Source organism: Salminus brasiliensis, chromosome 6, assembly GCF_030463535.1.
Source record: "Salminus brasiliensis chromosome 6, fSalBra1.hap2, whole genome shotgun sequence".
NCBI classification, from domain to species: domain Eukaryota; kingdom Metazoa; phylum Chordata; class Actinopteri; order Characiformes; family Bryconidae; genus Salminus; species Salminus brasiliensis.
Window position 1 is genome coordinate 33,188,751 of NC_132883.1, and position 238,690 is coordinate 33,427,440.

Sequence of the window (238,690 nt, forward strand, 5' to 3'; positions counted from 1 at the left end):
AAATCGAAACATTCAAGCCCAACTTAAGTTTGCATTTGACAACATGGACAAAAAAGCTTTCTAGAGGAAAGTTTAAATAGTCGGGTAAGGCAAAGATTGAGTTATTTGGCCACAATGACCATTCAACTCCAAGGTACAAGTATGGTGGTGCAGCAACATGTTTTGGGGCTGTTTTGCTACTATATTATATAATATATATCCTATAAATTATCACATAAATGTAAAAACAATAATACAACATTGATTTTATTTTACAAAACCTGACAAGCCCAAACATGCAGATATTAAAACTGTCTTCAATATTAGACTTCGCTAATAAATGTTCACATATGTAATTAAGATTGTGTTTATCTATATATTTGACTAAAACAACAATGCAGAAATCCAGGCAGTTCTAAAGCCTTCACATACTTTTCCTTGCTACGGAACATCCATTACACACGTGATGTTAAAGGTTAAACTGTACATTAGTTTTTATTTGTTTAACTATTACATTTCTATTTATTCTATTACATGATTTTGTTTATCATCATCAATATGCCCTTGTTAGGGTTCCTTACCAAAGCATAGAGAAGGAAAAGACTGACATTCAATCTCTTAACAGAAAGACTTGTTTTCAGAAATGCCAGCTGTCTATTGTACTGGGAGGCCCAAGTTAAACATTCCTACTGTGTGTAAACTCAAATGACAGACTAAAATAATACCCAGCTCACTGGGACACTGGGAAAAGATGAAGGGCCTGTATTACAAAACAACTTTTCCTCTACTAGGATTGATGGGAAAATCTTCCAACCCTCACTTCTCTTCTATACGTCCACAATGAGTTTTTACATTTCTACTGTTTGTAATGCTCTACTAGGTATATATATTGTAGGTGTGGGGCTTATTATTATATTGGTGGTATGCAGAATAATAAAGCTTCCAAAAACATTTATGTTCTGTAAAAAGGTCACTTTAATGCTTCTTTTGGAGTAGGAAAATTTAACCATAGATATGATATCCTTGAGGGTTACTATTAGTGTTCTATTTACAGGATAATGTTCGGGTAGGAGATCTGAGCCATAGGTATAATGTTTCCTATATAATTAGAAATAGTATATAGAGGATAGGACTGTACTCTGAGTAGGGATACTGTGGGTTTGATTTGAATGATGCTTTAGCATTGGTGTTATATATGCAGGGTAACTAACCAAAAACAGATTGATTAGAAGGTTAACACTGGCATTTAGCACAAAGGGTAATGTTGTTCTTTGGACATATTTTGGACTCCAGATATAGGCATATATCTTCCAAAAAGCTAGTGTTCTTTGTACAAGGTAATGCTGCTCCTGGGGCGGGAAAACAGAACCATAATATTAATATTGTACAAGGTTACCATTAGCGTACACATGGTAATGCTGTTTTTTGGACGGGAGAATTAAGCAATAGCAAATAGTGTTTCTGTAAGGCTATGTCGCACGTTCGGTCAAGGGTCGTGGCCACAGCGACTCGGTAGTCGGCTAAGCACAGAGACCAGACACAAGTTGAAGAACCTTTTTTTGGCACAACCTGTCACCAAACAGTGCTACCAACTTAGACTTAGAACTCGAAAAACTTGGTGTGGAACTTTGGGCGGCATCAACGGATGAAACCTGAAGCCGTTGCTGTGTACTCTGCTGAGACCAAACATGAGTTGAAAGAGAAACAGGATCTGGGGTGGAGGCGTGAATTTTCGTCGGGAGAAGGTGAGGGAAGAGGATCGTTTATAGAGCGAGTGGTAATAAAGAGGAATTTAGGCGTGGTCCCTTTTTCAAACTTTATTTATTTTATATCTCCATGAAATAAAGCCTATGCGGACGCAACTGGTGTTGGTTTACTATGAGCTATCATTGCCATGTCTGTTGCTCTGATTTCTTTTAAATATTTACAAAGAAATGGAAGGGCATTGTGGGAAACACGGTGCCTGTAGTGGCGTGTCATGTAGTTCCGCTTAGCAATCCAGGACAAAATTGGCTTTTTACTGCCGTGAATTTAGTGGGGCACGGGCCCCAGTGAATTGAGCATACTTGGTTCTAATACGTGTTCTAAGGATAGTAAAACATGAATATCACTATGGCAAGATATGCAGTGCATGACTCCCAAAACCATTTCAATCTTAATCATAGATTCCACTCACTCAGTATTTTTATGCCAGTAACGTCACTGGACCGCAGTGGAACATGGGTAATTGCCTTCACAAAAGTGTGTTCTGATGCGAGCTTGTGAGAGGGGCGCGTCACATGCTCATAGGGGGCGCTGGCGAGCACCCGTATACGGGAAATGTAAAGAAATTGGACACCATAAAGGCTTTTACACCTAGTGGACATGCGCAAACAAAAAGCCACCAGTTTGCTTTTAAAAACAAACCTGTAGTTATTAACGATTATGTAGTATATGTAGCCAAGTGCACAAATGTCGTAAATAATATTTGATCATACAGTACATAAAGTACTTAGATACATGAGGTTTTAAAGCTCTCTAAGAACGCAACTTCTGACAGCCTGGAAACCTGTTAGTGTGAAAAGGCTGGAAAAGTTAGTGTGATTTGTGAAGGTTAGCAATATAGTTTAATGAAAGAATGGCACCTATATTTTCACCCCAACATTGTCCTTATTTTGACCCTATAGGCAAGGGGAGTATGTTTATGTTTAGCTCTCTGTGTCACTCACTCTGTCTCTCTGTCTCTCGCGCTCTTTTTTCTCTTGCGGTCACTCGCTTGCAAAACTATTGAAACATCATCAAGCCACTAAATTGGTCTGTTTTGTTTATTTCTGTTTACACTGCTCGTGATAACTCTGCCTGCATTTTATTGGAGATACATTTTACACGTAGTATGTAAAAATCTGTCTAACATTATCACTACCTATGGATAGCTGTTGGCCGCGAAAAAATAATGTTGCATGATAACGTAATTATGACCGTTCAAACAAGCGCGGAGACCCAGGAGAGCGTTGGGGATCTCTCCGTTTCTGCACGTCACGGCTGTCACTGAACCAGTTACTCTGCTTTAATTATGTTTTTTCTTCGTGGCGTTGAACGAGATGCCTGTTTTACTAAGCTGTTAATCACACCTCAGTGGCATCATAGATTTTGCTTAGGGAAACAACAGTGTGGCATCAGACGGCGACCGGTTGCGCAGGAGGTTGCGCAAAAAAAAAGGAGCTGCAGGGGACGAGTAAGTTACTAATAACTAAAAATAACCATGTTTTTACTAAATATTTAAGTTTAGGTGTTTTGTTTACATTTAAGAACATATTTAATTTACAGAGAGACCTTTAATGTACTCACAGCAGAAATGACGAACTCTAGGTTTTTCAGTAGCAGCTATAATACATGTGCATCTACTAATTGTATACAGCACAGGAATACATTGTTTATACAAATTACATATATTAGTAGTCAACAGTGGTTGCTAAGTTACAGAAATTTACCGCAGTACTTTCTCAAATAGAGAAGGCTCCTAATCATAATCTATATTTAATATCTTCTTTAGTGCAAAACACTAAACTTAAAAGGAATAATTTTTTTAAAAATCCAGCGGTTTCACATTATATTCTATATTGTAACTGTTTAATGCAAAATGTGTTGTCCTTAACATGGGACATTTGTTTAGTAAGAGTGTTTATAATTGTGATTTAGATAACAATTAGACATTTATTAGTAATCATCATATTACAGAAAAGGCTTACTTGACGCCATCTGTTAATAGGTGACTATTGGAAGAGTGATGCAAATAGGTTTCAGCTTGAGCTTAGTGAAACAAGGAAGTACAGAGACACTTTTGTTTGCCATTTCCAGTTTAAATTCAATACGTCAGCTTTTTAAGCATGACCAACTACATAGGTTAAAAAAAAAAGATAGGTAGATGGGCTCACTTTATATAGGGCACATTGCAAATGCTTTAATTTACATTCCATTAAATATCTTAAATACTGTTTAATTTCATCCAACCCTTAACCTGGTTATAATCCTAACCTTAGTTTTATCCTCATGGAAAATCTCAACCCAACTCTTACCCTGGTCCTAAAACAACCCCTTAAACACCCTTGAGAGTTTATCTAGATAGCTTGTTAACAATTTAAAAACATGTGGATCTGTAGATAGAGGGTTACAGTTTGCTGTCCAAATAAAGCGAGAGATTTAGGTAAAGTATCAATTGAACCACAGTCATGTAAAGTGAGGCAGGAAGGTAATTAAACATATATACAGAGACACACTAGCTACATGGTCCAGCTAGTGTGGACAGTGACCTCTACAGTTCTGTAAAAATAAAGAATTAAGTGGAAGTAGGTATCCATAAAAGAAATACATTGCAAAAACATTTGATATACATTTCAAAGTAAGTACCAAAGAAATTAATTATATTTGCTACTTTAGCAAATATATTTTTTATATTAAAAAAAAAACAAATTAATTCATTTAAAAACAAAACACCACGCAATGAGCAAGACGAGATACTAGGAAACTGCCATGCCTGGCAGGCATGGCAGTGAAAACAGACAGGGAAACACGATGCAAGACTTCCGTGAAAACAGGGTAACAACTGAAACAACTGAACAGAATACAAACAGGGGAGCAGCAATCTAAGGAACACAATTAGAAAGAAAAAGTGTAATGTGGTAACACAAACTAGGCAAAACACACCTGGGACTGGGAGAAAGCCGAGTGAGATGCAGGGGATAACATACAAAACTAGATTTGCATTTCCTGAAGGAACTACAACCGTGCTTGAAATGTTGCAATACCTATATATACCTGTACCTATATACAGTCACATAGATTCAGTAAGATTACTAATACTAGACCGCTACAATTGTAGTTATTGGCACACATTGACACTCATTTTAAAATTCCAAAAATTGGCTTCAGATCTTCAGATCTCAAGACATATATTATATTCACATATGTAATTTCTCATTTACGTTAACTCATTTACATTTAGTGATAGTTCCCCCCAAATAACAATGTTTAAAAAAACGGATATGATTACCTTAAATGCAACTTGCAATAACAATGTATCTGCTGTTTCTACAGGTATCCAGCAAGGCTGAAGATGAAAGGGGAAGGTGTAAAGCTGTTTGTTTTGCTTTCCATATTTGCGGTCCTTGGTGTCCTCTTGGTAATATATTGTCGTGAAGACGATTTAACAGGAACACTGTATGCTATTTACCATGATTTTGAAAAAAAGGAAACTCTGAATTCCATAACTCATATTAAACACTCAAAACATTTCATGACATCTGCATTCCTTGATCACAGATTCAATAAGACCATTCGAGTTATCAGCATAATCAGAAGAGACAGTCTGCAGCCACTTTTTTGCATCTATCCTAACAACAATTCCTACCAGGTTGTTAACGCTCAAGTGGAAATACACAGGGATCATTTTGGCTTCCCGTTTGGAGCTTCAGATGTGCTGTGTAGAGGGCCAAGCACACATAATGCAATCCATGTAGCTGTTTCAGCAAATCCAAACATCTCAGACATTCACAAGATTGATTTTGTGCCAGTACAGAACCGAGTGGAGACAGAAACATTTCAGTTCAACTTCACTATCTGTATCTCCAACCTTTTTGGAAAGTACAACAACGTTCTGCAGTTTGCCCAAACCATGGAGATGTACAAGCTTCTGGGTGTGCAACATGTAGTGATCTACAACACTAGCTGTGGTCCCAACCTGGAGAAACTCTTACAACACTACAAGAAGGAAGGAATTTTGGAGATTGTTTCATGGCCTGTCGACCAGTTTCTTAACCCTTCTGCAGGGTGGAACTCACAAAAAAATCCAGGGGAGCTCCAGTACTATGGCCAGTTGGTAACACTGAATGAGTGTGTTTATAGACACATGTATCAGTCCAGATATGTTCTCCTAAATGACATTGATGAGATCATCATGCCTTATAAGCATGCTAACCTTCCATTACTGATGGAGAGTCTCCAACAGGAGCACAAAAACAGGGGAGTGTTTCTTATTGAAAACCCCATTTTTCCCAAGACACAGTTTGAGGAGAGTCGTAAGTTCAGAAGGCCAGAATGGAAAAATATACCTGGCGTCAATATTATGGAACATATTTACAGAGAACCAAGTAGAACAAATATCTACAACCCAACAAAGATGATTGTCAACCCCAGGTATGTGCTGCAAACATCAGTGCATTCCACGCTCAACCACTTGGGAGAAATCTATAGGGTCCCTTTCAAAGTATGTCACATTGTTCATGTGCGAGTACCTCTACAGAAACATCTTTCCAAAGAGCAGCTACACATTGACACCCGGGTGTGGGACTTTCAGAAAGAACTGGTACCAAATGTTGATAAAGCCCTGCATTCAGCAGGTTTGATTAAACTTCCTAGATTTATTTGAGTCAGCTGCAGGATTATATACCTGCATGTGCAATTAAGCACTCATTCCTAATCAAGCATTTCATTAGTTATATGCTATATGTTTCAGTTAGATATATGTATGTTTTTGTTATAATTTGAAAGAATTTGGGTTTGAAATGAAAATGAGATGATAGTTTTTAGCTTTTATTTTGTGATATTTACAGTTGGATATGTTAAATAAGTGGCACCCTTTGTATCAGAACACCCAACGTTTAGATTAGCAAATGTATTGGAACAGTCCTGATGTAAAGTAAATAACACTTAACATTTGGTTGAGTATCTAGTGTTTGCAATAACTCTATCAAGGTGATCCACTGATATTACCAAATTGTTCTGGAGCTCCCAAGATTTATTACAGCTTCTTTCAGTTGTTGACTGTTGGCGGTGTTCTTTTAGTCTCATCTTCAGTAGGTCAAAATATGTTTAATTGTGTTAAAGTCTGGCGATTGCTTTAGCCAGTAATAAAATTTATATTGCCATTGTGTTTTGTCTCATTGTCTTGCTGCATGATGACGTTCCTCACAATAAATCAAATAAATCTTACATGAGTAACTTCTTTGTTCTGAACACTGGTGTTCCACATGGATGCATCTTATCACCCTTTCTATTCTCCATATACACAAATGAGACCAAATATAACAGTAAATACATATCATAAAATTTGCTTACGTTATAGCCCTTGTTACCAGCCCCTCCTACTCTCACACTCGCATCTACCATCCAGCCACTTGCCTAGCCATCTTGATTTTAATGTTATTAAGACCAAGGATCTATGCAATGGAGGGAGGATGGTATGCAGCATTTAAACCAATTACCCTGAAAAGGCAAGAAGCTGATCCTTTAAAAAGACTCAATTTAGCAAATGAATATGAATTACTTCTATAGAAGTAAAGAAAAATATATTTGCTGGTGTTAAAAAATTTGAGTTTTAACACCAGCAAATATATATTGATCATAGTTACAATTTACTTATTGAGTGTTCATAGTTTTAACATGGTAAAAACAAGGGTGACCACTATTACTAATGTTAATGTTGCACTTAAGCTATTGCATAAGTAAAATAAGTTTTGTTACTACTATTTTGTTCAATATATTTGCTGTTCCAGAGAATACTGACATGTTTTAATGTTTGATTAATGTCACTCATTTTAATAGCATGAATTGATCCAAGTTCAAATAAATCATCTATGTATTATGTATAACAATATTCATAGCTAGCTTGTAGAGCGTGGGACGTGTCTGGGATAGTTGTGTAAGGAGTAATAAGGTATACATTAAGCATCACTGGTAAGATATTATACATTTCTGTAATACTCCCTTTAAGTTTCGCCTTTTCTGCAATGAAAAACAATACTGACATATGATTTGTACAGATATCCACTTGGACTCTTCCCTACTGTGTGCAATGTCGCTGGTGTTTCCCTGTGTCACTGGCATTACTGTGTTTTTTCTGTTACATCAAATAAAATGTCATAATGAAGTTTTTATTAAGATTTGAAAAAATGTTTTTACACTAAATGTTTTTATTTTTACATTAAAAATAAACTATAACTTTAACTATGTGTGATGAAGACAGTATTTCATAAAAGCAAAGTAACACCAGTGAGTGATTGTACATGCACAATGTACATGTACATGCATGTTTAAATAAATTCCCTATGTAATGTAACAACGTGGTCTAAGGTCAAATATCAGACAGAAATATTTTTTAATTTATTTTAAAACATCTTGGACTTTTAGTGCACATTTCTGTAGAATGACTGGCGAAAACTAACTTGTGGTATGGATGAAGTGGGACAGGTGCATCTGTAAAGTTCAAAAGGTTCAACATCAAACTGTTACGGTGGGTAAACGAGTCAGAAGCTCGTGGATGTAAAGTAATGGGGGAAAAGGAGATTGAGAGTGTCTGAGGACCAAGACAATCGAAGATTTAAATTAAATTTTGCTGTTTTACTGAGGGCCAGAAAGCAGCGGCCCGATCCAACGCTTTTCCCGTCAGACGCGAAATAAATAAGGGAATTCGAGCACTCTCAGAACTAGGGGGAGAATTGGTGAAAAGGACAGAGCAAGGCAACAAAAAGCCCTCACAAAGATCAGGGCATCCATCACATTTCTGTATTTTGCCCACCGAAAACGTACCCTTAGCCCGAGCGGGTAAAACAGGGCCAACTGGGGAACTAGCGACAGGCGGACAAGGGCTTAATCTTACTAATTGCGTCGAAATCTCTTTTAGATCAGCAGAGATCTGAGCATGTTCTCGTTGCTGTTCCCCTTACTGCAGACTCAAAGCACCCACAGATTCAGTCAAAGATTTAAATAGCTGGTTGTGCTGACCTAACAGCTGTCCTTTACTACTTACAGCCGCATGAAGCTCCTTATAATCCGCCGTCTGGATAATGGCGAAGTGTTCTGTTATGGTGGGTAAACGAGTCAGACGTTTGCGGATATAAAGTAACGGAAATACTTTAATAACAATACACCAAGGTTAGATAGACAGATCTAACAGGACAAATGACGAACAGACCGAATCGTAAGTCGAAATACAATCCTGAGTAAAAAAAAAAAAAAGTAGACATCACCAGAGACTGCCAGTGTAGGGGGGTACTGGGTCATCACACAACCCCAAAACTGTGCCTATTAAGATAAAAGCTGTAGCAATGTAATTGCATTGAATTTGCATATAAATTCTGAAATTACAGAAAGCAAAGGTGACCCAAAGTTGATTGCAATATACTTTTTTAATTGTTCCTTGAGGACTTTGAGGATTCCAATGTTATTGGAATAGTCGCTATAGGTATCTTTAAGGTTGCATAAGCCCTTTTACAGCCAAGACAGTGAAGAAAGAGAGAGGCAATTTAGTAACTGAACCCAAAACAATGCTTTTTATTTGAGCAAAGGTGCACAGATCACAGCTTGGTGAAATATTGCACTGATGGACAATGGTATATTAATAATTAACCAAGGGTACAGTAACTTGCTGTAATGTTTATTGCACGTAAACATCCTTATAATTCCACCACTTGCAAACATCTGCCAGCTACTTTATAAGTTTAAGTAGGTAGGCTACACAAGTGGTTCATGTTATTATTGAAAGGTGTAGTAGTCAAGATTCTTTCAGCACAATTTTAATACATAGTCATGACAGATCAGTAGATACTGAAAAATGTGCCATGGCTGGATTGTCCCACTTAAGTGCATCTGGTGGAGGCGTATTGTTTAAAAACAGTTGTTCCAATTAATACACATCTTATGAGAAGACCAGTCAACTAAAATGTAAACATTTACTTCATGTTGGACTGTTTATGTGTATAAGGGTAGTTGTGAAGTGACCTGATTAAACAAGTAGTAAGCTTACCCACTACACCTTTAATCTGCAGCTAAATCCATAATCTATCTGTTTTTCATTTACTTAATTAAAATGTCCTTTACAAGTAATCACAAGTGAGAGTTAATGTTGCTTTAGAAACTTGAACAGACAGCTAGCTAGCTATGCAGCTACATTAAATCATCATTCATCCTGTCTCTTGACAAGGAACGTTGGGGATGCTGGACTGCAGTCCTGGAGAGCTGATATTCCTCACAGTTGGGTGGTTCTCATACCACCCCAAATAAACTGAGAAATTAACTGATGAGTTGATTCAGGTTCCTTTACATATCAGAATCACCAAACTGTCCAGGACTCCAGGACAGTTGAAAAACCTTCAATTAAAACCTATATGTAAAATAATAATAATAATAATAATAATAATAATAATAAAACTAAAACATATATAAAGACTTTTTATGCAGTCGAGAAAATTGGCAGCATCCTATCTTATGGCTGTACTTTTACCATTACTGTTATCCCATAGGATATCTGTCCTCCCACCATGCCTGGCAAATACCCAATTTTACCCAATGTTATTTTTTCCATTATATTTTTCTGTTTGCTCCAACCATAAAAACACAGTCTTGCACTTGACATATTGGTACTCTAATGAAGACAAAATAACAAGATGAGTCTCCTGAAAATACCATTTGCTTTAGTAGGTCCTTAAAGTCTACAAAGTCTTTTCCATTACATTTTTGCACTTCCATTAAATTTCTGGACTGGATGGCAAATTTGAGCAATATAACTGCAAATCAAGGCTGTTGCCCACAAACCTCATATCTCCAAAACAGCAACTTTATAGGAAGAGGGGGAAAGGTTTTAATCAATTTGATCAAGATATTTGGACTATTTCTATTGTTTTTTTCAGCATGAAATGTAACACAATGTAAATCGCAACGGCTAGATTTAAAGTATTGTACATGAAAGAAGTGAAAAACAGCAAAAATGGAGATACAAAGTTTTGTGCAACAGTTACGAAATATGTAATGCCAATGGTTGGTCTGACTGCAGGGCATACAGCGGTTTTGTGGCATTGGCAAATGTTTTAATTCCCTACTACATCAGTATTGATGGCAGATATCACAGCTTGCAAACACATTTGGTAGCCAGGTGTTTTCATTTCACTTTTAGGAATTTTCACCTGGCAGAATGCTTGTAGTTTTGTATTTATTAACTATATTGCAGGCTCAAAATGATTAAGATCTAGACCCAGGTTTTCCATGACACTGAGGATAGTGGACTGTGTGGACCATTCCAATCCACTTTTTAAGGACTTTGAGGTATGTTTTGAATCATTGCCCTATTGTGGAAACCAGCCTTTTTCTGTATCGGTTTCTTTACTGTCACATTTGCTTCCAGAATCTTGTCCATCGACGTTTAATGTTTCCTGTGCTATTGGCTGCCATACAATCCTAAAGCATAATACACTCCATGCCTTTGGTGACTGTGGTCAAATGGTTATACTCTTTCCTCTTTCTACCTTTACAAAATGCCTCTGGCTTATCTAGATGTTACATAATTTGTGTTGAACATTGACTACTTGCAGATCCTTTGCTTTCATATTGGGGTTTCATTTGACTTCCACATTTGTTAATGACATTTTGGACACTAGAAAAATAGCCTTTTTCTCTACTTTTCTACTTTGTGTAACACTTAGCTTAATTTTGAGCATAGCATAAAGTTTGAAGAATTGATAACAAGTGAATTAGCTAACATGTCATTAGCTAACACATCCTAATGACAATTCCAGACCTGTCTAATCAGTACTAAAGTCAATTAGGCCTAATGAGTCACATTAAACTAAACGTGAAAGAGAAAGGGATCAAAGTATTTTCCACATGCCACAAGTTTTTTTTTTTTGAGTATATAAAAGTTATTCAAAGGTTACTCTGCATTGGTATTTCCAATTTAAGTAACACATTAGTTTAATTAACAAATAGTTAATTTGGCATGCAAAAAAATATATTGAATGTTTGTGTTTTTAATTGATTTATAACCATTGCATTATTGTTCAAGGTTTGGACTGTTTAAATGAACAAAATTAAGATTAAAATGATTATGTGGAAAGATATCTGAAGCTCATACAAACAGTGAATTCTACATTAATCAACTGTGATAATACAATATAATAGGAATAAACACTACTAATGTGGGTGTCCCTGGTATTTCAATGTAAAATGGCATATCTAACTTCAGTACAGGTAGCAGCCAGGAAATCTGCTGATTAGACCTTGCTCACTGAACCATCAAAGATGAGAGTTAAGAGCCGGTAGCCTTAATCAAACGATGAATCTTGTTAATAAGCTGAATGTCCAGCTTTCAAAGGAAGACATATGATTATAAATCAGTCCAACAAACAAAAACAAACAAACAGACAAGCCAGAACTATAAAACAATGTAAATGTTCAACATTAAAATGGAATTTCAATGCATGTGAAATCCATGTTTTTCTAAAGTGCTGCCCTCCTGGCTACCTTAACACATTTGTATATGTATTGTTCAAAAATAAAATACAAACACATATTCACATTGTGACTTTAAACTGAACTGAACACATCTACAAAGGGATCCAAACATCTAAGACTATATTGAAAAAAAAATATTTCTTGTTGAGTTAAATAATTAGAAACAGAAAGTGTAAAAGTGACAAGTGTAAAAATGCAATGTTAATGCAAAATGCAGACATACAAAATACTAAAATAAAAAATCTCATGTAAATATAACACATTTCACTTTTTACTTAATCTGTAATGCTGACTATTCTGTAATGAAAAAAAAAATTATAAAATAATGCAAAATAAAGCATTTTCACTAGCAGTCTCAGACTTTCATATCACATTGTATCTACAAATGTGTCAATTGTTCAAGAGTTATAGCTGTAATTATGTGTAGAATAATGAAACATACCTTTCATTACATATTTACGTGGTAAAGAAATTCAAGTAAATGTTAACGATCATATACAATTCATCTTAACCTTCATAACTCATAATGTGTCCTTGCAAAATGCCAATCTAACCGTAAAAGAAATCTGTCGTTTGTAACATCATCCAGTAAAATAGGTAAAGGTCATTCTGTAGGGGGGATATGCTGCAGATGATCATAACATTTTTCAAAAAACATCAAATTTCACAACACTCTTTTCCTTCCTTCTCACACCCACACCCACACACCAACACACAAACACACTCTCTCCTTTTCCCTCAGCAAAACATAGCTCTAATCTTTCGAAACCTGCAAATAAAGAAATTAATCTTCAATCATACTACAACTCATGAACATTTGGCCTCTTTTTTCAACACTTAAAGAAGGCCATGCGGTACTCCTGTTTCAAGATGATTATTGTTTATAGTGTTTGTTATAAAAAAAAAAAAAAAAAAAAAAAAAAAAAAAAAAACACACACACACACACACACACACACACACACACACACACACACACACACACACACACACACCATAATTTGGCATTAGATGCTTTAGCAGAATGAAGAGGAGGTGATTAATGTGGATTCACAAGGTTCAGTACTGTAGTGCCCTTACATATTCTGTTTTACTTCATTCTTTTCATGTTAAAAAAAATAAAATAAATCAAATCTCTACACAGTTCCAAACCATGTGAACTTAAGATTTAGTCTGTGGGAAGGCGACCACTAGTGAAAATGTGTAGTTGGGGGCATTTAAAAAAAAAAAAAAAAAAAAAGAATTTCAGTGGTGTGGAGTGAGTTAAGGTTTTTTTTTTTTTTTTTTTTTAAGTATTGCCTGACAAAAACATTAGCGATGCCATAAGGTAAGTATTGCAAAACAACAAAACTAGCACAGTTTTGTGAGAAAGTATTATGATGTTTTTAGCTTGTGTTTATGGCTTCAGTCTGGACTGTGAAGGAGTCAATCTCCTGATTTGGATTTCATCAGCAGACTACAGTATCCAGAATCCTTGGCTATGCTATTTGATCATGCAGCGTTATGCCTGTGCACAGAAATCACAGTACTGGAGCTTTTTTTCTTATTTAAAGGAGAGGATGAAGACTAAAATGATTCCATTCCACACATTAATCACCCAAAACAGCTGAGGATTGGACTGGTTGAAAGGATGAGTATATAGCTTGTGTTGTACCAATATTGTCACTTTTCACCTAGTGAGTTTAAAGCAGCTCAATAATACTCTTCCATCTTCCAATACCCATATCGGTCAGGACACTCAGCAGTGTAATACGTTTGCTTGTCCAAAATTGTGTGCTATTGTCCATATTTGCCCGTTTAGTACATACTCTTTAGTACATACTCATACTAATGCACACTACAAAAATAATGTAGTGTTACAGAGTACTTTCTTTAAACGTCTACTTTCAGATCGCAGTCCTCCGAGGTGAGCCATTAGTTCCGTTATATTTACAGAATACAGCCTGAGCTTAACTTTCATAAGGTGCCAAAGGTTAATTCATAGCAACGCAACAGTATGTGTGTGAGAAAGACATGTGGTCAGGGATGATTAGAGGATTACTGCAAAAAATCAAAAGGCAACATCTGAACATACACTCAAAAAAATTTAGTATGAACTTAATTCGATTATGCCACACATTTCCATTTAGTCAAAAGAAACAGAGTCAGCATTAACAGACTTTGTTACCTTTTCATAACATTAAACTGGTGATGGAACAAAACTGAAATATTTCAATGCAATTTATTTGGCTTTCATTGGAATGAAATTTTCTTTGGATCTGAATAGATTTAATTCATCAGAATGTACTTTCACATTTTTTTTCTTGTTTGTTATCAGTTTGTTTATTTTATGTAAACCAATTATTTAAACACAACATTTAAAAAATTAATTCATTCAAATGTGAACATGATCTGTTTGTATGCCAACATCGTTGGTTTTATTTTTTTGAGTGTACTGTACTGTGCAAAGGTCAGAGACAATCTTGTTAACTTAATTTCCAGCCAAAAAAGTTGTAATTCCTGAAGAAGCATCAAAAACTCAATATGTTATCTAATGTTTCAGTATTTAGTATGTCCTTACAGTTTACTACTGCATCCATTTGTTTTTTATACCACTAGTATACTTAATATAATACTAATAGTAGTAGTATTATCTAAGTAATCCCATATTCAATGATGTTGGGGACTGGGCTTTTGACTCACAGAGTCTTGAATGCTCTATGAAAGCATTGTTGAATGCAGCTTCATTGTTGGATTTACCAGCCTTTTCTGCATCTTTGTTGAGGAACAGCTTCTTAACACACCCTGTCACATCCTGTCAGACCAACAGCTGATTACAGTTGATTACATTCTCTCCCAAAGCAGAAAGCTTCAAGTACTGTTTATTTTTTAATGGCACCAGTTTTGGTCGTCATTTTTGTTTTTTGTTTTATTCCTTATGTGAGTAAATTATCTTATATCTAATTAGCTCCTAAAAATAAACATGAACCTAGAGCCTGTTTTGACTAGGAATTAAATAAATAAAGGGGCAATCTCTGACTTCTGCACAGTAGTCTAATAAAAATACACACACTCCCAAGTGATCGTTCCAGCACGCAAGTAACCAGGGAGAGGAATGTTGGATGTTGGATGTATGGTCAGGAATGAGGTATACTGCACGTATACATGAGGCTTGCACAGTGCAGATGAGAGGTGCAGAGTGTGCAGGTAAGGGCCTGGCCTGTGATATGACACGAAATATGAAAAAGCAGCTTAGCCTCTTGTCTCAATCTAAAAACAAATAAAAATAAAAAGTAAAACATGCCCTCCCTGAAAAGTCTTCCAAAATGCCACCTGGTTGACCACGTTTAACCAGACTAGAGTGTCCTCTTCCTGTACAGATGCACTACATCAGAAGTCTCTTCAAAGAGACGAACCTATATATTTCTGAGCAGCTGCAGATACCCCTCACGGTTCATCATGAGTTTGTGTCGTGATATTCCTCTCATTTGAAGTTTCTAATCCTCGTTCTTGACTGTTTAGTGTAGTGTAGATTTCCTCTCAGCAAACAAACTCCTTCCCTCCTTCTAATGGTGCAAAGATTCAGGTTCTCTTTCCTTTGTTGTATTCCTAGATTCTTTTGCTTTTGATGGGGTGAAATCTTCTGTTTGTGCATTACGTGCGTTATCATCAGCTTTCTTGTTAAAACAAAACACTTTGTCGGCGGGACTTCCCTTGGGCTGAGAGAGAGAGAGACAAAGAGAGAAAAGTATATAAATAAACATGGTCCTCTTCAAAAGGGAGAAGGACTCGTATTATCATGTCAGTTAATTACATTCATACATACAGATAAAGGTAACGTAATTGCATCACATTTGCAAAAACAATGAAAATATGACTTAATAATAATAATTTATAATAATTTATAATTAGGTCAGTAATAATAATTTAGTGACCTAATACTTATTTTTCCCCTTTGGTTGAAATAACCATTGAATTCGTCGTTTCCCATAACCATCTACACCAATTACTGACATTAACTTAGAAAAAGTTTTCGCTCACCTCCATGCAGAATTCTTTCAGCTTTGTGATGTTTGAACGGTTTCTAGCATACACTGCCCGTTTCAAATCACCCCACAGCATGTATAACACACACACGTGGAAATCATGTAAAGCATGATTTCCTCATTGCATACCTACCATGAAAAACAAACTTGTACAGTCTTTTTCTGAGAGTGGATGCATGTACTTTGATACCTGCTGTGGCAAGAGCTACCTGTGATGACATCTTGAGCAAACTGTTCCCCACATGTACATTTTCCAGACAGTGTAACAACTGGCTTCTAATAGTTTTGAGACTTTTTTCAGACGGTATTTGCACCTATAACCTTCTTTTAGTCTGCCTAACGACCATGTTAAATTTGACAAGGACTCTATCTGCCACTATAATTATTACCACCATTAACCATCATTACTTTCAGTTTTCTCACCAACTCTACTATAATATGTTATAATATATTATGATTGTATCAGCACACCTGAGCAGAAGAACAGTCTTATGTGGTGGTACGGTGACTTATCACTTATAACTATCAATAATTTGTTGTTCTCACCAAAGGAGGATGGGTCCCCCTCGAGTCTTGGTTCCTCCCAAAGTTTTTTTTTTTCCTTCAGCTCTGAGGGAGCCAATGTTGCCATTGGTTTGCTCCTATTACTCATTCCTGTAAAGCTGCTTTGTGACAACACCAGTTGTAAAAAGCGCTATACAAATAAATTTGATTTTTAAAGGCCTCAGAAAGCTCTTTGGATCTCACCATGATAATACCACCCACTTCAACAATCAACAGCAAACCAAACAAAATGTTCGAGGTTTAAATAAGACAGGCTCCTCCAAAATACCCTCTAATGAATCTGATTGTAGTAATAAATGTGGGAGTGTCCTAACATTCTTCCTAACAATTCCTAACAATTTTCCTAACAATTTTATTCATAATATTTTACTTATTATAAAGACATGCGTTTAGTCTTATGTTTAGATATATTACACATCTCTATATTGGGAAAACAAAGATCAAATACCCATATGTTTAAATATGTATTTAAACAAAAACAAAAAAAAAACACAAAAAGGCTGATTGTGTCTGGCAAACATTCTAGCTAACCTACTAAAAATCAAAACATGAAAAAAGTGTTAAAAACACCCTGAAGATTACATTACATTATAACCACCAGCTATACTCTATTTTATTCATAATATTTGTATAAAATATTATATGTGTGAAGTGTGACCAGCTGGTTTCAGGCTTCACAATGTTTTACAGGAAGTGAAAAAAAGAGATTAGAAAAGAATCTGATGCCACCTTGTGGCTTACCCTGCTAAAACCATAAACATGCTCAAATGATGAAATGAGGGATGATGTTGCCAAAATGTAGTATGAGAAAATAAAGGCATTTTTGTATTGTAAACACAACAACTGAAGCATGCAAGTCTCTTTCTATACCCATTTGTCCATACCATGTTATGCTAAGACAAAGTATTAAGACAGAAAAGTAATTTTTATGTGAAAGATTTAACCTTACCATGTTTTTAATGACTGTTATCTATATTTTCTGTTGAATATCTCAAAGAAGTGGCTGTTTTTTTATAAATTATATATATTAGGGCTGTCAAACCAAAAAAATGTAATTGCAATCTCAAAAAATCCTTATTTTCTATAACATAGAAACATACACAAATGAAAAAAATTAGATTAATCTCGGTTAACTATATGAAATTCTAAGTGAAATATTAAAATAGTGTAGACATTTTATGCTAAATGTCCTCATGTTAAAAACTGCTGGGACAAGAGAAAACTGTGAGGTAGTTTTATTCACTCCACCAGGTAGGCGTCTCGTAGCTGTGCTTAGGGTGCCCACTTTACTTTCGATGTTCCACTGCTTCGCCACATCCATAAATGTTCGATCATGTTCGACACAGGGCACAGCATGATGCCGCTCCTCTGTTTTCATGACCGTTAAAGCATGTGAATGAAGTAACCACTGTTCATCTACATAATGAGCTGTAACTCAGAGATAGCTGTCATTACCAAGTGATGTCCAATAATCACTTGTAAGAGCAATAGTGGCTGCGAGTTCCACCTCTCGACTTCATGTAGCTTGTGAATCCTGTTGACGATAGTTGACCCATGTGGTATTTTAGGCTGGATGTACTGGAGGTGATGGCTAAACTCAGCCTGACAATAACTGCACACAGCCTTTGTCTTGTCAAGTTAGCCATTTGGCAAGCTTTCGAAATGAAACATTAAATTGAGACCGTGTTAATGTGTTATTATCGCGTTAACTTCGACAGCCCTAATATAGCACACACACACACACACACACACACACACACACACACACACACTTGCATAGCTCTCCCCTGCATATACAACTTCCCTTACTTGTGAAGACAAAAAAGTATGGTGTGTGGGAGCACACAAGACAGAGTATATTTACTCAGCTAACATTCTTTTGATGTTGTGTGGAGAGAGACGAACAGACTGAAGAGAAATGTATAGAGGCACAATTACGGGTGTGACAAAACTGAAGGCAGGGACATTATAAAAAAGCCAACATTTAAAAAAGACACAAAGACAAAAAAAAAGCTGGGGCAAGAAGAAGAAAAAAGGGACAGAAGAAAAGTGTGTTTATTTACCAGAGTGCTATAATGAGTCAGCCTGTAGAAGGGGAAGAGGGGGCAGGATGCAACGTGGGCTTTGCTCCTTCTCTCTGGAAATATTCCAAATGCGTGGGACCCATCTTATGGGGCATCGCTTTAAAGGACAAGTTGGGCAGGGTTGTAGGAAAGGGCGGATAGAAAATGGAAAGGGTGGTGCAGAAAAGCATAAGAAACATGTTTTTGAGAGAAAGAGAGTGACAGAAAGACAGGAAAACATTGAGACACTCATCTACAGAGGATGACAGATGCACAAGAAGCACACACTAAGATGAAGCATGGCATTTTGGAAGCGAATAGCATTTGGGCCAACGAATCGCCGCAGATATGATGTAGTCAATGATTCAGCACGAGCAGATCAGACACAAAACATGGCACAGCATTATGGCTGACACACAATAAAGAGAGATTTTTTTTCACTATTTAATTCCTATTAGTCCTATATTCCTCTCATTTCAGTCACATCCATCTTTGTGTGCTCTCTCAACTGTCGCATGTCAGCACGTTCAATCTGGTATGGCAAAGTCTGCACATAACTCCAGATTAAAGGATATCGCCACATCCTTCCAAACCATCAGCCAGTAAGCACTGTCAAAAGCATAAACAAAAGTTAAAAGTGTACTGGACTCACCTGACTCGGAGTATGCTATTGAACGTTTTCCTGGGTCCTTCTGAAGTTGGATCTCTTTCACCGAGAAGATGGAGGCAGCTAGGGAGGAATTTAGACCAGAGTGAGGACAAAAGAGCACAAAGACTTAACAACATGAAGAAACTTGAAAACACATGGTGTGGAATATTCCTTAATGAACTACTTTTAGTGTATTTGTATGTGATATACAAATGATACAAGTGTACAAGTGCACTTAAATGTATGAACTTAACACATAAACAAACTTTCACATTCCCAAGCTTTACATGCCATTGTGATAAATTGATTGAAAGTTTATTCATAGTAATTTTTTTTCCTGACCGCCAAAGCCATACACTGCAAGTCAGATCCGCTTTTGCTTTTGAAACTGGATCGGCTATGTTTAGAGACATTTAGAAAGGGGGGCTGGTTCCCTTATAAAAAATGATATGACAAAAGATGAAAATCTATGCTGGTGTTTTGTGTCTTTAATTAAAATGAGAGCATCATTTATTGAATATAATTCTAGCCAATTCCAATCCATTCTAACTGTTCAATCACCACATTCAGATCATCTAAAGCATGTTTACATCACTTGTGCAAAGCATGATTTAAAAGTATAGTGCTTAGTACTTACTGTCAGGCAGTCTCTGCACTTGTTCTCCCAGACTCCTGAAGTAGGGGTGTCCCAGAGCATCTTCTGCAGAGACACGTTGCTTCGCCTCAAACTACGTACACACACACAGACACAGACACAGACCCCCAAGGACACACAAAAACATAATGATTTTTTTCCTGCCATTTCCTGCTATCTAGCAGTTGTGGTGTAAATACAACACAAAATGAACCACTATCTGACACCAATCTTTAGATGCAAACTAGTAATTATAAATCACTACAGTGTTTTTGTCAAATGTATACAGTACTGTAAAACACAATATTGCAATACTTGTATGTATCTATATTTTTTACACCCCTAACAGGCATCCTAAAATACACGATTATTATAGGATCTACCTCACAAATAACTCAAAATTGTATGAAAATGGCTCAAAATTGATTGATGTTCCAACATATACAGTAAGAGCGACTGACCTGTAATAACTGATTAATTAAGTCATGACCATCATTGTCGATCCTGTGAACAAAGAAAAAAAAAGTCAAACATTTTAATGAGATACTGAATAAATGTCTACCTACACACACACATATAAACACTGTGTTATGAAAACCCTCTCTGAAATGGTAATGTTACATGAAAATTTACTTTTAGTGAAAGTTAATGCAGCAAGTCATTCCAGACCATTTGTATACAATATGAAGGACAGCTGGAATTATTAAATTATTAGGTTTTGATATGGATTCATACTCATCACTTGTTCCACACACTGACCTACACATGCAAGCACACGTACCTGGGAGCATGATTGACAAGAGGTTCCGTACGATATCGCGGGAAATTATATGTCCTGAACTCTTCACTGGTGCTGACCCCTGGCCAGGATTCCTCAGTGGGAGTGCCTGGAGAGGCACATTGGAGACACATACACACACACAAAGGCATAAATGAGTGAGTGCAAACAAATGTGATAGAAGGAATTATAAAATCACTCAGCCCACTAAATAAAGATCCCTGTACACTGTCCGAAATGATAAACCCTAGAGATAGCACCAGTCTGACTCTCAGTATCATTATCTGATTGGGGAAATCTGATCCTGTAACAAATCCAGGGTGTCTGTGAAATGTCACAGTATTGTGTGTACTTCAACTTTATTTTAAATAGTCTAATTTTACGACAGACTGAGACTCACCTTATCTGTGAGGATAGAAATAGCACTGTGTGTGTATACAATGTTTCTTGTTAAATAAACTCCTTCTTGTGAGTAAAGTTTGTTAAGATCATTTAGGTGGCTTTTGATTAAAAAATAGAAGGGACATGAAGCTCTTCTAATCAGAATTGGCTGATACAAGGAAGTTGTCTAAACGTCTAATTTTTAAGTAAAGGCACCATAAGCCTCTTGTAATATAGCTAGCCAATTGTCTAAGATGTAGTTTTAATACATTTAATATTAGCTGATTGATGATGGATTAAATATAATATTAAGAAACACATTTTCTATCCCCCAAGTCAGAGCCAGATTATTCTACCAATAATGCCTTCATTCTAATTACTGCTTCTGTAGAGAAACAATGCTTCTAAGCACAAAGGCTGCTAATCTAATGTTACACGTGTTACCAAAAAAACAATATGCTAGGCACATACTGCACAGTAGATAAAGTTAGTCAGCAAAACAATTTGTTATTAAACATATATACATTATATTATATATAAGTCAATAGCTTTCCAAACATATTCAAGTACAACATGCGGGGTGGGAGCGGGGTACATTTGCACTGTGATTTCTTTTTTTGTGATATTTCATAATCATGTCATTTTGTTGGATATGTATTTCTTGCTGTATGGTGTAAGAGAGTACTAAATGAAAATTAGTGGCATGGTAATGGTAAAGGTTAGTTGTTTTTTTTATTTAACAACAAACATTGTATTTGTAGCCAGCTAATACTCAAGGTTTCATTGTTAGTATGGAAGAAAAGTGGTACAGTGTCATCTCTAAAACACACAACCATACATGCATACACAGTTCTCACCCAAGATACGGAATATGAGATGAAGTTCATCTTCTACTGTAGATCCAGGAAAGAGAGGTCGTCCTGTGATCATCTCATAGAATATACAACCAACCCCCCTACACAGAAATAAACAACTGAATGTGAGAGCTTCAGAAGAGACAGAGTGATAGATTGATACAGTGATAGACAGTCAGACTGTGTTGTCTTGTAAGTCTTATAAGACATTCTATATGCACAATTTGCACCACTGTTTATAGAACATTCTAAATGAAACTGGAACAGTATATAAAAAAAAAAAAAATAAAATAATAATAATAATAATAATAATAACCTATAACCTATAAAATGACTGTGCATGATTTTTAGGATGTCAAGAGTAAGCAGATATACATATAAAAAGTTTAATGAGGAACATCTATACTCTGTACTCGAAAGACATGTCTCCAACCCTGGTCCTGGAGGCCCATTTTTGTGCTTCCAATACTTTGACACATCCACTTTATAACATCATACAGGCCTTATTCATGAGTTGATTAGTCAGGTGTGTTGGCAGCTGGAAATAGCACTAAAACGTGCAGGACAGTGGGCCTCCAAGTCTAGGGTTGGAACCACATATAAAGCCAAAAGAAGAACTAAGTTACCCCTTTATATTCACAGACAGATGTATCAGACAAGCATTTGCAGAGGTCAGAGAGTTTTTCTGATCCAAATAATTACAGTGTAATTAGGCTCCTCTAAATATATAGTTGAGCCCAATGCTGCACTCACCGGTCCTAGACTCCTAAAGATAGTTATCTATTTAAAGCTTATCCATAATCACACCTTTTGCTTTATGACTATGTGGAAAACTGTAATTCCTATCCTCACAGAAACCAGACACTAAATGAACTTTGAATCCTTTTCAACATGTAACAAAAGAAACACCTACTATCTAGAGATGACATTATATTTGATGTCATAGAATTAAAGCTTTGATCTGTCACTGTATCTGTCTGTGCTAACAATTTTATTACCAAAAATATTGTGTGTGACAAGAATCAAAACAATGCTACAGTTTCAGAGTGTCAGAACATGTGTATGAGTCTCACCACATGTCAATAGAAGTGGAGTACTCTGTTGATCCTAGAAGCACGTCAGGGGGTCTGTACCAGAGTGTGACCACCTCATTAGAATAAGTCTTAGTGGGCACAGACTTTGCTCGAGCCAGACCTACAACATTGGAATGCATGATGTATGTATGTATATATATATATATATATATATATATATATATATATATATATATATATATATATATATATATATATATATATATGCAGCAATACAATCACAGACAGATATATGTAATATTTGTTTTGGAAACTGATCCTAAGAAAATGGATCAAAGGGTTGCAAAAGTGCCGGAGTGCATGACTCTCTGGACACCCAGTGACTTAAGTATAATTATATTCTTCACACTATATAATTATATGCCTTTTTATGGTGTGGGTGTGTATGTTTTCATACAGCACTGTCGGAACAATGTTGTGTATAATCACCAAAGTCAGCTAGTTTGAGCTCTCCCTTGTCGTTAATAAGGAGGTTCTGTGGTTTCAAGTCTCTGTGTAGAACTTTGCGACGATGGCAATATGCTAGTCCTCGCAACAGCTGGAACAGGAAGATCTACAGAGCAGACACATAATAAAATGAAATATAAGTTGGGTTAGGAGCATAATGACCCAAGTTTCACACATCCTCCTCTGGTCAACACTGAACAGGAAAACAAAAATACAATAAGAAATAAAGTGATTAACTGATTAATTAAATAGAGGTCTTCAGATTTAATGAATGTTGAACTTTCAGTTATGGAACACAAACATATGCACAGACTTACTTTGACATTGTGAACACTCATGATGTTGCCGCAGTCATCCATGTACTGCTTGAGATCCCTCTCCTGAACGTTCATGAGAAAGAAAAAGCATGTGAGAAAAGCACCCTCATTCCTCTATGCATGCACGCACACACAGGTTGTATACCTATTCTCATATACTGACCAAGTATTCAAAGACCAGTGTGAGGCACTTGTCCGTGTGGATGATGTCATGAAGAGTGACGATGTTAGCATGTTTTAAATCCTTCAAGAGGGACACTAAATTCAAAAGGAATGGAAACAAAGAAAAAGACAGGGACAGAGACAGATTTAGTATCCATCCCTTAAATTGCATATATTTATTAATTCATTAAATCAAAGGCTGTGTTACCTTCACGTATAGCAGTACAAGGTGCACCTTCTTCATGCTCCAGCCTTATCTCCTTCAAAGCCACCAGGCTATCAGTCAGTTTACTGCGTCCTTTAAACACAGTCGCATATGTGCCCTAAAGAGGATAGGGGAAATAGAGAGACAGTTTGTAAGTCCTTCTGAAAACCTTTTATAACTAAATCTCTTTTTGGACTATCATTTGGTCTACGTATGTTTACCTTCATATGTTAGATTTGAATTACTGTTCTCTCTTTAGTGGTAAACCAGCCAATGTACCCTAAGCAGGCTAACTAGATTTCCTAAGGCCAAGAGGTTTGTAGGCAATTGATTTTTTAGGTAAGAGTGGTGCAATATATGGCAAAACTATAACATCAGGCATTTTTATGATACATGAAATGCATCACTATATTTCATTTCACTGAAGTTTGATCATTTGGAACAGACAGAAAAAAAAACTGTTTGTAAAACTGCCACAAATTATGAATACTTTTTTTCACATTTTTCACTGTTCTAAATCCTGCTAAACATTCTATCCATGTAGGTAGTGTTTTCAGTACAGACAATATCCACAATATCTATAAAATGATATTGATGCAATATGACGCAATGTCTTGATGAAAAATACGGTCAGACTGCCAACCACTAGTTTCTCTACATCTTGCTGTTTAAAGGATACAGACTACATAGACTATGTGTCCACTAGCATTCTCCAAAGAAGCAAACACTGTTGATCTCGGGTAGGAATTAACTTGTTTTTTCTGGTATATTCGGATGGAACTATGAGATCAAACATTTTAGGAGATTTTCCCACTTATAAGCAGTGCTTGGGTATGCAAAACGAGTTGCCAGGATTTATATAAGGAATATGAAAACAAGCAAATCTGCAAGTTGCTTTGTGTTCTTGGCTTGTTTCTTACCTCTCCTAATTTGTCCAGTTTGATGTATGTCTCCAGTTTTCCAAAGCCAATTTCAGACTGCATGTGAGAAACAAACAAACAACAAAAAAAAAACAACTACATCAATATCAGCTGTATAATGTATGTACACTACGCCACAACACAGTGACAGTCTGTTTTGGGGAGAAAGCTGCATTATAACAAACAAATTTTTATTGTATAACCCATGGCATGTTTTTGAGTGAGACTAGAATATTAAACATACACAGACCCTAAGGAGGCACACTGTCAAAACAAATGCATGAAAAAGGTCAAGAACCAAAATAAGAAGTAAGACTAAACCAACAGTGCTTAGGATGAAAAACAAAATGCAAAGCCATAAAACAGCTCCACTGATTTACCTGACACAAGAAGTAAAGTCAGACAACGACATTTAAACAGTGCTATCTGGTTTCCTATGCCTTCCCTTTCTCCAGCACTTTTCTCTTTCTTTCATTATGCCTGTTGGGTACAGAAATGCTCTGGTCACTGAAGTGACAAAAACTAGGCTAATACAGACCCAGAAGCACAAAGCTTGTGTACTGTACACACACTGAGCATTTTTTCTACAGCTGAGTTTCCACTGGAGGCCAAATGTCCTCCCTCTATCCCTTCTATTCCATGTGTCCTATATCATCAGCATCTCCATTGACCAACTTAACAAATGAAGCATGTGATCTACTTCACTCTCCCTTTCTATTTATCCCTCATTCCCTCTGCCTCTCTCACACAAACACAAACAGTGCACTGTGAGCATTTTGAGACAAAGCCAAAGCAGAGCATAGGACAATATCAACCATCCTGGAACCTTAGTTTATCACCACATTGATAGTCAAATTTAATTTTCATTAAAGTGGCACAAAATGTTCTTGTTCTGATTCAACAGCAATACCAGTTTCCTTTTTTATTACCATCCACCATAGTCAGGGCTTCCTTTTAGCTGACAAGGACAGGCTTCTAACAATAAGACTTACCAGTGAAGCGCGTCGCAACCTCCGACTCAAGGGTTTGTCAAAGGGAGGACTGTTCATAGCAAACTTCTCCAGGTAGCCTTCCGGCAAACGAATATCCACTGGCAGTGATAGGCGTTTATTAATGTCCTTCAGAAGTAAAAAAAAGAATGAGGGAGTGACCGAAAATGAGGAGCGACAAAACAATACACACAGTCAAAAGCAATGAAACATGAGTAGCCACTATAACAAACCAAAACCACTAACAGCACCATAGCATGACTGTACTTGAGAAACGTCCACATGTGATCATTAAATAAATCAGGAAAAAAACTTCTTTAGTCTCTCTCTAGGCTGGCATTTCAAGTAACAACATTCTGCAACTAGCAAAAAGTCATTACGTAAGTGTAACTATAAAATGCAGCCAAGAATGAAGCCTGTTTTGCCTGATTCAAGTGTTTTCCCACACATGACTTTAGGACTATGTCATGTTATTTTGAACTTCGAGATTAGATAAAACACAACAGTAGTCTTTTATTACTCATTCTTTTTTCCCCCTCATCTTTATATACACACATGGACAAAGGTTTTGGTACCCCTTGGTTAATGAAGGAAAACCCCACAATGGTCACAGAAATAACTGGAATCTGACAAAAATAATAATAAATAAAAATTCTATGAAAATAAACAAATTAAAATCCGACATTGATATTGAACCATGCTTTAACAGAATTATTTTAAAAAGTAAACTCATTAAACAGGCCTGGACAAAAATGATAGTACCCCTGAAAATAATGTGACCAAAGGAACATGTTAAATCAAGGTGTGTCCACTAATTAGCATCACAGGTGTCTACAATATTGTAAACAGTCAGTGAGCCTATATATAGGGCTACAGGTAGTCAATGTTCTGTTTGGTGACATGGTGTGTACCACACTCAACATGGACCAGAGGAAAGAGTGGTCTCAGGAGATTAGAAAGAAAACTATAGACAAGCATGTTAAAGGTAAAAAATTATAAGACCATCTCCAAGTAGCTTGATGTTCCTGTGACTACAGTTGCACATATTATTCAGAAATTTAAGATCCATGGGACTGTAGACAACCTCTCTGGACGTGGCCACAGAAGGAAAAATGACAACAAATCAAAGAGATGGATAATACGAATGGTAACAAAAGAGCCCAGAAAAACTTCTAAAGAGATTAAAGGTGAACTTCAAGCTCAAGGAACATCAGTGTCAGATCACACCATCCGTCGTTGTTTGAGCCAAAGTGGACTTCATGGAAGAGGAGGAGGAGACCATTATTAGCTCTACGTTCATAGACGAAAAAAATGAAGCATATCATGAAAAGAACACTGTCCCTACTGTGAAATATGGAGGATGCTCTGTTATGTTCTGAGCTGCTTTGCTGCATCTGGCACTGGGTGTCTTATTATAAAATATTAAGTTAAGGGTACCATCATTTCTGTCCAGGCCTGTTTCATGAGTTTATTTTTTTTAATAATTCTGTTGAAGCATGGCTGAAAAGCAATGTCTGACTTTCATTGGTTAATTTTCAGGGCATTTTATTTATTATTCCTTTATCAGATTCAAGTTATTTCTGTGACCATTGTGGGTTTCTCTTTCATTAACCGAGGGGTACCAACAATTTTGTCAATTTGTGTATATACTAGACGACCAGAAGTTTGTATATACCTGTTGATCTAATGTTTCTTCCAAAATTAAGGCTATTAAATATGACTTTGTCCCCTTTGCTTTAATTTTTTGGGAAGCCTTTACACTTCTGTGTTAATTAATGATACTTAGAATTACCTAACTTACTTATGAATATTATACATTTTCCATTTATAGAAATTAAGTTATATATGTGTACTAAATGTGTTTTAATGTGCATACTGTATGTGTGTGTGTGTAACTTTATATTAGATGCAGAGGCATAGCCATACTAGATGATGTTTCAGGGATGGTTCTGTGTTACCTCGTTGGAAATGCGCCGAGGATGGTTGTTACGCATGCGGACTCGAACAGGGCTTTGCACCTCATCAGACGAAGTGCCTGAAGCCTGATCACTCTCTCCATCTGATCCCATCTTCACATTCTCATGTACTATGCCTACATACACGAATACACTTGTGTTAAATGTTCATTTGACTGGAGTAGGACTTTACCAAATTTAACAAAGTTAAAACTTTAGCCATAAGCACAATCTGTCACATGGCATTTTCACATGGTCCCCTATAGGTCATCTACACACCTCATACCAATAACAAGTTATCTCTTGGGACTATCAGATGTGTTAGGGATAACCAACAGTAAAGTGCAAATGTAAAGAAAGAAATATAGTAGTTTTTTTAAAGTAAATATTTAAACCACAATGTGTCAAATATATTGGGAGATCTGCATTGCTTTGCCACTCTTTTCCATAGTACTTAACTTAAAATTGTAATTAAAACATGATAATTGTGACTTTGTAACTTGACGGTTGACAAAGCAAAGGTTGACAAAGCAAAGTTTGTTAGGTCAATACGTCCTCGCCATCATTTAATCAGATACTGTTTCTATAGCAACATAACTAATAACATAACATTTATAATTTTAGGTTTTGGATTTTGCTTATTCCATTTATTGCTTTTTAGTTTGTTATGACCACTAAACCTCTATGTCAAAGTACAAAGCAGTGTTTAGATAATAGTTTTGGGCAATTAGGAGAAAACGGAGAAAGGCAGAAAGGCATGCAAATTAGGAATGAACAGAGAAAGAAAATAACTGGGACAGAGAATCACCGAGAGAGCCAGTCCGGTGAAGAGAGAGGTAAGGTCGGTCCAGGCCATCTCTACGGATCGCGCCGCGCCCCAAACCCCCTGCATACTGTCTCAAGAAGGAAGGGGCACTGTGGGATGCAGGAGGGGGCACGGGGCAAACCATGGGCTCTGAGAGAGAGAGGAAAAGAGAGAGAAAAGAAAAATGTAAAGTAGGAGCTGTAGGTCATACTGGGAGCCATGCAAAACAAAAGAGAAAAAAATATAGGAAAGGCAAGCAGTTATAGGAAAGGGTAAAAAAACTCCTGTAATCATATCAGGAGCAGCCTTATGGAAAATACTCACTAATCCCTCAAGAGTCAACAATGGCAGAAACACAGGAAGGACAATTAAGGAAGGAGTACCCAATTAAAATTAATTAAAAGAAAAAACTATTAAATTCAGGTTCTCAAGTAGCCATCTTTGTGATTAGTTTGTCATTTAAACGATAATCCAGTAGCTCTGTAGTAGAAGTGGGAATCTACAAGGATTTTATGCTGCATTTAAACTGGAATGTCAGAATTTCTGAGTTCTAAGTTGAACATTTCAACAGTTGGATTTCCTACTTGAAAAACCCAGGTTTTATAGATGATTGCATCGCACATCAACAGGAACAAAAGCAGTAGTGTTACACAGTTAATTAGCACTTCTATCTATTCGTGTCTTGTTAAACCAGTCATACACATAGTATCGTCCAACTTCTGTGGGTATGTTTTATACTATTTGGATGTGCAAAACGGTAGCGATACTAATCCGGGGCAATACATTTTGGTTAGATTTGCCATTAAACACTGGTAAAGATTGTCACACCAGTGGTGAAAAACTGTAGTCGTTAGCTAACTGTTTCTGGAAACGTTTTGAAATTGTGTACAATTTTCTGAATGTACTTGAACACATTCAGGTGTTATATCATTCCCAGAGATCCAACCTCCAGGTAATTGGAAAGCAGCACTACAATTCAATTATCATTTAATTTAGGGTGCCACAGTGTGTTTTTTTATTCATATATAAAAAAAAAACCAAGGTTTGGTTGGTTCACTCTAGAATTTAGCAAGAGTTAACTGCAGCATTATATTTTTCATCTTATAAAAATACATTAAATACATGGGGGGGAAAAAAGGTTTGAGTGACACAGGGTGTTACATAGATTCCCAACCGGTTTCTTTTCAGCAATTAGCCTGCAAAAGTGATTAGTGGATTGCCTGTTAAGGATAGCAGTAGAAATCTTGTCCAGCAGGCACCATGTCTTACCTTTCACAAGCCATTTGAGTACACAGATCATGTACCATAGATTCATTTCAGCGAGTCATCTCATGCATGTTTGTGTTTGCACCCGTAGAGGATGTAATGCACTTGGCACTAAACAGAGGTCTGGCAGTTGTTTTTTCTCTCTAATACCCATGTACAATGTTTGTGTTGGTCTATATATATATATATATATATATATATATATAATCCATTTGTAAATGGCCATTTTCCAGACCTTCCCTAATTCTGTTATCACCAGCACCAACAAACAGAAATATGTTTTATTTAAAGGACATCTAGTTTGTTTCTGATTAATCTGTACATACACTATTTTGCCAAAAGCATTCGCTCCCCTGCCTTCGCACGCATATGAACTTGAGTGACATCCCATTCGTAATCCATAGGGTTTAATATGATAGAGGGCCACCCTTTGCAGCTATAACAGCTTCAACTCTTCTAGAAAGACTTTTCACAAGGTTTAGGAGTGTGTTTTTGGGAATTTTTAAACATTCTTCCAGAAACGCATTTGTGAGGTCAGAAACTGATGTTGGACGAGAAGGCCTGGCAGTCTCTGCTCTAATTCATCCCTATCGGGTTGAGGTCAGGACTGTACAGGTCAATCAAGTCCTTCTACACCAAACTCGCTCATCCATGTCTTTAAACACCTTGCTTTGTGCACTGGTGCGCAGTCATGTTGGAACTGTTTCCACAAAGTTGGGGGCATGAAATTGACCAAAATCTCTTGGCATGCTGAAGAATTAAGAATTACTGTCACTGGAACTGACCGTGAAGGGGCCGAACTCATCTCCTGAAAAACATACCCACCACCAAACTTTAAACTTGGCACAATGCAGTCAGACAAGTACTGTTCACCTGGCAACCGCCAAACCCAGATTCATCCATCGGATTGCCAGACGGGTAAGCGTGATTAGTCACTCAAGAGAGCACTCCAAAGAACACAGCTCTAGAGTCCAGCTTTACATCACTGCATCCGATGCTTTGCATTGCACTTGGTGATGTAAAGCTTTGCTGCAGCTGCTCAATTTCATGAAGCTCTATACGCACTGTTCTTGAGCTAATCTGAAGACCACATGAAGTTTGAAGGTCTGTAGCGACTTACTCTGCAGAAAATTGGCAACCTCTGTGCACATTGCATCTCAGCATCTGCTGGCCCCACTCTTTCATTTTACGTGGCCGACCACTTCGTGGCTAAGTTACTGTCATTTCCAACTGCTTACACTGTGTTATAATACCACTGACAGTTCACTGTGGAATATTTAGTAGCGAGGAACTTTGACTGGAGCTCCTGAGAGTGACCCATTCTTTCACAAATGTTTGTAGAAGCAGTCTGCATGCCTAGGTGCTTGGTTTTCTGTGGCCATAGAATTGATTGGAACACCGGAATTAAATTGGATGGGTAAGTGAATACAATATAGTGTGTGTTTCACTGTAAAATAGTTATATGGCGGGATACAGATTTCTCTCATAGTTCTTCTGGTGAGACGTATTTGTAGCACTGTGTTATAGCTAACCCTTCAGTGTGCAGGCTGTACTTTACCCTGGCTGTTATTTATTGGAAAATGCTTCAAAATGGTGCTATATTATAACAACCAAGAGAGATATTACTGGCATATAAACTGGGTTTATATACACATACTAACGATTTAGACACCCTTACAAACAAAACAAAGCAAAGAAACATAAGAACATGGGTGAATCACTGTCAATGTTATACATGATACTTCTTTGTATTCCATTTAACACATTAAGCAGAATTCCTCTCCATCTGGTTGCACATGGTGATCAACTACTTTATTTAAGGTTTTAGTTAAAGTTAGTCAAATGTGTCAATTTCTCATGTTAAAGATACATTTAATTAATGTGACTAAGCACCATCCTTTTCATCTGAATGTCTACAATATGAAATAATAAACTGTTTTCTGGCCATTTCTTTACACATTAGAAGACCTATAATAAGGGGTGGGCAATATGGCACACATATTATAATCACAATATTTAAACACATAAAATGTGCTGCACTTCATCCAATTAAACCTGACTATTTACAGTGTTTGTAATGAAACATGCAGTTGATCAATGTTCTTTAAGCACTGACGATAACCTTGGTAGTCGTTAGGTTTAGAAAGGCATATTGTGTATCATCATAACAAAAATTTGTCAGAATTTATTAAAATATTATCATATTACCCAACCCTACCTACAATGTAAAGTAACAGGCTGTTTTCTGCTGCAAATTTCAAATACAAAAAAAAACAAAAAACGTTTTGCACCTGAATTGACTGACTAACTGATAAAAATGTGATTTTAATGTTGAGCAGAAACATTGTGCTTAACATTTATCCATTCTTGTGTGACCTTACCATCAATGGAGTAAGTCTAATTATTATGAAATCCTGAGCCATTAGCTCCAAATGTGTATTCTTTCTCACCATTTTCCCGTGATGTTGGTGGCTCATCTGGTGCTGTGTGTTCTGTGAGTTCTGATAGATTTTCGTCCACCGGTCGAGCACTTCGCAGGCTCATAGACAAACGTCTCTTAATGATTTTCATTCGGTCCATCAGAGCTCACTTCATCGAGGGCCTGCAAAGACAATCATAGCGCAGTCAGTATCTACAAATACAACCTCCATACACGTGATAAACAGTCCATTTAGCGATTGTAACACAGCATTTTACTCATTTATGGAACAAATACCAGCAATCAACATTATTCAACTTGTTTCAACAAACCAATCAAACAAGATCAACTTACATAGCTTAACACAACTAATGTTATCATTAGTTGTGTCACAATCAATAGTTCCACCTGGAAACCGGTTTGCCAATGCTCTTGTACTAGCAATGACCTGTGCAGCAAGCACGGTCAAGTGCACAAGGAGCGCACAAAGAAGTCGCACAAGCACCAACCAAAATCTTGCACAACTGTGCTTGAAGCCCATGCCTGTGTGAAAGTTCCCTTTTGCAGTGTACCGCAAACTCCCTACAGCTGGACTGGTCAGAGATAACCCTGTTTGTCTGCAGTATCTAGTTATTACCCAAGAACACCATTGAAACCAATACTGTCAGTAATAGTGATCTGATAAGCTCAGTTTCTTAACAGCTTCATAGTATTAAGATCTTCGTAAATGGTAAACAGATTGTTAAATGTTAGAGCATCACAATAAATAATTATATTATTTAATGTGAGCTAAGAGGGTTACCCCTGCTTTAAGCTTTAAGTTGTTAGCAACATGCCATGCTAAAGTTAGCTTAAACTGACTAGTGTATAAAATATAAAATTACTGTACTTAAATCGCACTGACTGAAATGTGTACAGAAACTGTGACTTTAGTGTACCGTTAAACCCCTAGTGTATAGTACGCAGCCAGTGCAGGCATTTGATGTTTTATTTCAAGCACACATGATGCAATTAATTGAGCCTTTAAAAACTTGCATCAGGTGTGCTTGAGACAACACCTGATTTGCAAATGTGTTCTCTTATGAGGATTCTTTTCTGGGGGTTAAATAATTCTGAGACTAGTCATTAAAAGAGGTAAATATATTGTGTTGAATTTGGAGAGTTATAGTTATATTAGGCTATTTAACTTGTTCTTGTTTAATTGGTCTATTGCAAACAGCTGAACGTTTGTGAGTCAAAACAATGTTTTTTGTTCACAACTGGCAGCAGAACAACAGGTTATAATTAAACAGGTTTTTATTATGCTTTTTGTTACAAAATAAGGCATGCATGACGTGTTCAAAGAATTGAATTTTGCATCAATCCACAGAAAATATTACATGGGTACTGCTCTGGTGTTAAACATAGATTTGTTACAGGACTGGATGAGAGTGATGCTTTTTCCCTTCTAATACCTGGGAAAGTCATTTTCACTTTTCCTCTAATTTAACACTACTTTCCCTGCAGCAATTAGTGATGCATGTCCGGGTTTTCAGGAAATTACTCCAATTCTGCTCCCTGCTCGTCATTTAAGGTGGAACCATAAATGTAAATAAAAAGCTGGTGAATGAGACCATTTGATTCTGTGAAACAATTTGTTAATTTCTGGTTTTAGCTTTTACTACTTGTACTGTTTCTAGTCTTTGTTTATTGCATTCCTAATCTTCAAGAATATAAATCAGATGCCCAAAGCTTGCGCTTACAGCGGCTGAACAGATACCAGTCTACAACATAGGTCACCAATCTTATCTAAAAGGGCTGGTGTGGCTGCAGGTGCACCTAGCTCTACTTGTGGAATTAGTTGTGGTCTCAGTTTTCAAATGACTTAATTAGTTAGATGATGTGAGCTGCTTGGTTAACTGAATATGGTTGGTTAAAGCGAATATAGCTAGCTTTGGGGGTTTGATGTTCTTGCATGCCTATTAGCTAAGATTAGGTTGGGTGCACTCTTTAAAAGGGTATAAAGGGGTCTTTAAGCAATGCCATAGAATAACCTCTTTTGGTGCCATTAAGGACCATGTTTGTAAAAAAACATTTAGTGTAAGTGTAAAGAACCTTTCAAAAGTTTTAAAGCTCAGAGGGTCAAATAGGTAATAAGATTTTGATCAAAGCCTAATGTTTTGTAAATCCGACTCCAATAAAAAAAAATTTATTAGCTAGTCGAGGTAGAGATGGAAGATTGACCAACTGCCAAAATATGCGATTGGTGGGGATGTGTGTAACTTTGCCAACCCAGAGAGCCGACCAGATCATTTTCGCAGCTCTGTGTGGGGCTCAACGTGCCTTGTAAGGGAAACACCACTAACTGGATACCTCTCTGTGAGATGTCTCAACTGTCTCAAGTACAGTGAGAATTTGAACACATCAGACCTAGCAAACACCATTAACCACACAAAACAGCAAACCACATTTAACCACTACCAAAAGTACAGCAGCAACAGTCAGAAAGCTGAAAGGAATTGCATCCAAAGTTTAAGTAGTTTCCATTTTAAGCTACACTATACAGTTCTGTATGGGAATTCAGTGTTTTAGATGTGGTTAATTCCAAAACGTAAGAGATATTACAATGTACAGAACATTACAGAAACCCTGCATGATGATGCATCATCAATAGTTTGCATGGAGAGAATAATGTTGCATCCAGCCCCACCCTCGATCGGTATCAGCAATTGACTGACCGAGCTAAAAGGCAATCGGTATCGGCCCCAAAAACGCCGATCAGTCCTCTAAACAGAGGCAAAGACAGGATGGGAAGGAAGCTGAAGGAGACTGACAAGGCTGATCGAGCTGATCTGATCAGGCACCACTCTAAAGTCTGTGTATTTGAATAAGCTTGTAGGACCTTCAACCTGTCTTGCCGACAGCCTTACTTGACATCAGCACCTTTGGCGGATCGGTCTGTTGCAAATTGATGGAAAGCATTTAAGTTATATTAGATCTACTGTGTAGGAGTCACTAAACAGCCATATTTTATTTACATCTATCGCTGCTCTAAACATTCATGATGAACAAACATTTTGGGGTTTTATATATCCTGAGCATGCAGCCAGATCCCCTTAGTTAAGACTTAGTCCCCCATGCATTATTTGCTGATGTTCCCAACCATAATTAAGAAACACAATAAGTCATACACACAATCAAAAGCTTTTGATATTTTTGCTATATTTTATCAAATAACTTGCGATCTACATTTAAATGATGCAACTCGGTGGTTTAAGTACAAGGGTCAAAAATATCTGTTAAATGTTGTTAATATATTGCAATGGCACTAAGCAGGGAGATTTTGTGTTCGTGCTGTCATCGCACATATATAAGATGCATAGCTTTGAGTTATTCTGGAGCACTGCTCATGGTTGTCCTCCTTTCATCTTCCTATGATATGGAACCTAAGTTACATTGATTTACTATAGTATCATATGTATTTTTTTATGTATTTGCAACACAATGCTTTTGTTGTTCAAAAAAATAAACATTTTAAGTGATCATTTATAGTGTACATCACTGTGTCCCATTAGTGCCATTTAATTATCCATCAGTCCCATTTAATTATCTAGATTAATTTTAAATATTCTTCATAATCAATAAAGGCACTTTGATTACAAATACACTGCCGGCCACGTCTTCTTGTACTCCGCTTTAATGTTTCCAGCTAAAGCTGTTCCACCTAGTTTGTATCAGCACTACTTTTTACGCTGCTGCACCACGGCCATTGCTGGGCACGAGCTTGTCTTACTCTGGGCCATGTAGGCTTTGCTTTTAACCTTTTAACAGGAATGAAACGCGATAAATGTGTTCGTATTTAATGGAACTGACTTTCCCTGTAGCATTTAATTTTCGGTTACACCGATAATGTACACCACCGACAGTTCCAGTAAAGTGTTGGTAGCTAGCTAACGCTACCAGCCAGTTGCTAGCACTAGCACTAGGTAGCCCGATAGGTAGCCTCTGTTATAAGTTAGCTAGACATTTGACACACCAGATAGACACGTATCCAAGCCAAATTCTTAAGACTCGGTCATTTAGCTACTTAGTTAAGTCGACCAGCCGATTCTGAGGTTTAAACAGCAACGTGTTTTTTATTAAGCCTGGTTAGACAGAAGGTCGCACTGAGCAAAGTAACGTTAGCTAGCATCTTTGTTTTCGTTAGCTAGCTAACCGGCTAAAGTTGGCTAGCAGCAGCAGAATAGTTTAGAAGCACATTACTAGCCAGCAGGGAAAGCGTCGTACTGCGCTGCAGTCCTGCGGAGTTTGTTTAGTTTTTTGTTTTGTTTTTTTGAGCCTGGGTGTCGAGCGAGGAAAATTACAAAACAGAACTGTGTCGTTCAGCAAGTGCTGTCCTGCATAATTTAACTTTCAAACAGGAGACAACGATAGACCGTACACATTAGGTACAGCTACAGGGACAAACAAACCTGACATTGGAAAGATCGTTTAGGTTGAGTCCAAATGGTATTAAAAGAAAAAGACAACAGACAGAGAAGTCCAATATCCATCGTGACTAAAATAGCTAGCGATAGCTAACATATTACAGCCATACCTGTCCTGGGATCCGGATATGGGCCGACACTCCAGCTGCAGTGTCCCAGCACCCAGAGACACAACTGAACTCACTGCGTCAACTTCGCGTTTTGAACGAGGCTAAAGAATTAAAACACAAAAGCGGAGTCTAAATTACACGAACATGGTCATTTGAGCAGGGCCGAGACGCTGTCTTTCTTGGCCGATGTCGTCACTCCGACCACCTCGTAGACTTTGTGTTCACCAGCAGTTAGGAGCACATCCTCGTCCAGGACCGAGCGTGATGCCCGAATACCGAATAGAGAGGAATCAACCATCCCGGAAAACACCGCAACGGCGTGAGATGCGTGTACGGTGACTTCCAAAAGGGGGACACAAAAATCACAACTATTGTAGCTACATGATTTAAAGAGTTAAATATTAAAATAGAATTGAAAACTGAACGTTTGTAGTTGTATATCACCGCAGTTACTAGACAATTTTAAACCATTCTGAAATACCAGCACGGTGTTGGATTAGTCCGTTTCAGTGGGCAAATCAGGGACAAATTATAATGTCAGGTAGGAAAAAGAGTAAAGTATGGTATTTGGCTTCACACCAAATTGAACGAACTGGCACATTTACAGAAACACATAACAAGAAAATAAACAGCCCAGCCGTAATTATCAGCATCACATTTGTTGTTCACGTTTATGTTTAGGGCTTAGCAAGTGAATTGCAGATTGAAATTGGTGGATTTACTTGTTTAGCTCATATCATAGTCCCCATCCCCCATCCCATTTGGGTCATTGTCTTAATAAAGCACTCAGTGAGTATGCAGGCATTTTCATGCAGCTCTTTCATCTACAGTTGTACTAGCAATAGAAATGAGAGAGCCAGTTACAGAGGCTGCCCCATGTGGCTAACTATAAATCTACAAGGAATAGGTAATATCACTTAATACCAATTTTAAAAATTATTTTCTTACAAATGTTATATTTGAAGTCTTTGCATTAGCATAAAACAAATATGAATAAACTTTTGTGGAGTGAAAACTAAATAATCTACCATTGTAGAGCATTGGTCTGGTCTGATACTGATGTCATGTACACATCTGCCATTCCAGATACATAAACATTATTATTTGGGACTAAATGTACCTGGATTGGCATTATGGAGAAATATAACAAATATTTGTAGGGGGTTACAAAGACAGTCAAATGATTAAAAAATGCACCAGTATGAAATGGTGAAAAAATCTAATATGTCCAAATGCATTAATTTTAAGCAAATATCTGCCACATTTTCTCAAACCAATTTCTCAAAAAGAAACATCAGGACTGACAGTACTGACACTTCAGTATCCAGTGCACCCCTAGAACATTCCATAGATGAAAAAGGAGGATTTTGTTTTCATAAATAAGGGACATTTTAGGTTAATTTCACTATTTGACATAATTCGAATCTGGCAGTTGTGCTTTATATTGTCAAAATGTCATGATTATGGATTGATAGAACAAAATGACTTGGACGCTAACATCCACTTAAAGGTATTTGCTTCTTCAATAAGGTTAGCCTTTTTTGGACATAAAAGGTTTTTGTGACAGCAACAATTTGTATGCAGAGAGTGAAGAGGGCTTGTTATAAAAAAGCCTCCCCTCTATCATAAACCACATTAAAATAGCTGTTCCTCCATGCAAATCTTTTCAACATGGTCATCTATTTTGTCTGTATTTGTTTTCTGTCTGAATTGTTTTCTGCTGCTCTTTTTGTAAAAAATATTGCCCGTCTTCCAGAGGAACTGTATTTAGTTCATCATCTCAACACATGGCTGTAATGTGAACCGACAAAGCTGACTTTGAGGTTGGCTTTGGTAAGATTGTATACCTTACTTGATGTGAAATTACTATACATGACTAGTCCATTTTGACATTCCAAGATATATTCTTTGCAATTATTTATACATAATATTACAAGATCTATCAGCTCTGGATGTTGTCTATGAAGCTAATTGAGTTAATTTCCACTCAGGATTAGTGATAATAATAATAATATTTATTTTCATAACATAATTGATAGCACCTCTCATACAGTCGCTTTTCTTGTCCCACTCCCAGGGATCCCATGCAGATTTTGGTTTTCGCATCTCTAAAAAGCACTTATTATGCACTAGGAAGAATTGGCTCAATTATCAGCATGTGAAACACTGAAGAAGAGAAAGTAGAAAAACAAATAAATTGCTTCCAAGTGGTGCAGCAGTCTAAGTGGCAGCCCAGTTATTGGGGGAGCGCTGTTTTTTTTTTTTTTATCTCCAGTGATGCCACAGCCATAAATGTTAAGGGTCCTAAGCGGTGTCTGAAGCTGCACTTTACAGTGCAGTACTTAAGGGGGTTCTGCCATTTTTACTGGTGTCTGAAAACATAGCTTATTTGACAATAACTTGTTAACAGTGTACCCTAAAAGACATGGGATACCCATATTTCATTGCCTTGTTTGGTTTGAAGACTAATGTTCAGATAGTCTAAAAGACACAATCTGCTGTCGCACAGCAATACGCTCACCCACAGGTTGAGGTGAAAGAAAGGGTAATTGCCCAGAAAGCAAAACCAGTTGTACTCTCTGGGATTCCTGGTCATGGATTGCCTAGGTACCAGTGGCATTCAAACCTGATGCCATAGCAGGAGTCCATAATATTGAGAACTGACAAATCTCTACACTTTAATATAGATGATTGTGCATAGCGATGAGGAAATCCGTATTTATTAGTTTGTGCACAACAGAGTAATTACAGGCTTTTGCTGGGAGTAAGTATGAAAAAACACATCTTTTACATGTTTAGGATATTTGTTCCGTGTAGAGTGTATGTGTACTACTGTAATCTTCCGTCTTGCTGGTAAAGTGTGGGAGTGGAGGGCTTCCACCTGAATGTGCCCTCCCCACGCAAACAAAGTAGAAAGGCACATGTGAAATTTGCCCATTAGACCAGCACTGCAAAGAAAAACAAACACCAGTTGAAACGCAAGGATTCACAGTAATTTTGTGTTTATACATTTTAATGGCAACCAGAAACAAATTTTATATTATCATCCATTTCATAGATGTGGTTTACATTTGGTCTTGGAATAAACTGCAATGCCAAGTTCTTCATTTCTTTTTTAAATCTAACAATCTGGCCTGGAGTTCTTTTTTTTCCCAAACTTGAATATAATAACTGGTCATGCCACCTTTGGTGTCAACAACTGCATCAGATAGGTCTGACTCTTTCTCATGCTGTGGTGGAATTCCTCACCACAGGTCATACAGAAAGCAATGCTGGTTTTTAATTATATGCGTATAGATTTAAAGTCATAGCATCAGAATCAGTGACAGCCAGGCCCTGAGGTTTATAGAGAAAGTAAATAGATACTAGTATTAGTATAGCAATTTTTCAAGGCATTAGATCACTGCTAGATAATTGTTAGAAACAGCCTGTGTGATCACAAATTATTTAGAGTATGTAAGTCATTAGAACTGAATAAGCAAAAATATCTACTACTTTCCGACTAACCTTTTACAGAAGTGCCTTTAGCAAAATCTGTTAGCACGTCCACACAAAAACAGAGCCATGTACAGCACTGATTAAGCACATGACAAAAACACACTCACCACTGTGAGCAATGCACCATGCTGGAAATGAGGATGAAAGTGTATCAGTCTAGGCTCTGCTCCGACCTCCCCACTCACAAAACCGCTAGAGAACAGCAAATAAAAAGGTAAAAAATAAAGCAGGATTAAATAAACTCTTTAGAGTTTGAGACTAATTATGTACACAGTCCTATAAAAAATATTTTATCAGAGAATATGAATGAAATCACAAAAACTTTTCCACTCATGGTTAGTGGTTGGGTAAAGCCATTTATTGTCAAATGACGTTTTTCTCTTTTAAAATCATAATAACAACCAAAAACATCTAAATGACCCTGATCAAAAGTTTACATACCCTGGTGATTTTGGCCTGATAACATGCACAGAAGTTGACACAAATTGGTTTGAATGGCTACTAAAGGTAACATCCTCACCTGTGACCTGTATGCTTGTAATCAGTGTGTGTATAAAAGCTGAGTGAGTTTCTGGGATCCAGACAGACTCTTGCACCTTTCATCCAGCCACTCGCGTTTCTGGATTGTGAGTCATGAAGAAAGCAAAAGAATTGTCAAATTCTTTGGATATCTACTAAAAGATATCCATGGAATCGATAATGCCAGTCAGCTGTGATTAACAAATGGAAAACCAGGGGGTCTGTAAAAACCAAACCACGGTCAGGTAGACCAACAAAAATTTCGGCCACAACTGCCAGGAAAATTGTTCGGGATGCAAAGAAAAAACCCACAAATAACGTCAGCTGAAATACAAGACTCTCTGAAAACTAGCAGAAGAAAGCCATTACTGCGCAAATGCCACAAAGTATCTTGTCTATAATACGCCAAACAGCACAGAGACAAGCCTCAAAACTTCTGGAACAAAGTCATTTGGAGTGATGAGACCAAAATCGAACTTTTTGGCCACAACCATAAACGTTACATTTGGAGAGGTGTTAACAAGGCCTATGATGAAAGGAACAAGATTCCTACTGTAAAGCATGGTGGTGGCTCGCTAATGTTTTGGGGATGTGTGAGCTACAAACACACAGGTCAGCTTGGTTGAAGGAAAGATGAATGCAACACATTATCGGCAAATCCTTGAGGCAAATTTGCACTCATTAGCCTGGAAGCTGTGCATGGGACGTACTTGGACATTCCAACATGACAACGATCCAAAACACAAGGCCAAGTCGACCAGTCATTGGCTACAGCAGTACAAAGTGAAGGTTCTGGAGTGGTCATCTCATTCTCCTGACCTCAATATCATTGAGCCACTCTGGGGAGCCTCATCCACAGCTACCACAAAAGACTTCAAGCTGTCATTGATGTTAGAGGGGGCAATACATGGTATTAAGAACTGGGGTATGTAAACTGTTGATCAGGGTCATTTGGATGTTTTTGGTTGTCATTATGATTTAAAGAGAGAAAACACAGTCATTATATATAGCCTTCACCCAATCACTAACCATGAGTGGAAAAAGTGTGTGTTATCATTCATATACTCATATTTTCTATGTAAACTTTTGAGCACAACTGTAGATAGACAGAACTTGCTCACTGCAAAACACAGAACAAAATCAGGGTATTCAGACAATCAGGAAATGCAATATGAAATGCAACATTAAAATACATAAACTATATAACAAAAAGTAAACAATGCAATACATGTCATACTGTGATAAAACTTCACACAGATGTGGGATGAGACAAAAGAAAACTTATCTCTATAACGTTATACTTTTTTTTTGCTTTAGTAAGTAAAGTAGAAAATATTTAATTTTAATACAGTGGATAAGTGTATGGAATGTCTGACTACAATGATTTTGTTTTGTAAGGTTTTACTGTCAAGATTAATGTGCAAATCGACATAACAGTATCTCCTTTCTGTCACATGATTATATTTACCATGGAAGCAACTCAAAGATGGGACTGGAGCGTGTTTTAAACACAGCAATGACAGCAGGATGACTGGAGGATTCTGCATTACCTGGTAAGAATTACAAAAAAAAAAGGAATTACTTTATACACATATATATATATATATATATATATATATATATATATATATATATATATATATATATATATATCACTGTTAGAGAACTGCATTATAGGGTAGCATCCTGGGGTCAAAGTCTCCATAACAACCATCAGACGCTATCTACATGCCAACAAGCTGATTGGGAGGCAGGCCCGGAAAAAGCCTTTTCTCACTCACATGCATAAACGTAAATGTCTGGAGTTCGCTAAGCGGTACTGACACAAAAGATAAGTATGCAGAAAAGCACCTCATGCCCACTGTGAAGTATGGGAGAAGATTGGTGATGATGTGGGCTTGTTTCTCTTCCAAAGGCCCTGGGAACCTTGTTACAGTGCATGGCATCATGAACTCTTTGAAATACCAGGACATTTTGAATCAAAATCTGGTGACTTTTGCCCCAATTTTGTCCAAAAGAAATTATTACATTTAAATAAAATGTGCGTTCCAATTGCATGTTAATTTGTAATACCAGGTATGTAGTATATATATATCCAAGATAAGTGTAAAAGTTGAGCATACTCAAATAGCCATGATGCATACTTCCTGGCCAGTTTATGAGTGTGGTTTCCATGGGCACCACTATTCCATAATGCAAAAACCAAAAGGGAGGAATTAGTAGAAAGATTAGAGGGAAACAATTTCTTAATTTCTCTTCCAATTTCTTAAATGTGCTTGAAGGAATCAGAGAGGGGGCTTTCAGAGCAAAGAAACACAGGTGCATCCTATGCACAAGACCTTTTTTTCATTTTATCTCTTTCACTTCCCTGTTTTCATTGGACAATTACAGGTAATTGGTGAGTGCTGCAAAAGGTTGATGAAAAGTTAGTTAAACTGTTGATGTGTCTGAATTTCAAAAAGCATACTCGAATCGTTGTGTGTACCTTTCAAGAGCACAGCCAGCCTCTCTCCAGTGGGATCCCAAGCAAGAGATTGAACCTCTCCTCCAACACTGATTACCACAGGATAAGTGACATGTCAATGAATATTAAATGATCAAAAAGGTGTAAAGGGCTACTACAGATACTACAGATGTACAATGATATTAAATAAAAATATATATACACTGCACTCTGGAGGACCTGAATGTGCAAAAAAGTACTTAATTTTATTCATTTTATTACATTTACAGCCCTCCTTTAATAATAAAGGTTTTGTTGCTCTATTTGACTCTAGCCAAGAAAAAGAAACAAGAAACAAAATGTCACAATATTAATAATGCACTCTGCGTACCCAAGATTGTAGTAAAATAAATGCAATAAATGAAATACCAGATCTAACTCTGATGTATATGTCAGGAAAAATGATCTCAGTGGGAATTACACTTTTTGATTAAGCAAAAAAAACCAAAACATTTTATTTAAATGTGCTTTAAAATACATTGTACATTTTGTTATGTGACTCATGCACACGCCCACGCTGCAATGAAACGATATACTGTGAAGTCCTACTAGAAGCTACAACTACATAGAAGTACACTCAAATATACTGCTTACGTGATGTCACCATCAATCCCACTGAAGGTGATTTCAGAAAGATCAGCAACAACTGCAGCAGATTTGGGTCCTCCTAATCATAGAAATGTAAACAGAAAGCAATTTATAAAATTACACATTACATGCTGAGCCAACGTTTGAGACAATCCAACTATTGACTTTTACTTAAGATAATTATATAAAATGCTAAAAATTGCTGGCATCTTGTGCAAAAAAGGCCAAGAAAAAACTACCGTTTACCTGCTTGATCCAACAGAGGTATCTTTTCATGTATCCTTTAATATAATTTAGTTCATTTAATAATTAGCTCTATTTCATGGGCAGAAATTTGTCAAGAGACATGTCAAACTGCCTGACCAACATGTCAGATGATAACAAAAATGAGTAGGAAAGACAATGGCTAAAACAATTGTTATACCAATACTGTCTACCACTCTGAAAAAGATTAAAGAGGTTTAAAAACCTAAAAAGGGTTTGTTACACTGGCTATGCCTTACACTGTATAACAATTCTGAAAGGTTACAGTTTCTTTCACACTGCAGTTTACTGCAGTGAATGGTTCTCAGAGTACATGTTAAACCATATGTATCCTACTGGAGCTTTTTGTGGCCCTTTTCTGGGTTTTATAAATTGCAGTAATAAAGGTAACAAGTGGTGACAAGAATCAGCAGTCAATCAAATTCACTGGGGCTGTGTTTAGAGTTTTTAGATGCTGCGCATGGTTTCCTGTGGTCCTGATCACATTGTGTTTTACTTGTTTTGATAGATGTAGACATAGACTGTAGAGCAACAATTAGACCAAAACAGAAAAAAGGAGAAGTTCAAAATTTCACAAATACCAACAACTGAGCAGCTGATTATAGAAATGAATTGTTCTGTAAACAGAAGTATGCAATTGCAAAGGAGTTTGCAAAGCTTTGTATGAGAAGCTTGAGGTACTGGACATTGGGCTAGGATCACCTCACACTGAGTGGGGAAGATTCCTGGCACCAGGATGAACTTTCATGGTGAAAGTCTGAGAGAAACTAGTAAAGGCAAGAGGAGTAAAGAGACTATGAGACTAGTTGAGCAAAAAAGGGGGACCCCAGTTGCTAAAAGCATCACTACACAGACCAGCATTTAGCTACCAAAACATGTGTTCAGTAAGATATCTTTTCAGATAGCTCTGATTTTCTGAAAGAATGGGATGCATTTGAAATAGAAGTACATCAACAATATTTTGTCTTTCTCTCTGGAAGCTTTGTGTGCAAGATGAGTGACGAAAAATAGCAATTAATTATTATTACTGCTAGATTACTAATAATTTTGCAACAGGAAGTACCTGTCATGTCTGAAAACGTCAGTGCATATATCACCATTTCTCCCTGAACACTGAACAACAATCGACTTCCATCAGGACTCCAGCATCCAGACTAAGGAGGAGAAAATGCGGAAAATAGCAAATTAAGAAGTATAACACAGAAAACAATAACATCCCCTGCACAATTAAGCATTCATATTTGATTGTACATGTACTTACACATGGGTTTCATGAATGATTAACATTTTCGAAAACCTTTGTTTTGCACTAAAAATACCAGGTTAATATTCAAAGTCATAACTTCTAACAAACTAAAGTATGTTGAACTGTACAGTAACCATAATTGCTTATGTGGTTTTTGAGAATGTATGACATACTGTTCTCCACACAAAAAAGGACAGAATCATTTACCACATTTAAAACAGTAATAGCAGTTACTGTGAAATCTGAGTTTTGTCTGTTCTTTTGTCCATTTTGCACATAAACAATTTGCTTTACAGAAACAACAAAAGCAAGTATATGCACTGTTATTCATTTATTAATTACACTGTAAGCAATTTCATTGTCACCTGACAACGCCCCTTCAGACATGGCCACCGCTCACAAGTCCACATTCTGGTCTCCCAAACCCTGCAGGACATGCATGTGCGCACACAATCATCAAAAGGCATTAGTATCTGCTCCCTATCTGCTGCTTAGCTAAACAGCAGTTTACCAGAATAGGGCAAATGCATTTTTTTTGTGTGTGGGAGAGGGGCACTAATTTCAATTGATAAATAATAGTTATGTACAGATCATGTACAAAAAAAACAAACAAGCCCACCGTAGTTGTGAGTTTGAAAAGGAGAATCAAGCTCAGTTAGCTAAAACACAGTCCTAACAAAAATCCTAACAAAAACAATAGCTTTTAGCACTGAATGCTTGAATCCCATAATAACTTTGAATCTGATTCAGTTTGCTCTCCCCCACATATTCAGGTCAGGAAAACATTTTATATCATTAGTAGCCATCAAATAAATCATAAATCACTGACGAAGTACTTATCAATTCTGATGCGAGTACCAACCTGAATAGGGCAGAGGGAGTGGCTGCCAACAGTCGACTACCATCTGGTGACCAAGATACATTTGTGACTCCTCCACCTCCTACTCGCTGTAGTGGAACACAGTTTTCAGCAGCCACATCCCATACCTAATTAACACACAAGCAAAACACATCACACCACGAAATATCAAGCTCAGACTGCAACAGAATTTGAAAGTCTGCCAGCCTGAAGTTTTAAAAAATGTTAAGAAATTATTAAAAGGAGAAATCTGCTTCAGAAACATTCTTGTAAATATACTGCAGGTACCTAATCTTGTAAATATACTGTAGGTGTTTACAGATCATCTAATGTTTAGATCAACATAACATTGCTATGTGAATAGAAAATTCCCTTCATTTACTGTAACTAAAAATAGCAATGAAAACAAACCATCATGGCTGTGTCCACAGGGGAGGCAGACACTAATAAAGAACCCGAAGGGGACCATGCAATAGAAGTGACTGGAGAGTGACCTGGATGCGACAACACCTGAGCACAACCAGAAGAGGGCCTGAGAGAGCATGAACAAGGATAAGCAAGAGAGAGCCATTGTTAAATGTGAACTCACTGGAAATCTGTACATGCTAATAAGCAACACAAATGCCAGAGAACAAGCTATTACTTCAAATTTTCCAACTGGAAACCGACCCTTAGATGACATATTTGCTATAACCCTATATTCAACCAGTTCTCTGATATTATGCTTCTTGTATCTGTAAATGTATTTATTTCCTTCTCAATGTTTCCCTTGAACACAGAGTATGAACCAGGAGCCCAGGCTATATAGAATATAATACAGAATAGAATCTAGTGCCTAATATATGGATGTACTAAAGTGCTATGATTCATATTATGAAACCATAAGCTGGTTATATAATGTCAATTATCTGCACATTTGCCTTCAGATGCTTGCGTATTTGTGAGCCAATACCTTGTAGAAAGTGAGGAAGGATCAACATGCCAGACGAGAAGGCAGGTGTGACATGCCACAGCCAGAGCAGATGCACACAGAGGTTTCCACTGCATAGCACTGACATTCCTCTGCAGTCTGTGTTTTAGAGTCGGAGCTGCCGCACTGAAAGAAGAGCTTAAGATAAGGACAAGGACTAGACATGTAGTACAGCCATAAGCACTTACAAAAATTCCATTGCATTAGAATGTCAGCTTTGATTTTTACTCTATTACCTACATACTTTATGATCTTTTTGAAAATAACTTTTTTTCTCTGTAAAGCAAAGATCAAACAGACATATACAACCACCATACTACATACATAAATTCCACATGACATATGTTTCAGCACAATTTTCCTAGATATTGGTTGTGGGCTACTATTTCAGATTTCGCATGGAAGGTTAGTGTAACGCTAGGGCGTCTGCAAGGCTTCCATTAATTGCTTTTGTGATCATACTTCCATGGTTTTTCTATTGACTAATAACAAGAAACATCTACTGTCCATTCACTGGTTTACAGTGACAGAGGAACAACATTCCTTAACCATGTGCCATTATTTGTATTGTTCTTAATTAAATGCTGAAAAACAGCAGTAGCATTATATATGAACACAAAATCTTTATACAGGGGTACACTGTAATACATTTGAAAGAGTTTGAGTATTTTTTCAAAAGTACAACAAACATTGGGAAATATAATGTTTTTTAATGCATCTGTATCTCTAAATTACCTCCGAGAGTTATAGATTTTTATGGAATCATCCAGCAGGGCTACTGCAAATTTGTCTGTGTGAGGATGCCAAGCAAAGCTTCGGATAGCACTATCAGACCTAAAAAACAAAAGGATAGTAGTTAAAACTAAACAAGGAGTGTTAAAGGCCCAGTCCTAATAATTGCTCAAGTGTAAAATGACTATTATGGAATAAACATTCTGCCTTATTTTTTCATGATCACCCTGAAAAAAAGAAAGGGCAGAATGTCTCAGATGTCTCCTACATGTTTAATGATCTGCAACAAGAAACTCAAACCTCAAAACAATCTAAAAAAAGAATATACTTTTAACATCTTCACAACCACTTATCTACTTCACACACACACAGACACTTAAACCCCACCATTGTGACTATTCATACTATTGCACTTGTGGGAGTGGTAAAAAAAACAAAACAAAAACAAGCACTCTTCTCTTACCAATCCAAAACTTGAGAAAATTCAGCAACCATCTCCTCTCCACTTAACTGATAAGGAGCACAAATAACAAATTAACACAGCAGTGTTACTAAGGCTAAAATGGTTTCAATGGCATTGGTGTTCAGTAACTATTGTTTGTCATGCTACAGACAAAACAAAATGAACCAAAATAACCAAAAACTAAGTGCTTATTCAGAGGAAGAAAAAAAGAATATAATCAAATAAAGAATATCATCAAATAGATGTGGTAATGCTTACTGTCAGATGTGGAAACAGAGAGCCATGGAATGAAGACATCCATCGTAACAGAGCCAAAACACACCCTGAACTTACTGTTAGCCACTTGGGCACTAAGGAAAACAAAAAACCCACAAACATACCAGTATGTCACTAGTCTGACAGACAAAAAGCAGATTTAATAGAGTTAATCTAAAGCTGATTCATACTTCTGCAAAGATGCATGTCTGCGTATCTGTGTTGCAACCCTGAGAAGTGGATTATAAGCAAGTGTAGCTTGTAGAGTATCATACTTGCAAAATGTTTAACTAAACATCACATGAATCCGCAGACCTCTTAATAATATATATATAAAAAATAATTATAATAAAAACAATTATATACACACCTTCCTCAGCACTGTTAGTGATTTCATCTAATAGGCCTGAAAGACCCGCATCACGCCTACAGAAGACAAACAACAGGGGGTCTCAGTTACTCACAAAATGTTACATTACTGCTTACGGTGTTTTCTTAAATCCCTTAAATCCCTTAGATTTAATTTGTTAGCATATGTGTACCAAGCACCAGCGCTCCTCATCCATAGCGTATCTTTGTGATCCAGGAAAGCGGCTTTGCTGCTGCTCTCTGGGCGACTATGTGGCTTCAACGTTTCTCTGGGAAAGTTCAGACTAGGAGGATCCCAATGCTAAAAAAAGGGACATATAACAAAGCAAATGTTGTTAGGAAGACAAAGCCGTCACATCACATTTTATTTCAAATGCTGCATATAGACATTCAGATCACCACTTTCCAAAGAAAAGACACTTATGTATATTATTATATAAGACACTAATATATATATATATATATATATATATATCACTTTTAAACTTTTCTTTTACTCAAAACACACACTCACTTGTTATATTCTGTTAATATACAGTTTCTGATTGTTATATATATATAAAAAAACAGTATGTTAAGTGTACAATGATGTAGGCATGTTGGAACAATGTTAAATGGTTTATAAAAGCATTCCTATGTTAATCTCATAGCTCCAATAGAAAACAAATACAGAGTTATATTTAAACCAATGTAATGATTAATCCAACACAAGCTGCCCCGAGTGTGCTAATTTTCAATCCAAAGCGTATTGCTTTAAATCTGTGATGTGAACCAAACCAAGACTTTTGTGTACCATTACACCCCTAGTCCATAGTGATAAAACTATCACAGACAGAAAGCAATAAAATTACCACAAGACAAGAGAGTTTCTAATATCCGAACCCAGTTCTGTCCAAAAGGTTCAACAACTTGCTTTCCTTTTTGTTTTGCAACTTGCATGCTAGTAAAAAACTAAACGTAGACATCAACCACAGATGCATCTATACTAATGCTCTTGTTTCGTGTATCCCACACACATATTGTCGCTAAGGACAGCTAATACTTTTGCAAAACAAAAATTTTAAGGATTGAAGAATGCTTCTTAGTCCAACTGCTTTAAAATAAACCCTGACTGGTGTGCGACTTAAAATAAATTGCTTGTCTAAAACCACTTAAAAGAACACTATGGAAAACTGGCCTTTCTTGATCCATGGCTCCCCCATTTACTTCGCTATCTGTTAGGCCCTTATGGACAAGAAACACAGCAACCATCGGAAGCCAACTTAAAATAGCAACATTTCCCCTTTAACGTGTTAGCGCATTCCTCCAAATAGCTACAGCTTAGGTAAACATTTCTCAAGTTTACAGACACTAATCAAACAATGCCTTCAACAAAATTGAGTCGCGTCAAGTCAAAAAAGCAGATTGTACTGCTTGTGAGAAGGTAACTAACGTATAAATGTGACAACGTTATAATGCAAACAGTCATTTTTCATAGGGTTACCTGTTTGTCGTAGCAGTCTGGTGAACTCCCCGACACAAGCTCGTTATTTGCTTCATACAGTGTAATCTGTCCGCTGGGTAGCAGCGGAGGAAAGAGCGCAAGGGAACACATCATTGGCCTAACCTGGAAGACACGAAACTAAGTTCAATGCACTAGCTAGCAAGAGACAACAGAACAGTCACAGGTTCCACTCTGGAGTTATTTTAGTTTCCTGTAAAAGCTGAAGAGCTTACTAACCTAACTCTAACCTAACTAAGCTGTATCTTTAACCTATTGACATTAAGCTAGCTAGCTATATTTTCAGTAACGTATGCAGTCATATGTAGCTAACGCTACTAGCAATGTAGATAGCTACACTATTAGACGGTGATTTTGAAACTGCGTGTACTCTGTTTTGTATACTATTTTGTATCGTAGTGTATGTTCTCAAATGCAGGTTCAAATAAAAAAATGTAAATAAAACAAAAAAAAATAGTTTAACCCACCAAACCTTACTTCAGTTATGCTCCAGAAATCGCGCCTTGCTCGTAACTACGGCACCCCTAGAGGGTCAAAATATGCACACTGGTATAACGTGAATGAGTTTTGACTAGACATGCGGGTCTACACTGACACCCACAGTATTACAATTGCCACTACATTAAATCAAAGCTTACATCTCTGTACCATGTTCTCATGTTTTCCATCATGTCGGTGGTATTTGCGTGATTATTGGAAATCCCAAATCGAGCATCTAAAATGTAAAGACGCTACTTGTTGTAAAGGATCTCAGAAAAAGAAGTGTGAAGTGAAGCAGGCGATGTGGAAATCGCTGCCTTCAAACTGTTTATAGCGACAGCCGCCGTGACGCTAGGGCCATTTCAGCGAGCAGTCAGCACCATTTTAGCTCGAGCCACGTTCGCGCCCCCTTGTGGGAGTTACTGCTGTCGCGTGACGTCAGTTCAGCACCGGACGGGAGAACAGCTCCTCTCTCCCCCCACATCACCCAACCCCCCCATCATCTCCTCCTCCGCCTGCGAACCGCGTCCCCCCACCACCATCGCTCCTCGACGAGGGCCATTCGCCCGATGGGACTCGTTCTGGATCGGCCGAGCTTAGCTGGACTCCTGAGGAGGAAGAAGAGAGAGTATTCGAGCGGGGAGGACAATACGGAGGGGAGACAACAACAGCGCGGGCGGAATCGGGAGGAAAGGGAAAAAAATCTGATCCCACCCCTCACTTGACAACGCGACAAACAGCGAGCTGCTGAGATACGGTAAGGGTTTTTATCTATCTTATCGCCCATTACCGAAACTTGCAGTCAGTCCGTGCCGCGCGTTGTCTTTTTAGCCCGTGGCTGCAGCGTGACAGCGATGAGGAGCGTCAGCGAAAACCGTTTTAAGAAAATTGAGAGAGAATGCGTGAGGCGAGCGTGCGAGCGAGCGCGCGTGTGCGCGTATCCATCCTCTCACACAGACATTGCGGCACTTTGCTCCGGAGTGCATGGCTGAACGATTTCACATTGGCCATCGATGCTTGTAGTGGTTTATGTTTCTTTCCCTTTTCCTCCCCCTTCAGTGTCTTAGTCTGTCCCTTTTACGCTACACACACGCGCGCGTGCGCGCGCACACACACACCGCGGCACCGTCCTTGTTCTTTTATTTCGTTTTTCGCGCGGACGTCAGGAGCCCTGTGATGGTGCAGCGTCGTTGTTAGCTCGCTGCGGGATATATTTCAGCGTGAAAACACACACATACACACACACACCCGCACATACGCCATCATGTGACGTGGACGCGTGCGGACACACACTCGCACACATACACACGCTCAAAAAATAATGCGAGATGGGCTGTTTAAACATCACCACACAAAACTAGCAGATTCACATATGCTGTCTGGAGAAGACTTGTACCAATGTTAGCGTACTCGGGACAGTTATGCAATTAAATCGTATTGTGCGGAAACTGAAAATGACGTACGTACGGTTCCTACGTAAGCGCCGTTTGTTTGGTGCGCCGTACGCAAATAGCGTAGTGCTGGAAAGACCGAAGGATGCGCATACTGTAATGCCCGCTGCATGGGGTATTAAAACAAATAATTGAGTTGTAATCCTAAAAAGAGAGACATGTTCCCACACAGTCAGTGGTTCTACTCTTTTGTTACTACAAAAGGACTTAATGGTAAGGCCATCCATTATTGATATCATCTGACATCACGATTGGCGGTATTACATACTGCCACATACATTATTGCTGCTTTTAGTTACATGAAATGTCGTTATCACACTGTCACTCAGGGTTCAACTGTAGGGCTAACGTCAGAAGGCTGTAGCCTATAGACACCAGTTATCACAATGTCATGATTTCTAATACTTTACATGTTAATATGAAAACACGAAAACAAACAATGGGCCTCATTCATCAAAAGATTCTGACAGTCACCAATGTTTATTATGGGATTTGATCACACATCATGAATTTGACTTGACTTGAATTTGATGTAGATTTTGGTTTGGACTTACTCAAAAACAAATTTAAGAATCGGTGCAAATGCAAAATGCAGGATGCAAAATAATGCAATAATATATGTGTTAGTAACTGTTATAAGTCAAGAAATTATCATGGTAACCTACACCTCTGTTGAATATGACCACATTTGTAGCATACATAAATGGTGTGGGAATAACAGTCCTGTTGAGTCCTGTGAAATAATTCTTGCATAATTTCACAAGGTAGGCAGGAACAAGATATGTTCTTGCTGTATTGTCCATCCCTACTCATAACTTCTCTGGCTCATTTTTTATTCCAGGTGTTTTGGGAAACTTCAGCATTTCGCCCTGTCTGTGTGAACCACTGATCTTGGAGGGTTTTTAGATGCACGTGGCCGCCCATGGCTTGCGTCCATGAGCAGTGTGCCCCCTCCCCCTCCCTTTCGGGATTCAACACCCCAATATCTGAGACCCCCTATCGTCGCCCAGACTCTGACGTAACTGCTTGCACCCCTGACACCGAACTTACCCCCACTCAGTGTGTTCTCCGCAATGTACTGTCAATTGATCCTGTTGGGGATGGGAGCTCCTCCCACATGCAAGGCAACAGCCCCACTCCTAGTGATGAGCCTGCCCAGTTTTCCAATAGTGTACTGAAGCTGCAGGAGGGTGGAGCAGAGGGAGGGGCTGTACGCAGCCAATCAGACAGCTTCAGACTGCAAGCAGGAGGCGGAGGGTTTCTGGAGGGATTATTTGGTTGCTTAAAGCCAGTGTGGACTATGATTGGCAAAGCCTACTCCACAGAAAACAAACAGAGCCAGGAAGGTGAGTAACACACAGACAGAGAGTGCACAGTACAAAAATAAAGTTGCAAAAGAAGTCTTTGGAGTGATGCCATAGACCTTGGCCTTCTAAAGAGCCTTTTAGTGAATGCTTTGTTAAACAATCATGTTTGTAAATAAGATGTACAAGTGTAAAGTTAAAAGACCATTCACATAATATAAAGGTTCTATAGCAGTTAATTGTTTTTCCTTATTTAGCCAAGAATGTTTTATTTAGTTGTTTAGATATTACACCACTTGCATTAATAACCATAATTTCTTACTATTCAGTTATTAATATTAATATTATTTCAGTATCTATCATACGATTCTACCTGGAACCTACTGTGACTACTAATTATACAGTAACGTTTATAAAAGTAATGTGTAAATTACATAGCTATGTAGAGTGGAGTGGAATTTAATTGTGGGCCCACACATGGTTCCTTTAGGATTTAAAGGATTATAGATTTCCAGCCATCTTAAGAGAAGGCTATTCCCATCGAGAAAAAAAAAAATCTTTTTAATCTTTTGGTCTAGGATTATTATAGGTCAGGAAAAGCCATAGTCAATTTTTGAGACAGTTAACAGGTCAACATCAAATATGGCCTTCTTCAGAATCCTGGGAGGTGCCGTTTGAGGAGATCTCGGAGCTGCAGTGGGTGGGGAGTGGGGCTCAGGGAGCGGTATTCCTTGGCAAGTTCCATGGTGAAGAGGTGGCAGTGAAGAAAGTGCGAGACATAAAGGAAACTGAGATCAAACACCTGCGCAAGCTCAAGCACCCCAACATCATCACATTCAAGTGAGTAAACACATACAGGCCTTTTGTGGTTTAAAATAAATTGGTTTCTGGTCAATAAGTCAATAAGTTATTGACTTTGCAGAGTCTACAGAATATTGCCACATATATTGTGGCAATAAAGACATGTATTACTTCTTTTCCCCTTTCAGTTCTTTCTTAAGACACATCAACTGTTTTACTTTGGAGCTCAGGGCAAGATTCACCATTTACATTGAACAATTATTCATCATTTGCATTGAAAAGCAGTACTGACAGAGTGATATACTAAGTCAGTAGTAAAAAAGTCAATAGAAATAGCCCAAAAATGCATTGTAAAAAAATCATTGATACAAAATTGGGAATTAAAAGAGGTATTTAATTGATATTAATTGAATTGAAGTGATATTTTATGATTTGTCCTTCAAGTTACTTTAGAATGGGGTTTTCCTTGTATTTATGAAAATATCCCTGTAGATACTATAACAGCTTCAGTGTAGGAAGGTTAAACTTTTCATTTATGCTAGTGTCCCTTTGAAACAATAGAAAAAAAATACTCCGTAAAAAATCTAAATCTCTAGAAGAAAACCATGCAAGGTTAATATTACATAGAATAACATTATACATCATAGTTGTCTGAACAAACAACATGGAAACACAGTAAAAGAAGTTTACATTTATTATATGGTAATGTTTTATTTTAAACTATTTTGAACCATTTATATTGGTAAATTAGTACAAAATGTTCACATAATATAAAATAAAATTAAACACAAAAACACAGTACTAGTAGTGATATACTATTTACATTCACTGAAACACTATACTACTACTGGGTAGGGCCTCCCTTTCCTTCCTAAACTGCACAGATTCCACAAGATGGACAGTTTCTTTGAGATTCTAATCCATATTGAGATTATTGATCATGTAATTCCTGCAGATTTTTCAGTAGTGCCTTTTCTACCACATCCCAAAGGTGTTCTATTGGATTCAGATCCGGTGGGAAAGCCACTGAAGAACACTGAACTCATTGTCATGTTCATGAAACCAGTTTGAGATGGCTTTTGCAGTGTGATATGGTGCATTATCTTGCTGGTAGTAGCCAAAAGAAAAATGAATTTGTGGCTATGAAGGGATGTGCATGGTCAGCAACAATATTTTAAAAAGCTTGTGGCATTCAAGCAATGATTGATTGGACATGAACGGTGCAAAGTCTGCCAAGGAAACATTACCCACATGCACTGACATAGTGCAGGTATGGTCCATGGATTCAAGCTGTTGGTGCCAAATTTTTATTCTACCATCTGGTCCCTTATGAAAATTGAGAATCATCAGAAGAGGCAACATTTTTCCTGTTTTAACTGTTTACTTGTCTGTAACCTGACATAGTCTGCTGCTGTTGTAGCCCATTTGACTCTAAGATGCTTTTCTGCTTGCTAACCATTTTGACCAAGTGCAGTTTTCACAGGTGAAACTTGGGGAAAGCAAGAGTAGCCTGTATAACTGAGAGATATTAAACATTTAAACAATCAAGGCAACACCTGGGCAACATAAAATTAAGTCACATCTTCCAATATTGTTGCTCACTTGAAAAAAAATATGGGGTATTAAACAAAAGGTGACATGTTTTAAGTTGTTTAACAAATCTAGATGTAAATATCAGGAAAATAAAAGCTGAAAATCTGAGCTGTTATCTTTTGAACTAAATGTCTACAGTTTATAGCAAAAACAAGAGATCTGGCCTAGCTGTTTGATACCTCAAATTGATTTCTCCCTTGTCTTCTAAAATCTTAAAATGTTGGGGGAGGGCTGCATGATATTGAAAACAAATGACAATATTATGTTGTTCTGCAATATATATTGGGCAGATATAATCTTCCTCTGGTAGATCTGTCATGACAAATAAGAACAGTGTGAATTGTCATTTTGTATCAAGCAGCAAAAAAGCTTTAAAAAGGTAATTTGACATTTTGTGTCCTGCAATGTGACTACTGTGCATGTGCACATTGCAGTAACTGATACGATATACAGTGCAGCCCAAGTCTGGGGATAGAATGAAGTTAAATAGTAGCAGAATTAGGAGCCAATATATGATTATAAAAGTCTCTAATGTCTGTGTATTGTACGGTTTGTGTGTTGTTTCGTGTGTAGGGGTGTTTGCACACAAGCTCCATGTTATTGCATTATTATGGAGTACTGTGCACAGGGTCAGCTGTATGAGGTTTTGCGGGCAGGGAGAAAGATCACACCATCACTGCTGGTTGACTGGGCCATGGGTATCGCAGGCGGCATGAACTACCTACACCTGCATAAGATCATTCACAGAGACCTCAAATCCCCCAAGTAAGTTCTTTAAATGTTTTCACAGTAATTACTATTTTTAAGTATTAATATTCAATGGTTGTTCTCTACGTTAGCCTTGAATTTCTAATGAAAACTAAGATGGTAGTCATGTCTTGGCTAATTTGAGCTTTTTTTGAGGTATGAGCAATATTATGTAAATGTGGATTTCAGTGAGGTTTTACTTTAAGATAAATATAGAATGGAAAATGCATATCTTATTTGTACAAAATAATATAGCACCTTCTTTTTTAAATTTGGACATGCTGAATTTGACAAGAGGACCTAAAAATACTTGATTAAAAAGTTAATCGAAGGCACTGTAGTGACTCCACTATCTCCCCTAATTTGAAGTTTGCAACTTAGTTTTTTAACTTGAAATCAAACTTGCCGTACTGGGACTGTTGTTTAACATTTAGAAAAAACTGAGTGATATATTACAACATCTGTCATCTGCTTCAGCTACTAAAACACAAGATTGTAGTTTACCAAAACATCCAGCCTGTGGGACTCTCATCTTTTATGGGCAGATAGGACAAAAATTTAATTACCTGACTTAAGATGAATGGACCTCATTCACCAATATCTCCCTAAAGATTTGACTTAACTTTATAAAACTTCTTAAATTTATACTTGAGAAAAGTCCAAACAAAAAGTCTACATCATATTTGTGATGTTTTTAAACCCCAGAATTGTTTACAACAGTTCATGTTGTCTTTGTAAATTGAACAAATAAAAACAAAACAAAAAAAAAAACATTGGTGAATGTCAGAATAAAAACTGTAGTGGGTTTAAAGAAGAAATTTCTTCTCAAGAGCAATTTGTGAATGAGGCCTAATTTTTTAGATATGCTCCATGGCAAAATAAACATAAACTAATCTGAAATAAACCTCTGACCCAATTAATTAAGTAATTGATTACATTTATATTACATTTCCATTCTGTATATACATTTTTATTGCTGCTACACAAGACATAATATTTAATGCTAATAAGAATACATTTGCTTTGTCGCATTCTCCAGTTATATTTGTGCCTTTTCTGCTCTTAGCATGCTGATCACCCATGATGACCTGGTCAAGATCTCAGATTTTGGCACGTCGAAGGAGTTGCGGGATAAGAGCACAAAAATGTCTTTTGCTGGGACGGTAGCCTGGATGGCCCCAGAGGTCATACGAAATGAACCTGTGTCAGAGAAAGTGGATATTTGGTATGAATGTTGACTAATTAAGTGAATGAATGAAAGAGATAGTGAGAGAGAGAGAAACAGCAACAGTATATTAATTTATTTGTCCATTCATTACCGGTAAGGGTATGGCCAATTCCTATTTATGTACTACAACATTGACTGATGACTGATATAATAAACACATAAACATATATAGTATGACTTTGGCTAATTAGATAATAAGATAAGTACTGCAAATGTGAGTGTGTTTATGTGTTTAAGTGCCCACATTGTCAATCTGGCAAGTGCATTCTTAATTGACCAGTTGCCCATTTAAATAACATCAACTTAAATAAAGAGTCACATGGAAAGGCAAAAAGAAAATGTAACATAGACTTGGCTTCTTGCTGATTGCTAGTTTGGAACATAAACTGACTGATTATAATTGTGAACCAATAACATAAAAGAGTTTCTCTCTATGCATAGCGGCCCAGCGGCAGTTCTTATCTGAATTTGCTGAACAATCCAAAGCTAATAGGCAGACCACAGACAATGGAGGATAACAATGCATCGTCTATCTTACAAATTTCATCCTTTATTTTTTTTGTTTGTTATTATACTGTAAATTGTTTCACTGAATACAGGAACAGACAAACTGAATGCTAACAGTTATGAAATACTATGATTCACAAAACAGTATTTTATGTAATTTAAACCATTTGAAATGTTTTGATGATTTTTAAACAGTGGAGAATTGCTGGGGTGATATGAGTAAAAATCAGTATATTCCAGGGGTAGCTGTAGAACTCCATCATGCTGATTGTGCCATTGTGCCAATGCCCTATCAGTGCTTCATTCATTTCCTTTTGCCCTCCCTGTAGGTCATTTGGTGTGGTTCTTTGGGAGATGCTCACAGGTGAAATCCCCTATAAAGACGTGGACTCCTCAGCTATTATTTGGGGAGTAGGCAACAATAGCCTGCAACTGCCCCTCCCTGAAAGCTGTCCTGATGGCTTCAAGATTCTCCTCAAACAATGCTGGTAAGCATGGATGGACAGTAAAAGCAAAACAGAAAGGCAAATTATTCTAAAAGAATAATTGTCACTGCTTTGCCTTGAAATGATCTTTGTATTTCCTCTCTCTCTATTGTATGCTCTCTGAAAATCTCTGATCTCTGAAGAAGGGCTTGATAATTCATTAATAATCTGACTCAATACATTGCTGGCACAATCAGGTTGGGTAAAAAGAAGAAATATGTTCAAAGAAATATGCGTTTATTGACAAAAATCAACATGTACTAGTTTTACTGTCGGGAAGCTACATCAAACACAAGTTGTGTTTCACAGTATGTTTCACTCAGCAGAAATAAGAACAATGCATTTTCAGTCATGCCTACTTTTATTTTATTCTCCACTGTCTTGTAAAAGTGAGAAAAGTGTCTCCATCATTGCTAGTCTGATCTCTGCACACTGTTAACTGCACTATTTTAACTTTGTTGAAGCGGGCAGAACAACGCTTGTGAGAACTGCATAACTCTGTGTAACCCAAGTCATATTTTTGTAAAATCTGGTGGTATTACTCTTCTGCGACAGTCCACATTATTCTTTCACTTTAGATGCTGGTTCTATATGCATTAAAATGCACAATCTTTAGGGGTGGCTCAACATGCCCTCGGAGCCCAGGAGCAAGAAATACCATTTCTTGCATAATGCTGCTTTAAAGAGATATAGAAATATAGAAATATAGAAATAACAGATTATAAACAGATAATATTACACTTCTAGTCTACCAAGACAACCAGTTACGTTTAGGTTTAAGGTTACACAGACCACTACAAATACACCTACATGAAAACAGGTTTTATATGCTTTAAATTTGGGACATCAAATCTGGAGAGCCAGAATATACCAGATGAACCTGAAACTATCCATAAGGTGTGTTAAATGACATCAAACATTTTTGTAATGTGTTTATGTTTATATGATTGGAGCATATTTACAGAAACTTAAATTAATTATTAGAGAATTGTCATGGAAATGCATTATTTGTGGGGATTTTTTGCCTATCCATAAAACATCTGCAGTAAAAACTCATCTCAATATCAGTATTAGATACATATCAATATTATGTTTGATAGCACTATATTCTGTGAAAACATCTGACAGTAGGAACCCAAAATGTAAAACTATCCTAAAATATTTAAGATGCTGGTGATGTATGTGCAGGAACTGCAAGCCCAGAAATAGGCCATCATTCAGACAGATTCTGCTGCATCTGGACATAGCCTCAGCAGATGTACTATCCACCCCACAGGAGACCTACTTCAAATCCCAGGTAACACACAGACACAAACAAAAACGAACACTCCAATGGATACATTCTTCAGTTAAAAAAATAGTGTTTTAGTTAGTTGTGAAAGGGCAAACTGAGCCAAAAGAAGTATGTCTGTTTTGTGTTGTATACGTGTGTTATAAACGTTTGCTTGTGTGGATGGTGTAGGCCGAGTGGCGTGAGGAGGTAAAACAACACTTCGAAAAGATCAAGTCAGAGGGAACTTGTCTGCACCGACTGGACGAGGAGCTCATTAACCGCCGCCGCGAAGAGCTCAGGTCAGTGCCATAGCAACAAGCAGCAAGCAAAGAAAATCCAGTACTTTGAAAATAGTCCCAAAAGTATAATCATGCATATTGACGGCCACTAGCGTCCAATCATTGCTAGCCAAGTTAACATATTGTGTAAAACCATTTAATTCTATTAAATCCTAGTATATGTAAAAATTTAACGCTGTAAATTCATTCTTCAATATTGATGGTTTTATATAGAATAAGACGAGGACCTTGATTAGATTTTACAGTATCATGTATCAAACATGTATCAATATGTGCATCTAAGCAAATTCTTGCATTAAAAAAACACCATATTACCAAGTATTAGACGGTAACTACAAATAATACTGGGCTTCTTTTGAAAAGTTTGGAAATAGTGAAATTAACATATTGTGTTAAATAAATGCTTATTACACAGACACATTGCTTTTTAAATATAATTCTGAGCCTAAATCTGGCAAAACATTGTATTTCTGAAACACATTTATGAGACTCTAAAATATTGCCTACATTGTTATCACTACATTGTTAGAGTAAGTCAGAATAGCAGAGACTGCCATGTAAATGTTAATTATGTCATTATTATTATTTGCTCCAAACAGACATGCCTTGGACATCAGAGAACACTATGAGAGGAAGTTGGAAAGAGCCAACAACCTATACATGGAACTGAATGCTGTCATGCTTCAGCTAGAGCTAAAAGAGAAAGAACTGCTCAGGTAGAACAACATTTATTTAATCCAAACCTAAGAAATTGAGTAATTGTCTAATAAATATTTAGTCAGTCACCAATTGTGCAAGTTCTCCCACTTAAAAAGATGAGAGAGGCCTGTAATTGACATCATATGTAGATCTCAACTATGAGAGACAAAATGAGAAAAAAAAATCAGAAAATCACATTGTCTGATTTTTAAAGAATTTATTTGCAAATAATGGTGGAAAATAAGTATTTGGTCAATAACAAAAGTTCATCTCAATACTTTGTTATATATCCTTTGTTGGCAATGACAAGGTCAAACGTTTTCTGTAAGTCTTCACAAGGTTGGCACACACCGTTGCTGGTATGTTGGCCCATTGCAGATCTCCTCTAGAGCAGTGATGTTTTGGGGCTGTCGGCGGGCAACACAGACTTTCAACTCCCTCCAAAGGTTTTCTATGGGGTTGAGATCTGGAGACTGGCTAGGCCACTCCAGGACCTTGAAATGCTTCTTACGAAGCCACTCCTTTGTTGCCCTGGCAGTGTGCTTGGGATCATTGTCATGCTTAAAGACCCAGCCACGTTTCATCTTCAATGCCCTTGCTGATGGAAGGAGGTTTGCACTCAGTCTGCAACGAGTTGTGTTTGTACCAAACAGTTCTACTTTGGTTTCATCTAACCATAAGACATTCTCCCAATACTCTTCCGGAACATCTAAATGCTCTCTAGCAAACTTTAGACGCGCCTGGATATGTACTGGCTTAAGCAGGGGAACAAGATCTGAGTCCCTGGCAGCGTAGTGTGTTACTGACGGTAGCCTTTGTAACATTGGTCCCAGCTTTCTGCAGGTCATTCACTATCTACATCTATCTATCTATCTTTTTTGTTTCTGGTGTCCTTCGACAGCTCTTTGGTCTTCACCATTCTCATTTTGTCTCTCATAGTTGAGGCCTACCTATGATGTCAATTACAGGCCTCTCTCATTTTTTGACTAAATACTTTTTTTCCCCCACTGTATATGCCAAAACATCAGATTTTGTATTACAGCACCTTATTAAGTACTGTACATGACTAACAAATTAGTTATCCTACTGGCTTGCAGTTTGGGTGCACAATGGGTTTTACCTGAGAGAAATAGCAATACAAAGAACAGTAATAACAACTGTCCTGACAAAAAATAGTGCTCTATCACCTCTGCCCACTGGCACGCACTTGCTAAATTGATAACAATGCTTATTTGTAGGAGGGAACAGTGCCTGGACAAGAAATATCCTGGCCTGTTTAAACACCATCCCTCAAACACAGTGGACAAACTTATAAAGAAGAGGAATGTACCCCAGAAACTGCCTTCTCATGGCAAGAGGTGAGTGCCTTTAGTTTGTACCATTGTTTGTTGGGGTTGTCCACTGGTACTGAGACTATTTTCCTATGTTTTATGGTGACACTGGCAGAGAAATGATCATGGGAAAAATACAGTTCATGTTCATGACATATTAATGATATATGCAATAGTCAACATGGCTTTTCTATTGTGGGATGAAAAATGTTATTTACCATTATAGGGAAAGCCAGATCAATCATATTCTTAAGCTGATTTAAGTGCAGATATGAGGTAATACGTTCTTGTCTAACATTACCTAATTCCTTATACAGAAACATTAACAAAGTACAAAAAATAGAAACAGGTTAAGTGTTTGCCGAAACTTTGCCCACTTGTTGTAAAGATATGTGTCAGTGGAGCAACCTGCAAACTGCATGTGCGTGTTATTTTAGCCAAATACTGCAAATAAATTATGTCAGTCAGGTCAGATTTTACCAGTGATTTCAAATGACATTTTTGAAATGTTGTCTTCAATTGTTGGCCATCAGTTTTCAAACGAATAGGTCTCTTCCTATTCAATCAAGCCTGGACTTGTAAGACTGTTTTATAAGGATTTGACATGGTAAACTGACCCTACATCAGAGTAACATTTTGTTTTTAACCCTCAGCATTTAGAGTTTTCTCTGTGATGGGTACCCATTTACTTACCTACAAATAAATAGGTTCTTTGGAGGGATGCCACAAAAAGCTCTGTTTTTTTTTTTTTAAATAGTCCTTCAATAGACTAGGACCCTACATTTATTTTCCCAAACTTAAAGCAGCAAGGATTCTATAAATACTGTTCTTTCATTTGTAATAATAGTAGAACCTTCACTTTCCTTTCTTGTCGTTAAAACCAGGCCTGACCTGCTAAGGTCTGAAGTCATTCTCCCTAAAATGGACCCTGGCGTGCTGCAGGTGACAGTACCTTCTTGCCCTAACCGAAGCTCCACCTCACCGAGCCGTGCACGCAGGGTTAAAACTCGCCACCGCAGGGGCGGCCGGGGCAGCAGTGGTGACCTCTCAGGACCCAAACACCCCACTGGTCCCTCCAGTAGAGAGAGAGAGACTCCCACATCCACCACAGCAGCTCCCAGTGGGACCCCTACTACTGACCAAGGAGCAGTAGCTGCTTCTAGGGGAGGCCAGCTTGACACCCCCCCACTAAAACTCTCCTCTTCCAGCCCAGACCTGCTCTGTTCCACTCACGGAGCAGAAGGCGGAGCCAGTGGTGGAACTGGCAGTTTAAGCGAAGGTCTTGGAGGAGGAGCCAGGGGCACAACTGAAACCGGGGCAGGTGTGGATGAGACTCCACCACGAAGTGACACTGCTAGTGAGGATGCAGCGTCACTCCCTTTTTCTAGTAGCCCCGATTCGCCCTGTGGGAGGGGTGTGGCAGTGGGTCGGGGTGAGGAGAGAGAGGAAGGAGCGGGAGCAGTGCGATTACCAAGAGGAGCCAGTGGTAGTCACCTAACTCCATCAGCCATACTATACAGAGCAGCTATCACGCGTAAACAGGTACACATACAGACCCTTGCACTAGAAGTGTTAAACTCACAACAATAGATTTGATTCTGAATCTTTAGCTTATAATTGAGTGAATAAAATCTCAAATTTCACCTTAGTGTAATTTAGTCTGATAATATTGTTGTCATTTTTAAAATAGCTTACAAATGTTATTCTTGCTAAATAATAAAAGCATACCTTATTATTATAATTGGATCCACCATTCCAAAATTGATTCACTTGAATCATCTCCTTTATATTGAAGCATTACAGTCCACAGGTTATTCTGTGTTAATCAGTTGACATGTAATGCAACACTTTTTTATGTATTTTATGTGACTCAGCGTCGTGGGGTGTCTTCAGAGGAAGAAGAAGGAGAGGTGGATAGTGAAGTGGAATTACCAAGGAGACGGTGAGTGAGAGTATTCATTGTTCACAGAATTCTGCCTAAAAAGCAGTTATTCTGTCTATGACATGTAAAAAAGTAAAAACGTCTGAAGTGGACTATGCAATCAAGGACTAATAAACCCAGCATAGGAAAAGATGTATGCTAAAAATTTATTTTCTGTGTTTCAACCTTTCTGGTGACGTCACCATGCACCCTATTCCATTTATGTGACTAATAGGGTACTTAGAAGTAGTTTTCATAGGGCCGTCCTACCTAGGACCCATCCTACCTTGGCTATTGCCTTGGCTTTTAACATACTTTTCTGAACAAGCTGAGAGATACAGAACCAGAATGGACTGAGTAATATTACAGGATGCAGGATACAGGATACGAATACATTTATGCAGCATCATAAAGTGCTAGCAAAATAATTGCTACACAATATTGCTTTCAATTGTGTTTATCCATAATTTAATTTCTATACACTGTTTTGCAAAGGTTTAAAAAATCTAGCAGATTTCTTTACTTTACCCCTCCTTGACATTTGCATTTTCATCTACAGAAGGCCCACCAGTATAACCAAGTGCCAGTCAGTGTCTACCTTTAGCTCAGAGAACCTGTCGGTCTCAGATGGAGAAGAGGGACATACTACTGACCACTCACACAGTGGTACACCAGACGTGGTCAGCACTAATACGGATGAGCGGCTAGACGATCGCAGTGATGACCTCATCTCACAGGGTTCCGAAATCCCTGCTGACATCACCGACCCCGCCCTGTCTGAGAAAGAGGCTGCTGCCCTAGAGCAGGAAAGAGCTAACTTTGACCTGGAGCAAAACATCTTAGAGGTAATCTTATAAGAAGAACTGACACTCAGCATTCTCTTTCAGGTTGATTAGACGCTAGAGATCGTTAAAGAGAATCAAGCATGGAGACCTCTGGAGCTTTTGTTATATAATAGATCAAATTGTAGCCAAGCTCCCAAATAATGCACTTTACATGTAATCTGTTGAGTTATTAATATGTCATGTTATTAATATGTCATGTTTCTCCTAATAATAATAATAATAATAATAATAAAAAATTCCACAGTTTGACGGCAGCGGTGCTGAAAGATCTGACACCCATAATAGCAGTAGTACTGTTACTAATTGAAGGAACAGTAAGAAGTCTAAAGGAGCCAGACCATATAGTACAGGCTCAGAACAGAACAGGTTAAAATAGACCTAACTTGCGACATATGAGCCGTTGTAAATGTTTCGACTGTTAAGAAATGATTAGGTGTGCCAGGATTTATTGTTAGAATAATTAATGCAATCAATTTAAAAGAATAAAAATTTGTGAAAGAATCAATAAGAATGACAACAGGGTTGGGGGTCTTATTTGATATGGTGTTGACAATATACAGTTATTTACCCTTTTGGCAGTAAAAATGGTAAGGACAGACCTTTCTGTGTATGTTTAGTTTTATGAATATAGCCAGATTTTGGAGTGTTTCATTTCTTAACATATTAAATGATGTGGTTTATATATTATAATATTTCTGCCCGGACAAAACCCTTTCTCTCTGTCTACACCAGACTCGTGCATTGTGTGAAGATTCAGATTGTGACAGCGCCGAACTTGACCAGTCAGGGAGCGGAGAACCAAGTCGTCCTCCTAGCGCAGGAGGCTGGGGTCAGGGTCCTCAGAACTAACATATATACACACACACAGATGCTTACATACAGCTCTGTGCATTTGTACATACTGTATATACGTTCACCAAAAACACCTACAGGATGCCAGCACACTCATTCCTATGTAGTGTTACTGAACACCTGATACACCATACACATTTGCGCACGTGCACACACACACACAGACACATAAACAATAAAATACCATACATTTGGGCCTGTTACACAAACTGGTGATGTAGTATCAAACAACAACTATTAGCCACTTTAAGAACAACACACCTTCAGAACTTGGTTAACACGTTATTGAAATTCCAAAGACCAGGGCCCCATTCTTTGTAAATGTCTCTTATAATAACAAGACAATTCTGGCTGTTTGGTTTCTCAAAGCAAGTTCAAGATTGTCTGCTTTATTCTGTTACCAACCTGCTCAAACATGCTAACTCAAAAAACTCAGGACCTGTACTCATAAACCGTAAGCCTAACAGAAATAACACCACAACTAGGGCTGCATACACATTCAAATTTTGAAAGGTGCTCATTAATTCCATACGCGTGGTGGCTTTAGAACAGCACCTTCTGTCCAAACCTCATTTCCCTATTCACACTATGTGGCTGTGCCCATTCCTGCTGAATTACATTTAAAACATAAAAATGTAATGGGAAATCTAAAAAAACAAAGAAATCAAAGATGGTTTGTTCTTAATTTAATTACACGTTGATGGACATTACACCTGGCTACTTTTAACTTACTTAATTACTTTTAATGTTTTAATTTCCAATTTAATAATTGTAAATGTTATCAGAGATCAGTGATCAGTAGATGTCAACAGAACAGGCCCCGGCATTGAGCCTTGTGAACACCTCAGATTTAAGCTCAGTTTAATTTTCAATAGTCTCACATTGCTGTCTGTCTGTGAAGTAACTTTAGAACTAATTTATTAGGTCTTTCATAAAAACATGGAATAATCAATTGTATCAGATGCTGGTAAAAGGACAATAGGGCAGCACAATACTTTCTATATAGGGCAGTAGTGAAATCATTTAAAGCAATTATGTGCCAGTATCACTTTTCTCCTAAAAACAGATGCAGGCTCAGAACATATATATATTTATATATATATATATATATATATATATATATATATATATATATATATATATATATATATATATATTTATGAGCAATTTTGGCTTTTGCTAAACAACTAATTAAGATATATAATTACTGGGGGTGAATGCTTTACTTTCTTTATGTTGTAGAATTATATATGTAGCTTTTTTTAGGCCATGTACTAGGGACTGTACTAGTTAACATGGAAAGATAAAAAAATGTATGCTATTAACTGCAACGGGAGCAGCAATATTAAAGGTAGGAATCAAGTATATTAATGGATTAACAGCAACATGGTAAGGCAGATCAAGTGTAAATTTAATGATGGTTTTGGAATTACAAAGGTGCTAAATAAAATGTTCTTTAAGCATGGATTAAATTTCACAAGCAAATGGTCAGTTATCACTAAAACCAAAATGAAATATTCCTGAGTTGTTAGTTGTGAGTTGTTAATATTTTTAACCATTTTTTTTACCAGCCTTTCTAACCTATACATCTCTAAGTGTAGAAAGATAGTACTCAAAGAATGTAACTTGCCTTTGAGAAATCAAGTATGGATATTTTAAAATAGGTTGAATGAATGAATGATTATGTTGATTTTACAAATCTTGACTTGCGATACAGCGTCTACAAAGAATGGGGCCTAAGAAAATGCCACGGAAAAAGATTTAAAACTCTTCCACATTTTTTAAGAAAAATAATGAAATTCAAATTTTGGCAGGTGAGGATTTATCAATACCAAGAGGGTATTGATATCTTCTCAACTAACAAATTTAAAGTGCTGCAAACCTGTTGGGAAAATGGAATGCAAGAATGCTAGCATGAATAGGTCAATATATTTAAACAAACTGAATTGACATTTCATTTCGATGTCATTTTAGAATTTTAAGAAAGTAACTTAGAAGCAACACTGAATTAATATTCTAATACTCTCCATCTTCCTCTTGCCTCCTGACTATCTTTAGATTTTTTTTTATAGGGACATGCAATATGTACATTACAAATATTCTGAAAACAACACTTTTATTTTCTGTACTTTCTGTAAAAAAAAAGAAAAACATAGCGAAACAAAACAAAAAAACAAAACTAATTTTTTGATGTATCAGAATTTTAACTTGAAGGTTTTGAGTTTAAGAGGTGTAAAGAACAAAATGCATGAAGTATGTTTGTATGCATTTTAATTTTGGATTCATTGTTTTTATAAATCTAAAAAACAAATGTTTGCACTTTTTTTTACCTTGAATGTGTGTGATAATGTTGTGTTGCTTGTAGGCACTTTACAATAGGATGTTTATGTCCACTAACTTATCACCTTCTCATGACACTGAAATTGTTGTGTTCAGTGAAAAATGGGTTTGGACCAGAAACAAGGAATTGAGGGTCACCAAAGCCCAGAATGTGCGCAGCATTTTAATATGTTTAGAATCAAAACAACACAAGGGGACTGTCATGGCATGCTTTAAAAGGGATTTGTGGAGGAATATCATCTAGAAATCTTATATCCTGGATGTCTGCCTTCCTGCAAATATCAGTTTCTAGCCAAATCTACATACACCTTTCAGCTAATGTGTAACAGAGTAACAGACTAGATTTGGGACTAAACTGTGGTTGAGAAGATCTTTCAAGGGAGGGTTAGTTACCACTGACATGGGTTGTTAAAATTCAATGGGCAGTGCATTCCATAGAAGGTGACTCCCAGGTCCACTTTTCTGAATATTACAAATTTATTGAAAATGGGTTAGTCTATAGCATCTAACAAGGCACATTAAATGAAAACAAATGTTTTGTTGCTGTTGGAACAAAATCTTAATTCCTTATTTTTCTTTTTTTTTTTTTTTTTTTACATTATTTTAAAATGCCAGCCGGCCAATTTCATGATGAATGGACCAATAGAAATCGTCCAAAATCATCAGGGCAAATAATTTATATCAACACTGAGCAGTTTTGACTGCATACAAATTTGAGTGAATTACTCAATTAACCAGTAATTTGTTTGTGCTGAACTATGAAAGAGCAGTGTTGCTATTTAGTGTAAATAGCAACACAAAAAACACAACTGATAAATCAACTAGACTCTCGCTGCATAAACTCCCTACTTTTATAGATGCAAGTTTTTGTTCTGACAGCAATGACTGCTGTACTATAAATACTGTATCTAGTTACAACTACATTGTTGCCCACTTGATTTCTATCGCCACTATTCAAGTTGCCCGCCTGATTTGATCTATTAAAGTCTAATGCAAATGGCCTAATCTAGATGTAGATATAGTGATGCTTTATGTACACTAAAAGGTAAAGGTGCAATATCTTTATCTTAATGGCAACCCAAACTGTTAAGACATGTAAGCCACAACGTGGTGTACATGGTTTATACCATGGCAATGTGGTCTATAAACCAAGAGAACAGTTTTATTTATTATTAGAAATAGACAGAACCTCTATACTAGTATTAGTTCATCCTATGGTTGCTCTCTGAGGAACAAGTTAAATATCTAATTAACGTCAAATATTTTACTCAGAATTTCCAGTTTTAGCTAGAGGAGAACATTTCCCTATAACACAGTTTTACTGATTATCTTATATTTCTTATGACTGTGTCCAGTACAACCATATGACCTCTTCACAGTGTAACAATGGTGACCTACAAGTAGAGAGATTTACAATCATGTGAAAAAGTTAGGACACCCCATGAAAACATTTTTTCTTTTGTAATATATTTAATATATGGACATTTGATCTTAATGTAACCAACATAACTTTACTTAATTTAACCAAATAATTTGTAAAATGTAATGTTCTTATGAGGTAAAAGTTAGGACACCCTATGCCCTAAATAGCTTGTATTTTCTCCTTTGGCCATCATCTAGGAGAATGTTTTTCCACACTCCTCCATGCAGATTTCTTTCAGCTGTGTGACGTTTCAGCTTTAGTTTTTAGACCAATGGTCTCACGTTTTCCTTAAGCATTTCTCTGTATTCCCTGAACTCTTTGTGGATTCTATGTTGGAGAGTTATCCAGTTCAGAAAAATCCTAAACCATGACATTTCCACCTCCATGCTTCACAGTTAATTTGTGTTCTTTTGCTCAAATGATGTGTCTGGTTAATGCCAAACATGTCCTCTGTTACTGTATTCAGATAATTCAACTTTGAATTTATTTGTCCAAAGCACGTTGTTCCAGATGTCTTGGTCTAGGAGTTCTCTGGTAAACCTAAGTCTTCCTCTCATATTGTTAATGGCATAGGTTTTATTCTTCTTGCACACCTCTCATGAAAATCAAACGTGGGTGGTGTCTTTCTAAAGGTAGATGCTGTATTTTGACTTCAGCTGTGGCAAGAGTCTGCTGTTGGACTGAACTTGATAGGATGGCCATGACCAGGCCATGTTGGCAGCTTTTGCACTTGAAAATGATCTAGCAGACAGTGGAACAGCTGATTTCTAAATGTTCTGAGATATTTTTAAATCCCTCATTAGACTCATATGCAACCTTAATTCAGAAGGCCATAATAATAATGCTCACTTAACTCAATAAACTCAATAAACTATAAACCAAAGTAAATGTTTGAGGTTTAAGTAAGACAGGCTCCCCCACAATCACATCTAATGATATTGTATTACTTTCATTCCCTAAATTGTTGAGGTGAAGATCAAATGTCCATACATTTAAATATATTGAAAAAGGTTTTCTAAACCATATTTAATAGCATTTAACTACTTTAAGGTATACCAGCCTTAACAGTCAGCCTTCTTTTTAAAATGTCAGCCTACCTGTTCACCACCCCAGTTTGTTTTCCACAGCAAGCATGTTTAAAACAGACACTGACCAATCTACATGTATTGCAGAATTATTGCAGTTGCTAAATGGCATTATGGATGTAAATGCAGATATATTATTAATTTACTGTGTCATTTTTTAAGCACTGGTTAAGCATAGTCTTTAGTTTATCAGTATGAAAAGCTTTTACTGGGTAATCTTTTTCCTTTTCCCAGAAAACTAGCTTAGTGTATAATGTAGAATAATGATATGAGGCATTATGAAATTACACATTTTTCTGTTACATTCCAGCATCTTAAAATTAACACCAACCGATGTTGAAAGCTTATAATGACTGTTCACAATCTGTACACGCAAAGATTATGGATTCCATCCAAGTTCTGAACTTCTATCAACTGAATTGTTATATCATGATTTTTGTGTTCCAAAAGAAGTAGGCTGTTTTGTTCACTTAAAAATATTTCTAACCATTCACTAAAAAATGTTGTAAAGAAAAATATGAATGTATAAGCTTTTGCCCATGGACTTCTGGCTTCTCTGAAGAAGACACAACTTTTGCTTATAATCTCACCCAAGAAAGATGCAAACATGCCAGAATCCAGAACAAACCCCTAGACATACAACATAACACAAGAGTGAAATTATACATGTCGCCAAACAATGACCTTCTCTTTGTGCAACATACATTTTAAGCCTTAAAGAGGTGTTTTATATACAACATCTGAATTTCATTTGGGAGAGAGTAAATGGAGCACTGCCATTCAGAAACTGGACTGAGGCTGCCTACCTTCCCCTTCGGCTCATTAGACAGCAGGGTATAAAGCTCAAATAAAGTTTGCTTTCTTTTCTCGGGTAATATATGAATGTCCAAAACTGAAGCAATCTATTTCCATGTGATTTTTCTTTCCTTTGGAAAAGCTGAAACACTCATGGGGTTTCAGGAAAAAACACCCTCAGGTTTCCCTGCCTGTGTAAATGTAGCCTATGCTGCTGGGCTAAAACTAGTTTTGCTTGAATTTGGTTAAAGGAAGCTGGTCCTAAATTAGAAGCTGCAACTTCTGTCTAGCGGCAGACTGACATCCTCTGCAGAAAATCCAGAGACTCTGGTAAAGCTGTCCTTTAGTGGTAGGGAACAGCATGACATCTTTGTATTACAATGACTTTTTTATTTATTATTTTTAGTGCTGCTTTGCATTATTGAATGGGGTTTATCAGAGGACATTCTATCATTATTGCTACTTTTCAGAGACTGGATGATTTTTTCCTCCATGCACACAATACAGGTGGGGTATGTGACTAAGGAGGAGACATTCTCACTTATCTTCATTCCACTCTCATTACTATTAATACATATTATTGTCCTCTGATTTTAAAGTGATGTCATTTATGAGATCAAGTAATTAGTCATCCAGTAATTAATTTTGTTTTTGAGTTTGGAAGACAAAGGGGTCATTTTGTCCTCTGGTAAACCCTGTATAAATGTAACTGATATACAAAAATATATTTAAATAAATTATAATGATGATCAAAAATAAAATCTGTACTAGACCTCACTAAGTTGTGTTTTCTGCTTGTGTTAATTGCACTTTAATACACATTGTTTAACACAATATGTCTTTAAAATGTACACACATGGACAAAATTGTTGGTACCCCTCAGTTACTGAAAGAAAAACCCACAATGGTCACAGAAATAACTTGAATCTGACAAAAGTAATAATACATAAAGATTTTATGAAAATGAACAAATTAAAATCCGACATTGATTTTGAACCATGCTTTAACAGAATTATTTTAAAAAATAATTAAACAGGCCTGGACAGAAATGATGGTACCCCTGAAAATAATGTGACCAAAGGGACATGATAAATCAAGGTGCGTACACTAATTAGCATCACAGGTGTCTACAATCTTGTAATCAGTCAGTGGGCCTATATATTGGGCTACAGATTTCACTGTCCCTACTGTGAAACATGGAGGAGGCTCTGTTATGTTCTGGGGCTGCTTTGCTGCATCTGGCACATGGTGTCTTGAGTCTGTGCAGGGTACAATAAAATATCAAGACTAGGGATTCTAAAGAGAAATGTGCTGCCCAGTGTCAGAAAGCTTGGTCTCAGTTGCAGGTCATGGGTCTTGCAACAGGATAATGCTAAAAACACCCAATAATGGCTAAGAGGAAAAGATTGGACTATTCTACAGTGGCCTTCTATGAGCCCTGACCTAAATCTTATTGAGCATCTTCGGAAGGAGCTGAAACATGCTGTCTCAAAAAGACACCCTTCAAACCCGAGATAACTGGGGCAGTTTGCTCATGAGGAGTGGGCCAAAATACCTGCTGAGAGGTGCAGAAGTTTCATTGACAGTTACAGGAATCGTTTGATTGCAGTGATTGCCTTAAAAGGTTGTGCAACAAAATATTAAATTAAGGGTACCATCATTTTTGTCCAGGCCTGTTTTATCAGTTTATCTTTTTTAATAATTCTGTTGAAGCATGGTTCAAAATCAATGTTGGATTTTCATTTGTTCATTTTCATAGAATTTCTATTTATTATTACTTTTGTCAGATTCAGATTATTTCTGTGACCATTGTGGGTTTCTCTTTTATTAACCAAGGGGTACAGGTGGTCAGGGGTTTTAAGCATGCTGCCAGTAAATAGGGAACGGCAGGCACACAAAGCAAGCAACACTTCAGTTTGAAATGACTAGCTTTACTTGGTTCACCAGCTTCGCTGGAACAATTATTGTCTCAGTCTTGCTGTAATGTAGTTCATTCCAAGGCAGGTTTGAAATAGGGGTGAACTGATCTAATACTCAGTATCTGTATCGGGCAGATACTAGCCAAAATCATTGGATTAGATATCAGAAGAAAAATGCATGGTTCAAGCCTACGTGTCAATATTCTATGCTTCATAACTCATCACTTACAGATAACTTGCAGTGTAATGTACAGATGACAAGATACATAAGACCTACCCTATCTAACCATAGTGGTGCCATTAACCTATCATCAAGTATCAGTGCAGCTCGAAAAAATCAATGAGGTTAAGAGCAGCGTTTAGCACCATGAGGGGAGGAGCAGTGGGCAGTTTTAAACAAAAATGATACAGCATGAATTTGTGAATGTTTTTGAAAGAAAAAGCAAGGAAAATATTGCAAAACATACAGACCAAGGGCTGATTTCTCAGACAAGTATTACACCTAGTGTTGTGCTTGGACAGAGCATTTGGATTCTCTAATGAAATGAACACAACTCAAACAACTGTGCAATTAGAATATCCTGTCCTCTAATTGTATTTTCAGGCTTATTAATCAATTGTGCATGATTCTTCTGTCTGATGTTTATATATCCTTTCATATTTTTGCTTGCCATCCTTTTACTTTTTTACCATAAACTGTTCCAAGTTTTGTTTTGTTTTTTCAGTAAACTGATTCTTCTCATAACATGTTCAAAATAAGAAAGCTTCAGTTTGGTTATGTGGGCTTTCAGTGAGAGACGATGATTTATTTGATCAAGGGCACTGGAAAATCGCTGGTTTATTCAAATAAAACATGAAATACAACTATTAAGATAAATAAAATTATCCAGGGCATCAAAACTGAAAAGGCAAATATTGAGACTCCTATATTTTGTAAATGAGTGTTATTAAAACTCAGCACAATGTCAGACTTTATTGAGATCTGTACTACAATTCAAAAGTAGACACATAGGATTACTGAGGTATTTGTCTCTGAGACACATTTGAGCAGCAGTAGACTTATCCAATGACACAGGTCATCTAGGAGTAAGCTAAGCATGGGAAAGCAGCTTTTAGCTTCGATGCTGTAAAGACCTGACTCCCAGAAGATGTGCCCCAAATGTAGCAGATTGTAATCCAGGTAAAAAAAAAAACATATCTATTTTACATGGGTCTCGCACTTTATTGTCTCTGTATTGTTTTATAGCACTATATTTATTAGCCTATTTTATTTTATTTTCCTTTTCTTTTTTGATCTCCTGTTTATATTTGTCCTTGGTTCCCTGTTCTTTTGTGCTGCTTTATTATTGTTATTCTTGTTATACTCAACAACTCAAAAAACATGTTTTTTTTTTTTAAGTCCTTCTGTTTGATACAGGCCAGTTTAATACTACACAGATTAATATTGAAAACTGACTCATCAGTGCCATCTACCGGTGACAAACCCTCCCTGCATTAGAAGAAGAAGCTGCAAGAAGCTAACATCAGACTCCTCGCAGCTCAGAATGATAAGTATTTATGTTTTCAAGTAAGAAGAAAACAGTTAGCGACCCTCTGCTCTTTATCTTGCTCGGTTTAAGTATCTTTTTGGAATATTCAGGCCTTTTTCAGCATTAGCTCTCGGGGAACGGGCCTTAACCTGGGCCTATAAAGGGGCTACCCTTTTCCCAGGGTTAGGGTGTCACTAGCGACGCCTGACCGCGATGGAGATCGCAAACTCATATTGATCCACGGCGAGCAGCTGTTATAAAGGTAGCTTAAGCCTCTAGATCATTTATTCATGTTGGTTATAATGCTACTTTGATATAAAAAGCTACTTTTTGGTGCTTGTGCATATACAGGAGGTATCCGGAGTGCCCACCAATCCACACACTGAAGTAAGTTTTACTTTTCTGTGGGCTGCCCAGATCTAAAATCTTGTGATTTAACACACATTGCTGATTTGTTAATGACAGATGTGCTAGGAGAATGAAAGCAAATTAGCCTCTGTTAGCCTACAGAGATAGGCGTACAGTTCCCCCTAAATTTCCCCCTTTCCCCCAGTTTCTTCTATGTTTGCATATAGAAGATATATAGTGCCTTGCAAAAGTATATTACTTTTCAACCTTTTGCCACATTTCAGGCTTCAAACATAAAGATATGAAATTTGAATCGTGAAGTGGAACGAAATTTATTGGATATTTTAAACTTTTTTAAGAAAAAAAAAACTGAAAAGTGGGGCGTGCAATATTATTTGGCCCCCTTGCGTTAATACTTTGTAGCGCCACCTTTTGCTGCGATTACAGCTGCAAGTCGCTTGGGGTATGTCTATCAGTTTTGCACATTGAGAGACTGAAATTATTGCCCATTCTTCCTTGCAAAACAGCTCGAGCCCAGTTAGGTTGGATGGAGAGCGTTTGTGGACAGCAGTTTTCAGCTCTTTCCACAGATTCTCGATTGGATTCAGGTCTGGACTTTGACTTGGCCATTCTAACACCTGGATATGTTTATTTGTGAACCATTCCATTGTAGATTTTGCTTTATGTTTTGGATCATTGTCTTGTCGGAAGATAAATCTCTGCCCCACTCTCAGGTCTTTTGCAGACTCCAACAGACTCTGGTTTTCTTCCAGAATGGTCCGGTGTTTGGCTCCATCCATCTTCCAATCAATTTTAACCATCTTCCCTGTCCCTGCTGAAGAAAAGCAGGCCCAAACCACGATGCTGCCACCACCATGTTTGACAGTGGGGATGGTGTGCTCAGGGTGATGAGCTGTGTTGCATTTACGCCAAACATAACGTTTTGCATTGTGGCCAAAAAGTTTGATTTTGGTGTCATCTGACCAGAGCACCTTCTTCCACATGTTTGGTGTCTCCCAGGTGGCTTGTGGCAAACTTTAAACAAGACTTTTTATGGATATCTTTGAGAAATGGCTTTCTTCTTGCCACTCTTCCATAAAGGCCAGATTTGCGCAGTGTACAACTGATTGTTGTCTTATGGACAGAGTCTCCCACCTCAGCTGTAGATCTCTGCAGTTCATCCAGAGTGATTATGGGCCTCTTGGCTGCATCTCTGATCAGTCTTCTCCTTGTTTGAGCTGAAAGTTTAGAGGGACAACTGGGTCTTGGTAGATTTGCAGCGGTCTGATACTGCTTCCATTTCAATATGATTGCTTGCACAGTGCTCCTTGAGATGTTTAAAGCTTGGGAAATCTTTTTGTATCCAAATCCGACTTTAAACTTCTCCACAACAGTATCTCGGACCTGCCTGGTGTGTTCCTTGGTCTTCATGATGCTCTATGCGCTTTAAACTCTTTTAACTCTAAGACTATCACAGAGCAGGTGCATTTATACGGAGACTTGATTACACACAGGTGGATTCTATTTATCATCATCAGTCATTTAGGTCAACATTGGATCATTCAGAGATCCTCACTGAACGTCTGGAGCGTTTGCTGCACTGAAAGTGAAGGGGCCGAATAATATTGCACACCCCACTTTTCAGTTTTTTATTTCTAAACAAAGTTTAAAATATCCAATAAATTTCATTCCACTTCACGAGTGTATCCCACTTGTTGATTCTTCACAAAAAATTACAATTTCATATCTTTATGTTTGAAGCCTGAAATGTGGCGAAAGGTTGAAAAGTTCAAGGGGGCCGAATACTTTACTGTATGTCTGTATGTCACGTTGAAATGTTTCAGATCAGGCAGCTAATTTAATGTAAGATAAAGACAACAGGAGTAAACACTCAATGACAGCTTTTAAAATGATCACTCCATTTATTAAAGATTAAGATTTATTCAGAACCATATGTGAAGTGGGGTGGCTTATGTCGCTAATAAAGTTAATAAAAATTTCAAAAATGACCTTTGTGTCATCCCCCCTGACTCTGACTGGACTGGCAAAACCATTGCCCGTTATTGGGGGATATCGCCATCTATGGATCTGTCCTGTCACGAGAGTTGTGTTATGGGTTGTCAGAGACGTTTTAGACCGTTTTAAACATTCTTTGTCATCTGGTGTTCTCTTTCTCTTCCTTGCCACCTGCGGCGTGAACCTGAATTTAATGTACTAATGAAGGAAGAGCTTGTGCAGCTGAATTCCTAGAATTTTCCACTAATGATTGAATATATTGTCATAGAACATATTTTCCAAAACCGGGTAATCCTGGGCAAGAAGCATTTAAACCAAACATAATTCATCCTGTAATTAAATTATGAATTCTGAAAGTTTTTAAATTTAATATTTAAGTGAACAAGCAACTACTAACATTTTGACCACCAATGTAGATAGACCTAAAATATAATACAGAAATTAAAGTTATTAGACTACAGAAATCTACAGTTATTTCCAGGTCTACTCAACTTTCTACAAATTTAAGACAACAGCTGAACAGGAAGTGTTTTTTGTATTGCAATAGCTCAGTAAATTAAACTAGAGCATTGATCACAAATCTTGTTTTTTTTTTTTTTAAATAGTTTTGAAATGTCCTATTAACAGATATTGCAATAGAAATAAAATTCATCCCAGAAAACAGGTGTCTACCAACTCTTCCTATGCAGTTGCATTGTTGCGTCTGCAAACATTTACCAATCAATATCCCACTCAGTCAGCTGCAGAGGTAGTAGATTATGCAACTGGAATTATGGACCCCATATTGTAAGTGTATCATTAAACTCAGTTGAAGACTGTTCATTTAGAAAGGAGTTTGTATGAAAAAAAAAATAAAAATGTAATCACATATTAGATGTTCAGTGGATGTCAGTGAGATGTGTTAATGACGACACCAAGAGTGAGAAATGCAGTAAAAATCCAGTAAAAGTATTGATGCATTTAATTTTTCATTGGTTTATGAAAGCATGGGTCATGTGAATGAAGTTCTAAATTGAAATAGGATATTTTAACCTTTTATGCTGTTTTTTACTTTGACCAGTATGAACCAACAGGAATAACACAAAGTGACTAAGAATAATACTTTTAATAATTTTTTTTTTTTTTGCACAAAAAAGACGGTCGATGTTCAAGAACCGAGGAGTATTTAGAGACTGATATGCTGCTGAATATATGGTCTAATCTATAACCCAGAGACTATGTGGACATTGGAAAAGGTAAAGAAAAGCACATAAAACTCGTTGAGTTGTTTCAGCATTTCACATCATTTTAATTTGCATTTATAATTCTTCATTCCTGTTGCACTTCAAATCTACAATATTCTGAAAACGTGCACAAAAAAGGTTTTAGGTTCTCCTTTACAAAATAAAAATTTAACCAAGCAAATAGAGAAAAGAGGAAACTAGTGTTACTTCTAGAATGATCCTTCTAGTTGATTAAATCAGTCGCACCATATAAACAATGAGTCAGTTTGGAATCCTTTGCAGGCTCCCCACCCCAATAGGTTAAAAAAAATATTCTCTCTGTTTAAAAGAAATATTTTCAACTCATTATTATATCAGTAATATTTATCAATTTATCAGAAACGTCCAAGACACTCTTGCCCATCCCTTTATCAAAATGGCCTTCAACATATGGGGGGGGAGAAAATGTAAAACAAACAAGAATGACAAAATATCTGACCCAATAAAACAAAACAAAAAAACAATCACTGCAGTCTTAAATCCACTGAAATACCCCACAACTTGTGACAGATAACAAAAGGAGGAGGGGGAAACAGTCAGGTAACAGGCAATGAGTTTGCTCAAATTCATCCAAACCCAAAATATTTTCTAGATATAAATTAAAATAAATAGACAAATTTGTATGATACAGGGAAAATTGTGAACTTACCATCTGTTACTATTTTTTTTTATTTTTTATTATGTGTTTTGTAAGAAAAATCTGACAACAACAAAAAAACGAAATCTATTTGTCTTCAGATTTTCCCCATTACTTTCAAATCTTGGTGTACAACAGGATATACATTGAAAACCAAAAATGTTAAAAACTATAAGCAAAAAGGGATTTTAAAAACATGTTCATGAAATAAATAAATAAAATACCTATGCATATTTACTTCCAGAAAATATATTCATGAAGCATATTTATGAAGCACAGCCTGGGTGGGTGAGGACAAAAGCTAGGTTGAGAATACTTGGTTGCCTTTTTTGCACAGAAAGTGAGTGTGTGCACGTGTTTGTGAGAAGTTGGGGGTGGGGGGGTAACTGGCTAATGGAGATGCGGCATATGAGAAGATCAGTTTGCAGCCAGTCCTGTTGCCTCAGAAGAGAGTCTGCAAGAGACAGAAAGAAGTTTAACTAGTTTAACTTTGCTTTAACAAAAACTGGTACTTAATTCTTGAAATTATTTACTTGGTTACTGTTAGTTAAGTTAGGTAAGGGTTAGGTGTAGCGTTAATTAGCTACAGTAACCATGAGGTCATTGGAAGGTCCTCACAAATATAACCGTACATATGCATACGTGCAGGTTACCTAGCATTAATGAGGTATTCAGCCAGGCTGATGCTTGCAGGGGAGCCGGTGATGGTAACTTGGCGGTCATTGGAGCCCTCAACCGGGTTGGCGATCTTGATCTGTGCTCCCGACATCTGACGGATCTCATTTATCTTGGCACCTTGACGGCCAATGATGCAGCCAATCAACTGCACAAGAGAATTAAAATGTTAGGCAAAATGGTCTTCCATTCATTTGCACACTGGCATTTGGCAAAACAAGCTCAGCATATTGTACATTTATAGTAAGACTAATACTTGCTCTTACAAATGATAATTTGTAACAAAATTAGAGATTACCACCTGCACAAAAGGCTTAAGGCTTATTTTAACACAAATTTACACAGTAACTCACGTCATTTGGAATGGTCAGTTCATGAGAGCCAGTCTGTGCAGAAGCATCAATCCCAGCTGTAAAGAAAAAGACTCCCATAATTACCACATTTGGTCAAAAGATAAGATAAGATAGTCCTTTATTAGTCCCGCAGTGGGGAAATTCCCAAAAGAGCAAGCAAAGAACTCAAGCGTGACTACACTTACCAGTAAAGCCTTGACTACTTGGGGCCAAAGGAAATGGGCTTTGCTGCATTGCCAATTGGTGAAGTTTAGTAAGCTATGATGGGGTGAAGAAAAAAATATATAAATATACAGAAACATTTTTCAATTTATGTTGTATGATGCATCAAATCCCAAGAATAGAACAGACATCTTTCTCCAGGACAGCAAACAGACTTTAAAAGTGTGAATAATGCACAAAAAAGCCTTACATCAGGTTGGGGAATGGCATGCTGTCCCTGCACCGCATATGCCTGAAAGCACAGGCAGTCAGCATTAAATCAATTTCAATGTTTTCCTACAAATATTAACACTGAAACTTGATTTTCTGACTAGACTTGCACTGGCATCTAACACCAGACACTCACCTGTCCTCCAGCGAAGATAACAGGCGAACCTGAGGGTTTAGGTCGATACGGGATGGTGACACCTTTGGGGGGAGACTGGATGAAAGGATACACATAAAGAATGTAAATAGTGATCTGATGTTTGCAGCACTGCTTTCATAACTGCATAATCAAAACCTTTTAGGGTCATTATACTTTTACATTTTTGAACATGTGATGTTTATTTTGAATGATATTTGTGTATGCAGTCAAAAGCGAAAAACCCACGGCAGTGTATTTGCAAAAATATTAGGAACTGATATCTTCTCTCAGATCAAATGCAAAGTATATCAATGTTAATGTAATGTGTAATATGATTTTGTCCACAGTGTGCAACTCTAGTAAGAATGTTTTTACCTCCAGCATGACCACACAGATCTGTTTGACACACTCAATGATAGACAGCGGCGTCCCAGCTATGGTAATGGCTCTTTCAGTGGAGTTAGGCAGCATGTCCCCTGCCACCTGTACCTGAGCTCCCGTTGACTTGCAATCGAGAGTGTGAGACAGAGCACATAACTCAATTTAATCATCCAAATCAATATAGTCTGAAATACCAACCTATATTGGAAGCGCCTACTCATACTGTTACAATTACTATAAACACCACATTCAAACTACAGAAAATCAAAGAGCAGTCTCTCTGCTGCCATGAGACAATGTACCTACCTCCCTGATCTCTTTGATCTTGCAGCCACCTTTGCCAATGAGAGAGCCACACTGGCTGGCAGGCACAACAATGCGCAGTGTGACAGGAGGCTTAGAGGTGGCTGTACTATTGGACATTGAGCTGCTGATGTCCTGAAAGACAGCAAAAGAAAGCAAAGATAAAGAGACAGGTACATACAAATCTACAACCACAACAGTATAAAAAAAAAAAAAAAACATCTAGGCCTGTATATTGTTTGAACGATAAATTACCCCAGAAAAGAAATAACTGACAAACAAGAGTCATTTAAAGTCCATTTTATGAAATTATATTTTAATAGCATAATGCAATCACACCCTTTTAAAGAGCAATGAACCATTGTTAATGAAGAATATTCACACAATGGAATTGAAACATGAATATGGCACCAATATTTTCAACAAAGTTGAAATGTCGGCTTATTCACATCAACGGACTCTACTCGTTCACTCTGCTTAAAGCCAAATGTTCCTACACCGGAGTTGCGGAATGTGACTTTGAAACCAAGTTCATTGTGTGTGTGTGTGTGTGTAACACCACTGCCGGTAACAGTCCGCTCTGTGTGCTTTGAAGCCAACATTGATGCATGGGTCATTGTGCGCGCTGCACTCTTTTCCTATACAATAAATGTCGCTGTCTGCTCACAGACTTGAGATTGCCTCCCACAGAGAGCAGACGAGCATGCAAGTAAACACTATAGGTCAACAGAGTATCTGAAAATTTGCCATATGTTAAGGTCATGTTCTTAGTATAGTGCTATAAACAGTTATTGTATTGTCTTCATAAGCTAATGCATGCATGCTTACAACTATTTTGAAAGAAAACAAAAAATGGGGGGTGAGCTTTTATTTTTTATTTTAGATTTATTTATCAATTAAAGCAATATGTGCTGCTGAATGTACAGTTGGATATCCATGTACTGAATAAAGCAATGTTAATAAAACTTTGAACACTAATGTATGACAAACTGCTGACATTTCACCTTTCAAGTGATCAAAAAAAATAAAAATAAAAAAAAGCATGAGAAGGGACACCTAGTTCTAGCAGCTGCATCTGTGGTTTAGTTCACTGAACTTGTTAAGTTAAGATGGGAAATATTCTGCTGAAGTTCACGCTTCAATCACAGCGAAGCAAAGACAAAACAGCAGAAGTGTTCAAATTTCATTTATGAAAGTTCAAATACAGAGCTCTTTGACTGGTACATCACAAAGAACCATCTGCATAGCTACATAAAGCCAGATTGTGAAGCATGTCTCACAATGAGTGGAATAAATGGATTAATTAAGTATTATATATTTTGTTTAAAATATATATTTAATGTAATTAGCAACATTATCTTAATCATTGTATCAAATTTATACCTCTTCGAGTTTGTCAATGATCATGGAGAAGGCTTTAAAGATGGCAGTTGTGGGCCCTGCCAAAGTGATGATTCTCTCTGGGCAGTTCCCTTCAGAAATGTTGATGCGAGCACCACTCTAGGAGGCAAGTAAAATATTAAGAGATTATCTAGGTCAGAATTATATATTTCAATGCCAGCAATTTCACTTTAACTGAAAGTCTAGACAGAGCCATTTTAATCACAGTCAAGAACAGAACTCACCTCCTCTCGCATCTTCTTCACAGATTCACCTTTCTGCAAAGACAAAAGTAGCCAAGTTAAATACATCAGGTCAGAAACACCTGAAACATGAGTATAAGCAGGCTAGACAAGTTACAGTTCTGTTTAGATGTAACATTTTTTGTGTTTAAGTTTTACATTTTCATTCTGTATGCATTAGCATGAACCAGTGTTGTCTTTGTGGTTCAAATTAAGATACCCAAAATTATATGTATAAACATCACTATTGTATGGTCATAAAATAACCCTAAAATCGGTTTTAGTTCAGAGACAGAGAACTCACCTTCCCAATAATGCTGCCAACTTCTTTACCATGCATGAGGAGCCTGATGGTAAGAGTGACATTGAGTCCACCTTCAATTACGCCAGAGTCCATCCCTGTGCTTTGGAGATCTACCTGGTTCCACTGTATACTCTTTGGTCACCAATGTTAAACCTGTCAAACATAATGCAAATCTAAGATTACCACAATTTAAAATGCAAGTGTGGCAACACAACATTAAACCGTAAACAGTTCTGATAGTGGAAGTCTCAAGAACAAACTCCTAAAAATGAACAAACATTGAGTCAAGATATCAGAGTAAACAGGTAACATATCTCCGAATTAATCTGCATCAACAGTTCTACCACCACAGAATTCACACATGACTGAGGCAGTTTATTCGTTCAGTTTGCCATCATCTCAGAGCAGTAGAGAAGAAATGTTCAAACAGGTCCACATCAAACTCCATTGTTTTTGCAGTCCCAGTAACAAATCAAACCTTGTGCAGAGTGTAAAGGTAATTTCAGCTAACTAGTTTCCATCAGTTGCAGTTACACAGATTAATATAATTCATAACCATCAGCAGTTTCAGTGCTCTTTTAAAGTGATTATGAAGACAGACCTAGAAACTAGATGCTGACTCCCAATAAAAGACATTCGAGGCACTACACATGAGCGCCATTTGCACAAGACAAGGGCATTCTTGGAAGGGCATTGCATCAATTATTTAAGGGTGTAAAGCCAGTACATTCGTAAGTAAAAATTCCACAATAAAACCTTAAAATTTTGAGTAGATGCGCCTTGTCTGATGGAGTGCCGAGTTCTACATGGAGAACTACAAAATACCAACAAAATTAGATGGAAGCACACACCCACCCACAGCTGGGCAAGTCAAAGCAGCAAGCCAGGAACTTGGCAGCACCACAAGGCCACAATTACCCAGCAAAGCCAGGAGTTGACCAGGCAACCACTGCAGATTTAGTTATTTAATTATTTATTTTTAAATTAGGGGCACCTATTGAGGTCCACCTAAGTGGATACTTCTTGAGGAAAGCCCTTCAAAACAAGAAAATCTAGTTTGTGAAAACCTGACATACAGCATTTAGATAGAAATCAGTCAAGTGACAGGAGTCATGAACGTCTGTGGATAAGCCTAGACTTCCTAAAAAGCTGGGGCATTAACCAGAGATGGTCACATGGTCAAAAACCTCAATAAATAATTAACTTTATGTTGGTCATTGGGCTTTTGTGGCAAATGTAATTCACCACATCCAGACGGAGCTGCCAATTTCCCAAAAAAGCAGTCCTCTACTTAGTTGGTGGAACAAACCAGAATTTGTCCAAACTGAAAAGACGAGGAACCCAAAAATTCACTCTTAATTGCAGCACAATACCATCTTGTGACGCTAGCAATGGAGGGCACAAGCCACCTCTATGTTGCCACAGCACACCTCAGTCTGACAGGGATGCATTGGTGGTCACCACTTCCTTGCATAAGTGAAAAGCGCCCAGCAGAACGCTTGGCTATTAGAAAGGTTCATTGTTCCCAGGGGCAGAGCACTGCTGTACAACTGCAATAAATAGCGTTTTCTGAACTGTGTAGCGAGCTCTTTGTGCAGCTGATGCCAGATGTAGCGATGTGTTATACAAAATCAAACTAAAAGCAAGAACAAGCCAGTCACACAAACAAGGAATAAAAGGTCTTCCAGTGCAAGGCAAGGCATCGCTCCATCAAGTCGAGTGTTAACACCAAAAACCAAGAAATATACAGAGATATACAGACCCTCCGAGACCACTGATAAACAAATATAAGCATGCAATAGGTCTATTCAGGCCTCCAAAATTCACAGCATTTGGTTGACGTGCATATCTGGAGCAATTTACAATAGAATTGCGTTACACAGGTAGGCAACTATGGGGATAGGAGTCTTGCCCAAGGTCCCTTATTGATACATTGTGTGCTTACCAAACATTACATCAACCACACCTAAACCTCAACAGCCTAGGTTCTGCTCCTGACTACATCTGTGGAGAACAGATAGTAGATGGTATACAACTATTTTTATTAAAAGGCTCACTCCGGGGACTCTTCTTAAAAGACTCTCCGGGAACAAACAGGGAAGGCTTGTACTGTAGCACAGAACTTCACTTTCACCTCAAACACAAAGAAAAAAAAAGGTTCAATCTCCTTAACCTTTTAGGGAGGTGTCTGCTAAACCGCTACATACAAGAGAGAACAGTGTGCATTACTTTAAGAGCACAGAGACAGATAGCTGGCTCAAACTTTCTAGCGATAAAACAAACAAAAACCTAGAAGTAAGGCCACGTTGCATTTTCTGCCATTTTAAAACCAGCAAATAAATAATTAAAAACAACATGCCTGAAACATACAAAGTGCAACAAAGCAATACTACGCCCCTGCCAGTTTACTATGCTTCGGTGTGGAGTTTAGAAACGGTGACTTCAGTACTCGCAAAAAGAATCGTTCTTAGCCATCAAAATAGCGCTAGAAAAAGGTAAACGACTCGACATACGCTTCGTGTTCAGATGGCTAGCAAACGGCACGGAAGCGCGTGAATCACTGAAACTTGCGTCCTCGATGATGATGAATGCGCAATTAAATAAGTTATTATAAGCCAGCTAACTTCAGATGTCTGTATGCTTTGGTAACTACAAAAATATACCCGGAGAGCAAGCAGATGGTTAACGTGAGTCAGATATCTAGGTAACAAAAATACAAATAAGGGTAGCTTGCTACATATAACTGACGTTAGTAAACTCCCTCATTCGCAGGGCCCTCGTGCAGGGAGCAAAATGGCATTAATACGTCATTCGTAGCCCAGAGCTAAGCGGTAGTAATACCCGGACTCAAACCCAACTCGCCAACGTTATCGTTAGGCGTCAAGCTGGTGTGCTTTATCAGAGTAGACTGGTCAACGTTAAATAAACCGGTGCAATATTTCACAGTCGCGATTTACGTTAGTAAAAAGCGTGCAGTCAATACACGCCAACGATATTTCAGGGTATCCCATCATTTGGTCTCGATGATAATACAACAGGTCAGATTAGCCGGTTAGTTAGCTAGCTTGCTAACATTATCCATCTTCCTCTCAAGTCAATGACTCGCGCGTCTTAGCTTAGCCTAGCCTAGCATAGCATAGCAAAGATAGCAACTAACCTAGCTAGCTACTACTAGCAAACTAGCGCGCTAAACAACTAGCTAGCATGTAGCATTCACAGGCTAAATACTGCAAACCATTCATCGGCGAGTTACATAAGTAAATCCTCAGTGAACATATTATTAGCAGAAAATCTTCTTAATTGCAAACATGTAGAAGGATAACAAACGTTTATTTATTATTATGAGCATCTAGTAACATTGGCGTAGCTAGCTAGCGTAACGCTAATCCGCAGGAAAATGATAGCAGCGGCCTAGTCCGCCTAGTACGCACTCCGTCCGGTGATCTTCACAGGTCTTATCTGAGTTGCGCAAAGAAAATCTGAATTAAAAGCGTAAGCAAGAAAGTGTAATCTTTCTTACCTGTTCGAACCCTGCCGATGCGTCCAGGGGAGGGGTAGGGTTTAGAGGGTAGAAGGGGAAAGGTTCGGGAGGGAATTTAGAGAGGATTCGGGGGAAGAGGGAAGACACACAATTGCGTGATCAGACTCCACTCTTCTCTGTACAAAGACAACAAAATGCGCTCCAATCAACTTTCACCCATGACCACGGCGTGTCGTCACGTTCCCGCCCCTCTCCTTCCTTCCACGGGGCCGCAGATCAGAAGAATCGTGCTTATTGCCACCAGCTGGACGTGAAAGGATTCTCTGCTAAAGAGTTTCTCATAATGAATGTGAAGGTTAAAAGGAATTACAGTCAAATTACTGTCGCAAAACTAAACAACTATTTACAAAAGGAAATTCTAGTTCTACAATTCTCAATTCAACAAAGTATAATAATAGTCGACAACAAATGTTTGAGCTGTGTGTTTATATTTACATCTGTTTTGTGGTAAAAAAAAAAAAAACAGTATATTAACTATACCAGTCTAGTCACATTCACTAAAGCGAGTAATATTACAACACGTACTACAGCTACATAAATAAATAAATAAATACATGGATGCTGTATTTATTATTGTGCTTTTAAATTGATGTGTGCTTGCATGTATATTCCACGTACATGTTTTTGAATAAAAGGATCTGCTATTTTTTTTTTAAATCAATTTAACATTTGTTTTAATGGATAACTCAAATGACATTATCATTGTACAAAATATATTGTTGGCTCATGTGTTTATTCTTCATTCCTTTTTGTATATTTTACTACTTTATATAAAGATACTTGAGTTCATTAACACGGGTAATGTAAGCTAACATGCATACCTACTGCAGCTGATAGAAGATAACAAAAGTAAAAGCAGTCAACGGTTTCCTGAATCTGAATGTTACGATTGCTGGAAGTGTCGAAACATCAGTCTCTAGCGACATTGATTTCTCCCTCAGCTTTCCCACCCATCATTCTCCTTTTGTTTCTGCTTGCCATGCCTATTAAAACAAAGACGACCAATAAAGCACATTTTGACGTTTGTTTTTTTAAGCTTAGCAAATAAATGATTGCAATAGCGTCCTCTACTGTCGACGGTAAGAGTCACTATATCTGACGGCTTGGTCGATGAAGGTGCCTGGTCGACGGCCATTCCCCCTGAATGCAGACAATAACTTAATGTCATAACATGTCCTCCACCTTTTTTATTAGGCCTTTGTTATTAATTTAAGCCACTGAAAAAAAGAACTTTGTGCAAATATGGAAGATAGATAGTTGTCAAATAAAATGACAGCTTAAATGCTGAAAGATATATTGAGTTTGTACACATGTAACACATCAATATTCATATTCATATAGCCAGAATATATGACTTTGCCTTAAAGGACCGATATAGTATTGCATGTATTGTGCCTCCTGATCATGAATGAGTGGCTCTAAACTGATGTAAATATGGGAAAAAACATCCATATCTAGCTTCTTTTGGCTCTTGCTCTCTTGTCATCATAATGCATATTGCACCATTAAAGTCTCTGTGCGGACTATAATCAGAATCCCAGAATCCCATCTTTATGACATCATGTTCTAGAACAACACAGAGTTTAGCTGTTGCTTTCTCAGAATTTTTTCCTGGAGTTTTGAGCCACACACTGTTCGGATTTATAAAAGACATCTATTAATTTCATTTGAGATTAAGGACTCATAGGACTTTACAAATGTATTTATTTACATAGAAATATATACAAGTCACAAAATGGATGAGATCTGTAGTGAAATTGACATGGACAACATAAGTTGCTCACAGCTAGAAGTGCCACACTCGGTTCAGATGGTGTTGAAGAAGCTGGACAGTGCACAGCTGAACCGAGCAACACAGGTAATGTAATTTTTATTTATTTATTTAAAGATACAAAAAAAAAAATCTAAACATTTTAAGTGACAAATAATTAGACAACAGTGAACAAAAGGTAATTTGGCCTTCTTTTCATGAGGACATATCTCTAATTAAAAGCTTTACTCATCCCCTCATAGGAAATAGCAGAAAAGCTGAAGGTGATCCTGAACAGTGTAAATCGTGCCCTCTTCCGAATGCAGCTGAGCTCTGACGTTAGAAAAGAGGAGGAGACATGTAAAGTTGGAGCTAGGTCTTTATCTTACAGAGAAGAGAGGAACAAATGCAATCAAATGTTCAGTACCTTGTTGCAGTCAAGTCAGGAGAAGGAAAACTACCTCAGTGTGGTCCTGGAATGGCTAAGAGACATGAGTGAGTAATACTGACTTCATGAACAACAATAACAAGGAAATCCTTCTGATACAGGTTCTTTAGATAATGAAACATTATGTAAGCCAACTAGACAAAACATGCATGCAAAAGCGTACTTTCTAATACTTGGTTATGCATCCTCCTGTCTTAAGTACCAGCCAGGAGTACACCAGTCTCTTGATTGTTTTGTCCACTCATCCAAGAACTGGATTTATATTTTATGTCACCTGCAGTTCCCAAATTGAGAATTGTGATTGAGGTCTGGTCATTTTTGGGTACATTCTGGAATGTGGGTTAAAATATACAGATACTCAAGAGACTATTATTTCTCACAGTGAGCAGGGTTGTGACAAGTACAACCAGACTGTTAACAGGAAGAACTGTTAACTTCCTTAATGCTTCTGTCTTCCACTCTCTCTTCTGTTTTGCTCAGCCCAAGATCTACAGGAGATACAAGATGAAGAGTTCAAACTCAGTGATAACATTACGGAGGAATGTGTGGTGGAGATGGAAGCTAAAATACAGATGCTCATGTCTGACATTATAACAGCCATTAAGCGACTGCAACAGCTATGTACTTCGCTGTTCAACAAGGACGTCACAAAGACTGTAAAGAAGAAAGACGGTAAGTAAAAGACCACAACAATGCAAATTTATTTTCAGTGGATTACCCTTTACAACTACAAGTTATGTTATATATAACGTATATATATATATAATTTTCCAGCAATCAAGAAGGATGGTATGTGGCGCTGGTGGTTCATGGCAAATATTGAGAAGCTTCAGCCACCTTCAGCTGAACATATCCTGTCCGACATCACCTTGGGAGCTAAAACAGCCAAAGAACTCTCCTCCATGCTAGCAGACATGGCTAAATCTCTGTCTTGCAGCAAAGCTATGGGAACAGGATTTACATTTGTCCAGGCTGGGTTGCTCAACCTAAATGATGCATTCCAGAAGCAATCACGCCAGGTCCAGAAACTGCAGACACTACTAAAGCAAAAAGAACAGGAATGGCAGGCAGCATTGAACAACACTAAAGCTGAACTTGAAAACTGCAAAAAGACAGTTGCAAAGCTAGAGGATACAAACTGCAAGCTGAGTGAGAAAAATGCAGGTTGTCTGCTCCAGATTAATTTGCTGCAAAAGGCATCCAAACTGCAAACTAGTCGAACCGCTCAATCTGGTATGGAGTCTGTCCAGTTCCTCGGACATCAGGAGCCCCATGAAATCACAGAAATGGGGAAAGACCACCTTAAAAGTCCAGCCATTCAACAGCCTCAGCCTGGGCAACAGGAGCATGAGGCAGGGAAGGTGCCCTCAGACCTGAAAAACCTCACAGAAATTACTGTTCAGATGCAGATGGAGCAAACTTCTGACAACTCATTCCAGAACGACTTCAGGTACACTTTAATGCCTTAATAAGATAGTATTGTAAAAGAGAAGAAAAAAACAACTTTATTTTGATTTATTTGTTTGCATTACTAGTTGTCCTCCAAATAAATGCTCCTTGCAAATATATAAATGTTATGAATTTAACATGAAATTGCAGATTAATAATGCAGAATTAAATTATGTTTGTAGAAAAATTGCAGAGAATAAAATGGATCAAGGCAGGTTCTGTGATGACCATGATAGAAAGCCAATGTATATCCTGAAAGATGTCAGCGAGACGTTTCCTAATCAAACAAAGGAACACAATGTACCATCAAGTACTGCTGACATGGAGGCAGGAAAAACAGAAAAAAAAAGACAGGAATTGTTGTTTACGGACCAATTCAAAAAAGTAAAACATACGAGCCAGGAACACACAGGGAAGGTGCACTCAGACATGAAGAACCTCAAGGAGATGACTGCCCAGATGCAGACTGAGCAAGTACAGCAAACTGTTGACAAGAGTTGCTACTCATTCGACAAAGAGTCTTCTTATGATAGTACCCTAAAAGAGGAACAAGAAGTGAGTGAAGAACCCCAGCTGTACCAGAAGTCAATAAAGAGTGTCACAAGGAGTAGCGAATTGGAGAAATCTGCTCTAACAGCAGAGAGTACCCTACCATCAGAAACTCTTCCTCTCTCTGGGAATGTGGAGCAATCCAAAAAAGAAAAAGAGGAAGAGAAAGGGGTCAGGTATGTAGCAACACATTATAACTAAATTTCCACATTATACATAGGGGTATATTAATGATCTTAATATATCTGTTCTTCGCAAATGTGTGTTTTGTCAGAAACTGTATTTTGTCTGTGCTACTGCTTGTACTCCAAACAATCTTCTCTTACACGTATATTCTTGCTGTTACTGTTTTACATGACAATCAATGCAGCGTGAAATTATGTTTGTAGACAAATTGCAGAGAAGTTGGACCAAGGCAGGGTCTGTGATGACGATGTTAGAATACAGATGCATGTGCTGAAAGAGGTCAGTGAAAGTCAAAGTCAAAGTCAAAGTCAAAATTATTTGTATAGGGCTTTTTACAACTGTTGTTTTCACAAAGCAGCTTTAAATAATTAGTAGAAGACAGAAAAAAATAACAGTGAGAAGTTCTGTAATCATATGAAGGACCACAATGTGCTATCACATATTGCTGACACGCAGGCAGGAAAAATGGAAAAAAGCGGACAAGAATTATTCTCTACGGAGCAAGTAAAGAACACGAGTCAGCAACAGGCAGGGAAGGTGCACTCAGACCTGAAGAATCTCAAGGAGATAACTGACCAGATACAGAATGAGCAAATGGAACAACCTTTTGACAAGTGGCGCTATTCTTTCCAGAAAGACTTCAGGTAAGCTGCAATGCCTTCATCTGGCAGTATTGTAGAAGAGGCCTCTGCTCAAGTGGCAGAGAGAACCCTACCCTACCGGAAAAAAAGGAATCAAGTATATCAACCCATTATACACCTTTTTTATGTCTCAAAGAATGATGCATTGTATTTATGGTCCAAACACAGGGCACTGAAATCTTGATGGTTTGTTAGGGGGGTTTCATATTATTATTACACTGATTCTCACAATACAGTAAGAATTGGAGGACCAACTTTCTTAGTCTTAGTAACACAGGATTTACTGGATTTAACACTTCCTGTATTCAGTGATTAGCATTATAGTGATATGGTTAGCACAGCATACATCTGCATGAATTGAATGCAATCTAGTTTGTAGAACTAGATTTTCTGCTTACTTTTTTGTCTATTTACTAAAAATTCACAAATTATTTATTATTTATTATTATTCATTAACATGGCCACCAAATACCAACTAGGACTGGGTTTCCTGAAAGCATCACAAAGATAATGCTTAAATGGTTGAGCAAACATCACACTAAACAGTCTTACTACCAGTTAAGATATTAACAGTAATATGCTTATTGGAAACTAGGCCCCATCAGTTTAGCTGACCACAATAGCTGTACCTTACAAACACTAGTCTTAGCATTTAACAGGACCATTTTATCACTGGTCTAGGATTTGTCTGTGGAATAGAATAGTAAATATCAATATAAAAAATGACTGTTTTTGACTGTTGTACTTCAAATGATTTCTTTTTGAAACAATGTTTTCTTTTAGTTGCAGATCTTTTAAACAGTAAGATTGAAACTAATGTTGCTTTACAATAATTGCAATAAATGCCCCACAGATACCACATGAACAAAGAGACCCAAAGGACAAATCTTCTTCTGCTGCAAAATGCTTTGCAAAATGGACAGATTTCAGTTGCACTATACATAAAAGCTGAAGAGCTCTTGAAAAATATTCACAATGCAAACCTAAAGCGCCTTGCCTTTTATCTGCACAAGTACATGGCCTTCAGCGCTTTATGGCAAGTCAGGTAAGCACAGCAATCCGTGTAGGTTTTCTGTATACATGCACTAAATGCATATGGCAAGTCAGTCTACTGTTAGCAGTCTTGTGACAGTGTAGTATGACACACAGACCTATTTTTAAAATATATTTTATTCTGTGTCCTTTTCTTTGCAGATATCAGTTAAACCTAAAGCTCTGTTCTGCCCGTGACCATAAGGAAGGACAAGCACTGAAAGAATTTTATGTCATTCTGACTAAGCTGGACAAATATGAGGGAGTTTTACTGGATCGTTGGAAGGCTAGGCAAACAGCAGAGAAGCAAGAATCGTACTTTCATTTTGCCAGAATAACCAGAATGTTCAACCAGGTAAAAATGGCTTGCATCAGGGGTTTATCTGGACCAATTACAGTTTAATAGTGAAGCTCCAAAATTTCCATAAGGTTTACATTAGTGCAGCACTGTCACATGTGCAGTGTTCTAGTGTCTTTTTGTGATATATTTGATACTTGATATTGTGATATATTTTAACAGTCAGTAGCAGAGGAACACAGGGGGTACTGTGGCCTCTCATCAATGCTAGATTGTCTACCGTACTCATTGTACTGTATTGTACTGTTGTATTTACTGTATTTATTGTTGCTAAGCTCACTAGTGGGTTTCTTTTCTGAAAAGAACTTTGACTTAAATATTCTTTCTGATGGACTCCCTTTTGTTTTATGAAAGTTTGTTTTATAGCTGCATAATCAGAAAGTATTATTACCCAGCTGGCTTAAAAAAAACAAAACATACATTTGTATTCGCTTTTAAACAATGTGTGAGGGTTTCACAAATGAAAACTATTTTAACTAATCTGTCATTTTAAGGTAAGATGTCAAGGTAAGCATCATGAATTTGCTTTTTAAAATATCTCTAAATGGATGTTTTAAAACAACTTTTCCTCTTACTACTGTTTGGATATTGTGAATTAAACCTTACTAAAAATACATATTTGCCATGCTCAATCAAATGTAGTAGTCCTGTGAGACGTTTAAGTTTTATGTGCCCCATTTAATCAAATCTTTTCCCTCATTTTTTCATGAAATAAAAGTATGTATCATGTTGACCTACCTTTTATAGCTGCGAGAGGCCTATGGCTTGAATTTGCTGAATCCATATCCCTGCCAGAGCTACTCACTTGGAAAGCACTCCCTTCCTTTAATAACTCAAGAAAGACAGCGGCCTGTACTCCTTGAACAACCCAACTGCAACCATCCTGTAAAAATCCTAAATTTTCTGCAGACACCAAGGAACAACATTGCACCTCCACAAGGCACCAGGTAAATAAATACATCCAACATACATTGGTGCTGAAATGGTGAAACCAAAATTATTATATTTAACAGTAATTCTGACATCTCTCAGCCATTACCGCAAAAATGCTGACCTCCAATTCTGAAATGGCCTAAAATACACAATAATTGAATTTGAGGAACCTTGTAAAGTTTATAGAACTTTTACATAATGTTAAAGTTAAAAACAATTTAAGGGCTTGGGCCAGTTGGTGTTATCTTTCCCATATTGATGCTGTCACTCAAAAAACGTTTATCTCCAAAATGACATCTTTATAGGAAAAAGAAGTACCTGTTTACTATCAATGAAAGTCAGTGTAAAAAAATCTATTCCATTCCCGTCATTTTGGACCAATTCTATCGGTTCTAGTCATAGTAAATGAGGCAAAGTAATCTGTTCATGGTGAACTGATGTGCTACCTCAAATGGTGACCTGGTTCACCTGGTTGGAATCAGTGACTGACTACTCCCTAAAGCGGTGCCATCTGGCCAAACAGCCAGGCACTGCTGCCCACTTACTTGTTATTTGTGTCAGTCTACTCTGCTTTAGGTTCCTATAAGCAAAAAGAAATAAGTAAGTTCAGTTTTTCACATAAGAATATTGGGTCAGTTCTTCTATGCCTGGATCAGTTATTCTTTTATTTCTGGAGCAAATTGCTCTCTTTTTATTTCTTTAAACAAGTTTAGATGCAGCATCATTACTTATGAGGCTATTCTTCACAAGATAGCTCAATCAGATCACCACTGAGTTTAAACATCTTAGCTAAACAGTGCACTAACAGCAGATGTGTAGAGGGCTGAGATAGTGAAGAAAGAATCACATGGGCTACATTCTGTTTTATCATAAAACCAGATCTTCAGAAACAGTGCTGATTGGCTTATGAAATGAGATGTTGAATCTAAAAATTAAACAAACACATAAGTAACTCCAGTTTCATTTTTCTATCACTCTATTAGGGAGCCAAATGCATTGAAATGGTCTCGAATTCCTAACAATGTACAGCTGGACAAGAGGCTGGTAGTCACAGCTACATCTGTACCTATTACAACACGCTTGCAGGACAGGAATATCAATAGTAGCAATGCCAGTGCACTAAGGACAGTGCAGAGCAGGTACACATTTCACTCTCCAAAGCATTCTGTTAACCCTTTGAAGTACCTACCTTTATTATTCAGTCACTACGTCTAACGTAGAAACTATTGTGAATGATTTAGTATCTGTTACTATATATATATATATATATATATATATATATATATATATATATATATAATTATAACAGTAATGTTTATGAAAGTGAAAAGATACAGGCTTACATACAGATCTAATGAGACAAGGCTGGGAATCTATACTTTACTGATGTGAAGTAACTTACAATCTGATCCATTAGGGACTGTTAGAATAACATTATAATTTGTCTGGTCACTGAAATAAACTTTTTGTTAGTTATTCTCCAATTTAAGGATTGATCTTGATTGTGTTAAGACTTTTATTGGGTGAGATAGTCATTCAGTCTCAGCTAGGTGCTTCCAAAAACATCTTTCAAGTTACTGGTGGCCCTTGCTTGTATTCTGTCAGGGTTTAGTAGTCATATTGCAGTGAAAAAAAACATTCATGGTGAACTGATGTACTACCTCAAATGCTGACTGGAATCAGTAATTCACATTGATGTAGCTCTTTTTCCCCCACATTTCAAGTGGAGATGTACTACTACACACTACCTATGAGACTGATGAATACCCAGTCTACACTTAAAAATACTTGCTATTAACCTCATTGAAATTAGCCACTTCTTTTTTCTGCTGTAACACGGGCACGTCAATTGTTTTGACAGGGGTCTTAAATCTATACCGTTTCCTGTTGCTGGCTATGGTGCTCTGGGGCCCTTTATTTATTTATTTATTTATTTATTACTATTTTTAATGTGAAGCATAGACATAATCAGCCTATTCACGTGATGGCTCAATCAGATTAATGTGACTTTATACAGCTTAGCTAAGCAGGGCAGTTCACTAGATCTTTGAAAACAGGGCAATGCCATACCCTGACTGATCTTTTTTCGATCACTTTCATAGGGAGCCAGTGAGAGGTGCAGTGCCCACTGTATCGAAATGCCCTCAAACTCTCAACATTGTACAGCTGGACATGAAGCTGCCAGTCACGCCTACACCTGTACCTATTATACCCCACATGCTGGAGATGAATATCAATCACAGCAATGCCAGTGCACTAAGAGCAGTGCAGAGCAGGTATTATACCTTTCAATCTCCAAAGCATTCTGGTAACCCTTTAAAGTCTATGTTTATTCTTCAGTTAATAATACTAATGCAGAAACCTTTGTGAATTATTTGGTAAATATTTGGTTCAGCACATCTGGTGGAGTCCCACTTACATTAATAAAGTCTATTAAATTGATGGTAGATCTGACTGAAATGCATTTATGAAAGTGTAAAAGTGTGGGCTTGGAGGTTAAGGATGCTCACCTTGTAAGGTAACTTGTGGTCTGATCCATTACTGACTGTAAGAATTTATTTTTCATTTGTCTGATCACTGAAATAAAAAAAAAAACACTGTTTGTTATTCTCCAATTCAGGATTGGTGAATCCCCTGTACTGTTAAGAAGAGGAAAGCTATAGGAGGTTATCCAGTCCAGTGCATTCATCATTATGGTAGTCATTCAAGCAGAAGTCTACTTTGGCACAGTTGGTCAATGAGAATGCAATAAATATACATCGCAAGCTTGTGACTTATCTTTCTTTCATTCAAAACAGTTCCTTATTTTTTTCCTTAAGATCAGTTCTAGACAGATTTGCTTTGCATGTCTGTTCTTTAAGTCACTGATCAGTTCTAACCTTTTCATTTGCATTAATTTCCTAACAAGGAGGTAACAACTGGGTTCTGTAAACTAGTGACTAGTCAGGCTTTTAATCAAGGCTTTTAAATGACACAAATTTTCTTAGTAAATATATTTCTAAAGGTGGTATTGACATGAAATTCTCACCAGATGTTGGTAACAACTCATCCAATCCACACATGTGTTCACACAGACATCAAACTAGCTGTCTATCAATTAAGTTATGTATAATAATGAGAAATGACACAGGGAAAAAGTATTGAACACGTTTACTAAAATGTACTTATTACTTCATACAAAAGCCCTTGTTGGTGATAATAGCTTCAAGACGCCTCCTGTATAGAGAAACTAGTCGCATGCATTGCTCAGGCCTATCAAATCCTAAAGCTTCCATGGGCTTCAGTTCTTCCCTAGATTTTCAGTTAGATTCAGGTAAGGTAATTGGCTTGGCCATTCTAGCAGCTTTATTTTCTTTCTCTGAAACCAATTGAGAGTTTCCTTGGCTGTGGGTTTGGGATCATTGTCTTGCTGAAATGGCCACCCCCGTTTTCATCTCTGTACATTTGTCCATTCATCCTTCCTTCAGTTATATGAAGCATGCCAGTACTGTATTTTTTGGGGTGATAGGCAGTGCCTTTTGAACTCCAAACATGGCTTGTTTTATGGCATCCAAAGAGTTCAATTTTGGTCTCAACTGACCAGACTATATTCTCCCAGTATTTCACAGCTTGTCTAAATGTTGATGAGCAAACTTTAGCCACGCTTCAACATGTTTTTTCTTCAGCAATGGAGTCTTGCATGGTGAGTGGCATGGCATGGTGTGACAGGGCATGGAGGTTGAGTTATTTGAAACAATTGTACCTGCTGATTCTAGGTCTTTCTGTAGCTCTCAATAGGTGGTCATTGGGACTTGGACAACTCTTCTGATAATTATTTTCACTCCTCTGTCTGAAATCTGTCTGGTTTATATGTTTAATTCTCTCTGTCATTACTCATTACGCATAACTTATTTATGAGCATGGTTACTTTGCGTGTTTGGATTGAATAGGTTGTTACGGACAGCTGGTGAGAATTTCATGTTAATAGCACCTTTAGAAATATGTTTATTTTTTGTGAAGTACAAATATAATATCTAATTATGTCACCTTTAGCAGCAACAACTGCAACCAAACCCTTCCTATAACTGGAGAAGTCTTTCACTAAATCTTGGCCCACTCTTTCCTCCAGAACTGCTTAAATTCAGGCATGCTGAAAGACTAAACTGCCTATTACAAAGTCAAAATGCCACTCTAAAAAACTTATTTTGAATTGGACTGAATTGGCTCTTTTGCCAATTTCTTTATGGCCCAATTGCACATGAGCTTCAGTTCACAGGATTATGATAATAGTCCTGCAATTATACTCTGATAGAGCAGAAATTATCATTTTGTTAATTGTAGCATGTTGCCCAGACCATTAAGCAGCAATGCATTCACCTACCATTACAGTACATCCACCATGTTTTGGTATGTTTTATTGTGGCATACTTTGTTCTCTTTACACCAGATGTAACGACTGCCTTCTAAATCTTCTAAATCCACTTTTGGCAAATTATTATTCCAAAAAGCTGGACAAATGTAAGTCTCTATGTTCATCTTGGTTATTACTTTGCAAATCTCCAGAGCAAACCTAAAAACATTGGTAGCAATTAAACAGTTTAACTCAAATACTTTTGGATCAAACAGTGGTTCATTTTTTAAGGGTTGAACAGACAAGCACTTTTTACTGTGTACCATCATAACATAATGGTAGTACTATTATGTTATGATGGTTGACCACCATACAGCAATACTCATCATCAGGACTGGGAGAGGTCAGAAAACAGGTAGGCAAGTATAACAGGCAATTCCATAATCTAAGCTGCAGGACAAAGCAGAGACAAAACCTTGCAGAGACACAAAAAAAGTGCCCGAACACATCAAAGATTGGCAGCATGACTTTATGAAGAACACGCCTAACAGAGGTACTTAAGAGATGAGACTCGGATAATGGGCAGAGCTTAGCCCTTGCACAATGGAGCACGTGCATTAGCATTGGACTTGTGCGTTAGCTCCCCACTGATGCCAACAGAGGGAGACATTACAACCATTACTACAGCTTAAGGTTAAGTTGACTTTATACAATTTATTAGTAAATGGTTTTGACTAGAGGTTTCTTCCTCCAGTTGCTTATTTCTGGAATTGTGTCAAGCTGCTTTTCGACAACATCCCTTGTAAAAAGTGCTATACAATTCATTTTGGTTTTGACTTTCTGCAAAAGTATTGCTTACATGCTCATTTTTCCTACACCTTACATACATGTTTTGTCATCCACTAAAAAATACCAGTAGCTGGACACCTGTTACTGTACATCTCAAAATCCTTTGGCCAAAAATGCTATCTGTTCACTGTGTTCAAACATTAACAATCAAGACAAGAGAACATTCATTGTCATTAAACCTAGCTTTGAGGTCAAAGTAGTTAGTAATTGGAAGCCAAAAAGGAGAGAACCGGATGTCTGTCCAGCTGTCCAGTAATGTCTAGTCCACAACACTGTTACAGAGATTCTGATTTATGCTAAAGTTCTCTGAAGATGAACATTTTGGGAGCTTATTATCAAGATTCAAGTGTAATGATGCAACAACTACACACCATCAAATAGTTGTAATTGTCTTTAATGAACATATATCCCTTGCAACTGGTAATCAACAAACTACATAAACTACATCAATGTACACGCCTGGAGCAGAACATAAAACATGGGTAACATACTTCAGCAGTTGTGTAGACACACTCAAGTCTCAGTCTCTCACACACTAATAGGGAGTAGCTCTGCAGAAGTGGTTACAGAAGAAATGTAGGTATAAACAGCTGTTCTTGGTTCAGCCTCTACTCAGATTACTAGTACTAATTGTAACATACTCATACGGTGTCATTACTTATATAATATCCTTTAAGAGCAGTAAAATGAACTTTCCTCAATCAGTCATATCTATCGTCTGATAAAATAAGAATATAAGTGAGACCGTATACACAGATCAAACTGATAGTAGATGTGTTGAGGGGCAATAGGGCGGGAAGGGAATGGAGTATGGACTGGAAGACAACAGGCATAACAGACACACATCTCTAAACGTCTCGAGAATCTCTAAGAACCCTCTAGGTGGACCGAACCAACAACAAATTTCATGGTCAGCAGATACCCCATTCTTAAGCTTCATGCATGCACGCACACACAAGGCTAGCAGACCATGTGTTTTAAAGTGCTTGAGCAAAACACTCAGCATAACCTTCACATTTTTCCTTTCTCCTATCCTGATTGACTGATCAGGATGTCACCAGAGAAAGAGGACCTCTTATTCAGTACCGACCGATAATAAAGTGATTATAGCACTTGATATAGCGAGATAACTTTAACCTCAGGTCAGTTTTAATATTGGAAGAACAAGCAATTTGTTGTTTCATAATGAAACCCAACTTTAGTCCATTAGGTAAGCTGATAGATCTTGCTGCTGAAGCCATTTTTAATATAATGATGCAAAGTCCTTTTCTTATAATGCTGATATGATTGAACGTAACTAGATGCCATTTCTAATAGCATTTACAATGATGTTAGAGTATCTGGAGGTAGTCAGTACATGGACACAGCATGTGTATCATGTGTACACATCAACACATTCACGCCTGCAGCTTCATATTAGTAATATAGAGGCGTGCAAATGAGCACACACAGATTTGCATGGCGGTGGTAGGTATGGACAGCGGCTATTTTTAAGGCTCAGCAAAAGACTACGGGGAAGAGTGCAGAAGATTCTCCAGTGGCTGCAGCTGTTTTGTGTTTCTGGTTTCTGATTCACTAAAGGCTTCAGTACATGTTAGAATGTTTGCACATTTCTGTTATTCCATTGTATGTACTAATGCAACCTCAGCAAATCAGATCCAAAAATGTATATGTGTGTCTAAATATATAAATAATGCTTTTTTAACTATACAGAACAGACATGCAGAAGTGCAGTGAAATTTACAAGACAGGACTATAAGAGAGAGGGCTGGAAACAGTAGGTTGTGACATGGAGAGAAACCACTGAGTAATATACAGTATAAGACAGGACAGAGCAAGGAGGTCTGGGAAGTGGAGTTCTGCAAGTTCTGAGTCGGCGAAGGGAGCGGACAGCATGCAGAAAATTGGAATCTGTAGTGAAAGAGAAAAGAAAATATAAAGGGACACACAAAAGAACAGAAAGCGGTTAGACAGAAGACAAAGCTAAAGAGTACAATTTACTAATACGTTGATAACAGACATATGTAATTGGACTACATTTTTGTGTTCTCACTATCCATTGGTTTCTGTTAGCAGGTCATTTTGCTTCTGGTCAAACCAAATCAAATGGTACAGTCCAGTCCAGCTTTATAGTGTTTGTTGTGTTCCTGAGTGCCATACAAACAGCCATGCCATTTTTTCCTGGTGCATCATACAATGACTTGGGTGTTAAAAAAGTGTTAAGGGTGAAGTATATGAATAATATTCATATATGTGAAAAAAACTGATATGACTAATACAATTAAATAAAAAAATCTTATGACCTAAATTACAGATTCAAAAAACATTTTATACTCTAATTTTAGCATTAGTCCTATAAACAAACATATGCCTTTCTTTCTATATTTTCTGTTTAGTAAATTCATTATTATTTGGCTTTCTAAGAGTTTCTCTTATTGTTCTGAAAATATAAAAAATAATAGTAAATAAATCTCTTTAGATTTTAAAAATCAGAAATGTATACATGTGTTTTGCTCATTAGTGTTTTAGCATAGGTGTTTATGTATATGCATGTACATGCATTGTATATGTTTACCTGTATAAGGTGATTAACTGGCTGCAGTCTCTGGCTGCATGATGTAGTGTCTGGATGGATCCTCCACCATACTGCCACAGTGTACATCGCTCCTATATAACACAAAATCAAACTGTACCATTTACTACGAAGCGTTACACACATAACAACTATTAATGTCAAACCAGTCTGAAAATGGTAAGTATTACTGAACTATAAATTAATAAAGTGTATAGTAATAACTAATACCTGTTGTCATTTATGTCTGTGCTGTTTCCTGTTAATAAAAAAAAAGTTAGTGGCTGTGCATACTTAAAGAGATACTTGAAGATATACAACAGTAATAGGGTTGCCACGACCACAAAAGGCCAGTGTGGCTTAGTTGCACGAGGAGTGCTCTTGCTTGGCTGGAATAAAAAAAAATAGCAGCCCTTTGCAGATAAGATTGGTGACTCCTGAAATAATCACAAAAAATCACACAAAATGTACACATACTGTTTTGCCAGACTCACTAACCATTTTCGACATCCAGTGGGTAGGAGCTCAAAATGTCTATGGATCTCACAGTGCTGTAGCCAACTCTGCAAAACACAAGAGCATACATGTGAAGGAACTACTAAAGAAAAGAGGAAAATATAAGAGGGGAGAAGAGCAGAGAATAGCAGAGAAGACAGGAGAAGATCCAAGAAAAGAAGTGAAGAGCAGAGAAGAAACTAAAAAACAAGTGATGAGCAGTAAAAAGAAGAGAACAGCAGAAAACACAAGTACACAAAACAAGAGCAGAGCTGAGACAAGAGACGAGAAGAAAACAGAAGATAAGAGCAGATCAGAGAAGAGAACAGAAGAATACAGCAGAAACAAATCCAAGTGAAAGCAAAGAAGAGGACACAATGAAGATGAGCAGAGAACATAAGGGCAGAGACAAGTAGACAGGAAAAGACCAAAGAAGAGAAGAAGGCATTCACGTGTTGGTTTTCTGATGAACAGGTTTCTCTTCTCTCTGAAAGAGCACATTACTGAAGGATGTGACGGGCTCACTGGCTCGCACGGATACGGAGGTGGTGGGGGATGTGGCAGCTGCATAGTGCCCAGGTCTCACTGGCTTTGCTGGGAGAAAACAAAATGTCAAACAAAAGACACAAGACAACCTTCAACACCAATTCCAAGAGGTCATCACATCCATCAAATGCAATCCACTGAGCTGGCAGTACCAATCTGAGCTGTGTGTGGGCGACGCAGTGAATTGCGCAGGCGCATGGCATCTCGGATGCGCTCCACCTCCTGCTGGTAGCGACGACGGTCATTCATGGCACCTTGCTTAGCATCCTTCAGTGCTGCCTCCAGCGCCCGAACGCGCTCAGCCGTAGAGCGAAGACGTTTCTCCAGCTTCGGAAGCTCACAGCGAAGATCTGCATTATCACGTACCAGCTGAAAGGACGTGGAGGGAAAGAAAAAGATGAGCAAGAAGAATATCAGAATCATCACTTTTTTTTCAGTACCAATATAAAGCAAATCTACACAGTACTGTAACAGTCTATTTTCATGCCATGGTGTACCGCTGCGACCCTACTTATTAAAGGGAGAACAGTATTTGTATCATTGTCCATCCAGGTTCAACACACTAGCTACTTAACTATGAAAATGTGGTCAGATTTTCTGTAAAATCCTGTAATATTAATGTGGCACCTCTGCCCACATGATTCTTTCACTTTCAGTGCAGGTCATGTTTCTCTCAGCTTGTAATAGGCAGGTGTCTTCACTGCAGTGAAGTAAAAGTGAATTACACTCCACCTGTAGGAGTCCAAGAGCGGAATAAAATACATAATTCTTTATAATATTTTAGCCCCTTACCTGTTTGTGAACTTTTGTAAGCTGGTCCAGGTTGTTCTCAAGAAAGGAAATCTTCTGTTTCTGGGTGTTAGACCCCCCACTATCATCAGGTCCAATTTCTGAACTCTGGACAGAAAGCAAGTTTGGAAAAAAAAGTCAGCCACAATAAAACCTAGTTTTTATGTTGGGCTTCAGAATGAAATTCTTCATTTATGTATTGTATGTATATACCACACATATGTCATAGGAAATATGTCATGTAAAAATATGAAATCTGTACATGTATTCCTTCCATGAAATTTTTTATTTATCATGTAGATCAAGCATCACATAGCTGCAATCAACCACTATCATGTGTTTACTGCAGAGAGGTAACATGCTTACTTTTTTAACTCGAGTCGTGAGGTCTTGAACGAACAGCTTGCGCAGGTTGTGGAGGGTCTGGAGTTCACGGGCCTATCAGCAAACAGCCAGACAGGGGTGAGAGAGAGTATGAAAGAGAGCAATGTGGTATTTGGCATTTACGACCATTTTCATAGAGGACTGCAATTTTGGCAACTGCGACTATGTACTGTAAATATCCATAGAGAACAAACCATATCTTTAACACCTGCTTGTAGCCAATGCATTTGAAAATTATTTTTTTATTTTAAGTATAAGTTTATATATACCAGAGGCCTTTATCTCTTTGCCTGCAGTTAATGAATTAATTAATATGCCAACTTTACATTAACAGAATATGTGTCCTGCCATTAAAAGCTTATGTTACGAAATCAAAGAGAAGAAGAAGCAACAATATGTGACAGAAGAAAAAGAAAGAGACTTACAACAGTCTCCTCCAGGCCCTTGAGATCCTGTTTTGACTGCTCATGCCTCTCCTGCTGGAAGCTACAAGGGTGTATGCAGAGTTCCATTATCCATCCATTATGGAACAAACACACACACACAACGACACACTTAAAAGCAAAAAAAAAGGCCTTATCCACAGTGTGTCTATAACCTAACAACATATTCAACCACCACATATTACCCACACTCTTACATACCCCTCTAATATCACTTCACATCACATCGGAGGGCAGTACTAAGCCTAAGCCTAAACTAAAGGCACTTTCAATGGTGAACTGGTATTGCAGACCCCTTAAGTCCTGAGTCTGAAACTTCTGATTTACATAAAAAAAAACCTACCAAGCTTAATTTTGTGTAACAAATGAGAAAGAAAACTAAATAAAGGTTCTTTAGCAGAGCAGCTTCATTTGAAACGTACGACAGTTGCTCCAATCGAGCACTCTTGGTGTCCTCCTGCATCTTCAGATTGCTGAAGTCAGACTGTACATGGGCCAGCTCTAGCTCCAGAGCCTGGTTCTTACTGCAAGGAGACAATAAAGGTTATTTTAGTTATTTTTGGAGCATTATAAAACAACAAAAAATGTTCCTCATGGAAACATATGTTAAAATATGTTTTTAACTCTGGTGTTGTCATAAAGGTAAAAAATAAACCTGGTACTATTTCAGCTTGAAATGTAATGTCTTTTCTAGAGAGATCTCAACATTAGAAAAAGTAAAACATCGCCTTTGTACTTCCATGAAAGCTGTTTTTGAGATAATATTTGACCCAAAAGGGTATACCGAATGTTAAGACTACACAAGCGTTAATATGCTCCTTTGGATTATACGTAATAAGTTATATAAGTATATAAGTTACCAGAAAGATACCAACCACACTGGCACATCGACCATATTCGGAATGCAGGAGATTATTCTAAATGCCATTTTTCTCTCAATGTTAAAAAATATGTAATTGGTTCACTTACTCAGTGAGCTCATCAATAAGGCGTTGTTTCTCATTGATCTCATCCCGAAGGCGACTAAGCTGAGTATGGCGAGGTTCACGATGAGCCGCAGGGCGACGCAAAGCCTTCTAGGAAAACACAAAGATTGAAAGAGAGACAAAATTCATTACCTCAGTCAAAACATTATATTTCAAAGATACAGAAACTCAGTTACAAGCTTTATGCAAACCTTCTGATAACAGACATTGTAACATTTTTAGTTTAATTTGGGAAGGCTAACCAACAGTGTATTAGTGACGTCATTCCCAACTCATCCCAAAAGTATTGTATGGAGCACCAGCCATCAATACCAATCTATCAATGCTGGGGGCTTTATACCCATCTAGTCCATGCCTGGCATTAGACATAGTGCCATGTTTTTCTGTTTCAGAGAGTTCTATAATATTGGAAATTCTTCTCCACAGGGATTGGACAAGCACTGTGTCACCAATGGGTGCAAATTAAAGTAGCTTCTCATTCATTAGAAGGAGTATCCACAAACATTTGAACATATAGTTTATATCTTCTAACTCTAGTTACTCTAGAAAAGTTTGGTTGATGCTTATTACAAACATGTTGATGACAGGCTTTTCCAGGTCAGCTAACCAGACAAAGCATAATGAGCACTTACCTTTCCATCAGTTTCCTCTGTTTCTGGCTTTTCTTCTCCATCCTGCTGCTCTGCAGTGCTATCTGTTACAGTAAAGCAATTTATTAACCACTTAAACTCTGCATGTTTTAGACGCAAGCACATTATTTATCCATTTATCCAAGCATTTATATGCTATTTTGGTGGTCTGAAATTTTAACAACTATGATGACACAATAAGGGTCTCAAACAGTGTGCTGGTATACGCAAAATGTACAATACATTTGGTCCAAAAACACGCTTGTGATACTTCCCCCTTGGACCAGAGATATAGTGGAGAGTAAGTATACATAAACACTGTTTACCTTTTTAAATTTGAAATTACATTTCATTTGTTCACAGTTCACTTACTTAATTACTAAATTTAGGTATTGTATTTTAGTTGACTGAACACCACTACTGACAGTGTTCCTAGTTCACTCTCCCCTCCTCCTTACAGCTAGCTTCACTCATTAAATGTAGATCTGGATCACTGCAAGGATCCAATTTTCACAAACTATTGTGATAGTAAATTTGCCTTTAGATACTACAAACTACGAACTTCTAGGTTAGCTATAGCTTATAAGCTAGTAAGTAATTTATTATGTGTTTAGTTACTAACTAAATACAGCTCTTTTTTCCCCATTATAAATAGAAATAAATATCTAAATAATAGAGAAAATAAACTTGTGGAAAACATGTTTCATTACATAGAAAACATAATGTTGGAATTTATGGAATTAATGGGATGTCTAACAAAACTACAAATACTACTGGAAGCTGTTAAAATACCAATAGTTTTTTTTTTGTTCAGCCATGCAGCAGGAAAAAAAAGAACATAAAGAATGGATAGGTAAGGTAAAGAGTGTTGCCACAAACTCTCCCCTTGGGCTAAATTATACATTCTGGAATGAGGGTCGACAAACGTGAAAAGTTGTAAACTGTTACATAAATACAATCATATGTATATAAGTAATAGGCAAACAACAACAACAACAGCAATAATACTACTACTAATAATAATAATTATGTGATGACACATGTGATGACACTACACACTATAATGTTTAATCAAGAAGATGCTACCAATGCTACTCAATATTGGAAACAACAACAGTAACTAAGACAACAGTAAGAACTATTATTATGATTGTAAATATTTCTTATTATTTTTATAGTAGTTATTTTAAATAATAAATTAATGTATTATTGTTAATTTATTACATGTATTATTAATGAATTATTATATGAATTATAATATGATTATTAATAATAACATTTTTCATTATTATTATTATTATCCAAATATAAATACAACAATGATATAAATTACAATGACCATTGACCATTTAATTGACCATTTTCCCCTATCTGTAAAAAGAACATATGTGAATATATTTGTGGGAAGACAGTGATCTCCCAATTTTAGAAAATCTTAGTAACACAGCTCCAGTAACAATCCCATGATTTAATGTGTATTTCAACAATGAACTGCAAATATTCCAATATATATATAGGGTATACTGATCTGTGTAAGTCTTACTTGGATTCTGCAACAGAGACAGCTCCTCACTCAGAGCATCATAGCTATCCTCCAGTTGTCTCTTCTTCTGCTCCACATTCTGCATATACTCGGTAAGAGACCGGATCTTGGCCTCATGCTACACGCACCAACAGACCGAAAAAAGGTTGGTAACACAACATACATTTATATAACATTTAAAATATGTTAAATTTTAAAATGAAGAAAGCTAAAATATGAACATGAAAATTAACGCCTAAGCAAAGCTTCACACATTCACATACCTGTGAGATGAGCAACTGGCAGGAAGAAAGTTCTCGGCTAGTTTCCTCCATCTTGCGATGGCACTCCAACTGCATACTCTCCAGCTGCCTGCACCGCTTAACCATTGACTTCACCTCTGATTTGATCTTGCTGATGTACAGCCTGGCCACAGTGAACTCCTCTTCTATAGCCCCACTGATCTCCACTGGCTGCGACAGAGAATAAAAAAGAGTGGTTGGTGGGGAGGCAACATAATGACACACCTGATGGCGATGGCAGCATTCACATATGCTCATGAACACAATTATACCAATATAAGATTAAATCCTATAAACAATATAAAACAGACAGATCATATATTACAAACTATTAAAGATGAAAATATGGAATCATTATAATAAATCTAAATCTAAAAAGATTACATAAAATGACATAAATGATAAAACATAAGAATACATTGTATCAGAACATCTCTCTCTCTCTCTCTCTCTCTGTCTCTCCCTCTGTTTACCAGCTTGATTTCTCCATTGCCCACGATGGTGCTGAATTCACTCAAGTCACGCATGAGTCCATTCAACACATCAGCGATGCGCTTCCTCTGCTGAGAGCTCACTTCCTGCATCTGAGCCAGTTCAGCCTCCAGTTCCATTAGATTGGCCTAAAAGGTACAGATGAGTTCAGAACTGAGTAGGATGGAAGAAAACTAAAAATCTTGCCACAGACATTCCCTCTTTATTCTTAAGTTGTTTTTTTGCTAAAAAAATGTACATATTGCATGTACTGTGAAAACTGGAAGACTGGAAGGTAAGAGAGGCCACAAATACTGTCACAATATTCATGATAGTATTTCAAGTTTCAAATTTCGTGGCATTAATAACACTCCTGAATTTCTATCATAAGGCTCCTAAAGTACTGTCATTAGTCTTATAGCATTTCAAACACTCATGGCAGTTCATTAAGGTACATCTGGACTTTTATGACATGTAGAGGGTTACAACATAAGGATCACATGACTGCTTTAATAACCAAAAATACTTTATAATACACTCTGTCAGTGTGACATACTACAATCAATGAATTGTATGTGTATGTAATGTGTGTGATTTTACACATTGGATCATTCACACCAATGTGTGTGTGCATGTGAGTGTGCATACGCACCATCTTGTGGCTGAGCTGCTCAGCAAGCTGTTTGTTGTGCAGGCTCTTCTCTTCCACTTCCTGGCTTTTCTGATCATAGTTGACAGCCAGTTCCTCCAAAGCCTGCAGCACCTCCCTGACCTCTGCCTTTGCACTCTCACTCTCCGACTGCAGTCGGCCCAGTTCCGTCTGCACCTTATCACTGTCCCCACGAGTAGAGGCCAGCAGCTACAACATACAAACACACATACTTATATACATGCATATTTACACATATTAACTAATAAAAACTAATCTGCCAAAATGATGCACTGTGGATCTATAAAAATTATCTTGGTGGATAACTGGCCTCATGCTATATATCTCATATAATATTAACCAGCATTTACAGTATGAAAAATGATAAATTACAAACTGGTTTGAAATATACATTGCGCTAAATAATGTTTGGTACAAAGACATATTTCTTCCTGATCAAATCAAATCACATATTTTTCCTCTGCTCAACAGTTTTCACAGCTCCACATATTTCAAATCAAACCAATCAGACATGAATAAAGTACCTAGCCTCTACTACCAAGCCTCTAATGCAGCCATCTTCAGCTCTTGTTAGTTAGGCCTTGTAACCTTAAGTTTTCTCTTCAGCAATTAGAACACATGCTCAACTGGATTTAAAAATCCATTCAAGAATTTTCCATGTCTTACTTTGAAAAACACCTTAGCATGTTTGAGATCATTATCTTGCTGTAGGATGATGTGCAGATCAATGCATTTGGAGGCATTTACTGGGACATGGCCAGATTCCTATACACCTCAGAATTTATTGTACTAATGCTATTAGCAACTAAACCATCTGTACCTGTGTAAGAGGTGGTATGCTTTGGGTCATAGAATGTTCCTTTTTGTCTTCACACTTTGCTCTTGCCATCATTTTGATGTAGGTTAATCTTAGGTTAATCTTAGTCTCATCTGTCCCAAAAATATTTTTCCAGAATTCATTAAGCTATTTTAAGTACTTTTTTTACTAACTGTAATCTGGCAAATCTGTTTTAGCAGTTTGCATCTTGCATTATAGCCTCTGTATTTCTGTTCATGAAGTCTTCGGCAGATAGTAATCTCTGACAACCAATATTCATAACAGCTTATTTTACTTTCATTGGCACAGTCCTAGTCCTCATGTTAAACTGCAGATTACAAAGGTGTTGAAAAGGTTAAAGCATCTGGGTATCTTATGCCCGCACTAATGAAGCACTGAAACATCCCTAAAAATTCAGAAAACATGTAAAGCAAAATGACCCAAACATTAAGATAGCCTAAATTAGGATGGCTGTGTACAAAAGTGTTGTAAATGCAACAGTGTGAAACTGAAAGGTATACCCTTAAAGTCTGGAATGTGTACTTTAATCACATATGATTTGTTTGATTAGAACTGTGAATAACAGGTGCATATCAAGGAAAAATATATCTTTGTCCCAAATATTATGGAGGGCACTGTACTAACCCTAAAATTAATTATTTTGCTATTATCCCTCTCACCCTTCCTCAATGTGCCCCACAGATTAAGCCTTTATATGAAGCCTTACCTCATCTTGAGCCAACATTTGCTGCTTCAGCTTCTCAACCAACTGACACTGCAGATTGATCTCATCATCCTTAACACACACACACACACACACACACACACACACACACATATATAATAGGTAAAATGGAGTGGAGTAGTACAAAGCTGATTAAAAAATTAAGCCTAAGCTAAATTTTATTTCCAGACCATGGTCATAATACTGTCTTTGTGAGTGTGTGTGTGTTTGTGTCTGTGAATGTATGTGTGGGGTAGCACATGAGAGATAACCTTATCATCCAGATGGCGGTAAAGCTTCCGGATCTCCTCCTCATACTTCTGCCGCTCCTCTTCTGAGATACGCACAACGATTGAGGACGTATCCGAATCCCTCTCTCTCTCCTTTTCCTTCTGTCTCTCCACCTCTCTTTCATTATCCAGAGATGGCTCTTCGCTGCTCTCCAGTTTCGTCACATCAGCAGAGGTCTGCTCCGTCTCTGGCACTTCCTCTCCTACGAAAAGATGATGAGAACACAGAGCAGCGCAATGAGGATGCAAAATCAAGTCACTGATTTATTTATCACCTAAAGCTTATTGACACAGGCAGAGAAATGCCCTTTTGTTTAGCAGGAAAGAATCATTCTTCAAATCCTCTACCTCTACTATTTTGTGCATTCTTACTTGTATGAATTGTAATGTAAGGCTGGGTGTTATGGTTAAATCACAATATTTAAGACATTATATAAGACATTTTCATGATACATAATATATATCACAATATATTGATTCACAGACAAACACAGCACCAGTAGCGTCAGATTCTTAAAAACTGGTACTCAAATACTGTCCCATACTTAGTACAGTGTTTGTAATGACATGTGCAGTTGGTTTATCTTCAAGCACTGCTAATAGCCATGATATGCTCCTAAAGGCATATTGTGTATGATGATAATAAAACTTATCAAGATAAATATTGTCATACTGCCCACCCCTGCCTACAGGTGCATACACTGCACATATTTAATTACACACCTTCAGCTTATATTATTTATAATAATAAAAAAAACACTTCCAATACAATTTGATGATCTGAAGCAACCACACAAAAGCCTAGGCCAAATGTCGGCTAGTGGATTTTAAACCTCCTCCAGTACTTAGCAAGAGGGGGCACAAACTCCCTATCAGTAGTAATGTTGTTTTCTGAAGTAATGCTGGATTTTTAGGTGTCCAGAAACTTTAGGACACATAATGCATGAATATGCTGCATTGTCTGTGGGCCTCTTACCATTGCGCCAACGTTTCAGCTCAGCTTCCAGCCTCTGAATAGTTTCTCTCAGAGTCTTGTTCTTCTCCTTCTCCTTCTCGTACTTCCTCTTCCATTGCTCTGCTGTCAGCTCAAGATTTATAGAGGCTGTGTTCTTGATTGTCTTAGCACTGAGACACAGAGAGAAACACCCACTAATCACACTGGGGAAATCTTCCTGGTGCTCCACAGAGACATGATGAGGGAGTTAGAACTAGCAGCTATGTAACTGTCTAGTTGCAGTACCTAGACATCTAAGAATACAAATATGCCAGCACTCATTCAACATTTTAATGCAACATTACGTAGCATTTTATATTTTAAAATAGCAGATTTAAAACTATTCTGATAAGCCACAGACCTGTTATAGAACAGCATCTCTATCATAGCCACTCCTGGCCCGGTACTTTAGAAATTGTCCTAAGTAATTCTGGGGAAGTGGGCAAGACAATGTTCACGAGAACTGTGTAACAGTGCACATGACCCGAGTCAAATGTGTAAAAAACTCTAATTTTACTCTGCTGCATCAGTCCACATGTTTCTTTCACTTTCAGTGACGATTCTGTATCTGTCCACTTGTCCAGAAATGCATGTGTAAAATGTGTCTATTATTGGTGGCTCAAAGTGCGAATTACACTTCTCAACTGCAAAAGGTGCCCAGAAGCAAGAAATACTAATTGTCACATGACCTTTAATGCTGCTTTAAGGCACTTACAGGCCCGTTGTAGCAAGTGGAATATGGGCTAAAACTAGCTCAGCTGTATCAGCCACATTTTAGGTTTATTGTGGAATCTGATTTGAGTATTTGTGTTTAGGCCCAAAACGGACTCAACTACAGCCCTGGCTTTGTTCCGGCACCCAGATTGAGGTATCATCAGCATTACCTCGGATGGTATGTGGGCTAGATGAAAGTGTAAGTGTGGGACAAAACTGGGCCATAACTCATTTGCTACCTGGGATGTTTCTACGGATGCGTATGGGTTACCGTTGTCCAAACATGAGGGTAGATTTGGTTTCAGCTTCGTTGAATCCAGAGGGAGAGCAGCAGATGAACATAGTTGTCCTGCAGTTTCCTCCCAGAGAGTCCTGCAGAATCCTTGTCATCTTGCTGTCACGGTATGGCACATGGGTCTTCTGCTCACACACAAAGATTTAAAAAACTCTAACAGGGTTCTAAAGTATGATTGGCTAAACCTTAGTCAGCTATTGTAAAATACAGGGATACCCAACGATTTCAAATTCATATTATCTGTGGTATCTATAGATATTTACTTAAAAATAATTGCATTGGATATACATTCAAAACTGATATCCAGTGATGTATATTGAACGATGGAAGAGTAGAATTTTCAGTTGAGATGCTAAAATATCAGAATTGTATGCATTTTACATTAATTTGCTTTTATAACCTTTCACAAATAAATGTCACATTTCTCTGAAATGCAAATCCAAATGATTCTCAATTCATCCATTTTTATAAATGTTTATGTTATTATTTTTGAGACTGTGTATGTGTGTGAGCTCACCGTTCCCTCAGCAAGAGCAGAGATGACGTTTCCCAAGGCCGACAGAGACTTGTTGATGTTTTTGGCCTCATCCAGGACGGCTCCAGCTGCACCCGTCTTACTGACCTAACAACAGAGAAAGGACAAAGAAAAGATTAGGATACATAAATTAGTAATAGACCTTTTTTTAAACATGCAAATCATTCTAGCATTGAACCTGTTTTAACATGTTATGACTATACTTTAAACCTATTCTGCTAAAAAATTACTATGGGGAGACACTGAACTCATAAGTCAACATTCACTCACTAACCAACTTCTTTTTAGTAAGAACAAAAGAGTATGCATTGATGTTCAAGTAAAACATAAAATGAAAATCTGCAACAGTAGCTTGTGCTCATTAGTTAAATCCTATGTCAAATTCTAATCAGATTAAGACCTTACGTCGTGGTAGCATAAGCCATGCAAATCTAATATAATACAACTGAATAAACTACATACACACATACATATATACACAATATGCTTTTGGACACCCCTATAATGAATGCAGTCAGCTACTTAAGGTTGCACCAAATACAAACACACAGGTTGTCTAAACCCTGTAGAGAAGCACTGCCAACAAAACAGGACATTTTCATTACATTATATTTAAGGCATTTAGCAGATACTCTTATCCAGAGGATGACTTACAAAAGTGTTTTGCTGTTTAGTCAGAAAATACCCTTAGCTAGTTTGCATAGAATAGAAAACACAAAAGCCAGCATGGAGACCATAACATTGGTGATCATCCAACATCCCACCTCATTAATGCTACTGTTACTGAATGCAATCACATCATAATAGCAATTTTCCAAAACCTAGTTAATAACCTTCCCTGGACAGTAGAGACAGTTACTCCAACAAAACTCTTTTTTTGATTTCCTTGATTTTGTCCATTCAGTATAACTTACAAAACAAAATATAAGCCTCTAAATACCAGCTACTCTATTTTTGTCCTTGTGTTTGTGCCCAATTATCTACTCAGTGTTAGATGTTATCAGCTCTTAGCCTCTGTATGAGTTTCCCCCATTGTGCAGCACTGAGCAATTAGCCCAATTCTATGTATATGGGCTTGCAGATGGACTGGTTATAGCGTAACAGGTACTAACAGAAACTAAGTTCAAGTGTGTTTTTTTGGACACCCATGGCCCAATCCTTAACCCCTTTAAACCTAGGGAAATGATCCAGGGAATAATACTAAAACTACTGTAAAGCTGTTTCGCATACCACATTTTGTAGAGTCTCATAGTGAAACTAATGTAAATGTGGGCTCAAATGGTTTAAAGGGGCTAAAGCAGCCTAGCAGTTCTGTCCAGCAGGGGGTGCTGCCTCATCTAATAAAAGCAGATCAGGTGGCCATTTTCTAGCCAGCATAGAGTGTTGGCTGAGGATAGCGTTACTCTGTATCTAGGAAGCCTTTATTGTCTCATGGGACTTTTTACATTCTGGTAGCCTACAATAATCTTGTCATGCAAAACCTTGTATGTCAATTTCTGACATTATTTAAATGTGAATTCCATGATGAATGGACTAACAGAAATGCTCCAAACGGCTTTGAAATAAAATATTTTTCCACAAACTTCTGTTGCAGTTTTTTTTCTTCTCCTGTAAAGCATGCATGTGGATCTATACTTGTACGCACCTTCTCACTGCCAGCCAGGTCCACCAGGTAGAGTTTTCCACACAGTTTCTGTTCAGTTTCCACATGCTCCTGCTTGATGTTTATCAGAAAGATGCTGTGACTGCGAGAGCTATGCTCATTCATGTCTAAGAGGGATAAAGAAACAGATTTGTCAAAATTTCACTCAAAAATGAACAATTTTATTTTATAGTTCATAATCTCATACGCACCATATGTTTTCACCAAGTGCATTTATTCCATATGTTTTCCAAAGCAACAGTAGAATAATAATAACAATAATAATACTACTACTAATAATAAACTGTTTACATAATTCACTTTTGGACCAGCTTAGAACAAGTAGCTTTAACCCTTGTTAATAAAGCTTAATTGCTGGTATAAGTAACACAAGACCTTATGTTACTTGTTTCAGTTCATTAACGTTAGAAATCTTTGTGCCTACATTCATACATATATACAACACTCTTATACAACACTTCAATATGCAACATAGATTGCAATATTATAAATTAAACACCAACATGTGGACATGCCAGCACTTTTAAAATACAAGCCATTCAAAAGACATTTGTAATTATTTTTGCTTCCTTCAAATAAATTAAATCCAATAAGGCCAATAAAGAACTAGCATATTTCAGTCATTATAATCATCATATACATAATTCTGCAATAAATTACTTTTTATATTAAATATATATGATTCAGTAAAGTAAAAAAAAATACTTATAAGTATATAAACAAATAATCTTTTACACAATATTCTTAATCCATATACTTGTAAAGCAAATTGTCAATAACAAGCAGTGCAAAGTGATAATCAGACTTACTGGTCACAGCAACATGGCGGTTGGATTTTCCTTCATCAATAACATCCATCACCTCCTCCGGGCTGGAGACAAAGCGCTCGGTACAGCCCTGAGAACACAAGAAATGTTCAGATCTTCACATCTAAGATACTCTTACATAAATTAGAAATGCCTTTATTTATATTTACATAGACAAAATATTACAAATTTTGTCAACAAACAAATTTCAAGCTTAGAGTAATACATTACTAATAACACTAGCTTAATATGTAAAAGGTGACACTGCTCACCTTGACATAGGGAACACGGTTCTTGTCCTCGTGCACAGACAGGTTGGTTTTGGTAACTAGACATTAAAAGATGAGAGTGAGTGAGGGAGAAGGAGAGTAAATATGAATAATTTCAAAAGAAAATGAAAATCGTTTACAAAGAACAAAACCAGAAACAAACCATCCAGAAGATCACGAATCTTCTCCATATAGATCTCAAAGTAGGACACCTAAAAGACAAGATAGCAAGTTAACGTGAGCAGCAAAACAGAATGGCATTTATTAAACCAAAAATGATCAAACAGTCCACTTAGTGGACTTAGCTAAGGATGATCCTACAGCATAATGCAGGTGGCAGGTAATAAATGAAAGTTTACTTTAATGAAAAGGTTAAGCAAAGTAGGGACACATTATGCTATTTTATTTTTTGTGATAAACACTGCAATATTTAAATATTTGTGCTCCCAAATACAGTACATTATCTAGTGTTTCTCACAGAATGATAGTGATGAGGTGTGGTATAATTAGGACTACCAGAGTCCAGAGATACTGGAAAAACTAAAAAGACAATTTACATAAATAACACATTTATTTACAATGATTGCACACAATCATGTACTCTACCTGTCAAAGGAACTTAATAAAGCATTTAGTGATAGGTAGAAGAGGAGGGACATTTACGAGATATTACTGGCACTGCAGTGACACTGAATCAGACACAGCAGTGCTGCTAAACACTGTGTCCACTCTAGTTGTCCTACCTAGTTGGTGCATCTTGTAGATGTAAAGTGAAAAACAGCTGCATGGTTTGTGTTGGTCATCTCACAGGATGCCGCCCAGATGATGCTGTTGGCTGTTTGCTCCACTCGTAACAGCACAACACACACTAACATACCACCACCCATTTAATACCTGCTCTGTGGTGGTCCTGTGGGGTCCTGACCATTGAAGACCAGGGTGAATGGAGGCTAACAAAGAATGCAGATAGACTACAAGTCTGTAGTTATAGAGCTACAAAATACACCTCTTTGGTAAGTGGAGCTGATAAAATGGACAATGAGTGTAAAAACAAGTAGGTGGTTTTAATACCACTAATGTAGCCTGTTACTGTATGTGCATGTTTACCTTGATGTGGAACTCTAGGTTTTCATCCATTGAGAAGATGTGGTTAAAAATGTCCTCAGCAATACGAGGGATGATTCCCATCTGCTGAGGGTCATGCAGGTTACCCTGGAAAGAAGAGCAGGACAGCAGATGAGGATAATAATTGCAGTGTAGTGTATTCAAATACACTACCACCCATGCAATTAGCTGAGTTATTTAATTCATATGCTCATGTGCATCTGCCTTCACAAAATGCATTAAAAATATGTATTTGTTATATATATATATATATATATATATATATATATATATATGTATATATATATATATACACACATTTATGTCTTCTTGTAAGACATCCCATAAGTATATCAGCAATGTAATGGATACAAATTATACCAAAAGAGTTTAAAATAAGACTCTTACTTCCATGGTGTGGGTCTTTCCAGAGGACGTCTGTCCATAAGCAAAGATGGTGCCATTGTAGCCGCCCAGCACATCTGTATGCAGGAGAAAATCACAAATAACTATTTATTTTATGTTCTAATAATATTCTGAAGTTCCTCTGTACATGTTATGTACATTCTGACCTTGCCTGTAATTGACTATAAAACTTAAATGTAAGTCTAAGTCTACCCTGATTTAGAATATTAAGAGCTATTTTTTCAATACACTAAAATTATGCAATCACACTGACACTAATTCACTTATTTTTATTCACTTCCTGTCACAATTACATCATCCTTAGCCATGAGGCAAAACCATGCTGTAATCAGCCATGAGATAAGGCTGATGAGTCAAAGTTGCCATGGATCATGAATTTCATTGGCTGAGTCAGCTTCTTGATGAAGCAAATGTATTGGTCTGCGTCCCCGTAGCAAATTCATGTTTTAACATTAGAAATTTCGTTCGAATCCAATGGTGCTCCTCCACCAACACAGAAAACACATAACCTGTGTTTAATATATTCAAACACAACCTGTTAATAATTGATATCAATGTAGTTTAAGCATACATATCGTCACTGTCAGACCAATAGGTCCTCATATGTCATAAATGGTAACTTTTCAGAGAAAAAGTTTTCAGTTGTCATTCCTGCCATTATATTTCTTATAACTGTTTTTCATTAACAAACTTAACAGTGCTGTTATTGTACCTATTTTATATGTTACTAACATGATCTCTTTAATGTTACTGAGTTTGTGATCCTAAAACACATAAATAGTATGCTTTAAACCTCAGTAGTGAATTGGGCTGCACAGCAGGCAGCAATCGCTTCAGCAGGGCCATCTAAAGGTGCACAGGCACAATATTCAGGATAAATATCACAGGATAAACAATGTCATATAAGACAAACTTAATTAAATGCTACACCGTTTTTGCTGCTTGAAAGAAGCACTGTTGTAATTTCTCATGGCATAGATTATATCTGCCCAGAATAATTTATTTTATTTCAGTTTTGGATACGCAAAGTGTATTATTAATATCATGACTTGGATCATTGACTTTTTGTTACTTCTGGTGAAATTTAATGAAACTTTCTGTATTTTTTAATATCTAAATATTTTTCACAGAACAACAAAATATCTCAATGTAATTTTCCCCCAATATTATGCAGCCCTAGTAGTGATGTATCATTACTCTGATTTAAAGAAATAGTAATAAGCGTTTGCTGATTCTCACTCTAAATGCGAACATGCAATCTCTCTGACAGCCATCCTGCTGTGACCGTTATGTAACTGTGAAAAACACAGCACAGCTCAGATTCTGATGGCTAAAATGTATGTGCCCGTATCAGGTCCATCTGGTTCAACAAGTCAATGTTTAATGTAAGCTAAAGTAATGCCATTTTATTCCATATAAATTTGGTCAGTTTTCATTAATTCCGTTGTCATAATATGTTTATATAATGTAAAGTGTGGCTGGAGCTTTTATACTATGTAAAAAAGGGGGTTTCAGATGGAGATAAAGGGTTTTGTTCCGACATCAAGATAAACACTGCCATACTTTTAATATAATGGTAGAGTGATCTGCAGTAATGGAAGACTTCTGTTAAAAATAATTTTGTAGACTGCTGGATTAATAAATGACAAGAATATGACAGCACATACAGGAGGACAATATTTTTTTGTACTTTAAGTCGGCTTAAAATCTAAACTGCTTGCATTTTGCCTGTCCTCAAGGCTTCAGGTAGGATTAAGGCCACTGACTCCAAAAAACAGCAAAAGAAAAGATTGGTTATGTCACAAAGTTGAAAGTCTTATGTTGGCATAAAATATGTAAAGACCTTTTTTATATTATATTATATTATATGTTACATATATATATGAAATTTCATATAATAAATACAAATATTTTTGCTCACACCTTTCACTATCTGCTTGGCACAGGTGTTGTAGACTTGCTCCTGGGTGGTGTTGGTAGGAAACACCCGATCAAAGGCGTAGGACTTCCCCTGATGACACAAAAGCCAAATAGATTATGATCATGTACATATAGGTATTGCAATTAGAACCAGGGATGCATGAGAGTGCAATTGGCTTTGGATGAGCACATAATAGCTTTCCAAAATATAGATACAGGTATCAGACGGATTTAGATTTCTCACAGAACTGACATTTCTCTATTTTATTAAAGCATATATATTTACTGTGCTGCAGAAGGACAGAAGGTTAAGGTGATGGGTTGTGCTACAGTCCTCAGATGTCAATATTATATTACATTTTATTATAATGCTAACCCTAAGTAAATAAGTGTAATGTGACTCTAAAACACTAATCCAGATGGAGATCTGGATCTGGGAACTAGATGGTGGTCCAGGTGCATTTTACAAATGTTCATGTATTGGCACTGGCATCAGCCCATAATTCCCATCCTGCATCGCTGTTGACAACAGAGGTTTCTTTTGAGACTCGCCCAAGGGAGGTAGGCAGGGTGGTAGGTCTAACTTAATACGCTTCAAAATAATTTTAATAAGCAACACAGACAACAAAAGCAATGTGTCTTTAGTCTGCAATAGTATAATGTATCTATACTGTATTTCAATAATGTATCACAATAATGTATATTTCATGCACAAACATGCACAATATTACATATTTGCACAATTTATTTGCTAGTTTGACCCTTGCATAAACCTACAGTGCATGACAACCAATTGCTTTGCATGATTTAATTTTTTGAATCATTAGTGTGTAACAGTCATCCTCAGCTCCATATTTCATAATTTCATGCAGGCAGCAGGCCTGGCTGGTAGGCCATTCATGTCTGCTAATGCAGTGCAGTGAGGTATCAGCAGACAAAACAGAATTTACTTCAGTCCTTTGCGCAGTCATTCTCTCCCCCTTTCCCCCTGCCCTCCCAGTCCATATGCTCCCACCCTCAGTCTGTTATTAGCATCTGAATGCTGCTAATGTTCTGAGGCAGGGTCTGGATGCTAAATACTGCTCAATATCTGCAACAATGACACCAGATGTATTGATGACCACGGCAACACATGCTTGTATCTCTGTGAGAATATTGCTTGTTTCATGTTACATATGAGTTAGGCCCTTAGGTGAGGCTAGTCATTGCATCTCACAGTATGTCTGCAAAACAACAGGCCACACATTTCAGCTCAGTCATTTAAGTATGACCATTGTTGTTGTTTTGTTTTGCAAATTCTAGTTTTGGTAAAAAAAAATAAAAAAAAGCCAGTTGAGCTGCATGTAAAAATCTCAAGACTTACAAAAGGATAACAGGAGGAAAACTACATACACAATGTAAATTGATCTGTCTGCATTTGTAAATGAATTAAAAACGTTTCAGCACATATTTACGTTTTTACTTGTAACTGAATTGGCTGTGGATCAGGAGAAGTAGATCGATTTAAAGAAAATACGTGGCTATAAACAGGTCCAGCCTATCGGCCTACAAAAGCACAAACGCAACAGAGAAGAACCACCAATGACAAGGCCAAACGCTCGTAACATCAAACTCCACCGGAGGCTGGGGAAAAAAAGAGGCTAGGCAATGCTTCACATAACGAAGGTAAAAATGAATGAGTCCGGTACCGTTTTACAGCAGGATGAAATACATGAACAGTGATTACGTCATATAGCCCATCCTCAATATGCCCGAGCATCATCGTTAGCCAACGCCATTTCACTAAACCAATCTTATTCCTAAAGGACGCTCGGTGCAGAGAATTAAATCTGTAGCTGAAATAAATCACAAGCATGCAAAGCGGACATAGCCTACCCCAACGACGACGGTGTCGTCCCCTTGAAACGTGGGGAGAAATTTATCTCCCCGGTGGATCTCGGCCTGATTCAGAGGGCGAAAGCGACACAGCACCTTGATGTTGCATTCTGCGGCGGGCTCGGTCATGATGAACACTGAGCGAGACTCAAGAAAATCGGACTACAAAAAAAGAAACAATGGTCGTGTGAAAAAAACGGCTGTTGAATATGTCTGAAACATACAGCGCTTAAAAAAAGAACGGCATAAAAAATCTGTCAGTGAAAGCTTACGTAGCGTAAATATCGAGGAGCCGATGGGGACGATGTCGAACAGTTGTTTAGATTAAAGGTGTAGCTGCGCAGTAAACCGGTTAAAAACGTTGCTCTTCGCCTGCTTGTTTTTCGATGTTGTTCTTGGCGAAGGTGAAGTGGCTCTTGTGTAGGGCGAAGGATGCTGTGCTGCCTTTAGCCACTCGGACGCCAGGGCGTGGTCTACTCTGCTGCTGTTAAAGCGGTACTCGCATCCGCGCTGCTGTTTTTTCTCCCACCCGTTGTCAGACAGAGCCCTTTCCTGCGCCTGGATTGGCTGACATGATCTGGTTTACCGTAAGAAGCAATCTATAACAAACTGTAGACGGCGAGCAAAGGAGGCATGGACATTGTAACGAAGCGTGACAGTAACAGTTCAGGAACAAGAATGGTACACATAAACATAAAAAACATAACATAAAAAACGATGTATGTCTCCTGTTTTCTTTGAGCATTTAACTGAATATGAATATGTCTCAGATGGTGAAAAACATTTTTGTAGTAAATAAATATGTAATGTGTAATAAAGCCACACTAGCTGATCACTGAATCAAATTAGGCCTGAGTAACAGTAAGTTGACAAAGCAGTTTATTGAACATGGAATGGAAATGTCTTTACATGTAACCATTATGTCCACATTTATGTTGATTTCACTGTTGGAATTATCATTTTTATGTGCACAGGATGATTTCATGAACTGGAATGCTCAACGTGGAGGTAAAATTAGACCTGTTTAATAGTGACCCTCAAGGCTCAGTAAGTCAATACTCAGAAAACCAACCCAAACCAGCTAATGGAAACACAGATTCTGCTCCATAATGGACATGATTGTTTACACAATTAACCTGGTGCAGTTGTCAGCTGCACTTATCCAGTTTTATTCTGCAGATCTACCTTTTTTACCACATTCTAAGGGATCTTCAATTGGATTCGGATTTGGAGACTGGGAGGGGCACCGAAGAACACTGAGCTCATTGTTATTCCAATTAAACTAGTTTAAGAGGATTTTTTGTGAGAAGGTGCACAATCATGCTAGAAATAGGGGACATTGTGGTCATGAAGGGATCCACATGGTCAGCAACAATCCTCAAATAGTCTATGACATTACGCATGAACAAGCTCAGCAAGTCTATCTGTCACCAACAATCATGCAGCTCTCAAAATCACTGAGATCACATTTCCGACCCCTTTCTGATGGTCAATGTGAACATTGCCTGACTTGGCCTGTATCTGCAAAGCTCTTGTCATTCCTCACAAACTGTAAGTTAAGCTCACATTTCTGTGCTAGGCCAGGAAAATATAGTCGCCTGCTGCCCTATGAATGTCCAATAAGACACTGTGCCCTGTGATGTGATTGGCTTGCCGTGTAGACTACTAGCCAATCCCTGCAGAACATGTCTGAATATGGGTGGGAAAAAAACATAAATACTGTCCCAGTGTGAAGTTTGTGTTAAAAAGACACCGATTCTGCAGCTTTACAACAATGACAAAGCAAATTGTTCAACAGGATAATGTTAATGTTTAAGACGTGTACTTAACATTTAAATCAGACAGAACGTACATATACTTCAGTGCATAGCCTATTTAAATGCAGCACTGATGCAGTTGCTTTTGTCTGATTAAAGAAAGCCTAAGCGGTCAGTGAGATTACACCATCTGAATCATACCTTCTCAGAACTCTAGACTGTTCTGAGGAGGACATTAAGTATTGATCAGACTCTAAAACCAGCAGATCAGCAGCACACTGACTTTAGTGGGACAGATGCGGGGTGGGGATGTCAAATTCTTCTAATGCCCTTTAAACATAGAATAGACTTTTAGGAATATGTGGCTTTAAAGCAACATTATGTAGCATGTTTATCTTAAAATATCAGCCTTAAAATCATTGTGGTGCTCTACTGTCTTGTAAAAGAGAGAATAGTGCATCTATCATTGAAACTTCACTCTGAACGTCTGCTACTTCACCACTTTACTTTGGTTGCGTCAGGCAGTCATATTTGAGTAAAATCCTGTAATATTACTCTACCTCAACAATCTACATGATGCAATCAACAATCTACAATGCAAGAACCACATATTATCACTATAATAGCACTACGCAAGAAACACATTTTATCCATTGATGAGAGCAAGGCATCCAGGTACGTTACCCTTGCATAATGTCCCCACCCCTTTTTGGGTGGAAAACACTAGCTCTAATTTGACTGGCGGTAAATACAAATTTCCAGGCATTTGACAATTTAGGTAAGCATTCCTTTTGGATTCATAGGAGTGCAAAACCTACGGCCAGCCAGGCAAACAATCATATGTTGTTGCTGGTCAATGATTTAAAAAAAGAAAGAAAAAAGAAAGAAATAGGGGCCGACGAGTGTCCTTTCAGTATGCCTCTGTTTACAGGCTAACATTAAACTGGAATTTCCCTGGCTTTTCATTTTGTTCCATGCTCTGCTCTTTCAGTGTAGCATCAACATTCAGTACACTGACTTTTAACATTAACTGTTGATTTTAGCATTATTAACTGATCTGTGATTTACACAGATGTACATGTATCACCATTAGAGAGTACCTCTCTGTGGCCTCTTGCTTTTTAGGGAAGTAAAGAAAATTTTAAACTAATGTCAACTTAATGTTTTTGTCACAAAAAAAAGAACTAACTGAATCTGTAGTTTTCACATATGGATTGAATACAAACATTTGCTCCTATTAGCTCTTTAGTGAAAACAGATTTTAAACCATAAGTATTAATGATCATTATGCTAATGCAGATGAGAGCGGTGTGTAAATGTGTGGCCCTTAATTTCAGGCATGGTTGATTGTGAAAGCTGTGCTTGTGAGTGTGCGAGAGAGAGAGAGAGAGAGAGAGAGAGAGAGAGAGAGAGACTATAGAGGAAAGTAACCGAGTGTCTTATTACCCTTCGTCATCCACCATCTGAGGCATCCAGCAGCTGTCTGAACTGCTCAATGTGATAGACAGACGAACACACACACTCACACTCACACCCAATGCCCATTTTAGTGACCAATAGAACCACTGTACACACACACACAGCCAGTAAGGAAATTGATAGCCTCAGCTAGCATCTGACCAGAACAATCTGGACTTCTGAGTTAAACCTCTAACTCTGATCTGCCAGCTAGATTTTAAACCTAGTCCATTCAACAGGTATGTGTGGCTTACATTGCTTCAATGGGTGTTTGTATGTGTGCCTGTTTGTATTTGTGTCCATGTGTCTGTCACTCTCAGAGTGATACAGAGTCACACCTGAACCTTCTCTGAAAGTTTAATTGTTGTGTGACAAATTCAGTGCTGCTTTTATTTATTGTAACAGAGTGAACATGTATGTTACATACATGTAACTCTTATTATCTGCTGTAACTCTGCCTGACATGAGACCCAAATTTAGCCTGGCTGAGGTATAGGCTTCTCTGCCCAGGAATAGAAGTTGTGTACGTGTGTGTTTGTGTGTGTGTAAACTATTCCTTTCAAATTAAAATTGTAACTTCTTTCTCTGTTACTACCTACTGCAATAACAGAGTGACCACAGCCAAAGACCACACAGCTTCACCTTAGCACCATGGCTCAATATGACCAGTGAGTATACCTGACTGTCCACCTCTGTCACCAGTTCTTTCTTTCTTTCTTTCTTTCTTCTTATTTTATTTTTTTTTTCTTTCTTTTGTTTTGTTTGTTTGTTTTATTCTTTTTATTCGTTTGTTATAGTATTCTTTTATCTTTCTTTTCTTTTATTCTTTCTTCCTTTCTTTCTTTTTGGTTTATTGTTTGCTTCTTTCTTTTCATTTTTTTGTAATAGTTTATATGTATCTTTCTTTTTGTTTATTTGTTTTCTTCTTTCTTCTTCTTTTTATTCATTTGCTTGCATTTGTTTGTTATATTTTACTTTGATCTTCCTTTATTTTTACTTATTTCTTTCTTTCTTTTATTCTTTCTTTCTTTCTTTTGTTTACTTGTTTACTTTTTCCTTTTTTCTTTTTTGTCTTTTTCTTTATTTTCTTTTTTGCTTATTATTATTTAGCTTTTTTTAATTTACTTCTTTCTTTTCATTTATTTTGTATATGTTTACTTTATTATTTTTGTTTATTCATTTGCTTCTTTCCTGCTTTCTTCCTCTATTTTTTTTTTTTTGGTTACTTGTATGCTTCTTTCTTTCTTTTTCTGTTCCCTCAGACTTGAAGATAAGGACTCACTGGACATTCATGATAACCCACCAGTACCTGAAAATGTGGTCCGAGAGGATGAAAACACTGTTTGTATCTAAATCTCACATTTTTGTTTTGAGAATAACTTAGCATTCACAATGTGCTACAAAATGAATTTCAATGATGGCCAGTATGAGACAATAAAAAGATCATTTTACATAGAGCATTATTATAGGGAACAGAATTTAACAAGGCAGTGAACAATTTTGCAAGCCTCATTATGTGTATGAGCTCACTGCTGTGCCCCAAAAGTGGCGCACTACATAGTGAATAGGGTACAGTTTCAGACACCTTAAGCCTGTCCTGCTAAAACATTAATTAGCACAGGGAAGAAAACAAGGAACATATTGACAAACTTTACAGCGTTAAGATACACATTTGAGGAGTTGGTCAAGAGTCTTGTCAAAAATTGACAAACAGCAAAAATGGAGATGAAGGCTGACAGCAAGGATTTAGTCCTTGGCTGAGGTTTTGTTAAGATCAGCTAGCAAAGGGGGAATCAGCTCAGTCATGAACAATGCTACAATGCTTTTAACCTTGTAGAAGTCAATATCTACCAAATTCAATGCATTAATATTGACAATTGATTGATTTACTGCTGGATTTTTTATTAACTAATGATTTTTTGTTACCAGTTATTGAGCTCTCTTGTTAGTCGCCTATGTCGCTGTATGGTAGATCTGTGATCCATAGACAATTTTTAGAGCTAAAAACCTATAGGAAAATATCCAAGTTGTTCACCAATTAACATGGCACATTTCATGTAAGAAAGGGACAAACGTTGATGCAGTATATTATAATATATAGTATAATAGTATATTTAACAGACATACTGTCTTTTGTTCTTTTTGTCTCTCAGGTGTATTTTGTATATGATGAAGAGGTAGAGGAAGAAGAGGCTCCTCCACCCCCTACTCCTGAGCCTGTAGTGCTGGTTAACGACAGGCCGCATAAGTTTAAGGACCACTATTGCAAGAAACCAAAGTTTTGCGATGTGTGTGCTCGGATGATTGTCCGTGAGTATGATTAGCACACAAGCCAAAGGTTTTACATATCATGTGAGAAAGTCCTCAACTCACAAATAGTGTCCTCAATATAGTTTTCTTAAGGTAAAGGGTTACTTGTTTCAGACTGAAGCAAAGTTGAATCTATATGCAACTTACTGAAGTGGCTCAACATAATTATGGTGAAGTACATAGAGTTACTCCAGGAATAACAAAGACAATTTGAAATAATCTAATGTACAAAGTGGTAATGACTACACATCTCAATTATAGTCATAAAGAGCAAGCCACATTTTTCTTTCTATTTTCCTTCTCATCATTTATTTTTGCACAACCATTTTTCAAAGTCTCTTTATCCCTTAGACAGGGTGTTTCTGTTACTGGGCCTATAAGATGGATCTAAGATTCTATGATATGATATATATGCCCTGTATTTTGCCTCATTCAAAAGGCTCCTGAGAACTTCAATATGAATGGGCGGGGCTAAACTGGGCTGTTTGTACCATATTACTTTAAACTTTATTTAAATAAAGCACAGTTTGGTTTATTTTAGTTTTATTTGACTTTAGTATAGTTTAGTTTTATTTATTTTCAGATTAGGAATCTATTTTACTAGGAATCCTAGTCTGCAAATTGAAATATTTTATTGATAGTTGTAGTGTGACCTGCTATATTGTTACACTCTGAATCATAGACAGCAATTTACCACATATCCTTAATAGGTCATTCAATAGACAATAGATCAAGAGATCTGGGCTACTCATTAGAAATCTGGGAGCATTCATCAAGGTCTTATGAGACCTTACAGTTCACTTTAAATCACCCCTCAAATATTTAACTTTAAGTAAGGAAATTTGTGTTTGGTGGATTATTTCTTTGTTGTAACACTTCCATTTTAGAGAGTATGTGGGTTGTGGCCATAAAAAAATGGCCAAATCTTCTCTACCATTGGCAAACAGCTTATTTTTCTGTTGCTGTTGACACTTGTTTTGAGCTTCTGGTACCCCCAGGTGCCACCTGTGAGCATGGGCCCTGCTACAGTGGTCAGAAGGTGTCTGCTTGAAGAATCGGCATGCCACATTTGACTGATCTCAATAGGGCCCGTGCCATATGGCAACTTCAAGCTGGTACAGGTACCACAGGCTTCTATAGATTTGCAGTCATGGTTTGCAGGACAATATGCCCAACAGCTATCTACCCAGACAATCTGGAACAGACTGCACACAGCCAACTTCAGGTCTCATCGGGCTGCTAGAAGGCCTGCCATGACTGTCCTTTACCGTCAGGCACATTTGCTCTGAAGTCGGCATCTCCCTCACTGGAAAAACAAGGCATGTCATCATTGGAGGCAATCTCAATGCAGAGAGATATCGAGATAAAATTCTGCAGCCAGTGGCAATCCCATATCTCCACAGTCTGGGACCGAACTCTATTCTCCAAAATGGCAACGCTCGCCTCCACAGAGTGGGGTTATTAGAGACTACCTCCAGAATTTGGGAGTGGAGAGGATGGAATGGCCTGCGAGCAGTCCTGACTTCAACCCTATTGAACACTTGTGGGATCAGCTTGGGCGTGCTGTTAGTGCCAGAGTGAACAACACAATCATGCTGCCTGACTTGTGACAAAGGCTGGTTGAAGAATGGGATGCCATCCCTCAGCAGTGTGTGATCAGGCTGGTGATCAGCATGAGGAGGAGGTACCAGGCTGTTGTGGCTGTGTATGATTCTTCCACACACTACTAAGGCTCCTGTTTGTTAAATAAATAAATGGGCATTGGTAGAGAGGATTTGGCAAATTTTTCATGGGGGCAAACTCAGCTCTGCAGCTCATTCCACAAATGCATGTTCCTTACAAATGTGGCACCATTTAAAAGGGAAGTGAAAAGGCTTTCCAACGGTATAATACTTATTGCCAAGAAGCATTGTTACAACAAAGAAATAATCCACCAAACACAAATTGCCTTACTTTAGATAAGTTTACAATATTTAGGTTATATATTTTTGGTTTTCTAACCATTCTATTTCTCCTATTCTCAGTCAACAACAAATTTGCCCTCCGCTGCAAGAACTGCAAGACCAACATTCATCACGCATGCCAGTCGTATGTGGAGTTCCAAAGATGCTTTGGCAAAATAGTGAGATGCTTCCATTATTCATCAATATGTGAAATTCATAACTTGAAACTGCAGCACAGTTGGTAAACTATGTGTGTGCAGCATGCTGGTATTTCAAGTTTATCATCTGTTTATGTCATTGAAAATCTCCTGTCCTTTCAGCCCCCAGGTTTTAGACGAGCCTACAGCTCCCCTTTGTATGATCAGGAGATAAATAGCCCCGGTGAGTATCACAGCAGTCAGAGACAGGGCCCTTTGGTGACATTTTCTGTGTATTCAGGCTTTACAGATGAAAATGATTTATTTTACTTGAAGTTAAAGGGCCTATTTCATAAAATATTAGATTTACCGCTTCCTTGATGAAAGAAGTTACTCTAATATGCAAACATTGTTGGCCATATTATCCCTACTTAAAAATGAAGCTGTGAAAATGGCTCATTTTTAATGTAATTGTTTTTGTGACATTATAAAAATCATCTTATCATCGCTGTTGTGCAAAAACATTATCACCAAAATGGCAACTTTACAGGCAAGGAAAAAACCTTTTTAACTTTTAATGGATGTCAATGTAAAAAAAAATAGTAAAAGTAAAAGTAATATTGGAGCATTTTATTGGTCCATTCATCAAAAGATTGGACATCATATAAAGAACAACTGCCAGATTTAAATGATGCCAAAAAGTACATAAATGTTGACAAAGATTTTTTTGTGTGGCAGTGATTATATACATTACATATTTTACCTACTATTCACATAGTGACCTCACAGAGGTCATTAACATTTATCAATCTTAAAGAAACATTAATAGCATAAGACATAAGACAGCTTGTTTAATTTTAAGGGATACAAAGAATTTGGAAAATGGTCATTATGACTGTTTTTGTCAAATAAACAATAAAAACATTAAATGTGGACCTAAAGGGAAAATAAGTGTAGCCTATGAGCTCTTTGATTTGTTTACCATCCAGGTAATGGACAAAACATGCTTATGAAAACTTATAAAAAGCTATAAAAAACTGAAATATCCAACACCTACTTTTTCAAAACCACACTGAGACTTACTACTTTTAACTTTTCTGTCACAATGCTTTTGGAAGCAATCGTTCAAAACAAGCTAACCTGGAGAGAGTTATATGTGTGTTCATAGGCCAGCAGAATCGCACTGACCCAGTATTTGATACTCTGCGTGTTGGAGTTATTATGGCCAACAAAGAGAGGAAGAAGGGATCAGAAGATAAAAAGAATGTAAGTTCAGTCTGGATGTGTGGCACTTGCAGTACATGTCATTTGGTCACTCAAGCTAAAGCAGAAATGGTTTGTCATGTGCAGGTACCTTGTACCTACACTCCTAAACATGCCAAAGATTAACCACATTTGGTTCCATGTTTGTAATATAGGTGTAATAGAGATGTCAAAGGGTGAAGAACACTTTGAAGGTTTAAAGAACCATCACCTGATACAAAGGTTCTTTACCAATTTAAAGGTTATTCACCATCACACATCTCAGTATGTAAACATACTAAGCATTTTATGACCTTCTCATATATGAAGGTACATTTTGTAGATTTAAACACAATTTGTGTTAGTCATTTTGTAGCCCTTCATCAGAGGTGAGTTTCTGACCACGGGGCCACAATTGGCTGGATATTTTTGGTTGGTGTTCTATTTTCAGTCCAGCAATGGTCATCCTATGATGGTCTCTTTTCCTGGTAAAAGGGGGGCTTTCAAATTGTGCAGCAATAGAACTGGTCCAGTCAGTAATGATATACTTCAGCAAGTATACTATGATATTTAGCAAGTATACTATAGGTTTACCTGTTAAAATGTTAAAAAGGCCACAACAATGAAAAACAAAATAGGATAAATACGCTTTGCTACTGATTAATTAATGAATTAAATATGAACATTGTTACATATTATGTCTAAAAATGCACAGATAAACATCTTATGCTAATACAGAACATGCAGTAATTTCTAACAAATACCACTGAAAAGGGAAAGCTTCCATTCTTCCACATCTGGAGTCCAAGCTTAATTTACACTCAAGATGCTGGGGTTTAGCACTCATTTACAATTTACAGAATTTAATTTTTTCTGCATTTCTGTGTTCATGTTTAATTTACATATGAAATATCAACATTAAATGTGTTCTTATAAGATGATGATGATGATGATGGAGGAGGAAGAGGCCCAGCAGCCCAAAGAGGATGAAGAAGGGGGTGAAGGTAAAAGCATTAACAAAAATATTATTTTAACCAAGATTTATGCACACCATTCTGAGATGCACAAACAAGGGCTTATTATATTTAATATAATATTTTATATTTCCTGTACATTTCACAATTTTTAAGCTTTTTTTTAAAAAAAGACAAATTATAGAAAATGTAATGTAGACCCCATATATAGAACATAGTTGTCCTTTCAGCCAACAACATTTGGGTTCCACCTATTCATGCGGACATTAAAATTAATTACGGACTGTTTTTTTTGGCAGTCAATTGGGAAAGAGAGCCTTTTCATTTCATCTTTTCATTAGTTTAATTGTAGTGGATAAAGAAAGGTTACTAAATGATAATGTAAAAAGGCATTAGCACTGTTTTTTTGGTTCATAAACTCACATGGTTATCATAAGGTGGCCTCAGGACATTGTTAAGTGCCATTTTCCTTAATCTATTTTACTAAAAAGGTGGCTTAGAGCTTTGCAAAAATAAAATGTCCAGAATGATTTGATGGAGATGATGGAGATGATGGAGATGTTTTCTCTATTTTCTATTCTATGGTGAGTTTGTTAGGAATAGCTTGATTTTAAGTAAAAAATAGGTGCATCTGTTACCTGTCATAGGTTTCCAAAACAAACAAAAACCTAAAAATAGTGGTGAAAATATTTAGTGAATCTGCTTATATTCAAAGTGTTGTTTTCTTAATTGGATTCATGTTGTTATAAAATAACTAAGTTCTGTGAGTAGGAACATCTGACAGCAAATGTAACATACTATAAATTCCATCTCTGCCTTCTGTGTCCATAATTAAGTTGTAGCACCCTGTGAGATGCTGGTGTATTTGGGCAAACTCTGCATACATCCAACCATGCAATCCCTCTAAATTTTTCCCTTAGTCACATTTGACCTTGAGGTCTAGCCTTCCAGCTCAAAGCAAAAGCCACTCAAACTCTGTGTCCATAATGTGTGAAGCTTTCACACCTCCCCACCACCCTGTCTTCTCAATTTAGTGTTTTGTCATTCATATTTCCCAGTCCCAGCTCCACTTATCAATGGGAGGTCTGGCCTTCTAACTCAAAGCAGAAGCCTCCCCCTCTTACAGCTTCCTAACACACATTATCATATTCTGATGGCATGTTCCAATCAGTATCCATATATTTGCAAATCTAAAATTGTCCATTATTGGATAATCATAGCATGTTAGACTATTAGGCACAGTTCTTTCACTTAACCAGTTACATTATGATGACCAAAACACCTGCTACAGGAAGCACAACTAGGTCATGTTTTATGCAATTAGTAGCCAACACATGCTGCATCCTTTATCATCACCTTGAAGAAAACCAAAACTATTTCCATCATTTCCTCATAATAGGAAATGAAAAGCAAGTTATCTGATTCTACCCTGTATTTCACAGTGACTGAATCAAGGCCACAGAATCTTCTGTTTCTGTTACAGGAAAGCAGGATGGAGATAAGAAGGACAAGACAGCCCCAGATGACAAGGTATTCAGTATTCATAAACATGGTTCAACATTTGTATTTAGAAAAAAAGTAAATACATTAAAATATAACATGTCTTTCTTAGAATTATAAGCAGAATATATTTATGTACTGATTACATGTACAAGACAAAATATTGATTAATATATCAGTCTATTAGTTGAATTACATTAGGAGGCTGTGTTATTTATATTGGCAGGAATATTGACATGTTTGTGTTTCTAAATGTTTTAGAATAAGAAACAACAGCAGACCTTTAGTCAGACTCACTACTACATGGCTCTGTACCGTTTCAAAGCAATAGAGAAGGATGACCTGGACTTTCAGTAAGTGTATTGTTTTTTTCTTTACAAATGCAATCAAAGATTTTTCAAAACTTAATTTGAAATTGCATTTTAAATAACTTTATTTTTTTATTTTTTCTTTATTTTTAATTTTATAAGACTACAAGACAACTTTGGAAATGGCAAATTTCCCCAGTAATTATGTTGCACATTAGTAAAAATACAAATTAACATAATAAATGCAGAAAATGTAGTATGTCATGATTGTCAGTCAGGTTCAATTTATATGTCAATGAGAAGATCACAACATAAAATCTAATTAAAACAATTAGGTTAACATAACTTAAACACAATATAAACAAACTCATCATTATCAGCATGTGTGAATATAGGGAATGTTAATATCCTATAAATTTAGGATATTAAATAGCAGTAACTATTTGTAATTCATTAAACTTAATGTTTTCAGTGAAAGCAACTACTCTTAAATGATGAATTTCAGAAATGCCAACTTAAATGGAACTATATAATTATTGTTTGTACTCAGTCCAGAGTGTTATTTAACCTCAACTGATTTGGGTTATTTAGCTTAAATGGTTAGCTTAAATGGTTACAGTTCTCATCATCGGAGTTTACTTAACTCATCAGGTTTTACAGTGCAGTAATAAGAACACAGGTTTGATTGCTGACCTCTCTGTGACTGCAACTAGGTTTGTTCAGTTCCACCAGCAGCTCACTTGATTTACTTTAATGTATGATTAGATAATGTAAGTGTTGATGGAAACTGTAAATACTTGCCTCCCTCAAGGAGAGCTTTGGAATGATTAAGCAGAAATATTGTTTATTTGTTTTGTTGTAATTAATGTTTAAAGTTCATTCACACCGTCATTTGCACAGTATTGTTGACATTGGCTGGTGTGCTCACAACCCAAAACACACAAGCCTACACATACGAAATTTGATTTTGACTGAAACTGAACATGTTTGCATATGTGTATTAAAGCCCTGGTGACCGCATCACAGTTATTGATGACTCTAATGAAGAATGGTGGAGGGTGAGTTGTACTTCATCGCAACTTATTAAATTACTTCCTAGATTTGTGTTACATTCTTGATGGAATCTCTGTTTGTGTAGTATGTGTGCATGCTGCTATATTTCTGGAGAAAACAGTCCTCTAAGGGGTAGCATGTCTGGTTGTGTGTATGTGTGTGTGTGTGTGTGTGTGTGTGTCTGTGTCGAAGGGTAAAATCGGGGAGAAGACAGGTTATCTGCCAATGACTTACATCATCCGAGTACGTGCAGGAGAGAGAGTGTATAAAGTGACTCGCTCTTTTGTGGGGAACAGAGAGATGGGCCAGATTACACTAAAAAAAGACCAGGTATGTATAAAATGTGTGAAAGTGTTACAATGTTAAAAGCCCATAGGCTTTTAAAGGATTAATATTGTATAGCATGCTGGGTGTTAATGAATATAATATTTCTTCTTGATGCTCCACAGCTTTCTCAGTCATTGTAGAACCATCAACAGCTCAATTCATCATTAGCATCTTGCAAATTACTGTCGATTTCACAGGACTTTCCTCTTAGTTCTATACATTTATAGATTTTTTATGGTTAACAAACTTCTAAACTTTTGAACCAATGTTATGTAATAGTTTTAATTAATCTGAATCCCTAAAAGAAGAAAACGTTGCCATTTTTGAAGAGTGAAGAGCAATGAGGATGTATGTCTTAAATCCCACTTATTAATTGCTGCAGCCTGTTTAGTTCTTGTTTTTTTTAGTTTCTAGTTTTCCTGATGAAATACATACTGATTTGGAGCCTCCTAATGGTGCAACGTAGTAGTTGCATGGGCTGTTACACTTTTTAAGAGACTGGTCAGACAAACTAACTGAGCTGTCAGAAGAGTAAAACATGAATTATTTATTACTTTATTATGGTTTCATTATTTTATTAAGACAATCCAAAGCAATTTATCCACACCTTTCATCTGCATTTGTCCACTAAAGTTGGTATTGTAACTACAATACAATGACAAAACATGGCATAAGACACAACATCAAACTTAAATTGGGTGGTTTCACTTCTGGATAACACTTTATTTGAATAGTAAGTTTTTAATTGTTTGTAGAAATTTACTGTTTACTTACATTCGAGTAATTATATATTAATATCAGCTTAATTTCGCCTGAACCTATCTTTAACCCTAACTTTAACATCAGCTCAAATCCTAACCTCATGCTCACCCTTATCTTATCTAATATGAACCATTTTATAAACCATCTTTTATAAAGGCTTTCAGAATTTACCCTAGACTGGAAGTAAGACCACCTCTAGGCAAAAACTAGAATGAAAACAGAATCATCATGCTCCTGATTTTTTTTCCCCTGTGTGTTTTGTGCAGATTGTGGTAAAGAAAGGAGAGGAGGTCAATGGCTATCTGAAGGTCAGTACAGGCCGTAAACTGGGCTTCTTCCCTGCTGACCTACTTCAGGAGATCTAAACTGCACCACTATACCTCCCTACCCAAGAAAAACAACGAGGAAACAATTAATATATATATATATATATATATATATATATATATATATATATATATATATATATATATTCATCGTCTCTCCAAATTGTAATACAATGGAAAAGAAGCCAGAAGGGATTAAATGGTATTAAAAGTGAGCACATCTGAGCCATGTCATTTCAATTCTATGCAAATCTAAATGAGCACAAACAAACCAATGTGCCTGTTTTTGTACTTTTATAACTATACTAATTGCCAAGGCTGTGTTCTCCTTTACTTTAACTCCAGGTTTCGCTATGGCTTTCACTCTTGTTTATATAACTAAAATTATATCATACATATATGAATGTAATTTTCAAAATCCAAGAATGGTATGTGTGTGCAATTTTGCTGTGAAATTGTAAAGCTGAAGTATTTGATCTTTAAGTGTAGTGCAGTGTAATACGCACTGTGAGAGCTATCGTTGATAAAATAGCACCCATATAGTTGTGCATGTCTAAGCTGTCACTAGACTACTCTGCAAGTAAATTTGTGACGTCAATCTGAAGACTTTCTACATTCTGTTTTTTTCTGCTGTATTAACTGAACATACCTGGTGTCTCCTATGTTAAACATCTAATGTTGGAGCGAGCCAAAGACTCAGTTCAAGTCAGTTTATATCAACACAATATCTGAGATTTGGCACTAAATAAAGGCAACTATTTTTTGTACCACTTTTCTGTTGATGTGGTTGTCTTTTCACTGATATGTGCAGATGTTTATGAGAGTGTGTTCTCTATGTGTTTAGTGGATAGCTAGAAAGGAGAACATTTGTCATTATTGTCATTGTCATCAAATTTGGCCTTACAAAATGTGCTTTTGGTATTTAAAAAATGGCCAAAAACTTTATATTTCTCTATAACAAAATGTGTTTTGGGTGTTAATTTGCCTTGGTTAGTTCTGAATCATGAATGCCACTCCAGTTAATCCCAAAGGTATTGGTCAGAGCTCCATCACTTCACAGAATACAGTTGCCTTGCTGCATAGGCCAGTGTTGATTAGCCTTGAACATGTTGACTTTAAGCGTGTGTGCAACTGCTCCTGTATGCTTTTTTTCTATCTGGATTATATAAACTGCGTATGCACAGTTGAATGCGGCAATAGGTGCTAAATTCACCATTTAAATAGCTTGTCCTCAAAAAGTAACTTTCAATAATACATTAACATAGAAACAAAGCAGGTTGAACTTGGATAAACCTTTTCTTGGACTTTTGCCAAGCCATTTCAAATAATGTTGCATGCTCTTTGTGCTGATTGGGAATGCCGTGCTTGCTCTAATTAAACATACCAAGAGAACACAACAGCAATCTCTGATTGTTTTAATGGAATAGGAAGGTGTAATGAGAAGTGTTCTCCACTAGGGAGTGGTATTGTTATCTGTAGGATCTAGTGTCTGTTAAACTGTCTATAATTGTATTTTATTGAGTAGCAATTTATCCTATATTATAGACATTTTCACTTTCATAGACATATATTCTAGTACCTACACTAAACTGAGCTCAGCAACCAAATAAAAAGATTATTGTACACTATTCCATTGGAACCAGCACCATCTTTTTGAATGACTATGAGAACCTTTTAATCCCACAAAATTAGATTAGATTACAAATAATATCTCAAATATACACAAACATACTCAAACATAAACATACATATAGCGGTTTACTGTGTTTTTGAGTCACATAGAAAAACATTTCTTGTCCTAAAGTAATTCAAATCCCTTTTTTAAAGCACAAAGCATATTTTCCATCCTTGCTACTATAAGTGCAGTCAATCTAACAAATTATGTTTGATGACCTAAGTTTGCTTCTTTAGTTTCCTGCCCAGTTTATATTTTTGCTGTGCTTATTTTCCATTTGGGAGGAAAGTTCATTTCAGTTCAGTCTAATTTGTATAGAACAGTTTTAACAATAGGCAATTCACAAAGCAGCTTCACAGAAACTCTAGTCCAGACAAGTAATGAGCACACTGAGAGCCACAAGGACATGCTGCACAAAGAGAGAAAGTACACACACACACACACACACACACACACAAAGTCTCTGTGTTCTCTGAGTGGGAATTTAGTGCACTAAATGTCACACTGTTCTCACTGCAACATGCTCTCTGATTCCTCTTGAGGGCAGATGTCGTCTTCAGTTACACACCTCAATCCGTTATCCCTTATAACAGTGGATTTCAATGTTTCATATCAAACCTAGCAAGTGAGCTATGAACTCATCCTGATATTAGTGTGGCCTAAATCCCTACAAGACAGTTTACTTCTACTTCCAGTTCACCTTAGAATTGTTGCCAGTTCTGCACTAATTTATACATAGGTGTACATTATTTATTTTACAATAGTTCTTTAAAAAAAAAGATACAATTATTCTTACAGAGGATCAAATAAACTTGCATTTTATTACCTTTCCACGTATGTCATGTGAAAAACATTGTCTTTTTGAACATATTTAAACATATGATCATTTGAGCTTCATTTTAACACTTCTGAGAGATGGAGGTGGGGGAGCACATCAGCTGCACATGATTAGCACATCATTAGAGAAGATTTTGGAGGAGACTGTCTTTTTTAATTCTCTAAAATGTTATTTTGGTTTGCTCCTGATTGTTGTGAGGGGTATCACCAAATATCCATCAGCAAAGGCCTTCAGAAAGAAAGTTGTAAATGCAGATTTGTCTGGGATAGAATTTTTAAAGAATCTCAAAACAATAAGAAATCCCACTGTCACATCTCACATCCCAAATAATTAATTCAACAAGTCATTTACAAACAATTGCAAGCATGGCCAGGTCATACCGCCCTAGCACATTCAGCCCAAGAGCAGACGCATTAAGCAAGATGCATGAAGATGTTGCCAAACAATCCTAATATGCCATTACAGGATCTGGTAGATTAGGTAGGTCTTGCCACAGTTAATGTCAAAGTACAGCATCATCAGAAACAGACAGTGCACCTTTGATTTTCATTAGGAAGACCTTGCTGTCAAAACCCCCCCCAAAAACAAACAAACAAAAAAACATCTAAACAAGACTAGTTTGCCAGAAAACTCCTAGACAAAGATTGTCAAAGAAATAGTTTTGGGCACAATAAGACATGTTTGGCTCAGCGCTTGAGCACACAAACCTTATACCAACTGTAAAACATGGAATAGGAAATATCATGGTTGTGGACTGCTTTGCTGCAGTAGGGCCTGAAACCCTTTCATCATAAAATCTACATTAAATTCTTTATTGTATCAGAAGGTACTTGAGGAAAATGTGAGATCAGATGTCTGTTCAAGAGCTGAAGCTGAAGCAGAGGTGGATCATGCAACATGATAATGACCAAAAACATTCTAGAGAATCCACCAAAATTAGGAGTGGAATTTTGGAATTATTGGATTATTGGATTATTATGCCAAATATATATCTTGATCCTATTGAGATGCAGTGGGGTGATTTGAAATGGGATGGCATGCAAGAAACCCTCAAACATTACACAGCTGAAAGAACACATGGAGGAGTGGGAAACATTTGCAATCGACATCAGATACTATTAGACAGTTATAGAAAACATCTAATTGGTGTTATTTTAGAGGTTATTTTATTAGGTCATAATGTTTCCTAACAGAAAAAAATCATTTTAGAATTCCCCCACCCTGTGCAGACAAGAAATCACACACACTCCACAGCTCAATTCTGCCCATGGCTGGCTTCTCTATAGAGATTAGACAAGCTGCGTTGTAAATTTGCCACAAACATTTGGACATATTGTGCATATTACCTCCATATCTTAGTTTTGTTAAAATGAACATCAAATGTCCATATGTTTTAAATGGTTACTTTCTGTTATTTTTCTTTTATAGGATTGAACTGATGATTGGCTGAGCAGATTGTTTTGCTGATGCTAACAAGTTGTCTTAATTTAATTCTTTAAGCTCAATTTTAAAGGTGCCGTGTGAACAGAGTTGATATTATTACATATATTTAGTAACTAGTAAACCTCATTCCAGCTTTTTCCAGGGCCTGCCACTCCTCTAGGCTTTTGATCTCCTCCAGATCTGCTGACTGACATCCTGCAGGGACAGCAGTATAAGAGTCAGAATGTGAATGGTCCCACGGCAGCAGCTCAGGCTCCTTTGCAGCTGCCCCTTATGCCCTTTGGCCTTTTTCACTGAGTCATTATAGCACTTTGTAAACATAAGTACAAATAATATCAATAATGTTCACATGAAATGGCTATATATATATCTTTTTAAAGCAAGTTCTTTCATGATAAGGGCTATTTAGCTAAACAATAACAAGAGAGAGGACCTGGGTGGAGCCAGAAAGCCATATACAGGACATAGGTTACAGAGAAGAATCCAAGGCTGCACCAGAATGGAACTCTACTTGTAAATATCTAATCTAGTGTCATTCCACCAAACTAACACACCACTTTCAATACATCTGTGGATACAGATGTACAGATTCTGAATACAGATTCTGTCTTTGGGGTATATTGTACAGATATCCTTGACACACTCATATAGAACAGCTGCAAATAAAACCAAAACCTTCTAAAAACTAGAATGGCAAACAGTATAAAATCATTAAGAAAAGTAATGTTTACTCAGTTTACTTTGATAACAGGCAATGTGAGGACTATGCTCGTCGTTTTTCCTTCCCAGTTGAGGCACCAAAGGTGAAAGACACGCCTACTATTTCTTCCACATAAAGGGAAATCTCACAAAGAAGGAGCTATCGCATCTACATTGTGAAGAAACTAGATTTGGGCCAGTTGGTTCAGGGCTTCCTCATAAGCTAAATAAGCTTAATACAAATTTGAAACCACATGAAATAGTTAAACAAGTACAGGAAATTGTTACTACATAGGTTCATAAGCATCGTTTTGAAGTTTGTTTGTGTGTGTGAGTGTGTGTGTGTGAGTGGGTATGCAGAGCATTACAGTAGCAGTTACCCACAAAACCCAAAAAGAATTACTGTTGAATACCACCTCACCAGGCTTACAGGGTCATGGAGTTGTTGCAGTGTAAGAAAGGCTTACATGAATTGTTTTCCAAAATACAGTCACAGATGGATGATGAGTGTGTGTGTGTGTGTGTGTGTGTGGGGGGGGTCTGAGATTCAGTGTAAACAACAAACTCTGCAGATTTCCTGTGTGTCTTGGGGCCATTTCCTGTCCTTCAGAGCAGCGAGAATAAATGAGGTTTAAAGGATGAGGAGAAATAGCAGCTTGTGAAGAAATGGATGTGTGTGTGTGCTTGTATGCACACTCACTTGACAGAGAGCAGTTTTTCCACTAGGTCAAGCTATCGTCAGACATGTTGGGATTAGAGTCAAACTTTCAACTCTGCTGACGGAGAAATAAACATCTGTTCCTCTCTCCACTGCTCCCTCTCTCCCTTTCTCATGACCTATGTATTTACAGTGCAAACCCAGGGAGGCCACTTGATCTGCAAAACAAAGTCCTTCTTTGTCGTCCTTTAAGCAAGTTCCTTTGAATTCTACAGCTAGAAATGATCAAATTTAGCTTTCCTGAATGAGGTTTCTACTTTGGGTGGAACGCTGTGCCATGATGAAAGCTGTACAACTTTGGTGGCCTGGTTAGGAGATCTAGTATCTTCAAGCTGACATGGACTAGATCTATTTAAATGATCTTCAAGTGATTTTAAGTTAATGGGTGACAGGTTCATTTAGAAACCTGTCCTCCAGTCAACATGAAAATGCTGTTTTGTTCACTGAAAACAAAGCGTTTTGGAAAATTCTCTCCAAAGTGTTATCTTCTTTCTTTGTGGTGTTTTGATGTTTCTCTTTGTGAGGTATTAAACATTAGCATGCTCATGCAAGTGTTTTTGTTTCTTTGTGGACGAAAATATTTTCAAAAATGGAAGAGGAAAATCTCTATTTTTAAAAATATCTGGATACATGTGGACAGGCTAAAGTACAGCTTCCACATGGTAGGGATTTTGTTTCAATTCAGTGTTATAACTAAGACTCTTAGACAAGCCCATTTCCCCTATAAAAATAATAAAAAAGAAAAGGATAGTTTTAATGTTCTACCTTGTGGTTAAATGTGCATGTGCATTTAGGTTGGAACGCATGTTGGATGTAAGCAACATCAAAGTATAGTAAATTACTTGTGCTTGTATGAGTTTATCGGACTTTTAGTCTTTCTATCTGCTACAATAAATCCCACCTCTTTTCACACTCTTAGCTTACAGTTCATGCTTTCATTTGTAGCAGAGATGTGTTGGTTTGCTTGTATGAAAATTACTGATCTTGAAATACTCTGATTTGAAATACTGTATAATATTATAATACAATAAAAAATAAACTCTCACTTCTACATTTATTTTATCTAATTTGTTTCTTTTCCTCACGTACTACAGTCTGTAACTTAAGCTCTGACTGGACAGTGTTCTGATGCTACTTCACATAAAAAGCCTGGTTGCGCATTCAAAACAGAGGCTTGAGTGGTCCTTTGTAGCTGACATCCCTCATGACATACAGTCACGTCTCGCAGTAACATTAGCATACAGCTGACCGTCTGATCAGCAGTAATGAGGAGAAAATACACACATCCATCATCACACAACACGTGTGCTGCTCAGAGATGAAAGGCATAAACAGATCTTATCTTAGTGCTGGGCCTTTTCCTTGGTGGGGGGAAGCTCTATGTACATGCACTCCTAATAAAGGCAGCATGGAAAAATATTCACATATGTACAGGATGTATGCATTATACACTTTATTAGGGTGGACTGAAGAACATTATCACTTCCACAATCACTTCATACCTTTAAATAGAGGCTGACAAGACAAAACAAAACATCTGTGACATACACATGTATGGTAAACCCATCGGAAGCAGTAAAAAAAGGATATAATAAAGAATATTTTATTATAGTAAACTGTTTTTTTACTTTCCAAATAGTCAGTGTCCGATCCTCTTAAGGTACATGAATAGCACATCAGTTTCTCACTTATCCAACCAGAAATATTTTCAGCAAGAAAATAGCATTGTCTTTAAATAGTCTGTATACATGACTGTGTTTATGAAACCTATCTAGTAAACAATCTGTTACACCCTTTCAGAAACAGCAGACAGCCAATTAAAGATAGTGTACTCCCTCAAAGACAGCTTCATTTGGAAAGCATTATGCAAAAATTTGCACACTTGGGAAGTGGAATCTGTGCTATGAGGCCACGCTTTACACATGCATGTCTGGACAAGCTGGACAAAGCCAGCAGTCACTTTCAGCTGATATTTTAACCTAAAATGCTACATAACGTTGCTTTAAATGGTTCTTTAAACAAGTTCTACAGTTGTTACAAATTAAATGACATTTTAGTAATATACTAAGCCTTTGGTTTGGGTGCAAGTCCATTTGAATGACTTAGCACATATTTTTTATTAAACCTTGTTTTGGAAAATAACATTTAATTTCATTTCATTTCATTTGAAAAATTCCACTCTGAGTGCAAACAATGATTAAGTAGGTCTCTTAGCAAGTCTTCATTCAGAATGCAGAAAAGTTGCCTTTTTGGTTCTGTCTAGTTGTTGCTTTCACAGGTGTTTAATTTAATCTCTGATTAATGTTTAAGATAATGATACTTTTTTGTGATGTCTCAGCCATGTGTTCATGTCAAAGGCTCATTGTGCCCAAAATGTAGATTGTGAATGTACATCCTGAAATTGATCAGAAAACCTGGTTCACATCAAACATGTTACTGTAGTTAAAGGGTGCAGTTACAACATCCATTAGTTCCATCTTATCAATCCAAACAAGCTACAATGCACAGCCATCAACCTAGGCCATCCTAGGTTGTGATAGTCTATTCACTCACCCCAGCAGGATCGAACACAACAGTTTCACATTTCAGTACACATATTAGATATAAATGTACTTCATTGCCTCCTTAAGCTTCATTTCCATAAGCTGAACTGTGTAAATCAATGAGGTACACACAGTTGTACCAGACATTTAAAGTACCAGCATACTTGGAGGTTTAAAAGTCAGGCCCCTCCTTCTTCAGGCTCTTGTAGTCCGTGTTGACAGCAACAAACTAGGAAGGAGAGAGAGAAAAAGAACAAGCTCTATAGGATCTCAATGTACTGCTGATATGCTAAAAAGGAAAGACAACAAAAACAATGGTCAATTATCAACATCACTGAACTTGCTCTCACTCTGTGGGCTCACATTAAAGGAATACTGCAGCATAGCACGCCTTCTCATTAGTGTGTTTTGGGTCAACAGGCTTTCTATTTTTTTTACTAGGTACTAAGTACAGACAATCTGTCTAACATGGAGCATTTAATTTAGCAGAATTTAATCAAACCCTGATGATTTAATATTCCAAGCAACAGATGTAGAAATATTTTTTCTTCTAGGCTATTGTTAGTTTGTAGGCTAATGGGAGGGCCCTACTTGGCACACATACCTTGTACTGATAGGTAGGGCTAAGCTGATTCCAGGGCTCAGGGTTGCTGGTCTTGTTCCAGCTAGTGATTTAGGAGCAGAAGAAAGAGGCCACAACACACCAAGGCAGCCACAGGACAAAGACAAATGAATAGAATTAACAAAACACCAGAGAGCTTTCTGACTATGGGCAAATGTGCTGCTAATAAGCTTATGGCATTTTTGTTGTATCAAGTGCTCTTTATCATTCTTACATTTCTGGTGGGAATGAAATGTAGTGAATGGCCCTTACGTAACATGGGGTCCCTTGGCTAGACGAATCAAATAAAGTGAAGCGCCCCCCATTCCCAGACATATGAAGAAAAACTGTGGAATGAGCTGAAAGAGAGTGAGTGAGAGAGAGAGAGAGAGAGAGAGAGAGAGAGAGAGAAAGAGAGAGAGAGAATTAATAACCCTGTGAACCACAGGCATATTCGTGAAATTAAATTATTCAGCAACTACTAATTAGCCAATAAGCACTACACGTGATTCAGTAACTGCTATGAAACAGATTCAATTTGAAACTCATTTTTAGGGTGAGGAATTGAAGCATTGGCCAACAAATAGTCATTTAAGTTTACAGGGTGAATATAATTCAAGCATTGTGGCAAACCTGTCTGCCCTTTCCACTGAACATCTGGCTGTGAGGTACCAATTAGAGAGGCTATTAGACGAGATTATGGAAGATTAGATTAAGTTAGATTACAATCTCCGCCGTCAAGTTGCACTAGATCTCTCACAGGTCGTTAGTGAGCACGAATGCAATTCACAATGAGATGATCGTGTAAAAAGGGTTGTAAAGGGCTGTGGATCTCTATGGTCGCTCCGTTTGTTGACAGTGGGCGCTGTCCAAGTGCTGAACGAGTTTTCCCCTTAGATTCCTTTTTTTCTTAACTCGTTTGATTGTCTATAAGGAATGGATAAGCATTTTCTTTATTCGATGTATTATTTATGCTTCGCCGGTTTCGAACTCGCACATGCACTGGAAACGACAAGCTAGCAGCCTGGTCTCCTCTCTTCTCGGTCCTGCCAGTCGAGAGCTGTGAACGCAGTGCATAGTGGGTATTGTGTGTTTGTTTTTTTTGCAACTTCAGTATTTACGAAAATAATTTATTATATTAATTCATACACAAACGTATACTTTTAGTCAGCGCGAACAACAACGCAGTTTGTGAGGCAAGAGTGGTCATCTGGTTCAAGTCCTTCAGTGTGGATGTGTGTGCTGCTGTGCTTCTTCTGGCAGCAAGGGGAAGGAACACTTCATTATAACACACTGTAATTACTCTGATTGCAATCTGGACATCGAGTCCTGTCTGTGTTTAGTTACAGTTCATAGCCGTTTTTTTTTTTTTGCATTATATTTCTGTGTAACTCATGGCTTAACTGTTTATTTTTTGGAGCGTTGGTGTTTAACGTCTTTAGTTATATAAAAGTCAAAGGAGAAGCCAAAGACAAATCGTTTACAGTAGGCTCAGTCACTTGTTTACATGATGTGTCCCAAGGGGTTGCACGTTACAGCAGTACATTTCTAAGACTTTTCAGTTTCAATACCACATTAACTTACTCTACACAGTAAATTTGCCAATGTTACATCAGCACTGATCGTGTTGAATGAACACTGTGAGTGTAATTTAACACTATTAGTGTTGATTTAACACTGGCTAATTTGCTGTGCACGGTGAAGCGCAGATGCAGAAACAGATGCACAAAGCAGCTTACAAGCTAATTCATGTTTAAAAATGAGCAAAAATAAACTTCTTTACAAATCTGTTTTCTTTTCTGTAAATAAAATTAAAAAGAGTAACTTACTCCAGGGTGTTTCCTCGCGTGGTCACGGATTGTTCGGAGCATGTTTGCAGAATTTAGTTCTGCCTGAATTTTCTTCTTTCTGTGGTTGTTTACTGTGAGCCGAAGGACTGGACAGAGCAGGCAGACCTGTTACTGGAGGAGCGGAGGAGAGGGGGAGGGGGAGGGGGAGGGGGAGAGGGAGAGAGAGAGAGAGAGAGAGAGATTGTTGTTGCAGAGTTGTTATGTTGCAGCATAAAACATAAACATAAAACATAAACATAAAACATAAACATAAAATGTCCTTGTAATTTCATACTTGAAAAAAAGACAATTTAAGCTTATAAATGTCTACTCTTACACATGAAATTAAGCAAAATAAAATCAATACTTAGACTGGTTTCCCAACTTTGTTGTTAGATGAAATCATGTTACCACCAAATAATGATGTGTATTTCTTAACATCTGTGCAAGCTTTGTGCAAGCTAACAAGAACTTTCAGACTTGTATGAATAACTCAAAGCACTTACCAGACTTGTACAAACATCCATTTCTTGTCTGATTGCAGAATACTAACAACTTGATGCATGTATGCACATTTGGGTTGGTATTTACAGTGGCATGTCAAAGTTTGGGCACCACTGGACAAAATGTCCGGTACCGTGAATGGTTACGTGGGTAGAAGATGAACTGATCTCCAAAAGTTAAAGCAAGATTAGTTTATTGTTTTTGTTTTAAGATATTTTAGAGTGTAAAATGACGGTACACTGTTGTTCTGTGTTGTCCAAACTGTGACCTTCAGTAAACTTTATCTGAACCATGACGTGAAAGTTGAAATCTATTTGGCCACAATGAGAAAAGGTATGTTTAGAGAAAAAAGAGGGCAGAATTTAATGAAAAGAACACCCTTTCCAACTGTTCATCAAAGGGTGGTTCGATCATGCATTGGGCTTGTGTTGCAGCCAGTGACACAGAGAACATTCAATTCAATACCTGAAAATTCCAGAAGCAAAAATGAAAAGAGGATGGTTTCTACAACAAATAACGATAAGGGGCAAGTTGAAGGTTTTGCCATGGTCCTTGGATTCCCTCGACCTAAACATCACCACAAATCTTTGGATCAACATTAAATCTTTGGATTTCAAGATGGCTCAAGAATAAAAAAAAAGAACTGAAAGACTCTTAGCTGGTTTCAAAAACTGTTTACAAGCTGTGATACTTCCCAAGAGGAGTGTGACTAAGTTTCACACAGGGTGTCAAACTTTTGCTTTGGGCCCTTTTGCTTTTTTAAATAAACAATTTAAAGAAATGTTTTTTCTCTGTAATGTTACGCCTTTAGGAACTCGAAACAGGTAATGTTTCACTGGCTTACTGTATTCACAGTAATTAGTCAGTCGTGTCTGGATTTTTCATGCCACTGTAAATTAGCTTTGTTTTTGTGTCTGTTTAAAAGGCTGTAGTCAGCTTTATTGTTTCAATGTATTTCTGTTCTTTAAGAGTTACTTAGAACTCAAAGCACTTCCCTTGCACATGAGACACATGAGAGCATTTGACTTGATTGTGTATAGCTGATGGGAATGTGAATAAAGCTGCTATTGGTCAACCACTGGTTCACTATAATATTCTGCTCTAACACAGCTCACTCAGCTCATGAAGTGTTTGATGAGCTAATGGCTTGATCCAGAGGACAGACTGAGATTGGGAACAACTTGCTTTATTGTTCTGGTTCCTACATCCCCACCTCTATCATTTGACCTTGTATGCAATCCAGACCACTTGAGTGGCACATGCTTATTTATTCTGATTCTAAGTGGAATGAAGTACACTTTGCAGTTTATGTCATACAGGACTTATTCTAATGATGAGTATGTTGAAGCACTCTTTTCATTTCATACAGGAAAAGTCTAATAGCAGCTTGTAGTCATTCCTTTTTATTTGCATTATCATTCATTTGTTTGCTGTGATCAGGAGAAGTGTTAATAAGTTTAAGGGGAAAATCATTCTTGACATTACTACAGATAATTCAATCACCAAGATGTAAATAAATCCTTTCAGATTGATTTGGCATTAAATGGTTTACTACTTTATCTTCTTGAGTTTAATATTGCTTGCAATGCTAACAATGTTAAAATAGTGTTAAATATGAGTAGTTGTCAGCGTCTAAAAGGCATTTGTCATTCTGTTTAATTCTCAGTAATGTTACATTTCACATTAAAATACTAAGGATGCCAGTTTAATAATTTACTTCATTGTATCCTAGCGCAGGAATTGTGAAAAATCAGTGAAATTGGTTGAAAGGCACCGCGGTATTCATTTAATTTTATCTCTCTACTTATTTTAGACAATTCCTGTGCCTAGCAGCCTACTCAACTGTGCTGTAAAAAATATCTTGTTCTCTTACACATTCTATTTGCACACCAGGGCTTGCGTGTCGCCAGAACAGAAGCTAGAACACTCAAACTCATATAGTGCAACGTGCCAAGAAGATTGAGGTATTAAGAGTTCAGCAGGGCCATGGATTATAGAACACTCCTGGACACAAGCCAAATGGACATGCACAAGCACATGCAGCATTTGTTGAGTCACACAATGGTACAGCCTATATAATTCTTTACAATAATTACCTTACTTTCAGATAGTCATGTGACCAATTGTTGCATGGACTCCTTCAGGTAAAGCATTCAGGAGCTTACTACATCAACAGAGTGCTGCACATCTTTTTTAATGTACATCATTTCTCCATGAGAAAATATGTTCCATTTTACTTAATTTGACAATGTGTTGTAAAGTGTTCATGGGGATATTATGAACATTATTTTACCAAATACATTTAATTTAAATCAAGTAAACTTTTTTTCTGTGTAGTATTGGACTAGATATAACTGTATCAAAGCTTCACAGTGTTTTACAGTCCTCTTCTCCTCATGTTAAGTACACCAAATCTACTTCTTAACTGTGCCATTTTCTCTTTTCTAAAACAGGCTCAGACAATGCCTTCCTAGTGAGGATGAAATAGGAAACTCACTGGGGATGCTCAATTATGTGATATGAGAGGTGCCAAGAAGACAAACTACAATGACTAAGCAGTTATCACAGTGCTAAATCAAAAGGACTCTTCTTTGCTCAGACATCAAGACTCCAAATGTCCTCATGAATTCAAATATGTGACAAAGAGGTTTCATTGTGGGAAGGGATGACTGTGAAACAGCACCACCTTGTGGAGGCTCAGTGCTCTCTTCACTTGCCATACACAGGCATCAGTTCAAAACCTGCTCACTGGAAAAGTAGCTATTTTGTATGATCATTATAGGCAAATCTAATTAATGCTAATGTGGCTAACAATAACTGGAAATTATCAGCCAACATATGACATCAGTGGCATGTAAATTTGAGCACATACACACAATGCTAAGTAGAATACAAATATTACAATAAATATAATTGGCAAAATAACAAACACTTTTAGTTGCTCAGTGTGTTCATTTAAACATTTTTAAACCTTTCCTTGTGGCACCCCAGTATTTCTTGTGATGTAATGTATATGATGTAATAATTTATTAATCCCAACAGTGTAGAATTATTTTAGTATCTGAACACAATATATACTGTTTGTGTGAAAACAGGTTACAGTCTAATATAATGGGAGCCTATCAGATCATGACTTGTAAACATAGAGACACCTAGAATTTACAGAGGGTATATCCATATAGTGTCAACTTAACTGGCAGATTAGGCCACCAGTCTAAAGGATGGGTGCTAAACGGCTGATACTAAAGAACATCCTTGTTTTTTGTGGTAGTTGTCCCCTATAATAATAATAATAATAATAATAATAATAATAATAAATAAAAGCCATGAAAAACATAAAAAAAATTAGTTTTATTTTTTTCACATCCACATGCGCTACAACAATTGGTTGTATCACAAGTAGTAATATACAATAATGTATAAATCACGCATCTGCTAGAGATATAGTAGTCCATCTATTACCATACATACAGTACTCAGTCAATCTTTACAATGGAATTGGTCCAAATTTTAAAGCCTATACCCATAGGACAGGACAGGACAGGACAGGACAAGGCAGGAGAGGAATGAACCCACTCCAAGAACACATCTGGGTATTTACAGAAACTTTAGCACAAGACTAGTTTGGCCATATTGATTGTAACAGAAATATAAACCATGTTCATCCCTTAGCTTGCACATACACCCTTAAAATTCAGCATGTAGCTCCTTTAACCCTTCAAAAGAGTATAACATAGAATTAATGGCATTGTGAAATGAGGCACAATTACTCTATTGAGCCAGCAAAGCCACTGTTTGGATTGTGGGCCGCATCACTGTCCAAGCCTGCAGCTGTGCTAACGTCCTGAGTGTGTTCTGTGGTTGCTAGTGACACTTCATTGGAACGTTGTGTTGGTTTACTGATCCTCATGGGGATAAAGATGTTGGAGGCACAGTGTTCACTCAGGTACTCGCCTCCTTTCTCTTCATAGTCCTGCCTGCTGATCCAGCCTTCAGATCCAACAGGGTTCCTCAAAGCCCACTCACGCGCCCCAAACCAGGCATCCAGAGCTGGCTGAGATGCATGAGAAACCTACGGCACAGAAAGAGAGTAACGGTCTCTCAGGGTTTACAGACATTTCATCCAGTTTATGATGGTAAATGTTTACAGCATATTTATATATTAAAAAAAACAAACAAACAAACACACACACACACACACACACACACACACACACACACACACACACACACACACACACTAGCACTACCATCAGCAGCACTACCATCATGCTGCCCTCCCCCTTCTTCTTCTCTCAGAACTTCTGGCTCACAATCATCACCATCATCATCCCCTAATGGCTCATCGTCTGGCAGCATCAACCACCCATTCACACATTCCAGCACCCAGCCCCCCTGCTCCAACCTGTCCTTCACAACAACCCAGGTGAGAAATGAGCTGAGGAAGATCAAGCCTAAGAAAGCTACAGGTCCTGATGGAATCAGTGCCAGGCTCCTCAAGTCTTGCGCAGATCAGCTGTGCAGGGTAGTTGAGCATATGTTCAACATGAGCCTGAAACTGGGAAGAGTACCACAGCTGTGGTACCTGTGCCCAAAACACAGCACCCAAAGGACCTAAACAGCTACAGGCCGGTGGCACTGACTTCCCATCTGATGAAGTCACTGGAGAGGCTGGTCCTCAACCACATCCGCCCTCTGGTGAGCCCATCCATGGACCCTCTTCAGTTCGCCTACCAGCCTGGTGTCGGGGTGGATGATGCTGTCATCTATCTTCTACACAGAGCTCTTTCTCACCTGGAGAAGCCCGGCAGCACTGTGAGGATCACCTTCTTCGATTTCTCCAGTGCTTTTAACACCATACAGCCAGGGCTTCTAAAGGACAAGTTGGGACATTGTGGAGTGGACAGTCACCTGTCAAACTGGATACTGGACTACCTCACCAACCGACCACAGTATGTGAGGGCACGGGACTGTGTCTCTGACTTGGTGGTCAGCAGCACAGGAGCCCCTCAAGGAACAGTCTTGGCACCGTTCCTCTTCACCCTGTACACTGCTGACTTCATGTACAGCTCACCGACCTGTCACCTCCAGAAGTTCTCTGATGACTCAGCGATCGTCGGCCTCATATCCAATGAGGAGGACAGCGAGTACAGAGAACTTATTCAGGACTTTGTGGACTGGTGTCTGCAGAACCATCTGCAGATAAACGCTGGAAAGAACTGGTGGTGGATTTCCGCAGGTGCAGACACCCCCCTCCATCAGTGAACATCCGGGGTATGAACATCGAGAGTGTGGACTCTTATAAATACCTGGGTGTTCATCTGAACAACAAACTGGACTGGTCAGTCAACACTGCTGCACTCTACAAGAAAGGCCAGAGCAGACTCTACCTGCTGAGGAGATTGAGGTCCTTTGGAGTGCAGGGAGCGCTCCTGAGGACGTTCTTCGACACAGTGGTGGCATCTGCCATCTTCTATGGAGTGGTCTGCTGGGGCAGTAGCATCTCGACGGCAGATAAGAAGAGACTGGACAAACTCATAAAGAGGGCCGGCTCTGTCCTGGGGTGCTTCCTAGACCCAGTGCAGGTGGTGGGAGACACAACCAAGCTGGCATCCATGCTGGAGAACAGCTCCCACCCCATGCATGAGACTCTGGCAGCACTGGGCAGCTCCTTTAGTGACAGGCTGCTTCACCCAAAGTGTGTGAAGGAGCGGTATCGCAGGTCCTTCCTTCCTGCTGCCGTCAGACTGCACAACCAGCACTGCTCCCAGCGGACCACATACGCACACACTTAACTACACACACATGTTCATGTTCAGGGAATACTATGTGCAATACCCCCCCCCGTGCAATTAAGAGTCTTTTGCTGTAAATAATATTGTTTATTGCTTTTTTAATTCTTATTTATATTATGTATATAGTGTAAATTATTTATCTAAATTTTTTGTAACTGAGTGTCTTGCTATCCCTTTCTGCTGTCACACTGTGAATTTCCCCCCTCTTATCTTATCTTACACACACACACACACACACACACACACACACACACACACACACACACACCTTATGTATATACACTGTACTGTACACAGTATAATGTAACTGCAATGTTAGCAACAGTTTGTGAGCAACAATCCTGGGTTTTTTCTCTTTCTCTGACAGATTTCTTCCCGTCCTCTCTGTTAGCAAGCTGGCTTTGTTACACTTTCCAAATTTATATCTAGGGGAAAAGGTTGTAGGTTTTGTAGCTACATTTTCTCCAAATTTTTTTCTGCTAGACACATAGGGCAGTTTTGTGCCTTTTTGTTTTCTTGGTTTAATTTTTAGTTAGTTGTGTTTGCTATAGTTGTTTTGGTTGTCATTTTGGCATATGCCCCTCCCTGCGGTCACATTTTCTCCATTGGTTGTATAGAAATATGAACCAATATGAGTTTATGGTCAGTGTCCGGTGTTTTGTCTAGCAGAGGGCATGGGGAAAGAGCCCATGCTCATTTACGTTTACAGCCTGACCCTAGACCAGGTCATACAACTGGTACAGCATTAGAAAAACTTCATTTTCTGCTACCTTAAAGTGTGACTGGAAAGGTCTCATAGCAAGCAGTTCTCTCTCCACTCTCTCTTTGACTCCAGGATACAGCAGGTTTCCCCCAGTCAGAAACACATTTTCAGCTAGCAGAGCCTGCTGCTGTGGAGCGTACCTGGTATAGAAAAGCACCATCAACACTGCACTGCAATCTGATTAATCTTAAAGCTATTTACAATCATACTGCAAAGACGAGCAACAACATTATTCTGTTAAAAAAAGAAAACAGGCCAAAGGAAGGGAGAACCAAGGCAACATTGGGAGAACATTTCCACATCTGTGTAGGTACCACAGTGAAATGACAAAGATGTGCATGAGCTCATAGCCCCTGCACAAAACTTCAGTTTCAGTGAGGCAACTATGTTTAGTAAATAACCTAACTACAACTACTAATAACTATAACACCTTTTCCCAGTCAGAGAACTACTAAATATTTAGTAGTTAGAATATTTAAAAACATTAATTTTACATCTGCCTTTTACTCTGAGGACAACATGGAAATAAGCCTGATGCTCACTGTTCCAGTACAAACTGTAGAGTCTCAATAAGTCCCATCTGCTCTTCACCAATCAGAGAAGGGCGAAATAGAACTTCTGGGGCACGTAGTCGCTCAGTTCCCACAAACAACTGGTGGTACTCTGCCATGTTAAACACCGGCTAAAGGGCAAAAAAGTGAGGAGGGAGGGGAAAAAAAAAAAAAAAGACGAAATATTACATTGTATACTCCTAAAAATTTAACCGAAATAGCAGTAACAACCATTCGTGATTTCTCCAATCATAAAGGCCCAGCAAAGGCCCAATTGACAGAGGAAGAAAAATAACATTACCTGGATAGTATCAGCTTTTTCAGGCTCAGTGCTCTCTTCACTTAAATCAGCCTCCATTTGATTCAGTCCATCACCTTCATCCATAGGTTGCTCCAACTCTGTGATCTAACACAGTAACACACAGAACCAGTCACTGATTGGACCAGGACTAGGACCCATTACCATGATATGATACGGGATATGATCTGACAAGTGACATTTAACATGTCCACTTTGCAAAACATTTCAACAATACATTACAGTATTTGTCTGACAGTTTTTCACATTTTTTTTCGCCACTTAAAATGTGTACAAATGTGCTCTTTTGTTTGTTTTATATATCAAAAATGTTTCGCTGGTACAAAAAAAAAAAAACTGTATATTGGGGTTTTTTTTTCTACACAGATGACACAAACACACCTCTGCTCTGGCTAGCCTGTGTTGTTCCACACTTATACTGAGTTTGTGGATGTATGACTGCAGTTCTTCAGCAGAGTCCATGTTCAACTCCATCAGACGCCTGTGAAACTGCTCTACAGCGCCCTCTTCCAGCAGCTCCTACATGAAGAGATGTCAGGGAGGTCATCCATTTTTTTGGTCATCAAAGACAAATATGTAGCTGACCTGTGATGATGATGATGATTATGATGATGATGGTGGTTGTGTGTGTTACTGAAATTACATTTTTCATTTTGAAGAATTCCAAGAAGGCATGTGTGTGTACCTGCACTGCAAGCAGTGTGTCCAGTCTTTCCTGATCTTGCTGGAATCTCTCCTCTCTGTGTCGACTGTTGAGCTCTTGGAGCCTCCGCAGCTGCTGTACTCGTTTCTCCTGCCTCTCCTCTACACTCGCAAACACACCCGCAACCTTCCCAGAGAAGGGTAACTGCATGCGGTGAACCTCTTCCTCATAAAACTCAGCACTTCTCCATTTCTCCAGCTCTGAGAAGAAATATCAATGCCAGTTGATGCATTACAACTTTCTCTTTCTGTGGACAAATGACAACATTCTGAAAAACATGTCAGATATGTGGCGACCTGTTATCCTGTAGATTGCACAGAACCTGGAAAAATAAATTAGACAGAAACACCCCTTGAGCATTCAAAGAATACTACCAGACCCACACATGTATGACTGCCACTGAAACTGGGTCACTTCACTGAAGGTGATGAATTCTGAAGTGCACAGAAACCTCTTAACTGCTCAGATCCAACCAATCCAACCTCAGATTCAACCAATGGCCCTCACAGGATTATAAAGTATTGTAGAAAACTGAGAAACAACATACAGCTATATTTTGTTTGTCAGAGCTATATAAGCAAAGCTATTGTGTATTATAAACAGACACTTCCCAATATTTTACTGTTCCTCACTCTTCCACTTATTCTATAAAAAAAGACAAAAAACCTATGTGGTCATAGTGCAAGTCTAATTTGTACAGCTGGTGCAGCCTGTATTATTTTGTGTCTTATTTGGAGTAGTTTTGGATCACTGCCTCCATAAAAATCACACTACTAAACAAAATGGAGGAGAATTGCGTTAACTCCTACAAGGAGTTAACACATCATACATTTTCCTTGAAAAGGCTAAGATGTCAAGTGTTGCAAATGTGCATTTGAGAGTGTGTAGGTGGGCATTACCCTGCTGGTAATCCACAGCAACATAGCAGTGATGGTGCAGCAGCTCCTCCATGCGGCTGGGTGTGATGGCTGCCTGGTGAGCAGGATATTTCAGCTGTAGAAGTCTCTGCATGTAAGTCGCTGTGTGACTACCTCCAACATTAACCCGCTTACAGTTGAAAGCATCCAGTCTGTGCACACACATGCAAACAAAATTACTGAAACCATACAAACTGTTTACCTCCAGTAGATCTGCACAGAGTTGAGTTAGGTTACATATATAATACAAATATATATTTATTAAATACCTCTATAAATCAACAAATATAAAAAATAAATACAAATGTATATTATCCACTCAATAGTGGACACTGCTATTTTAAAGTCATCCTTAATACTACAAAACAGTCCAAATCCAGCTAATCACATCCAAATCAAGTTGTATAAAGTGAGCTGTCTTGAATACCTTAACATGTTCACTGAGCACATTAAGCCTTTTTGGTTCAGATTTCTCAAACTCAACCTGTGCTATCCAAATATTTTTTTTCATACACTAAACTGTGAGGAATATAAGAAAATAGAAAGCTTTGTACCTGCCATTGAAGAAGGGTAACACATGAGAGCAGTGATATCCAGATGATATCACCAGGCCTGTGTGAGGTACTTTTAGTCCGCACTGCATATTGCTTTTGTAGAAACTAAACAAGCTGTCAACTCCATATGCCACCTGTGGCACCCCATAACACTCAAAGAGAAGTTCTGACATCATCTGCCTGCAGTGAAGTGGGTTGCATGGAGCCTCTGTGAGAACCAGCGGGTGCTCCACTTTACCCTGTGAACACAAGACAAAGCTATTTAAACATGCGTTATATAGATGAGGTATTGAGTCACACCTCTTAATCACTAAATTCAGGAGTTTCATTCAGTCCAATTAGCCATTTTCATTTAGGTAGTACACTTAAAGAAGTCCTATGTAACCCTGTCTGCCAAAACAAACGACTCCTATTCGTGTTCTCGGCAGTGTTACAGCCCAAAGACAGCTGCTTTTAAATTCAGAGAAGCACAAAGTTAAGTTCCGAAAGCATGCTTCTTTTAGACAACAGATGATATGCATCTTTCAAAACGACCTATGTATTCTGCCAGTGGTATGGGGATGAAAAAAGGATTCAACCACTACTGCAGTGGTACTCAAGGTCCCGGAGTGAGAAACTCACTGGTCTTTGGCTGTTGGCTGTAACTCTATTTGGGTGCAGAGGACAAACCATGCAGCGCTCAATACTGTTCTCTCTCCATGTTTTAACACATCCAGGTCATCCAATGTTGGGAACCTATATTTACCAGTCCATTGGTTCTCTAAGCAGGTTCTCCAACAGCATTGCCTTCCAAGCAGTCTTACCTACCTCTGTACCAATCCCGAGGTGAACAAAGACGTAGTCTAGCATGAGTTCTTGTATCTCAAAGTTGACGACGACGTTGCGGTCGAACTGACTCTTGAGGAGCCAGCGGAGGGGCTCCAGGTTGGGGATATCGTTGCCCACCTGTGTCTCGCTCCTGGCGGCTCCTCTGCTCCTCGCCGCCACCGATTTGAACACCAGGCGTGGGCAAGCAAATTCATCTCCGCTACACGCCCAGCCGGCTCGCGTCTGAAAAGAGCCGTTATCCACCACTATCGGAGCCAGCGAAGGCTGCAGGCATTCTGACTTCACGTCAAACACGGGGTCGGGAGAAGATCTGACATCCTGAAACTTAAAGATTTTACATGCCGGACCAGTGGCGGACGTCATTTTGAAAAAGAGTGTCGCATGAAAATAGAGCCGGAATGCGCAGCATGATGCGTGTAACGTTCCTTTATGTTGTACGTTTTGGTAGCTTTTAAAATCCTGTCCTAGCAGTAGCTACATCCTAGAATAAAAAACAATACTTTATAACCCTAGGCGGTTATTAAAGATGTCTTAATCTCTTACACGCTGTGTAAGAACTCTGTTCTAATCAGCATTAGAGATCGCTACAAAATGGGTTTGCAAAAATTAAAATGGTCGCACTACATGAGTCCGACAGACGAGTGCGTCCGAACAGTTTGGACACATTTCCTATACGATTTTTCCTGCTCTTGTATTTACGGGGATCTACGTAGTACACAATGTATTTAGAGAAACCATAAGCTAGATGGGCCAGATGTTTCGTCGTTTTATGTTAGCTACCTTGTCAAAACGTCTGGTATTGATAAGATATTCTAATAATATCCTTAAAAGAACCATATCAGAAAATAACCTATCAGAGATCAGAAACTGCTGTTAGTATGAAACAGTAGGCAGAATATTTGGATAGCCTAAACCACTATACAACATATTCTCTAATATATAATTCAGTGTATCAGAGGGTAGAAATAATTGAGGTGATAATAAAATGGTTTGTAAACATTTGTGTAATAATGAATAATAACAGTTAAATGTATGAATTAAATAAAATGAATTAAATAAAATCAGAATTAGCACTAAAACATGCAGAAACGCGATTATCGTACTATACAAGTGCAGTCACTATCGATAGAGCAATTTAATTGTGTTTTAGCAAATTGTTAAAACACAGTTACAGCTAGTGTGGACAATTACCTACAACCCTTTTTTATCTCATTGCATAAACAAAAAGAAAAAAAAATAGTGTTTCTTTTCGTATTCGGTCATTAAAAACGATCAATGTCGGTGATTCAATGTGGGACCTAACGTCTTAATGTATGAAAAGGCGTGATATGCCAATGTAGAGCAAATCCCCGCCCCTCTCTTTCACCCATCCAATCGTATTTTGTTAGCAGCAGGCAGGAGTTTGACAGTTAATAGCGCCTCTTGTGGAGAAATCTCAGCGTGCAGGTGAGTGCAGCGGTTGACGTTGGGAAGGTTTAACATTTGTTATTTGGATGAAGAAACAGTAAAATCTGAAGAGTTCCTTATAGTTCACTTGATTGTGTTTTAGCTTTGTGTTTTAAGCATAAGTAAATTAACACACATTAGCTACAGAATGATAACTCAAAACATGCACTATACCAATTCTTTATGTCTTAGAAATAATTTCATATAGACGTGGTCCTTGCAAATGTGCTTAACGTGAGGCACTTGTACACTGCATTATGATATCATATAATATAATGTCAGTTACAGTACATACATGTATTATCACTGATACACAATTAAGTAAGCAAGTACCAAGATGAGTTAGTCAGCTTCATTGAGAGAGGGACCTCAAAAGTTATCAAGACCTCAGAAAGTCTAGAGCCAGCTATCATCAAACCTAGCTGATACAAAAAGTTCAATTGAACTATTTAGGCTTAGCACTGGCTGAGAAAGAATGACTGTAGTTTTTTTCCTTTCTCTGTTTCAAATTGCACATATTATGTATGCAGTAAGTAATACTATTGTAAAGCATGTAAAACTCTTTATGTCAGCTGTAATCCTTAATTTGTGGACATTTAGAACTTTATTTCCCTTTGTCAGGGCTAAATCATCTTTTCTGTGTGCCTGATTAGGAATCAATGTGCCATCTCAGTACACATCTGAGAATCGTTCATGAAAAAAAGCAGGCTGCATTCAAAGTCAGATTAGATGTCAAGAAAACAGTCGCACCGTTTTACATTTAGAATGACAGATAAAAAACAGATACTAACATCAGCCCATTTTGAATTCTGTGCATTTAGGCTACAGGCAGTACATGCTGCTTCCTGTCGTTCTTGACTAACTGGTAAGGGTAACATTTCAATAGACTTAACCTAACTGTGGTTTGTTGTACTGTACAATCCTGTATTAGTATAACCACAATAAAATGGAATAGGAATGAATCATTTTAATGTAGATTAATGCAGCAGCTGGCTTTGATGAACGGGGGAGAACAGAAAACAATGGAGCCCATGGACAGTTACTCAAAGAGAAAGAGAGAGTGAGAGAGAGAGAGACCAGGTGAAATACTTCTATTTCATTTTCTCTCTTTTCCGCTTTGTACAAAAGAGTGAAGCAAGTGAGGACTGATTGGTTACACACACTGCACATCATCTCCTCATCATTTCACTGTGTGTGTATGTGATATATGTGATAAAACATGGTTTATATTAGAAACTTCTCACTACATTCAACTGCAGTGTAACAATCTAAGCACCCTATATATACATAGAAATGAATTACAGTTCAAATATTACAACTAAAGGCAACACACAACTGGTATGACTGGAATAGGCTGCATGCCCCAGAAATGAATATTATTGGATATTTCAGTAAAGCAGGAAAAATGTAAGGTTAACACAGTAACTTGGCTGGCTTTACATCACTACACTGTCCATGGAATCAAAAGACCTGAGCGATGGATGTAGTAACATTGTGTGTGTATGTGTGTGTGTGTGTGTGTGTGTGTGTGTGTGTGAGCTCTACAGTTCAGTGCTCAGGCATAAAGATGTGGCTGAATCAGCCCACAGTGACGTTAATGAGCGGAACTAGGTCATCTCAGCTGAGACGAACACACACAAACACACACACACACACACACACACACACGTGTGTATTCTCCCACACATTCATGAACCCAGCAGGCACGAAGGGACAGTGGTCTGGATGGAACACATGGAGCCCACGCATGTGTCACATGGAGGGAGTGAGAGACAGAAGAAAGGAGAATATATTTTTCCTCACTCTTTCTCTCTCTCTCTCTTTCTCTCTCTCTCTCTATCCCTCTATTTTTACCCCTGTTTTGTGGTCTTAATAATAATAAAAATAACAGTAATTATAATAATCATCATCATCATATGGACAAGTATTTTCTTCTTCTTCGCAATGTAATTATTATTATTATTATTATTATTATTATTATTATTATTATTTAAAGACCCATATCAAGGGAGTTTAAGGATAAAGACCAAGTTGGGAAATGGACAATTGAAATTTATTTTTGGTACATAAATCCACACACTATATTAAAAAATGAATATAATGTCAAAAATATATGTTGTAGACATATAGATATAGATAGAGAGATCTTTTTTGGCATTGTTGATATTGATGTTATGCTATTATAAATACTATTATGCATAAATCTGTCTTTAAGTAGTAAGTAAGGTCTAAAGGTCTAATTAAGTATGCATATGTCTTTCCCTCACTCATTTTTTTATACATACATATATAGTCATATTTTCCTCTCATATTCATATATATATATTATATATATATATATATATATATATATATATATATATATATATATATATATATATATATATATATCCATGTGTGCCAGTTGTAACTTGTAACTAGAACTTACTCATTCTGTATATATACAAAATGCCACTTTTAATGAATACTACAGTTTCAGAATTATTCAACCTCTTCAAGACAAACATCTTTAGTGATTAGTAGAGCACCCTGTTACTGCAAATAACCTGCAGCAAATGTGATGCACAGCCAGACATCAGCTTCTAGCCCACTTCTCATGGACAGTGGCTTCCAGTTCACTAATGTTACTGGGTTTGCGTGCTGCAACCATCTTCTTCACATTCCACCAAAAATTTTGTAAGGGTTCAAGTCAAGCAACTGTGACGACCACTCCAGAATCTTCCAGGACTTCTTATGAAACCCACCTTTGGTGGACTTTGAGGTATGCTTGAGATCATTATGCTTTTGGAAGGTCCAGTGAGGCCCAGGCTGTTGCTTTGTCACAGAAGACATGATGTTTTCTCAGAGAATTCCCTGATATTTGATTAAATCCATCTTGCGTAGCAAGTTGTGGCATATTCTTTGTTCTTCCGCCTCCAGACATGAAACTAATCCATAGTTTAATTGCTCCACAGAACAGAATCCCACAACTTTTATGGCTTATTTATTTGGTTTTGAGCAGACTTTTCTTGTGCTTTTGGATCAGTAGAGGTGTATGGGGTATGGAGACCTTGTCTTACTGTGCATACTGATACCTCAGTGCCTGTCTTTTGCGGTCACTCAAGGGTTTTTAAACACCTGCCTCCTTTAACTAAACACATACAACTGACGAAATAATTTGTAAAATGTATTTAATATAGATTTAGCAGTGAGATTAAGGAAGGACATCCCCACATTTTTGTTACTTAAATGCCTAAAATTAGAATCTGCAACCTCAGACATTTAGTTTGTTTTGCTCTTGTTTTTTGAAGATCCAATGGCGATATCCAAATAGCTTTCTCAGGCCTTCAGAAAGAGGGTTCTAGATGCATATGACTCTAGGAAGTGGTTCCAAAAATTGTAAGAACAATTAGAAATCAGCTGTTCAACTTAAATCAGGCCGTCAGGTAGCTCTTGCCATAAATTATGTTAAAGTAGAGAATCTACCATCAGAAAGAGACCGTGTGTTTTTCTGCCTTATTTATTGGTTCTGTATAGTTTCATGTTTTTGCACCTTACTTTTGCTGTTATTATCACTGTCATTAATAGTAGTATTAGTAGCAGCAGTAGTAGTGATAAATAATCTGATGTGTTGAATAAACCCATTATATGATCATATCATTCAGCAGTTACAATACATGTTGAGTGTGTGTGTGTGTGTGTGTGTGTGTGTATAAGTTCATGTTTTGCTGTAACAGATTGTGTTATGAGCCCGAGGCAGAAAATGAGGTGAAAGCGAACCACATAAAAAATGAAAGCTCAAACACACTGCTGCAAAAAGACCTGCATATCCTACAGCCCCGCATGCAGCAGATACAGTCTAATAGTGAACACGCTTACACACACACACACACACACACGAAGAAAGTGACACACTAACCAAGGCGTGTTCCATCGCTCTCTTTCCATTTCTTTCTCTGACACATAGCCCCCCCACCCACACACACACATTTGCCCTTGCACCACTGCCCCCCCCACACACATATACACACAAACACGCTGTCATTTCCACTCGCCTCAGTTTCATGCCCTGTAAGCAAACAGACCTTTCTGTGCTATTCTGACTAATGTGTTAGTGCACCTGTCAGTTTGCCTGTGTGTGTGTGTGTGTGTGTGTGTGTGTGTGTGTGTGTATCTGTGTGTGAATATGAATGCATGCTTTGATAAATTGCAGCTCTAAACTGATCAGATGATAAACCTGTGGTTCTTCACTCAATGCTGAACCGAGAGAGTCCTTGAGTCTCAGCACTGTGACGCTTTTGGGTAGCTGTCAGGAGCAATAGCCTCAGCAGCACTAGGGCTGATTTGGGGGGCTGTTGAAATCGACAGTGGAATTTTAAATTGACAGTAGAAATTAAAAGCTGCTCGGATGTTTAAAGCTGGTGTGTTGGTCTATTCAGCCGTATTGTCTCGCGCGTGGAGCGTTAGTGCTGAGCTTTCTGCACGTGTCCTTATCTTAAAGCCCCCACACACACCCAGCCCTCCGCCAATTACCGCCGCCATGGCAACTATCGGAGGGGTTGCCCCCCAGACACGAGCTGCCTAATCCACGGGCACACATACACAAAACGCGAGCGCGCTCACTCACAAACCACTCACAGACCCCTACCCACCGCCGCCGCCCACGTCCACCCCCAGCCTTAATTCATCTCTTTTCTACAACTTGCAGGAATAATCTTTAGTCACCCAAAGCTCGCTACCTCACCATGGAAACCTCCTTTGATGTTAGACGCACGTGCTGCTCAAGTGTCCTAATCTGCATCCTCGTGCTTTAGCAGCACAACTTCAAATACGATTAATTATCCGCCATAATTCAATCAAGTAAAATAAAAAACACATTTAAAATAAATAAAATAAAATTAATATAATAAATAAAATTAATATAATAAACTTAACGTATGTTTAATGAATGTAGAACTAATTATCTCGCTAAATTCTAAAGAAAGGGTTCTTCTTCTTCTTCTTCTTCTTATTTGTGATTGTATATATTTTATACAGTACAATACAATATATAATATAATGTCATAATAATATAATGTAATGCAGTAATGTAATGTAATAATATTTTTTGTTTATTTTTTATCTTTTGATGTCGATCATGATACTGATGTTGTTTCTATTACAAATTTGCAATATTATTGTGTAATTAATTTGCAATTATTGCAAGCATTATTATGCATTAAATTGTCTTTAGAAATGGCTAGCTATAACCAAAATGAGCCATTAAAAATAATTGTTACAGACTAGAACTGGAAATGGAATTCATTTTGAAAGGCGGCTGTGTGTGTGTGTTGGGGGGGGATTGGGTTGTTTGAGTGAGATTGGGAATGGCGAGAAAGAGAGGGATAGAGAGAGCGAGAGAGAGGGAGAGAGAGAGAGAGGGAGAGAGAGAGGGAGAGAGAGAGGGAGAGAGAGAGAGAGAGAGAGAGAGAGAGAGAGAGAGAGAGAGAAAGATTTTTACTTTTTCTGACCCAAAGTATTGCTCCGGGTTTCGCCTATGATGGGGGAGGGTGGCTGAGTCACATGCAGAAAGGATGAGAGAGAGAGAGAGAGAGAGAGAGAGAGAGAGAGAGAGAGACTCAAATGGCAGCTGGCAAAGTAACATAAGCGAACCATGAAAACATGCGGAACTTTCTCTGTCCTCTGGGTTGCTGCTATATTTAGAAGCAGAGTTGCATCTCTCCTCTTCTTTTAAGGTTAGGTCTTAGCCACGCGCACTGGACCGATATTTTTTGCACCACCACAGCACAGCTCATGAGTGTAATTAAACTAAATGTGAGATTAACATTTTACAGCCTTTGCGAATATTTGATGAAATGGTGATAGCTGTACATCGACACTCTTGAAACCAGGCACGGTAAAATGTGTTTCTGTGTATATCTTAAACCAAGTGAAGGCTTATTTATTTATACCCAAATCTGATTTGACACATGTATTACCCTAGATGTAACCTTTAAAAAAATATTGAAAATAGTATAATAGTGAACCGCAGTAGAAGGTAGAGCGTTGCTTTAGGTTTGTATGAAGTGAGGACTGAGGGCCCATGGCGCAGGCTCCCTCCTGCCCCTTTCCATTTAACTAAAAGTGTTCAAATCGGAGATGGCAAAGGCGTGGTCATGATTTCAGTGTTTGTGCTCAAATCACTCACAAGCCACCTCCAATGAAGAATAAAGACGCTAGGCTGTTGTCGTAGGAGTTGCTGACCATGGTGCTGAATCTGAATCTGTGACCTTCACACTTTCATCAACAACATTAAAAGCTATTTGACTGTCTGCTGTTGTGCTCGTATTTTATATGTGACTTTCATGCCACTCACTGAAAGGACTTGCTTCCATTTTGGGCACGAAAAAAAGAGCTCAGAGAGAAACTGAAGGGAAGCCAGCACTCGCAAACGATCAATGTATAACAACATTCAGAAAAGAAGACAATTATTGCATCCCTAAAATCTTAGTGGTTTTCAAAGGGTATAAAGAAGGATACAACGGTAGGAAAAACGCGTCGTAAAATTATCATTTACTCGAACGGCTACTCAAGTGTTTTAGAAATGATATATTTTTATGCACAAGCTCCTTTTATTATTCTCAGGTAACTGAAAATAGACATTTCTGTACACTATTCTGTACAGTATAATTGGATATTTTAAATAGATACACACACGCATATATGCTATATATATTGTTTGCATAATTAATTTCCCCTTTGCATAATTCATTTGCAGTATATATTTTTTTTATTATTATTATTACGAAGAATGCGTAAAATAATTGCACCATCTCTACGACAATGAAGATTAAGTTCTACTGCCAGCTTTGTTGGTCTATAAAAAGATCACGGCTTTCGTTCAATATGTCAAATATTTACACACTCGAACCCAAAAGCGTTTACCTATCTGTCCCTTGCACCCAAACACGCGATTGCTTGACCTGAGTGCGATATCACAGTCTTCTCTGTGGAGCTGGACCAAGCGCGCTCTCCGTGCGCCATGGCGCGCACGGGCTTCACAGAAAATGCGCCCATCTTCTTCCTTACTCGCTCCTACTTCGCCCCCCCCCCCCCCCCCCCCCCTTACTTGCGCGCACGCACACACACATTCGTGCGCAACTGGCATTTGTCACTGAGGGAGTAACACACACTGCGTGGGTGTGAGACGGAAAACCCCGAATCGGTCGTGTTTTTGAACAGCTAAACGCGTTTCTGCTCTCTCTGTTCACCTGCGCTCGACCTTGGGTGTCTTTGGAAGCTCAGTTGGATGCAGATGCGCATCGAGCTCCAGAAATGCGGTCGCGTATCTGAGAGTGTGACGCGTGCTCACGGACAGCGGATATGTCTGTAACCGGACTAAACAAGACTGCAAAGAAAATCTGAATAACAAAACAGAGAGGAGAAGAAAAGACATGCCTTTTGCACCAGGAATGGTAGAATTCGTCTGAATTTCTTCCACTGTTCATATAGCACAGAACTCTGTCTGGGTAAGACTAATTTCACACAGGTCTGTGTGTAGTTTTAAAACAATTCGTGCGCCGACATTTCATAACCACCATGGCTCATCTGATACGGCACAAAATCTCCAACAAGATCACGAACGCGATGAACACGGCCTCCAACAAATCTCAGGCAAAGGTGAGCGGCGTGTTCGCGCGCATGGGCTTCCAAGCGGCCACGGATGAGGAGGCAGTGGGCTTCGCCGAGTGTGATGATCTGGACTACGACTATAGGCAGGGCATGCGCATGGCCTCACTGCAGACAGACGAGGCAGGCGGGGAGGTGGACGGCGAAGATGGGCTGGACGGGGACAGCCGCTATCAGCGGGATGGCACGGGGCCGCGGGGCTCGCGCAGCAGCACCGGCACGTGCGAGGAGCTGGGCGAGCAGGACAAACCCAAGATCACCGCGTGGGAAGCGGGCTGGAACGTCACCAACGCCATTCAGGTATACATTTGAGGGTTATTTATTAATTTATTTATTTAGGGTGAGGGGGGCTGGGTATTCCCTTAAGGTCCATTTAATACCAACCTTAAGGGACAGTCGGACATTTAAAAAACGTTTAAAAAAGATTTCAAATAATTTAGAATAGTCCAAAAAGACAAAGGAAAACGGTTTTTTTTTCGTTTCTTTGTTTAACACTAAAACGATTTATATAAAACGATTTATCTAACAACTACGTGTTCATATTATGGAAAAAAGTCATTTGATATATCTATAAAATAAAAATAATCTCCTGAAATAAGATCAATATATTAAGCTAGTCTTCATGAAATTGGGAGTGTTTATTAATGTAGGTATTTATTATATTTATTGTAATTCATTCATTTTCTCTTGACTGGGTCTTAAGATTGGGTCTAGGCCTATTCCCATTGGATGTACTTTCCGTAATGGTCGCCTGGGACCGTTTTCTTTTATTTGGGGGGGGGGGGGGGGGGGGGTAGCACGACGTTCCCCATCGTGAGCCCAGAACACCCTCTCCATCATATCAAAGCCTTCTCGTTAATGGTACGAAAATAATATTAATATGTGCATCTTAAAAATAGGCTACTAAAGATCAATAATATATAAAAGTGGTTGAAATGGTGGTCAGTTCACATGGCCACTAGATGCGTCAAAAACACCTAAAAAATCAAGCAGGACACAAGGCCACAATCCTTGAGGAAGGGCAGTGAAAGGTTTTTCTCCCTGTCAGCCTCGCTCTTGCTGCGCTATCACGAAAGCCACCCCCCTCCCGCCCCTTTCCACCGACAACTAAAGGCCTCGCTTGTGTCTTTCCGCAGGGCATGTTCGTCCTCGGCCTCCCTTACGCCATTCTACATGGCGGCTACCTCGGCCTTTTCCTCATCATCTTCGCCGCCGTGGTGTGCTGCTACACGGGCAAGATCCTCATCGCGTGCCTGTACGAGGAGAACGAGGACGGCGTGCTGGTGCGTGTGCGAGACTCGTACGTGGACATCGCCAACGCGTGTTGCGCACCGCGCTTCCCCGCGCTGGGCGGCCACGTGGTCAACGTGGCGCAAATCATTGAGCTCGTCATGACGTGCATTCTTTATGTGGTGGTGAGTGGCAACCTGATGTACAACAGCTTCCCGGGGCTGCCCATCTCGCAAAAGGCCTGGTCGGTTCTGGCCACAGCCGCGCTGCTGCCCTGCGCCTTTCTCAAGAACCTCAAGGCTGTGTCTAAGTTCAGCTTGCTGTGCACGCTCGCGCACTTCGTTATCAACGTGCTGGTCATCGCCTACTGCCTGTCGCGCGCGCACGACTGGGCGTGGGAGAAGGTCAAGTTCTACATTGATGTCAAGAAGTTCCCCATCTCCATTGGAATCATCGTCTTCAGCTACACGTCGCAGATATTCTTGCCCTCCCTCGAGGGCAACATGCAGAACCCAAAGGAGTTCCACTGCATGATGGACTGGACTCACATCGCTGCGTGCGTGCTCAAGGGCCTCTTCGCCCTCGTGGCCTACCTGACGTGGGCCGACGCCACCAAGGAGGTGATCACGGACAACCTGCCAGGGGGCATCCGTGCGTGGGTCAACATCTTCCTTGTGTCAAAGGCCTTGCTTTCCTACCCGTTGCCCTTCTTCGCCGCTGTGGATGTGCTGGAGAAGTCACTCTTCCAGGATGGAGGCCAATCGCTTTTTCCTAATTGTTACGGGCCAGGCGGACAGCTCAAGTCATGGGGGCTCAGCCTGCGAGTGGCGCTTGTTGTCTTCACCCTGCTCATGGCCATCTTCGTCCCACACTTTGCACTGCTCATGGGCCTAACCGGAAGCCTCACCGGCGCCGGCTTGTGCTTCCTTTTGCCTAGCCTCTTCCACCTAAGGCTAATGTGGCGGAAACTTCTGTGGCACCAAGTGTTCTTTGACGTCTCCATCTTCGTGATCGGGGGGATATGCAGCATCTCCGGCTTCATCCACTCAGTCGAGGGGCTCATCGAGGCCTTTAAGTACAACATCCAGGATTAAGTCAGGGGAAGGCTGCTTTCCCAGCCCCGTCTCCAAATGCTCAGAAACTCTTCCTCTGGATGGCAATCAGCGGGCTCGCACTCAAATTCCCTAAATAAAAAAACTGGCCACTTCTTTGCTCTTACTTTTCTTGTCAAAACGTGCAATATCTCGTGACCTAATAGTGTAATGATGTGCTTGTTATAATTATTTATTAATCTGCTTATTTATTTACTTTGTTGACACGCGAGCAATAAAGCATTGAGAGATGGGTGCGCACAAACACCACTGAATAATTTCCAGTAATATGTACATACACTATAATGTACATACACTATATGTCCAAATGTTTGTAGATGTTCTCCGCTTAGGGAATGCAGCTGCTGTATATGGAAAAACATTTCTCCCTTTTTGTAGGATATGCAATCATTGTATCATCAAGGAATCATAGAACACATGTAATGAGTATTTTTAAGTTCGATGTATAAATGTACTATTAGACTTTGGTTGGGACAAAAATGTTCGGATGCGGTTTCACATGCCCATTTACAATCCTATGTTTTTGCCCCAGAATCAAACAGGCTGTTTTTTCTTTCATGATGCAATGTTAAATAACTGCCATCCAGCTGATTTTGGTTATGCTGGATGTTCTTTCACTGAAGTACACTGAGCAGTGTCACGTTTGTACCACAGTGTACCAAACTTAATTTCTCATCTATGTCAAGGTAAACACAGTGTTTAATTTTAGAGCACCTTTAACTCCTCAATCCATATAGTCTATATAGGGGAGCTAAGCTGCAAAAACAGAATGTGTTGCATTCTGTTACAACAACAATGCATTTATCCTTACATACCAACAAATTCAGTCTAAATTAGCTCCACTTATGCACGCTGACTTCATATTTCATTATTGTAATTATATGCATAATTGCAAGTAGTAAGCAGTAAAATATGCTAAAAGTAGGCCATAGGCTCTTTTAAGTCAGCATAAATCAGACATCTTTGGACATTCCCCTTCTCTGACAAGTTACACCTGGTATTACGAAGGGTATTTGACCTAGCTGAATGTTTTCGCTGGATGATAGGTGGGGGGTCAAGGTGGTAGTGGGAGATAACATTATTGCTTGATAATATTGTTCCACTGTCTGTTGTATCATGGTGACAATCAAAAAATCAGAAGGCAGTTTAGAAGCAGATGAGCACATTTATATTTAATGGAATTGTAAGGGAATGGGGATGTGAACCTAAACAAACAAGATAAACAAAAAAATGTGACCTTAAGGTGCACCCACTGCTTACACAGGTGTTCAGTCATGCACAAACAGTTTATATAACCTCCATAGGAAAACACTGACAGTAGAACGGGATGCTTTGGAGCAGTTGCACATGGGTCTTAGGTCACTGTGCATGTCCTGTGGGGCAATGGAACTGTGTTTTATGGAGTGATGGAGTCAATTAAAGAGCTTTGGGATAAGGTGAAGAGGTGTTTGTGATGCAGAACTAAGTATCTAACATTAATACCTGACATCACTTGTGGCTGAATACAACCAAATCCTCTCAATGTCCCAGTATTCTAGTGTACAGCTTTCCCATAAAACAAGAAGCCACAGCATAACCTAACAAGCCAAAAAATGCTCCTGATTTCAGGAGAAATGGTCTACAAATGTCTACAAACTTTTGGACATATAGTGTGAAATGAGTGCTAAAGGCAGGGATGCCCTGGGTGAACTTGTTTTTTAACACTACAATGTTCAATTCTAGGCCTATAAGAGTAGGTGGTGGTATATTTTTATGAGATATGGGCCTATTCAGAGAGCTACTGTTGATTATTTTTAGCAAATGTGTCCAAATGATGCAAGTGTATGTCAATAAATGGAATGTGTAACTAGTTAGAGTGAGAATGTGTGACAAATGAAGAGGATTTTTTACATTTTATTTGAAAATAGGTGGTGTGACTGTTGCAGTGCGCAGTGCAGTGGGGCTTAGAGGTTTTTATTTGATGGAAAGAGAAGGCAGAATTGAGGCAGCAGGAAAAATCCACAGCGCACACCAACCGTGCTCGCCAAATATGGGATTAGAAAAGAAATCATCCGTGTCAGAAATCCTCAGTAGCCTAATTTCTTCCAGTAGACCATATTACGTTAATCCCCCCAGCCCCCTGCCGTAGACGTTTCGTCAGTGTCTTAGGTGTTCAGCGTGTGTATCACATAATTCGTGAGTGAATATGAAGTGCAAGTATAAATGGCCTGTTGAGAAGTTAACTGAGCTGTGTGTTCAATGTGACCCAGATGTAAAAAAATAATAAGTAAATATAAGACATTAAAAATGCTCTTTCGAAAATGCGTACAAAACAAAAAATGATGTACTCATTTAAAGATGACAATAAATTCAATATTTTGTGTTTCATTTCTCTCTTCTGGCTAGTTGTGTAGTAAACAAATGGTCCTCAGCTGAACGCTGAACAAAGAATCACGTGGTAGGCTATTTGTGAGTGTGTGTCTCGGTGTGTCTGTACGTTGCTGTGGAGATTATTCTTCTGTAACCTGTGTTAAACTGCTTTAGGTAGAGGGAAATGTCCCCCTATAAAACATTGTCATTGTCCATTTACTGTGAGGCTAAAGAAGGCATGTGCATGAGTTTAGCATCCAAAGGATGACGATGGATAAACATTGCCCTTTAGTTACTCATTCATCTAAACCAAACTAGATGAAACCAAGACATGTTTGCTGCCACCCCATTAAGTCTAAACCTTTTTCCAGTAAATGTGAAGTAGACTAAATGTCTCAGTAAGCAGTGGGCAGTGCTATGATCTAAAGTAATTCCAGAATACATGAGTTGGTATGGAAAGGTATAGAAATATAGTCTGGAATATGTCACAAAAGGCTATGGGACTTACAACCACAGTGACAACCATTCTCTCTGAATGAAGAAACAGAAAACACCTTGATGACCTGCAAGCCTTGGTTGTGTGAGATGAAGGTGAAAAACATGGGGCCCAATATATCTGGTGTAAATTTAATAGCATTACACACTAAGAACATCACACCAACCATCAAACATGGTGGTGTTAGTGTCATGGTGGGGTGGTGCTTTACGTCTTTAGGGCATAACTTTAGGAAAGGACAGAACCATGAATTCTGATCTCTTCTAAAAATTCTTGCAGGAGAAAGCTCAGTCATTAATATGTGATCTGAATCATAACTGCAATTTGTCTTATGCAAAAAGCATTTTTGGAGTGCCCCAGTCAAAGACCCAACTTAAACCAAGTTAAGATGTTGTAGCATGATCTTAAATACACAGTCATGGTCAAACAATATAAAAGTTTCATGCTTTGTTGTTTTAACTAAAAGTGGCACAAATAGGTATTAAATTTATGTTTTCACATGGGGGATATTACTGTTGCAAACCCTTTTTTCCCCATGAATGGCATATTTTGTTTGTTCTCCTTATCTTATTTTACATTTTGTATGAGGACCTAAAATCATTGAGTGACAAATATTCCAAGACAGAGGAATAGTTTTTGGATGGCACTGTGGGATTAATTGATTGTTAGATGTGATAACAGATCAGGTGTGTATGTAACTCCCTCAAGTTACAAATTCCTGAAATTCATCTCCAACATGATGGCTAAAAATGGCCATATCTAGAACACAACCCTAATGCTAACTAGGAAAAGACGCCGCTCTCTACACAACCCCCTCCCCAAAACATACTTTTATACACAGATTAGCCATAACATTATTAATGTTGGGGGATACATTACACAGCAAGTGAAGGTACTGTGTTAAAAGCAGAAAAAATGGGCAAGCAAAAGAGTCTGAGCCACTTTGACAAAAGTCAAACTGTGGTGGCTAGATGACTGGGTCATAACGTCTCCAAACCATCAGGCAGGTCTTGTGTTTTTTCTGGTATGCAGTGGTCAGCTACCAAAAGTGGTTCAAGAAAGGACACCAGTGAACTGGTGACAGCATCATGGACACCTAGCGCTCATTGACACAATCCATGGAGGTCCCACCTCACAACTTAAGGACCTGCTGCTAACGTGTGGGTGCCAGATGTCACAGGGCGCCTTCAGAGGTCTTGTGGAGTCCATGCTTTGAATGGGTAAATCTATTATCAATTGATCTGTTATCAATTTGATCAACTGATCCCAAAACGTGTCTAAGGAAATAATTCTCATTAATATTGCCATGAAAATTAAATTTCAGAATTACTTAGGCAAGCCATTTAGCAAATGTTTTACATTACATTTGGCCCCACCATTTGATTAGGGAACAAAAATTAAGTACATGCTTTTTACCCTGGGGCTTTTTCCCTTGAGTTAGCATAGCAGTTTTGTATTATGCAGCCTGTATTGGCATTCCTTTCATGTTTGCATTCAAATCCAATACATGGCTAATTGACTTGGCCATGTTATACAGTCACTGGGCCTTATTCACTAACTGTCATATAAGGAAATGTCTTCTTAAAACCCATATACCCAGTTGTCACGAAGACATTCAGACATTTACCAATAGTTTTTTTATCTGGGATTTGTTCAATTTACGAGGACACTAAGATCCATCTTTGATGAGAGCATAGCTGTAAACAATTCTATGGTTTAAAAACACACCATAAATCTGAGGTACACTTTTTGTTACACCTTTTTAAGAACAAATATTGGAAATTCTTAGGAATATATTGGTGATTGTGCATTGTGCTTTTGTTTACCTTGCTCCAACACATATTAAGACCTACAGGGCTCTGATCTGTAGTCAACTTACTTTTGTGCAAAATGTGCAGCTATGTACAGTGGGGGAAAAAAAGTATTTAGTCACCAGTCACCAATTGTGCAAGTTCTCCCACTTAAAAAAATGAGAGAGGCCTGTAATTGACATCATAGGTAGATCTCAACTATGAGAGACAAAATGAGAAAAACAATTCTCATTGTCTGATTTTTAAAGAATTTATTTGCAAATAATGGTGGAAAATAAGTATTTGGTCACCTACAAACAAGCAAGATTTCTGGCTGTCACAGACCTGTAACTTCTTCTTTAAGAGGCTTCTCTGTCCTCCACTCATTACCTGTATAAATGGCACCTGTTTGAACTCGTTAACAATATATATTGGTCTTCACACTATAGTGAAGACCAAGGAGCTGTCAAAGGACACCAAAAACAAAATTGTAGACCTGCACCAGGCTGGGAAGACTGAATCTGCAATAGGCAAGCAGCTTGGTGTGAAGAAATCTCCCTCGATCAGGGGCTCCACGCAAGATCTCAGCCTGTGGGGTCAAAATGATCACAAGAATGGTGAGCAAAAATCCCAGAACCACATGGGGGGACCTAGTGAATGACCTGCAGAAAGCTGGGACCAACATTACAAATGCTACCGTCAGTAACACACTATGCGGCCAGGGACTCTTTTTTTTTGTTTGCTAGAGAGCATTTGGATGTTCCGGAAGAGTATTGGGAGAATGTCTTATGGTCAGATGAAACCAAAGTAGAACTGTTTGGTACAAACACAACTCGTTGCAGACTGAGTGCAAACCTCCTTCCATCAGCAAGGGCATTGAAGATGAAACGTGGCTGGGTCTTTAAGCATGACAATGATCCCAAGCACACTGCCAGGGCAACAAAGGAGTGGCTTCGTAAGAAGCATTTCAAGGTCCTGGAGTGGCCTAGCCAGTCTCCAGATTTCAACCCCATAGAAAACCTTTGGAGAGAGTTGAAAGTCTGTGCTGCCCGCCAACAGCCCCAAAACATCACTGCTCTAGAGGAGATCTGCATGGAGGAAAGGGCCAACATACCAGCAACGATGTGTGCCAACCTTGTGAAGACTTACAGAAAACGTTTGACCTCGGTCATTCCCAACAAAGGATATATAACAAAGTATTGAGATGAATTTTTGTTATTGACCAAATACTTATTTTCCACCATTATTTGCAAATAAATTCTTTAAAAATCAGACAATGTGATTTTCTGAATTTTTTTCCCATTTTGTCTCTCATAGCTGAGGTCTACCTATGATGTCAATTACAGGCCTCTCTCATCTTTTTAAGAGGGAGAACTTGCACAATTGGTGACTGACTAAATACTTTTTTCCCCACTGTATAACTTGCTTGTAGTATTAATGTAGCATTATCTATATTGTGACTCCTTAACAACATTGTAAATTGAAAACCTTGAATATTTTGGAAACTTTTAGTTTAGCATAGGCAATGACTTTTTAAAATCCTGTTCAAGTATGTCAAAGACAAATCCAGCTTATATTTCTAATATGGGCATGATGCATGACTACAGAATGACTCACAACTTTAGTGGTCTGTGAAAGACAGTGATCTTCAATTCCCTTCCTGGAATGCCAGTGTTCAGCAAAGCTTAGAGATTTCCCTATTTTCCATAAAAGCACCTGAATCTACTCCTCTCCTGCATTGCAACAAAAAGACAATTTGTTTTGACACAGTCTCAGACCTTTAATAGCAAATCAGGCCTGAGGCATATCACCAATTGTAATTGTATTAATTTTTAAGCTTCATACATTCTCTAACTCTTCAAACCCTGTACTAACATCCAGCAACCACAGGATTATGTAAGCAACTGTTTGAAAATCTAAAAAGGACGTTTAATGCCAACCAGGCAGGGGAAAGCTATAAGAAGATAGCAAAATGTTTCAATGTCTCATATGCAGATGAGAAAGGCATATCAAAACCCCCATATGATGGCCAAGAACCCCCATATGATTGCCAGACTGCAGAAAGTGTCTTTAATATATTTAAAATGTTAATCAATCATATTTTCTCTAATTATTAAGAATGGCCAAAATGTCTGTTAAATATATTTTAAAATACATTTTAAATTTATATTTTAAATGTTTATTTTGCATATCTAAAATTGGCCAATTAATATATTTGTATATTAATATATTAAATATATTTACAAAACTTCTAAAAAATGACTAAATAATAATAATAATATTTATAAAATAAGATAAATAATAAGTACATTTAAAAGATTGTTTACATACAACTGCCTCTTCATCATGTACATGTATCTATGAAACTTGATGCTTAAGATTTACTACCTATGTGTTTTAATACATTCCTATATGTTTTAAAATACATTTATTTTAAACAAAATTAGGAATATAGACAATATATTCTGAAAGACATTTTAGTGTGTAAAATGTATTTAAAAATAAAATGCAATGTACTTGACATGCATTTCTCATGCATAAAATACATGTGCATGAGTTACCCTGTATTTCTAACAAATATCAGAAGAGACAACATAGAAATCTTGCTAATAGTTTAATGAATCAATTCCTAAATGCCTAAATCATCATAATGTTGGTTTTAATGTGAGCTGTGAAAGTCAGACTGAACACATCTGGAAACATTGAAGATTTTATGTAGCACCAACAAGCTACACTTACACCTTTGTTACAAGCAGAGGAACCTTCTTTGCCATGTAGCTTGCAGTCATGTGTTTCATGTTCTTCTTTCTCATGAGCCCTCCTAAAAAGAAACTCTACACAAAAATAAAGTATGAACCATGAGGAAGTGAAAGTTACCGCATTTTTAAGATACGTTTATGCTGATGTGATCAATTTCCTCCTTAAAAAGGGATATTCAAAACCACTAGATCCATCCAGAAAATGAGACTTGGGAACAAATGTTTATGCACACATTTCATAGTTTCATTAAGGAATAAGCACACCACAATGTCCCTCCCATTAGCATCACTAATGTATCAGCAATATTTCCGTTTACATTCACTAGTTCCTTAGGCCTTCAGTCTCCTGCTCCAAATGGTGGTGCTAAAACATAAACATGAATTGTGTTTGAAATGGTAGACTCCAACATGTGTGCATACATTTATAAACCATGAACATACACTATTTTCCCATGTCCTTTAAAACAAATGGACCTTTATCTGCACTAAAATATTTGCAAATGGTCTCTTGAATGTAACACTACACCAAACCCCAAACCTAAACTTAACCTTAAATCTAACCCTAAACCTAATAATTCAGTACTCATTTATATTCAACTTAGAGTTCAGTTGCATTTAATATACATTCAGTCAAAGCTTAGTTCAGCAGTTAAGTTTGTAAAACAATGCTACAGTTCATGGCAAGAAGGAAGAAGGCAAGAATCTCACAAACTTTCACTTTTGTTTCACTGTACAGATTGGCATTGACAGAAAAGCAAGCACACTCCCCCTTTTGCCAGTGAATTGGCACCTTTAATTAATGTATCACCCTTCAGTCTTCAATTTCAGTCAGGCATGGTGCCTAAATTCTGACATGGTATGTCATTTAACAGAATTTCAAATGCTGATGTCTATTAAATATCAAACCATATAATTGTTGTGATGATGAATATGTATCTCTAACATATTTACGAAACCTGCCAATTAGTAGGTGAAGTTAATCAATTGTGTTTGAGTTAAAAGAGCTATCTCAGGAAAAGTTCCCCACCCTTAGTCTAACTGCGAACATAATGAATACATTTCTGTATTTTCACTTGTAATAAAAGCAGTTGGTTTTTAATTAGTAAATGTCTAAATTACACATCTTACAAAATAAAAGTTCATATTCAGAAACAAAGTGCAATTGCTCAAGTACTTTCCACCCTGCTTATATCTATTGTTGCATTTAGGTTTTAAAGATCACTCAGTGGTAGAATGAAACAGTGCATGTTGTTCACTTCCTCATTCTAATGGAACACGGTTACAGCTTACTGTGTTAGTCTTGTTTCAGATCTTGAATTATTGAGGAAGTAGGAATCAAAAGGACCAATGAATAGAACTTGTTGGACACACACAGATATACAGTCCGCAAAGACAAACACATCCGATTTTCTCAGTTGGTAAGGTTTTATTTGTTTGGTTTTTTTTATTCATACTTTTTTTTAAAGAAATTGCAACTTCCAAACTGTAAATTACAACCTTGGCAGGAATTAATAGATATTTTGTCTAGGTTTTAAGTATGTATAATAGACAAAAAGATTCATTTGATTGGCAAAACAAATACAAATGTTTTACATAATTCCCTTTTATAGCAAAGGATCTGTAAGTCTGCTATCATGGTGAAGATGTGGTTGATTGGTCTTTTCCTGATGACTTTAACACATACAAATGCGGACTATTCTGCCCTGCAAGCAGTTCTGTCACAAAAAGGACTGCAAAAAGGTAAGACACTTTTTTTGCACACACTGGTAAAGGTTTAAACTGTCAAATGGAGGAATTCCAGAGTGGTTTTGTTTTGGTTTATTCTACTGTTTGATATGGTGACTTTTTTGTTATTTGTATATTTATTCAATTAAATAAGAATTAAGTAGGAAACATCTAAATAGTTGATGGGGTTTTAAGTTACTAAGTTAGTTAATTATATTTCAATTAAGTTTTTACCTTTAAAGTTAAAAGTTTAGAGTTAAAAAAACTAGTAAAAGAATAACACCATGTTTGTCTCAGTGTGGCTCCACAAATTGACAACATAAATGAATATTTTTAATAATATGCTGCAACAATTCATTTGTTGATTTTATTACATAATAATATCATATAAACAGCATATAATATTTACAGGACAGGTGTTCATTCATTGTAAGATCTTTGCCCTTAGCCCTTTAAGTTGCAGTTTTTCTGGCACCTGGTAAGTTCTGTGGCTTCTATTTTGAGATGACTGCTTTCTGCTCTGAGAAACAGAAATTGAGGTAGTGAAACTGAGAACCTTTAGCCTCAAGCACAGTACAGGTTCACTTAAATACACTTGTGATTGTCAAGACTGTGGGACTGTGCCCGGAATGAACCATTACAAAAAATATTTCCCTCAAACCACCTGAATAGGGCGACAATGCATGTGGCATTTAACCCCTTAAAAAGCCTATGGCCCACCGGCAGACTGAAAGTGTTATTACAAACTTCTGTTACCAAAGAATAGCCCCACCAGTTTGTACAGAAGTCCCTGTATTTACTGAGTAATATGCCTTAGTGTGTAAGCCTTGGATTGTTAAGGGGTCAATGGAACATTATGTAGCAATTGTACCTAATAATTAAAAGCTCCAAATTCATTTTGATGGTACACAGACTTGTAATAGAAAACAGGTGTCTCTCTGCCCATGCCATTTTAGTTCCAGAATGCTGCATTGTAACTTTGGTAAAGCATGCATGAGGCCGCTCTTGAGAAATACATAACGTTAAGTAACCCAAGTCATTTTTGTGTAAAATCCTGAAATCACTTTAACACTGTCGATTGACAACAACAAAAAAAGATGAGACTGGCTGGTTTTATGTGTCTTGGAGAAAGCACATGCACACACCCTCCCAGCACTGGTAGCAAGTTGTGAAAAGGGGAGTTCAAGCTATTGGGTGGGAACTGGATATGAACAAAATTGATGTGAAATTGTGAATACAAAACAGTGTGTAGAAGTCTAAGTGGGCAGGCACCCAAATTGTTCAAGAACTGCATTATTATGAAAGATTTGTTCCTGCATTTCCCTTCTCTCTTCTTCTTCAACATGCTCATGTGGGGCTCACATGGGTAGGACATGGGCTAGGTGGGATCCAGGTGGGGGGGAGTGGGTTTGTACATGTGTTGTTGCTGGTACCCTAACGGTTTCTCAAATGGGCTTTACTGTTACAGCCCACCGTAATCTCACATGGGTCCCATCTAAGCCCATGTTAAACCCCCTCTGGTCCAATCACTGACCCTGATGGGCATCCATATGTGGGGCCAACATGGAACCCACGGACATTTTCTGGTTCCCAGTTGGGCTAACCATCTAGGCCTCACATGGGCATGTTATCTGGGTTTCTGTTTTTCTGTCTTCTAAACTCTCCCTCATGTCCCTGGCTATGTGTTTCTGTATGTTTAGGTCTCCTGAGTCCACACTAACTCTTCCCATATTTATTTATAATAGTTATTATATTATGTATTGGTGGCATTCCCCAGTACATAAGATAAAATGTCAAATCCTATATAAGGGTGGAGCTATCTTCAAACAAGAAGCATCCCATGTAAAGACCACCAAAAACAAAGACATAAAAATCATCAGTCCTACAAATAAAACAATCCTGCTAGCTTTCATCAGGGTGTGTTTCTGAATGTGTTTGTTCTTAATCAATTATTATAATATGGTTTAAATACACATTATGTTTATTATTTCAATTGTCCCACTTTAAAATATATTTTTTGAAAAGTAAGACAGCATAAAGGACTGTTATAAACTATATGTCCAAACAATATGTCCTTTTAAAGAATGCATTCAATTACTAGTTGCACCCATTGATGACACAGATGTGCAAATGCACACACACAGTTTGTATAGTCCCTGTAAACATGTATTACCAATAGAATAGGACTCTTTTGAAACATATAACATTCACAGCCTATTTCTGTAAGAGCAACAACATTTTTTCACATTATAGAAAATGCATTTTCTCTTTTGGTTTGCTTAGGATATAATGTGGTATTTTGTGTGGATTTAATCTTTGCCTTCATATCTTAACATATATCAGAGGTCAGAAATGAACAAAAATGTTATTCTTCATGTGTAATATTTATCTGTAGTTTTCTTCTTAAACCAGTTCTTTGGTATTGATTCAACCTTTGTTGTCTTGGATGCTTTGTGATGTTTGTTTGCCATTGTTTTCCATGGATCCTCATAATTCCAGCTTGTACATGCAAACTGTTTTCCTTCCTGCAATTTGAGAATTTGAATTTTGCAAAAGTAATGCAAGGCTGCCACTCTTGGTGTTCTCTCTTCCATTTTTTAACACCTGAATGAACTAATCTGCCACTTATTGTTCATGCATTAAATATAGTGTGCTGGAGCAGGGGAAACACTGCACCCTATCGTGTTTCCCCCTTCAGGAATGCATTTTGACATCAGTTCTCTGAAGACGTAAAGCAGTCAAATTGCCCCTTGCTGTTTGAGGTTAATGGGCAGGTTGGACTTGTTTATTGTATATTAATATGACCATGACCAACTATAAACAGTTGTTCTGTGAAAATACACCAAGCATGGCATTCTCTGGTTTGACTTAACTCAATTTTAGAAAAAAATGTCTCTGTATTACTTATATATAGGGGTGATTTGGCCTATTTCAGATCCAATTACTGAGGACATATTTATTTTACTCTGGAAGAGCAGAATGTTTACTGCCCCAAAATATGTCGCATCAGATAAGCTTCTTTCTTACACATAAGTTTAAAAGAATGTGAGCCAGAACTCTTTTGGCTCCATCTTGTGTCCAAATGTTGAGATTACACTGTGTATATATTCAGACATCTAGAGTAAAAGAAAACTGTATCCAGTAAATAAAGTTATATAAGCATGAATGCATGCCACATACAAGCACCGACATGAATCATTCACAGTGTGTTGAAATGTGTGCGATTGTGTTACTTAGTTTTTCCCATATGTGTGCAGTTACTCACTGGTTGACTGACTGGCTGCAGAATGAGTTAAGCAGTATTGTGCTCCCAAAAGTCAGTGGGGGTGTGAATATCGGAATTGGAACAGTGAGCTATGTCCTCCATGAGTAAGTACTCAGGTCAATGTATATTAACGTAATGTCTCCAGAATTCAGAAATGTATCTACACAAAAACAGTACTATGAAAAACAGTCCTGCAGGATTTTATCAGTTTAGTGAAACAGGTTCAATTTAGCCATTTTAATGCCACACCACACTTTCAACCAGTATTTTAACAAACCTAGTATTATGTTCTTGTTTGTTTTTAACTGAAATCTCACATGAATCTTATTCAGTTTAAAAAACCTTATCTAGTGAGCATGTAAACACAGCAATCACAGTTGTCTAAAAGTGTCATTATGATAACTCCTCAGCATGACCATTAAGCGATGTGACTTGCCAGAACCGTCAGTTGCCTTTTCAGAGGGAACTGGTGTGTCTCTGGAAGTAAGCGGACTCTCTATTGCCATCAGTGGAAGCTGGAACACAAACTTTGGAATCATGTAAGCAAAGACATTCACACACATTGTATTCTGTTACACTGTATTGTACTGTATGTCTGTGCAGTTTCAGCACCCATGGATGGTGTTCTGTCATTTGTCCTGCCAATTATCATTTATTGGAGATGTATAAGGAGAGCATACATACAGTATGACTTTCATTTGAACCTATGATGTAGTGTGTAGATAAAACTTCTCCATTCCACACAATGCAAAACCAGCCTTTATTGAATGTCATTTTTGAGTTCTTAAGAAAACCCACATACACTGCACTTTTCCCCCTTGACAAAAGGAATTTCTACACAGAATTTGAACCATTGTGTTAGAGGTGCACTCTTAGCAGAAATGTATATTATGTATATCAGTATATATAATTGTACATTTCTACCGAGAGTATATATAGCTATTATATAACACATCTTGTCTCCCTTGCATGCAGACATGACAGTGGTTGGTTTGAAATGGCTGTGTATACAGTCACCCTTAAGACACTGTTGCAGCTGGGGATGGATGATGAACGGCTCTCCATTTCCGCACCTGTTTGTTCGGCCGATGTGGGAGGTGTGCAAGCAAATTTTCATGGAGGTGGCAGGTAAGCTCATAAGAAACGTATTTAACCTAAAATGACAAGCAAAGACTGTAGATCATATTTCTGGCCAGGCGATGAAAATTTCACCATTTGCTTATTTTATAGCTCAAATGCTCAAAGCTTTTAATATACATTTTACTGTGTTACAGTGAGTTCTTCAGTAATGATTCAAAACCTATTAGTCTTTTAGCTAATTTGATCTGATGTCCAGGTGCCTACAGCCAAGGCCCTTGCAGATCATAGTTTATAATGTCTCTGCAAAACTGCAGTGAGGTAAAGGTGAAATACAAAGAAATACAAATTCACCCATAAACCTGCTTGAAACAAATCTGTGGGTGAGGAAAGCCTATTTGTGTTTTCATTGAGCTTATTATGAATTTTTTAATTATTATATCTTATTTACTCTTAGTTTGTACTTTTCATTTGCTCAACAGTTCACTTGTGCTATACAAAGTCATTTTGTCTTTACTTTCCTCAGTTTTATCTTCCAACCGTTTGTAGAGATGTTCAGTGGCCGCATCACAAACGAGATTCGTGCACAAGTAGGTAACTTCTCCAAAAGAAAGTTGTTGTTTTTTCCTTTACGGAAAGAACACAAGACTTAGACATGTAGTTTTCGACCGATTCACATGTGGAATATGGTCACAAGATAAAACGATCAGGTGAAAGTATGCATTATCACGTGATCTATCTATCTATCTATCTATCTATCTATCTATCTTGATGCGTAAGGAATAGTATCAATAATGCAATTACATGTTTTCCTCTTCTAGATCTGTCCTGCGTTCAAGAACGGAATTGAAGGTCTAGAGAGACACCTAGCTGCAATGTCAGGTATTGCAACTACAATATAAAATGGCATGACAGAGCAGTACTCCTAGAGAGAGGCTCTCCTACAAAGTTTAGTTCCAAACACGACTTAACACGTCTACCTCCAATGTTTATATGTTATTGGCATCTTTAATTAGGTAGATAATCTGTGCTGGATTAATGCTGTAATTAAACTCTGCAGGGGAAGTAGCTCGCCAGGAGTGGGGTTCGGCACCATCAATGAACTTTTACTGGAATAGCATTGTGTGGGACCATTTTTTCTTACTAGATATGAAGAAACATGCATAGGGTTGTTTCCAGTTAGAGTCTATGAGACAGTAATCAGTTAGCTAATATAATAAAATTAATAATAACAATAAAGGGGAGAGCAACTCCCTTTACTGGTATGCAAGCAGCCATAAAATGTTGATGCTACTTGTGTGGTTTATACCAGGTTATTTATTAATAATGATTTTGTCTTTTATTTTACAGTTGCCTTAAAGGTGGATCCATATGTATATATAAACATTTCTTTGACAGATTCACCACTGGTGGAATACAATGGACTTGGACTGAATGTAACGGTATGATTTTCCAGTAGTCCAATTGAAGTAAACAGTGCATTACAAGATCTTAGCAGAACAATAAAAATGACAATTTACTGTATGTGTGTATGCACTAAATGTCCAAAGGTATATATGTGTGTGTATATCTTTGCTGTCTCCTTTGCTTTGTTATAACAGGGTGAGTTTTACAGCATCAACTCTCCCTCAGAGCCACCGTTTTCTCCAGACTCTTTTGAGTTGACATGGCAAGACAACTACATGATGTCACTGGGTGCATCTGAGTTTTGCGTGAACTCAGCAGCATATGCCTATCATAGAGCTGGAGCGTTGCAAATACGCATCAGAGACGACATGGTGAGGCTGTGGTCTGGGGGATAATCTAAATTACACTGCCCCACCGAAACAAATCTGACCTGAAAATCATCTTTCAGTTATTCTTTTCTGTTCTATATCTGGGATGTGATATGCTGATACTCATGCTATTCAGTGACTGATTAAGGTAGATAAATTAAGTTATATGTTTATATATTTATTTATATTTGAATATATCACAGGGTGTTCTATATCACAGTCTCTTTAAATATCATGAACAAACACATTATATGTTTTACAGTACATATTTGGACAGTATTTCACAAAATTGCAAAATTGTGTTTCATGAAATATATAAAAAATAATTATAATTATACAGAAAGCATTGATTTTTTGTTTTTGTTTGTTTGGGTGTCTGTTTTGTGGCATCCATAAGTGCTACATAAATAAAACTAAATAATGCAGCTAGTTAGTGAGCTACAGAAATGTTTAGTGACATACTCCAATAAAAACATTATTCTGCTTAAATATAATTTGTAGATCCCCAAGGCCTCTCCCTTCCACTTGAACACAAGCCAGCTTGGCCCACTGATTCCTCAGGTTTGTGTTTATAATCAGACTGGCTTACATCAGAACTTACATAATCTAAAGCTAATTTAGCTTTTCATCAGCTTCTTTAAATGCAATTGTCTAATAAACATTTGGGGTTTTTGTTGTTGTTTGTTGTTCTTGATTTCTCCTGCAGCTCCCCAAGAAGTATCCAGACATGCCCATGGAGCTGCTGCTGTATACCAGAGAGGCTCCAATGATTTTCTTTAATAAAACCCTGATCAGTGTCCAGTTGTTGGCCTCAGCCAAAGCCTTTGCCATGAAGTCTGATACTGTTGCAATACCTCTCTTCAGACTCGACATTGTGAGTGTTTCAACCTCATTTTCATGTTAGGGTTCTTCATAAAACTAATTTCTCTGCATAAACATTTACATATACAGCCTTACCTTATAGACACTTCTTCTTCTATCCTGTCTTCATTGTTGTTTGTTCCATATTTCCAGTATTTCTAAAGTGCATAATGATGCAAGCACATAATTCGAAGACTCTTTTGTCGTGTCTGTGTTGGGCCTATTAACAAAAATTAACTATTAATTAAAATTATTATCAGTATCATCTTGCTCTTGAGCTTGTATGACTAAAAGTATTTTTATACTGCAATTTAAAATATACAATATCAGTGTATACTGAATGTAAACTGCATGTCTAAAACAATTAGCATGTTTCCAATCATTGTAACTGATCTACTGTGTATTCTTCAAAGGAAAGCTCTTTCATTGCCAAAGCTTACATTGACAAGGAGCTGGTGAAGGGATTTTTGCAAATGAAAAGGTAGGTGGTCACTGCCAGTGTCTATATTTGATCTGTTTTATCTTATGTAACATGTTAGACTAAAAATGCAAATAAATTACCACTTTTACTCTTAATTTTCTCGAATGCCTGAAGTTTGACTGTGAAACTTGGAGCAACTGAGATTGGCATTTTCTCAGTAAGCATTCAGAAACACATGAATAAAAATTTATTTAATGGTAAAATGATAATACTACTTAATGTCTGTTATTATAACTGATTGTGTTTTTTTCTCTAGATCACCCCAATTGAGAGAGCACTAAAGATGGCAATGAACACATTTGTACTTCCAAAGGTGAACGGTAAGAGTTCAACAGCAGTTCTACATTCAGTTGAAAAAAAAAAAACAGTAAAAAAGTAACAAAACTTAAACTTAAATAGCTGATTATTGTTTTATCAGTCTTTGCTGTGCTAGTACGTCTCATTAATAAAGCATTATAATCTGATTCTGAAATCACATAAATGCTCTCTGCTTTTAGGCCAGCTAAAAGATGGCATTCAGCTGCCCTTTGTGAAGGGTTTCAGCCCCAAAAACTCAGTGATGACCATTGAAAATGTGAGTAAAATAAGGTGGTGTGCAATAAACACATACTTTAGGAACTTTGTCCTATTTATTTAAGAAAAGATCATTGTACTGTGACAATCACTGATATCAGGATCTAATTGTCTTTGAAGCTGCTGTAATGTCAAACAAATAAAAATAAATTCTAAGAGACAGCAAGGCAAAACTTAGCTTTTAATAATAATAATAATAATAATAATAATAATAATAATAATGTATTTAAGCAAGATTCATAATATTTATACAAGCAACCTGCACATCCCTGCAATAACCATGAAAACACAGTTATTCAATACAGTTTCCAAGCTAAATACATAAAATATCTGCATCACAATAAATATGAGTAGTAAAGAGAGGCTGTCAAACATGCCATTTATTTATTTATTTTACCATATCAAAATGATAATATTAAAAATATATTTATTTACATGGCATTTATCTTATATTCCTAAAGCTTCTGTACATAAAGTATTTAAAAAAACAAACAGAACAGAATCCCAAAACCTCTGTGGAGGAATAAAACAAAATTGGAACTTTTTGGGTCTATGGATCAGCAATATGTCTGGAGGAGGATGAGCAAAGCACACGCTGAAAAGAACCTACAGTGAAGCATGGCGGTGACTGAAGCTTGGGTGTTATTGGACCTTGCAACAGGACAATGACCATTTTCAACTGGAATTTTAGTATACAGATTAAAATGCATTCACTTTGATAAACTGCAAAATAGAATTGTTGAAGAAAAAATCTCTTAAGATACACTACATATATGTTGTAATGCTGCATGTGAATTCTCTTTACTCTTTACAGGGGTTTGTGGCAGTCGCGATGGACATTAGTGGCCCCAGTGACAGCAGGCAATGACCTGCAGATGCAGTTTGTGAATTACAAACTCATAAACATGTATTTTTATAATAATGAAAGATTTCTTCTAAGATAATGATGCTTAAAGATTTAAATTTGCACTAAATATGGATGATTGTTGTAGCACTAAATAGTGAATGTTATAAGTTGCGCTCTTGTGGTCAATAAGTTCATCAAATTGAGTAGATTTAGGATTTTTTATTCAATGTCATGTATTCTTTAAAAAGCAGGGTGTTTTATCTTTTGTTTAGATTAATTTTTTGTTGTTTTTACACAAAACTAATGTACAGCTACTTAATCTTGACAGACATTTTACGTTTCTAACTACGAAACCATTATTTCATTAGAATAGGTTAAAGTGTAATAAAAATGACAAAATGATTTTAAAAAGATGCTGTTTTGATATTGCTGCTTTGTTTTTTCACTAAAATGACTCTTTTTTCATTAAAATGTCTTTATTGGACATAATAATGTGCACAATGTGCCCAGTTCTTTAATAAATACCTAAATAAATACCCCCCCCCCCAAACAAATAGATGATAAAATTATGTTACAACAGGTACAACAGGTGATAGGTACGCAAGTTGGTATAATGTTAAATAAATAAATAATGAGAATAATGTAAAGGGGTTTTACAAGAGAGATTTGCATGTAATACCCACTATTGTAAGATCAAAATTTTAAACACCAAAAATTGCTATCAAGAGACAGGGATCAATGTCACAATTATTTTTTTTTTATTAATTCCTTTGAATTTAGGATTAATCATGTGATTGAGATCATCATGAGCTGATAAAAAACTATCTATTAAGAAATCTATTTCAGGGCTTGCATCCAGACTGTCTTACTTCACATAAATGCAAAACAAGAAAAAAAAAATCAATACTAATTTTAAAAATTGCTGTTCCCACCAGACCTCAAACACAACTCCAATCTCCAGTTCCCACAATGATCTAACTCTGGAAGTGACTCTGTAAAGTTTGTTGGTGAAACTGTTTTCACATTTTTAAGACTACTGGGTTTGAAGTAAATGTTCTGACAGTGATGGATAAATGTGAACACAACAAAGCAGAAATGGAAAAGGTCTGTCATAAAATTGCTTTCAGTTGGCACCTGGCATCTAGCTTGGAGTTGTGAATCCAGAATAATCATTTACAAATTTGCTCAATAGTCCTGTCAAACAAAAGGAGCAACCCAGGACACCCTTAATGGGTTTCCCAAATAAGATAATATTTTGAATAACAATTATTAATAGGCACTGAGGTACTGAGGTACAAACTAAAGCAGGAAGCAAAATTTCCACTGAAACCAAATATATCTAGAATATTATGTTTGGCATACATAACTCCAGTTGTTTAGCAAGTATTTTGTAATTTCCCCGATGTGTCTTGGTAGGTATCTGGCATCCTCTGGGGGCTAAAGTTTATAAGGTTTAGAATAGTAAGCTACACACATACACTTAAAAAATCTTGAGAAAGCTTGAAAGATATATGAAAAAACATCTCAACAACTAAAATAACAAGTGGTTTCTCCAAATTCAACACAAAAAGACACTTTTTATGATGAATTATTCAAGCCCCTGAATAGAATTCCTTATAAAAACACACATTTGCAAATCAGGTGGCAAATCACAGGCTTCATTAGTTGCATCCGGTGTGCTTGAGATAAAACACATCAAAACATCTAAGCTACCTTGATGTGTCAGAAAGAGGAAGTTCTCATTGGCTGCTACCAGATTTCTGAGGAAGTAGGTGTTAAAAACCCTCTAGTGACTGCAAAGGATCTGCAGCAAGATTTGGTGGCAGCAGGTACTGATTTTCAGTTTGCACAGTAAGGCACATACTTATCGCTGGTTAAGTGGTGAGGTCTCCATGCCTTGTAAGCACAAGAAAACTTGTCCTTAATTTGTTCAAACCAAATAAATAAGCCACAGAAGCTTTGTGATTCTGTTCTGTGGAGTGATGAAACAAATGGCTCTTTTCAGCCCTATTGATCAGCAATATGTCTGAAGGAGGAAGAATGAAGCATTTGCTGAAAAGAACACCCTGCCTACAGTGAAACATGGTGATGACTCTGCAATAGTGTGCAGTGTGTGGAGCTTGGGCATCATTGGATCTTCCAAAAGAATAATTATCCCAAGCATACCTCAAAGGCTTGGTTTTAGAATAAGTCTGACTATGCATCACATTTGCAGCAGGTCATAACAGTAAAAAGGTGCTCTACTAAAATGCTTGTCATGAAGGGGTTGAATAATTCTGAAATGGCAGTAGTTATTAAAATTGGCATGCTGTGTTAAATTCGGAAAAAGCACTTGTTATATTAGTCGTGTTGAGCTATTTAAATTGTTCTTGTTTGATTGGTTTATTGCAAACAGTTAAAAGTTTGTAAAGTTTGCCAATAAACTAACTTGAATGAGGTTTGAATCATTTAGCTTGCAGCTGTATTTATATAAATATAAAATATCTTATATGTGCATACATATGTACAGATATAGGTGTGTTTGTATATATAATCTGATATATATATATCAGATTTCCGTATGCAATGTTGCATCATTCCCATTAACCAGTTCTTTTACCATTGAAGAGTAGTATGCACTACGCTGCACACGCACACTTTGTCAAATTGATTAGTCTACTACATACATTTTTTTGTCTTTGACCCATTTGGTCACAACCACAACATTTTTTACAATTCTTTCAAATCTGTACAATTGCAAATTTTAAGCTGTATTCTGACAAAAACATACCTAACACAAAGGTGTTTTTATATATGATTTCTTTTGTAGAAGAATTTGTGGAAACCTGCGTATACAACAAATATGTTTATGTACAAATGTATAGTAGAAATCCATGCACACATTGACAGTAATCTTACAGACTTACTAACTATCTTTCCATATCCAAAATAGATATTTTGATGGGCTCTTTCCCTGTCTTGTTTGATGTGACATTTGTAAAAAGAAAAAAAAAATACATTGAACTCATTTTGAAGCTGTAACTCAAGTCAAGCTTGGTACAACGTTAGTAAACAAATAAAATATCCAGCTAGAATAGCCCCACCAGTTTGTACAGAAGTCCCTGTAGTTACTGAGAACTACACTTTAGTGTGTAATAATGTTTCTGCATTAAGGGGTTGAACCAAAAGCCAAAATTCAATCATTTAAATGTAAACATTCAAAGTGGCTTGGTGTGAAAAGCTTTATTGTACAGAAACTTACCAACTTGTATTTCCTCACAGTGGTGGTTATAGGAACCAGGGGTCACAATGTCTACAGTGCAAATGTAGCTTAGGCCTTATTTTTTTTTGACTAAAATCACCAGTTAACATACTTGTATCTTTTAAATGTGTGCATATAATGTTGATGATGGTAAAATCTGAAAAAAAACATAATCATAAGTATTCATAACCATTTTGTGTAAGAATTGGGTTGTGCATAAATTTTGAAAAATCATCTGAAAATGTTTACCTGCTGTCTTGTTTAGTCTTTACTACAAGCTGTTGTAAATATGGTCTTCTTATGCCTTCATACTGAGCCAAGTGTGTGTGTGGAACATAATCGGTTATACTTTTATTGATTTAGTTATACGTTTTATGAATCACTGGGGTTGTGAGGAATTTAGTGTACATACTAGTACAGAATAATATAAACACATAAGTGCATGTGCCACCTGTTGTTCTCCTACATTTAAAATTAAATAGTGATATTAGAAACAAATGAAATAAAGAACCATGCACTATATAGCTACAGTTACACCATTACATTACAGTGTAATGACATTCATGCTCAAAGGCCAAGTTTGATAATGCTCAGCAGTTTGGTCATCTAATAACTAGTTTTAAAATACCTGCAGTTTTACTACAATACACCATCTGAAGGCATGAGACATAGTTGTATTCTACCATGTGATCTATATTCAGCTTTTCTAAGTAAGTGTCAGAAATGAGCAAGCTCTGATAATTTCTTTAGGCAGTAATCAGAAGAGGGGAACAGCTGAAGCGCCTCAGAGTTCAGAAAAAAGGAAACTGGCTTGTGGTAAATTGTGTTCAAAATAAAAAAGATCAGTCATTTTTCTTGTCCCGTGTCATTTTGATCATAGTTTCAGGTGAGCGGTATAAGAAGATAAGTTTCTCAAACAGTTGTTCCTCCAGCTCCATCTCACCAGTCTCCCGGACAACAAAGATGTCAGTGCAGAGTTTCAGCACCCGGTCCACATTGGGTAGCTCTTCAAACATGATGGAGCGAGATATTCCGTTAAAGAACTCTCGTACAAACTTACCAATCACCAGCACCACTGACATATACAGGCCCACGATGCTGCACAACAAAACACCAAAATTAGAGGCAGATAAATTTTTCGACTGGCAACGTTTATCATTTATCATTAGCTAAAGCACTGAAATGACATCTGAAGGGCAAATGCAGTGATTTACTTGATTCATCAGCTTATTCATTACATATGTCCTTCAGCATATACTCCATTTTCACAGTTGATTTATTGACAAAGTAAACGGTAAATAATAGAAAGTCATCAGAAAGTCTTTGAAACGTGTTAAAGGAATAAATGTGACATTAATGAAAAAAACTTGCAGGTACAAGAAAAGAAGAACAGAAAGTGAAATCAGAAAGTGAACTGGACTCGCGAACAAACAAATATTCAACCAAAATGATTTTTATAATCATCCTAGACATAATATCAATTATGACTTACAATGAGCTGCATGCTTATGAGACATTTACTTGCACTAACTACTAATTGTATCATCTTGCAGGTGTGTAATATACAATATACAAAGTGTTACAAATATTGGAATGGCAAACAGGTAGCTAATAGGTGTTTTCTGTATGTTATGTGTGCCATGTTAGACACATTTTCCGAACACTTTTCACTTTTCAAAGCCCAGGGTTTCACCTGTAAAGACTGCTTGTTAAATGGATTTACCAACATTAAGATCAGAAAGTTGTCTATGGGAGAAGAGCAAGCCAGTCTGAATCTGAGGTAAGAGCTCTTGCACAAAGAACAGGGCATAACCAGTACAATTTAGAAAGGTTTTGTACCAACCAGACATTTGGCTATGTCAGCTAAAGAAAACAACAGCAGTTGATGACAACAACATTTGTGAGAGCTGTTACAAAAGAAATCCAAAACAGTCAGGAATATCACTAATAACTTTCACAGGGCAGGGGTGAAGTTATCACATTCCACAGAGCAGTAATACAGAGGCTACCATGAGATGCAGACCACTCATCAACAAAGTGCTCTGGACTGGTGAGATTAAGATAACAAAAAAATGTGTACAAAAAAAGCATCTGTGTAGTCTGGCTTGGCCTTGCATAGCTTCTTCCAAAAAACGGGTCACTTGAAATTATTGATGAACTCATGATGGAAAGAGGAGAATGAATTTTGACAGAATGAGCAGAGTGAATGCATCTATGTCAGGTCTACATGTTCTTTCACTTCTGCTCACCTACTAATGTAGTGGTAATTTACCTAAATGTATAACAAAACCAAAAGATTTGGCCTTTCAGAAGAAACTGTATGCATCTACTGATGGACAGGGTAGAGGGGGCTGATAAATTATGCAGCAACAGGTGGAATACAGTCTGGAATTATTTACAAAGTGCATCGATAGGAAAGGTGTAACTGCAACTGACAAGTGGTATAACGGAATCCATAAAGAATGGCCCTCCAAATTTAGGATGTGCATGAAACGCAGATTAATCACCAACATTTGACCATGACAGTGTGGAATAAAGTTGTTGTATTGTTGTTATTTTTTATAGTAATAATTTCCTAAATTTAGAGTTTAGAGTAAATTAGAGTTTCAGTGAAAACATTAAGCCATAAGGGACACGTGTGGCATGGGACACGGAGTGTCATAATGATGAACTCCACTATTAAGTTTTGATGTGTAACATAATGAAAAAAAAAATGGAACGCATAAGAAGCAATCGTTTCACTCATAACCCAAAATAATTTCATACGGAAAGCAAAAACCACTGTCTCACATTTGTCTCCCTTTTTCCATTTGCTGATCCAGTAAATGATCAGATTCATGACAAAAAAAAAAACAGATCCGATCCGAATTGTGAGTTTTGTGATCCATTATACCACTACCACTGACTGCACAATACAGATACTGCTACTGTGAAAAGCACAGAAAGTGTGAAGAGAAACCAAAAAAGCTTACTTACCCATATCCAGCAAGGAATCCCAGGCTGGATGGACTGACTTTATCATTGAAGACTATAATCTCAATGTTCTGGCATCTCGTTGAAGGAAAGCCCGGAGTGCATTCCTTCACCACCCACCACTGACGCCCTTGGACCTCTGCACTCCCATTGGCTTGTTGCAGTTTAATGGACAGTGGACGGAAGAAGGCTAAGTGAGCGTCGTCCGGGCGATTGGAATGCTCTGTGAATCAGTTTATACCGGTTAAACCAAATACTACGGTCATATCAGTATTGCTCTATTTTTTAGAAAATTAATTACTTGCCGACAAAGAGTCGATGTGCCATTTTAGCCTCTGGTCCAGAAGGTCCTCTAATAAATTTGGGAAGCAGTTTGTGAATGATCCTGCACAAAGACATAATCACAGAAATCACAAATTGGAAGACATACTAATGCATTATCCTCGATTTATAATGCAGTCAGGTCAAACTAAAAGGCATAATGTACATTTCATGTACATTCCTCTGCTACAGAGGATATGATTAAAAGAGACATAAAAATACATAAGAAAGTGTGTGGAAATGTTTACACTGCGTTGCTACGTGTGCCTCGAAGCATCTGTACCAGACTGTCTTTCAGCTCTTTGTCCTCATACTTCACTGTGTGTTCACCAGCTGTCTCTGCATTCATCACCAGGGAAGCATTTCTGTCCAGAACAGAAAAAATATTACAAAAATCACAAAAAAAACAGTTTCTTAAGAAACTGCAAGATCAACATAAAAGAAGGAGTTTCTCAGAGTAGCAAGCATTATTATAACCAGTACTCAAGACAACCCCCCCCACACACACACACACAAAAAAAGTACAAAAATCACTTAAGATGTCTACTGTCGATATTCTCATTCCATTACATGTAAGATTTGCACACTAAGTATTAATGTATGTCTGTATCAGCAGATACTGCAAATACTAAATCAGCAGAAAATGCTGAATTAGATATTACAGGGAAAAAACAAATCCAATCTTGATCTAAACCGCATCTTCCAATCTTGATCTGAACAGCATACACCTACACTGATGTCATGTTGTTAGACAGTTGTTTCTTCCTGTTGGGTAGTGTTGAAGCAGTTCTTAAGTCCAAAAAAGTAGTTTTAAAGCTTAGTTTTGAAAGAAGAAATGTGTATTTTGAATTATAAACACTGGAACCCACAGTGAAATGGATAGGCTGAACCAATTATTTTTAAGACCATTTAGTGTTTATTAAAAAATCTTAAGGATTATCATAAGAATCAACTTTTATACAGCTAAAATGTTTTTAATATGAGCAACATAAATAATACCATAATAATGATATAAGTGGCAATGCTAGCTAGATTTTCTAAGCCAATGTAATGACACATTGCTGCTAGTAGTGTGGCTAATGTTACAGTGATGAGTGTTGCCTAATATTTTCATTGGTCCTTATTTACCCAAAATTTTTAACAGTAATACATTTCTTCTTATATATTACTTGTACAGTTTTCACAAAGAATTTGACATTCAACAATGTTTTCTTATTTGAGGTTTGTACAACTTACGAGCACAATTGGATCTATCATTATAGGTTGAAAAAAACATCATGAATCTGATGTTAACTTTTCTCAAGAACAAATTTCTTACAGTAACTTCTTAGGAAGATATTGGTGAATGAGGTCCAATCTTCTGAAGAAAACAAGAACTATTATATTGAGCTCCAACACTTTTTCTAGCATTACACACAGTAAGTAACACATGCCTTTTCACTTGAGGAATGAATATGGCTGTTTTAACATCTGTGTTTTGTGTTGGTCTAAAGAGGAGGCATACAGAAGCAGAGACACTGTACAACTCGCCAAAGTCTTCTTTAAGCAAAGAAATGGAAGCAGCCAAACAGTTGCTCTGGTAAACTAAATTGTGTGACATGATATTCACAAAGCAAAACTGCAAAGCACCATCAGAAAAGATCTGCAGAGAAAACCATTGGTGTTAACCAGGCCAACCTGTTCGGCGGGCAAAAAATAAATATTGCTGACCCATCACATTCTGCCCGTCACTTGTTTCAGCTGCGCACTTCAGACAGGTTAAAAAGTTAAAGAAAGTTAAAACAACTAGACTGCAGAAATGTTTGTTCCTCCCACACCATCACACTAACAATAACACTAGCAAATTATATACAGCTAAAATGGTCATTGAGATTTTGGAAATAAACAGCCATAGCTGAGGCTCGGTACTCCAAAATTCAACTACATCGAAAGACAGCAGTGGCACATTGAGTTGAAATGTGTACAATGTCAACTAAGTAAATACATTGAGAGATATGTACATAAAACACACCAGGCAATCTCTAACTTTGCAACTATAAAACACCCCACAACAATCAAAACAGCAATCTTAAACCACGTTTAGAGAAAACATTCAAATCTGTCTGCTTGGATATACAGACAAAGAACAATTTGGCCCACATTTTGCTAAGTTCTGTGTTTGTATGTATAGGTATAATGCAAATGAAGTGTATCAGGATCTGTATTAGTGTTAGTTTACTGCTGCATAGCTGCAATGGAATAGGGTCTATACTAAAAGTGCTTTTTAAATACATTACCGATGGTTTCAAAATTAAGAATAGTAATGAGAAAATACACACTTAATCTGGTGTCTATGTCTTACTCAACTTCATTCAACTATATTCAAATTCTCCAACAGACTGTACCCATATGTCCTGTATATGCTATATGTGGTGGGAGCCCTTGTCAAAGAAATATTAAGCTGGAATCATACAGTATTAAATAAAAGCACACTTCTCGAAACCTTCAGAGGGACTATTATATATAATGTGTTACCAATGGATATCCTTTTAGAATGCATTATCTGTTCAAACAATGTATTCGTATTTGGTTACAACCATACTGTTTGTGTGTGTGTGTGTGTGTGTGTGTGTGTGTGTGTGTGTGTGTGCGTGTGTGCGTGTACCTCAGTAAGGTCCAGCGCAATGTGATATAAATGTGTGAAGAATTGCTGAGTTCCTGGATCATAGCTTCTCGGCTGGCTGGACTGATACTCCATAGCAAACTGGCATCACTTTTAACCTTTGCTATCACTATATCTTCTGCCATGTAATTTACAATGAATTGCATTGCAGACTGGTGGAAGAACAGAGACACGTGAGAGATCAAACAAAGGAACAGCATACATATCATCATACATAGCAACAATATGTCCTTGATGCTTAGCTCAATGGTTCAGCATTCAAACTAGACAATAGACAAACAACTCTCTAGAGAAAGCTATATATATTGCTTTGTTTGTTTATTCATTAGGTTTCTTATTGCCAGCTGGCTCTTATCCGGTGGTGGTTGGTTTACCGGGTGGGTGGCATAAACGTTAGTCATCTTGTGGTATGCAGATTCGGAATAAGGCACTAGATTCTGTTCCTGGGCACTCATGGTGAACAAAGGCTGGAAAATATGAAAATGCATATACACATAGGAAAGGGAGAGAGAGAAAGATGAGCAAGGTCTTCAGTAATGCCCCTTTAAAACAACATTAGCTAAAAGACATCCAAGACTTCTAATTACAAACCTCGTATCCTGCTATGCTAAGCTGAATGGAAACATCTAGTGGTTGATTGGTTACTCCAGCAACTGACTTGACCAGTGACATGAAGAGCAGAGGAAACCACACAATGCAGATGAGAGCGAAAATGATAAAGCCACCCATGCCATACTTCACTACTATCTTCTTTTTCTGTCCTGGAGTGTGAGGGTATTTCTACATACAATGATAAAAAAGAGAGTAAATCTTTTTCATCCACTTAGAAATAAGTGTGTCTGCTGTAGACATAAAGACGAAAACCATCTACTTGCAAGCCACCCGTCAGATCTTTTCATATGACCGTCATATGAACATATGATCAATTGTTTTAAAATTTCTTTAGCATTATTGTTAAGTTGATTTACCTTCTCAGACTCCCTCCAGCACTTGAGAATGAAAATGTTGGCATAAATATCCTCTAGACAGATCCAGCTAGACAGGCTAAGAGTGGTATCTGTCCACACCCAGTCCATCACTGCCCGCAGCTCAGTGAGAAACGGGACCAACCGAAACCTGAGAGAAGGAGACAGGCACCAAGCCCAACAAAAAACAACAGATGAATGTACAAAAATAATGGGACACTTGCTCATGCATTGTTTCTTCCAAAATCAAGGGTATTAAAAAGTTTATTCTGCTTTTGTTGGAGTAACAGCACTGCTGTGAGGATTTAATTTTGATTCAGTGACAAGATTGTTAGAGAAGTCAGAATGATGGATGTTCAACACCTCACTTCTTCCCCAACTCCCCAACTCATCCTGATGATGAAGCACCATAATTCCAGAGAACACAGTTCCAGTGTTCACAATAGCAACAATATATAGATTTGATTTTATATAGTGATTTGTATAAATGGCACAGAGTGTATAAAGAACTTACCCCTGAAACAGAAACAGGTTGAGGTAGTTGTAGTTTTTAGTGAGGAAGTTGCCGAGGACGCGGTTGGGGTAGCCACATTTGATCTGATATGCTGACAGACCAAAGTAGATACACTTTACAAAGTACCATAGCTGTGCAACCTGGTTTCTGTTAAATCTCCTGCAAAAGAAAATCATAAGCTGGTAACCTGGTCACTTCATAGAACAAGATTTTAACCACATGCATACATACTTGTGGGATGGAATATGCAATCAAATGAATGGTGTTTCGGTTGTAATGGGAGGGGTTTTGGCTGTTGAATGGTGTACCAGGTGTAAACAGGGAGTGTTCATTTTAGCAAGATACACTTTTGTAACTTTATACACAGAATTCACAGAATACACAGAAATATAGAACATTAGCATATTTCATTAGCATATTAACATTAGCATTGTTTTGTGCACTGAATTGTTATAATCTCATAACCTAAATATTTGCAGAAAGTTACTACTGACCTTTCAGTGACCCCAGGCAGTATGAAAAACATCCAGAAGTGTATTCCAAACACCAAAACCACCTGAAACACACACTTTCCAAGCAGGGTTTTACGCAGGTAGAGTGCACGGTCCACTATCATGGTGCCAAACTGGATGAGGAGCATGACCAGGAAGGCCTCAGGGACTTGATCCTCTGATAAAGATTCGGTGATGTCAGCTGCAGCACTATGCTTCTGTATACATGAATGTAAGAAAGAATATACACAATGTGGTTTACAGAAAAACAGGAAAGTAAACACTATAAACATAACATTATATAGGAATGGATAGCCTTACCCCAAAAGCCCAGTATCCAAAGATAATAATGATAAAGTTTACAACATCTATCAAGAACATCAGAGCGTACACATCACACACAGGGCTGTACTCAGGATGGATGATGTCGTAAAAGAACTGTCTGATGGGTAAGTATATGTGTAGAGCACTGGAGAAAAAAGAGGTAGTTAAAAATGTTATAATAATATTTGTACTATTATAATATTGTTTACAGTATTTATGAAAACATTTTAGGGCTTAACAGAGTTCAGACAATTCCAAACAAAGATCTTTACTTAAGCACTACTTTTACATAAGCTCTTATATATATATATATACTGTATATTTAAATACAATAATCATGTTAATAAACAGTTAAGGTAACTGTATTTTTTGTCATTGTAATTGTGACCCTGTAGACTACTTGTGCAGTATAAACTTAAAACACACCTTTAAATGTAAAGCTTTGAACACATTATGACACATCTGCAACAAGGCTACCTGTCTAGGACATCAGACATGTTGCTAATATATCAGAAGCATAAAAATGTTTACATTTTATATTTTAAGCTTTAAACCCTCAATTTAACCCATCTTCATTTTTGTCATCTGCAGTTTCACCACCTTGACCATACTATATAGTTTTAGTTCACTTTTTGAACATAGATGCGTAGTACCACTGACACTTTCATGCCTCAAAGGAAAATCCAAAACTTTTCTCACACTTCTATGATAGCAGCCTTAGCTTCCAGCAGTCCCTCTCTGATTCGCTGTCTGATCTGCTCTTTCCTGGATAAAGAAACTTTGTGTTGCTGTTTCTTCTTCTTTGAGTGACGCTGCTTCACCTGCTTAGTATCTTAGGAAACCATGCAAAACAGATTAGTTCATACATGTACATATTAATTATACTGTTAAACCACAAATTAAAGAAGGGCTGGATTTGTAGATTTAGTATCAGTACAGTATATAAAAATGTGGCAAGGTGGTGCCCCAAACGCAACAGAACAAGTATTAACTACAATAAAAATCATTACATTCTGCCAAATGGGTACCATCTAACAACATGAGAAACTGTATACAATTTGGCACAACAATTTGTATACCATTTTGTTTTCCAAATCAGTTTTGAATGGCATCAAATCTGACATAACTTTACCTTATGAAAACATCTAATTCCATTCTTATGTTTAAGAGAAGGAAAGGAAGACATAAGAAATGTGTCAAAGACAAACATAAAATATAAGAAATCAAATAATATAAAAGTAAACAGGGTGGCCAAGAAAGGGAAGTTAAACAATCTATCAGTTTACAACATTCATCCAGATATTTTTGCAGTTTGCAACAAATTTCTAGTTAATGCCTTTTTATTTGTTGCTTTAAACATGTATTGATTATTGCCACTCTGTGTATCCATGAAGGTATTTTACAGATATAGAACATCAAATCAAAAATCTATTTCCAAAATATTTCCAAACTCATCTGCAGTACATTGTGTATACCTTGACAGAATTTGTAAATAATAGGGTATTCCCAAAATGAATTATAGTGATAAGACATTTGTCAACCACACTGACAAATGTCCAACATACTCTCTTCTCTGTACAGTGATTTTTATGCTTTGGAGTTCAGTTCAGGAGATCAGTCTTTCACATATCTGTGAAGGTATTTTGGCCCACTGTTCTTTGTAGAACTGCATTTATTCAGACCTTTGAGGGCCGACCACAAGTCAGGATTTTATGAAGGCCAGTCCAAAACCTACATTTTGTTCTTTTGAATCATGTAGTTGAAACTTGATATTTGATGTTGTCTTTCTGCATAACCCAATTGCAATGCACTTAAAATTACAGTTTGCTAACTGGACATTCTCCTGCAGGACTTTCTGATAGAAAGAAGCATTCATGGCAAATCAATTATGGCAAGTCGCCCAGTCCCTGAAGTAGTAAAGCACACTTTGACCATATGATGTTCCTATTGTGGGATGCTGTGTTAGCTTTTTGGCAGATGCTAACTTCTGCTTTTGACTCATCAGTTCATAGACCATTATTCCAAAGGGTGTTTTTTGGTGAATGTGAGACAAGGCCTTTATGTTACTTTTTTTATTTTTTTTTTTAGCAATGCTTATTTTTGCCTTGCAACTCTCCTATGTATACCATTTTTGATATCTATGAATTTTACTCACTGCACTATATGTTTCACTGAATACAAAAAATCCTCAAATACAGATGTACATCATACCAAATCTTTTTTTTATCACAAATACATACATACACACGCACCATGGTTCTCAGAGCTCTCGCCTCCTCTCTTGTTGCAAAAGAGAGAAGTGGTGGAGGTCTGTAGTGGAAGGAATGGAAGTCGCTTTCTTTTTTCTCGCTGCTCTCCTCTTGCCCCTCCACTCTGCTTTTTCTTTTCTGTTTTCCTCTTTAGTTTCTTAAAGAAGTCAGGCATCTCCACCTCCTTGTTGTCCCAAAGGCCATGACACTGCAACCACAGACACAAACACTAACATCCTCATGCTTTTTCATTTTCCTAAAATACACAGCAGAAAGAATTGCATTGGAAGCATTGAAAATGTTATTAGGTGCTTATAAAAACAGAATGCTACAGCTGATGTCTCTTTTCGTGAGAATGTGTAATTCAGCCTATTGTGCCATTTTGGGAAGGCAAGTCTGACGCAAGAAACGTTTGCTGCACAGTTTGGTGATTTTCCTCTGTAAACGAACCTGATTCAACTCATTAGTTAATTGCTAGCTTTAGCAGGTGTGCTACACAGGGAAATCAGTAAACTGTGTTGTACTTTGGTCCTCAGTACTGCATGCCTGGTCAATACTGAACAAACAGAATGAAGCGTAATAAATGTCCTTTCTGCAGATCTTCTTTGATACCTACAACAAATGCATTTGTGGCATTAAGTACTTCAGAACTAAAATGCAAAAATGAATGTGTTTACATGCACACCAATAGTAAGATCAATATCTGACAGTTATCTGCTTATTTAAGCGATTATCCAAACAGCATAATGGATTAAAGCAGTCATTGATTACAGGAAAGGGCTGGGTTTTAGCTTAGTAATCAAGTTTTTCAGTGTTTTTCCACATCTGTGCATGAGTGCAAACAGATCCACATAGAGAAAAGCCACCCTCAAGACACAAAATGCTTATTTCAATTCTATATTCAAATAAAGGCAATAAATGACCTTATTATATGCAATCTGGAGCTAGATTAACTTAGAACAGTTACAAGTGTTACAAAGAAAACTTCAAGAAGTTTACATTTTAACGTTTAGCAACAATAGAGGCGCACATTATATATTTAGAAATCTAATTACGAGTATCTACGAGTTACCTATGTAGGCACTTTTCAGTAGTTTATTTTTCCACAGGAATATACATTTTGAAAAAGAAACTAAAACTATTCATATCTTATTACAAATAACAACTTGTAAGATGTTTCCTGGTTTGTGGGCAACCAGTACTTTTTGTTTCCTTGTGTGTATAAGCAAAATGGCAGCAGCACCTTCAGGATGGAGCGATGGAAGAAAAGAGCGAGCAGCTGGATAAGGTCAAACAGAACATAGCCATCTTTCTTTTCCACTCCCACTATGTTGGGCAGGGCGAATGGGCGTTCTGCATTAATGCCCCGATATGCAGAGGTAGTCCATGGGAAGAAGCCAAACTGGAAGAAATACTTCACTACGACAGTAAGCTGAAAAAGAGAGGCAGAGAGAAACTTCGTTTTTTTTTTAAGAGCCCAATAAAGAAACAATATACAATTAAGGAAACTATGTAAGGTTACACCAAGATTGTGGCTAATCTGACCTCAGTGTAGATGATAGCCGTCATCCAGAATCTCTTGGTGGGCCGAGGCACAGACAGCATGGCCCAGAGAAAGATGAGGATGGGGAGAAAGAGTGTAAGCAGAGAAGCAGACACTATGTGGTTGAGGATAATGACGAAGTAGCAGAGCATCTCTGACTTGGAGACCATGGTGTTGTAAAGGGCAAAGAAGAGTTGCAGGTGCCGCGGTAAGGAATGATAAAACTTGTCAGACTCGTCAATCTCAGGTATCTGAAACATACTTTTGGGGGTGTGGAAGTATGAGTATCACAAAGTAAATTTTGACAGTTTTGACAGATATTTTGTCAGGTTTGCCATGATCAAAATGATTATTATACTTTGTGGTACTGTGTACCTTTCAATGGTGAGAGTAAATTCAGTGCAGAATTTGGGCGTATATAGATATAACCCTAGTGGGCCTTCATTTATACTGTATAACTCCTTTCAGACATGAATAGTAACCCAGAATTATTCTCAGACATTATCCTAAGGAAATGTTTGTGTGAACGCAAATGTCTGGATCTTATGTTGAACATTACCCAGGCATTACCGAGCCCCCAAGTACAAAGTCCAGGTAATGTCCGAGTGAGAGAAGGTAATTGTCCAGAGAATTATGGGTCATTCTGTGCTTCTTGTATGCGACACACAGGCTCAATGTCTGGCTGTACATTTCATGTGCGAAAAGGCACTGATTATCCAGAGTTCATATATGAAAATAGCTTATGTGTAAAATCAGAATTAATGTATAACTTACTTGTTAAGCAGAAGTTCACTGGCAGTGAGGGCTCTGCTCTTCTGACTAAGTGCATGAGGTTCTGGAATGTTTTCTGTATTGACCTCCAAGGCCAATGAATCCAGTGATAATGATGCAGATAAAACACATTTTGTTTCAAATCGATTTTCTCCTTGCTCATCATCTTCGCTTTCATCTCTTTTTTCCTCATCTGCCTTCTTGTCCCATTCACTACACATTTTATCTTCTGCCTCTTTATCCTCTTCTCTTGCAGAAGTGGGTCCTTCATGACTTCAGACAAAACAAATAACAAACAAGAGAAGCAGAGCTCTAGGATTACAATGGCCTTCAACTTGAAATAGAAGTTCTGCATGTAAGTGAAATTAAATAATGAACAGCAAGATATGTTTTATGTATATATATATATATATATATATATATATATATATATATATATATATATATATATATATAATTTATGAAATGTAAATTGTACATAAAACAGTGTAATTTAAAGGAATTACACAATCTGACCCCAAAACAACAGAAGTAGATATAAAAAGCAAGACCATTCGTTGAGTACTTCCAGCAACTAAGAAAACACATTTTAGAAGTTTCATTACTAGAAAAGGTTGCCTTGTTAAACAGCATCTTTGCTAAATAAATAAATTCTGACACATTAAAGCACAACAGCAGGTCTTACTCTGGCAGAGGACTCTCTTGGTCAAAGGAAGCCATATCTACATTAGCACATTTGCGAAGCTTTTGACGTAGCTGGTGAGCTGAGGGCTGAGAGAGGTGTTGATCAGTTTTGGGGGAATCTATACAAGGTTCATCAATGTCATCTTGAGTGGGCTGGCGTGACATCAGCATGGTCTCCTCTGTCATGCAGCTGAAAGGATTCACAATGTCAGACCTAAACTAGGATGGGGTCCAGCACAGTCTAGTACTCAAATGACATAAACGGTACTTTTAAAAAATAAACATACATACAGGACTGCATTAATATGATATTTTAAGTGGTTACGATGCAACAGTTCATTAGGGTTATTAGGTAGAGAGAACCTGGAGATGCTGCTGCTCCAGGAGAGTTTAGAGTTCTTTAGTTTGGCATAGCCATGAGTGGTGGTAGGCAACGGTGGTGGTGAAGGAGCAGGTGCAACCAGCTCCTCATCCAGCAACACTTGTGTGTTCTGTCTGGAGAGTTTGTCCTGGTAGAACTGAAGAATGCTGTCATGGGTCACCTCCCGGCCCTAAAGACAGAGAGTAAAAGAGGAAATAAGGATTTACTTAAATGGAAATGAATGTCATGTAAGACTAAAATCTATAAAACTTAAGATAATCATACACCTTGTTTTGTTGCTGACCCAGTAGTGCCCTTTCCAAGCACAACACCCTAGAGATGTCCAGATTGTCTTTACAGAATGAGTTTAAGCCCACTGTCATGTCATCGATGAGGGAAAGTAGGAAGATCCAGCTAAACTTCAGAAAGTCCAAGATCCGCTGAGAGATACGCTCTATGACAAGGGAAATGTTGGAGAACTGTTATAGATTCTGCTTTTAAAAAATCAGGAGTATAAAGCTTGAAGACAAAGCCTATGTTTTCTCCTATTAAGTGGTTCCACAAGTTTACATTTACATTTATGGCATTTAGCTGATGCTCTTATCCAGAGCGACTTACAAGGTTACTCATATTACAGAGGAGGGCCAACCTAGTGTTAGGAGTCTTGCCCAAGGACTCTTATTGGTGTAGTGGAATCAAACCCCAGTTTCCCACGTGGTGTAGTAGCTCACTGGCAGGTAGTGGTGTTATCTGTTGCGCTACACCAACCACCAGTTGTATGTGGATTTTTAGCAATTATGTTGTAATTTCTAAATTTGACCAAAATTATGGGTGATGATATTATCTGGTTTGTGCAAATGGTTATTAATGATACCTTTCTCTTCCTCCTCTGGTTCAGAGTTGGGCTCATCCAACTCATCCTCACTGGACTCAGATAGTCCTATGCCTGCACAAATAAACACATTACAGCTTCATTTTACTACTTATGCATATTATTCACAATACATCACAATGATTTCTGGTGTACTCTATATACAGTACACATACACATGCATACAGTAAATACATTCACACTGGGTTTGGCTAATCTATGCTTAGTTATATTAAATCAGGTGAGCTGGTCACTAAATTGAACAAATACAAAACAAGAAATTGTTGTTACTTCTTACTGCATTTATGTTAATACATAACTACGTTAAAGCCACAAAACCATCAATCTCCTCTTCCTGGTCAGGCGCCAATTCATTGCAGGGTACCACTACTCACACAAACACTCATACCAAGGGGCAATTTTGCACAGCCAATTTACCTATCATATGCATTTTTGGGAAACCAAACTCATAATAGACTGTGACCAGAGTTAGGATCAAACCCCACCTGAGGTGCAACCATGCCGGCCTCCAGAACTAAATCATACAAGCAAAATAAAACATACATTTGAAGTGTAAGCTATATGTGTGGTACAGTACCCTGCTCACTGCATAGTTTTCTCCTGGTTCTCCTCTTCTCAGCTTTCTTCAGCTGAGCTTCCTCCCTTTCATGGCCCTTCAGAGCAGCCTTGGATCCTGCTATCCAAGCTTCATATACCAGCTGTGGAGGCAAAAAAAGAAAATCTGAACTAAAGAAAGTAATTTTTTGTGTGATGGTTTTACTTCCTCAGCCTCTTCTAACCTGAAGGGCAGATTTTTTCTTTGGCACAGACATTTCCTCTTTCTTTTCCTCCGGGACACAATCTTCTTCCTCGCTGTCGCTTTCAAAGAGACGGTAACCACAGGAGTCCCATACTACATTTCAATGCACATCAACGCACACATACATACATACACACACACACACACACACACACACACACACAGTCAAGATAAGTAAGTATTTTTACTTATTGGCATCTATTTAATTATTCTGCATTTGGCTTTATAATCCAACATAAAATACATTTCAATTTAATGCAAATAACTGAATGTAAATACATTTACAACCCCAATTCCAAGTTTGGAACACTGTGTAAAATGTAAATGAAACCATCTTATAGACCCATATTTTATTCACAACATGTAACAAATACTGGATGTTGAAAGTGAGACATTTTACCTTTTAATGAAAAACTTATTTAGAACTTGCAACAACGCATATCAAAAAGGTTGCGACAGGGCCACACCTAACATTGTGAAGCACTTCTTTTTTTTAACAACAGACTGGGAAGTGAGAAGATCAATTGCTGGAGTTTTGGGAGAGGAATGTTGTCCCACACTTGCCTGGTGTAGGATTCTAGCTGCTCAACAGTCCTGGGTCTGCTTTGCCGGAGTTTTCAATTCATGGTCTAGTACATTAAAAATGAGCTTTGGCCCAGAGAACATGGTGGCGTTTCCGGATTGTGTTGACATATGGCTTCTTCTTTGCATGATACAGGTTTAACTTGCATTTGAGGATCGCATGGCGAACTGCATTTACAGACAATGATTTTTGAGCCCATGCAATGATTTCCAGTGCAAAATCATGCCTGTTTTTAATGCAGTGTCATTAGAAGAGCCAGAAGATCACAAGCATCTAATATTGATAATCTGCCTTTTTTTCTCCAGATTCTCTGAATCTTTTGATGATATTATGTACTGCAGATGGTGGGATATACAATCTCTGCCCATCTTTGCTTCAAAGAAACGTGCAAGTTAGTTCGCAAATTGCTCCTCCAGCTGTTTTATTGTTTTACTTTCATATATGAGATTTCCCTCTCATTGCACCCTGATTTTATTTACAGTTTACACAGCATTCCAACTTTTTTGGAACTTAGGTTATAAATATCATAATTATGTTATCTGGCAAAACTCACCTGAGGGACGAGAGACCCATGGCTTCCACCAATTTTCTTGAGTACTCTCCCCTAGAAAACAATGAAGACTTCTTACTGTTTATAATTGACAGTGTAGAACTGGTAAATGTATTGCTCAGTTTCCAAATACTGGACACATGACACATCACTGCTCTAGGAACACATAAGATTACCTTGCGGCTCTGTGTCACCTTTGTGCACGGGCTCCCGTGCTGGTTGACTGCTTTGCTTTGACTTGATTTTCTCCATCCTGGAGTACAAATGTGCAACAGAAATTTTAATGTAAAAACATTAATTAATTAAGCAATAATAATAACAATAACTTATGCAGGTCTCCCTTATGCATATAAGTAGACACATACTGTTTCTTCAGAAGTTCCACAGACTTCTTCTCCATCTCCAGTCTAGCTGCCACACATTTCTTTACCCTGGCTTCAAACAGCTCTGCTCCCCTTTTTACAGAAGAACACATTCATGCTGTTAGACCTGAAAACTACAATTTAGTTGTATGCTCCACAATCAATCCTGTTTCAATTATACAAAATGTGTATGTCAACCAGAAACGTACATGTTGGAAATGAATGCTGGCCAGACAAGCTAATGCTACCCAAAACGTGTAAATACTATATATGCTATATATGGAGCTATTAAGTTATAGTGAAACTTCAGAAGGCAGGGTCAGTTATTTCTCACCTGGAAGCAAGGATTTTCGAAGCTCTAAGGTCGGCCACAACATACAGGAAGTAGTAGCTGAGGAATATTCTTCTTTGAGCCAACAGCACAGTAAAACAAATTGCATCCCACACAATACCAGCCTCTCCTGCTGGCAACTCACACTCATCATCAGGTTCAGCTACACACACAAACACATACACAAACACATAGTATATATGGCAGCAAGTGCACGTACATGCATGTACACATATGCATGGCCATATATATATATATATATACATATATATATACATACATAAAGAAGACACAAAGAAACAACATAAACACACACAGAGAAACACACAGCATATTGTCATATTGATTCTGACTTATCAAAATCTAATGTTGCTTTTGTAACATATGGGAGTACTTAGGTTTCATTAAGCAGAGAACCATAGTAAGTAATACAATTCAAGTACACAATTCAAAACACACACAAAAACACACTACATAAACACAAAAAAGAAAAGCACAAAACACACATTAAGTTTCGTGAGATAAGGTAGCCGGATATAGCATATTTTTATATTTTTATTTTATATTGATATGTTGAATATTTTAGGAGAATAAAAATGATCCTAAACACTTCATCACCACTACTGTAGGGTAGCACAAGATTGTTTCACTTACGCACATCGTAGCCTTTTATAGTGCAGAACATGCTGAAAGCTTGAATGAGCCAACAGCCATTCTTGAGTAAACTGTCCAGATAAGCACAGGACCCTAGCTACACACACAAACACACAAAAATAATGAGAAAGAAGGACTACCTCAGCAGTCTTCAGCATAACCTCTAACCATCAGCTGATGGTTAAAACAATTTAGTGTTCCAACAGGACAATAACCCCTAACACAAATCACATTCCATGGTGGTTGTAATAGGGATAAAGCAGGCCAACATTTAGCTTTTAGAAGAGCCTTTCCTCAGCCCTATTAAAATATAGGTCTGCGCCAATAATTCTTTGAAAGCTATACAGCTTTAGCATACTGAATTCATTTTATACTATCTATCTCAAACCAAATGGGTTGTATTATATTAAAACAGTGATTCCAAACTTTTGAACAGTAGAGTACTTACAGAGAGCAAGTTCTTCAGGCAAATGACCACACAGGTGTAGGCGATCAGATAGTCCCATAGTCTAAGTATATATCGTACAGGCTGTAGCAGCACAGTGTCTCCAAACAGCATAAAGTAGAAGCAGGCCACCAGGTAGCCCAGACAGAAGATGTTAATACGTGTGGTACCAGTGATGAAAACAAGGCACAACACCAACCAGAAGAAGTAGCTGAATACAAAAACTTTTGCCATATCAAGATATGATCTGAAAACACACACACAAACACATAAATATAAACAAAGCAATTGCCAAGTTTTCCTTTATTACAAAATGTTTATAAAATGTTAGATTAATGATGATTATTTAGTTTGGTCATTCAGAAAAACATACCATATATTTCCTACCAGCTCAAGTCTTGTGTGTTTCGACAATACTTCCTGTTCAGCCACAGCCTTGTGTTTATACATGCATTAACTATGCTGGTGGCATGATTAGGTAAAACATTTGTGTTCCAAATTGTCATAATATTTGAACAAACATATTGGGGTCAATCTATAATGTCACATCAACATTTGTGTGTGAAGGACGCGAGATATATCATATGGTAATCTTCATATTTCATACAGACCTATTTTACATGTACAGAGTATATGCACCTGCAATGTAGGAAGTTGCCAACTGATGTGTACTGATTAAGGGACCGAGGGTCTAGGCTTCTACTGATCTCCACATTTTCTCCTGCCAGGAGTCTCACAGAGGCTTTATTTTCATCTTCAAACACCTGCCACTGCAGAGAGGCCATCAACAACAGCATGAAATCATCTGCAAAATGAATGTAAAGAGAGAGAGGATACAAAAGTAAGAAGGTGGTATGCATAGGACTGTCTTCTGAAATAATGTGTGACATCAGCCAGACTCACAAAGGATGAAGGTGGGGTTAGGCTGCATGGCAAAGTCTGGCAAATACAGCCACTTTATCAGATTAGAGGAGAAAGCTGGAGTAGATTTCCTCCAGGGATAATCTGCAGAGCAGAGCATGCATCATGTGTTTATTGATCTAGGAGAAAGCACAGAAATGCTATCTTCTCCAACAGAATTTTTAGCCCAGTTTATTTACTCTGTTTTTAGGTTTATTTTTGAATATGACAACACAGTTACTTCCCAAAGCTGTAATCTGTGATTAAATAAAAACATTGTCATTTTAGTGTTCTGTAATTAGCACATTACTTGACTGCAATACATATGAATATTATAATTAACAGATACCACCATCATGTGAAAAAACTAGGACACCTCACATTTTGAAACACTTTTGACATTTAATCTTCATTATAACAACATAGAGAGATGAAGGTAATTACTTAAAAAACTACATTAAAGAGGCATTTGGAGGAGACTTTCATATTTAACCCTTAGACATCCAGTTTGTTTTTCTCTTGATTGTTGAAGTGAGTGACATCACCATGGTGAGAACTAAAAAGCTATTTGAGGCCTTCAGAAAGAAAACTTTCTGGGGTTTAAAATGATCTAAAAATAAATAAATAAATAAACCATTATAGGTTTATTTCATTTCTTTACAGGCTGTTGTGTCTTAATGTAATGTACTTCTATGATGAGATTTCATTTGACCAATAAAACAAATTCTGATTCAGAATGACCATCACACTGACACCATTTAGTAGAATATTTTGCGCCCCCCTTCACATAGGAATGCTACTGCTTTCAATTTAAACCAAAAGGTACTGCCGTTTTAATCAAATACTGTGTGACTTACCAGTACAGAGTGCAGGAGGCAAGCCGATACAGAGCATGTACTGAAAAACCATTAGGCTGGCCGTAAAACAGCAATATTTAGGCCACACCTCCCCAATGGCCTTCCTGCGACGGCGTGACAAAACTACGATCAGAGCAAAGGAGTGCAGGAGAGCGTAAAAGTCCATCCTCTGGCCAATGACGTTCACCGCCACCACAAAAGACATCTGAACCAATGAAAGACAAATGGCAGATGGGCTGCTTGTGAAAATGTGATTTGTATTTACACACAGTTCATCATCAATGACTACAGAAAACGTTTTCGCCTGTTGAAATATTAGCTGTACCTCAAGGCCGAATTTGTAGAAGAAATAATTGCAGAAGTATTTCAGGCATGGCAGCACACCATGGTCCAGGTGCTGCCAGGTTATGTTCTGGAAAATGACACCTTTTGGAGGGGTCTTTAAGTCATTATGGAGACAATGGTAGAGCTGGTGCCGATGAACAGTCACGTCAAACACAAGGAGGCCCAGTATGAATAGATGATTCTGTATACACATTCACAAGGCAGTAGGAAATTACCTCCTAGTTGACACATCAGAAAATTCTTCAACTGTATCTTTTTAAAAGCTACTTCAACACAACAAAACATTATATTACATCAATTCTTGGAATCTATAAAATACACTTGGGATGAAGCTGTTTGTGTCTTATGAAGCTTTGTTAAATAATAGCTAGATACTAGTGAATGAATGCATAGCAAAATACCCGTAAGCAAGGGAGGATTGCATCTTCACACTTTCTGAGACCCCCAGTCCACAAAGCTGGGTCCACTGGTTCCACATATAAAACTGACTTCTGCAAAAGCTGAGCCATGTTCTGACTGTACCAGCTTCCATTAGAGATCAGTAAATCCTGTAAAAAAATGTTACCACATGGTGACCAACTCACATGGTGAATACACAGTACACATACGGATCATGGTACACAGCAATAAGTAAAATTGTTCTTTCAACTAACATTTTTCAGTTAGGTAAGCAAAACATGTTTTAGAAAATTAAACACAATATTGAAACAATTTAAGCTGCTGCACTTTCAGTGTTGTTTTTGAGTAAGATCAACGTAAACTACACTGCTGACATACCTGAGATGCAGAACTAAAAAGTTGAGTTAACTTAAAAAAAAAAATCCTGGACAGTCTTATTTAATTTTATTTAATTTAAAGTCTACTCAGAAAGCAGCAACAAAAAAAGCACCACACTCACAGAAGTGCAGTTAAGGGAGTACTCAGAAGGTTTGATGAATTTGAGTTGATACATCATTTTACACACGACCATCACACATGCCCATACAGAGGACACAGTGGAGGCCACTGGCCGCAAACTTGAAAATGGTACAGCAAATGTCCACAACACCAGAAACAGAAGGTTCATCAAAGAAACCTGCAAAACACAAGGAATCCACATTTGTTCTTTATAAGTAGGAGCATTTGTGCTATAGTAATAACTATTGTCCTATTAAAGGTATGTTTTTAATTTAAATTATGCTAAACAAATATCACACTGTCAGTCTCTTCTTTTTTGTGGAGAACCAGATGCAAAATCTAGTGGGTTAAGGAGTGAGGACGTTCATGGCCAACATCCTTAAAATAGTGTCAAACTCTAAAGCCAGTAGAAATTAAATTATGCATACTATAATAACAGAGGCGGGGCTAATGTTATCCGTTTAGCTTTTATTGTTGCTGCACAATTTCTTTTAACTCTAGTGTCTTCACTGCTTCATTTTTTTTTAAGAACAAGCCAAACTCTGGCACGTAATCAGGGCAGCAGCCAAGACCGTCGGGTGTAATCTGCCAACGCTGCAGGACATACAGTACAGAAGAGCAGGGTCATAAAGCAAGCTTGCAAAATTATAGCCTCTCTCACCTTGGACATCATGTCTTCAAATCACGTCTCTCTGATAGACGATTCAGAACTATCAACTATCAAAGCTATGTGAGACATACTAACAGCTTTTCCCTAAAGCTTTTCCCACACTCATCAACCACAGAGGATACTTTTCACTTTTTAATTTTCACAAAAACTTTACAAAAGGAACTCGTCTCTATGCCCTAAATGTACCTTTGCACTAAGTGGAAATAAGAAAATAAATCCTCCACAGAAAACATTTCAGTACATTTTTAGCATTCCTACTTTAAGCAGCAACGTATTGTTAGATATTCCATACCCATGTATGAATGTGCACAGTGATCTTCACCAGTCTAATTTAGACCTACTTACTCAAAAACTAATTTTACTTAAAGTTATTATTTTCCACATTTATAACAGTGAACACACAATAACAGTGAAGACACCAGAATGACAAGATAACATGGAATTGTGCAGCAACAATAATAGCTAAACTCATAACATTAGCCCCACCTCTGTCTGTTAGTGATTCTTAACTTCTTTCCTGATTAATCTCGGCAAATCTTCTTAAGTAGAAACATTCTTCTACATTATGATTTTTTGAAAAAAGTGCTCCAACATTTAGTGTACTTTGTCACAACTGCATTTTGAGATTCTAAGTTATCTACGTTATTGGTGAGGCTTCAGTTGCACCACTAAGATTCTTTCCCCAAAACACACTGGTCACTTTGAGCATCATACAAAAATATTTATGCTAGAAATAAATCCACATGCTATATTCATTATATTTTTATATTCATTTTGGCCATATATTTGGCCAAAAACGCATAAATGTTGTACTGTGCTGTTCACAGTCACAACTACACCATGAAAAATGCAGCACAAGACAAACAGCAGCTGATGAGAATCAAATCGTTCAAAATAACAGAAAACAACTGTTGGCCAGGGTAGCTGATCGATTACTGATTTTGCAGAGTTTCCTCATTCTTTTGTGAAAGAAACCATGCTTACTTTAATTTTGATGCAGGGATTGTATTTAACTTCTGAACTGAACTGAAACTGTATGGGTGGTGCTGAGCATGCTGTGTGTGTGTGTCTAACCTCTTTCAGGCTGACCCAGATGATACCTGTAGCAACAAGTTTGAGGCTGTGGAGCTCTAGTAATCTCCAGCAAAATTCTTGACCTCTACTCCACCACAGCAGAACCTGCAGCAATAATACACTAACCCGGTCCACCACCAAAAACCATTGGTTTACTGCTGGTTCTAAAAAACACACACACATACAACCATTAATCCATGACACTAAAACAAAAGCCACTTAGTGCTGTTTAGTAACTCTGACATCCACTCTCTCTACTATTTATCAACTAAAATACATTATGCTGAATTCGACTCAAGAGCACCAAGGGAAAGTGATTGTGATTTCATGCTGCTACCAGATCATTCACAATTAATCTTTTACCATCTGCTTCAGTCTCCTGTCCCTGTTCACTGGCTGATGAGGGGTTTAGTACTGAGCCATCCAACAAATCATCACCTTCTCCACTCAGCTGCTCCTTTACCAGCCTATAACAGAGCACTAACACAAGTTATTTTATGATATTACAAATATTACAGGTTAGCAATAACAGAATAGAGTGAAACTCCAGGTATATGTACCGTTTCTGGAGTTTTTCAATGTTTTCTTTTATCCTGTAACGAATAAAGACATGTTTTATGAAATATGCATAACAATTATGTAACCAGTATGTATTATTTGATATTCTATATCCATCTATGCATAGTGTTCTTTAACGATTAGAAATGAACCACTATACTGACACCAGACATATATTTAGCTGCACTACAAGTACAATTTAGAAAATGAAGAATTTTACTTATTTTTTATTATTTTCCACATTTTAACATAACAGAATTGTGCAGTCACCATAAAAGATAAACAAATAAAAACTATTTTATATCATTACATTAGCTCCTCCTGCATCTGAATGCAGTTTTACACACTCTTGGCATTCTCTCAAGCAGCACTATGAAGAGCCTCCGGTGAAGCTTTTCCAAAAGGCTTGAAGTTGCTCATGCTGATTGCTCTACATAAGCTGCACATTTGATGGCCATTTGAAAAGTCCTCGGTGTAGGAGTGTTACAATGCTGTGGTAAAATAAGTTCATCTATCAACTTCAGAGTTTATAATATTATATTTGTACCATTTGCATTTAAGCACGACAAATTACATCAGGTGTGTCCAAACATTTAACTGATAGTGCATATGTATTGTATACAATTTATCTTGACTGCATGTGTGAATATACTTACGTGTCTGATAAAATATTCAGTGTCTCTCTCAGTTCTTCATCTCTAGATTGAAAGGAGTATAGAATCAAAATGTGATAAGGGTGGCCTACGCAGATGTTTTTCAAAATTCTGTGACATTCTATAGATGAGATGTGTTTTTTTCACTACATACTGAAGCCATTCTCTAACTGAACTCATATTATACTCTGATCGTAAGAAAATAATTGAGACTTTCCTTAGAGAATATTTGAGAACTTCTTAAGATTTTTGAATAAACATTCTTATGAATCCAGTGTTTCTTAGGAAAGCTTTTGTGAATCGAGCCCCAGGATTGAGGTCTAGGTATCAGTATTGGTATTACACACAAGTACCATACATTTTGCACTCCTAATAAGTACTTTTACTGGCGAAGTGTAAAGTATCATAAGACACCAAAAAGCTTCAATGTGCCTCGGAATACATTCTGAACTCCTTAAAACTGCCCTGGAGAAGTTCTAGTCTTTTAAAAGATACTGCCTCAGTTGATGTTTTGATGATGGACGTGGAGAGCGCTGTCTAGGCCTGTCACGATAATTACATCATCCTTATTGTACAATGTATGGGAACGCTGACCCTGATATTGTCCATTTTGTTTACTTGCATGTTTTTATATAAGAATGAACATCACAGACATTTTAGTCAGTCCGACAACAGCAGTTCTGTTTCCGTGTCTGCTTTAGTCTGTGAACAGACAGCAACATCTATCATGTAGGAAAAGAGTACACCTGGGAGCATTGACCAATGCATTGGTAACGACCAAGTCCAAGCTCCAAAGCATGGGAACATTTTAGCTTTAAGCCGAATTAGCAAGGAGAATGTGAACAAGCCGGTATGTCCCCCCTTGTTTAAAAACAGTAGCTACGAAAAGTCACCATACAATACTAACATAAAAGCTTATTAAAACATAACCATTCCATCTATTTTTCCAAACTGTTAACAAAATACGCAGTTGGAGATGGAGACCTTCACGGTTGTTTTTTCTTAAGGATGCTTATGCTCAACGGTGTGAATATAAACATGATGGCACAAAATGGTGCATACTCACAGATAGCTTAACTTGCTATATAGAGAGCTGCTGTCAAAAATACAGTCAAATTAAACAGCATTTATAAATATGCTGCAAACGTTTGAAAGGTAGTACAAATCACAAATAAAAAATAATTATTAATGAAAAGTTAATAATTATTAAAATTATGCAATTTCATTATTAAGCTATTAGCTATTAAGCTATTGTTCATTGCATTTTTTCTGGGACAATATATCCTCCAAATAATAGTTAGCACTATCACAGGCCTAGAACTGTCTAACTCAAAATGTTTGATTTTGTTGAGTTTGATTTTGTTTTGATTTTGTCGACAGCCAAGATCACTGCATATGATTTCCATCTTTCATACTCATCATACCTCTTCCTAAAAGATACCACTCCCAGTAGGATAAAAATATTTTTCCATAAGATAAAGGCACATAGAATTACACTCACTAAATATGTAATGTGAACCCTCTTTAAATGTCACCTGGTTCCCTTCCTCTTGCTGTAATTCAACTCAACTGGGTCTGCTTCTCATTTTCATACCTTTTACACATGGATGTTAACTGTCTAACCATGCAATACACCTGTCTGGAAGGATCCACATTCATTATGTGTCCCCACTCACTGGTTGAGGTTTTTGGTTTAATTTGGCTTAATTTGAGAGTGAGGGAGAATAGTCTGACATACCTGGTTGAAGCATCACACACAGGCACATTCTGTAGGTCAGTAAGAGAGAGAAAGTCACTGTTGAAGTAGTGCAGCTGTAGGATGCAGGCCAGAAGGAAGGCAGCAGGAAGTAATATCTGTGCAAATAACTCCACCATGTCGAACTGCTCCAGACCCAGGTCCCGCAGCCTGACACCATCACGAAAAAGTAATCACATTAAAACCCCGTGTAATCAATTCACATAAGCTGTCTTTACATCCTTTACAGCTATCAATAAAACAGCTTTGTGACAAGATCCTCTGCAATAATCGTTTCTGCTAATGTTCTGACACTAAAAATTCACTGTGTTCTTTTTAAAAAGTATGTTAACCTGGCAGACTTCAACAAAAAAGCTCTTTTACAGCATGAGACAGTCGCAGAAATCTTCTTCACCTATATTCCAACTCTATTTGACATACTAAGAAAATCTAAACATCTAGCTGTATTAACCAATCAGAACAATTCTCTTTTAGAAGACGCTTCTGACAGACGTCCTGAAAGTGAGCCAGTTTGTTTTGCACCTACCCTTTCTTTTGTTTAATAGTTAATCATTTTGCTTGCTATGGTCCTGTGAATTAGCTGTTATCTACAAAAAATGGTTTCTCCCAAACATTATAATTTAAGGTAATGTTGGCTGTGCTGTTGTATCAATGTTAACCCATAAAGCAAAAACATGTGTTGTGGTCCTCTATACTTAGCTTTGAGTGCTGTTTGCTAGCATGCTAGCTTACAAAATAACCACTGTATGTAACTGTTTGGAACCAAATCCTGCATCCTCATCAACAATATTTGGATCATGATTTCTGTTACTATGAGTACATGTCTTTGGAGGGACAGGCTTTGGAAAGAGGTTGGGCTGGAGGCTTATCAAGAACTACTAATCCTGTTTAAAACAGCTTTAAACTCACTTTAATATACTTACCCCTCTTCTGACATCCCTATGATTTGACGAAACAGGCCTGATACAGTCTTAAACTGGTACATGTAAATCAGGATCAATACCAGAGTAGAATAACCAACCACCACAGCCCAGAAGTACTTCAGAACACGGCGCCATACCCCATAATGCACCTACACAAAAGAAAGAGCTCATTAGCATTCTGTTTTCCCAAGGTATAGTTTAAAGTTAAAGTTAAAATGTGACTTTAGTTAGCAGTTCATTTAAAATTTTTCACCACCTACAAGGATAATCTTTAAAGCGAGGTATCCCCTATATATATTTTTATCATTTAGCTGATCCTGAGAGCCGATCAGATCATATTCGCAAGTGAAAGATTACAGCAGCTCAGCACAGGGCCCTTCAGTCACTGGACACAGCAGTTCCTTTGTCAACTGCTACATGAAACTATGAACTTTGTACATGGCTGCAGAAGCCCACTAAAGCCAGGCAGCTTTACTGACTCAAACTCAAACTTTTGTAGAATGTACAAAACTAACATGCCACTAAATGGACACACGCTGAGAGTACATCACTACAACCAAGTACAGTGAGTATCAAAGCACAGCTAACAAACACCACTGTGCATACAAAACCAAATGTATCCATTTAGCAAAGTACAGCAGCAAGCTATTAAGCAATCATGTTCCAAAGTGATGGCATTTTTAGCAATAATCAGAGCTTTTTTTTGTTGTGTTTCCACTTTGAGCTCTAAAGTGTGTTTCTGTACTGGAATTCCCTCTAAGGTTGGTGTTTGGAGTTCAGCAGTGTTTTAACTGTGATTGTGAAAAATATATCTCATCTTGAGAGACAATGCACAGAATCATACAAAAGCCCTGCATGATGATGTATTACCAAATATGCTTAGAAAGGTTAATGTGGCATTCAGCCTGCCCTTGATCGGTATTGACTATCGGCCAATCGAGCTGAAAGATGAGCAGCAATCAGTATTGGCCCCAAGAACACAACAAACGGATGTATGGAGGAAGAGAGAAAGATTAGCTCACCTGGTAGAGCACAATGCAGAAGAGAAATAGGCAGATGTAGAGGATTTTGTAGACAACTACTTTCCCAGAGAAACTGATAATAAAGAACATTGAGCAGCAGCAGAAGATCCAGTACTTTACAAGAGTGCCTTTAATGAATGCTCCTAACATAGTCACCAACCTAGACGACTCGCCTTCATCTGCTACTCAGGCATGCATTCACACACACACACACACACACACACACACACACACACACACACACACACAAACAAACAAACAAACAAACAAACAAAGATATGATTGAGTAATACAATTTTGTCATATCTTAAAGTAAAGAAATAATTAATTTCCTTTTACATTTTAGATGACTTTCCATTTTACATCTTTAAATAATGCACCCATGTTGTAATGCAACCAAGATTGTTATATATACTTTTAATTTTGACCTCCTGGAGACTCTCCTTTTTCTGCTGCTGCTCTTCTTGTTTCTCAATCAAGTGTTGTCGCAGCAACATCCAGAAATTAAATGCATAAATTGTCTGAAAATAAAACAAATGAAGAAGAATGAAGAGAAATTATTTAAAAAACATCTATTACAAATCATGCAGGTCACTGTGAAATCTGCCAAAATGTAAGCCTATGTCTGTTAAAAACTATAGCTAGTTTCACCAAAAGCAGCATTAATTGGTATTTTTGCTCCCCCCTACAGGAGGACAGTGTAATTAACTGCAGTGAAGTTAAATCATAAGATTTAACCATCATTATCATTAAAGCATAAATCATGCTTTAAACACCACATGTGTCACGTGTATAATTTTAAATGCTGAATGATAACTGACAGAATCAGCATTAAAAGTGAAAGAAGCGTGTAGACTGTTGTGGAAGAGTAATATTACAGTGTTTTGCACAAATCTGATTTGGGCTGCGCAGCATTATGCAGTCCTCGCTTCACCAGTGTTACATAGTGCAGTTTCTAGCATGCTGAGTATACTGGGGACATATACATTTCCTGTTTTGCGTATAACTTGGAATAAAACAGATTTTGCTTTTCTTCAGCCTTCATTGGCTATTTGGTTTGTCACTTACCTTTGCTCCAAGGTGCAAACACGGTGTTTTATAGCCAAAGATATCAAAGTCAACAAGGACCGTGTCAGGGAGAGTGGGGAAAAGCTCATCATGATGTAGACGAAAAGCACTAACAAAGCCAGCCACCAGCAGTAGGGTACAATAGACAGCGAGAAACGGCGCACTGATCATGGTGTACTGCCGCCGACGTTTTGACATCCAAATCACACAAGACCATACCAACATGACAAAAGTGAGCCATGAATTATAAGTGATGCTCCATACCTGCAAATACAATACATTAAATAAATACAGTATTCAGTATATGTGTGTGTCTGTGTGTAAAAAATAAAATGAACCAAAAATAATAGGACATTCATAAAAAATGTATAATGGCAGTTAACAAGACATGACATACATTTTAACATGCATATATTAATACACATACATAAAATAAGATTCCTTAATTGTTAATTTTTGCTTATTACTCAGTAGTTTTATTGATTATCAGCTAAAAGCCTGAAATTTTAAAAAATAATTTAGATCATTAGTTCATCATGTGACAAATCATAAACACTGTTATTTGCTATTATTAATGTATGCATGCGCTGATACAAATATAACTGAATATTACAGAAATGACCTTTTATCATGGTTTTATGATATTAATACTATATTGTATATAACAAATGAGATCAGTGTGGTTCTTTCAACTGCTGTGCTTGTTACCACTCAATAAAAGTCTATAAAACAAAACATCATCATGGTTATATTATATACACTATATGTTCTAATGTTTGTGGACACCCCTGATAATAAATGCCTTCAGCTACTTTATGTTGCACCCATTGCTGACGCAGATGTGCGGATGCAGACACACAGCTAGTCCAGTCCCTATATTGGAGCTGATAAACATGAACCTACTGGCAGCATGCCAACTGTGTTCTGTTTTGGGATGAGTTGAGGAGTTTTTGTTGAGGTGGGGTGGTGATTATCTAAAGCTGTCATCAATTCCTTACAGCAATGCTCCAAAATCTAGTATAAAGTCTTTCCTAGGCAGTATCAAAACTCATCAGCAAGTCCTACATTCTTTTTCTCCCTTTGTCTCGCTCACCTTTTTGTTTTTGAAAACTACTAAAACTACTTGCTGCAGTAATGAAATAAAGGTGCTGGTGTTGGTGAAATGTAGGTAGAACCCTTTGATCTTTATACAAAACAAAAAGCCTGCATTAGACACACACACACATCCAAAGACACATGCAAGGAGGGTTACCATCATGATGATGAGGGCGGAAACGTAACTCTGTCTCATGATGGACTGACCAAGCAGAGTTAATGCACTGGGCTCAGGAGAGGACAACGGTTCCACATCATTCAGAGTATCATCATCTCTATCACAACTTGTTTCTTCTGCATTCACAAGTGTATGTGGCTGAACCCCTGAGTATGAACACAAACAACAGCACAAAGAACACATTATGCTCCTGCTGCTGTCCATTCAGTTATTATGCTGAATGAATTTTCCAAAATTCTACCATTACTTTTAAATAGTTTTGCTAATTTCTGAGTAAATTTTAAAGGGTACCATAAGTGTAGTCTTCTTGGGAATAAGGTGGCAAGATAATGCAATGTGGAAAGCCATCTTCTGAGAGTAGTGAGTTCAACCCAGATGAACTGTGGTCCTGCCATGTGTTGTTAATCATCATGACAATAGGCTGGAAGAGAAGAAAAACACTTGGCTTGTAAATGTAGAAGCTGAGGCAAGACAAAGTGGCAAAGTGTGGGTACCCCAGTCAAATTTTCTGTTACTATAAATAGTTATGTGAGCAGAACAAAGGCCTCAGGTTAAAAGTGATACAATATTTTTTGAACATTTGAAGCAATATTTGTGTATTATCCTCCTGAGACACAGACTTTTGCTTGATGTGCATTTTTAATTTCTATTTGGGATTAGTAGGACCTAACAAGTATAAAGTTAGCCTTGTCTTGTTGTAGTCTTGTCCTCACATGAAGTATCATGGTGCAGAGAAGCAGAAATGCAATGGCCCATATGAGGGCATAGAGTCTCAAGGGGTTAATTTTGTTTTGTACAATAAATTGCACTATACAAAACTTTTGGGCATCCCAAGAGATTTAAACGCTTAAACGCTATTTTCTTCTTTTCTTTTTACCATAATTAGGTTTTAGGGCTATGGCTTATGCACAATCATTGTTAAAACAAGAACAGGTTATAAAGATTTCAAACCTTCATGACTACTCTGACCTCTCAAACCTTGCCCCAACAATCAGCAGCAATGAGCTCCTAAGCAACTACCTAGCCCTTCAAACTAAAATATGTGGTGCCCGCAAAGCAGGAAATGGCTGTTTCTAGTTTCCTTCTCCATTTGTTAAGTAATTAAAAAATGGAAGTTATCAAGAACAGTGAAAGTGAAGTTAAGGTCTGGAAGACCAAGAAACTTTGAGATATATGACCTGCTTATAGGATAGTTTGAAAGGCAAATCAGAATATCCTGGAAGCAAAAGCTAACATCACACCATCTGTACAACAGCTAAAGATAAAAAGAGGATGGCTTCTACAGGATCCTAGACAACCATCAAAGCCCACAATAGACTACCACAAGAGGTTCAAAACTGACTGTTTTTGTCATAGCTTTCACAGTCCTCCAGCTTAAATATAATCTAACCTCATAGAAGTGCAGTGCATGTAAGGCTCAATAATCTTACAGGACTTGTCATCTTTTGCAAAGAAGAATGAATTAAAAGCCCCAAACAAGAACTAAAAGACTGACCATGAACAGCAGATAAAAGTTATGATACTTTCCAATGTCTGTATGACTAACGTGCCCAAACATTTGCTTTAATGTTTGCTTTTCTTTTTTGTTATTTGGAAATGCTACTTTGTTGTTGTTAACTGTGCCTTTGGTAAATCAGGTCATCCTTGCGTAGTTATTCACAGTAACAGAACTTTTGTGACTTCTTAAATGCAAACATAGTAGCACAGGCTCATGCTAACAATTTTAAAATCAGTTCTGCAATGAATGACCTTATCACTATAGTGTGTGTATCTCTGTATGTATGCTTTTGTGCTGTATTTCACCTCTGTCCTTCGAGTTGAGAAGACATCACCATCCACTATCTTTGAGAAACTGGGCGGGATGTTGGACTCTCTTGCAGGGCTTTCAATGTCTCCTCTGTCATCCTTACAGACAATTACTACATTTAGGTCACAAGAACTCAGGCATCAGAAAAAGTCTGTTTAAAAGTATTTTGTTTAAAATGGTGTACTTTCTCTTAAAACAAACTACATATATAAAAAAGAATATTAAATATTAATGTAAATCCTTACTGATAATTAAATTCTAATTTCAGAACTGCTGAATAAACTGCCACAAAATTGGTATGTTTCCCAATTTTACAAATATAATAATTAAATTGTTGAGATTCAGGGTGATTATGTGTAAAATGCTCTACTGTAGAAAAATGTACAGAGCCAGAACTGTTAAACAACATTGGGAATAAGAACTCTGAAGAGCCTGAAGAATTTAATGACTCTAAAAAGGTTCTCTAAAGAAAGCTCTGACACTAAATAATCATGATACACGATTTTTATGCTTAAGACATCTCAAGCCTTGGTTTGCATCACCCTCACTGTAAAGAAGTCTGTGTTGGTAAGTCTCTCTATAATGCACCACCTCATATCAAACCACTCTGAATGATGGTGTGTACAGCTTGACTGAATAATGCATAAACTGTGAAATTAAACTCCCCTTTAATGACAGCATGCATTTAAGCTGGCATGGTGCAAGAAGCCTCTGATAAGTAGATCAAATCCAAATGAGAATCATCTTAACACGTTCTTCAGTAGAAGGGATAAGATGTGAAGATTCATAAAATGCAGTGCCAGTTTTACTGTGACATTAAGACGAAACACTCTAACATGCTCTCTAATTATAAACGAAGATAAGCAGCAGTTTTACCACTTTCATCTTTCTGCTAATTTCCGTCTGCCCTTAGTGCTTCATAAAGCATACCATCATGCAAAATAAATTCATATAGATGAACTTTTTCCGATAAATGTCCAATTAAAAAGCTTCAATTGATTATTTGTTGTAACAGATTTTATTTATTTGTTATATAATGTTATTTTTATTTAGTTGTTATTTATCTCAAAATAGTGCAGCAACCTAAACAAATTTCCTTTTACTTTTCATGGTTTTTCTATATTTAAACAGTTTGCTATTGATTTTCAGGTGGAAATGAAAAAAAAAAAACAGATTTTCAACCTTTTTGCACCCCTCTCTGTATGCCTGTACTTAATACACAACTGCATTGTGAACCACAGTTTAAGCAGTCTTTTTATTAGGTCACTGGTGAGGTTACAGGAACAACATAATTGCCCTTTCATATGCTGCATGGGATCTTTCAATTTGACATGTTCATCATGATCATACCACCACTCCAGACTGAGGTCAAATGGGCTAAAACAAGCATCAGCACAACATGATCTTATGATGATCTTGTGGTCAGTGCAATGCAATTGATCTCATGTGTCCATCTATACCTGAGAAAAGCTTGTAGTATGATGGTTTCTACTTATACAGAGTATACAGTTAAACATACATTTTGCCTATTACTCTCTTCTGTTCTGCCTTTAACAGTTTGCTGGTCAAAAAAATGAAGTACCTCTCCTGCTGCAGATGTCCATTTTTGAAGAAGAGCCACCAGTGTGTAGTAGAGTACCAGCAACACTAGAGGGTTAACTATTATAGGCCAGCTCACATCTGCCTGCAGGCCAAGACTGTATGGCTCTGATGTATTTGTATGGATGAATGCAGTTACGCCAAACAGCCTGAGTAAAAAAGAAAGAGAATGAGAGAAAAACATAGAAAAAGGGAGGAGTGATAAAACTGATGATATGTTAAACAGTGTGTTTACAGAAATATGTTAAATAATGTGTGTGCAATAATAAAGGTAACAGACATGCTTCCTGAACTCAATACTGCAATAGAAATTAAACAATAACAATTCAAATAGCTCTGCAAAAGGCCTGCAGCAAGATTTGGGGGCAGCAGGCAGGCACTAAAGCTTAAGGTATTCATGTCTGTACACCTCCAATTCTGATATAATTGGAGGTGTATAAACCATAGAAATAAGCAAAATACGTTTTGGGATTCCATTCTGTGGAGCAATAAGCAACACTGGAACTTTTCAGGCCTATGGAGCCGTGGTATTCCCAGAGAAGGTATATGCTGTGGCCATCACAGTCGCCTGAATTGAACCCCATAGAAAAAGGGTTGCAGAGCATAAACCCAAGAATATTAGTGAACTGGAGGTCATTGATTCCTCAGGAGCACTGAACTACCAGCGACTAGTTGGTGTCTGGCCATGCATCACCTCTGCATTTTACCAAAAGCTACTAGATAGAGAAAATTGAACTCCTCAAAACCTGACCTCGTATACCATCAGAATTGTCCTCATCAGATAAACAGCTCCCAAAGACTTTATCAGGCCTTAACGTGAACACTATATTGTGCATTGTAAAAACAATATCGGTACATACTACCCAGCACTAAGGGAGATGTTCTATAATTCAAAGACAGACAGTTGCAGTGTTACCTGGCATAAATGTCCTGAGGAGGGACCAGTTGCTGGAACAGAGGCAGCTGATAGAGGTAGAGGACCACAATGTGTCCGCCACTAAATATAGTTATCATCATACATAATGTGCTGAAAAGTAGCAGATCAATAGAGTAACCCAACACCCAGCACCACACAAGGCTCAGGAATGCCCCGAAATACAATGCTGATGTCAAGGAGGGTAGAGCTATACCTGTAAAAACACACATGCATTAGAGTGTATTATGGGATAGCAAACATTTTGGATTTGAAGGTTTGAGTAAGTGTTTTGGATGTGGACTGATTGAATGTGTTCCATAATCACAAACAAATTGTCCTAAAAAGTCAAAAACACTTGTTGATCACTGCACATTTCAAACTGTGTGGTTTCATACGTCCGTCTTTTAGTCTTATAGAAGTGACTATATACTATTATTCTAAAACATGGAAACAGTAAAATTAAAAACTGAGAAATCTGTGAGTATGGGACTGTAGATCAATGTGTGCAATGACTGTTTGTTATACCTGCCAGTCCCAGTAGTATGGTTACCACTACTTTTCCAGCCGTGTTCATGACAGTGGAAAGGAGAAGTCTTAAACCAGCTGCAAAGACAATGAGCTTCTGTACAAACTGAGGAGGACCTGCTGGTGGTGCTTTGCTCTCCTCAGTACTGTCGAAAAATGACTCTTCACTCTCCTCTTCATACTCTGAGTCAGATGTTTCGTCATCCTGAATGAGCAAATAAAGATTTAGGAATTTGCAGCAAGGCTTATTACACACTAAGGCTATTATTCAGTAACTACAGGGACTTCTGTACAAACTGCAGCTATCCTTTGATAATAGAAGAACACATTCGCCAGTCTGTTCTAAATGAGTTTTTGTGTATAAGGTCTGCATTGTACCTCAGTAACAGAGAGCTGAATGCTTGGTTCCTGGTCATTAATAGGTGGTGGCCGCAATAGCTTGGCACACAAACGCCGGATGAATAATGCTGACAGGAACAACCCAAAATCTGGCAGCAGGAGGCGAAATATGTTCGCAGCATCCACATCACTAAACCTAAGGATGTTATGAAAAAGAACAAATAATACAGTTGCAAGTAGCAATAACAAGCAGCAACAGTGGGGGCCAAGCACTGTACACATTCTAGACCATGCTAAAATGATGAGGAAAGGATATGTTGAGATTTGTTGTTCAAACTCTTACGTAAAAACTGTATAGTTAAAAACAGCTGCCAAGCCTGAAATACGGAAAGAACATATATAATTGCATAATTCATGTTTTTTTGTTTTGTCTTCTCATGTCAAATAAACATTTATCCAAAAAAAATTTATTTAAAAAAAATTAATTTAAGAATTTAAAATTTGATATTTGAGTCTTTAAAAAACTGTCCTTATCTGTAACTGAATGGAAGCATAAAATAACATAAAAAACAAATGCCTGCACATGCAGCTTGGTGCAAATTTTTAGACTCATTTTAGACTAAGTGTAACTACCAAGTCAACTTCAAATCTTTCTGCAAACACCTTTTCGTAGTTGAGAATTCTGTCCTACCTTACAATACCAAGGTGATAGAGAAAATTCTCCCATGGTCCACTTACTAAAAAAAAGCAGAAAGAAATTTGTTAAAATCACAGTGAGATGTGTGTGTGTGTATTTAAGTTTAGGTTAGGGTTAGGTGTATTATTTTGGATTGATTTAAGTGTATGGTTAAGGTTGGATGTAGAGTTACATTCAATAGACAGTCATTTACATTAGAGTTCAGTTAACTTTAATAGACATAGAGTTGAATGTTAGTTGACTGTCAGGTGAGCATCTACAAGGCATCTTTAATGGACCATCCAGGTAAAGTGATACTAAAATAGCAGGTGGGATTAGACAGGGCAGAGAGAAAATCGTTTAAGTGTACTTCTGTTGAAAAGGGTTTAATGTTAACAAAAAAAATGCTTATATGTAAAAGAGAAACTTTTTGCCCTTCCCAAAACATGGCAGGACACAACATTTGAAAATACATGATGCTCAGTGAAACTGTTCAAGATTTCCTGTTGGACTTCTGCAATGAACAGCTTTCTGAATGTTTAAATGGCGATTAGACATTAGACATGAGTCTGAACTCATTTAAAACATTCTGTGGTCTTCTATGAATCTCCATCACTAATATGAGAAATATGGTCCAATGCCAACATTCAATTTTCCATGTATGTATCTGGTGATGTTGATACATAAATATGTGCATTAAAAAGATTAGAAGTAAACTGAATCAAATGCAGACATTTTAAGGCACCCTCTCCCATTAGTATCCCCAGAAGTATTGGTTGAATCTAAACATTTGCAGTTTTCAAACATTTATCATTATCTTTATCTGTATATTATCATTTATATATGCTGATGTGATTCTGATGTCATTCTGCATCCCTGGAAAAAAACTACATTTTTCAATCCAACAAGGATATGATCTTACTCTCTTTGGGAACGTATGCGAAAGTGATCTGTATCCCACACTGTAAGGCCAAAAATATTACACCTGTGGAGCAAACAATCAAGAGGAACCTGCCCGTGCTTCCTGGAAAAGACACAAACAAGAATCAGATACAGTATGTTAATGAGCAGCAGGAAAAATGCACACATTAATCTATGTAAAAGAAAACTTCAACAAAGAAAAATGAAAGAGCACAGTTTGTGTGATCACATTGCATGGCTTTGCTTGGTAAGCATGGCATGTCTTGGGAAATCCTCTGTGGTACACTAGAAAACATTTTAATTAGTTTATGTGTCTCTGTCTCTGTCTCTGTGTAGAGAGCTTAATGGCTCAAGATTATAAGGACTAAAAAGGAAAGACAGTTATGCTACTAGACATATAGGCTTTCTGCTTCAGCCTCAGGATGTGGTCAGGGCTTTACTGTCATATCTGACTGGTCTGAGCTGCTGAAAGTATTATCTATTCCTGAATCAGCACTTTGATGAAAATGAAAGTGCACTCTTTAGGAATATGGGCACAGCTCATATGACAGTAAAATTTATTACAAAATGATCACCTGAAATATTGAATGTTAATATTGACCTTTAATGTAATCAATTATGCTCAGCTTTTAATATCAGCTTTTAATAGCTCATAGATCTGAACGCCAATTTTTGAATCATTAAAAGAATCCTGTGCTTGTAAATCGTGTATTTACTAATTACTGTATTTTACTTGAGACAACCAATATAACAACAAATCGATTTTGCGGGGTAGCTTAGTGCTTGGGCATAAGCTCGTGTTTGGGTCGCAATGACGTGACAATGTCTTTTTCAGTAGGTAAAATAACTTACACACTCAGATGACATTTTAAATACAGACTTTAACATACTAAATTTATATTTTTGTTCTTTGTTTGCGCAGTTTGCTAGAGCCTACCAGTGAAAGAAGCAAGCTAGCTAGTTTAAAAGTAGTTTGCTGCAGAGGTTGTGTTATTTTCACTTATTTTCATCAGGAGGACAGACGTTTCCATACAACTGTAAATAAATATATTCTTTGTTACATTAAATGGAGGCTAAAATATTATATCCAGTTAATGAACAGGGGGGGCTTCTAGAGGAAAAAGTGTTTTGTTTTTGTTTGTTTAGCAGAAAACCTGCTCAATTCATATACAGCATTAGCTGAAACAGCAAATGTGTTTCCGATAACCGGATTTTCACTAAAAGCTTCATGTCATTTTTCCACTGAAGCTCGGGTCAATGCATCTCAATTATAATGCTGTTTAATCATCCTTCACCTCGAACATTCTGTGTGTGCGTGTGTGTGAGTGCATGTGTTTAAGTGAGTGAGAGGGGGAGAGATAGAGAATCTGAAACTTTAGAGTGGATGAGGAAAGATGAACACAGTAAAAGCAAGTGTGTGTGTGTGTGTGTGTGTGTGTGTGTGTGAAAACTTTCCACAGTAAGAGGAAGAATTGAACATTCTAACACTGGCACATTCTGCAAGTGTGGTGTAGAAATTTTGTATTACATATAATCTTACATACAAAGTATCATAGACATAGAATTGCTTGTAGCGATTGCCAACCAGACATAGCCCTAACAAGCAAATTTAGGACTGACGCTGTGGGGGGGGGGGGATTTTGCATGGTGTTTCTTGCCTTTTTACACTCATTTATTTTTGTTGGATTGCATTGTTTTATATTTTAAAAAATTCTCACAGAAACACTCATTTGGGAATGTGATTGGTCAAGACCTTGATAGCACACAACAAAAAAAGGTGTGTCTGCAGATTCATAGGGCTCTACTGTATCCACTTTTTTTTCATACCATCTCAAGATATTACTGCAGTATACATTATTACCAGGAGCATGGAGTAGCATAAATTAGTTGTGCAGATGATTCTATGCTTACGTGGCTCTCATGGAACATTAATATTGAAAAACAATCAAATACAAAGTTCAGTTTGCTCACAGGGTGACAAACTATGTGAGCACTGTGCTCAATTTTAAATCAATCATTCAATAAACGTTAAACAGTCAGTCTGATACCAACTGCAAATGTTAAACTGCTCTGAATCAGAAGAGAGAGTATGGTTAGCAGTAGCGTAATTATCAGGATAAATCTGCTGACCACAGAACAAGTTAAGCCTGGCTGAAGGAAAACCCAAATGCTGACAATAATGACTCAGATCGAGTGACTGCTGTTGAAAAAACAGAAAGCTGAATTTAAGTTTTTTGTTCTCATGGTTTTGGATCTGTAGCCCACTCCCTGACTGGTGTTGACTCAAACGTGAAATGCAACAGGTTCTGCCATGTTTGGACCTGTAGCCGGATATTTAGGCTAAAGATATTATAAATAAGGAAGCCAGCCACTGGTTGAAATATGAACAGGAGTTCTCGTAACGCCCTCCAGCTCAGAACAAGCTGAAAAAAATCACGTTTATATATATATATATATATATATATATATATATATATATATATATAGTTTTTGTCAGATTTGTCATATTGAGTTTTCAAAATGTGATTTTGTATAAAATAAGAAAAAAATTGACCTTCAGTTTGGAGTAGTTTGGTATCTTGTCATTTATTGAGATGGGAGCTGGGTCTTCACTGGAAATAACTGCCCAGTTGCATTGCAAAGGTGGTTGCCAGGTGAACCAACAGTGTTTCACTGATGCTCAATTCACACTCTTTTTATTTTATCTAGTTAACAAGGCCTAATTTCTAAAAGCACAATATCGAGTGAATAGTCTTAGGACTGCTTTTAAACGTTTTCAGACACATTTAATAGACTGGTTCAGATTTGCTTGCTCTTCCTTTTAATCAAACTCAGTCCCCACCCTGTGGCTCTCAGAGCTTATTTGGTTAGCTTATATATGTACTAACCAGAAATGTGACATATCAGACACATCGTAATTTTGAAATACCACATCCTCATTTTTAGATTTTTAAATACCACAATGTACAGTATTACCATTATACCGCCCAACCCTACATACTCCAGGATTTGTGATTTCAGTACTGTGAAGGTACTGTTATGTTAATGTTAATGTTAAAATAATGATTAACCAACGATTTATCATGCAGCTAACCCCAAGGACAGATAATGTGAGTAGAAAACAGCTTATCATGTGGATATAATGTATAGTGCACTACACTACACTGGGGACGCTGACACCACAACTCTTAATTCCCCTCTATAATTACACTGTAATGCAACATTGATGAGTCCACAATGGACTTGCCTCTTTACAAAGTACATAGCAGCAGAGACCACTTCTTTAATTTAATGGCATGTATTGATCAGTGGAGAGCACTGCTTACTGATTACTCTAGCGGATACAAAGAACTGCACAAGCTTAATTAGAATCTTTGTCATTTCGACCTCAAAATAAACAAACAAGTAAATAACTTTTCATGCGGAACCTTCGGTACAGTTGTCATATGCAACTGACGCAAGGAGTGGTTGCAGGAACAACAATGGAGTGAATTATGAAGACTTTCAAAACATAGTTCCACAGCAGTGACATTACTTTTCCAGCTAATACTGCTGCTGAGAACCTTGGGCTAATTTGACTTTACTGGCCTTCAAAATTCAGTAACATTCAACCCCACATATTAGAATATTAGCTAAAGAGACAGTAAATCGACTATTTTTGGATCAGTGAGTCTGCTTTTGGAGCAATATGTTGCTCTCAGTGATGTTAGATCAAATTCAGCACTACACAGTGTTAATGCATTCTGAAGTAAGCAATACTTACCTCTTAAAATTAATCTTTAGCTCTGTAATAGTGTATTTACATAAAATCTAAATGGATTCCATTTATTTTAGTGTGTTGAAGATTTTTAATGTAAGATTTCTTTCTTTGCAGATGTATTGTTTAATTTACCAAAACTACAGGTCAAACTGAAAATGAATGCATATCATGAAGGCCATGTCCAATATTTCTCTATCACTCAGAATCAAACAGGCTATTTTTGTCACTCTGGCTTTCAGACGTAATTTGTAATTTAAGTCATTTTAAGTAATTTACTCCTGGTTCGACTGACTGCCCTCTTTTTAAAAAGTATTTTAAAATTGTTCCTCTTTTAAAAAGTCTTACTGAAACATTCCTTATAACATCAGTAATGTATGGTAAGATTTTGCCGTAGGCCAAAATTAATGGATATGTTCTGGTTTAGCAGGACATCACAAAAACAGTGCTTTTATAAGGCAATGTTTACACACTAATTCAAACTGTTGTTTACAAAAAGTGTGGAAAAAATTATTTTCCATGATATGGGTCCTTTAAATTAACTTTACAGTAAATTCCCATTTGACTTGTGACTCTATATAACTATTGATTATTTTATAACTACTATCAGTTCAATGGAGTGCACTCTAAGTTATATGTGGTCAGCTGAGCCATTCTACATTTACTGTTACTCTACTGAACCAAACCTGGCTTCATCACTCACCCTTCATGTTGGTCAGAGTTGGGCTGGGCAGCAGAGGTAATGAGAGCAGAAACAGAAGATACACCACCGAGAGCCCATTGTAGCGAAACGCTATTACTGTGGAAACACACCATCCGAGACTGAAAACTTAAAAACTTTCAGCTTGCATACTGTATATTACAACACGGTTACTGCAAACAGTACATACATGAACTGAGAAGTTACACAATGTTTTTCTGTCCACATAATCACAAAACATGTTACAAAAGCATCAAGTCTTGATGGAGGATATAAAAAAGAGAGATGTTGTGTAAGTAGGTGACTTGTAAATAAATACATTAATTCATTAACTTTAGATTTAAAACAAGCTATGTAAAGATATGCAAATTATAACTCCTACATCTGAGCTATGAATTCAACTATATGATTACAGTATTTTTTACACATTTATAAACATTCATATTTGTTTATCTACATTAGCATGGTATTGTTATAGTTTCAAAGCAATAATAATATTGTAATATAGTAAATAATATAGTAATACATAGTAACTATCAACAAGAGTCTAACTCTATTCTGTCATGTTTTTACTGCTCACGACACTACCAGCAGCCAAGAATATTGACACTCATAATGGAATTCTGAATTCCTCTACATTTTAGAAAAGCAGAATTAACCTAAATAATAAAATCTTAAATTTCACTCACCTGTTAGTAGAATAAATGGTAGTAGTAAGTTATAGAGCATCCCTACTACAATATCCCCTGCCATGTTTGCACCAAAGAACACACACTCACTGATTTCTAGACTGGGGAGCTGTAGGGAACAGCCCTCTGCTACAACAAATTCTTACATGAGCATTATCCTCCACAGGACATACATACACACGCGTCATGGATGAAAGATAAAGCGCGTTACTCCGAACCTGAATGTATCGGTTTTCTGTAAGGTTTTTCATGACGCTATCGTTTTTTATGGCAAAGGAGGAAGCATATCTAATATTCATGGGGGCTGGGCCATTATCTAGTGATGCCTGGAGCTGTAATAGTTCCCAGAGCGCTCTCATGAAAACGTAACACGTTGAAGATAATAGACACTGCCTCACCTCTGAGACTGCACAGAAACGCACAGGGGCTATATGTGGATTAAAGCAGTAAACATCTGTCCATCAGGATGAAAATATTAAGAATTAATATCCTGATTTTCAAGGCAGTGACAAGGTAGTCCAGTTTTGAAAGATGTAACATTATTTTAAAGGAAATGGCTGGCTTTTTTTGTTTTGGTTTGTTTTTAACAGATATGACACATCTAAATATGTTTTTTTTATTTTACCATAATCAAGGATGTCAACATGTTTCCCAGTACCAAGAGGAGAACAGGAAACCTGGTGATTCAAACATACTCATAACAGATGCCCATGGACAATCTTTCAGAACCTGACTATTGGCCTTTATTGATATTGTAGTTTGGGCCACTCTGTTTTTTTCTCTTTTTCTTTTCTAAGAACAGGAAAATTATTGCTAATGGTAACTGAAATCATCCTACAAGTATGACAAACAGTAATAGGATTAAAAACAGCATTATGACTGTACAAGAGTGAAATCTGGTATAAAATAAGCAGTGTTTCTTTGATTTATCACATCAAGAACTGTTGCATTCAAACTGTAGTTTGTTTTCCATCCATGTTAGCAAACAAACTCACACCTCCATGTATGATTTGTGTACAAGGTAGAAGAGTCGGGATTGTATAGCTGACACAAGCACACACATTGCTATTGCTTCAAAGTACCAAAAGCTATTAGCACCACCTTCTGGCAGCTAAACTACTGTGACTAAATGTTTGAGTGAGTGAGTTACAAGCCATGAGGTGCTTTGCTTCTAATAAATACATACATACATACATACATACATACATAAATAATATATATAAATATAAAAATACACATTTTGAATAGAATTGTTTAGGTAGCCACCTAACACTTGACTTAAAATGTATAAACTTGATCAAATTTAATAGTATTGCTTTTCAGCTCCCCGGAAAAGGATAAGCAGCACAATAATTATGTTTTTTTTTTTTTTTACTTTTTGCCAGGCAGGTAAGAAAATGTAAAGCTAATCACAGCTTGAGTGCCTATACTAAATCTGTTAGAACTACTTCTCTTGTCACTTTGCTCTGTTACAGTCTATTTTGGCCCCCTCTAGTGGCAAATCTGAAAAGTACATAAGGGGTGCAAAAATGCATGGATGCATAGATTCAATTGTATCAATTTTGGAACATTAGAACTTATAAGACTACACTTTTTGTTTTGGTCTTTAAAAAAATGACCCCCTGAGATGACATGATGGTTGTAATAAGGAGTTGCCACCAAGTAAGATAATATATTATTTTGTCGACCCATATATTATCTTGTGGCTTCAATACATTATAAATATTATTTTGTGTCCACTAAAAATGAATGTAATTTGTGGTCTTAATATATCATCTTATATAACCACCATATTTAAAATTCCACTACTGTGTAAAATGCCACATTTGTGTATTCGTTTAAAGAACTGTCAACTATAAAAATAAAAAAGAAATACAAAGAAAAACTATAATCAAGTTGTGGTTAAATATGAGTGGTGAAAATGAGTGGTGGTAACATTTAAATAGCTATAGTCATTTTAGTTATGTTTTATGCACAGCTCACATTTGGTTAACATGTATATTACTACAGAGAGTATGAGCTCAGTACTTCAAATCCAAATGGCTCTTTTTTATATGTAAGCTTTGAGGACATGCCTCAGTGTAAACTACGCCTGTTTGTCTTTCGCTTGTTTATGGATTGATGTGGAGGCTGGTGTTGAGGCGTTGTGTCCATCTGGTGGCTGAAGAGCATTACTACACCATTAAATGGTAGCAGTAAAGGGCTCAAAGGGGCTTTCTAACAACAAAAACTCAGCAAAGAATGGAACATGAAGTAATGTTAATTTTAAAGCAATCCCAAGCCATAAATGAATGATCCTGATAATTCCCACTTGTTTTCAAGTATATGAATTGTCATGAAACCAGTGATGGAAGAGGGACATGGGCATATATTCTTACAGCTGCGTCCAGAGTATGGCCTCATGTCATGCCAGTATGACACTGCATGACAATTGTGTAACTAGGATCCTGTTGGGCCCCCAAAAACCTACTAAAACTGCCCTCAAACAAAAGGTGACATGGTAAATTGCTTTTTATAACTATTGCTATTTCAATAGCATTTGTTAATACTAGTGTTAACTGCAATAGCAATGCTTAATACTAATAGCACTAATAGTGCTATTACTGTGTCTCAGACTATTTTGTGTGAAGACTAACGGTTATCATGTTTTTCCATATTGTTACTGTAGCTGCAATAGTACCCTTTTATTGTAGTACCCGTTGGCACATGCCCCAAACAGTCCTGTTGGTATATACCACTCAACATGCCCATTCAACATGATTTCAAATATATATTTTTCTATGAATTCTCATAGCATAGAACTATAACCACAATTTCCACATAACAAGCCTCCACAGAAGAGGCATCAACCAAATGTAACATAAGCTCCACAGGCTGAACTAGGCAACTGGAACTACAAGGGCTCTATGACAAACAGAAGAAAGCTTTGTTTTGCAGCATCTACTGCAGCTATCTGCATTCTTATTTATGCAAAGACTTTGATAAACATCAGGTATTTAACAAAGCATACTTTAGAATACTTCTGTTGTAATAATGCGTGCCTTCTTTATGCCAAAAATGCACTAGAACGGACTCTCATTTTGCATGATTTTAATTCTCCTTACAAATTGCTTCTATGGACAATGTCTTCATTCATGAATGCTGAATACAGTAATTATTCTGTGCACGTAATAGAATTTATAAGACTGCATTGCAATCACTTTATAATGGTTGCTTAGCTAGGCATATTTTGGTAAACTACAGGGTATCTACTGAAGTTGCAGAGTGCAGGACTTTATATAACCTGACAATACTTCAAGACATTTTCATGATGCATGATGCACATCACAATGGAGGTTTGATAAGTTGGAACAGGCACAATTCACCAGTAATACAAAAAAAAGCTAGCACAATCTACTAGTAATATACAAGGTGGGTAGATGGCACTTTTTCCCCACGTCACTCCAGTTGGCATCTGCTGGTCGATGCATCGGAGATATGTACACCGTGCTTTCCTCAGAGCATGATGATTGCCTGTTGACGTTGCATTGGCAGCAGTGGAGGTGATAGGAGGTGAATACATAATAGGGAGGGTCAAAAAATGCATTACTATGAAACAAAAGGGCTGCGCCAGATTTATAACATGACAAAACAAGAGCATCATTGTGAAATTAAATATATATGCACCATAATTGTTTCATTTTGATTATCTTTGGAAGCCAAAATCACAGTTCTAAATAAACATTGATTAACTGCCTATCCTTACAGTCTTGGACTCACAGAATCATAATTAAAATTTTGAATCTCTGCACACTAAGAAGAAACACAATGCTGACCCTCAATTTTTTCAAAATCCAGTGGAAGTGGGCATTTAAATTTTTTTTGATATGTTAATGTTAAAGAATTTTCTTACATTTGTTCTTAAAAACATCCCAACAAAACATCAGATTCATGATGTGTTTTTAAACCGCTGAATTGCTATGCTTTTATAATAATGGATCCCATTGACTTAATAAATTGAACAAATCCCTAATAAGAATAACATTTTTGTAAACACAGTAATGTGTACGTTGGTTTTAAGAAAAAGAAAAACTTTATAAGAATGATTGGTGAATAAGACCCATTGTTATTATTTTTAGGACTAAACATGGACACACAAGAATGTGCGGAGTAATATTTATTAAATAATTTTTTTTAATTTTTTTATTTCATTTAATTCTAAATATGCGTCAACTGTGCATTTTTTAAAACTGTAATTGGTGTATAAAGGTTCACTTCTAAGTAGCCGTTTGCTTCATCATTAGAATGCTGTAAGGTAAAAGCCTGTAGCTATCTGCTACGCTGGTCAGCCTACGTCTTTGTGGGTCTTTTATTTCATTTATTACCTTTTCTTTCATGCACATGCAGTAAGCAGTAAGTACATGCAGTAAGCACATGTATGATGACCATCAGCACATTTTCACAGAACACATGAGGCCCCTTCTCATTCAGGGGTAACTATCTGCTACTGTTGATGCTTGTTTGACTGGCATGGCTTTAACCCACAGAGGAAGTGGATCAGTCATGTTCCAGCTGCTTAATTTGACTGACCAAAATCTGCTGTGAATTATACATTATTACTTGACATTGTATGACAGTGGCGTGCATACGTTTGCACACCTCTGGTTAAAATATCTGTTAATGTAAATAGGTAAGTGAGTAAAAAATGATTCCCAAAAGGCATAAAGTTAAATATTATATGTTTATTTGCTATTTTTAGGAAACTATATATATTTTTAACCCCCTTCTTGGCAAATGGCTTCTAGTTCTGTGAGATTCTTGGGTCATCATGCAATGCTCTTTTGAGATGTATGCACAGGTTTACAAAGATGAATAGGTCGAAGGCCTGTAAGGGCTATAGCAAATGCTTCAGCCTGTGTTCAGCTTTACATAGTCCATTGTGGATTTGTGGGATGTTTAGGATCATTATCTTCTTTTCATGGGATGACTGCCTCCAGAATTTGCTGGTATTTAATTGAATTTACTCTTGCCCAAATGTTCCCCATTCCATGCCCTACAGTTGGAAAGGTGTTCTTTTCATGAAATTCTGAATCTTTTTGTTCTCTAAACATATCTTTGCTCATTGTGGCCAAATGTTCTATTTTACCTTCATTTGTCCACAGAACAATGAACACACAGAAAAGGCATCAGGCTTATTTAGTTAGCACTCTCCTGCTTTGTGGGTATCAACTATTTCCAATTTGTAGAGTGTTAGGCAGCTACTAAGGGGCTGAGGAGTCATTTGTGATCTAAGAGCTCAAATCTTTTGGGTGCCCAAACATTTGCAGGGTACTACTTCCTTTTTTTCTATTTTTTTCAAAATTGTACAAAACAAAAATAATACTTTCGTCTTGACTTTCATCATAACTTCTTTAACACATTTTGGATATCAGTTCATCTATTACTCACTGTTTAGAGTAACAGACATTTTGAC

General features: G+C 37.4%; 13 protein-coding genes and 1 long non-coding RNA gene across 19 annotated transcripts; 7 read left to right on the top strand and 7 right to left on the bottom strand.

The window, feature by feature from the left end:
* Window positions 1–2,759: 2,759 nt before the first annotated feature.
* Window positions 2,760–6,918, top strand: LOC140556904 (uncharacterized). Its single transcript, XM_072681014.1, has 2 exons — window positions 2,760–3,193; window positions 5,053–6,918. Exon 2 carries the CDS (start codon window positions 5,072–5,074, stop codon window positions 6,380–6,382), a length of 1,311 nt encoding a protein of 436 aa, XP_072537115.1. The 5' UTR covers window positions 2,760–3,193; window positions 5,053–5,071; the 3' UTR covers window positions 6,383–6,918.
* Window positions 6,919–12,051: 5,133 nt separating this feature from the next.
* LOC140557562 (cyclin-dependent kinase 17) lies at window positions 12,052–37,594 on the bottom strand. 3 transcript variants are annotated; one of them, XM_072682089.1, is made up of 17 exons: window positions 37,339–37,594; window positions 32,794–32,945; window positions 29,081–29,227; window positions 28,276–28,409; window positions 26,321–26,446; window positions 25,329–25,385; window positions 24,412–24,526; window positions 24,205–24,299; window positions 24,042–24,104; window positions 23,707–23,830; window positions 23,257–23,377; window positions 22,187–22,284; window positions 20,952–21,057; window positions 20,632–20,674; window positions 20,174–20,264; window positions 19,540–19,617; window positions 12,052–15,933 (listed from the first exon to the last, which is right to left on the bottom strand). In XM_072682089.1, the coding sequence occupies exons 2-17, from the start codon at window positions 32,921–32,923 to the stop codon at window positions 15,896–15,898; spliced, it is 1,566 nt and encodes a 521-aa protein (XP_072538190.1). In that variant the 5' UTR covers window positions 32,924–32,945; window positions 37,339–37,594; the 3' UTR covers window positions 12,052–15,895. The 3 variants fall into 3 exon arrangements, with proteins under 3 accessions (XP_072538190.1, XP_072538188.1, XP_072538191.1); XM_072682087.1 differs by lacking the exon at window positions 12,052–15,933 and adding an exon at window positions 17,795–19,005; XM_072682090.1 differs by lacking the exons at window positions 12,052–15,933; window positions 29,081–29,227 and adding an exon at window positions 17,795–19,005.
* A 2,432-nt stretch (window positions 37,595–40,026) lies between these two features.
* On the bottom strand, window positions 40,027–52,043 carry aaas (achalasia, adrenocortical insufficiency, alacrimia). Of its 3 annotated transcripts, none has more exons than XM_072682092.1 (17): window positions 51,744–52,043; window positions 51,088–51,210; window positions 49,778–49,905; window positions 49,606–49,661; window positions 49,239–49,330; window positions 48,981–49,027; window positions 48,521–48,619; window positions 47,768–47,911; window positions 47,227–47,347; window positions 46,819–46,943; window positions 46,322–46,382; window positions 45,774–45,864; window positions 44,453–44,525; window positions 43,841–43,908; window positions 42,824–42,905; window positions 40,944–41,028; window positions 40,027–40,286 (listed from the first exon to the last, which is right to left on the bottom strand). In XM_072682092.1, the coding sequence occupies exons 1-17, from the start codon at window positions 51,774–51,776 to the stop codon at window positions 40,134–40,136; spliced, it is 1,581 nt and encodes a 526-aa protein (XP_072538193.1). In that variant the 5' UTR covers window positions 51,777–52,043; the 3' UTR covers window positions 40,027–40,133. The 3 variants fall into 3 exon arrangements, with proteins under 3 accessions (XP_072538193.1, XP_072538195.1, XP_072538194.1); XM_072682094.1 differs by lacking the exon at window positions 51,744–52,043 and adding an exon at window positions 51,583–51,695; XM_072682093.1 differs by lacking the exon at window positions 51,744–52,043 and adding an exon at window positions 51,573–51,694.
* On the top strand, window positions 51,955–73,341 carry map3k12 (mitogen-activated protein kinase kinase kinase 12). Its single transcript, XM_072682091.1, has 14 exons — window positions 51,955–52,342; window positions 53,878–54,382; window positions 54,997–55,180; window positions 57,308–57,499; window positions 58,548–58,706; window positions 59,546–59,704; window positions 60,890–60,998; window positions 61,164–61,273; window positions 61,873–61,989; window positions 63,211–63,330; window positions 64,188–64,845; window positions 65,178–65,245; window positions 65,784–66,069; window positions 66,802–73,341. Exons 2-14 carry the CDS (start codon window positions 53,959–53,961, stop codon window positions 66,916–66,918), a joined length of 2,703 nt encoding a protein of 900 aa, XP_072538192.1. The 5' UTR covers window positions 51,955–52,342; window positions 53,878–53,958; the 3' UTR covers window positions 66,919–73,341.
* A 6,299-nt stretch (window positions 73,342–79,640) lies between these two features.
* Window positions 79,641–88,157, bottom strand: pcbp2 (poly(rC) binding protein 2). Its single transcript, XM_072682095.1, has 12 exons — window positions 88,002–88,157; window positions 84,482–84,634; window positions 84,181–84,213; window positions 83,939–84,055; window positions 82,559–82,690; window positions 82,247–82,375; window positions 81,872–81,946; window positions 81,716–81,757; window positions 81,489–81,561; window positions 81,304–81,359; window positions 80,929–81,098; window positions 79,641–80,729 (listed from the first exon to the last, which is right to left on the bottom strand). The coding sequence occupies exons 2-12, from the start codon at window positions 84,572–84,574 to the stop codon at window positions 80,693–80,695; spliced, it is 957 nt and encodes a 318-aa protein (XP_072538196.1). The 5' UTR covers window positions 84,575–84,634; window positions 88,002–88,157; the 3' UTR covers window positions 79,641–80,692.
* A 2,018-nt stretch (window positions 88,158–90,175) lies between these two features.
* LOC140556906 (uncharacterized) lies at window positions 90,176–91,075 on the top strand. Its single transcript, XR_011979779.1, has 3 exons — window positions 90,176–90,267; window positions 90,701–90,892; window positions 90,995–91,075. It is a non-coding gene; the product is annotated as an uncharacterized lncRNA (long non-coding RNA).
* Window positions 91,076–91,929: 854 nt separating this feature from the next.
* On the top strand, window positions 91,930–98,133 carry LOC140556905 (uncharacterized). Its single transcript, XM_072681015.1, has 9 exons — window positions 91,930–92,394; window positions 92,608–92,683; window positions 92,861–93,048; window positions 93,899–94,090; window positions 94,240–94,432; window positions 95,183–95,382; window positions 96,352–96,507; window positions 97,471–97,644; window positions 97,989–98,133. Exons 1-9 carry the CDS (start codon window positions 91,991–91,993, stop codon window positions 98,029–98,031), a joined length of 1,626 nt encoding a protein of 541 aa, XP_072537116.1. The 5' UTR covers window positions 91,930–91,990; the 3' UTR covers window positions 98,032–98,133.
* A 2,792-nt stretch (window positions 98,134–100,925) lies between these two features.
* On the bottom strand, window positions 100,926–123,300 carry kif5aa (kinesin family member 5A, a). Its single transcript, XM_072682096.1, has 30 exons — window positions 123,061–123,300; window positions 122,789–122,950; window positions 120,917–121,004; window positions 118,976–119,049; window positions 118,571–118,675; window positions 117,627–117,675; window positions 117,467–117,522; window positions 117,198–117,285; window positions 116,371–116,495; window positions 114,708–114,812; window positions 114,167–114,315; window positions 113,164–113,312; window positions 112,170–112,390; window positions 111,901–111,969; window positions 110,339–110,545; window positions 109,689–109,835; window positions 109,198–109,386; window positions 108,935–109,052; window positions 107,395–107,456; window positions 106,746–106,852; window positions 106,199–106,300; window positions 105,759–105,819; window positions 105,316–105,387; window positions 104,953–105,057; window positions 104,313–104,529; window positions 104,067–104,208; window positions 103,618–103,682; window positions 103,351–103,378; window positions 103,123–103,214; window positions 100,926–102,458 (listed from the first exon to the last, which is right to left on the bottom strand). The coding sequence occupies exons 2-29, from the start codon at window positions 122,915–122,917 to the stop codon at window positions 103,136–103,138; spliced, it is 3,108 nt and encodes a 1,035-aa protein (XP_072538197.1). The 5' UTR covers window positions 122,918–122,950; window positions 123,061–123,300; the 3' UTR covers window positions 100,926–102,458; window positions 103,123–103,135.
* Window positions 123,301–126,654: 3,354 nt separating this feature from the next.
* On the top strand, window positions 126,655–136,924 carry stac3 (SH3 and cysteine rich domain 3). The gene is made up of 12 exons (XM_072681016.1): window positions 126,655–126,671; window positions 127,266–127,344; window positions 128,157–128,313; window positions 130,338–130,435; window positions 130,577–130,637; window positions 131,562–131,659; window positions 132,573–132,639; window positions 134,093–134,139; window positions 134,371–134,462; window positions 135,424–135,475; window positions 135,663–135,800; window positions 136,826–136,924. Exons 1-12 carry the CDS (start codon window positions 126,655–126,657, stop codon window positions 136,922–136,924), a joined length of 1,005 nt encoding a protein of 334 aa, XP_072537117.1.
* A 6,772-nt stretch (window positions 136,925–143,696) lies between these two features.
* Window positions 143,697–147,363, bottom strand: ndufa4l2a (NDUFA4 mitochondrial complex associated like 2a). Its single transcript, XM_072681017.1, has 4 exons — window positions 147,232–147,363; window positions 145,676–145,761; window positions 145,406–145,466; window positions 143,697–145,030 (listed from the first exon to the last, which is right to left on the bottom strand). The coding sequence occupies exons 1-4, from the start codon at window positions 147,271–147,273 to the stop codon at window positions 144,974–144,976; spliced, it is 246 nt and encodes an 81-aa protein (XP_072537118.1). The 5' UTR covers window positions 147,274–147,363; the 3' UTR covers window positions 143,697–144,973.
* A 3,704-nt stretch (window positions 147,364–151,067) lies between these two features.
* actr5 (actin related protein 5) lies at window positions 151,068–158,738 on the bottom strand. Of its 2 annotated transcripts, none has more exons than XM_072682098.1 (9): window positions 158,283–158,738; window positions 157,338–157,576; window positions 156,766–156,935; window positions 155,849–156,066; window positions 155,545–155,682; window positions 155,146–155,250; window positions 154,836–154,975; window positions 154,301–154,433; window positions 151,068–151,807 (listed from the first exon to the last, which is right to left on the bottom strand). In XM_072682098.1, the coding sequence occupies exons 1-9, from the start codon at window positions 158,526–158,528 to the stop codon at window positions 151,502–151,504; spliced, it is 1,695 nt and encodes a 564-aa protein (XP_072538199.1). In that variant the 5' UTR covers window positions 158,529–158,738; the 3' UTR covers window positions 151,068–151,501. The 2 variants fall into 2 exon arrangements, with proteins under 2 accessions (XP_072538199.1, XP_072538198.1); XM_072682097.1 differs by having other exon boundaries at window positions 158,145–158,738.
* Window positions 158,739–166,791: 8,053 nt separating this feature from the next.
* On the top strand, window positions 166,792–171,890 carry LOC140556910 (vesicular inhibitory amino acid transporter-like). Its single transcript, XM_072681018.1, has 2 exons — window positions 166,792–167,558; window positions 168,395–171,890. The coding sequence occupies exons 1-2, from the start codon at window positions 167,169–167,171 to the stop codon at window positions 169,580–169,582; spliced, it is 1,578 nt and encodes a 525-aa protein (XP_072537119.1). The 5' UTR covers window positions 166,792–167,168; the 3' UTR covers window positions 169,583–171,890.
* Window positions 171,891–178,323: 6,433 nt separating this feature from the next.
* bpifcl (BPI fold containing family C, like) lies at window positions 178,324–188,009 on the top strand. Its single transcript, XM_072682099.1, has 16 exons — window positions 178,324–178,412; window positions 178,605–178,734; window positions 181,977–182,088; window positions 182,395–182,523; window positions 182,960–183,112; window positions 183,588–183,651; window positions 183,883–183,943; window positions 184,412–184,503; window positions 184,663–184,839; window positions 185,338–185,397; window positions 185,543–185,710; window positions 186,111–186,178; window positions 186,293–186,335; window positions 186,435–186,498; window positions 186,676–186,752; window positions 187,566–188,009. The coding sequence occupies exons 2-16, from the start codon at window positions 178,629–178,631 to the stop codon at window positions 187,617–187,619; spliced, it is 1,428 nt and encodes a 475-aa protein (XP_072538200.1). The 5' UTR covers window positions 178,324–178,412; window positions 178,605–178,628; the 3' UTR covers window positions 187,620–188,009.
* A 3,650-nt stretch (window positions 188,010–191,659) lies between these two features.
* Window positions 191,660–233,302, bottom strand: LOC140557817 (piezo-type mechanosensitive ion channel component 2). The gene is made up of 54 exons (XM_072682611.1): window positions 233,239–233,302; window positions 232,553–232,648; window positions 228,094–228,195; window positions 227,187–227,232; window positions 226,535–226,691; window positions 226,157–226,361; window positions 225,632–225,845; window positions 224,699–224,864; window positions 223,113–223,214; window positions 221,601–221,730; window positions 221,289–221,455; window positions 220,037–220,300; window positions 219,384–219,489; window positions 218,969–219,150; window positions 217,947–218,095; window positions 217,006–217,173; window positions 215,271–215,312; window positions 214,617–214,649; window positions 214,420–214,523; window positions 214,057–214,220; window positions 212,314–212,490; window positions 211,817–211,963; window positions 211,396–211,596; window positions 211,071–211,275; window positions 210,217–210,318; window positions 209,953–210,118; window positions 209,317–209,560; window positions 208,869–208,965; window positions 208,218–208,377; window positions 207,887–207,976; window positions 207,698–207,774; window positions 207,525–207,575; window positions 206,369–206,481; window positions 206,167–206,287; window positions 205,572–205,643; window positions 204,985–205,151; window positions 204,700–204,887; window positions 204,338–204,526; window positions 203,656–203,925; window positions 202,884–203,142; window positions 202,582–202,770; window positions 201,342–201,546; window positions 199,789–199,921; window positions 199,087–199,234; window positions 198,769–198,983; window positions 198,275–198,433; window positions 197,764–197,911; window positions 197,387–197,575; window positions 197,170–197,262; window positions 196,778–196,947; window positions 194,382–194,498; window positions 194,118–194,197; window positions 193,816–194,035; window positions 191,660–191,937 (listed from the first exon to the last, which is right to left on the bottom strand). Exons 1-54 carry the CDS (start codon window positions 233,300–233,302, stop codon window positions 191,682–191,684), a joined length of 8,079 nt encoding a protein of 2,692 aa, XP_072538712.1. The 3' UTR covers window positions 191,660–191,681.
* Window positions 233,303–238,690: the final 5,388 nt, after the last annotated feature.

Excerpts from the sequence above, each read along its gene's own strand:
- LOC140556905 (XM_072681015.1), top strand. The coding sequence starts at position 91,991 with ATGGAGGCAGGAAAAACAGAAAAAAAAAGACAGGAATTGTTGTTTACG. Across the intron at positions 94,091-94,239 it reads AGCGCTTTATGGCAAGTCAG|ATATCAGTTAAACCTAAAGC; the intron begins GTAAGCACAGCA and ends TTTTCTTTGCAG. Across the intron at positions 95,383-96,351 it reads GCACCTCCACAAGGCACCAG|GGAGCCAAATGCATTGAAAT; the intron begins GTAAATAAATAC and ends TCACTCTATTAG.
- stac3 (XM_072681016.1), top strand. Across the intron at positions 127,345-128,156 it reads TCCGAGAGGATGAAAACACT|GTGTATTTTGTATATGATGA; the intron begins GTTTGTATCTAA and ends TTTGTCTCTCAG. Across the intron at positions 134,463-135,423 it reads AAGGATGACCTGGACTTTCA|CCCTGGTGACCGCATCACAG; the intron begins GTAAGTGTATTG and ends TGTGTATTAAAG.
- LOC140557562 (XM_072682087.1), bottom strand. The coding sequence starts at position 32,923 with ATGGACCGAATGAAAATCATTAAGAGACGTTTGTCTATGAGCCTGCGA. Across the intron at positions 24,105-24,204 it reads CACTGGTCTTTGAATACTTG|GAGAGGGATCTCAAGCAGTA; the intron begins GTCAGTATATGA and ends ATGAACGTTCAG. Across the intron at positions 23,831-24,041 it reads TGAGTGTTCACAATGTCAAA|ATCTTCCTGTTCCAGCTGTT; the intron begins GTAAGTCTGTGC and ends TCTGCTCTGTAG.
- map3k12 (XM_072682091.1), top strand. The coding sequence starts at position 53,959 with ATGGCTTGCGTCCATGAGCAGTGTGCCCCCTCCCCCTCCCTTTCGGGA. Across the intron at positions 55,181-57,307 it reads CCCAACATCATCACATTCAA|GGGTGTTTGCACACAAGCTC; the intron begins GTGAGTAAACAC and ends TTTCGTGTGTAG. Across the intron at positions 61,990-63,210 it reads AAAGAGAAAGAACTGCTCAG|GAGGGAACAGTGCCTGGACA; the intron begins GTAGAACAACAT and ends GCTTATTTGTAG.
- bpifcl (XM_072682099.1), top strand. The coding sequence starts at position 178,629 with ATGGTGAAGATGTGGTTGATTGGTCTTTTCCTGATGACTTTAACACAT. Across the intron at positions 183,944-184,411 it reads ACACCTAGCTGCAATGTCAG|TTGCCTTAAAGGTGGATCCA; the intron begins GTATTGCAACTA and ends TTTATTTTACAG. Across the intron at positions 186,179-186,292 it reads GGATTTTTGCAAATGAAAAG|TTTGACTGTGAAACTTGGAG; the intron begins GTAGGTGGTCAC and ends GAATGCCTGAAG.
- LOC140556910 (XM_072681018.1), top strand. The coding sequence starts at position 167,169 with ATGGCTCATCTGATACGGCACAAAATCTCCAACAAGATCACGAACGCG. Across the intron at positions 167,559-168,394 it reads ACGTCACCAACGCCATTCAG|GGCATGTTCGTCCTCGGCCT; the intron begins GTATACATTTGA and ends GTCTTTCCGCAG.
- ndufa4l2a (XM_072681017.1), bottom strand. The coding sequence starts at position 147,273 with ATGCTCCGAACAATCCGTGACCACGCGAGGAAACACCCTGGA. Across the intron at positions 145,762-147,231 it reads ACGCGAGGAAACACCCTGGA|CTCATTCCACAGTTTTTCTT; the intron begins GTAAGTTACTCT and ends ACTCTCTTTCAG. Across the intron at positions 145,467-145,675 it reads GCCAAGGGACCCCATGTTAC|CTGGAACAAGACCAGCAACC; the intron begins GTAAGGGCCATT and ends CTAAATCACTAG.
- aaas (XM_072682092.1), bottom strand. The coding sequence starts at position 51,776 with ATGATGGAAAACATGAGAACATGGTACAGAGAT. Across the intron at positions 51,211-51,743 it reads TGAGAACATGGTACAGAGAT|GTTAGGCCAATGATGTGTTC; the intron begins GTAAGCTTTGAT and ends CGTGTCTTCCAG. Across the intron at positions 48,620-48,980 it reads TTTTCTCAAGTTTTGGATTG|GTCTGATAGTGCTATCCGAA; the intron begins GTAAGAGAAGAG and ends TTTGTTTTTTAG.
- actr5 (XM_072682097.1), bottom strand. The coding sequence starts at position 158,528 with ATGACGTCCGCCACTGGTCCGGCATGTAAAATCTTTAAGTTTCAGGAT. Across the intron at positions 154,434-154,835 it reads CTACAGTTTGTACTGGAACA|GTACGCTCCACAGCAGCAGG; the intron begins GTGAGCATCAGG and ends TTTCTATACCAG. Across the intron at positions 151,808-154,300 it reads CTTTCCAGTCACACTTTAAG|GTTTCTCATGCATCTCAGCC; the intron begins GTAGCAGAAAAT and ends TCTGTGCCGTAG.
- pcbp2 (XM_072682095.1), bottom strand. The coding sequence starts at position 84,574 with ATGGACTCTGGCGTAATTGAAGGTGGACTCAATGTCACTCTTACCATC. Across the intron at positions 84,056-84,180 it reads TGAAGAAGATGCGAGAGGAG|AGTGGTGCTCGCATCAACAT; the intron begins GTGAGTTCTGTT and ends CTTGCCTCCTAG. Across the intron at positions 81,758-81,871 it reads TTATCTTCGCTGGAGGACAG|GCATATGCGGTGCAGGGACA; the intron begins GTGAGTGTCTGG and ends CTGTGCTTTCAG.
- LOC140556904 (XM_072681014.1), top strand. The coding sequence starts at position 5,072 with ATGAAAGGGGAAGGTGTAAAGCTGTTTGTTTTGCTTTCCATATTTGCG.
- kif5aa (XM_072682096.1), bottom strand. The coding sequence starts at position 122,917 with ATGACCGAGCCCGCCGCAGAATGCAACATCAAGGTGCTGTGTCGCTTT. Across the intron at positions 109,836-110,338 it reads AGCAGCTCAGCCACAAGATG|GCCAATCTAATGGAACTGGA; the intron begins GTGCGTATGCAC and ends TGTACCTTTTAG. Across the intron at positions 104,530-104,952 it reads TTACAAAAGTTCACAAACAG|CTGGTACGTGATAATGCAGA; the intron begins GTAAGGGGCTAA and ends ACGTCCTTTCAG.
- LOC140557817 (XM_072682611.1), bottom strand. The coding sequence starts at position 233,302 with ATGGCAGGGGATATTGTAGTAGGGATGCTCTATAACTTACTACTACCA. Across the intron at positions 220,301-221,288 it reads CCGCCCTCATCATCATGATG|GTATGGAGCATCACTTATAA; the intron begins GTAACCCTCCTT and ends TTGTATTTGCAG. Across the intron at positions 214,221-214,419 it reads ACAGGAGACTGAAGCAGATG|AACCAGCAGTAAACCAATGG; the intron begins GTAAAAGATTAA and ends TGTGTTTTTTAG.